The sequence below is a fragment of the Arctopsyche grandis genome, chromosome 13 (assembly GCF_051622035.1).
Source record: "Arctopsyche grandis isolate Sample6627 chromosome 13, ASM5162203v2, whole genome shotgun sequence".
Taxonomy (NCBI): domain Eukaryota; kingdom Metazoa; phylum Arthropoda; class Insecta; order Trichoptera; family Hydropsychidae; genus Arctopsyche; species Arctopsyche grandis.
Window position 1 is genome coordinate 8,961,310 of NC_135367.1, and position 239,894 is coordinate 9,201,203.

Below are 239,894 nucleotides of genomic sequence, written 5' to 3' on the forward strand. Positions count from 1 at the left end.
GATAAAACGTTTTATATATGTACATAGGTAATTACAATAAACCTTGCAGAATTCGCATTATTTTTGTTTAAAACACACATTTTTAACTGGACGCTTGGCGTCCAGCACAGTGGCTAGCGGATTTTTAGCACAGTAAGGCAAGTGTTAAAATGTTCCGGTTATGAATAGCGCAGTTTGTACACGTATGGGTATTTCCATAATAGGTTAAAGTTGCGATCTAATGATTAATTTCCGAACCACGACGACAAGCGCAATGAAAGGAAAACTTTCCCTTGAAACAATCCTTGAAGCCCCCAAACTAAAAAGACGACACTGAAATCTTTAATTGCTTTTTTTTTTCGCCATCCCCTTCGTCCGCGAATTAAGTGATTAATTATGTGCAAACGCACAACGCCGTAAGATCCTCTATAAGTGATCGCCCGTCCTAAATTAAGGACAGGCCCGAAAGAAAATTAATCTCCCTCGCGGGGTGGAGGAAGGAAGGGAAGAACCACGGGAAAAAAATCCTTTTTTTATCGCAACACCCACCAGTAGAAAATTTGCTTCGGGGATTTTTGAATAAGTGAATCTTAGCAAGTGTCCGCGGGTGCGGCGAGAAAAATAATTTAGGTTTTTTCCACACTTTTTTTTTATTTTTATATTCCTTCCTCCGAGGAAAAAGACTTGTCACTTAAGTGTGCACCATTATACGGAAAATATGGATCGCGAAATCCAACAGTGTTATTCATCAAGCGATTTAACGTCGCCGAAAATCTTGTTTCCGAACACAATGGCTTTGATTGATGTCCGAGGAGGTCGCGAAAGAATGGTTACTGTAATTAAGCGCTTCTGGATACCGAGAAAAAGCTGAAATATTTGATATTAAAACGGAAATATTTTCCTCGGAAACCTTTAACGTAATGTAAGGCGAGCGTGCGTCTAAATGTCTGTTACGTGTAACATACATATTAAATCTAAAAATAGTGAGATCGAAATTCAATGCCTTCAATGAATCGCTTTATTGCCCTTTTGATACGATATTACACGATTGAATCAAAAGAGTCACGCTTTGACGTATCATTATAACGATATAAGATAGATCTTATCAATAATATAATACTTATTACGTTCAAAAGCCAGCAGTATAGCTTGGTGGTTGCGTTAATGCTAACCACCAAGAGGCTCGATTGAAAATAATTTATTCCGAGTATTTATGCAGTGCTTCAGGTCATACTTGAATATTTGTGACTCCAAGTCAATATTTTCCCATCAGAATTTGTCAATTTATATGATTTCATTGTTGAAACGGTTCCTCACCAAATAAACAAAATCTTTCTACCTACTATAATCTATACATTTAAGCATTCAACATTTAAGGTAACCATTTAAATATGTAGAGGTACTATCTCTGGCAATGACAGGCTTTATTAGAGTCAAATCTCTTAACTTAATCCTACAGTTGAACCGATCTAGCATGAGAATAACGTAAAATGTACATGCTGTCGCATTCGCCCCCCACTCGACCCGCGATGACCAATTACATTTCGTTTCAGTTTCGTATTACATTTTGGTCAAGAAATACAACATCGTTCGTGTGTATAGCGGTCGGTAGAATTTGGCTTTTATTTTTTGTTAGTTTTGAGTTCGTGTTAAGTATTTTTAAATATTTACATTAATAAAATTTTAATATAAAATACGTAAGTTGTTGATATTGTAGCATATGCTAAAAGGAGCCGCCGTTATAATTGGTTTTCGAGGATTATCCCCAGGCTTAAGTACTGTCGGCTGACAATGGAGACCCCCGAATGGATTTAGTGGTCAGTAACGGCATTCGGTCGCTTTCCGCTAGATTTCTCAGAACTGACAGCGCGAGACCGTGGGACTGCATATCGGGTACGTGACTATAACAATAGGTAAACAAACACGTCGAGGAAGATGCAATGAGCGATCTTCCCTTTATGTATAAGCAGGTACTTATCAAGGCCATATCAAGGCATTCTGGACTGAGCACAGCCAGTGCGTGGATCTCCTTAATCATGCTAAAAATGCTGTGAAGCGACTTTGGCCTTTTGTTTGGATCCTCCACCCACCCTTACGCAACAATATTATTAATATAATTATGGAATACTTATGTATTTTATATTAATGGAAATTAATTTTTTTTAGACGATAAAAGTAATAGTCAACGTCATGTTATTGACAGCAAAACTTATAGTAATAATATTAAAGACTTTATTCAATTATATTGTAATAATATTATAGAGTTAAATAAGAAATAAGTAAAAAAACATAATTTTACGTCTTTACGATAATAGATCATAGATAATAATAGATAATACTAGATAATGGATAATAGATACGATCGACTATAATAGATACACTTTCTGGGTGAATTTTCCACCTCTACTTGGAAGCGTTTGATAGTTTCAAATACAAATATTGAATCAATGATATTCTATGTTTATTTTCAATATAGAATATGAATCAACTGTGGTACGTATGTATATGTTGATTCAACTGACAAGAGTTTGCAGAAGGAATATAACTTCTGAACTGTCGGTAATTATGATGTAAGGTGTTCCAAAGCACGATCTCCAAAATCATGTTCACCCTTCTTAAAGAAGACGGGTACAGGAAGAAAAAAAACCCCACCGCAAATCTGATGTAAACACGTCGTTTAATTTGCACTTTCCCGTCGTCGTTCTCCCCTAAGCGATCGCCTCCGGAAAGCCCTAAGTAATGCCCCGAGAAAAGAGCCCTATTCGCACAGCTCAGAAAAGAGATTTTCGCGCGTCGCATTTTCATTAATATTTAACTAGAAGTGTGTTGACTTTGAATATTTTCTTTTCTTCGTCGACCAAACAAAAGTCCTGCGAGGAAAGTCTGCGTTGTAGTGGCGTTAAAACACAAGGACGAGGGGTTGAGAGAGAGAGAGAGAGAGAGAGAGAGTATCAATCAGAGTGCTGCAAAAGACAGCTTAATTTTTTTTAATAAAAAAAAGAACCAACAAGTCAATCCTTGAAACAAACAATCAACTAAAATATCAATAATAAAATTAACTTACCATAAAATCATACTGGAAATATGGTAATCGCTCGAGCATACATTACTATAGCCCCCTCTTCGTATGCACATACATTAACTTCACAATCTTCCTTCAACGACAGGTTGTATTCATGTATGAATTAATTAAAATGATATCTATGTATATATAACAAACAAGTCAACAACTAACAAGCACTGACAATATATAATATAAATTTAATAAAACAACTGAAAATTACTATATAGGAAATATTATATATATATTACTATTGAAAATATTATATTAACTATACACATGTATATACAAAAATTGAATAAAGTACGAAACCTAAATTGAGCAGATGTAATATATTCTGTTAAATATGTATAGACATTTTTCTTTTTACTAACGAAAATGCAATCATTGTACACGTGTAGAAAAATACACACATACAAACAAGCACACTGACAAATACATATGTACAAATATTCACTCTTATTCACTTAAAAACGAAAATTATTGAATCTAACTAGTAATATTCCATCTTAAATGCCTAAACTTTATGAGGTAAATTATTTTTAAATTTAATATGTTCAACTTAAAAACCAACGTATTTCAGACAGGCCAAATAAATTAACATTTGTGGTGAAAGAATCGATTGAAAAATATGTAAAATTTCAAATCGTTCAACAATCTAACAGCGCACACATTTATCATTTTATTTAAAGACAATTGACTATTTATCAGCATTTTACCTAACTACAATAATAGTTATCATTCACATTCGAAAATTCACATCACTTTAAAATTTCCTATAAAGCATTTTTTTCAACCGTCGAAAAAAAATAACACTACAGGAATTGCATGTATGTAAATGGTAACCGGTTGAGAAAGTAAACTTAAAAAGTTAAACCACAACGTTGAACGCTCAATTGCAAACTGAAGTCCCAGAAATACGAAGGAATATAATTTAATTTTTTTTTTGGAGTATTTTACACACCCAATTAGCATTACGTATAAAATGTCAATATTTTTTTTAACTTTATTTAATTTCTTGTACTATTGGCTTTTATCAGTCAATCATTGTAATATAAACTAGTACGTACAATATCCAGGACTCTCTCACATTTAATATTACATATGAATCGCTCTTTCCTAACATGGCATTTTTTATATTAAGACAAAATATAAAGAACACATTTGATAGTAGCATTTTTCCTACATTTTGACCGCTTCGGTCAAAAAGAAAACGTTGTTTTCTCAGTGTACCCAAGAGGGGGCTATAGAATATGCAGGAGTCCTCTGTTGAGGGACAAGAGTGTCCTCCGTTACGGTGGCTGCACCTGATGGCAGATTACTGTGGTACGCCATCTGCTGTTGGGTCTGTTGGTTTTGTTGTTGGTTTTGTAAGTTTTGCTGTTGCTGCTGCAAATGCTGTTGGTGTTGCTGATGAGAAAAATTAAAATCTAAGCTTCCGTCCATCGAGAGTTCATGCTTGATTACCTTAAAAAGTATAATTAACATTATTTTTTTCCTCGTGTCTCACATGCGTCTATCGTATGAACCATTTTTTTGTTTGCCTCCTATGATACAAATTGATTCACGGCTCGTGTTATACATATAATGCACATTTTGTATTAAATTTATCGTCACACATTAGAGTGGTCATCAATACGTTGAGTTTTTTTTAACAATTTCAAGTCTTTTTGTAAAAGTTCCATAGTATAATATATTTGCTTTATCTATGTACGCAGTAATAAGTTTTTTTTTCATTTAGGGATGTAGAAAACGCCTCACTAAAAAAAAGTTTCAACTTTAAAATAGCGCTATTTTTTTATATTGCATTTTTATGTAAAAAAAAAAATCACGCACATTTAGGGTTGAAATTCAATTTTTATTCTAATTTAATTCTAAATCTCAAAAAGAAAAACGTTACACTTGAAACTTTCAATAATAGACTTTTAATTATTAAGTATGTAAAATGATGACTATTTTTATGCACATGATTTTCAGACATCTGGAAATTATTTACATAATTTTCATTGAATTATATGACTAGTAAGGTTGTAAAATCATTAAAAATCGACTCGGATTCCAATTTTTACTTAATTTACAAATATCACTAGAGTACCTATACAGAATCAATATACTATGTACATCTAATGTGAATCATTTACTTTAAATTATTATTTTTTTAATTTAATATTAAAACTAATAAAATTTACGTATTTTATCATACTATTCAGAATAAAGCAGTGCACGAAAAAGACTACTTCTATGCATACTATAAAGCAGCGCACGTTCAGACAAATTTTGGACGAGTGCATGGCAAAATCAGCATACATATACTACATTACAGAGTGCGACGATAAGGCTCAATATTCCTTGCGTCGTATCGTCGAGTCAATATTGTCACAATATGTTTCCGAAAATATTAATACGCGCATGCGCACCTTCTTTACTATGCGTGCACTCGCCACTATGACGTCACGTCGTGCGCGAATATTTCCACGAGCTGGTTTTGCTTGATACGTTACGGTGACATGTACTGCTGTATAATATGAATAGATTTTGTCAGCTACAATTGTTTCGTCTACGCCACGAACACATTACGGAACATATGAATGTACCAAAGAATAAATTATATTATTAATTAATGAAAATTTCTGTATTATTGATCATTTGCACAGTATTGAAAGGATTTTTCTTTAAGGATTTAGAAAGATATTAAGCATTGTGTCAAAAATTAGAACAGTGAGAAAGTAAATGAAACGACAATATGCACATCTTAAAAGAACAATATGTATGTATGTTATTACCTTTTGATATGATTTATTAATTGGAATCCATCAGTTTTCATTGATTTTGAAAGCCCCTAGATCAGGTATATTTGTATGTATACAAAATATGCAATAAAAAAATGTTTATATATTATATGACACGAATAGTGAATCATTTTGCATTGTTGATGTATGAGTACGTATACAAAAAATTAAAAACGCCAACTTCAAAAACTTTTCATACCTCGTCTACGTTGCAGTCAAAACTGCCGTGCTCTAAACTTTCAATATTGAGATTAAATTCGTCGACTAAAGCGGCATTATTTAAAGCGCCCATCAATTGACCCATCATCGTCGAAGCAGGCGCTAATTGCTCGTGTTGGGCGCCTAAAAGGGCACCGTTCAACAAGGGCGATTCTTGCCCCACCTGACTCATTCCTCCTACAACCAATCGGACAAACCTCGCATTAAAACACAATTGATCGACCAGAAATGAAAAAAATCGACATCGTGCAACATTCCAAGTACCGATTAGCATCATATTGGACAGTTGAGGCGGTGGTAATAAAGCTCCAGGGGTGAGAGGCGTACGGGGTGGACTGCAGGAGGGTGGACGAGCTCTCATATAGGCCGGACCACACGCTTCAGCTGGATACGAAGGTGACATTCCGGTGACTGACGATGGTGACATGCTCTGAAACGGATAAAATTATTAAAATTCCACCGGCAATTGCGAGTTGAGAGGGTTGGAAGTTACTTACTTCCGCGTGCGAATGGTGTAAGGGACGATGCAAGCAAGCGCAGGGTTGGCGCCCGTGGATTGCACAAGGGCGAGGTAAAAACCCTCTTCCATATCCGGCACCGGCTGGATATGGGGGTGGAGGACCTGAAGGACACGTCGCTAATCCTCCGGAAAACCTAAATACATCGGAAATATCATCAGTAAGGACTGTAGGGTGACGGGGTGAAAATGAGATCCCTTAACTTTACATTGCAATTCAAAATCTACTACGTCCACAATAACTTAATAAAAAAAATGCAACAAATTTTGTAATAATAATATAAAAATAATCCAACCGTCATGCTGTTCAAAAAATATACAGGGCGGATCATAAATATGTAGTGCGTTGGAATTTAAAGATTGATACGTGACTTGTGAGTATTATAATAAACCATATTTGAATTATTCCATAATTAATAAGTTAGTGTGGTTAAGCTTCGTATTCATTGAAACAAACTACTAACCACCGAGAGGTTCCAGAGTTCAAGCCCTGGGTTGACCTCGTTTGAATAGAATTTATTCGGAGTATTTCTGCAATGCTGCCGGTCAGACTTGGATATTTGTGATATCCTATTTGCCTATTTATCTGATTTAACTATTGAAACGGATCCTACCCACTATGTCACTACTATTTGAGTATGACTTCAAATTTATCTAATATATAATTTCGAAAGAGACTTTGTTACTATGTATGTATGGTTTGGGTGGGAGCATCGGTCTCTGGCTATGATGTTTGTCGTAGCTAGAGACCATATGACAAAACAAAAGTCTCTCAATTTTTGTCGAATAAAAAAAAAATTGTTTGTCGCTAGGATCACTCGACCAATTGTATTATATTGAGCAACACTTCATCCGCAGATGAACTATGTATGTATGTAATAGTCATTGATTAACTACTACGGCAGATAAATACTAGAGACTTTTCTGCCGATCTGTCTCTTATCTATTCAGAAGTGCTATTTGATTTAGGAAATTGTATCCTATGTACATAGATATGTAGTTATCCTATGTACATAACTATTTTTCCTTTCAAGTTTAGAACATATTTAGTTCGTTGACCAGGTTTCTTACTATGTCATAAATACATGAATCAGTCAGTTGTCAAGCATAATTATATTTTATAAATATTGTCCAAGACACCGATTTAGCTTTACGAATCATTTTTCTAAGTTTGCGATTTAAAAATCTTACTCAAACATTGTCACGTATTATTCTTTAAAGTCCACTGCCACACATCGGTGATGCCCTTTGAATTTCATTACAGGTACAATATAAACTAACAATTTCATCATCATTTGTATGTAATTCAAGTGTAATGAATAACTTTGTCTCGATTTGATTTTTATGGAGCTTTTATTTCTACTTACGAATTTATATTGTATGTTTCCGCTCCTTGGAGGTTCATTGAATCGGCCAGACTACCAGCTAATTGGTCAGCTCCAGCTGGTGGGGGATAGTCTTGAGATCCCCAATCATTGTCACCTCCGAAAACTGATGGAATCGGAGATAGACGACCACACGAAGAAGCATTAGAGGAAGCTCTTTGCCTGAAGTCTGGCGATAGCTGAAAGCCTCCGGTTGCACCACTGATTTCGTGCAATTGAATACCCAGATCGAAACGTGACAAATTTATATGTTTTTTTTATCCCAACAACCGGTCCATATGGGTCAGTGGTGTCGTCGTCGCGGCGAGAAGAAGCAGCAAAAAATAAATAAAAAGAAAAAACAAAACAATGATGCAATACTACATATGGGCAATGTGACCAAATTTCAAAGTTTTCATACTTGCATATTGAATAGGATGTTTTTTACTATTTTTTTTTCATTTAAAACATCGTCATTCAATATGCAAATATAATTCTGTCTACTATAGTATAATTTGCTATTTATAAATACTTTAATTGTAATGCTATATCTAGTACGAGTTTCTGGAAAGTACCTAATTTAGGCGTATTGTTTGCTGTCATTATTTTTAGACCACGAATTCCCAACTTGTGTGTAATAAGATGCGTTTTTTATCATCAAATATTAAACTGAAAAAACGTTAAATGAATCTGAATTGTTCGGGTGATTAAAAAAAAAATGGGACTTTATTATACATTTTTCGTGTAACGTATTTAAACTGTAGATTGAGCAAATACATATGCATGTTTTTAAAATAGTTTCAGCAAATTTCAGCATAAAAACTTGTTTTTAATTGGTATCTATGTAGAAGAATCTCAAGACGAATTTAATGATGATACTGAATTCTTTGAATTATTTGAAAATTAATTTTAGTTTAACTTAAATAAATAATTAAAGTCAATTGTATAAAATTAATTCAGCTTTCTTGAAAAACTTCGCGATTAATTCTTGGACTGATTTATGAAATTTTAAAATGTATCAAACTTTCAAGGAACATACAAAATTTTGAGAAGGTTTATTTTCATAAACGAATATTGAAGATGAAAGTATGTTAAATGATCTATTTTTAATGTTACTTAAACAAATGATAAACGCGTTTAATGCAAATGTTACGACTTGAAAAAGGTTGGGATTTCATGTATAAATTGACATTGAAAATTTGATCATATATAGGTATATATTATACAATACGCTTAGGTTTATACAAAATTTCATATAAAACTAGTCGTTTTAAATTACAAGAATACTCATAAATTGACTAATTAATAGTTGAAATACTTAAATAATTGACTAAATAACAGTTGTACTAAAAACGACTAGTTTAAACGTGCTCTAAGACTATTATATATAATCTGGATTTAATCCAAAATACTCATATCTCACTGATAAACTATGTATGTATGTATAATATAATAAAACTAGATTAAAGTCATGCAAAATCATTTATCTATATATCACTATGTGTATTTGGAGCGTGCATACATTTCTATATCTTAGTCTAAAATTGATACGATGATATTTCATACGGTAATAATTTCGAATTTCTAGAAAATGTGAGGCGAATTTGAGCGTTTTTGTTTCGAAATTCGATATTTTATACACGTTATTCGGCGAAAAATCGAAAATCGGCCCCCCGGTGAAATATTCGGGAAGTCGGCACAATGAAAACCTAGTAAATAAATAACGGACAGTGTGGAGAAGCCGCACATGATTTAGAATACCCGGGTCAAAACGAAACGAAACAGATATAAAAGATACAAACACACACACACACCATACAAAACAAGGTGGATAATATTTCTCAGTCATTCTGCTGAGCACACGGAAATTGATTAGAATGAAGGAAGCGCACAAATGAAAAACGCTTCCATGGGGTTCATATTTCATGGGACCTTTTCGCCCACGACAAAAATGGCCAATGGACGACCGAAAAAATTATCGAAATACAATACGACGATTCTATGTATGTACGTATCGTAGTTTACGGTGAGTATTTGGTTCGAATACTTTTTGGGTTTAACGTGTCGGAAATTGATTACGGATTATGATAATTGGGTTTGTACCTGTGTAAAGGGGAATCTGGGAACATGTCAAGTCCCTCGGAAACGGAACTGCTGGGACTTGGAGTGGCATCTGGAGCTGCGCCGCTTCTCAAAGCTTCGACCTGTTAACAAATCAATCGAAACACTGAAAACAACGCAAAAAAGGATATAAAAATAGTTGATTAATTAATAAAAAGGAATATTTAAAGTTTGAGCCTTCTTAAATAAAATTTTCCAAAGTCACATATATGGAGAAGTTTTTATTATATAGAAATTGGCGAAACTCAAGACGCTGAATAACTTGAGATTTGCAAGAGGGATTGGAACGGAGATGCCAATTTATAGGAAACGTTTCGAGGAATAGAACTATGATAGGAACAATCAACCTGGAGTCTCAAACCAAGGTCTGACCAACAGCTAATAGTGGAAATCGAACAGTGACCACTCTGTTCGAAAGCATAATATGCTAACCACCAGTCTATACTGCTGGTTTTTGATAGAAAGTAATGTAATTATATACAAATTTTACTTGTAGTATTTAATCAAAGTGCGGCTCACAAGATGAAATTTTTCTCTACAGATGTCTAGAAAAATTTTCCCTACAAAACCTGGCTTAAAAAAGAAAAAAATCTGCCTAAAATATTCCGATTTGATACTCGTTCTAAAAAGTTTGGTAATCAAAAACAATACTGATGTTTTTCGGGATATAATTTTGGTAAGTTTCTTAATATCATATGTATTCTTTTATAAAAATTTCGGCTACAAAATTAACTTAAATTGTATGCTTTTGACACATATAAACAAATAACCCTTTAAATGTACATTTTTTTATTGTTAAACATAATAATTACGTTTTTGTTGCTTAAAATAATGAATAAGAGTCGAACAAAAATTAATTTTAAATCTGTAACTCTATTATGTATATTTAAAAGTAACTGTATTTTAATTGAAAGTTATAAACTGCAAAAATACAGTGATAAATAACTTTGAACAAGTGATTTTATGATTTTTTAAGAAATTTGTTGGATTATTCTATGACATTGCTTAAGCGGAAAAAAGCACGTAATAATGATATTATTTTTTTATTTTTATTTTATTTTATTAATTGAAAAATCAACAGACAGGATGTAAATAGATATGTATAAAAAAAACAAATAGTAAATAAATAATATATGTAACATCCGAGTCCAATAATAGATTTTTACAAAAATGAAAAAGATATACAAAAATATAATGATAAAGATATTATACATAATTGGCAGGGTTACTTTTTTTTATCAAGATCATTGGAAAGAGAAGAATGCCTTCAAAAAGGATCTCAAATTTGAGATATTTCTATAGCAGTGTTTCCATTAAAAGTGATGAATTTAAAAGAATAGTGATACGAAGCTTTGAACAAACGTATAAATCATTTTATATGAAATTTCGCATGATTATTTTTATTTATGTATTTCTTTTTAGGTAAATAAAATAGCTTGAAGTATATACAACATTTCTAAGGTGCAGTTGAGGCTTAACAATCGTCACACGCGAAAATTACGCACTGGACAGGACTGAATCATTCGCGTATGAAAAATAACGCCGAACATACAGTAGGGGGTGCTAAGAGGTGAAAATGCGCAATAAAACGTGATTTAAGATCTCGGCGGACAGATTCGAGGATATAAATATAAGCACTTTAAAATTCGACCACAAGTCTTTTCGCACACAATGTATTAGCCTCGTCCCATACAAACCCGCCAACAAAGAGATGTCCTTTAAAAGTGACAAGTCCCGAAATTTATGGATATGATACATCGAACGTAACACTTTCCAAGTCTTTGTATACATTATATGCATCTATACCGTGTCGTGTTGGGTCTTATTTAAAACCGAGGCGGAAAAACAGTTAGGAAAATGTTTATATTAGGTATCCTCAGGTATTCAATCGTTTTGTCAAGCGTCGCTGAACTTCAGCGCTGCATACATAATACTATACAAATCGGAGCAAATTGAATAAAACATTGTATGTTAGCATACACATACGTTACCTAAGGAAAATGTATATATTTTGTATGTAAGCGTGAGTTTCCGGATATCGGATACGCAAAAACAAAGTACGCTGCACTCATTCGAATTGCTGATGGAAGTATTTAAGTATCGTATACATATTTATATGGTGTGTATGTACGTACCTTCTTTTTGACTCTCCCTCTGCGCTTCTCAAACTTAGACGTTTCCATGGAGGCGGCGCGTCTGCGCACCGATTTTCCGGGTTTCGCGTCCGGGTTTATCATCCACCACGACGATTTTCCGGTGCCTTCGTTCTGGACCCGCATGAATCGGTTGTGGAGTGAAAGGTTGTGCCGGATGGAGTTCTGAAACGAATAAAAATATCACTTATTAATATTTATATATCATATTAGTTGTTGTATGTTATGAAAGTTTTAATATAAGTATACAGTTCGGTAATAAGTTGGACAATAATTCATGTGAGGATTTTATTAGACGATAACTTTTTTATTTTATACAAGTTATAAATAACACTTTGAGGTTTATAAAAAGCATCGATAAAAATTTTAATCGATTTAAATTTATTATACTTTTTTTTATTTTTTGCGAAAAATTATCAGATATTATATTTAATATCTACATATATCAAACTATGTATTTTTAAGGTTGACTGACTATTGGCCGAGCGAACTTTATGCCGACTGACATTTGGCCGAACGAAAATTTTAATTGTTTTAATAGTTTTAATTATAAATTTATCAAAAATATCCGATTTTAATGCTAAGACGAGGTAATAATGTTTATATTATAAGTGAGTTTTGGGTGATTTCGATATAAAATAAGCCGAAAGTCCCTTCAAAAATCCATCAGCCTAATTTCCATTCGGCCAACTGTCCATAAGGATAAAAGTCCGGGTAATTGTGAAATTTTTATTAATATTAATATAATAATTTAATATTATGCACATATTAATTTTTTCAAGCTAAAAAGAAATTTATTAATTCTTACATAATATACATAGGTATATGCATTTTTTTTACTTTTCCGGAAAACAAAATAACTGTTAGTGATAGTAAAAATAAAATCATTTAAATAGTAATTTTTTATTATTATTAAACAAATATATTATCAGAGAACTTGAAATTTATTTTGTTCTCTGAATAAGAATCAACGTATTTTTGATTTGGAAAAGTCGATATAAAGATTCCTAATAAATTTTACTGCAAGTAAAATTTTATTTCTCACCTCCATTAATGTAATGAAAAACTAAGCATATTATTAGAATATAATAATCAAATTTAATTAATAATATTTAAATAAAATTTTAAGTAGTTTGGCGCCCTAACAGTATGATAAAAAAAATTGCACGAAAGCGAATAAATTTAAATAAAATCATATTCATGATTAATAATGAAAAAAATCTCACAGATTCCAAACATAAAAACCTATTAACTTCATTCCATTTGATTCAATATAAAAAAAAAATTTTGATGAAAGTAAATCCACCAACAATTTATAGCCCACTTTGCAATGTGAGTAAAAATACAGGCACATGTCTTTTGTGAAAATATATTCATATGTAAGATGTTTTTATTTATATATATATTTTATACATATACATATGTACGTTCAAATATTCAGATAGGCATTTTGGGGGTTAACAACCCATAGTGATGGTTACAGACTGGTATAATTGCGGTGTTCGTAATTTATCGCAGCGGTAGTAGTATTTTCGTACCTGAGTCATCAAATCTCTCGTATTTTTATTGTGATGGTGTTTATTGACCAAGTTTATTCGTCCCCTACACTCGGTTAGCGGTTATGACGTTTTTACGGTCCAGTTTCGTTAAACCTGATTTTTACTGTCGACTCGATTAAAACACCGGTAGCAGTTACCACTTGCATCGAAACAGCAAAAGATAAAAATCGACCGCAGAAGAGATCTCCTCTTTAGCATAAACATTGCTGTATTGAATTCTACATACAAATATCGTACTTGAATAAAAAGTAATACAAACACCTATAGTATTGAAGGAAAAATGCATATCTTGGGATATCTTGTCTTGAACATGAGAGGTCGTGAGCTCAAATCTTTGAACATATCGATGATCTATGTAACCCCTACCATTTATGGGATTTCATACATTTAGCATAACTTTGACGTAATACTGCGGATTGATTGTAAATCAACATCTCAATTTTTAATCATCATTACAATGTATAATTCTTGTTCTATTCAATGATGTAAGGATTATGGGTTTGTCAGAGATAATCTTGAATTTATATCGATTTTAAAGGCGATTCATGTCATTTTGATAGATTTTCATTTTCATGTTGTAGCTGTACGAATAGTCGTAGCTTTGCATCAAAATTTAGCATTGAATTTTAAATGTAAGTATTATATATGTATATGTAAATATATCATGACGATGAGCAAAAATTCGAACAATGTCATAAAAGTGCTTTCAGTGCGGTCGTTTTACAGAGCGGAAGCCAATTTTACAACCATGCGTTGAAAGGTTAAAAATGTTATAACTATTCAGAAAGTAAACCACGAAATGGTAGTTCGGGAGATACTTACGCATTGCAAATATTGTTTTTTTTTTGCCATGTCACAATGTTTACGACCCGAAATTTTTATGGTGTCGCCTCGTCGAATACCCTTTTAATGGGTAATGGCTATTTGCGGTTTGCTACATCGCAAAATTTCGAATTAACACCGCTCAAATACCTGTACGTCGAAGTTTGCTTTCGTTTTAGTGCTTTGTTTTTTAATAATCATACATTAAATTTCACCCGCCGAAGATGAAATGGCATTGTAAAACCGTGAACTATTCTTTAAAATAAATTAAATCAAATAAAAATGGAAAAAATGTAAAGACGTTGCAAATTTTATTACTTTATCTATGTATGTATGTATCTATGCAGCGGTGAGCTGCCAAATTTTTATCAACCGTTTCTTTGCTTATGAAACTGGCAAAAAAAATGGCACTTTACTCCCCTATGAAAAAAGCAATGAAATATTTTCGTAATTCAGACTCGGAATCGATCATTGATCCAAGTAAGTCGAACTATATACGAACCATCTCACTCGCACCATCTGTCGACGACAACTCTATTTAAAATCATTTTCCGCTCGAATTAGTATGTTTGAAAAAAAATGGTTGCATTTATGTTTAACACCGAAAAGTTACCGGGTTTGATCCCGTGCTAAGCTTTAATACTGCTGGTCAGACTTGGATTTTTGTGACCACAAGTCAACCGTTTCCTTTCAAAGTTTGCCAATTTATCTGATTTCATTGTTGAAACGGTTCCTCTGTCAAATTGGCAAAAACAATCTTACCTTGTCACAAATAACTGAAATTGATTTATGTACAATATGTAAAAATTATGTACAAGTCTAAATCTATAGATGTCTATGGATTAATTAATTATTTAATTGTTCATTTCGTGCTCTTCAGCCTTTCAAAATACAACGATTTATGTAATAAAAAAATTGCTGCAAACTTTGTAATTAATTGCCTAGGAAGGCGCATTGGGTTTACCTGTTAGGCTTTCCTGGTATATATATATATATATATATATATATATATATATATATATATATATATATATATATATATATATATATATATGTATCTACATATGTAAAAAGAGGCTATAGGCTAGTGGAAAAGGGTTAACTTTCACTGTCTGAAAATTTTTGAGTTTTTAAACGAGTTTATTACGATTATGTTTCACCATCGAACTAGCGGAAGCAATTGAAATCTCTATCAGCGGTCAAACCTTGTCAAATGGCAAAGTTTCAAAGCGATCAAAAGAATGTAAGAAATTCGTCAGATCGATTGGCGAAGTGAAACCAAGTAAAAACCTAAACTAAACGCATAATAGCACGGAAAAAAAGATTTTTTGACGTTTAAAATTCCCTAGATAATTCATTATGTTTATTTTAAAGCAACAATCAATAGAAAAAAAATTTGAATATTGATTCCAATACGATTTTGAGTTCAATATTGAAAAAGTTTTTTTAATCGCTTATCTAATATATATGTAATTTCGAAAGAGACTTTGTATGTAACTATGTAAGGTTTGGGTGGGAGCATTGAAAACAAATCAAAGTTTCTACGACGATGATATCAATATTGTTGAATATTATTTTTTTTCGATTCAAATAAATTTAATAAAAAACAAATTAATGCTTACTATTAGATTGTCATGTTTAAGCTGTTTATATTACAAATACCGATCGAAGCCTGGTGAAACCACTAGTATTTCATAAACTAAAGCGAACCGACGAAAATTATTATCATATTCGCATTCAGATTAAAGATTGATTAGTCTCCGCTTTGGTAATTATTTTTGTTGCTCAGCGTATGAATGTATATATGTAAGTATGCAGACTATGCGACTTTTACTATGACACTTTTATTTAATGAATTATTGAAAAAAATATTTATTTTCAATAAATTAAGGGCCACTATTTATACGAGTGTATGTGGTGTATAAATTAAAAAGTTTCTGAAGCAGTATTAATTTTGATCAGAATTAAAATGATAATCCGTGCTGAGATTTGAACGACAAGGCTAAAGGCTCACGTTTCCGTCAAGTTTATCTGCCGCGTCACTTATGGCAACAAAATAAAATTGACGTAAATTAAATATTCGCTATCGAAGAAGTGAGAAGTTATCGACGGTGAAGCCTAATTCGATTTTCACTACCCACTTTGGACGATGAAAACGTTACATAAAATATCAGCACACGCGAAATGTGCGAAATGAAAAAAATGCACACATCTACAACTACACTATTGTATGAAAAAGGCATAAAAATTCATGAGGGCGCGGTCATCACGTTTGATATTTCCCAAGGAATCGAGGAAAAGTCGAAGAATGCGAGACTTCCTCCGGAGTGAAAATGAGTGTTAAATGACACAAAAGATTCCAATGTCGACAATTGACACGATAGTTGACTCGTAAATATCGAAAAGAGCACGTATACGAGAACTTTTGCAAATAAAAAACCGAATTTGCTCGTCAGTGTAAGAGTTCTGAATTTTTAATATAAAATTGAGTAGTAAATGGAAATCTCCCCTATCAAAGGAACGAGAAGTTGGAGATGTATCATGGGACTTAATTGCAGGTGATTTCGACGAGTAAGTCCATTAAAACGCGGATATCCTGTTTACAAGAAGATAAAAGGTTTTTATTTCTCGTTCATTTTGCAGAAATTTTCTTACAGGGAAGGTTAAAAATGCTAATAAAATATTCAAATAAGTAAGTGCATATTAACGATTTTTTTCTTTGTATAAATACCTATATAATGATATAATAGATTTTTAGCGCATAATTGATTTTGCGCTACGAAAGGTAAGCACCTTTATTTATAGCACATTGCTTATTAAAATTTAATTATTTATTTATAAGTATAATATTATATGTGATAATATATATAAAAACGGACGCGATGTATATATATATTTGTCGGTATGTTTGTGGTTATGTGGTGGACGCGTCAACCAGATTTCAAAAAAACAAATTTTAGAATGCCTAGAGTATGCTTCCAAGCCGGCTTAAACCAAAACAACAAAAAAAGGTACAGCACTTAGCGGTTTTTTTGAGATTTAGTAATTGACGAAGACCAAGTCATAAACCAATAAAATAATATTGAAAGTAGTTTCAATGACTTACACAAGTTCAGATATAAAAGCATAGAAAACATTATTATCGCAAAACCTTGTACTTGAGAGCAAAAAAAAGCAGACGCAAACTCGAATGCTTTATGGCAAAATGCATGGGAATTTCCGAATTATAATTGAATTTTCTTCGAAGGAATTGGAATCTCTTTAAATTTTGAGGACAAATACCTACTTTTATTATGGTTTTAAAATATTTGTGATATGCCGTTTCTAATGAATTTGATTCCGAAATTTGCAACGGGTTGACAAGTTTTTGGATTTTTAAGCTAAAACAGATGGAGTCACAAATCAAGGTCTGGGCAGCAGCGGGACTCTAGTGGGACTCGAACCCGTCAACACTCTGCTCGAAACATAAAATGCACGCTCTGGTTATAAAATAAAATAGAAATATAAAAATACTTTATTGATTGCCTAACCAATCTAGGCACTATAGTAATCACAACATTTATATAAATCAAAATTTTAGCAGAGTCGCCTATTGGAAAGGCCAGTAAAGCTTTCAAAAAACTATAATTTGTAAAATAGAAGGACGGGAGGCTATAGAACTGCCCACGCCATCAAGTGGGTAAGCTTTCATTACTTACAAAGAGAATACACGATGATATAAAAAAGTCTCGATATTTACAGTGATCTAAATTTGTTCGGCTCGGCTTGAGTTAGGGGTCGAAATAAGGGTGGTGGGTGGGCGTGTGTTATAGTTAACAATAAATTTTATTATTTGCACATAAAAACGTTGTGTATTGTTAGGTGGCATTAGCGGTGGCGATAATCTTATATTGACCGTAAAATCGGCGTGTGTGGCCCAAAGCGCACACGTCACGGGATTATTGGGCATTTTGACCCAGATTTGGGCCGTATTAATTCAAACACCACGGTGGAAAGCCACCGGAAAAATCACGCAGTTTCCAGAGGGGTGAAGGGGGAGGACGGTGCACTATCATGTCTCACCTAGACCCCATACACCCTCCCTTTATCTTACCTAGAGACGCGAGATTCAACCACCCCATCCTCCCCCACCAGCACAGGCGCCACTCTACCTACATCCCTTGGCGGAAGGTAACGCTCTGCGTCTTGGGAAAATTCTATTATTTATTTCGATTTATTATGCTACGGAAAAATTCCATCTTTAATGTTGAACTAAGCTATGCGAATTTAAAATTGAAATCTAACACCAACGATAATCAGACTGGTTATATACATATGTACATATGTATAGGCAAGTCGTAGTCAAATTCTATTGAAAAACATCAATTGAACGCATAATAAAAAAAATAGCTAGATATGAAATTTCCATATCAACCATCTTTAATGTACTATTTTCAAACACATTATAGTTTATCATATATGTATATTGGGTAAAATAAAATATTTAGCCACATCGTAGTGCACTGGTAGAGCAATAGAGAGGTCGTGGGTTGAAGTTGCAGATGGATCCAATAAATTGGTATTCTTCGCCTCAGTTTTTCGCAAATTCGAGTTATTAGTCTCTCGAATTTGTAGAATCTTATAGAAATATGCTACCTACATAATGTATAATATTTCTCGCAAATTTGCTGTTTATCAAAAAACATTTTGTTGATTCTCTATAGATGTCTATTGTATTCTATGTGCTGTTATGTTTGAACTTTTGTAAAGTACTTTTGTACAAAAGTAATTTAAGAAATTATGTCTTCTTGAGGTAATTCTTGTCATGGCACATATTATCAGCATACTGGAAGAAAGCTTTAAGTTAAAAATCCTTGTTCTGAGAAAATCATTTTTTTCGAAAGTTTGAAGCTCTCTATGTTGTGACCACAATCATTATTAATTTTTTTTACTTGATAATTTAAAAAAATACAATTTTTGACTTTTCTGCCAGAATACCGACGATATGATGTACTGTATGTAATAAAAAATAATTTATATTCATAAGCCAGCAGCATTGATATTAAGCACCGAAAGGTCACCGGGTTCGATCCTGTGTGCTGACTCTGATTATAAATAATTTTTTCCGAGTATAATCCTTATTGCTGCTGGTCAGACTTGGATATTTGTGACTCGGAGTCGATCGTTTCCTATCAGAGTTTACCAATTTATCAAATTTCATTGGCGAAAACCATCCATCAAATTGGCGAAAACCATCCTACCCACTATGTCACCACTATTTGAATATGATTTCAAAAAATTATTATCTATAACATACATATATAAAATTGAGTGTCGATTTGTCTGTCTGTCGATTACGATGGAACTTTCAGGATTTATTGTATGCATTTCCGGGAAGATTACTGTGAAAAAAAACGGGAAAAAACCTCTTAATAATAATATTCGTAATTGAGATTTTACCGTCGCGAACGTTAGAAGCGCCATTGTGTAGTCAAGGAAATGTGTTCGTTAGTAAACACGTTACCAGTTGGTTTATGACGACACGGTTTTGAAGATACGTTATTTGATCTCCAACCATCACTTCAAACGGGAACGAGAATTGCATGCCTTATTATGGCATTGCAACGCATGCCGGGTTCAGCTAGTATTATATATAATAGTATTTGTATTATGGTTATTTTTCTGGTCACAGTGAAGCGTTAGAGTATTCTGTAATGTCACTCTGGCTAATATATGTATAGTATAAATAAAATACGATACGTAAAAATATTAAATAGTAAATGCGACATTTTCCACTGGCACGGGCCGAATTTTCTTTTTCTAAATCTACCTATGAAATAAATACCTATACCTAACAAAAGTGTTCCACACCCGCAGATTTCATCGAGCCACAACGAGACGGGCGAAGAGTGGCAAGCGACACATCGGTCTGGGTACGCAGTCGACCCTAAGTCGACACTTCATAAGAGTCAAAATCGCTTGCACGGTGGCGCCACCTTTTTTAGACGATTCCTCTTTTTCGGGACGAGACGCTAGGCGCCGCGAATCCTACCGTAGACATATTCACGGGGAAACTTGCTAACGCCACCGTGAAAAACTTTTCCCGTTTCCATCTTTCCCAACCAGATATATGTATACACTCCAGCTACATACATACATACATATAATATGTATATATATTTCCGTATATCTAGCGATGACACCTAAAACCTGAGGATGCGCACAACTGATAGTCATTCAAGCAATATTCATCTTTAATTTCCCAGTGAATTTATAGTCGGGGTGTTTTTCGGCTGCGTGCTTAACACTTTCCGCTCGAAACTCCGCTAACTAAGAGTTATAACCCTGTGCGTAGTTTTAACTTTTATTCGATTAATAATGGCGTTCTATAGTTAAAGTTAACTCAACTCTTGCGTCCATACATCAAAATTACCGAGATACTTATTGCGAGATTTCGCACAGACGGAATTTTATATTTTAACAGATTGAAAGTATCAGAAGATCCGTTGAAGAGTGGACTAAGTAGTTTTTTATTACAAGCCTTTTCTATATTTCATAGGTAGTTTCAATATCTATTTCTATAGTCTTCCGATCGTTTTGAAACTTGGCCATTTTGCGCGTTTTTGTCAACGATGGAAATTTAAATCGATTCTGATAGTTCGATGGTGAAAAATAATCGTAATGGACACGTTTAAAAATGCAAAGATTTTGAGCATCTTGACGTTTAGTGGTCAGTAACCTCATATGTTTGAATTTTCGCCACCCACTCGTCTTGTCAGATTTTAATTGTTTAAACACCTATAACTTTTTCTTTTTCACATTTATCTTATAAAATTTGCATTATATGCTCTCATTATTTCTCATACATATATGTATATTTTTACTTCACTAATAGGTTATATAAGGAATGTTAAAATGTTTATATTATAATTCTGATATTTATTTATTTAAATAGGCACACATACAGAATAAAATATAAAAAGAAAGTTGTATAGTGAGACAAAAATAATAATAAACACAAATAAAAATATAATATTCCATTTACAGTGAGCACCACATGTACGTATATACATATGTATGTAAATATGTACATATGTATGTTACAGCCAAATTTTTATTGCATATTTACTCTCTGGCTTGATTTTATTGCACATTTTTTATTAAAGTGTGATCTAAAGCTACTTAACTTCTTATACAAGATTGAGATCCAAGAGTTTTTATTATAGAAGGTTCTTCCAGTTTCAAACCATTCTGGATCAACCCAAATATGTACCTATGTATGTTTTACTTGGAATATTGTGACCAAAGCTAGCTCAATTAAGATAACCTAAACTTTAAATTCGCTTACATCAACATATCCTTTAGATCGTACAGGATAAGTGGATTAATTTCTAAATATTTCCTTTTATGAATGATCCACTTGATCTGATAATCTACATAATACTGCTAGATTTGATCTAAATATTTATATAATACGAAGCGTAAGAATGCGATTCAATTAAATTCTAATGAATTATATATCTATATAAAATATAGATAATTGAGCTGTAATACGTAGATAAGATAAAATGTATGTATTAAAAATGACATAAATTGTACTAAAACATTTATCGCCAATTTCGTATTGTGTATAAAATATGTGCATCCTCATTATATCATAAAACATTGAATTGATAAATACATTACATATATTATATTTGACAGATATTAAAGGAACAAAATGCCAAATTTCGTCACATCAGACGGATTAAATGCGAGAGTGCGCCATTAATGTTTCGTATAAAATCGAATAGGAGACGCGTTCACCTTGACCCAGTAGTTTTAAAAACCGGTGGGTCTAAAAGAAAGATCCAACTAGAAATAGTCGATCAAAGATGCTTTTGCTTAGTGTAAAAAAACTAAGAAAATGGCTACCAGTAAATTTATCACTACCATATTCGTACCGTTCGTAATATATAATATGTACATTTGACGTAATTTACTAGCAGATTGAGAAGACCGTTTGGCAAAATTCGTAACGAGACTTTGAATAGACGATTCATGTCATAAGGTCATCTCGGTTGCACATAATTCATGTGCATAAGCGATTGCATGTGGGCGAAGTGCATTTAAGTTGACGCTGAAGTGCGACTTGTGTCGATTGTTACGCGAAATGCGCATCAGAATTATTTATTGTGTACGTATAATATTGAAAATAAATGTAAATTTAAATTTTCCATCATTAAAAGATTGATGAATTGAATTAAAATTGGTTCGATTGATATAGAACTACACATATGGTCTAAGCTAAAGCAGATACACATGTTCATTTGAAATAGGTTCACAACTCCAATTCTGGCAAAAGGATTTTGTATAGTTGTCTCAGAAAAGCAATAACTATCCATAAAACTACGATTTCATAATAAATGATCAAATTATATTTTAAATTCTGCATTATATTAAATTGCTATAAGATAGTCTTGCGAAATGATTACTTATTTATATAATTTCACTGTCTTAAAAATTTATCTGAACGTTTGCTTTAAATATGAAAATGTTTTAAATCATATTCCGGTGTAGTTATTTAGTCTTTATCTTTTGGTAGACTCAATATGAAAAAAACGAAAAAAAAAATTTATAGTGTTTGATGATCTTTAGTGTAAATTTTGTATATTTCTCATAGGTAGGTCGGAAAATTCTAAAAAGAAAGAAAATCTGTATATGTTTTCATAAGCTTAAAAAATTGTGTATATGTAATGAGTATTCTGAAGGGTTTTATTTAGATTTTTTTTAAATATGTTTAATTAATATATTGAATTTATATTATATTGAAAAGTTTTGAATGGAAAATATGTACAATATTATTTATGTATTTTACTAGAAAAGTTTCATAGTATTTTACTACTCTACAAAAGTTTATCAAAAAAATAAAATAAAAATATCTACATAGTCAATATTTACATTTTGTATAAAAAATATATCATACATATACTAGCTTATATCGAAGCTTAGAGGATTTATGTAATTCTTCTTTCCCAATTTCTTGTTTACTTTTTTTTTCATTTAATTTACATATACATATGTATAAATCAAATTCCTTGGGTCTATTGGCTTTTCCGCCTTCCCCAAGTATATTAAATAAATAAATAAATATAGCCAGCAGCGTGCCTTGGTGGTTGCGTTCATATTAAGCACCAATAGATCGCTAGGTTCGATCCCGTGAGCGGACATCGATTGAAAATAATTCATTCGGAGTATAATCTTTAATGCTGCTGGTGAGACTTGGATATTTGTTGATCGTTTCCTATCAGAGTTTGCCAATTTATTTGATGGCATTGTTGAAGCGATTCCTCCATCAAATTGGCAAAAACCATCCTACCCACTATGTCACCACTATTTGAATACGATTTCAATTTTTTTATTATCTATAACATAGATGTCTTGCTAATTCTTATATATAGTATTTGTATTATGTTTATATGTATGTACATACATACATATGTCTGGTGACAATGACGCGTTAGAGTATTCCGTAATGTCACTGTGGCAAATATGTAAATAAATAAAATAAAAATAACTTATTACAATTATTTCCACCTTGAAAAGTATTGAATAGAAGAAAAATTTCACTCGAAAGGTTTGATAGCATTTTTTACTTTACAAAAGTTCATGTCAACATCGTTAGTAATATTTTAAATTTCAAAATATATAATTATACAAGTTTACACTTCGAATGAAGTTCACTCAGTAATATCTCATTAATATTTACAATATCAATATCGCCATGGAAATCCACCAACTTTTCATTGAAAATGTACGCGTATATGATTTCCATGACAATGTATTGAAATATTTCGAATAGTTCCACTCGCGAGACACGCTTTCCAACATCACATAACATTTCAGAACATCGCAGTTTGCAGATCAAACGCTTATACACATTATATAATAGCCATTCCACTTGGGTACACTCGAGAATTTTAAAAATGTGTCGATATTGAATATAAATCGATATAAACGATTGAGTAAGAGAGCTTAGAGGTCGCACACGAAGGCTAATCGACCACATACATAGATATATTTATGATCGCGTCCTTTGAAACGGTTTAATTTACATTAAAATATAAATAACGAAGACTCTAAAGGCTACGTGCATATATAATGCATATGATGCACCGTTCAAAATGGCGATTTTAAATCGGCCGAATTACGCGCAATCATCCGAATCATGGGGGGAGGGGGGTGCATTTTCGAATGGGGTTTCGATGACTATTAGCAACCGTCGAAATCGGTCTGCATGCGATTTAAACGATGAATTAATTATGTGCCAGTGACCACGTGAAGTTAAGGACATTTTTAAATCGTCACGAACGCATTAAAATGCAATGCACCGATTGCAAGAAGCGCATCGCGAATTATTTATGGCGCGCTCTACCGCGAATCGAGCGAGCGTTTGTCAAAAATTGAGGGGAATAAATCTGGATTACAAATTTTTAAAGCACTTTGTGTGATCGCGGAATTTGCATCGACTTTGTGTAATATGTGGCGGTAAATCAAAATTTTATAACGTAATATATGTATGACTTTTGACAAAGTATTATAAGTGCATGTAATACGGGTGTGTACGAGTCATGTTTTTTCGCGTTTCGGATTACATGTATGTCGTATTGAAAAGTGATTTATTCGATTCATAAGAAACTTACATATGTGTGTTTAGCACTGTTAGGTTTTGTTAACATTGATATGTACAGCGAAAATCCACTAATTGTGTGAATGAACTACACAGGCCCGGCCCGAGGGTATATTGGTTTCGGCGCCCCCCCCTCTTAAATTGTTTAAACAGTAAATATCATGAAAGTTATTGAAAAATATATTAAAAATATATATATATATATATATATATATATATATATAATTAAATTTACAAATTTTTATTCAAAATTGGCACGTTTTATGTATAAAAACGAATAAAATAAAATAAAATACGGATAGCTTTGTATAAATTCAGTAATGAAGACATTAATTTATATTAAAAAATGAATTACTACTACATACATATGTATATTTTATAAACGGAATATATTGACTCGGTCGCCATATTAACTAGTCGATATTAAGTACTACATATGTAGTGTGTGAATATGCCGTATTTTTCAAATATTGAAAAAAAATAAAATATATATGTATATATACATATATATATATATTTTTGGAGTGAGTTTGGAGTGATATATATATATATATATATATATATATATATATATATATATATATATATATATACATATACATATATATGTATATATATATAAAAATCAAAGTTTGTCTTTCACGTATGCGTTCCCATTCCATTCAACTGATTGCGATGAAACTTACAATAGTTATTGTGTTCACGTCCGCGATGGTTTTTGTAAAAAAAAACGCAATAATTTCAAATGTTTTCGGGTCTCCACCTGCGTTGTTAGGGTAAAATAAACAAACAATTGAATAATTTCAAATGTGTTCGCTGCCTGCGTATTTTCGGCAAACTATCATTACTGTAATAACGGGAACGGGAATTGCATGCGTTATTGTGGCATTACAACGCATGTCGGGTTCAGTTAGTTTTATACAAAATAGAATTCGAAATTACCATTTGTACCGACGGCAGTTTATTGTTTTACGAGTTTCATTCGTAAATCGTTGATATTTGACAGTCAACTTCCTGCGTTCCTCGTAAATTAAAAAAAAAAATTAAGTTGAGTATAAAATAATTTATAAGTTCAAAGAAAGTCCCTTGACACGTGCCAACAGTCGAACCGATCAACATTCAAGAAAAATTGTACGTATTCATAACCCAAATTATGACAGTTAATGGATTTTCGTTGTACATAAATGTATTCAAAGTAGAATCAAAATAGCAATAGTAAGATAATGGTATTACAGTTTCAAGGGCTACGTAAATTTTGGCCAAGGAGAGAATCGTACAAGGTGAACCAAATACAACAATAATTTTTCTTTTATTTGACATTTTTTATAGTTATTATGTGGACGTAGTTTTCACTTTATGGATCTAACACTGATAAGTATTTTTTGAACATCACTAACTTCTTGAAGCTTTTTTGTACAATATACAATCGAATTCATAAAATCTAATGATAGCAATCAATTTTAGATGTTTTCATATCGTATAAACGTTCGGAGATGTCTCAAATTATACACAAGACATCAAATTACATATGTATATGTATGTAGATTTTCCTCTTCCCAATTCATCGAGCGAAACTAAAGAGTTGATTCAATCAACACTCAATTCAAACAGGAAGATCGACTATTCCGACATTACATCGTCATTGTCATCGCCCAGTCTTGCAAATATTCCATCGATGATAGCCAAACTGCACTCTGCAGCCCTTCTTGCAAAATATTGATATTGCGATACATTTTAAGATTCTATTCAATCTATTGAAAAACCTTACAATGTAATTTATTTTTAATACGATTCTATTTAATTATTATAAAATGAAAATCTTTCAAATATACCTATATACTCGAAATATTAAGTATGTATGTAGATTCACCTGGAGTCCGCTTTCTTCATAACATGTAACTTTACATACGTATTCACTATTAGGCAAAAGTTGTACATAAAATGTGAACTTTACACAACGCAGTTTACCCAATAAGATTTTATACGTGGGTGAAAATTTGCGTGAAAATTCTCGGTCGAATTTGTGCGAAACTTTTACGGAAGTGCATCTTCTAAAATTCGCTCATACGATATTCTTTCCGGTTCATATTACGAAATTTTACATCGCAGACTCGTAAAGAGTGAAATTACACTGTGGTCCAAAAGATAACGACGACGTAAGTTTTCCTTATAGCGGATTCGCCAAATTCCAATAGAACTTTCTGATATTTGGAACCCTATATATATGTACATATGTTCATACGTATGCGTGCTGAATTGAAATGCTTCCTATATATGCCTTAACGATTTCTGAATTAAAGTGTGTGCGAAAAGAAACAATCATTAGATCGAATTTTTTAATATAAACAAACTGATGGCTAACTATTTTCTCAACATAATTACATCGACATTTAAATAAACAGATTTTATTTATTTTATGCGAAGAATTGTATGACATTTGTTTTAAAATGGGCGTAGTTTGGGCAGTGGAGGAGTTAAATGGTAGGGGTTGTTGCACGGTGTTTTGTGTATAATCATTATGTATAATGATAGTATTTGGTATTCATGTACAATGCTTGATGACAGGTGTCGCCTTGGGCTACTTGGAGTGCACTTTTTAGTTTCCTATATAGGAAAGAGTATGGGTATTACCCATATCTCTACCCTGCTCCTTTCATTTTGGGAATGCACGGGAATAATTCCCTTGAACTTCTGAGAAACTTCTCATTAATTCGTTTTGTTATTTTGAGAAACTTCTCATTGAATCGTTGTTGGAACAGTTGGGAATTTATGTCCCTAATAATTATGTGCGTGGTAGACATCATCATTTGATGGTTGTTCAAACCTCCTGCTCGCACTGTTCTTTATCGAATGGCTTCTACATATTCCAAGATCTATCTGACTTCTCAATGAAATCGTTACTGCTGAGTCTGAATGTGATATTTTCCACCTCAGTGAGCATAGGTTACCGGAGATTGTTTTAACCTATTTGTCTGGTAGCCTGCGCTCACCATTTTTTTAATAATTGAATGTGATGTATGAGTGGAATTTTGATCTTCTCTCTTTCATTTGGGCCTCACAGGAAAATTTTGTATTTGCGGCTGGTTCTTATATATTAGTGCTGGCTATAGGTGCAAGACATTCCCTATTTTGTATTTTATTATTTGATATTTTTACTTTATCTGCTATTATTTTTTTATGATAATGTACATATACTTGAGCTCTCCCCAAAATACACAATAAATTTTATAAAACTATTAAAACATGATTGATACCGAGTACAGATAAGTCAAAATTTGTCACAAACACAATATATTATTAAACTATTTATATTAATATACATGTATAATTTGTATTTAATATCTATACACAGTTGAAGTTAAGCATTTAGTAGATATAATACAAAGATTAAAATTTTAAATATCAAATATTCAAATTCAACTCAAATGTCGGACACCTACCAATCCACCCCCACATAATTGTAGATAAAATTGCTCGACATCAAATCTGACGCGTCACAAGTATAATTGAATTTGAAAATTCGGTACCACGAACAAGAAGACGGAGACGACGTCTTTCGACCCGACCCGACCCGAATTTTTGATATTCAAGTGTTCTATATAGGGGGGGGGGGGGGGCAAGACGAAGAACGAAATTTCAGTGGGGGAAATTGGCGATTTTAATTTCGATTCTCTCGAGGCATAAGTGGGTGGGTGGGCGGGCGGGCGCGATAGTAGGACAAGTCGTTAATTTGAGGCGTTCATCATAAGTGTCGGTCGAGGCGGGTGACAGCAGACCCACCCCCTTCTATCCTTGCACCACCCCCGCATCATCCTCCCCCGCCGGTTCCCGGGGCGCCGCCTCAAAATTATGCTGTCAACGCAACTGACAAATCGAATTACGCAAGTTGCTGAAAGATTACGAAGAATGTCTCCTCAGCAAGCGTTATTTAGCATATTAGAGGGCGGCGTGACTGGTAGTCGAGCAATTTTCTTGACACGCCGCGACGCCGAGATCCCTCCCGATCTTTCAAATTAACTTTACAAGCGGCGTCCCGGCGCCTTGGACTTGCGAGTGGGTCCCTTCCCCTCCCACCCACTCTCTCGGCCCTTTCCCTTAACACCTGTCAAATGCGTGTAAGCCCAACGGCGACGAATTAACCTAATCAGCTAAATCGGCTTAACGGCGCGGCGAAGGCGACGCACCTCCAATATTTATGTAGTTGACGGTTTTAATATTATTTAATAAATGCATTTTTGTTTTCGAGACAGTCTTCTGCTTCTTATGCTTCCTGTCTGGGGTCGGAGTGATTGGGCCGGGGTTATAGTATGCTTGTTAGGTACCTCAGAACAAATCTGTCTTTTGGCGATTTTGGGACGTGCTTTCATTGTGTTTAAAACTTTGAATATGTAAATAGGCTGTTCCATTATGATGTATGTACCTACATATATAAGATGGTACCCCGATTTATGCGCGAAAGACAAAGCGCCCTGACATAAAGGCCCCGACATAACTGCGAGGCGTCAAAACCGCCCCAGCAAAAAGCGCTCGGCGACAAATTCACGCCAAAATCGAAGTCGAAATTTATATTTTAATTTTTTCAAATTTATTTATTTTACATCGACATTACAGAATACTCTAAACGCGTCTCTGTAACCAACTGTATGTTATTGATATATTATGTATATTATTGATAATTATTAATTAATTTATTTACATATTTGGCCACAGTGACATTACAGAAGACTCTACGCGTCACTGTGAGCAGATATATGTATGTACATAGAAGCATAATACAAATACTATATATGTATAAGAATTTGCGAGACATTTATGTTATAGATAATACATTTTTGAAATCGGGTCTGGGGTCACTGCAAGGAAAGTGACTTGATGGAAAGTCGAATGATGGAAAACATTAAAATCGATTCGCCGACTCGTCGTTAACGTAGGTCGAGGTTATCTATCTCTGTCATCATAATGTAATCCTGGCACATGGTAAAGATCTTTCAAATCTCTAAACCCGACCTATGCTAGCGACGAGTCGACGAATCGATTTTAATTTTTTACATTTTTCGCTTTGCATTAAGTCACTTTCCTCGCAGTGATGGCCACCGTTTGAAATCATATTCAAATAGTGGTGACATAGTGGGTAGGATGGCTTTTGCCAATTTGATGGAGGAATCGCTTCAACAATAAAATCAGATAAATTGGAAACGATCGAATTTAAATTGTTGTGTATATTTTACAATCGAAGTGTATTTTCAGTTGTAATAAATTCCAACTGGCATTTTACGTCATTTAAATTCGAATATAATTAAACCAGTAAATTATATCTCTAGAAATGCAAATACACTTTTAACAATGTGCGCCAATTGTAATATAATAGTTGAGTTTTGATAGCTCCGATGCTTTTACGAATGCTTTAGAATTCAATAATGCGTTATTATTTGATAGATAATGCATACATGTAATGAGTACCGTATTACGATAACTCTAAGAATGTGTTCAAAACAAAAATGTGACTTTCCAACTAAATGTACTAGTCCAGTGACGTTTTTACGAAAGCCTAACCTAAGTGCCAACTTATAGTTGAACTATGTTTTTAGTTGAAATATATTTTGACCAGTTGGAATGTAATTCGCCATATGAATCAAACTTACGTGAGTTAGACGGAATAAATTCTAATTAGTCAAAATATATTACAACTGAAAAAACACTTCTACTATATCGGTAGTTGGTACCTGGTTAGATGGAATATATTCCAAGTAATCAAAATATATTACAACTGGAAGATTCATCATAAAAATTTATACATGTGTATTGTTACTACGCATGTTCATGTGTACATATATGTATGTACGTAAAAAGACTAAGCACGACAAAAGTATAAAGTATTGCTGAAGTGAACTATCAATTGTACGGAAACCTTTCAATTTTTAGAAATCGATACTTTATTTTATTACAGTTTAATATAACAAATTCAAGTTCTTGATATGAAAATGATTTGAAGCTAAATTCATAAAATGTTCAATTATAACACTTTGCATTCCGAATACTAATATCATAAACGTTCAGGTTGTTTTTTTTATAATTTTTATTTCTTTAATTAATAAATTAATCTAAACTTAACTTGAATTGGTATGAGTCATACATACATACATATATAGTCAAAATATGTTACAATTTAAAATACTCTTCAACTATGTATAACGGTAAATGCTACCAGGTTAGATGGAATATATTCAAACTAGTCAAAAGATATTACAACTGGAAGGTACACGTCGACTGTAACATACATATATATGTAATTAAATTATAAGTAATTAAATGTACAAATTTTTTTTAAATAAAATTACATAATCTTTCAAATGAAAAAAATTTAACTAAAAGACATTAAAAAAAAACTTACACGTATTGGAAAACAAAAAGAAAATCGTAGTGAAAATAGAATGCAGGTAATATTTGACACACTTGCAAAAGTCTACGACTAGAAAAAAAACTTTTAAAAAGTGATAAAATACTCACCGAAGTATGAATTCGATTGTTCGTATTGAATCGGTTCACAACCAAAACTAGAATATTTAAATACAAACATATAAAAATCAAATATAACAGAATTGCATCAGCGTATTATATTATTAATACGGAACAAATAATTTCAATAGAACACGTCGTTAAGATGTAAGTTGGGCTTTCCTCATACAAAGCGAAGGATTTACCTCGAGTGATAGCAAGTTTACCTTAACGAGCACTACTAGCATACAATACGCGGCTTTTGGAACGAACACATACTATTAGCATGATTAATTGAGCAGCAGCTTGATTGGGGAAAAGTTAATATTATTAGACTAAAAACCCTATTCAAAGTCTATCGATATGAGGCAGAGAGACGAGAGAGATACGCGAGCCGGGAAGGAGGCCCACTTATACCGTTATCCTAATTTGCTTTGGAAAAAGCTCTCTTCGGCGAGAGAACGACTGCCATTTGTACCGGTTTCTTGGCAACGCCCGGCTTTCTATAACACAAATCACCCCGGCCCGTAATCAGGTTAAATACTCACTGCCACCACCTACAGACGCACAACCAAGCCCCCTAAGGCCCTCACCCTGCTCCCTGTGCGGCTCCTGTCATTTGTCAGAAGTCGGCGGGGTCGTGTGTGTGTCCGTACGTCTCCCCACTTTCTTGTATTATTAATTCCAAAAGTGTTCCGATTTACGAGACCCTCTCTGGTACTGGCGTGTCTCCCTTCGACCCTGTCTCCCCTGTCTTCGTCTGCGTAAATTAACTCGTGTAGTGGTGGGTTTTGTAACCGAAGATTTACCACCCGGGGGTAGATGCTCATTTCACTTCCGTTGCGTTTTAGTGAAAATTACTTTTTTTTTTCAACTATCACGTACCGGTTTTTGACCTCATTTATCTTATGACTTACACATATTTTATTTTTACATACATTTATATACCAGAAGAGCCTAACAGGTCAACCACAATGCGCCTTCCTGGCCAATTACAAAACATCGATATATAATATTAACAAAGCATCATATATAGAGACATCAATGGATACATTTTTGATAAACTTGATTTTTGATTTTCTGAGCACATTTTTTAAAATATAAATGTCGAATTTCGAGATCCTTAGAAACTTGAAATTTATGAGACATTTATGGACAAATTTGCAGCATTTTAAAACGAATTAGCGAAATTCGAGATACTGAAAACTCCAAAATGCTGAGAAATGGGTTAATGGTTGCCAATTTGTTTCAATGAAAATCAGATAAATTGACAAACTCTCATAGGAAACGATCGACCTGGAGTCACAAAAAAAAGGTCTGGGTATAGCAACCAGTGGGATTCGAACCTATGACCACTATATTATAAGCATAAATGCTAACCACTAGTGTACGCTGCTGGTTACGCCTATGAATGAATTAGTGGTATTTCGGATTATTTATGGAGCCAGCAGCATATTTAAATATAGCTTATATTGTCTGAGGTTCGAGTCCTGGTTAAACCTCGACTGAAAATAATCATAAGATGTATGATTTTAAGTATTTCTGTAATCAGATTTGCATATTTGTGAATCAAAGTCGTACGTTTCCTATCAAAGTTTGCCAATCTATCTGACTTAATTATTGAAACGGTTCCTCACAAATTGGCAACCCATCCTCTATTAGCCACCAATGAAACATTGATTAAAATTTCAAATTTATAAATATGTACAAGTTTGATAAAAATGAAAAAAAAGCTCTGCAGTAAGCGAAAAATCAAATTTTGAATACATTGTAGAATTTATTAATGAACATTGTATTTGGGATTTAGCTAACCCTCACCGTACTATAATAGTCGTTTCGATTCAACATATGTACATATGTACGTCACAGCTAAACCACTGTCAAAACGTATATACGAATACAATAACAAAAGAAAAAAGCTTCTATATATGTATGTATACTGATCGCTACTAATTTTTTCGCTTGGCAAATAATTTACTGCCATCTATTGAAAATTTATTTTATTAATTAATTAATTTTTCTATTGGTGTTTATTGTATATTGTTTAGAATTTTTTACCTTTTTTTCATATTAAACAATTAAATATAAATATTAATTAAATATATTTAAAAGGTATTTGAAAAACATTCGATCGCGTAGGGATCGAACACATGACCGACGACACATTTCTTTTAATTTAATTTAATTTAATAACTTAATATGCCAACACCCATGCGATGATATGTCATCGGGTACAACACTAGTTGGATATAATGTGCAATTATTTTCTTGCAATTAAGTGATTATTAAATTAAGTATATGTTTTTCCTTATATTTTAATTGAATTCATGCATTATTTTCTGTTTCATATAAATTTTTTTTCAGTAAATTTCTACGAAGTATGTACTTACATATGTACATATGTATATATGTACATCGCGTCCGTTTTTATGTATATTATTATAGGTTATACAGCAAAACGGTACAGTATCATAGGAGAGCACAAATCATTTTGACCAGTGACAAAATATCGATGCAGCGCCAGAGGGCCGAGTGTCGACCTCTAATTGACAGGTTTGTGTGGTGGGTCCGATTGCTCAGCTGCTAGTTGCGAAAGTTGGGCGAATTTCAGTGGGTGGGCGGTTGGGGTGGGTGGGATTTAGGGGAGGGTTTGGCGCCCGCGGCCCGGCTGTAAATTGTCGCCCCGTCACCGGCGCGGCGCCACCTGACGACACCCCCAACCCCCAACCCCACAGCATCCACATGAAGCCTTTCACTTTCGATTAAGCGAAATGCGACCGAATACTTGATAGCAGTTGACAATACCACAAATTTCTCAACACGACAAACGTCAACGGTGCAAAGATTCGATTAAAAGAAATGTTTGAACAGAGCATAGTCATTATACTCACATAGAACAAGGTCAGATTAGAACAGACCTGAAAGTTTGCACACTTAACACCTTTCTGTAATGTTTTCTATTGAAGTGTACACCAAACCTGGCGTCGAGCTCGAGATTGAAGCTTGGATTATGGCCCATTCATAATCTCAAACCGATTAATGTTTCGGCAAATAACCAGCCGCATAGACTAGTGGTTAGCATATAATTTCGTTCTCCAGCTACTACGTGGTAATATGTCCGTTGTTGTTGGAACAGTTGGGACTTTATGTCCCTAATAACTATGTGCGTGGTAGACATCATCATTTGATGGCTGTACCTCCTGCTCGCACAGTTATTTTTCGAATGCTCATATTCCAAGAGCTACCGGACTTCTCAATTAAATCGTTGCTGCTGTGCCTGAATGCGATATTTTCCACCTAGGTGAGCGTAGATTATCGGATATTATTTTAAGATTTGTCTGGTAATCTACGCCCATCATTATTTTCATAATTTGAATGTGATGTATGAGTGGAATTTTAATCTTCTCTCTTCCATTTGGGCTTCGCAGAGATGTTTTGTATTTGTAGCTTGTTCTTATTTATCGGAACAGGCTACAGGTGCAAGATATTCCTTTCATTGTATTTGTAATACTTATTAAATTATCTTGGTATTTTATTACTCAATTTCATTTATCCGCTATTTTATTACTTTACTGTTTTTTTTTATGATTGTGTTTAAATGTTGTTTTTTATTCTTTTCTTTTTTTTTGTAATTTTATTTAAACTTATTTTTTGCTTTTGCTTTTTGTTCTATCTATTTATTTTTTATTTAATCCCTCTCTTGTTTTATTATCTAGGCCATTGTGGCGAATTAGGTTCTTCCTGTAATGCCACAATGGTCCAAAACATTTAAATAAATAAATAAATAATGCCTTGAACAAAGTGCTCACGGTTTCAAATTCCACTGGTTTCTGTTGGCCAGAACTTGGATTTGTGACACCCAGGTGGTTCATTTCCTTTCAGAGTTTTCCAAATTATCTCATTTTCATTGAAACGGTTCCAAAAAATTGGCAGCCTTACCCATTTTTTCGCAAATCTAGAGTGTTCGGCAATCTCGAATTTCGCTCAATTGTATAAAATGCTAATTGATATTTATTTACTTTGTATAATACTAATAATAATTGTTTCAAATGTACTATGTTTATGGTCAGGAAGGCGCATTGGATTTACCTATTATGTCTTTCTGGTATATATATATATGTATGTACATATTTATATACATGTATATGTTAAAACATATGTTAAAAATCGATCTTTAACAGAAAATTTGAGACAAAAATTGATTTAAGTTCTTGATTCGTAATTCTAGGAACGTTAGAAAGTTGCTTTTTAGTTTGTAGTACCACTTTAATACTCTACATTTATGGAAATGTCCCGTGATGCTTTCTAACGAGCAGGATTTCAACCTGGTATCAATTCCAGCAGCTTCTATTGAGAATCGTGTAGGGATTATGACCGGTTTTAAGATTATGCACAGGTCATAATCCCGATTGATTGACGCCAGGTCGATGACGTCCTGGGCTTTAAAAAAATACGGAAAACTGTCAAGTATGTGGAAACCATATGACTAGAAATTAGCATAGCAGGATTTGAGACGGGAGCCTTTTTGAATGTGATTTGGATCTGAAGAGTTTATTGGCAATCAGTCAATCGAGTCTTTTGGGCTATGTACGTACATTAGGAATTTTGGAATTAGGAAGCATCTCTAGTTGGACAAGTTATTCTCTATCATGGAAAATCCGTAAAAAGTAAAATAAAAATTCTAAAAAATATATTTACATTGTCCAGTTTGTGAAAATCGTAAATTTTACTGATTTTCGAAGGTTTTTTAAAACTTAAGCTTAGTTTTAGTGGTTTATTTTTTTCAATTCACCTTATCATATAAATGGAATGATTTTATAATCATTCCATTTATAATCTCACATAGGATGTTTCTTCACATTGCTAAGGTACGAAATAAAATATGAAACAAACATAAAACGCCAGTATTTGTGCGTCTCCAGTTCATTGTCGATGTTTTTAATCTAATCAATTATTCATCAAACAAAATAAATAAAAATAAAATGTAACTGACACACTAACAGCAAAACTGAATTAGTCACACTATCTATAAATCACATACTCAAGTACATATGTACATATCTACATCTTCACACGCTTGAACTTAAAACGCACTGAAAGAGTTCGAGATGTCAATAAATAGTACAAGCAGATACTCAGATAATACAATCCTATCGACGACATAAAATCTGATATTGTTTCCAATTATAGCACAACGACAATACAGTGCCGATTTTTATTCTTATATACCTCTTATGCACATTTGTGCATATATAAAACAATAAAAATCGTATCGAGACTTAATACATAGATAGCAACCGGAGCAAAGACACAGCTATCTGTACAGAATCGTAAACAAATATGTATGCGTCGCGTTATATGCGATACGCGGATTCTTTAACGGCTATTTTCACGTCGGTAATCGGATTTTTCTTTCGCGAAACATCCACCCGACCACCCCCACCCCACCCACTCCTCCTACACAAGCCTATCGTATATTTCATAACGGAATGGTCCCTCATCCCCTGTGTATACGCATTTGTATATCCTTACTACTGGAACACTACTAACAGGGGGGGTTTACGCAGTGCACGCGAGAGCACATTTCCCTCGGAAGAATATTTCGCGACATTATTACCGAAAAGCTTTTCATCCCCAGTGCTCGCTTTCAGGCCGTGTCATTGTCCTGAAATGACGCATATATATATGTAATATATTAGGTCGGAGTGAAAAATTCAAATTTTGAATTTTCCGCCACGGATCTAGACGGAAATTTGTGGACATTAAACAATGTCTACGATCTAAAATCTAGCAAATTTGGGGGTAATAAGATTAAAAATATAATTTTTCAGACTGTCATTATAGTATTCAAATGAGATTTTTTAATTCGTTATTTTTTAGATTATCCGATCAAAATTTGCGGTCGAAATTTGATAGTCGAATTTAAAGAGTGTTCAATCAAAAATCATATGGTATAGTACACGAAGAATTTGGTTTTGAATGCACATATGTAGTGTGTGGTTAATGAGTGTTCATAGTGCAGAGCATGTTTGGACTGAGTGTGTAGCTAACTGTGTATTCTGACACTTGACCTTTGGCAGGGCTAACTTAAATTCACTGTTTGGTCTAATCCACATGCATAATTCGCATCCTGATCATTCATATTATACATATACGGGCCGTCATATTTGAAAGTGATGGAAGTCCAATTAACAGTTCCAAAAACACTATTCCTGTTTGAATTAATTTACAAATTACTATCACTTCTTTTAATTCGATATGTCCAAAATCTCGGAAAAGTAAAAGTAATAATATAACGAAAATATATACTTCTATTAAAATTTACTTTAAATACCACATGACGCAAATGCTAACTGGTGATTAAAAATCTTTTAAATTGATATTTATTCTATTTACAACAATAAATTGAAATAAATATTGTTTACAAATTGAAATATGTTCTCCCACACTTAATTTATTATTATTTATTACTTTACTCTATTATTAACTAGTGGTTTTACCCGGCTTCGCTCGTTATTTGTAATATAGACCGCTTAAACATGACTAGTCTTATAGTAAACATTTTATTAAATTTATTTCAATAGCTTCATTCATTTGTTTTTTTTTATTAAATTCACTGTTACGAACAAACAAACATATATAAAAAGTCTATTTCAAAATTATATGTACACCAGAATCCGGCGCCTGCGCCCCCGGAGCCTTCGGTGCCCCTCGGGGAAGGGGGGCGAATTTATTTGAATCGAAAAGAAAATATATCGTCACAAAAACTGACCCGTTTAAAAAGTTACGAACGAAAAATACATACATACATATATATACATATATACAAAGTCTCTTTCGAAATTATATATTAGATTATTTATTATTTATTACTATTTTTAAACAATTTTTATCCATCCCAGGGGATATTTGCACGGGGAGTTAATGTCCAGGGGGTTTTTGGCCGGGTGTATGTGTCCGGGGGGTACGCGTCAAGGAGGTACATGTCTGGATACCATTATATACAACAGGTGAGCCTTTATTATTTCAATTATATTAATTTTTACCCATTTGGAAGTAGTTGACTCCATTTAACATTTTCAAACAAAGTCAAAGTCAACATTTTCATATTAAGCTTTGCCTTTATACGTCTGTATATATGTGAATGGGTAGGCTCTTGCCGAAAATAGATGAGGAATATTCAATATAGTCCAAATGTATGTATGTATGTATGTATGTACTCCGTTACGAATTTGTGGGATGTAAGTTACAACCGTGTTCTTGGTGTGAAGTGTTGGCGCCAGCCCAACGCCAATTGGCTGGCCATCCGCAAGCTTTCAGCCGAACAGGATATATCAAGCCAAAAAGCGCCAGATTGACCATAAAATAAATTCTCGAACAACCTCACCGATAGATTGACATGTCACAACTCGTGCACTGCTAAAATGTATGACAAATAATGGGTAGAAAAAAATCAAAGCCCACGATGAAATTGTTTTCGTGCGAATCTGTATAATTCGGAGATGATCTCTGTTTATGTTTTGTATCAGTTTTGAAGTCATAAGAGTGGTTTTAAAATTTCAATATAGGAAAGGACGATGATTGTATGACAGGATACATAATCAAGTCAGCATGCAAAGAATAGTAGGTAAATTGTGAACGATTCATCTTTTGAAAATCTTAAAAAAATTCCGCAACTTCGTCAATGCTAAACGATTATGTATGATGATGATTCTGAAATTTTAGAGGATGATAGTAGTATTGCTAAAAATTTTGCCCAATATTTTAAATTAGTTTTCGATGTTTCTGATGATTATATCGAAGTTAACAATGAATCATTCATTTCCAAAATTGTCGATTGATAAACTCAATTTATTAAATTTTTTATAAGTTGAAAACCATTCATTGTTCTGGGCTTGAATCCGTTCTTGATTTATATCCTGAAAGAATGTGAGGTCAGCCTCTTATGGTGCGTACGCACCAAGCCAACGAACGGCCCACAGGCCAACTTTAAAAACCAGTAGCGTACAAAATATCGAAATAAAAATTAAATTTAAAAATTGAAATTAAATATCAAAATTAAAACTATTATTATTATATTAAAATTAAATTCAAGTATCAAAATAAAATTATAATCATTATATTAAAATTAAAATTAAATATTGAAAGTTAAAACAGAACATGCACAATTTAAATAAATTTTCGAGATTGACCTAAAATTAGATCATCAACAATCACATACAGGTAATCCTCAACTTTTGTTTGTCGAAGATGTTTTGACTTACGAAGATACGCACTAAGATCGAAAAAAAATCAAAGAATTATTATTTTTACTTCCCCGTAATGCGCAGTTACTGAGAATATATCATGTATTAGTATGGGTGATCCAACGATTTTTGCTAACCCGGGGTGTTGTCGGTCACATCAAACGGATTTTTTTATTCTTCAATTGTTTCTCTCGTCGAAATAAATCAAGTAATTAAATCATTTCAGAGGTAAAATTTATCGGATAATGTGTGATTATTAATTTTATTTCGACGAAACCCTTTGACAAATCACCGACATCCGACACCGCGTTTTTTTATGAATTGTTTTTTTTTTATCGATCATCCAAGTGGAAATACAGTAACATCTCGTGACGACTTTAACAATATTTTTTTTCGCTCGTACGCAGAGAAATTATAATATTTCTCTGGTTTTAAATGCGGTATCGTCGTAATTCAAAACATTATTGTAATTCAAAACATCAACGATGATCTAATTTTAGCTCAATCTCGCTCTTTAGCTTGATTTTGATATTTAATTTCAATTTTAAAATTTAATTTTTATTTCGATATTTTGTACGCTACTGCTGGTTAAAAAGTTGGCCCAAAATCGTCGTTGGTTTAGTCCGTAAGCACCATTAGAACCGCTAAATTACATCTTTAACCAATCATCAAAAAACCGCGTTTCTCATTCGAGCTGATTTGCACTGAGCGAAATTAAATAAATAAAAAAGTTGATAGATCTTTCGTGTGACAATTTTATATGGAATTGTTAATGTTAATTTTTAACACCGGAGAATCATCTTAATTATATATAGAACTATTACAGTAGTTCTCAATATGTTGAAAAGTTTAGTTTTATAGTAACAATAAATATTTCGATCAAAGTCATTGAGTCTAATTTTATCTAATGAAATTTTAATCACGAGAATTTTATTTATTTTAAAAACAAAATAAATGATAAATTAACTCATCAAAATGAGAATTTGATTATAATTCAAAATATTTGATTGCACATTGATACTGATTATATTTCATATACATTTAAGAAAAAAATATTTCTGAGATCAAATCTTTCTAATAAATGTCAGTGAGTGGATAGTATAAAATACATACGTAACTTCTTAGTAATAAACTAGGTGTTGTGTCTCTTAAATTAATGTTTATCTGTTCTTTAAATGGGTCATGCAACGATGAGTTGATTGTTGCCTTCTATGTATATATGTATAATATTATAAAAGAGACGTTTTGATAAAATGGAATGATTTATATCGTATGATATATTATATTTTATATAATGGCATCATTAAGCAAAATCTGTAAATTCTTCTAAAATATCTTAGTGAAAGTTTGTATAAACGTATTTTAATGCTCTATCCAATAGTGTAGTAATTGCGATTTCTAAAAAATTGAACCCACTATTCGACAAATTCGCATATTTATAACCCTCATTTCATTTGAAGTTTCTGCGTATGTATACGGGTGTAAAGGGGAGATAGGAAATTTTTTGACGTCGCGTTTGGATTTTTCGCTCTCTCCATGTTCAAAGCAGAGGAAGAAGAAGAAGAAGCATCGGAGAAATAAGTTCAAACAAGCAATGACTTCAGAATTACTGAAATCTGTTTCATATTGGCGGCACGTCTCTCTCGGCCCTTTGAGAGCCAATGAAAGTTATTCAGCTTTGATTTGACGCATACACTTCTCTGTCGATGATAAAAGTTAGAACGAAATATTTATTAATAAGCACAACCCCCCTGTCTCCACTTCTGGCGTTCAAAAACGATGAATTTTTAAAAGCCAACTTTACCTTAGATAAAAAAATCATATATACTATCTATTTAAAATTTACAAAGATTCTATGATTATATCGTTACTTAATTGTAGTAAAACATTCAACGCAATTAATCGAATGTTCAATAAACTTGAGAATATATTATAAGAGCGTTACACAATTTTTATTTCCAAACGCTGAATGTGTACCATAAATTTAATGAAAATTAAACAGAAATTATTGAGTCGATGATTAACGTTTTCAACATTTTAGAGACGTTTTCAGTGTGAAATATATAAGAAGTGTATAATTTTATCGCATATGCGGCTCTCAAACTGTATATCATGTTATATGTAATGCACGTTAAGATTTCAAAGAAAAAGAATAAGGAATTATATTCCGAAGCAGATGCAAAATTATCGGTTAATTTTTGTAAAACACTCGTTAATTGTTGTAATTAACGAACAAGACAAATGGCATAATGTGATAGTACACAAATATGGCTTGTAAAACACGTTATATTATTATGGTACATTACATACATATATACGATTTTGATGAATTTATAAGGACAATCTAATGAACGTACATACATTTGGATTACTTTATCTTTGCAGGTGGTGACTTTTATGAACCATTTTCTTAGTCTTATCAGTAAAACATACACATGTATTAAGTATGGGATTATACGATACTATAAAATACATATGTAGTTTTGAAGTAAAATATCAATACTTTTCGTCAACAGAGAGTCCAAATTTCCAATGCAAAACGTAGTCAACGCGAATAAGATGATTTTAAAATACTATATGGTAGCTGAGTTAGTTTGCAAGGTATACATATGTACATGTGTTGGTATGAAAGTATAAAAAAATAAAGTAATACCTATACAAATATTGATATATGAGCCTCTCAGCTGCCAAACAATCTAACTTCACTTTTGCCAATATCCCAATTTCGTGCCTACAAATAGCTTATAAAATATATATGTAGGTAATACCTTCAACGAATCATGTAAGTAAACAGAACAAAAAACGAACCAAATGTTCCACATTGTTATCCTCATACACTTTTCGCATTTCGAATAGATTGATTTCTTTTTAAAATAAGCTTAATTACGATGATGTATGTACATCACTAGAATGATGTTCAAAAAATTAATTTCCAACTGTCAAGGTTGCATACAATGTCGCACAGTATAATGAGCAACGTTTGCGCTAATAAATTTGACATTTCAACGTCAGATCATTGGCTTTTTCAGTCGCACCAAACGTGCATCAAATTCATCAATAGCATACTACATCGATCCAGCGCAGCGAGAGCGAGATGATGGAAAAAATCATTGCGTTCTTATCGCGGAACTCTCAGATAACGCAAACGACCATTCAAGGTCGGAATTTGCACGCTCGAGGCGCAAAAAAAAAATACAACAAAAAATATACGAAGGCGACGTTCGTGAATACGTACACCAGACAGATACACGTGACCGATGGAAAGTTTGAGAAGCGCTGGCGACCAATAGCGGCGCCGATTGGCAACGCCGCAGACGCCCACGCGGACACACACCGAATTAGACAAGAACGCTACTACGTATATAACCCATGTGATGGGTATACCCGATCGTCGTCGTGGAAGTATGTAGTGCTGGTGAAAATCGGCGGGGAAAATCGGTCGGAAAAGTGCGCTTTTCCCGCGCAAGAGTGACGCTTGTAGTGCGAGACGCGCCAGCCATGCAATGGTATTGTGCTTGGAATGATTCACGTCGTCAATGGTTTGCAGTGTTTTTATAGTGAACTAGCTGTTTTACCCGGCTTCGCTCAGTGTTTGTAATATAAACGTTCGTTTGTTTTTTTTATTAAATTTATTAGAATCGAAAAAAATATAATATTCAACCAATTGAATTGTGGCCATAGAAACTTTGTTTTGTTTACGAAATTCTCAACCAAAGATACTTACATATGTATATACATACTTACATACAGTCTCTTTCGAAATTAAATATTAGACTTAAACACTCGTATAGGTACATACATACATACTTACATACCTATATGGTACGAATATACATATTTTTTTTATACTAGGAAGGCCTTACAGGTAAACCCCAATGCGCCTTCCTGGTCAATTACAAACAATACAGCATTTTTACTATACAAGTCGCTGAATTACGAGACACTGAAAGGTCGAAAATTAACGGGACATCTATGGATTATACAAAAAATTTATTGTACGTTAATCATGCTCAAATATTGGTGACATAGTAGGTAGGAAGGATTTAATTCAGCCAATTTTTAATCTGGAACCGTTTCAACAATAAAATCAGAGAAAATTGGCAAACTCTGATAGGAAACGATCGACCTGGAGTCACAAATATCCAGGTCTGACCAGCATCACTACAGATATACTCAGAAAATTCTTTTTCAATCGAGGTCAGCTCATGGGATCGAACCCGGTGCCTCTCGGTGTTAGGCAGAAGCTTAACGACCTAGCTATGCTGCTGGCTACATATATACAAACATATGTACATGTTGTACTCGATGACTTATAATCGCATGGGTGTTGACATATTAAGTAATTAAATAATGTAACAAAGTCGGTCATGTGTTCGATTCCGACGCGGTCGATTTTTTTTCAAATACCTTTAAATTAAATATATTTAATTTAATTTTTGTTTGTTTAATATGAAAAAAATACTTATCCTATCCACTATGTCACGACTATTTGAATATGATTTCAAATTTATAATCTATAATGAACAAGTTTAATACCATAGGTGTCGCTCAAGGGCAATCCGTAATGGCATCATGGGGAAATATAAATTTAAAAAATCTCTCGAAGGGTCTCTTGGCTATGATGTTTGTCGTAGCTAGAGACGATATGAATGAGAATTACTAAAAAATATATGCTGGTCCGCGAACTGAAAATGTTAGAGTAGCACTGTTTTAAATGCTACAGACATTTATTTATGAATACAATATTTTACAGATTATTTTAACTATTTTATACATAGTAATTTAATTATCATTTACAAATTAATTATAATTATTTACAAATGAATTTAATTATTATTTATAATTATTTATATTGTTGAGTAATATCGAATCTAAATGACTTTAAAGGCACTTTAAAATCTCAATATGTAGTATTTCTATAAATCATAGTCATCAAGTCCAGTTGCAAAGATGTTTGAATCTTAAAATTGTGTATATGCATCTGCGGAACGAGAGGTGCTGTATTACATAAAAATTAAATCAGCTGATAACTAAAAATAAAACTATCACTGTTTGATCTGTGTACATGTGTAGCTTGTATTGGTTAGAAAGTTTGTTATGAAGGAATAAACAATGAAATTTGATGTCATGAGTTGCTGCCGGCTATTGCCGGCTATTGGATACTCACTTATGCCGGGAACGTTTAGAATAGCTTATTAATACTAAGATTGATTTAATGATAAAATTGAAGTTGTAATCATATTAACAATGAAATTGCAATATAATCCATACAGTTAAGAATAGTTAATCAATGTATGATTGTCCATAAATGAGTTTATGTATTTACAGAAATGAACTTTTCAATCATCAGATAAATTAAATCAGCTGATAACTAAAAATAAAACTATCACTGTTTGATCTGTGTACATGTGTAGCTTGTATTGGTTAGAAAGTTTGTTTTGGAGAAATAAACAATGCAATTTGAGGTTATGGGTAGCTGTTGAACTAATTGTATGTATATAAGCTTATTGTAAAAAACTAAATGTATGTAAGCTTATTGTAAATCATATTAACAATTAGATACAACATAACTTCTTATTGAATACTTAACTCGCAGATAAAACTCCGTGAAGAGATATACTTTTAAGCCGTGAAATATCAGATTTGACATATTTGGCCATAAATCAATATATATCGTGTATTACCCTACAAGAAGCTACATGCCAAATTTGAAATTTATATATACATATGAGAGTTAAAACTATAAATATTTATATATTATAGATAACGAGAACCAATAGAGCAAATTTCATAAAATATAGAGTGAATTATAGGCGTTTAAACAATTTAAATTGATAAGGCCGTGTCATGGCGAACAGTTTACGCCTTGTTAAATAACGCTTGTTTAAACGTCAGGGAGATTTACTTTCCGCGTGTTTAAAACGCGTTGTATACGATATTTTATCTCCAACGTAATGGCAGACGATACATTAACGTGTATTGATGACCAAAATGAGCAATATGGCAAAGTATGAAAACGATCGGATAAGAGATAAAAATGACCACTGACAAGAAAGCCATGTGAAACGTAAAGGAGGTATGTATGTAAAAATCAAAAGTCTCTCAATCTTTTGTCGAAAAAAAATTGTTTAATTGGTCGCCTGGATCACTCTATCTTTTTAGATAACTTTTTTATTATTATAAGTCGATCGTCTCATTCGATATGGTATTATAGATAATCCCGAATTTGCCAAAATGGTCAAATAAATGAAAGAAAACAAAACGAAAAGGTAGTACACAAGATAATATACATAAAATACAGGTATATACATAAATATACATACATTGATTATGCTATCAGTAAAAATTCCCAACCAAGAAGACGTGTTTAATTTTATTCCACTCGACGTGTTTTTTTTTCTTTCTTCGTTTTAAAGCTGATAATTTCAGCAATTAAACGAATGCTACGTTCGAATCGTATAATTAAATTAATGATATTCATTACTGCTTTTTTTGTCTTAAAATAATTTACAAATGATATTAATCTCGATTCTAAAAACGTCTAGAATAATTATACACGCTATAAATAAAAGAAATCATTGCTATATACCTGTCATAATCCTATTAGTCATTTTTGGGTACCATAATAACGGCAGGGAAAAAAATCCCAATATAAAAAGTGAATTTTCATCTTGGTAATTATAATACTTTAATATATTTCTATATATTAAATTTCTATATATTGTTTTCTTTAACTATCTTACTCTATTATCATTTTTGTTTCTTATTTTAAATGTTTGAGCTTTTCTTTTTTTACCTATATGTGAAAATTATTAATGGTTTACTTAACATAATTATATTTTTTTTACTATCAATCTAATAAACTGTAAACTGTAAATTTTCCAAATAAATAAAATAAAATAAAATATATGGATATATGGATATATATATATATATATATATATATATATATATATATATATATATACATACATACATACATATATATACACGTATAAATAGGCATTGAAGCATTTTGTTTATATATGTAAATACATATGTAATGTTTTCTTTTGACGTTGATATTGAAGCTGTTTAAGAGTAAGAACAATGGGTGCAAATAAAATCTTCATATTTTTGTCATATTCATACACATGTACGTATATACAGTTACAAAATCAAACACAATAAAGCCACGTGTAAACAAATACGTCCATTAAATGGTAATGTAACGCTCTGGGAAAAACAACGGGCGCTTTTCCTACACTTCTGTGTGTAAGAGTGTAGAACCTGACCAGCTTCATTGACACGACGTTCGCGTAGGTCATGGACAAAAACACAAAAACAAACACGCCCAATAACAATTTTGCCGTCTTTTTTTTTCTCTTCGCATTTTCACAACATCGATCCGTTTGGAGCATTTGCGAAACATCGGTTCGCCATTTGCGAGTCAAAAATAATAAAAAGACCGGTTGAAATGCGTAATAGGTGCGTGTTTACGGTCATATTTTTTCCTAGGCGAATTATGCTGATAAATTAGCCACATATTTTAACGAATATACGTATGTGTTGGGTTTTGGAACGTTTGCAAGACACTCGGGGGCTTAAACGGTAGCCAAGCGGTTGGCATTATTATTACGCATCGCACTGGTTCTCCTTGACCCTTATCGCTCGGATTCCTGTATTTCAATGATCATTTTAGATTCAGTGTAGAATATAAACGAGTATTTTATGATGTTTCGTTGTAGAACAAATGATTAAAATGCTACCTACCTATACTAGTCTCGTCTAAGGAAAATCTTTTCAGATGATTCAAATCAAGTCTAATCTTGCAGTGATCAAATTACATATACAAACGTACATTTAAATTAATTTTTTCCTTATACATTTTGAAAAGTGGATTTCATTTGTAATGTTTTGGATGTTAAATAGTATAATTTAAAATTTTATTAGCGTGAATGGTGTGAATTGCAGATCGGTCGATACCGATGGCAATTTTAAAATTAGTGCAATTTGGAGTTTAAAAGATTTGTTTTTTTTTTTATTTGGAATTGTCAGTTTTAAAATAATAGAAATTCCCGATTGACTTGAAAAATTTAATATAACAAACATAGTGAACGGGTTTATCAAATTTCGTATGTGTATTTTAATATCTTATGTATTATATTAAAATCAAAAATTCCTAACCGGTTTTTCACCGGAGTTCAGGTTTGAATATAAAATGCAGGATATTATGTATTATATTTTCTGATTTTTAATTAAATTATGCCCGTTAAAATACCTTTGCAATATAGATTCATAACTTACTTATTTAAAAAAAGTTTTTTTTTTTGTTAAAAAAAAGACGTTATGAGCGGAGATTGAAAGTTTAAGAAAAAATCTGCAAAGGTTTTCAAAATAAAAATACAAAAGCCTGAAAGCCATATGCATATTTTAATGAATCATTGAAAAATTTCGTATTTGAACAAAGATTTATATGATGAAATTATAATAATAATTATCAATCATTAAAAATTTTGTTCATTTTTAAAAGGACGCATATTTTATCTAAACGAAATGAAATTAGAATAAAGCACATATGGTGGAATTGAATGCTATTTTTGAATCTATTATTTATATTGACAGTAATGATGTATGGATGATAAACTTGGGCATTGCATGCCAACATGTTGCAAAATGCACTCTAAAAAGTATGGATTGTAGTATGCTTAAAGAGTTATGAAACGAAAGTAGATACATTGAAATAGCAGTAATGATAATCACATTTTTTTTCTAGACGATAGGAAGACTAGTGCGATCCATATCATCCATATAAAAATTAAAAAGTATTTAAATAAATAAATAATGTATGGCATCTAAGGTAAAGCAGTTTAGTTTTATAAAATTTTATATTATATTGTATATATATTTATGTATATGAAATAATTATAAAATAAAACAATACAAAATATAATAATAATTATAAAATAAAATTAAATAAATCAAACAATGGTGACGTGACAAATAGAGAGTAGGTAACCAATTTTGTGAAGAGCCGTTAGCATCCGCCAACAATTAAATCGGAAACATTTGAAAACTATCATAGAAAAAAAATTACTAGGAGTCAAAGACATTCAAGTTTGACCGCAGAAATACTTTAAATTATACCACATACGATCTAACCAGTGGTGTAGTTGGGCCAGATCGGGCCTGGTCGCCGCCCTGGTACTTCTTTTTGAGCCAGGTCACCGCCCTGGCACTTTGATTGATATGTAAATTGTTTTATGAGTAAAATTAAAAAATATTTTGGCTAATATTAATAACACTTAAACGAGAAGAATAAGAAGCGACATAATCGAAGTCTTTAAAATATTAAATAATCATCATAATTGTCCTATGTCCAAACTCATTACGTTCAATGAAAACACTCATTCTAGAGGTCACACTCTCAGACTCCAAAAAGAACAATCGAATAAATTGATCAGAGATTACTTATTTTCAAACTTAAAAGACGTTTTGATAAAAGTTATGGGCTTTTTTTTATCTAAAAACACACAATACTTCGAAAGAAAACATTAATTAAACTATTAACCATATGCACTTGATGATAAATAAAATAAGGGAATTCAGCTTAAATAAATAGTCATCTCTAAATTCACATGTTAAAATTTCATAGTTTTTTGACATATGTACATATGGTTTTGGTATGGCTAAAAGCAAATGTTGCTGTTAACACACAAACACGGGTTTGAAAAATCAAAGATGTTGAAGAAGATGTATGGAAGGAAGTTTTTATAAAATATAAAAAAAAACATCATGATTTCAACCAGAATATTTGTTAAACATTTGATTTTTTTTTATAAATATTAGGATACATATTTTTTAAGTATCGAAAAAAGCAGGGGGGGGAGGGGGTTCGTAAAAATTAAACACCGCCGTATTTCTTTTTTATTTAGCACTACACCACTTGTTCTAACCAAGGCTTGAACCCGGGACCCTTCAGTCGCTAGCAATATACACACTAAGCTATTATGGCTATATGTTGATGAATAGAAATAAGTAGTCAAAGCAGCAAGAAGACGTAAAAAGTGGCCTGGATAAGTCTCAAATGCTACCCAATAAATAATAAGGCCTCGAGCGAGATGATGGATGAATAGAGACCTCTAACTAATATTTAAAATATATGACATAATACATGGCAGTGCACCCTAGCCTAGAACAGGTGGTTCGCGGTTCTATTCACAGCTTGGAGAACCGCTGGTGGCGGACAATAAACAAGAGAGTAAACGCAGAGATGATTTTGGCAATGGAAGCAAAGGATCATTGACACCGAGTGGCAAGATGAACGAGTGGCACAGTGACACCGGTAATGGCAGTGGCCCCAGAGGTGCATCGGCCCGGACATCCAGCTCGACCTTAGCTATTTTTCCAAGGGCACAAACTCGGCGAACATCTTGATCAGTGGCGTCGTGACTGACATATGTACGTGTATGTATACATACGTATGCGTTTGTATGCATTCGTATGTAGGTATACTTATACCCGCCACCCACGTACGCGAATTGAACGTTTTTGGTTTATTTTCGTACGCGCATCGGCCATTGTTTGGCAGTGGGTTTTTGGTAGCCTGTGAAATCTTGCCCAGTATAGCCTAACTCAATTCTATTATATTTAATATATTTTTACTTTACCTATGTTTTTTTTTTTGCTGTCTGTTTGCTTGTGGGAATCGAGGAATGACAAATTATTTACAGATGTATTTTAATTCTTTCTGGATAATTTATTTCTTTAGTCGTCAAATATGCTTGCAATCAGGTGTGAGGTACTGCAGCGTTCCAAGCGAACCGGTTTTTACAAGGCTTTTATATGTTTCACTACGCTAACGATTCAGGAAATATTCCTACATTCTTCCCATCGGTTTGAAACTTTGCCATTTTACGCGGTTTGGTCATCGATATAAATTTAAATCGCATACGACGGTGGAAAATAATCGTAATAAACACGTTTAAGAATGCAAAAATTTTGATGACGTTGACGTGTAGTGGCCAGTAGCCTTATATGTTTGACTTTCCACCACTCACTCGTTTTGTCAGATTTTAATCGTTTAAACGCCTATAACTTTATCTTTTTTTTTAATTTGCATTATAGGCTCTCATTATCTCATATATTATATTTTTACTTCACTAATAGGGTATACATACATATAATGAATGTGAAAATGTTTATATTATAATGGCGATAGTTCAATATACGTGTTATGGCCAAACGCAATGAGTGTTTGACGTTTATATGGATCTACAGTCTATACGGATTGTGATTTTAGTATCATCACTATACTGATCATCACGATACTAAAATATGTAAAAAGAATAAGAAGTATTGCTGAAGTGAATTATCATTTGTATGGAAACCTTTCATTTTTTTTAGAAATTGATACATTATTTGATTACTGTTTAATATAACAAATCCAAGTTCTTTATATGAAAATGATTTGAAGTTTAATTCATAACATGTTCAAAAATAACACTTAGCATTCGAAGTACTGATATCATAAACGTTCAAATTATTTTGTTATAATTTTTATTTCTTTAATTAATTAATTAATCTAAACTTAAGTTGAAATGGCATGAAAATAACCTCCAGCTTATAATAATAAGCCTGATATATACATATTTTTAGAACTATTATAACAATTAAAAACTTATTATTTCGTTTCTTCGTAAGTACGATCAAGTTGAGATTTGATTTCATAAATTTCGATTTGTTGGTACTTTGAAAGTCAAATTTTTGAGAAAAGATCTTTCATTATTTCCCGATATTAGTAGTGTTGAAATATTTAGAGGAAAAACATTATGGTTTACATTTCAGTAACTAAAATGGAAGAGTAGAAGTTTAAGTTTATTTTTTTTTTAATTTGAGGGATGCTCAATAGAATAAATAGGCTTAAAAATTTATAACCATATTTATTAAATTACAAAAAAGATCAAACGTACACTAATAAAACTCGTTGCAGTTCTGGAATCAATTTATAGTCATAAACTAGTCACTTCAACATTAACCAAACAGCACATTCTCAAAAGCAATGTTAGATAATTTCTAATCCGTTGAAATCACCAACAATACAAACAGTTTTTTAGAAATGTATATTAAAAATATTCGAAAAAGCTTTCCATCAATACGAAATATAAATATAAAAAAAATCTTGTTGACGAATTGTTTACATTTTTTTGTAATATTTAAGCGGCTTCGTCTATTAACATTATAGTCAAACTGAAGAGAGATTCTTGCAAGTAAAGCCTGTATATGTAAAACATTTTGCTAGCGATTTTTGCGTGGAAAAAACCGAAGAGCTCCTCATATTATTAGCAATGCGATAAAAAGATTTGTCTTTCAAGTGTCTGTTTGCACTTCCAATATAAACGAATTGCTACACGTGCTCGTGAGCTAAGAATACACACAACCGCTACAATGAATGAACGACCTTGCGAAATTTTTGCTCATATACACATCGAAATATGCGCCAATAAAAACTTTTCTCATTTTTTGCTATACCAACGCACACATATGTTAATACGTGAACAAACGTCAATTGTGTTCAGTGTTATCTGTCGAGGAAATGCAAACGTTGCAATTGCCTTCGAGTGGGTCATTATCGATGCGCGAGCTATGTATGTACATCCGTGTGTGAAATTGCAACGAAGATATTATCGAAACGAGTTCAAACTATATATCTAATATAATACGCATATATTGGCATCGGACTGGTCTAATGTGACTTTTCATTAACGTAGGAGGAAAATTTAATAATTTAACGAGCCGAATGACAATCTCGCTCTGCAAATGTTGCAGTGGAACGAGTTTGCGTTATCGTTCGACGGACAAAGATACGGATTTTTTAATGCTTTTTACGCTTTTAACATTACGAAATGAAGTATTTGAGTTTTATCGAATGTTTTTCAACTACTTGTATAACGATAGCCCACCATACATACACGGTTGATGGAACGTTTGATTCATGATTCAAGTACGGGATTCGTACTGCGGTAAAAGTAAATTTTTTAATGGCTTAACTATTGGCAAGATTTGAAAGAATTACAAACCCCCTGCCAAATATTCCAAATTTATATGATTCAAAATATTTAACGAAAGTGTTCTATTATATAATATTATATTTCAAATAGACCTAACAAATCATTGTTCAGCATAAAACCTTCCGAATGATATATGTACAACTATCTAAAATACGATCCGATAAATTGATATATTCTTCACGTTGTCATTGAAAGGTTAACTTATCAATTAACTACTTTTCATAGCAAACAATGCAAAATCAGTAGAGTTTATCTTTTCTTCGACACTTCATTTCAAGATTCATACATATGTATGTATGTACATATATACTTTAAATTAATCAAGGCTTTTTGGGTTGGAATGCTTAAGAATTGTCTTAATTTGAAATCAAACGATTGAATTTTTTTTATTTGTAGTTTATCTACACAAAAATCCTAAGTCGTCAAACATTATTCGGAACATGGTGAAGTTAATAATAAAGCTCAAATCCTAAAAAGTTTAAACCTACATACATATATGTACCTATATATACATTCGTAGAAAGTAGTGTCTTATATGCAGGACGTGGAGCATGTGTTAATATTTTTTATGTTTATTATATATTAAAATAAATATAATTAGACTATGAGATCTTTACCAAGAGACTTAAGAAAATATAATTATAAAAAAAAGTTTTTTAAAAACATACCTCTTCTAAATTTGTATATAAAATTATTATTTTGAATAAAAACAATAATTTTATTTTACTACCGCCATCTATGTTTAAAACTAATAAGCAAACGTCAACGGTAAACGTCACCGAATATCTTGCCGGGCAGATTTGAAAAGCTTCTTAAACGATATTTTATCTCTATCGTAATGGCGGAGGATCCATTTACTTATATTGATGACCAAAATGAGCAATATGGCAAAGTATGAAAACGATCGGATAAGGAGGTATGTAAAAACACAAAATTTACACTCAATTATGTATCATATGTATGTAATTACAATAGACCGGAGCTAAAAACTTAGCTTAATTTAATATTTCCATCGATAGAACTAGTGGAAAACTGGCATAGTATGAAGGAAACGTTAAATAAAAAAAATCATCGATTTTAAACAATGTCCTGTGCCTCCAACCAATCGATTTATCTGGAAATAAATCATAAAAAAGTGTATTTTTTAATATTATCTTTTATATTTAAATAGATGCTCAATAGTTGCTTATTGCAGTTAAATTGGGTCGGTTATGCATTGTTTTGACTGATTGAATCACTGTTTTTTTTTATTAGACAAAAATGTCGCATTTTAACGTCAAATTTTCTACTTAAGATTTTAATTCAACATTTTATTCAATATCTGTCTCCAATTGTATGAATAATCAAATAAATAGCACACAATATACATATAGGTACTTTTTTCGAATGAACTTAAAGAAACAGAAGCCGTGCCGAATAAGCCGAGGCTGTTTGTCCGTTGAGTGGGTCACGCATGTGTCACGGCTCGTTTCGAAGACGCGTGTTGTATGTGGCTCACAAAAAGCGCCACTTTTTGGCATCGGACGTTCGCAAAAGGTATGACGCGAACCGGTGCCAACCGGTTGGCTCTTCAGGAAACAATGAATGACCCGGTGAAAGAAAATTAAAGAACGAGAACCGCAACTAACTGGTTCGAAGACGACCACGGTGCTTTTTTGAAAAATCGACATCGGTGACTTTGAACCGAGCTTCTGGACCTCTCTCGGATGACCTTTCGCTCAATATGCGCATAATTACACGCCAAAAATACCCTATTAGCGGCGGACGGAGTTATCGCCTGGTGAACCAAGAATGCACGCGAGAATATGCACAATCGCAGATACGAGTATTTTAATAAAAAGCGTTTAATAATGTGCCGAAACGAGTCGAAATTCCCGTTGGTATAATACGCGTGTGGCCTGAAATTATCGTATGCACACACTTTTTTTTAGAAAGGGGAGTAAATCTAGATCGGATGTGAAATGAAACGCTCGAGTCGCAGTGGCGAATTCTATCGGTTGTTTTGAAAAGTTCGATGACTTTCGCTTGGTATATGACATTTCGATGCATCTTCGGAACTCATGTGTCGCTGCACAGGAGGAATAATTTTGAATACAATAGCTATTATCCAACATTTACAACTTGAAACTCTACACAACTTTATTATTAGTTTATTTTATTTTCCATTATTTTAAGTTGCTTATATTTTCGTTTTGGTTTTCTTCGTTTTGATTTTGATCTAATTTGACAATTATATTTCTATATTACTTTGTGTATATACTTTGTGTAACTAATAAAAACGTTGAAAAAAATCCCTTGTGTCCATTGCCTTTCCCGAGTATTATTAATAAAATAAATAAATAACTTGTCGAAAGAATGAAAGTTGGAAATAAAGAATGTTTTCAGAAGGTTTCAATCAAATCCGTCGACGGTTTGAGTTTACATTCCATAAAATAGTAAACCACATTAGAAAACTGCGGATTGGCATAGCGTACAAATATAAATACAAATACCTATATAATCATTCCATTTAAACATATGTATAATGCATGTAAATTCCGGTGATATAAATGTATATTTCTATTTTGAAATTATATTATGGTTTAAGAAACGGAAAGTTTTCTCGTCGACTTCGATGAGATTTATCCTCAAGAGGATTTTCTGGGAGGTAATTAAATCTTACGAACATTCCTAAAACTGATTAAGATCTTGGGTAATGGATGTAATCCTCATGAGAATTATTTTACATGTTTTTTCTATACTTTTTTTGTATAATATAAAAGTAAACTTATTGAATTTTAATAATTTAAAAATAGAAATAATAATAAACAAAAAACAAGTACAATTGATTTAATGAAAGAAATCAAATCCAGTGTTTTTAATATTTTGTATATAATAAGAAAGTTTAGTTTGAAAAGAAAAATCTTCCAAAATGTGTCATAACACAATCGAAGTTTTAGTTTTTTATATGCGAATCATCTTTTCAATCAATCAAATGTAATTTACTATTTTTCTGGTAGTAATTTAATATATGTAAATGAAACTGTAATACATATAGGCAAAAATAATTCGACACATTATGGTGATGAATTGCTTAGCTGATTTTCTCAATATTAAAATATTATAAAAAAAATCTTTCGATAAATCCAAGTGAGTACGTATGTATATGTAGCTTATGTTATGAAGAGACGTCTCATCTCAGTTTATTATTGAACGATGAAAATGAGCGATTTTCATCGGAAGCATTTAAGAGCCATATTCGGTTTGAATGAAAATACACTCGGCGAGAGCGTAAGTAGATGAAAAGATTTTTCCAGTTTGTTTTTCCCGACGAGCATTACGGGGGAGAGCTTTCACTATTGATTGTCGGTTAAGCGCGAGATATCCCGCGATTAATATGTTATTATTACCGAATTTACATAGAAAATCGGCGAGCGCGTCTCAGCCGGCGGGGGAGGGTTCGAGGGTATCCATCATCACGGAAGAAAAATTAGATTAAAATCATACAAGAGTGAAAAATGAAATTAAAGAGGTGCGCGCGTAGGCAGAGGCAAGAAGGGCTGTTATTTTTCTCGCGATCTTCCGGCGCGCAAACACCTTTTCTTTGGGCCGCGCGCGAAAGCCTTCAATGCGGCCTGGGGAGGACGCCGACGAGGGAAAATAGAACTGAAAAGAGAGAAAAGTGCCGACTGATATCGTTATACCCATTGTACTTGAAAGAAAATGCCCCACTCATCCCATATAGTGAGTAGTTAGCCCGGGGTCCCACCCCTGCCCAGAAGATTAATCGTTCAGTATTTAATGGCAGGGGAGAGAAGCTGCCGCTTCAAAGCCGGTCACTGTGATCCGAGGATGTTCTCTGTATTATTTCGTCAGGCCTTACACAAAAAATATGTATATACGTATGTATATATTACGTTGGATTTTACAATCTAGCGTTTAACAATTGCTAGGCCGACGTCCGCGCTAATGATCGAAATTAATTATTAAAAAATTTGAGCATTTTATTCTTATTTTTTAATGGATGCTCGATTTTCAGTGTAGTTCACTTTGCTATGGTAAATATTTGCATTTTTTGTAATCTAAAGGAGTTGTATTATATTATTATTCATATTCAGTGATTTGTCATTTGCCTTGTGGAGCGAAAATCCTCTAATTTGGCAATGGATTATGATTTATTTTTATAAATCCTGTATAGAATTTTTTGCCAGACAAAAACGGAAAAATTTGATATATTTAAACTTTATACATATAGGACATATCATAATAAATATTTAGATTTTTGCTAGGGCTTAAATCTATGACCACTTTACTTCAGTATGTCAAATATTTAAACCATTTCCGATACAGTGAAGTTCTTTTAACGGTTTTTATCTTAGTTTATCATTTGGCTTCATGAATGAAAATAATAGAGAATGGGAATGGGTTATGATTTTATTGACTTTTTGTTAATTTTGTATGGAACTGTCTCAACAGTTATTGTTAGATAAAATCGGAAAATTTTGATATGAGCTGATAGATTTAGATCGCTATCATTGAGAAAATAGAATACATTTTTTGATTTCTGTCAGGATATGAATCCACGATCACTCAACTGATTGTTAAATATTTGATGATAAATTGTTGATGATTGTTAAATATTTGAAATATCATACATGACTTCGGTATGTCAAATATATGAACCATTTTCAATATAATGAAGTTTTATAAAGAAAGGCTTTTATCTTAAGTTCTTTATAATTTGCCTAGAGGAGTGAAAATAATAGAAAATAGGAACGTTTTTTGTTTGCAATTTTTTTTAAATTTTGTATGAAATCGTCTCAACAGTTATTGTTAGAAAAAAACCAACATATTTTGATAAGATAAGCTAGATTTACATACATATATGTACATACATAGAACATAATCGTAATCATTGAGAATTTTTTCTGTTTCGATCAAAATTTTTATCTGTTCATGGCTTCATATAATAGTTGTATTGCGAAAATAATGGAAAATGGAAATGGATTATGATATATGTAGTTTATTTAGTATGATAAAACCGGAAAACCCTGATAGGAGTCGGTCAATCTGAATTTTACATATATTAGTAAATACATATACGTAATTACAGAGAAAATCGACTAAAATTTTCGGTTTCGGCCAGGATTTGAATCCATAACCGCTCAATTGCTAAACCAGTATATTATATTGTATAAATTTACATACTTACAATTAGATGGATTGGAGTGTGTTTTTGTGTATGTGTTTGCGCACGAAGAAATTCAAGGGAAGAATTTTCCGTATCACAAAAGCAATAATTCAGCGTGACGTCTTAATTCCTTACCTAAAACAATAAATATGAAAATTTATTAAGATGTCCTAGTCATCATAAAACTCAATAGAGATAAAGTGAAAAAGCTCAATTTAATACAAAATATATGGGTGAAATTGTAACAATGCAAATAATGGTTGAATGGATTGAATAAATCGAAACATTTACACTATTATAAAATAATCACGTTAGAAAAATTTACTTTTCGATCGACTTTTAAGCTGCATATATTATTATATGTAAGAAATAATTTTATGTAAAATATGTTATTTAATTTAACCTTCCATCAATTTTTAAGCTGTGAATGAACGCCAACCAATTCTTAGAATATGAAAAAATAATATTAAATTACAAATGTAATTATACTCGCATATTAAGGAATTTTATATTTCTTAGTAGAGATTTTCAAGAGAAAGAAAAACAAATATTATATATATTATAACATAATAACAAATATTTTTTCCATAAATATTTATGCTACGTGCTAGTAAAAAATAGCACGTAATTTTTATGCTAGTTATATGTATCTAGAAAATATACGAACGACATATTGAAATTAGCCTTCTTAAAACGCAGTCTAACGAATATTTATTTATTTAAGGTTTGGACCATTGTAGCATTACAGGAATTCCTAATGCGCCACAATGGTCAAAAATATAACAGAAAATAAAAGAAACAAAATAATAACTAAAGAAATATATAACGAGTACCTATGAATATAAATTTCCTTTAAATAAAAGTAATTTCAATGTTGTAAAAATCATAGCGATATAAATTTGTGTTTTTATTTCAGTTTTATTGGTGAATTCAATAAAATTATTTACAAACCAAATCAGCATAGTCACCGACAATTTAATTTAAAAGTCAATGATCATATGTAGTTACTAACTGACCGAAAATTATGTTCCTTTCAATTGATTTCAGATGGGTCGCGTTCGACGTTCGCGATTCGGATTGGGCATCTACACACTCGTGTAGATGCCCAATCCGAACATTGTTCGTGCGAATGCTCGGCAATGTTCTAGTACTTTCATAATTGTTAATGTGCGAACAATGTCTGTGATAAAAAAAAACATAACATAAATATGTAATTTTCAGTCTCATTTAGTAAGTATGACGAAATTTCATACAAATTGTCCCACTACCTGTAAACGCAAAAGTAAAAAGTACACAGACTTCCATTAGAGCCGGATAATGGTCCGAATTAAGACGCGTCGTAAAAAGGAGACCACCCCTCGCCCACCCCCTCGTAAACGGCGAATAAAATCACCGAATGGGCGGCCAACGCACATATTAATTTTATGCCCTTGTAATTTTATAGAGCAATCCGACAGGGCCACTTTACGGGCCATAATCTTATGAACACAATAAAAATGCGACCGCGAATTAAAAACCCACGTCGTAACGGGACACAATGTCGCGACGCAAAGCATCGAAATTCAATAAAACTACAATTTGACAAATTTATGCATTTACATAAACAAGCAGTTAAGAAATTAACTGAACCAGATCCAGTGTCGATCTGTTGAAAACTGCAATCTTTAAAAAACCTGACAAAGCCTTCCCAAAACCCCACAGATCTATACTATATCGTAATTTTAATAAGAGCTAATAAAATATTTACTAATAATAAGAGTCTTTGAATTAATCGCGATCAATTTATACGGCTAAGTTTTTGTGCTGTAACTGGACCGGAACTGTACAGTGAATTTAGACCAAAGTATTTAAATTTTAAACTTATTCATAGTCATTATGTAAAAACGTAAAACTGACAAAACGTGACGTTTTAATATTCAAATTGACAAAAATATTGTACATACGTACATATATAAATTATGAATGATTCGAAAATCGACGTATGTAAATACATACATACATATATATGTATATATACAGCCAATCATTTCTTGATAATCTATGTATGTACATACATATATGTTAGTTGACTGACATTTACATCAATCTATTAGTTTAATACTGCATACATACATTATTCACTATAACAAGAATCATCTGCAATGTTATAGATAGAGGTGGGGAATTATTAATTAAAAAAAATATATGATCGACTATTTTTCAAAACAAAACCCATCCTTTTATAATAGGAAGATGAGTTTGCAAAGTTTGTACGTAATAATTGATATTTGTATTAATTGATATTATAAAAGGCAAATTAAATGATCGAAATCTTATACTAAGAATTGTATGATAGTAGGTATGTATGAGAGGTTTAATACAGGCATTCGAATTTAATAACGGATATATTGAGATTCCTGGGACTTTGACCAAAGCTATATTAGTTTGAGATGTAGATTAGGCGTACACAGGTAATGAAATTGCCAAATTAAAACGATTCAAACGTACAAGGAATGAAAAAAAACAAACAGCGAGATTCAATTTCGTATATATGTATGTATGTATGTACATACATATTAATAGACTCGTAACCATTGATAATGCACGTTTCGTACCTAAAATATGGAAATCAAAGACGAGAAAAAAAAATTTATATATGTAAGGAGGAGAACATCGTGTATTAAAATATATGTATTCCGTATAAAAAATATATGGAATTGGCCCACTGTATTTTAGTAGTAGATTTACTTAACTTTGAACTTTTTGTAAAATTTAAAATAGTGTTGCTATTTTACAAAGATATACATATTTGATTTGCGAATGTCATTGACATTTAGAATAGCTTACACAAAATTTCGTAGATTTTTGGCATAGCTTTGATGTAATGTAAGTAGAGCCAACTAATTGTTATTTTTAACAAATTTTGATTTATTCAATGATGTATGCACATCTGGATATATGTATGTACATATATAAGATGTTGCTTTGTGAGAGAAAATGTTGGATTTATGGCAATTATACAATACATTCTTACACACAGAAATAGTTCTACGTCAATAACCAGCATAAATTTTAATACTGTATATGTAGATTTTTGAGTATATTCTGATTGAAAATCCTTTCAAAGACTACACATTTTCGTATTAATTTTGATACAAAACTTCAACCTTGTTGTAAATCACCACCTAATTCAATTTATCATTGCTAGAGAGCATAATTCTTGCTCTATTCAACGATGTAAGCATTATTGCTATGTGAGAGATAATCTAGGATTTATATCAATTTTACAAGCCAACGCTAATTGTATACACACATACATACATATAGACGTAGTTTTACTTCAATAAATTTATAGCAATAGCAAATTTAAATACCGTATAAATTTTCTGAGATAAAACACATACATACTATAGTAATTGAAAATTTTATAACATTTCCTACATTTTTGCATAACTTCTACGCAACATAAATGGCCCGAGTATTATTGCTATTGTAAGATAAAATCTATAATACTTTAGTACGGGTGCACTCGCTACTATATGCGTGAATATTTCCACAGTGGCCAGAGAAAACCGGTTTTGCTTGATACGTTACGAAGACATGTACTGCTGTATAATAATAATAATCGATTGTGTAGGCTACTGCTGTTACATCTACACATCACGGAACATATGAATGTACTAAAGAATAATTTTCGTACCGATTTTTACGTACCAGTAAGAATAGACCGCAATACGCAGGATAGGATACTTTGCCTAATTGTACATATCCGAACACATTATACAATGCAGGTTTCCATATGTACATATATGTATTATATACAAACCGAAAGCGTATGTATGCTAGCAGCAATCAACAAAGTCGGCCTTGCCGAATATCCGAGAAAGAGATGCCGATTTTATTGGAACCGTCACAATAATTAGGTTAGAAAGATTAGAAAACTCTAATAAGAGACAGTCAATTTGGATTATAGCACTTTCCACACTGTGATGGATATTGAGTGACCAGGAATTATATTTTATTTTATTTATTTATTTATTTATTCTAAACAGACCATTGTGGCATAGCAGGGATTCCTAAAGCGCCACAATGGTCAAAAAATATAAAAAAAAAAAAAAAATTACAATTAAACATAAACATAAATACATCCATACATAAACATAAAAAATAGCATTTAATAATAGCAGATAAAGTAAAAATATCAAATAAAATATAGCATAAGGAATGCCTTGCACCTACAGCCAGTTTCAATAAATATGTAAGAAACAACTACAAATACAAAACATCCCTGTAAGGCCCAAATGGAAGAGAGTTAATCAAAATTTCACTCATAAATCACAATCAATCATGAAAAAAATGATGAGCGCAGACTACCAGATAAATGGGTTAGAGTAATTTCCGACAATTTACGCTCACTAAGGTGGAAAATATCACATTCAGTCTCGGCAGCAACGATTTCATTAAGAAGTCGAATAGCTCTTGGAATAGGAGCCATTCGAAAAAGGACTGTGCGGGCAGGAGGTACAGCCAGCAAATGATGATGTCTACCACGCACATAGTGATTAGGGACATAATATTTCTCCATATACAAGTACATATTATAAATGCAGGTCTTCATATATATATATATATATATATATATATATATATATATATATATATATATATATATTTCATCCAAACCTCTATGATTCGAATTATGTCATTACGAAATGAAAACATTGATCAATATCAACAGAAGTAATTATTTTCGCGGGAAGACCCTTGTACATATGTGTCACAGATGTGAGAGGGGGAATTCAGTACGCGCTGCACTCAACGGTCAGCGTGAGAATGATATCCGCCTTGGAATGACGGCTATGCTTCAGCCGTTTTTATTTTTTGCACTTATTATATATTATTCGACGTTCAATATACGATAAAATGATTAGTTAATGACAATAATCAACCTGGAATTTTTTACATTATTTTAATTTAAGGCACACATTTTTACAAATTTTTTTAAGCACAGTAAGTTTGTTAATAACCACCCAGTTCTTGCATACATTTTTCGATTGTGGACGGGATTTGAACCCATGACCTCTCTACTGGTAAGCTAGTGAGCCGTGCTGCGGCTATATATACCGTGTAAAAAATATATATGCATAATATAGCGTAAAATAAAAATTGGGAAGGTGAGCTAGAAGGGGCGTCGCGACACCGAAAAGAAGAGCATATTCGGTAGATGGTCGAGACGTCACCCTAGATGGAGCAGCAGGCGCCACCCAGACTTGCGAACCAGATTAATGGATCATTTTTCTTCTCTTCTCTACTTCTACTACTTCTTCTACTACCTCTCACCCGAATACACAGAGAAAGAGAGAGAGCCGTTCCATATCCATATCTGCGAGACACTCACGGCTCCGTAGTTTACAACGACGCGGCGGCTCCTCCAAGGGTTATATTATTACGGTGGGGTAAAAAATACCCCGACGGAGGGTAGGGATGGAGCAAGGGTGTCTCGGGAGGGGGTGGTGGTGTGTAGTAGCGAGCCGCCTTTATGGAAATATTGATTCATAGTGACTGACTTGGCAGAAAAAGTCCTAAATCTCGGAGCGGCTCATATATCCATTTTATTGCTATCTGTTGGTAATATTATCATCACATTCCGGCGAGTGCGGCCCTGCACGGCAAAGGTTACGTACTATCCCCCTTCAATATATGTGTTCTTGTAACAGGAATTTTATATAAAGTTTTTTTATAATATTAGAAATTTATTTTAATATCATAACACAATAGCGATTTAAATATAATATACGTATATATATTATTATTTTTAATTTCATTTTTAACAAATAATAGGTCACTGGATAATCAACGCTCATTAGCCAGAAGTATAGCTCGGTGGTTGCGTTATTGCTTACCACTAAGAAGCTGCCAGGTTCAAGCCCTGGATTGGAAAGAATATATTCGGAGTATTTCTGCAGTGCTGCTGGTCAGAATTAGATATTTGTGAAGTCGATCGTTTCCCACCTGAGTTTGGCAATTTATTAGATTTCATTATTGAAACATATCCTCATCAAATTGGCAAAACCATCCTACCTACTATTTGAAAATATGTAATTAAAAAAATGTATAAATGTACAAGCTTAAAACCATAGATGTCCTGTAATGGCACAACGGTAAATATGTAAATTGGTGTGTAGGATTAAAAGTCACTTAATATAAATCGCGAATTGATAAGTCCTGGGTTGACCTCGATTGAAGAGTAAATTCGGAGTATTTCTGCAGTGCTGCTGATCAAACTAGGATATTTGTAACTACAAGTCGATCGTTTCCTATCAGAATTTGCCAATTTATCTGATTCAATTGTTGAAATGGTTACTCATTACATTGGCAAAACCATCCTACTCATTATGTCATCACTATGTGATATATATGTATGTACAAGTTCAAAACCATATATTTCACTTTGGGGAAACCTGTATTGACTCCATGGTAAATATAATTTATAATTTTTTATTAACAAAAGCTCGGCACGGCACTGCACGGAAAAGACTTATTTTATTCATAGTATACAGCACTGCCCATTTTCAGCTTATACATTACTAACATATACACTATAGAGTGCGACGATACGGTGCAATATTGCTTGCGTTGTATTAGCAATTTCGTGAGTACGGGTGCACTCGCCATTATGAGCAAATTTGCCAAAGAAAATCGGTTCTGCTTGATACGTTTCGGCTGATATGTACTGCCGTATAGTATGAATAGATCGTGTCGGCTACTGCTGTAAAATTACGCCACGCACATATTACGGAATATATGAATGTTTCTACATAATATTAAAAATTGGAATAGTATTATAGTGAAGACTATTCTAACTGACAAACATATGTATGTATGTATTAATTTGTAATGATTTTGCATAAAAAAAAAAAACATAAAAATTGACCAATGACTCCATTTATGTAAATGCATAGTAACCAACTGATTAAAATGAAACGAAATCAAGAATGGAAAAATTAATTATTGATGAAAAAACTTGCATATATATAAAATTATATATGTACATATTCAGTTGATTCATCTAATATACTATGAACATAATTAGTATCGTATTTAATTTAAATGACGAGTTAAACCGGTTCGAACATGCACATAAAGTCGTTATTTTCAGTATCAAAGTCGATCGTGCGAGATAACGCAACTTATTCAAAGACAATTGATAATTCGTTTTTATTCGCAGTTGAGAGCAAAATTCAATGGCAAATTTGTATCGCGTAAACCTAATCTTAAATAGGATAAACGACAGTGTGAAATTAATCTCAATAATCGACATTGCTATATATATTACACCATGATCATAATCAATATATGTATACACATGTGTAAGGATAGGAGCAAGGCAAAAAATTCAGATAAGACCAAACCAAAACATTCAAAACGATTCGATCCAATCAACTAATTCGAATCAGTGCAATCGCCGATGATACCTAATATGGTGAACATTGTCATAGTCGTATAAGTAGTGGGTCGTCTCGGGCTTATATTATATGTCCAAGCAAATATTCCCACCCTAATGTGATTGATTCTCATTCAGGATTATGTTTCACATACAAATGAAGTCGAGTTACCAATTTGGGTAAGAGCTCGCATCTTCGGGGTTATACCGTGAGCACCGGCACGGAAAAGTTTTTTTTTATTCGCCCAGAACGTTTGATTGCTGGCCGTAAGCGAGTTAAGCCGCCGGCTAACGTTCGAGGTAAATTTTCCAGGATGGGAGAAAATCCGAAAGCTGGAGGGAAATCGTTTTTTCGATATACGTTCATCCACTATTTGAGGAAAACCCTGGAAGGGTAATCTGCTACATTGCCGCGTAATCCCCCCGCATCATCGGCATATTGCAGCAAGCCGGAAAACCGAAGAAGCGTTTAAATTTTATTAAATAGAATTAAATCGAACTAGTGCTATTTTTAGTTGGAAGGCATGCACGTGCATGTAAGCGAATTATAAAGATATCGTTTATGCAAAAAGGATACTCTTATAAGGGGTTGATCAATATCACTTACATACATGTAAACAATATTTTGTTTATTTGTCTGATGTATCTGAATCAGATCTAATATACATATGCATGTATTTAAGGGCTCACTAGTCTTTGGTGAGATGAAGGCAGCTAGAAAAGTTTCTGAAGGTGTTCTGTTTCAATTTGTTAATATGTACAATACGTACGATACATTTGTTTTAAATTATGGAGAGTTCTCCCCGACTTATTTTAAATAGTATAATGTCTGATGTATCAGAATCAGATCAAATATATGTACATACATACATACTACAATATATATACATACATACATACATACATACAAATATATGTACATACATACATGTATTGAAGGGCTCACTACGCGAGCTTAGCCTTTGATGAGATGAAAGCAGCTGGAAAAGTTTATGAAGATTTTCTGTCTCAATTCTTTGATATAAAATACGTACGATATATTTGTTTTAAATTATGCAGAGGTCTTGCTGATTTATTTTAAATCGTATACTTGTGTAATTTGTCTGATTAAGATTGCATATATTTAGGTATTTATAGAGTCACTTTGAGAACTTTGCCATCAATGAGATAAAAGCAGTTGGAAAGGTTTCTGAAGATACTTCGTTTCGATTCTTAGATATGCAATACGTACGATGATTTGTTTTCAATTTTTAATAGGTTTTCCTTATTTATTTTTAATAGCATACTTATATTATCTGACTAAGATCGTATAACTTTTCCATTGATGAGATGCAAGCAGCTGGAAAAGTTTCTGAAGTTTCTGTTTCAACACCTTGATAGATATGAAATATGTAAGATTGATTTGTGTTAAATTGTATGTAAATAGGTAAAGATTTTAAAACTTGGGAAAGTTATTTTATTTTTAATTATGTAAATAATATGTTAATATTGAATTATGAAATCCATAATAAATAAAATAAAACAGAAAGTGAATTCAAATTGTTCAAATCCAATGTATTATTAAAGCATTGAAATTGAAAATAAAGCAAGATTAAAAGCAACCAATTAGAATATGAAAAGTATATTTCTTTACAAAAGAAAGTAAAACAAAACTGTTATGAAAAGGACTTGTAGGAGAGCATGAATATTTTTAAAATTGATGGGTATAATACGATAGTAAATAAAATAAAATTAAAAATTAATTCAAATATTTGAATGCCTTGTTTTAGGCACTGAAATGAAGATCTAAAGTAGGCAGTCAATGGATGAAAAGTGTGACGAATAAAAAGCACAAATATTCCATTAACTTGATATCCATTTTATGTATATAATGTTGTAATTACATTTGCACTTAAGAAGCCGAATAGATATTAAAAAAATATATATGCCGGGGAATTGTAATCGATTTGACAAAGTATAGTCTATTTGGCATCTGAGAGGCTCACATATTGAATTTTATTGGATATCAGCAGTTGACACACTTTTTGAATCTCGCTCACGACACATACACATATTATACGGGAAAAACATAGACGAGGAAAGGTGAAAGAGAGTGGGCTGACGACATGGTTATTCGGAAAGCACTAATCCTGACACTCAAGGTGTTGGCCACTTTATCTAGTTCTAAATTACGATACGGATATGAGAAGACGCCGAGCGTCGCGACGCCACCAGATCGACTATCCCAAACTAACCCTTCCACCATCCCTCACACTGCTCAAAGCAGTTCGGTGTAACGGACCAATTCCGATATCGACTCTCCCCCATCGGCGGAAGCTTTATCGTTTTATTCAGGGGAGGACGGGGATGAAAGTTGTTAAGCAAAAAGCGATAGTTTTAATACAAGGCCGTATTTAGTTCGGAGAAAGTTTTTCCAACCCCGTCTCTTCCAAGGGGAGGGGGAAAAGCGCCGAGAGTCTGCCCTATTTTCAGCTACTCGCGAAAATTCAGCATAAGCACTCATTTCTTTTTAATGCATAATCTTCACTGTGACAAGTATTTTGCGTCCTCATAGAACAATTGCGATTGATTTTGATAACAATAATCGACTTAAATTACATATGTACATGTATTACTAAAAGCGATAGACATACCGATAACCATTGAAAAATTGAATAAATTGTTCGATTTTGGCACAGATTTGAACCCTTTAAATACTTAACAATTGCTGAACCAGTTATCTATGATTTGTCTAGCTCTAATAAAAACTCAAATACTTCTTAAAAGTCAAACTGCATTCTTCGAATTAGCAGGTATTTTAGAACGGCATACACCGATGTCTGTATTCCACAATCCATCTTCAGGTGCATTTATTTGCATTAATTATGACCTCACCGCTAACTCAACAATGCGCGAGATGGTCAAAGCGAAAAATTAGCGATATATATAAATATTATATATGCAAATAATTACATATATATTTATATTTATTACAACCGTGTGTATATAGGATCAGCACGAAATGTAATTCGTGTTAAATAGCGAAGTACAGGATTTTTCAATTAAAAATGTCTTGTGTTTTCCGCGATTTTCCTTATGGGTATAGTAGGTAAAAAGGACGTGTTCGTGATTCATTTTAAAATTGTAAAGACTTTATTTTTAGAATATGGGTAAACAATTCATATGTTAATTAATGGAATAATGAAAATTTCATGTATGAAGAAAATTGTATGTATATTATTTGGCCACAAAGAATATTAACGGTTGGAATGTGATGAAAAATCATATAACGAATGGAAATTTTCCCGGAAGCGAAACACAAGAATTTAGGCACTAAGATGACGGCTAAATTAGCGTCAATATTCACCGCTGATGGCGCTAAGTAAAGTAGAATTATAATCTTAAACTAAAGGCCACTTTGGATAATAGAAAATTGGGAAAAAATATTACACAAATTTAAATAAGCTACAAATTTAAATTTCATTTAGACTTTTCATAGCAAAAATTAATATAATGTTACTTACCTACATAAATATGAATAACAAAGTTGTAGAATATCATTTATTTAAAAAAATAATATTTCCAAAGAATTTATAATTTTGGAATTAAAGTATTGCGAAAGATTTACAAAAATTCGATTAGGAAATATATAAAAGTATACTGTGTACTCGACATTATTAAATTAAACTAGCGTTGGGCTTATTATTTTCAAACGTTTTTTTGGTATGAAATTGCAATTAACTGCAAATATTCTGAATTAATATAATAGTTGATATTGATATTGATCAATGTTTTAATTTCCAACTGCATAATTCGAATCATATAAGTTTTGATGGGGAATACATAAAATAGGAAGACCGCATTCAGTATATTTTTAGAAATAAAATAAAATAAAAGTACTGGTTACTCGCTATCCATCACAGTATGCCTAGTGTCGACTAAAGTGATAAGATAAATATCAATGTAAAAATGAACAAATAAGAACTAGAAGGAGCCGGAAAGTTTCCCACTCCCTCCACTCTCAGCTTCTTGCTTGGAGAAGCGTTTCACTGTTCATCAAAATATTTACGTTTAATAACTTTTGTCATCAGAGTTAAGAAAGCAAAAACTGCAGGAGGTGTTTTCCACAGAGGTGTTCAAATACATGTACAATGCCCTTCCTTAGAGCATTACAGGTGCTAGTAATAATGGTGCTTTTTTGAAGGGTGTTAATGAATACCTCTGTGGAAGATGACGTAATTATAAATGTAAGTTTAATAAAATGCTATGTTTGGAATTATTTATTATTATTATTATTATTTTTTTTTATATTTTTTTATACCAGGAAGGCCTTACAAGTGAACCCCAATGCGTCTTCCTGGCCAATTACAAGCATTTTTATTTTATTATACAAGTCACTGAATTACGAGACACTGACTTAAACTCACAATTTAACGAGACACCTATGAATTGTTCATACATTTTATTGTACATTAATCATACTCAAATAGTGGTGTACAGGTTACAGGTAAACCCCAATGCGCCTTCCTGGTCAATTACAAACAATACAGCATTTTTACTATACAAGTCGCTGAATTACGAGACACTGAAAACTCGAAAATTAACGGGACATCTATGGATTATACAAAAAATTTATTGTACATTAATCATGCTCAAATAGTGGTGACATAGTAGGTAGGAAGGATTTTTAGCCAATTTTTAATCGAGAACCATTTCAACAATGAAATCAGAGAAAATTGGCAAACTCTGATAGGAAACGATCGACCAGGAGTCACAAATATCCAGGTCTGACCAGCAGCATTACATATATTACATTTCAATCGAGGTCAGCTCATGGGATCGAACCCGGTGTTAAGCAGAAGCTTAACGACCGAGCTATGCTGCTGGCATAAATAAAATTATATTATATTATTTAGGGTTACTAATTATAGTTTTGTTAATTATGTTATATTAAAGTTGTCAGTTTTAGTTTAAAATTGTGAATTGTGAAGTAATTCATTAGCAATTTGCTATTTAATAATTAATTAATAAATAAATAAAATTCTATTTAAAGTGAATCGGAATCCATTGACGTTCATTACTACAACAAGGTACACAATTTTAAAGCAATGCTTGAAACATATCACACTACTTTACATAGTACAAATACAGTGCAAGGAATTGGGTGCGTTTGAAAGTGATTGAAAATTCATTTCCAAAGGCGATTATTTTTAAAACAGTAGCACATTTGAAATAATAGACTCCAATTTGAAGAAAGTATAAGCCACGTTACTAGAACAGTGGAATACAGGACGTTATGCAAGTGATAATGATAGCAGTGTGTCAAGTGTGCGCATGCGCAGTGTCGAATCGTTTGAAGGTGACTGCGAGCCGTGCGTTCACCCCGTGCCGGCCCTGTTCAAATTGTTCCATCATTACACCTACTAATTTACCGTGAAAAGTGGACACTGAAACGTTTAAACGAATGCCTTTTCAAAAAAGTAAAAATATATCGGCGCTCAAAAGTGCAATCGTTTGGTTTCTGTACCTTTAAACGACGAGCACCTGTCCGTATTTAAAATGCGGCGTAAATACCTAATAGCTTACTAAATCGAAGAGTATAAGAAAACATCCTACTATTTATTAATTTCTGATATAAATTGATACTGTTCTGCTTAATGTTTTGTATGATTTGTATGTGAAATGCTTTAGAAATACATATTTTTAAATAGCGAATGTTGTTTATATACATATGTACAAGTTATGTATGTATTTGAAATTTGGGCATGCGGAATGAGAATTAAAAAAAAATATAAACTTCAACCCTAAATGTGTGCAAAAAATCAAAAAGATTAACAAACCTATCAAGAATTGAATGATTCATATCGGAATTTAAAAAAAAATGGATACCAAATCGTTGTCAATTTTAGCATTATTTTCATTCTAGTCATGTCTTACAATAGAATCTCTTGAGTCAGCGGTTTTGTATTTATTTAATTTACGACCTATTCATTGCATTAATTGATAAAATTATAACTGTATTTCATCATCATCGTTAACATCCATTTACCATATACTGTTTGATGAAGGTCTCTTCAACAAGCTTCCATTATACTCTGTTTAGGGCAACTATCATCCACATCATTCCACACCTATTTATAATTTCATCAATACATCTTACCTGTGGCCTTCTTTGCACCCCTTTACATTCTCTCGGATACAATTCGAGCACTTCTTTTGTCTATATATCGTCCGTTCTTCTAGCTACGTGACCAAATAATCTAGTCATACTTTTCACTCATGTATTCCGCTTCCTAGTTAAGATTCGTTAATATCAGTACAGCACAAACTGTACGTTAACAGCGGAAAGTAAAATCTATACGGACACATTCATATGTTTCGTAATATGTGCGTGTGCGCATCCATTACAGTAGTAACCGACGCGATCTATTCATATTATAGAGCAGAAAACGTATCAAACAGAACCGATTTTATTTGGCCATTGTGGAAATATTCACGCACGACGTGACGTCATATTGACGAGTGCACCCGTACTAATGAAGATGGTTTCACGCGCATGTGAATACTTTCAGTAACGTCATATTGTGACAATATTGAGTCGACGATACAACGCAAGCAATATTGCGCCGTATTACGCTCTAATGTACAGGTGGGGTAGAACGAGCGGCCCTATTTCGGATTGGCGTAACAGGGGATGTGACGGGGGTAGAGGAGTCTAGAGGGTATCATTTTAAAGGTGGAGTTATGCAGTTTTTAGCACCAAGTTATGGAAGAGTTAATGGTGGTTCATTTTGTGTTCACTTCGAGCTTGGTCGATGTGATCCTACTCCAGATGAAAAATCACAGATGGATGTCGAGCTTCAGAGAAACAGGTTGTGCATTAAAAAGGAAATCTCCTGGCTGATTTCGCACAGCAATAGGAATAGCGAATGTAGATGCAGTGAGAGCTTTCATTCTGCAATATCCTTGTAGGTCAGCGCGAAAACATGTTGCTTGGCTAGGGTGAAGTGTTAGGAAAATTTTGCATGAAGATGGCCGCGACTTGTCAGATGTAATATTCAAAACCATTTAATTCAAAACGGCATTATATACATATACCTATCCGATGAGTGTTCCTCTGAGAAGAAAATAATTATTATGTTTTGTTTTTGTCATGTCTAATTTCTATATTTATTATTTTGTTACTTTTGTGTTATAAGTTTGACCATTGAGGCGCATTAGGAATTCCTGTAATACTAAACCAAACTTTAAATCTATCTATATATATAAAAATGAATGTCTGTGTTTGTGTGTGTGTCTCGAATAGGCTCCTAAGCCACTGAAGCGATTACGATGGAACTTTCAGGATTTGTTGTATGCATGTCCGGGAAGATTACTGTGAAAAAAAAAAACGGGAAAAAACGGGAATGGAAACGGAAAAAACGGGAATGAGTGTCATTCGCTATAATTTCAAATGTTTTCGCGTCGCGACCAGGGTGTTCGCTGCCTGCGTTGTTCCGAAAAATGGAAACGGGAACGGGAACGGGAATTGCATGCGTTATTGTGGCATTGCAACGCATGCAGGGTTCAGCTAGTATATATATATATATATATATATATATATATATATATATATATATATATATATATATATATATATATATATATATATAAATGAATGTCTGTGTGTGTGTCTCGAATAGGCTCCTAAACCACTGAACCGATTACGATGGAACTTTCAGGATTTGTTTTATGCATGTCCAGGAAGATTACCGTGAAAAAAAACGGGAGCGGAAACGGGAAAAACGGGAATGAGTGTCATTGCAACGCTATTATTTCAAATGTTTTCGCGTCGCGACCAACGTGTTCGCTGTCTGCGTTTTTCCGACAAATGGGAATTGCATGCGTTATTGTAGCATTGCAACGCATGCTGGGTTCAGCTAGTAAATAAATAAATATTTATATACAGGAACAAAATGGTGAAAATAAATCAGTTTATTTTTTTCTTAAACCAAAGTTATAGTATGGAAAAGTGTCGGAGTTGTGTTTTTTTTCAACGACCGAGTATAAAACATGAAATAAAAATGCAAGAATATCGAAGCGGATAAATCAACACGCGGCGTGAGAGCCCCGCGCCAAATATTAGCATACCTATCACACAATAAGAAGAGAGTAGAGTCTCCTCGTTAAAATAGAAGAAGCAAAAATGTTTTAAATGGCATGTGAGCGTGGTTGTGGAGAGGCGGAGGTAGGTTTTCATGCTCATCACACCAAAGTGTTAACCTTGCCGCGTGACAAGGCAAGGTTAACAGCCATTAGTATTCTCGCCGGCGAGAACTCACAGAGTACGTACGTACGGACAGGATAATGGACAGATCGGGTCATACAAGTGAGGTACACCATTCACGTATACATTGAAAAATTGCATTCGATTGGATTCGCTCGGTGCTGATGCTGCAGTCATCTCTGTGTCTCTCTCGATGGGTCACAATCATTGGGGACGACGAATTGGGTCGGTTGACCCGTTTGTCGTGCGGTGCGAACGACCTATTCTAATGCTACGTAGTTGGTTTGTGGTCGTTAGGATAAGGTCGAAGTGTGTGCTGAATAATGTGGATGAATTATCAAAATCTACCAATGATAAAATGGTGGTTTGTACATATTATCATAGCTACTGATTCAGTGATTAACAATATGTAGTGTCATACAAACTTTCGTACATTTTAAGCATAGCTTTGACGCAATACTGTAACCCACCATGGCAATTGATTACAATCATTATATAGGGTCACCTTTGCTTTATTTAAATATATAAATATTATTCAGTGTGAGATTTGATTTCGGATTTATACGTGTACATGTGACGTATACTGCATATATTTATGTATTGTATATCTTAAAGTTGTAATATATTTTGACGAGTTGGATTATATTCCATCTAACCTGGTACCAACTACCGTTATAAGTGTATTTTCAGTTATATATTTTGAATAGTTAGAATATATTACGTTTAACCCACGTAAGTTGATTCATATGGCGAATTACATTCCAACTGGTCACAATATATTACAACTGAAAATACAGTTCAACTATGAGTTGGTACCAGATTAGGTTTCCGTGAAAACGTCACTCGATTGGTAAATTGAGTTGGAAAGTCACATTTTTTGGTTTCTTTCTTTACACATTCTTAGAGTTATCGTAATAAAATACTCATTACCTGTAAAAGCATCAGAGCTGTCAAAACGCAACTGTAATATTGCAACTGGCGCACATTGTTGAAATTGTACATATTTGCGCTTGTAGATATATAATTTACTAGTTGAATTGTATTTGAATATTTATGACCTAAAACGCTTCGACTGTATACCTTCAGAAATAGAAAGTTTTACATCAGTAAAAAATAAAATTTTGACCATTAATTAGTGAGGTACGTATTGTTGATGATTTGATTAAATTTTCTTACTGCAGATATGCTTTGTAAGGTTTTGTAAAGTTGGGTAGACAAATATGATTAAAATTTATGATGGGTTTCTTTGCGTTATAGATTGAAAACTTGAGTATCGAATAGATTTTTTTTCTTCAAAGGCAATAATATATGTATGTACATATATATATATTTATAAAATATTAAGATAATCTTGAAAGTTAATAAGAAATCAATACTTATACTATTCTGTCATTGATCCATTTCATTTTGGAATGAAAATAAGCATGAAATTTTTGTACTGAACATATTTAAAACAATTTCTATATTTATGAATAGCATTTTTATTGTAACTTTCATATACCTAAATATAAGTAAGAATCAAATAAAAATAATAAGGAAAGTAGAGAGATAGCACTGAGGAAAAAAGAGCGATGATATTTTAAATATCGATTAAAGATTCACTTTCATCCGACTTTAATGGTTTTTCCGGCGGAAATTTTCCAACGAAGCCAGCCTACGATTGGTGTATTTGATCAATTACTTCGTAAATTCCGTTTAGGACAGTAAAAAAAAAGCATAAACACCGCCAAATATATACAAGCACATTATATTATATCCCGCAGGAGTGAGCGAGGGTTGGTAAACTTCGATAATTTTTTTTATTCGATTTAAAATAGCATTTTGATGACGGAGTTTTCCGGCTTAGAGCCCCTTGCGCCCATAAAAAGAGTTTAAAAGCCATCGCGTTTTGGCAAACTGGGATCATCGCTGATCCAAATGAGTTCCATTGCAATAACGACGCATATTCGCACTGTGTGAAAATCAGCATACATACATATACACTCTCCTTAGACTTTGACTGTCATTGAAATGAATGCAATGAATACAGCGACAGTAATTACATTACAATTAACTTGAATATTGATGGATATTAAAATCAACGCTATGCAGATACGCATCTATGAAAGCAAAAAACGCAGCCTTAGGCTGATGAATTACACATAATGCAGAATTAATGTATCATTGATTACATTATCGTTTGATGCTTATTAATTATATATAATATTACATATACAAAGTTGTATCCTGCTCAATCGAAAAGTAATTCCGTCATCAATAAAGGAATTCACATTAATTATATAAATCAATACCGCGTTGTACTACTTGTAGATTTGTATGTGAATATAATAAGGATAATCGCATGGAAATTAAACGCATTTTAAATTTTGATTGTTGTGCAAAATATACGCAAAATTCAGAATGAGCTCATGATATACTCGCATTAAAACATTAATATTCCCACGAGCTTATAAAGCACGAGTTGGGATCATCAAGGCGAATTTAAAACATGCTCGATTTAGCATGCGTTCAAATTGGATTTGTATCGTAAATATGAATTGAATTCTATATATACCCAACGTTGCTTAGGCGGGTGAACATTTTTAGAAAATTTGGTGGTTTTAAGTGAAAAACTGCTGAAAAATAAATATAAATACATCTGTTTATGTATTTAGAATATTTTATTTATAAATTGTATGTTAAAATTTTGATTATAAATAAATTTTGAGAATGCCATTGCAACAAATCGAAGATATCTAAATATAACACAATACAACAATACCGGAAAACCACAATGAAATTGGCATTTAATAATGGTATGGAATATCGTGTCGTCCTTATCGCCCACGAATGTCCTGCTATGGGACCCAGGAAGGACAAGACTGGATAACACCGATAGCGGTTTACCTATACGACTAACATAAAGATAAATAATTTATCATAGAATATATACTAGTATGAAGCAGTGGTAACCTAATGATGAAATCAGTTTTAGAACACAATTTAATCGTAAAATTGAAAAGAAATATTTTATTTTTGATAATATATCGTTTGAAATGTTATATAAAGAAGTCAAATTGAATCATATACACGAAGAAAGAACGTATATATAAATTTGAACGATATAAGTATTCGAGCATTTGACTATAGTATTTTATTGCATGTGATTATATTATACAAACAGTGTTTAAAGGAAAGTTTCTCATCACTGCTTTCTTTCAACTGTAAACACACACACTAAAAACGGTTCAAAGGGTTATATTGATTGACCTTTTTACCTCTATTTTATAGGGCTTCAAACTTTACAATACAATCATCACAGATAAAAAATATTTTAACCGCAGAGGTAATGATTATGCATTTTTTTCAAAACAACTAATAATATCTTTGCGTTGTAAAAAAGTGAGATAAACGTACAGGCGTGCTTGAGATGAAATCATAACAGGATGTGGAAAACTGAAGAAAATGTTTTTCTATGTATTGATTTGTTGTCAATTTTACGCAATACTAAATACTATCTGCAAAAACCGCAATGAAATATATGTATGTATGTACAAGATACGTGCAACGTGTTGTTGCTAGGTTTATCTACCTAAAATACGGTTAAACATATTAGCCAGAATATTCCCGAGTATCGAGGATTAGTGTGCAGCGTGCATTATAATATGCACCCGTAGCTTTTCGTGGATAATAGAATATCGAATATTGCAAGAGTGGCAGGGAGAGAAAAAAGTGAACAAAAGTAAAAACGAAAGGGGAAATTTAGGGTGGTCGGATGTTCGACGGTGGTTAAGAGAATCTTTGCAAGGAGACTAACAACGTGTAACGACGTTAGAAAAGGGGAGGGAGGGGGTTGAGAAGGGAGGAATAGGATTATTTCATTAGCGGGGGATGTTAAGGGGTGGTGTAATACTACTACTCAGGACCTAACTACTCACATATATCATATTCCTTTTAATTCCCTTTCTTTCTTAAGCTCGCAAAAGTAATAATGTCAAAGCACGCATCATTGACGACGTATCCAGCTGGAGATGATGGAAGATGTTTTCTATTCAGATATTTCAGCGATTCTCAAACAGAGATACGCGCACCTCCAGGAGTAGTGTTTTCATCTCATAGTGACATTTTCATCTCGAATGATTATTGCTCTGTAATATAGTTTTAATGTTTCGTATACATTTAAGCCTGTTTAATAGAATACGTTTAAAAACGACAAAAACAGTCTTTAGAGGGTATGCATAAAAATGATAACGGGAAAAGATGTCAAAAGATAATTTATCGTACTGATCTTGTTTGTTTTCATCTCTTAAGCCAAACGATGTAGGGGATAGTTTCCTATATCAATTCGTATTCATCATCATCATCGTCATTTACAGTCACTCGCTATCCACTGCTAGACTCTCCGACACGCTTCTCAAGCTCAACACGCTCAGTTATCTCATCCAACACTTGAATTCCTTGCACCCTTTTACATTATCTCGGATACCTTTCTAGAAATAATCTTGTCCACCTTTCGTCTATTATTTTAGCCATTTAACCACGTGACCCGCCCATTTCCATTTGAATGTCTTCACTATCTCCACTATGTCAACTACCTTTTTCATACTTCTCTCAGGTACCATTAGAGCCCTTCCTTTAACCATACATCATCTATTCTTATAGTTACGTGATTCGCTGATTTCAATCTCTACTTTAATCGCTATTTTAATCTCTTTACTCTCTCTATTTTATCAACTACCCTTATCATATTTTTCACCCACGTATGGCGTTTTCTATCTTATGACTTTTAAAAGAAATCTCTAATACGTTTACAGTAAAAAGCATCATACTATACTATCATTGAAGTTTATCAAATAATTAGCGGCGTATGTTATTGTAATGTTTGAAATAGCAGCAACTAAATAAATTAAACATTTATCTATTATGAGGAGAAAAATTCATGGAAATGTGTTGCCAAAGGGTACGGAAAAAACTTGGAAACCACTGATAAACTAATTTAATTCTAACTAATTAACTTTCTGTCTCACCTTATTGTACTGAGAATACAATTTTTTTACATTCGATGTCCAAAATTCACTTCTATGAGGGGTGCAAATTATAAAAATAGGCCGGTAAGGGGAGGGCGCGTTAAAAAAGGTTGAGAGCCACTGCGATATACCATCGAAAGTGTATGCTTTCGTGTACCGAAATGCGGTATAATTAATCCGGAAACATTACGGAATTTGCCTATCGGGAATCTGTTCGAAAATATAGTAAAAAAAATCAACACGTTTTGTAGATTATTCTCGGATATTTCTCGCCGAAGGATTTCCGTGCAGTCTTTTCCGAGTTCATATTAGAGATGACCAAAGAGAAAAAAAAAACTGTTGGCGTAAAATTGAGTTTTGTTGCCGGCTGACTGCACTAATTCGCCAAATCGACTTAGGGCCTCGTCCGATGTTATTTATCCCCAGGAAAATCTTCTGCAAATTATAATAGACACATACTATCTATGTATATGTATATAATATACGTAGTTGGGTGTATGACGGTGGCGATCGAACGGTGGACGGTTTGAATTTAAATAAAATGTATATGTTGTAGAGGAGCGTGCGATGAATTCACTTTCGCCGAACAATAAACCATGGGAAATAAACACGTGGCCTAGTTTCTTGCATTGTGCGCGAAGGAAAGATAAGAAATCGCAGAATCAGTGTACGTATGCGATTAAGCCGCACAAAGTTTCAAACGAGCACGAAAATCACATTCGTTTTATTATAACATACGTACAAGAGTAGTACGTTTGCAATAAATAGGCCAACATTTTGTGAATGGAAACTCCGGAAGTTCTTCCTTTGACATCGAATTAAAAGCCATGTAGCTTTAGCTGTGGCGATTTGTATTTAGACTAAAAGCGCATTTTTATATGTATTTTATGACTAATGAGAGCCTTATGTTGTTCAATGAAAATTCTCTTCTAATAATTTCATATACTACAATTTTCTAACATAAAAGGATACGGTAGGTCGTATATCGGTCTGCTTTTTAAATGTTTTATTGTTTCATATGGTATTATGTATATTAAGGGTAATTGATTATAAAAGTAATTATATGATTTCTATTTGTAAAATAAAATATATTTTAATGGAATATAATAGATCGCACTTTGAAAAAGATTAATTTATTTATTTCAATTGAAATAGCGTCTCACGTTAGATCTGTGATAGTTAACCTATGATTCGCGGGCCGCATGCGGTCTTTTGGTGGTAAAATTGCAGAGATACTCAAAATATCTAAATTCTAACAGACACTTATCCGATTTTTGATAATATATTGTCAAAATGGATATTGATAAACTCATCCCGACTTATTCATTATATTCATATAATTATGTATGTATATGACTATAATGAACATATGATCGAATATAAGGATCATTTGATAATATTATCGTTTGTTTATTTTATCCCAAATATCTGAAATAGTTTTTTATATGTATTTTTTTCCCCATTTACATTTACTTTTTTAATTACGGAATGAAATAAAATATAGTAAAACTTTGAAAATGCATAATTTCATAGTAATTGCCTTATTGGGTCTAATGGACAATTGTATCCGGTTGCGTTGCAAAAACTTGTTAATTTTTTATGACGAACATATAAGTCTTAAAATATTTAATTATAATAAATAAATAAGGTTATTAGTGAACAAATGAAGTAGTAGAAAGATATTAACCAATATCCTTCCATAATTGAGTTATTGAAATTTTAAGATGAGAAGAAATTTTAAGGGGCGTGATACAGTTGTTGAATAACCTAAGATAATACACTAAAACCAATTGACTTTAAAACAGTTTGCTATTTGATAGTAATATAGCGTTTCATTTAGTAAGAAATTATTTTGTTTTCAAAAAAAAAAGTTTGGTCAAATCAAATTCATATAAGAGAATTACACTTTTTCAGAAATCAATCGGATATAATCATTAACAGTATATTTTCTTATAGGATTCTTATAAGACAGGTTATCTTGAATCAAAGCGTAACTTTCGAATGAGATACATATATTTTAGATTTCAATACACATCATTGAAAAGTTTAACCAATCTTTTTAAGAAATGGCAGCAGATTCAAGATGTCAGAATTTATCTTAACCTAACCTAATCTAATTCGATATATGTATATATGTACATACATACATAGATATAAATAGATCAAAATCGATATTTACATATATTGATCGTTAATATCTACATAAAATGAGGCTACTGAGTACGGAATAGGTAGTTTAGCTCGCCTGTAAAATAAACCAGACGGTATATAATAATAGGTAGGTTAAAAATTGACAGTTTGAAGTGTTTAAAGTGAGGCAATTTAAACACGTCAAGTTGTCAGATCGATCTTTGTCAACGATTAAATGCGAACGCGACCACTCTCACGTGTAATTATCAAAATCACAGTAATCATCAGGTAGAAAATGACCGAGTGTCACGAAATTCACTAGGGTAAAAACGATACAAGTACAGTACTTTAGTAGACAGATAAATTAGTAGTAGAATCAAACGAAACGTACCTAATCGACAGGTAAACTTTCAACGGCTTAGTCAAGTGTGGCAATAGTTTTGAAAGGAAGCACTTAAATTCTGCATGCGGAATGAATTTGGCAAACGCACCTGAACGGAAAAATCAAATTACGTTATATACACACCGACGAAAGTTGATTAAATCTTTAGAGAAGTGAAGAAAATTGGTATTGGGCTTTTCGTTTGTAAACTTTCGACTGGAGCTTTTACGTTGGAAAATCGCGTTTGGATCGCAGCCAAACGGACCCAGTGAGTCACGACGCACAATTCAGGGTTGGCACGCGAAGATGTGAATAAAACTTACACACACAATTCAGTAAAACGAAACATATTTTGAATATTCGAATTAAAAAAATAACTATTTTTATGAAAAATAAATTAATCCATTTTTTTTAGATATTGATTCATATTGGTAGTGCGACTGTTTTTGATAATTTTGTGGTAGCCCTGAGCGGATTGTCGACATTGGGCGCCAGACCGCGGATATCGCTACTAGTGTCACGCCGCCAACATTTCCCAATGAATTATTTATAAATGAAGGACGCTGACATACCGACATGACGCCTCCGAACAAACGTCTCATTCAAGAGTAAATATTTATTTTATTATATATATATATATATATATATATATATATATATATATATATATATATATATATATATATATATATATATATATATATATATATGTACAAACTAGACTTTCTCCATACCCTGTAGATACGTACGCGCCAAAAGTTTGACACGCTACCGTTTAGAACGCAGGGTGCATTCTCACATTGATCAATCTGATAACAATTTGCAGCACGCATATTCAATCAGTAGCCGAATTAAATTTTCAACAGTGGTTTCAATCAGTTGATACGATTGTAAGTACGTGTAAAGCTTCGGACATGCTAGTTGACATTGATGCCGATTTAAATTGAAGAATTTGCCCTTAAGATGAATTAGAATACTGCAATCAACTCGTTCTAATTGAGTGCATCTACATATGTACATTGTTGATCAAAATGTTTGAGGAATTGTGCAGAATAAACACTATGAGTTCATTGTCAATAGTTATTTATGATGCGAAAAAGCTCGTTGAAATGTACGGTTCAAAATTGCGACGATAGAATTAGAATGTACGTAGGTATATATATATATATATATATATATATATATATATATATATATATATATATATATATATATATATATATATATATATATATTTATATATATGTATATAATTGTGCTTTTTTATCGTTGACTTTAGTTAAAAATCATAACATATATAAAATGAATACATAAAAGAATTGTAAATAGCTTTTGACTTTTTTCCTATTATGTTGTATGCATTAACATCAAAATAATATAATAATATAAATACTAACAAGAAAAATAGTGTGTAAAATAGATAATGATCATTGCATTAGTAGCCATAAGAATATGTATGGTGAACTAATATTACACGAAAATAAACGAGAGTTAAAAAATCAGCTTTACCACTGTTTCAATGAGTTTTAAAGGGGTGGTAGTAAGATGCGTTTGGAAAGCGAGTTGTCATCGCTTCGATCTGATATAAGATTCCGATGTAAATTTGTATGAGTTCGTTAATAATTAAACTCCTTTAAGCTCCTCTGGTTCCAGTTTCAGTTCCGATTCCTATATTTTAGTTCTTATTTAAATTACATTTCCGAAAATGTATATGAAAAAGTATAACAGCTTGTTATGTTTATATGAGGTGACAGTAAAGAAAGTGAAAAAAGTAACTTTTACGACTGATCGAGTTTTTAAGTTGCAAAGGGGTGTAAGGAAAGACGCGTTTGGATAGTTCGATGTCATTGCTTCGATCTGACACAAGATTCCGATGTAATTTTTGATGAGTTTGTTAATGATTAAACTGCTTTAGCTTCATGCTTCATCCTTTGACTTACTTCAATGTTAGCAAACCCCCATATGTCAGTAATATGTCAAAGCGACTTAAATATTAGAAGTTGTTCTTAATCAGATCACAAATTTTTGACGTTTAGGAATGCCAGAGTGAAGCTAATAAAAAGCTTGTGACAAGCATTTAAGAATCTAAATATCATAAATTGAATTTGTCCATCAAAATGTAGGGTACGTACTATCCTAGTATAAATATCTGTAGTTTAAATACGTTGAGAAATTTTCGATGAATTCAACCGAATGAAAGTCACGTTAATTCAATTTAGCCAAAATTTTACTCTACATATTCATATTCTACTGTAGTATTTTGAGAAATAATAGATTTCAAGTGTTAAATTTCATTCAATATAGTTAAAAAAACTTCCTACAAAAATTATGGATCATATTTATTCGCTCGCTAAAACTTTCTTTAATATTTGGACTTGGTTTTACATAAGAGATCTGATCCTCATTAGTATTTATCAAAGTTTTTAATGTAAAATCAAACTTTTAGTATGCAACAACAGCAATTATATGTATAAATTGTTGACTGCTGCTATACAAAGAAGCTTTGGAAGTTTGTATGTAAAAAATGACGACGAGAAATTTTATCAAAGGTAACAACCAAAATATGATTACAACAAAATCCATATTGTTTGTAGAAGCTTTCCTATGTATGCCTCTTTTGTACGAAATATATGCTTAATAAGCAGTCAACTTTAAGCTACTCTAAATCATCAAAATTAAATTTCAGTCAAAACAGTCAACGCAACTTATTGTCACAAAATGAATATACACAATGAACATTAGCAACATTCTTACAAAAGCGTTGATAATACTAGTGCTAGATACATATTTTAATAATAAAAGTACACATATGTAGATATAAATTCAAATACAGGCCAAGCATTGAAATTTCTCTGCCAATCAGCCCCTAGTACGAATCATCACAATATCTGCATATGGAAGCGACAAATCGTAAACAAACGCAAATGACACGTCGCCAGCGACACTTGCGAATTTTATTTCTCTCTGAAACCTACTATAATACACACATGCGAATATGTACCGAATAAAAATAAGTAGAAACAGCATGCGAACGCTGCAATATGACATGACAGACATTGTGTCTGTTAACACACTCCGACTAATATGACGACGAACGAGCGAACTTACGACGACAATAAATGTCCACATTGCGTCTCGACTTACACATACCTACATATAACGTTCAAAAAGTTTCCGAAAAATCGTTATCATTCAAGAAAATAATGCTACATTTAGAATTAATCAATCTGTTTAATACGTTTTCTATCAAATGAGTGTTCAAAATACTAACGCGTTAGTTTGAAATTATTTTTGCATCTGCGAACATGGATTCGACCAAAATTGAAACGTGCGCTTACAAATTTAAGTTAAATTTGTAAAGGGTATTGCGTTTGTTTTTAAGAGACGATTCACTTAATAAAAGCACTCTTTAAGAAGGAATTAGTCGTTTTAATGACGGCTGAGCTAACATCAAAGACAATAAAATGGTGGAGAGCGACAGCTTCAGTCCCTGAAGAAAATACCTACTGTATATGTATGTTGTGGATATTATGTTAAAATTTTATAAATAAATAACCGTGCAAACGATTTAGTCATTTGAGTTTGTATGTGCAATCAGTAGAAAGCATTTTAGGTAAATTTAAGAAAGCAATCATCGTTTTGAATGTCGAAGTTGTGCAAAGTTTTATTTATTTATCTATTTTTAGGTTTAAGTTTGGACCATTGTGGCATTACAATACATAATGCACTACAATGGTCGAAAAAATTGAGGTAGTAAAAATAAATACATATGTACATATATAGACAGACAAAAAATACATTTACATATAATCATAAAAACACTAGCATTATAAAAATAGCAGCAAAATATAAAATAATATAAAATATAAATATAAAATAATAAAATATAAAGTAGGGCATATATTGCATCTACATATAGCCAGGACTAATATATGTATGTACATATTAGAACTATCTGCAAATAAAAAACATCCCTAAAAAAGGAAGAGATACGATCAAAATTCCACTCATACATTACATTAAATTATGAAAATAATGATGAGCGCAGGCTACCAGACAAATATGCTAAAATAATCTCCGATAACCTACGCTCACTGAGGCGGAAGATATCACAAACGATTTTATTGAGTAGTCGGATAGCTCTTGGAATAGGAGCCATTCGATAAAGAACTGTGCAAGTGAGATGTAAAACCATCAAATGATGAAACTTTTTATAGCGCATTGATTTTTACCGGCTCAGAAGGGTGAAGACACTATATGGAAAATTTTATTTTAAATTTAAACATACTGAAAAATTCGATTTACTTCTTCTCGGAACTTTTTGAACGCCTTCTATGTATACGTACATATTATGTATTAATATTGAACGCTCAAACGCATTTTACGTCACTTGCGCAATAATACAATGTTCCGATTGAGTAATATTCAAATCGAATGAGATCGAATCGAATTTTATTGATATTTTCTTACGAGTTTCCTCTCGTACCAGGGAGAGCAAAGAACGTATTATCGTTCTTATCAATGGACAACAATGTGTGTTTGTGTGTATGTATATAAGAAGACGTGCAATATCGAAGTGTCCTAAATAAGAGCCTATAAATAAGCAGAGATAAAATGAACACAAAAGCTACACTATCACAACTCGTCGACTGGGCTAAGGTACTGATAACTCGGTTATTTCTCTTCAGTATCTCGTATAAGTGCGAGATTCGTGCATAGAAAATATTGAAAAGTCACATTATGCGCATGCATACGAAGGATCGGCATTTTACGACATTGGATCGTTTGGGTTGTGTTGGATTTGAATGAAAATTGAATACTGTATAAGAAAGTAAGAAAAATAGTAAACTGCATGCTTCTTAAACGATTTTCGCCTCGATGACTCAACATAATGTTTTTATTATATTTTTTTACGAAATTATTATCATATAATTATTGTAATTTGATTAATTAAATTTTATAACCATTACTAGTATACATATATTATGCACTGAAAAATGATACAAATATATGAATAACAAAAGGATAAATGTAGTCGTAAATATCAATTTTCACTTTGAGCAGAAAGTTTGAGTAATTTTATTATATAACATATTTTCTTAGACCGAATAATATATTTATGATTTATTTATATGAATGGCTGTGGAGTCGAATCAAAATTAACCGACTCCGACTGAGACTTCCAACTTGAACCATTTTAGTAAGAAAAAAAATAAAAGGAATTAAAAAAATCATTTAAAATTGACGTGTAACCCAGTTTATTGAAATTATTGGTAATGAAATGGATATAAGTAAAATGTAAGTACATTAGTGTACATATTATACCTACATATGTATGTATGCATGTGTATGAATTTCATACACAAATAATCAATGCGTAAAATGAGAATAAAAATAACCTATTAGTGAAGAAAAAATATTTAAAAAATATGAGAGATAATGAGAGCCTGAAATGCAAATTTTATAAGATTTAGTGTTTGAAAATGATAAAGTTATAGATGTTTAAGCAATTAAAATCTGACAGAACGATTGGGAGGCTGAAAGTCATCAAACAAGGCTACCGGCATTGGGTGAGCTGTCATCTTCTCCAAAATTTTTGGATTCTTAAACGTGTTTATTACGATAATATGTCACCATCAACTTTAGCAGACCCAATTGAAATCTCTATCGGCGACCAAACTTCGTAAAATGGCAAAGTTTCAAAGCGATCGGAAGAGTGAGTACAATATGCAACTATGATGAACTTAATTTGTATGCATTTAAAAAATGCGGGTTTCTCAAAGTGCGATCTTAATACAAATAAGAAAAAGCACTCGTAAAAATGGTAAAAAACAAATACATACATAGCACGCATACGACTTCATTATGTAGTACACTCATTCAATTCATCATTTTCAGATGAAATAAAACAAAATGGAACCGTCTTGTCTGCCGTATCTACGTTTCGCACATGTTGTCCACATAAGCTTCCAGCTCAAATATTAGCCAAAAAAAAAAAAACAGACAAATATCGTATATAATAATAATAGTAAAATTAGCATGTGTTGCGATGTCGTAATTGCAACGTACACATTATATATATTAAACATATTTAGAGACGTCATCTCACGATAAGAGAGACACATATGTATGTACATATGTAGTTCATGGAAATATTGAAAAGTCTCATACATGCGAGCGATCGTTATTAAAAATATGCATATATGTATATGTATCAACTATATTGAGAAAAATCGATATGTGTATGTAGTGTGAACGTCAATAGAACAGGGGGTCCAGGGCTTCAACTGATAAGGCTTATCAAACAGGCTCAGACCCCGGGGTCAAGTGCACTTTTACATAACACAATAACTGTATTATATGTATGTATCCATGGTGAATGTTCCACATATGAAATAGGCACGGTTCGTAATGAAATTCAGTTCGAATGTGACATTTGACACGTTTCGGTGCTATTTATTTAAATTGTATTGGAATGATTAAATGGTTGAATTTTTGAGTGAGTCTTATAGATTTTGTAAAAGGGTTCGTTGTGTTCCCACGCTGGACAGCTGTATGAATTAGTGTCAACGTGAAGGATATCGTAGGGTTGTTTGAATATCAGATGGAGGTTTAGCTCCGATTGAATCCATAAAATTACAATTGTTGAGTGTTGCCCTCATAGTAGTGGTTTTCAAACTGTTTTGTGTATGTATGTTGGAATTGTTATCTGGATTTAGTCGCCGATAGTCGGATAAGATATGTAATCTGAAGAAAAATTGATAACGCTTCAAAAATATTGCTTTTATCTGAATTGATTTGAGAAAGCAGGTTTAAAATATTTGTTCGAATTTCTTTACATTGAAGATTCTGTTATTAAAATTGGCAAATTTTATCATTTAAACTGTTATAACGTTATAAGATATTGCTCTTATAGGGCAGGGCATTCACAGACCAGCCTATCGCACTATAAACCCTACAATAAGACGAATCTACTGATTTAATATCTAGACATCTTTCTTCAGAGAAAGAAGATAGTTGCTGAGGAATAGCTACGACTTGTTATGTTATGTTATTTTAATATGCAGGGCTTAGAATACGCGAAAGACACTCCGTATATTTTGATTATATCTAAATATTAAAAAGATTAGTCTGAACTCAGCATACAACATCAGAAGTGTATCGGATTTTACCTTGATTTCTATATATGTAGATATGAATAATATTAAAAATATATAACTAAATCAATTTAAATGCATAGTTAATGTTCAGTAAGAACAGTTTTGGAATACAGTGAAATGCGGATCGTTTTGCAAGGATACTGTACAAATTCATAGATATTCCAACAATGGTTTCAATAATGCCATTGTTGAGAGATTTTTTTTTGTCAAAAGCATCCCTTTTGGGCGAAGGGTTAATCGCATGCAGAATCCCGCTAGCCAACGGGCGCGGCTGGCCAACCGTAGGGTATGAATGCCAAATGTTGACGGCCACTGTTCTCTGATTCGTTTTTGTTCCACAAGACCGATAAATGCATCACGCAATTTCACATCTGCTACTTTATTATTATCATAGATTGATTGTCATCGACGCACACAAAAAAAAATATAGTATTCAGCAATTTCATTCCGCTAAAATAAAAATAAAAATACATCCATATGGTTATTTAATATTGTTTTCGCAAAAAATAGTCTGTCTGAACCGCAAATATATAATAGTGATATTAATATTTGTGGTCAATTTATCGCGAGATGAATAATCAGACGACGTTTAAAAATATATGTACATAAATATGCGGTTAAAGTCAACTGTCACTTTCGGACTCGCGACTAAACCGCAAAATTTTTAATTTTAATTTACACGATTATGAAATGTGACACAAAGTTAATTTCATAATAGACTTGAATTATTCAATTCACTAAATTAAACAAAAAAATCATAAAATGTCGAGATTTAGAAATAAATTATATATATTTATTTACTTTACATATACGGCCGCATGGACCATTGAACAATAATATTATAAATAGAACAATAAAACAAAAAAACACAATATTAATATAAGAAAAGAAAAGAAAAAAATTGAGTTTTAAAACTAATTGAATAAATAAATGAATTAATTAAAACAATAAAATAAAATGCATTTAGCATTTGTATAAATCAGAAAAATGATGATGCAACAATTTTTTTAAACTATGTTTACTAATATTAAAAAAATCAAATTATCGAATCATTATGTTTTTAGATTTATATACATATTTGCGATTAGATAAAATCCACGCCTATCATTGATTACAAAATCTTTAATGCAATAAAACTCATAATTTTAAGTGAATTTTTGACATTGATTGAATAATTGTCCATTCTGGAACGAATTTCATCTTAAATAAAATTTATATTTTCACATGGTGCCATAATGGGTTGCATCCAAGTGACACCATTAGTATTAAGCTTTTAAATATCGATGGCTTGGTGCACAGATATTGTATATGTATGTCCATTTTTGAATTTGTATCGAATTTTAAGTTTGTGCATAGATGCTGGAACAATTCAAGTCTTTCCTTTCAAGGTAATTTATTTGGTATACATAAATTACCTTGAAACGAAAAATCTTAATTATTCCAGCAACTACAAATTTAAAATTCGATACAAATTCAAAAAAATCTACCATCGATATATGTATATGTAAATGTATAAATTATAAATTTGAAATCGTATTCAAACAGTGGATAGGATTTGCCGATTTGATGAGGAAAATTCGGGTAAATGGTTGGTAAATTCTGATCAACTTGGAGTCACGAATATCCAAGTCTGACCAGCAGTTCTGCAGAAACACTCCGAATAAATTCTCTTCAATCAAGGTCAACCTAGGGCTTGAATCCCAGAGCCTCTTGATGGTTAGCATTAGCGCAACCACTGAGCTATTCTGCTGGAATATAATTGTGCTGAATAAATATACTCCGTTTAATTATTCTAGTTAAATCGATGAAATAAAATCAATGATATCAAATAAACATTTATTCCGTGCGAATCAACGTCAGGAATCTGTTTACTCCCATGGAAATAAATGGATGACAACGAAGGTGATATATGTAATGTTCACGAAAATGTGGCGTTTATTTTAGATTCAAATTTCAATGATAATATTCAAATACAACCAAAATATTCAAGGTTAGTGGAACTAATACTAGAATAACGTTACTATTTTAAATTCAGATGAGTGTGGCACTGAATAATTTAAATTCCTGGAATTAATATTGTATGTATTATATAAGAGGAATTGAAGATCACATTAGCTTTGCATGTATAGACATGCTCAAATCAAAAGGTGCTTCGAGTGCAATACCGAGTTCAAATGTCAAAACCGCAATGCTTTCGAATGTCGAAATTTATATTTAAATGATAACGTTTATGTGATGCAATGTTTGGATGATAATCGTAATACAACCGAGTATTCGATAGGATATCCTTGAACTCTCCGAAAATCCGTATGCATGTATACGAAAACGCGAAACGGGAATATGTTTTTCGAACTATCACCCTTGCAAATAACGTATTGAAAAATAATTTCCAACGACCGAATTGCGAAAATATTCAGTGGCTATTGACGGTTCATCCATAGAGAAAAAGGGATTGAAAACCCTTTTCTATAGACAGCTGGCGTGTTACGCCATTACGCAGATTGCAATTGTCATCTGCAGCATGTGCGCAATCGAACTATTTCTGCATTATTATTATGCAATACAATAGTATGAAAAAATAGGTATACATACATATATAGTGCAATTCTAAAATTGTAATAATCGGAATTTTCCCGTTGGCGTTATCGCAGATTGTAAACAATGATTCCAATTTGAAAGATTGCACGACTCTTCAGGTCACACATAACAAATTATAAGTAATTACATTACAATCAGTAAATATTTAAATCAAATTAAAATACAAATAGTATAATTAGACTGCCAAAGTCATCTACATACGTACATATAAACGTATGTATATAATCTAATATATAATCTCGAAAGAGACTTTGTATGCAAGGTTTGTTGGGATTTTGGGAACATCAAAACCAAATCAGAGTTTCTATGACGACGATATCGATATCTTGATTTTTTTTTCGATTCAAATAAATTTAATAAAAAAAATGAATGCATGTTTACTATTAGATTGTTTTGCCACGTTTAAGCTGTTTATATTACAAATATCGAGCGAAACCGGGTAAAACCACTAGTATGATATAAATGACATCGTAGACAAATTTTGAATTGAGCAACGCCTTGTATATTTCATCCCACCCCAAACAAGTACATACATGGTACATGTTCAGCAGCGTGGCTCGGTGGTTGCGTTGATACTAAGCACCAAGAGGTCACCGGGTTCAATCTCGTGAGCTGACATCGATTGAAAAGAATTCATTCTGAGACTTGGATATATGTGAATCGCAGTCAATCGTTTCCTATCAGAGTTTGCTAATTTATCTGATTTCATTGTTGAAGGGATTCCTCCATCAAATTGGCAAAAACCATCCTAACTACTATGTCACCACTATTTGAAAATGATTGCAAATATGTATTATCTATAACATAGATGTCTCGTTAATTCTTATACATATGTATGTATGTAGTATTTGTATTATGCTTATATGTCTGCTCACAGTGACGTGTTAGAGTCTTCTGTAATGTCACTGTGGGAAAATATGTAAATAAATAAATATCAATAATATACATACTATGTATATCAATAATATACATAATATATCAATAATATACAAGATTTCAAATTATTAAGTATTATATTATTTAAATAATTCTAAAAATAGCTTTGGCTTAGAGGATATAACCGATGTATATCTTCTTATTTTAACTAAGGCTAAATTATATATATATATATATATATATATATATATATATATATATATATATATATATATATATATATATATATATATATATTTCTAGTTTATTATCAAGTAATACAATTATCATAATAAAGTTGAAAAGGTAAATTGAATACATTTCGGGATAAATGAAATTTTGACCCGTATAAATATTAAAACATACTTTTATACACATTGAGATTGACATAGATACACCATGACACGATACGCATTATTGAATCATTTTTCTAAGACGACTTTTTCATATGATTACATACATATGTATGTATGTATATCACATTATGAATATTTTTCAGAAACACAAACCAGCAATCTAACAAATGTATCTTCTCATGCTAAATTCAATTCCACTTTTATTCAACTACCTGCCATTCAACTACATAAACGCTAATCTTTAATCTTAAACGCTTTAAATACCAATGTACATACAAATACGATGGGAAAAAGTCATTTCGAAAAATATGTAGAGTAAACGTGACTCTAGTCGATTTTAAAAAAGTCAATTTCAAATGCACTTACATACATTAAAAACATTACGTTTCAGCAACGATTATTCATCAGACTTGCATGCGACTAAACGCTATCGTATCGCGACAAAAATTGTAATATATTCGAAGAATTCCGAACAGATTACACTAATTGCGGTAATGAGTAACGTGTCATGATTGTGTATCGTGAAATGGTCTCGGTCTTTGCTGCGAACACTCACTTCTAAAAATATAAATCATACAACTAATTGCATACGACAAAATTAACATCACCGTAGGGAAACATTTTACAATTGATTAATTTTTGTCACGCTTGTTATTAAAAGTCTTTTCGACGCGATATCAGAATCGAACCATATATGAACTTTTCGTAGAGATAATTCCGACGAGTGACACACTTATCAAATAAGTCAAGAGCCACATATTACATATACAATACACGGGGGTTATAGTATTTTATAAAATTAACCGTGAATCTCAAATACTGTTGAATGTATTGTACATATAATTCTATGTATGTAGTTTTCTCGAAGGATTCGTTGGCAAGGAAGCTTTCACGCTAACATGCACAGGAAGAAGCAACAGGTTGCTCTACTTGAACTTAATACTCCATTTAGTAAACAAAACGACGTTATTGTATACGTTTAATGTTCTATCAAATTAAATAGCTTTATGTGAATTTCGATGCTAAATATAGCAAAAATTGGATTTTGATAATAATGAAAAAAATAGATATGTATCTTTTAAAAAGATTACAAAATTTCATGTTTATACATATGTATTGGTATATAAAATAGTAACTGGAATTTTGTATGTGGTGAAATTATACCACTAGGCAGAATCATCATGTTAGAAAAGAAGGATTGTAAATAGGTTTTTGAGCTCTTTTTCCTATTATGCTGTAGATTAACATTAGAATAATATAATAATATGATTATTAACCAAATTAAATTAAATTGTAAAATAGAAAATGATCAGTAGATCAGTAGCTATTTAAATAAGATGTATTGTTAGAAGAGCATTTAAAAATCAAATATTAGAAGAGCATCTATTTATTGCCTTAATAATATATAGTATTTGAAGTATTATATATATGACTTGGATTAAATAAAATTACAGAATAATTATGAAGAAAAAGCAAGGAAGTTGATATGATCGAAAAACAAACATGTTTTGTGTTTTAATTAGGATCAAAGCAAAGTCATGGATAATTACGATTATCTTTTAATAAAATAGCTGACAGTTAAATATTTTTATAACAAACTTCTAAGGATTTATCAAATTGTTGGTTATGATGAAAATTCGTTGCAATAGTAAGATTGGAAACTAATGTTGAGTAATTCGCTTTATTTCGATATTTATAATAACAATTTAGGATTTTGCTATATATAAATGTAGACACATACGTACATAAGTATGAAAACATGCCAATAATTTTGCATTGAATTTCAAAGTGCTTTTATAAAAACATTTGTATAATATACGTTTTATAATACTTTGAATTTATTTGTAAGAAGACATCTGGAATTGTTAATAATTTAGATCGAATAAATAAAAAAATCCATTACTAATTCCATATTTCTTTACAATCTATACAGGAGGAACATTTATGATTTATCTTTTTTGTTTAAGCTATCAAATTATATAATTGATAGTCTTTATTTATTAAGAAAGATCCTATTCTAATGTCCAATCAGTTCGACCAACTATTCCTGTAATTATTTTTTAAATACACAGATCTTGCTCTCTTTGCTCTTCCTTTTCTTGCTTTAAATTTCTATTGTTGGACATCCTATATATACATACCACTATTCAATGTTTTTCTTCTTTGATTTTATTTTTGATATTAATCTTTAAATTTTGTTGGCGTCAATGTTATACAGGTTGTAGTGTTGTTTTTTCCTATTTTTTTAAAATAAATTAATACAACTATACATGTTAAAAGAAAGCTACATAGTTACAATTTTAAAGTCTTGCATGTTTTTTCCCGAATATATATGTAAATTTGTATGAATGTATGACAAAAGGCTTAGAAATTACGAAACATCGTTCGAACTCACTAAATACACATGTTCTTAACAATTCATAAGTTGAATTTTCAGCATATATACATACATACATATAAAAATCAAGTCAAAAATTCTACTCAATATGAAAGATCACTTCGCCTTGTATCGTATTTTCCATGTAACCACCACCAAGTGTCCAACCTCCCCAAACTGAGTCTATTCCCAGGGGTGAAAGCAGAAGTAGGACGCGTCTCCATAGAGACCATCATATATTTGCTTATATTCTCTATCTGCTCATGCTTTTCATTGGTTTGGAGCCTTTCGTCGGCGACAAGTCACCAGTGCCACTAAAGAATACTACATATTCAATACGCAAACACACCGTGTTTTCCATATCGCATACAGAAATCAAATAAAACCAACCGAGACGGCATATAATAATAATTTGGAGTTCATAGATCGAGAGTAAAAAGTATTAAAGGACAAGTTGATGCGATAACGTATTGTTCAATCTTTCGAGATTTATACGCAAAGTCGTAATACATATATACATATATTCATATGTATACACACAAAATGGCAACGGTAGCCGAATACGAGCGGTGAATAGCGAACGAGCGAGTTTTCCGCCGATTTTTCTCGCACAAAACGGAAAAGGGATAGATGACGCGTTAAAGAGAAAATGATATTTCTATAGAAATTCTCGGGAAGCTCACCTGGGTAAGAAAAAAGTGTTATATAACTTCGGGAAGGTTCGATACGAGCTTCGCTTTTCCGGGAGTGTGGGAAACGCGGGAGAGACATTCAATGAACTTACTAATGTGAAAAAATAGAGAGTAACGACGCAAAATAAATAAAAGCAAAACATAGGGCTGGAAGCTCGAACGTACCATAATAGACTGAGATCGAGCGTGAAAACTGTCCTTCGTATTAATTACAACTCGGAAAATATTCGGATAGTGTTTCCCGGCCGCGGTGGAAGAAACTAAACATGAATTCGATTTCAGTTTAGTCTGAATTGTAACTTATTTTCTGCCACATTAAAAACTCAATCCTATAAACAGCTAAAAACTTTTCGTATTGATTATATATCTAGTATTTGGGAGATTATATAATGTAAAAACACTTTTTAAAATTCACACCTAGACTATTTGAAGAACTGAATGTTGATTAATTGATATGGTAACCAAGTAGACACATAAATGTAATTTTCTTACAAATATGCTATCTATCAATCAAAGATTTTGAAAAAAGTTAATTCGAATTATATCGTCACCGGAAATGCTTTGAAATTGGCTCGGTGTAAGTGGGTGGGTCAAAAATTTATGTCAATATCGTCAAGTTTGCAATTTAAAGTTTATTATTTGTAAGTAAAAAAGCAATAATTTTAGTACAATTTTATCAAATATGATTATAAAATGATAATATAATAAAAATTCTATACAAAAGTGGATTTAGCAGGAAATTACCACTTTTGGAGTCATCAAAAACCCATACATGCATTTTAAATTGATAAATGAATTTGGACTTCAATAAAGATAAACAAGGTTAATTTATAATATATATAAACACAAATTTGAATAAACAAATTTGGTCCGTTTTGAACTGTGTAAATAAAATTTGAAAAAAAAAAAATAATGTAATATTTAATAATAAATCAAAATATAATAATGTAAGACTTTTCGTCATTGCAAATATACTCGAATCATCATAAGACGATATAATATATATACGTACAATTGCCAATGGCTAGTATTTTTACTTTATATATCTACATACATATGTACGTAGTAATAATAGATGAAGTTTTGTGATCATGCGAAAATCCCAACTCGAGATTTTGGCTGATTCAATGACGGTTCACATTTTCATGATCTAGAAAAAATGTGTGTGTGTGTGTGTGTGTGTGTGTGTCTGTGTATTTTGGGGATTTTTTGAACACCACTCGTCCTATCGAACTGATACTTAGTATCGGTTACTGAAATTCTTATCGATGCGTAATTTTTTTCAAATTTTTAAGTTGACCGGAAATGGTACCTCCCCTTATAAATAGGTGTCCTTTTTTTAAGTTTTTGAATTCAATTATCTCTCAAACCGCTGACCGAATCATACTGAATTTTTTTACTTGTAATAGAAATTATAAATTTTATAATTTTGGTCAGAATTCGTAAGCCCGAAGTAGTAATTTTTGTTAAAACAATATTTCATTATTTTATTTTGACCTTTTAAGCTATATTTATCTTCTTGATATTTAATGTGCATAATATATATATATATATATATATATATATATATATATATATATATATATATATATATATATATATATATATTATATATACATATATATATATATATATATATATATATATATATATATATATATATATATATATATATATATATACATATTGTGATTTAAAGTGATAAAAAATTTGAACATGTGCAAGTTTTCCTACATTTTCGGTCAATTTGTATTGAAAATGCTCCCAAAGCCTGTATGAATGTTTAACTATCGAATTTTGTTTTTTTTCCTTCTTATATTTCTCAAATATATCGTGAGTTCGTCACATGCGAATTGGTGAATTACTCAAGTAATTAATATTCCACACCACAAAAGCACATATTTATCTCGGTTTCATTCATGTTTGATTATGAAGTAATTAATAGAATTCAACCGATAATAATTTTAAACTTTTAGCAGAAAAAAACAATATCTTATGGATTCGAGCTATTCTATTGACAATGAATCGAATGAGAATAAGAAAAAAAATACAGCATAGTTTGAACGAATTGGTTTTATTCTCATCATAAGTTCTCTTAGTGGATAAATAAAGGTATGTTTTACTCTTTCAATACGGAATAGTAAAATGGAAGCTTTGACAGCGGAAAGCTTCGGATAAGAAGTAGCTTTATGATACGTACATACATACATACATATGTATATGTATCTACTCAGCCAACAATCTTTCAGCAAAAGAACGATAATTTTTACAATCTCGATTGGAAATATAATAATGATAAAAATAAATCTAATCACCGATATTACCCCTTATTTTTAGGTACATATGTGTCGATATTTGACCATCGATTCGAATGTTTTGCTTTTGTTGTTTATACGAGTATTTTCATGGCTGCCCACATATATTGCGTAGTCTTCAAACGAGATCGCTACGCAATACGGAGGCTTTGAAGGATTACGACGACATTGGATTAATAAAAAAGCGTTATTTTTGTATAGGAGTCTTTAAATAAAACGGTGGGTGGTCGCTGTTTAGGATGTGTGCAAAGTGGCGGGACGCAATAGATTAACTGCGAATAATTCCAGCTAAGCTACATAACAAATCCGTTAAATGTAAGAATCATCATTTTAAATAAACTATTTATTAAATATGTACATATATTTGATTTAATCACGTTTTTGATATATTATAATCGGTTAACGTACAAAATGGAGTATGTACGTACATACGTAGTTATATTGATTCAAAACGTAATGGAAACAAGGTGACAAATCGGCATACAAATAGTGATTTATCTGCCGTGGCGATTTCTGAGAGATAGTTTTTGTTCAGAATACGATAAGTTTCTTAATTGTGTTATTTGATGTATTTCAAGGACTCAAAATATTACATAACAGACCTAACATTATAATTACAAAATTTCTTTAAGAATGAGCTGAAATATATATCTCGATACGATATGCTTTAGCTACGTCAAATATCATCACCAGAGACTCTACGAAAGATCTGTCTGCTAATAAAAAGCAACTTAACAGCATTGCAAATCGTAACGTGTACACGGATTGCTATATAAATATGTATTTTTATTTGTTTGTATAATATGCAAATATACAGTTTTCAATTTGGAACCATTTTATGGTTCCCTAACTAGACATAGACGGGTTTTAATTTTGTCAAGTAATTAAACTGTAGAATATATTGTAACGTAGAGATTAGGTAATTGGTGCTTATGGACCGCTGGTTTACCATCACTAATCGTCCGATCTCGCGTTCGCGCCTAAAAGGACGTATAAACGAGCCGTATGCAGCAACCAATAAGATCTCGCGACCCATAGACCAATGATCTGTGCAGTGCTTCTTTCGGAACTGGCAGGCGACGGATCGAGAACATTATACTATTACTACCACTACTACTGCGTCATTCACCCCGATCCTGGAAACCTTCATACACGTTCACGTTACAATATAAAAAAAAAACTTGAGAACTTACGGCTAACATGACAACAATTTAATCCACTCGAACCGAAATTGAATTTATCGTGATGTACAAAACGCGTCGACTGTACGCGAGGGGGACGAAACGAGAATATACAGTCGTCCCTGTCGAGAATTTCCACTTGTTGCTCGTTGTGGGTACTCTTGGGGGAGGAGAGGGTGGAGATGGTAGCCCCAGAAGGGGAGGACACCCCCTTCCCCGGCGATGCGCCACCCCTCCCACGGGAACACCCCCATCGCCGCGGGTTAGGTCATGGTGACACACATGCGCATCCCAAACTTGCAAGCTTCTACTATGTATTATTGTATCTACTAAACAACCGTTGAGAAGTCGCTGAAAGTAAACAGTCCGCGTGTGTAATAGCAAGCTATAAAAACAATTTATGATCGAATTGCATTGCTTCCCAGTGGCGGATTATTATTTCTGTGATTTCCAAACTGTACGAAAAAGGGATTCGAGTAAATAGTGCGAAGACAGATCACATTAAATCGACACTATATACATATACACACATACATATATGTAATTACAAACCGCAAGCATATATGTACATATGTGTATCTATGCTTGTAGCAATGAACAAATTGAAACTAACCGAATTTGGGAGAGGATGTCGATTTTATTGAAACTGTCACAAAAATTCTTCTTATTTCTCGTTTCGCTCATGTCTAGTCAACTAGGATATGCCACTCCCGGTCATGTACTAGGTTAAATGCAGTATTTAGAGAGGATCCCATCAGTTTATGTTTTATTCTGACCATGTTTAGCTCGCCTTCCTTTTAATGTTTCGGTGACTACCAGCTTCTAGAGACTCTTCACATTTATCCAGGCAATATGGCCAAAGTAGGAAAGAATCCTTTTTCTACGTGTTGTGGAGAGACTCTGAAACTAGCAGTTATTTGTGGATGGAGACATTCGTACGTCTTATAATCCATGGAATGCGCAACATTTGCCTCTACCACCACATTTCAAAAGCATCTACCATATCCCTTTCTCTCAAAGGAATGGAGATCACAAGAGATCGCAACAGACGGATTTTCATCTTCTTAATTACATATATAACAGTTCTTCCATATCATTTTCAGAATAATAATTTTCGATTTCGCTTCCTATTATTTTGCGGATGTCTGATTAGCATCCTCCTTATATTAAGATCAATGCACCTGGGTAAATTAAATCGCTGTTTGCCTCATAGGCTAAGAAGGTATGATTAACTCGAATCTGTCAATAAAGAGGTTTTTGGTTTATCTTTAGACCCAAATGTTTACTCTCTATTTATATTCTACGAAGAAGTTCAGCCATTTCATCCTCATTGTTGGCTATTAGCGTCGTATCCTTCTGCGAATTTTATATTGGAAATCTTTTTGCGGCCTATTGTTATGCTACCTTTCTATATTTCCAGTAATCTTCTCATAATTTGTCACAACAATGAAGTAAGATAAGTTGGCAAACTCTAGCAGGTCTAGAAGATGGTCAATCTGGATCTAATATCCATCCAGATATTGCCAGAAATTTGCAATTGCAACCAATAAAGTCGACCGGTCAAAAATGAAGTTGACCAAAAAAGCCCTCTACATGAGGCCACCATCCCTCCAACCAGGTCAACTAATGATAACTGTTAAAAAGTGTACTTTTCGTTCTATTCAACGATATATGTATAATACGATGGAAGAGGCTTTTACATAGGAGATGATTAAAAGAAGCACTAGCGAATCCAGAAAATGATCTAGGAGATAGATAAGATCTAGTTAAAAGCACTAGGCTAAAATTTGTAAGGACTTATTTTTTTGCATGGTTAAGTGAGAAAGGTTACTTTCATCTTGAATTTAGCTTATTCCATTTTCCTGAAAGAGGCGTAATAAACTCAATTGGGCAATTATGTAAAATTAATATGGGAGGAAATAAAATATAATTATAAAAATCAAAATCTATTGAGAACAATGTATTTAAATATGCAAAAAAAAGTATACATATTATATTAAATTTGTCCAAGGGGGGGGGGGGGGGCATATCGCCCATGGCACCCCTATCGGATTCGCCTATGAAAATAAGTGATCGAATGTTGCCTAAGAGGATGTTGAAGAATACAATAAATAATGGGGCAAAATCGAATGGTGCAGACGAATGTTCTGCAATTTACAAAGAAATTTCAGCAATTTAGTAAATATCGAATAGAAATGCTAATCCATATGGAAAGTTTCCAGACTAAGCAGAGTTTGAGGATCTCTGTTATGTGCGATAGCCAACATTGACATTGTGTTGAATTTGCGGAACGGTATACAATTCGTACGGTATAAGTTAGATTGCAAAATTTTCAACGAGGGAAGTTTGCGAATATTTATTACACACGAAACCGGAAACATGTAAAACAAACTGATGATTACAGAAAAGGTTTGCATATACATATATTATTATTACACACGAAAGGTCTAATAATAATAATAACCTTTAATAATAATAATTTGCATTTTAAAGTATATTTTATTTCGATAATTAGTAAAGTAATTTCATCTTCAATTAAAAAAAATCTCCAAAATTCACACACACACACACACACATTTTTATCATCACCGATCACGTTTTCATGATTTAGATCATGAAAATGTGATCAGTGATCGATTCTGAGTTCAAATCAGTCAGAATCTCGAGTTTAAATTTACGCATGATTACAAAACTTCATCTATTTTTACTACGTAAATAAAGTAATAAGAATTCATAATAGAAGCCTTACTCAAGTCGAATCCAAATTTAGACTAAAGCTTGGAATCGCCACCAAAGAGTGTTGTTTTCACATTTTCCACCAAGGAATTATCCCACACGTGCGATTTTTCACAACACTTCTAAGGACGACACATATATGTATATGTATTTAGATTATGATTCGGCGAATTTCACGTGTTTTTGCTCTGAATCGTACGTAGTACGCCTAAGATCACACATATCATATACCGAATATGTCACAACGTTTACGTATTTAATCTGAAATAATATGCTTCGGCTAGCGTACGAGCCGCACTTCAACACACATTTGAATGATTCATCAAATTCATACAATTAACCCATATACTGCGTGCGGTCAATGACGAGACACTCGAAACAATAGTACCTACTCGCCGTTTATATAAAGTCGAAAATTTAAATACATATGCATTCGCCGAATAGAATCGATGAATAATCGCTGTTGGATGAGCACGTACACGAATACGTAACCACTGAATAATTAATATACGCAACATTTAAACTAAACTAAATTTGGAAAACGTGCGTATAATTTGTATTTTTTCATTCATTATCATTAGCTGTATTGAGGTTAGCGCCGTAGATTTCGTAGCTCGTAGACATCGAATTTCCCAGGTGGTGGGAGGGGTTGGGGTGGTTTGGTTGTATGGCTACAACCTTTCCCTCCCCCCCCCCCACTTCTACCTCTTCTTGTGAGACGCCGTAACCATGGAGACGGTCGGTGACGTATTTTCGACGTTTCTACGCCGTAGAGGCGTACGTACTACGCGGTATTTAAGCCTTGATCTCTGTTACCTAACATTAAAATAAGATAATGGTAATTTTCGGCGAAATTTCGTATCGAAAAAAAATTTAATATCTGATACTAATGTATTATAAATACATCTAATATATAATTTCGAAAGAGACTTTGTAAGCAATGTTGGTTGATAACACCGAAGTTTCTATGACGACGATTCGATATACATACATACATATATATTTTTTTCGATACAAATAAATTTAATAAAAAAACAAACGAATATTTACTATTAGATTCGCCATGTTTAAGCTGTTTATATTACAAATACTGATCGAAGCCGGTTAAAACAACTAGTATACAAATAAAAAGAGAAATAAATATCGATGTCAAAGTTTGGCATGATTTTTTGAGGAATTTCTAAGTTTGTTTACATTTTTATATAGTGATTATTTGCAATGTTTCAACGGGTAAATTTAAAAGATAATAATCATTTTAAATGTCAAATTAAATGAAAATACTCGTCTAAAAGGTCATACTAAAAATCAAATAACATACAAAGCTTTACTTATTAAAATAAATATTAAAATAAAAAAATCAACTGCATACGTAGATTTATTATTCAAAAGTAAAAAAATTCTGTAGGCTTTCTTGTGGTTTATTTTTAAATAGATTTTTTCCAAGATAAATGTAATTCATATGAAATCGTTTCGCTTTATTTTTTTTTTGCTCTTGTGATGCAGAAAAAGCCTTTGGGCCCATCCAATTTTTAAGAGATTTTAAATGAAAAGCTTTTTATATACATACTTACATTTCCATACACGTATATAATTTAATAAAATAACTGATAAAAAACAAATACAAAAAACAAATGAAAACACAAACAATGGAAAATTATACATCGTTAACGCATGTATAATGTAAAACAATATTATTACCGATCAATTATGATGAAATTTATTACCATTGCTAAATTCAAAACAAGCGACAGTAAAAAATATGTACTATAAAATTACTACGACATTATATGTACATATGTACACACATTTAAATAAATACCTATAAAGCACTTCGGAATTTGAAATTTGAACTAGGACTGGCTTACAAAGACTGAAATCAAATATCGAAATTATCGAAAATTGAACCAACAAATATGATAGTTCCAAAATATGAATGAAATATGTCAACTGAAAATACACACAATACGCAGAACGTTTAAAAACTTCTCAGAAAGTGATAATGATGCATAAACATAAGAAGATGAATAACACTAAATAACAATTCATTAAATAATTAATCCATTGAGACATCTATGGATTTCGATTTGTACATAACTTTTACAAATTGTACATACAATAAATACAGAAGATTTGTGACAACAGGAAAGATGATTTTTTGCCAATTTTGAGGAACCGTTTCAACAATGATCAGATAAAATTGGCAAACTCCGATAAGAAACGATTGATTTAGAGTCACAAATACCCGCGAATCTAACCAGCAGTTTAAAGCGGATCGAACCCACTGACCACATGGTGCTAAACATACACGCTACGATTAAGCCACACTACTGGCTATGTAGATGTTCCTCGTCTCAATTCATGGAGCAAAACTAAAGATTGATTGCAAAGCAGTATGATTCTTTTCAATCGAGAACTAATCATTGTGCCACTGCATAGTCCTCCCCCTACCTTAGGATTACCTCAAAAATCCAACATTATTCTTACATATAGCAAATTTTACGTTAAGAAGTTTTACTTCAATACTGTAATAACACGTTGTAGAAGAGTAAAAAGATTGAAAACCGCCGATTTACATTATATGTATGTGTATAGCCCCGCAAGATATGTTTGACTGTACGTACTAGGGTTCGTATAGCACAGTATTGTACGTTTGTATCGGAATCCGATGTTGCGATGGGCAACAGGTGGATTAAGTTGCGCCGAGCAACAAGCCTCGTAAACACGGCCGCCTGTCTGTAAACAGTAACAGTTTACAGCCGAGAAGAACAATCCGCAACCTGTTGCGTCTCCGGGGGAATCCCCCGTTCTACGGCCCTGTCTGGCTACGGTAAACACGGTTACGACACTGCTACGGCCACTTTCGACTCGTCTGTTTTTTGCGGTTTCAATTTATCGCCGTGGGAATTTTGCGGTTTTTTACCGCGGCGGGATTCACGTCGATGTTGTACGATTGTAGAATTGAATCGTCAATTTTTAGCGTTTCAACAAATTCGTATGGATGCAAGTCAAAATTCGAGCCACTGAATTGGACTGGTATATAAATTTTTCAATTACGAAAATTTGTATGGGACATTGAAAATTTTTGCTTTTTATTATTACGAAATTATGTTCACAATACATTTTATATTTATTTTAATAGCTACTGATCTACTGATCATTTTCTATTTTACAATTTTAATTTAATTTGGTTAGTAATTATAGTATTACATTATTCTAATGATAATGTACAGCATAATAGGAAAAAGAACTCAAAAACCTATTTACAATTCTTATATATGCTCATAATATATATGCTCTTCTATTCTTCTATGCTCATAATATAATTCTTATATATGCTCATGATCCTTTCAATACTAATTCCCAAAAATATTCTTATCTGCAGCGCGTTTATCGTATGTTTAACGGAGAGCTGAATGAGGTTGATCTATTTGGTATTTCCCTACATCAATTCAGGTCTAACATCAAGAGAATCTTGACCGTTTGATTCATTTCTTCTCCTATTCTATTTTTCCAATATTTCCAATATTTTTATACTTTAGTTTAGTTATGTAATGTGCTATTTAATCATATTATAGCTTGTATTTACCTTTTTCATTTGTTTTATATTTGTAAATTTCAATTTCTTCTTATATTCTATTTTATAACCTTTTCCAAATATTTTAATACTATAGTTTAATTATGCAATGTTCTACATATTTTGTCATGCCTTTATTCTTTACTTTTTAATTTGTTTTCCTTATATTTATCGTTTTCATTTTTGTAAAAATCTATTATTGGACTCGGATGTTACATATATTATTTATTTACTATTTGTTTTTTTTATACATATCTATGTACATCCTGTCTGTTGATTTTTCAATTAATAAAATAAAATAAAATAAAAAATAAAAAATAATACATCTAATACATAATATTAATTAAAGACTCTCTAAAGTCGATGACCTAAAGCAGATTGTGTTTAGGTAATCTGTGTTTATACCTGAAGGGTATAGACATTTTGTTGTAATCACCGATACTCTTCACAAGTGCGTTAGTATGGTTATTAGTAATATATAATAGTAGTATAGATTAGAGTGATTCTTATATTGTTCTCGTAGATATTTCCAACAGACTGAGGAGGAAATTCTATGAAATAATCACTTCAAACGTTACTAATTAGTTTGTGAACAGTCTCAGTGTTTAAAACAAGTTGTCAATACCCTTCAGGTATAAATGAAAGTTTTCAAAACACTATTTGATTTAGACCGTCAACTTAAAAGAGTCTTTTGAGCTTTTTTCCTATTATTCTGTATGTGCTTACACTAAAATAAGATTATATTATAAATATTAATAATGTGTAAAATAAATAATGATGGCTATTAGATGTATTTTGAGCAGTAAAACGCATTTAAAATGAAAAATATATTCTATGTATGGATATAAGAAGTATAAATTGGACATAAAAGTTTTCACTAATCTGTTTTTTGTATCTAATTTTTAAAAAATGTGTCTGTATTTTATAGATAATTCGAACAACAATACTCTTATGACACTGAAACTGTGAATTGCTTAATGAAATTTTAATAGTAACATTGCAATTTTTTTTTAATTTTTAAGATAACCGGAAGTGTTACCTTACATTAGGTCTCATATTTTTATGATTTAAAAATATGTACATATGTACATATACATATGTATAAGTTTGATAATAAACGTCGCATAGTCATAATTGGTGATGATTTATTAAAATATAATCAATTAATAAGCATAATAATGATAATAAAAAACCACAATAAATATATGTATATATAGGTATAATATATTTTGAATTGGCCTATTCATTTGATATCAAATTGTATTCGATAGCTTTTATAGAAAGTAATACGCTTCATTACAAATATCGTATAAGAAATGACAATTCTAAAAATAATAGTACACAATGAGATAGATTACATCATATATTTAATAAGCCATTCACAACTTTGAAAAATAAATAAAGCTATATAAATAAAGAGACGACTACGCTTCTTGGCCTTCCTTGCAAATCTTTAACACGTGCGTGCAATCAAGATATAAATTTGAATAAAAATATACATAAATAGCAGTTGCATAATTAATAAACTTTAAATTTATGATATTATTCCAAGTGCGAAAAGATAAAAGTATAATAAATATAATTTAAATTTTAAATCATTTATACTATGTATGCATGTCTGTATATAGAGAGATATGAAATACATATATATGTACATATTGGAGTATGATTTAAGAACCGATAAAATTAAGTTACGAATAATTGAATAATATATTAATTCGATACCCCACCTTCACAATAAAGAGCTTGATTTGATATTTTAAATATGTACACGCACGCTATCAAGGAAATCAATATCCGATATATATATATGTACCTAGTTGTATTGTGTTTCAGATTTATCGATAAAATTTGATAGCAACAAAATTGCGCTCGCAAACCGGCTTCTTCGTCCTTCGTAGAGGCGGTTAATAAACCATAGCCATAAAAATGTCATTGTGTCCTTAATAAATTATATCGCTTCCTCCTTCTACGTATCAAAACGAGGTCATTCTTGCACTTGCCGCTCAAATTTGCATCAATTTGTATAACTCGAATAAAGCGTATAACGAACTGAGCACACTTAACTGAAAAAAACTACGATTGATAAAAGTATTTTCAACTAATTCCGGAAAATTATGTATTGGAAATGAAATCGATTACAATGTCATAATTTTCGCCAATAAAAATGTTACGATCGTTTGTGCTTTTATATTAGTATTAAAACGCGTAAAAATGCAAATTCAATCTTTTCCCGATTTATGTAGTACGCAACGGATGAATATTCAAATGAATTTCGTTCTTATTTAAAATATTCAAGAAATTCACCCATCAATTTAATTACATAAATCATTCGTGCATATACATATATACATATTTCTACAACATATTATGCAACGTACACACACAATTGAGAAGAGACCGAAAGATCATCGACCGGTTTATTTGCATACATACATTTGTTATAAATTACATTCAATTATCAAACGAAAAATGTTAAAAGGCGTACAAAAAGTGCAAGATCGAACACTCACAAAACCACGTATGTAATATGCAAATTCACATGGAAATTCACGTGAAAAGAGACTACCGAATAGTACATAGGTAAATGTATACGTGGATAACTAGCGTAATACGGGCACTTTAGTCACTACGCCGAGTCAAATTAATAAGCCTACTTGAAGCCAAATGAATTTACGAGTTCGCATTAATTGGGCAAAATTGGCCTACGTTCTACAAAAAAAAATACAACTGATAATTTTACAATAGGAAAATAGTCCACTATCCAGAATTATATCCGAAAAAAATACACACACACAAATAGGGATAAATTTCGCACAAATGGGAATATTCAACGACAGTGGGATTAGTATGAGAATAATTACATATGTGGGGCACATTAAGCTTTACGACCGAAATAGACCTTGTATTTAATGCTTTTACTCTCGCGACCAGACCCTAATTAATAGAGTAACACATGCGATCGGCAGGGTCAATCGTTAACAGTTGCCAAAAAAGAGCATGCAAATGTTTTTTTTTCTAAATTATTCTACATATGTACATATAAAAAGTTTTCAAATCAAAAGTTTCACTTTGGTTGAAGAAAAAAAGCTGTTTTTCCAGTAATGATTAAGGATCATCGGATGTTAATTAGGGCATATGGTCACTTCAGATGACAAACTGTCTAATTGCTTTATATTTTTCAAGAATTATTATAATTTATAAAATTAAAATGATTATTTAGACTAGAAGGGATCGGTAATATTGATTGTAATAACATCTTCAAATAGCAATTTATGTTTTCTATGAACCGCGAGGACCAAAATATTTACGTTAACTAATAAAAAAAAAATAGAGCACGTGCCAAGGACATGATTAACTTTGATTACGTAAAATAATAGAACGTCGTTTATTATGCTTATGTTATATAAATAAAGGATATTGCCCTGGTCAAAATCTGAGGTCTAATAATGGGTATCAGGACATGTACCCCCCGGACATATACCCCCGGTCAAAACCCTCCTAGACATTAACCGCTCGTACAAAAACCCCCTGAAAAATAATGTATTCTTGAATTATTCGTAATAATATTTTTGAGAAAAGGTAAATACAAGATAAATATTAAAATTTTCTTAAGGCTTAAATGTTCAGTCGTTCTACATAAATATAGTCCTCCAAATAACTTGTGTTAACACAATATATAATAAATAGTCTTAGTAGCTATAAATAAACTTAAAATAAATTAAACCCATTGATAAACTCATCTTATATCATTTGTAAGTGAAAATCACGTTGTCAGGGATATTTAAATATTATTTTAATAATATTTTTTTTTTTTTAAATGTTTTTGTTGAAGTAGAACCCATTTTTGTGAAAAGTAGTTTCATTTAGTGCAGCAAGTTGAATGAAATATGGATAAAGAGAAGCTCAAATTATACTTATGATGGTCTAAAATGACGCATAGAAAGTCGTAAATAAAACAGGTTAACAAGTTAAGGAAAATTTGTGAAGTTGTCGATGAGTGTTCCTCTGAGAAGAAAATAATTACAACACGTTCAAGAGGTATTTATGCATAAGCGGAAAAATTACAATCATTCTAAAGTGAAATTATTCACATTTGAATCGAACATGCGAATATTAATAGTACGAAAATTATTCAAAGAAAAAAACACCAGCTTGTATTTATCAACGGCTACAGAGTAATTAAATTAGCACGTTTACACTGTTTTAAACTGGCGCCTAACAGACTCACAGTTAAAGTGTAAAAGTAATCAAATGGCTAAATATAAGACAATTACAGTGTGTTCAAGCGTTTTGCGGAAGCATGCGAAATTTTTTAATTATTCCTACACCGAAACCTTGACAAAAACAATTACGCATTCACAATTAGATAAAAGGCATTATGCACGATTTTTTTTCTCAGGTATTCATATTAATTGTATAGTATGTATTACTATAATAAAACAAACACCTCAGTATGTGTCTATATAGCCACACAATAGTGCCTTGGTAGAGCTATTGCTTACCAGTAGAGAGGTTGTAGGTTCAAGTTCCGGCCAAATACGCTTCTGGCGAGATCTTGTTGGTTATCAAAAAGTAAACATCGATCGTATTCTGCTAGAAATTTCCGATTTTCTTACTTAATTTTTGTGACGGATCCAATAAATCGGTATCCTCTTCCTCAGTTTCTCGCAAATTCGATTTATTACCATTTTGCAATTGTTGAATCTTATAAAATACTACCTACGTTATGCATTTCTTACAAATTTGCTGTGTATCAAAAAAATTGTTGACTTGAGATGTCTCTATTGTATGTCCTATTGTGTTTGAAAATTTGTTAGAATTTACATATGTACAAACATAATCTAACCTTGCGTTAATTCCCGTCACGGTATATTTTACATACATATGTATGTATGTAATAAAAAAATATAATGGCAAGGGCTAGCAAATATACGTCGAGTTCAACTATTTGAATAGTAAATTATGAATCAATATATTGTTCTAAAAATTCAATATGTATGTATGTAAGTACATAATCAAATTTACATTGGGACTAGCTGAACCCGGCATGCGTTGCAATGACACAATAACGCATGCAATTCCCGTTCCCGTTGCGTTCCCATTCCCGTTCCCGTTTCAAGTGATGGTTGGAGCTCAACTAATGTCTCTTCAAAGCCGTGTCGTCATAAACCAACTGGTAATGTGGTTACCAACGAACACATTTCCTTGACTACAGAATGGCGCTTCAAACTTTAGCGTCGGTAAAATCGTAATTACGAATATTACTATTAAGACGTTTTTTTTCACAGCAAGCTTTCCGGACATGCATAGAACAAATCCTGAAAGTTCCATCGTAATCGGTTGAGTGTTTTTGGAGCCTATACGAGACAGACAGACCTACAAACAGACATTCAATTTTATATATGTACTAGCAGAACCCGGCATGAGTTGCAATGCCACAATAACGCATGCAATTCCCTTTCCCGTTCCCGTTGCGATCCCGTTCCCGTTCTCGTTTTCGTTCCTGTTCCCATTTGTAGGCAGCGAACTCATTTGAAATTATACAATTGTTTTTTTTTATTTTACCCTAACAACTCATTCCCGTTTTTCCCGTTTGCGTGCATACAACAAATCCTGAAAGTTCCATCGTAATCGGTTGATTATTTTAGAAGCCTATATGAGATAGACAGGCAAACATACAAACAGACATTAAATTTTATATGTAGATATAGGTAATATTCAGAGCAATGAACATACACTTGTAAATATATGTATGTAGAAAAAAAAACAGTCATGATATTTAATTGTCTAATTATGACGATCGCTCGTCGAGTGACTGGCTTTAATCATCGTAATGACTCGGTAACAACGTAAGGAGTTGGCCCACTACGACTGTGAGTGTAAAAATTTAAATTAACTCAAAATGAATATGTAGTTGGAGTGTGTAGCTTCGAAATGTATACACGTAGTCCTAATGAATTACAATTTCACGGCGAAAATCTGTAGCAAGGATCAAACAATAATTCGGAATTGAAACGTCACGAACTGGTGAGCAAGTGGGCTGCGAAACAAGGTCGCGCCCTTTTCGCACAAGGTTTTTCCCCGTACTGTTGACGACTTTGATACGTCACGTGTGTACACACTTCGACCGAAACCACGTGGGAATGTGAATAATTTACACGAATTCGCAGATTCATCTAAAAGGCGAGAAACTACAGAAAGCAAGGCGAATGATTCGTATAACACCGTGTAAATGTCTATCGGGTTTCCAGAACATTGAAAATCCACGTGTCCGTGCTAATTTGTTATAATATACATATATACAAGTTTATACAATATACATATATAATATAATACATTTTACCTAATATCCCACAAATGTATCTACTAAATACATTTTTCATGCATGAAACTACATTTTAAATGTTTCATGTATAATATACATACATATGTATATAAAATACATACATATACATACATATTTCGATGGCTTGGTGCATAGATAGTGTATGTCCATTTTTGAATTTGTATCGAATTTTAAGTTCGAGGATAGTTCATCTATCCATTCATTTGCAAAATCATTCAATGATATATCAACGGGCACAGCACTAGTTATTTATTTATTTTTTTAACTTTTAATCATATTATGCATGCACTGTTATTTATTGAGATTAAAATTAAAGCCCCTAGTCAAGCTATAAAAAAGAATTTTCCTCAATTTGAAACCTAGTTTGATCACATTTTTCACTTAAAAAAGGTGGATTCTACAAACTAATTTAATCATTTTTTTTGAATTTGAAAAATCCATATCGTAGTATAAGATTAATAAATTTATAAATTAATTAAAATCGTATACAAGAAAGTGTAAAAGTAATATTAAGTTTATATGAGATGAGAATGAAATAACGTGTATTGATGACCAAAATGAGCAATATGGCAAAGTATGAAAACGATCGGATAAGAGATAAAAATGACCACTGACACGAAAGCCATGTGAAACGTAAAGGAGGTATGTAAAAAGCAACTTTTTTCGTAACGTAAGTTGCGAAGTGGTGGTAGAAAGCCGCGTTTGGATAGCTAGCTGTCATCAGTCCGATTTTGATATAATTTTTAATGAGTTGGTTAAATTATTAATTTAAGTTTGGACCATTGTGGCATTACAGAATCCCTAAAAATTAAATATTAATGATTAAAATCCTATAGAATCGTTACCTAGCCCCAGGACGTCAACAAAGTATGAAAGCGACCTGAAGAGTTAAATTGGTTCAAAATCATATCGCAAATTTTTGGCGGGTAGAAATTTTATTGAAAAAAGAGTGAAACTAAAAAAAAATCTTGTAAAAAATATAAAATTTAATAAGGAAGAGCGGTTTCAAAAAAATATGTGTGTAATTGTAAATGTAAATGTAATTTTTCAGCAATAGTAAAATCACAATATTTATTTATGCATTTGCTTGAGTTTAAGTGTGGACCATTTGGCACGAAAGGGGTCCCTAATGCGCCACAATGGTCGGAAAATGAAGATATATATGTACATATATCCACAGGCAAAAAATATATTTATACATAATCAAAAAAAAAAAAAACAAAAGCAGATAAAGTAAAAATATCAAATAATAAAATATTAAGTAGAGAATATCTTGCATCTACAGCTAGCACCAATATGTATGTACATATATAAGAACCAGCAGCAAATACAAAACATCCCTGTAAGGCCCAAATGGAAGAGGAAAGATCAAAATTTCACTAATACATCACATTCAATTATGAGAATAACGATGAGCGCAGGCTACCAGACAAATAAGACAAATAACAAATCTCCGACAACCTACGCACACTGAGGTGGAAAATATCACATTCAGGCTCAGCAGCAACGATTTCATTGAGAAGTTGGATAGCTCTTAGAATAGGAGCCATTCGATAAAGAACTGTGCGGGCAGGAGGTACATCCATGATGATGTCAAACATGCACATAATTACTAGGGACATAAATTTCCAACTGTTCCAGCAACGACGGGCATGCGAACAAATCGAATCACTCGACATAGCTGTCGTTAGCGGTGCGGGGAGTGCTGAACAGAGCGCGCAAGCGTTTATTTTTCAACGAATTGAACGGAACGGGTTTTAAGCGGATCAAAGCTAAAAAAGTTTCATTCAGCTCTATTTGAGTCTCGATTCTGAACGTTCTTGTGAGCTTTTACAAGATGATCTTAATGCTCTTCATGATTGGTCGTTAACCAACTGTTGGCCTCTTAATGTCTCCAAGTGCAAGGTTATGTGTTACTCCAGATCCAGATCCACCCCCAATCGTACCTTTCCATATCTTGTTGGTAACTTTTTACTGAACTGGATCGATTCAATTGTTGATCTTGGGGTTGCATTCCAGAGTGACCTAAATTTCTCTGTTCATATCGACTCTGTGTGTTCCTCTGCCTCACGAATGCTTGGGTTTGTCTTTCGTAATTCTCGACACTACCATAATCCCGCCGTTTTGAGATTGCTGTACAATGCTCTAGTTAGGAGTATCTTGGAATACACCTCTATGATCTGGAATCCTTACACTAAGTCTCTATCTGTGAAGCTTGAACTTGTCCGAAGACGATTTCTCAGACTGCTTTATAAGGAGCAATATGGGATTTACCCATACTTATTTCCTTCAAAATTCTTCATGGGTATGGTCGGCTACACTTCTCTTGACCACAGGAGGAGTGTTGCCCTCATCAAGTTCTTGTTTTCCATATTTAGAGGCTGTATCTCCAGTCCGTCTATCCTGGCTGAGTTGGGCCTTCATGCTCCAGAGAGTGTGATAGGACCCGCCATCGTCCCCCTTTTTACACTCCTTTGGCTAGAACTGTGGCATTTACATAGTTATTCTTCCATTCCTCGCGGCCTCCGTTTCTTAAATTCACTGGATGGTGCCATTGACATTTGTCACGTCTCTCTTCATTCTCTGCACCACTTCCTAAGTTATGGAGATCGCGACCATTTAGAAAGGTCGAGTTAGTGTTTTTAATTATGATTTTATTATGATTTCATGTTTTATTTAGTTATCCTTTCCTTATTTAATTTGTATAATTGTATATATAATTTGCTTATTTAACTTGTATTTTTTCCTTTTGTGCTTCTTAATCTTTTTAGCACACTCGTCGCTTTGGAGAAATCTGTTAGACGAGTGTGCTTGATTAATTGATTATGTAAAATAAAATAAAATAAAATTTAAAACGAACACAGAGTTTCACGGATTCGAACTAAAAAATAGTAAAAAAAAATGAAAATGAAAACTTCCCAAATACAATCTCAAATACGTTGAACCCTTGCGATAAAGCAGGCACCTGCTGGAGCGGCGTTGCAGATTTTCTCCATCGAATTCCTATCGATTGAGTAAGCGACGCGGTGTGTACGCACGGCGCGTGGAAAATCTCTCGGAGTATTTTCCGGGTGGACCTGTTGCTAGGGGCGGGCGCTTTTCCGGTACACGTGGCTCGCACGTGCGCGCGCTTTCCCTGACGTCACACTGCTCCACGTGTCCCGGAGCGGTCGTTTCGCACCAGCGACCCACTTTCGACCACGAGTGAACCCAACATACGACGTTTGCCTCGCTTTTCGACCGTTCTCTCGACGGCCGGATAGCGTCACTCGACACTCCCCTCGTACACTTTGATATGTACGTGTGTATAATATTACGCATCTACCAGGCGTAATATATCCACGAAAGTATGTATTATGTGATCGATAAGTTTCAGTAATCCTACTCTTACATATTATAAAGTGTGCCTATTTAAATGTATGGAGATTGTATTCATTCCAATCGAGTATACATATACATATATACATATGAATGTATGTATATTGCTTCGTAATACATTACGATGAGATAAATACAACTACTTTTTTTAAATCACTATGCAGCCGTATTTAATTAATTTTACTAAACAACAACACTCAATTTATTTATTTATTAGTGCTGTGTGGAATCCTTTCTATGGCGTATATACATATTATATAATACATGTTGAACCCGGCATGCATTGCAATGCACAATAACGCATGCAATTCCCGTTCCCGTTCCCATTTGTTAGAAAAACGCAGGCAGCGTACACATTTGAAATTATTGCGTTGCAATGATACTCATTCCCGTTTTTCCCGTTTCCGTATCCCGTTTTTGGGCGATTTTTTTTTCAATAATCTTCCCGGACATGCATACAACAAATCCTGAAAGTTCCATCGTAATTGGTTCAGTGGTTTAGGAGCCTATTCGAGACACACAGACAGACAGACATTCATTTTTATATATGTATATAGCAGATTTTTTATTAGTAATACATACGTAAATATATCCCAGAAATAATAATAATAATTTAACTATGGATACCTCACCTCTGTGGAAGATGATGTAAGTTTAATAATGCAATGTTATGGTTACTAATTATAGTTTTGTTATAGTTATAATTTTAGTCGTTACTTTTGTTATTTGTTACACATTAATTAGAAAATTGCTACTAAATAAATAAATAAATAATAAACAAATATCTACCATTATTCAATGGTTTTCTTTTTTATTTATTTTTTTCAATGTTGTTATTAATATTAGAAAAACTTTTGGTGTCAATGTTATATACATAATGCTGTTTGTTTATTTTTTTTCTTTAATAAATAAATAAATATTTTTTTAAAGAATAATTTCAAATTTTTATATGGAAATGAAGAGGTTTTTTTTCAGCTGATTTTATTTTGAAATACGTAAAAATTTAATGCATTAGATTCTTTCCGACGAGGTCAAGAATTCGGAAGTTTTATTTTGACCATGTATGATTTTGTATATAACAAATTATGCTATTTACAAAAAAAACCGGTACATTTTCCGGAAATTGTGTTTCAAAAATACGATTATTATTTCTATAATTGTTGATGTCTACTTATTTATCGATAGCGGGCTCGTTATACATGTACGTACGTGCAAACATATGTTAATATGTATGTAGGTTGTTTGAGCTTTTTTCCTGTATACTTTTTTGTGCTGTATACTATAAGATAACACTATATAAATAACTAAAAAGAAAAATAATGTACCTATACATAATAGATAATGATCATTAAATTTATTGTAAAAATAATATGTGCATACATTTAAAAAAAGTATATATATTAAGGATCAATTCGATTACAAAACCACCAAATTAAACTTCAACGGGAAAAAAAATAATATGAAATAAAATTCAAAAGAATTTATAAATTGAAAAGAGTCGACTGCAGTGCGAATGTTTTTATATTGGTTCCCTTGATTTATTTGCAGTTTTTTAAAAGCTGCCTTAATTCATTGAATCTTGTAAGGTGTACTGAATATATAAATAATAGAAAGCATTTAAAAATCAAAATATTCATATACATAAACAAATACATAAATGGTTGTTTGGGAAAACGTTTGATACAAACTAACCACGATCATATTCACATATTGAAGATATACAAAATTAATATCAATACAAAATTTCAAACGAGTACTATGTAAAGTTAAACTAGTATTATATAAAATTCATAATAACACTTGAAGTTTAAAGTTAGGTTATTGTTGACTGCAGAAACCTTTAAAAGTATGTAGTTTGAAACTCGACTATGTACATGCACATATGTATGTAGATCGCGTAAAATAAAGTCTAGAGTTTGTTATATTATGCCTTAATGAAATAAGAGAAACATTTTAAGTACTAAACACAAGAAAAATATGTAAAACAGGTAAGTTCTTACGCAAAATCTCTAAAAGGTATCTAATTGAACTCTCACTGGAATCAATTTGGACTAGAAGTGTATTGGAACGGTTCACTATATACATATGTATATCAAACGTATGTATCTATCTTAACCTAATTGAAACAAGAGCTGGCACGGCGTAAGTCAATTCAGTGTAATAGTGTCAGTTGATTAACCGTTGTATGTATGTAGTATACTAGACACGTAGTAAAATGCGTATTGCACAACTGGACCGTTTGTAGAGGGACAGAGTGACCAATTACGCGAATTACACGCGATTCAAATACATCATTACTGTCAGCCAGTCATCTCGTCTCTTAAGATCATATGTACATATAAAAAGGTATATATGGGTATACATATATATGTATATATAAGATTAAATTTGAGGATGAGGGTGAAATCACTGGTAAGCTCACGAAACTGTAAGTTAGCATCTACACGATACATGTATATATATATAATTTTAAATAGGTTTGCGAATGTAAACAAAAAATCTAACACGTATCGTTTACGGCCTCCCTTAATATTTACGAGAGATGATAGTTCGGTGAGATATTAGTTTCATATTTTGCGACTTTATATCAGGAATTCGTCGATCTTAATTTGACTTTTCCGCAATCTGATTCTCTGCTTGTGCCGCTTTAGTATCAAATGAGTTTTATTACAATATAAAGGCCAACGTTTGTGCAATTTTGTTGTATGAGTTATAAATTGGCCGAAAAGCTGCAAATGCTGCCAACAAGAAGTGTATTTAGAGATGGTATCCGGTACAGAAAGCGAATGTGTGCGCTTTTCAAAAATGCATTCAAAAGTTTAATTCAATTCAAGGAAAATATAAAAAAAGCAATTTGATGTTTCGGACAACATAGGTATATTCAATCAATAATCTGCAAAATATATATATAGGTATAATATAAAAACTTTTTTGATAGATTTTGAAATCTACTTCGTTAGGTATTTGACGATTTCAAACGTATTGATGAAGTTTTGTATATGTTACAGTCTAAGTGTTCACTTCGGTTCGTTCATGAACATACTAGTTTGTTCATACACGAACGATTGGTTTTTAATTTAAATGCTAATAGTCAAAAGCTATCATCAAATAGACTCACCAGTGTCGTATGAAACTTTTAGCAGTCAAAACTTACGAGCTGTCAAAACCTTTGATATGTCAAAATGGCAATTATTATTTAAAATAAACCATATTACAACTCTACTATCATTTCCGTTTCCAATAATATTAAAAATATTGTACCCAGGGTAAGCATACATATAAACATATGAACATATGTATATAGAGAATGGAACAAACGATTGAGAATACTTAACTGTTTGTGAATGAACAATCTATGTACAAAGTTCATTTGTCAATTTGTTCGTTGGTGTACCCTAAAACTGGCCAGATTGATTCGTATGAACAAACTAGTATGTTCATGGACAAACGAAAAGGGCACTTGGACTGTAACATATGCATACACGAAGCTAATCAGATTTTTTTTACATATAGTCAATGAGGAAGCTCCGTTAGAGAACATTGAATGTTTAGAAATATGATGGATATTGAAAGATTTTATTGGTGCATTTCAAATATCCCTAGAACTGGTTTAAGATTCATATAAAATAAATCCAGATAGGCTGTCAAATTTTTTTTAACTAATTAAAAAATTCAATTAATACGATTTTTAACCACTTCAACGAATGCTTTTAAAAGTTTCATGTAATCGCTTCTAACATTAAATGTAAATGATTCAGTGAATTTCTGACAATCTCGATTTGATATACCAACATACATATCTACTACATACATATGTACTATTTATTTCGAAAACGATTCATTGTATATACTGTATGTACATACATATATGAACCGAAGTACATTGTGATTTTCTTCATATCAGCCTTAATCCATAATTCTCTTCATATCAACGAATGAAAATGATTTTCAAATATTTCTATAGCTTTAATTTTTGTCTCTTTTCTATCTTATTATATTTAGATTAAGATCAAATCGCCATTTTTATTACTAATTTAAAAATTTGGAAAATTATATGTATGTACATCCAACACACCAAAGCATACTATTCTTCACATAAACTGTAAACACTTAAATAGTCATCGAAAGCCATCTGGAAGAGTACTCATTCTAAAATATCGAATTATTATAATCGAATACAAATACGTAAAATAATTTAAAAATATATATAATTACAGGCGCTAACGATGCCCTTTATCGTATGTTAGTTACCAACCGGTGATTTAACCGATACACTTATCAGCAAACAATAGGTTCAGGGTTTATATCCGATAAAGCCTATATGCTTACATACAAACAAACGGTTTGTAACATACATACACGCATTTATACCTACGTGCATTCGATTCAAACAGAGTTTATCTCGCGTGACGCGCTAAGGTTACAATTAACTATTTTTAGAGCTCGTTCAGTAGTTTGGCACTAACTCTACTACGTCTACGAACCGTTCCGTTAAAATTGTACAAAAAAAAAACGGGCGCGGTTCCTGGGGGTTTTCGCCTCTAATAAATTACATGCAGACCTATGTATAATATAATAGATCCACATTATCGTTAGTCGGCTATAAGAAAGTGAACCGACTACTTTCACGGCCATCCTGCGCGTTTCGCGCTCGATTTTGCCACGGCGAAATTAAAGTCGTTTTTAATTTATATGCATGCGTATGTATTTATATGTATGTATGTATTATGTGCGCATGCACTCGCTCTTCTAGATAGTGGCTCTCGGTCATCGTGTTGTGTAGAAAGTGTACTTTTTATAAGAGTCCATTTATGCATGATATCGAAATGTGACTGTTTTACATGCGTTTGCCAATTAATGAAACTTTCAAGAGCAAAAACATCATAATTATATGGTACTTAAATTTTATACTGTATTATAAAAATCTTAGCTTTTTTTAAAGCAGCTATAATAATAGAGTCGAGATGAATTTTTGATGAGTGTTGTATTGTTTTTATTCCCGCAAGAGAATCTACAAGAGTGGTCTTCATTTTGCCAATTTTTTCATTATTTTTTTCAAACAGTCCCATAGTCAACTTCTTATCTTTTAGGGATGTAGTATAAATATGAAAATTTTATCTCAACCCAAAATGAGAGCTATTATTTATTTTTTTAACAAAATACTCTCCTTAAATATATAATTTAATTTTTTTTACGGTCATTCAACATCCCAAAAAGAATATAATTAGAATAAGAGACGTTTCTCAAAACACTTGTTTGAAAATAATACAATCTAAAATTTGATACCAACGACTACTCTGATACCAACATATGAAAATAAATAAAATTTAACGAAATTACAAAAATTTAGGAAAAGACATTTTTCAACCACACAATTACAGACTCATTTTATGATAAATCGAAATCAAGAAATCATGTTTTGTATAATAAATTCACACTTTCGTTCAAGCTTTTATAATAGAGACGGCCCTCAATTGACACGCATACATATGTACATTCGACATATGTATATATATATATGATACGTATAATGTTCCAAGTTTATACACCGTTATCATATTTTTGACAGAATCTTGCAATAAAAAAATTCATACACTTGTCCATATCAAATTTTATCGGGATTAAAACATAACCATCACAGAGAACACATACATACACACATTTGTATATATGTATGTATATGACTGATACAGAAATGCATTGAAATGTGGCACAGCATTTCAGCCTTATCGTATGAAAAAAAAAGCGATCAGAAGTTCATTTAAAAGTAGCATTTCAGACATAGCCGCACGAGACCATTGAGCCACATCTGAAGTATCCAGCGGCGCATGAAAGGATCAATTGATCAGCGTCGCGAAGTGGGTGGCCTCATCACAGATATGCCTGATGGGAATGAGGGGGTTCGAGGGTGTCTGCTACCCTCCCCCCCTCTGTCCTTCAATTAGGGTGACCGACCCCGGAAATTGTGAGGAATCCTCACAAATTGCGGGAATCACCCGCCCTCGGAGCGACAATCAGCCGCTCGGCGGGTGGCTAGCTTTCTCATGAAAACCCACATTCTCAGTACATACTTTAATACAACATCAATTAACTAAATTGTTGTAGTCAATCGAGAAAATCTTGCACTGAAATTAATTCAAGTTAGGTGCATTAGATGCATTTTAAAAACAAAAGCAATCCCTCTTTCAGATGAACTCAAATACACATACATACATATGTACATACGCACAAACTTAAATAATTTAATATTTTTGTAGTATTTACTAAATCATATCATAAGTTAGTATCTACAAATGTTGTTTTTTATTTAATTTCAAGTTTGGACCATTGTGGAATTATAGGAGTCCTTAATGCGTCACAATGGTCGAAAAACTACATAGATGAGAAAAATAAAAAATATGTACACAGACTTAAAATACATTTATACACAATCATAACGTAAAACTTTATCGGTTAGTATAAAAAGGTGCTTACTGTTTATTAATATGATCGTTTTAAGTTCCAAAAGTTAATTAATTTAATTTTGAAAAGCTGTAGTAATATGTAGCTAGCACGCGCCATTCAGTCATATATACATACATATAAATATGAATATACAAAGTACATAAATGCATTCACAGTGGGATACATTGGCGTAATTTACGAGCACGTGGAATGCTTTGGTACAATGGGCAATACGAGAGGTCACAGGTCGACCCGTGGGCCGAGGACATGCGCCCACCGAACGAAATTATGCTAATCACCACTAATTCCATTTGACCAATAATACCAATGAGGCAAAGTGCGTGGAAATGTAGATATACTTGTGCATATGTAGGTATACAGAGAAAAGTAGATTCACTCGAACACTACCTTGGACGGATCGAAACACTACGGAATAGATGAATCGGGCACGATAGGATGATTAAATAAAATGAGCATTCACTTACAGATTTGTCTGTTAGTGAATGACGAATTTCTAGCAATTTTCCTATTGCAGCTGCTTTTCAAAGACTTATCAAACATATACGACTTTCGTTCGCAGCACAATATAATCAATTGGCAAGTCCTAGTTGAAACGATCGTTGTCTTTCAATGACAAAAATTAGTATTAAATAAATAGCGGACTGGATATTATAAAAATAAAATGATAGATATATTTTCATATACTATATTCTCCTCCACATATGTAAATATGATCTGCTGTACAAGACTTGCTTGCCGACAAATCTGTCAATGAATGCTCTCATTTTCTAGAACCATAAAAAGATCTTCCTTATACAATTCTTTACCTATTGATATATACCTATATGTATATAAAACAAAAGTTGGACTATGATACTTTCACTAAGAGATTTGTACTCGTCTTCTGAGAGACGTTTCTTCTGCCGATAAATCTCTTCGTGAATGCCCGCCTTAAGTTAACAGGTAAGAAATTGTATGTATTTAAAAAAAATATGCGAAATTTATTGTGCCGATTTATATACAAATATGCACATATATTTAAAAATTGTGCAACCTTGATGCACTTAATTAACAGTAGGAAATCTCAAAATCAAATATTATGTTGTAATAAGATCCTGTTTAATAAATTAAGCATGTAGATGTTTATCTAATTACATTCCAAAATGAGGTAAAATGCAAATAAACATTCAACAAAGTCGATATTTTTCCTACTGATTTTAAAATACGTGGCATTTCTAAAATGTCAGTCAAATATACTATGTTGCAAATGCAATATAGTAGTAGTATACATATATTTTTTCCCACGCTGTTCGGTCAATAATCGGTCTTGAACAGACGGCAATCCAAGGACTACCCGCTGTTAGAAAGATCCTTTCTTTGGTATGCGACAAAAAAGGATTATGACAAATGGAAACTAGGATCCTTCACGTGAAATATACTGACGATGCAAAAATGTACACATACCTCGATTACAACGTCATTGAAAGAATCGTGGTTTTTTTTTGGGTCAGCAGAAATCCTGCACAATTCCAAAAGTGTATTTCACATTTAAAAAAAACACCCGTCCTCCCCTTTACGGAGCCCTCCTTTAACGGAGTTAAGAAAAAAAAACTCGACATACGGAAAAAAATTGGTCGATGCTTTCTTCGTTTTTAAAAAGAGATAGAAATTTTTATTGAAAATGAACTGGATGAAGACAGAAAATTAAAAACTTCTCGAAAGATTATATTATAAACAGCTTGAAGAGGAAAAGATGCGAAATGCACTTTGGATACATATTTTTTCTTATTCATTCAATCTTATTGACAAAATTTGGTATGGATTTTTCTTAAATCTTCATTATAAATTACACATACATACATATATGCATGTTTTTTTAAAGCTTTTTTTGCTGATACACCTTCTTCTTCTACTCTTCTATGTACTACAAGAAGAATGGCTTTCAATTAAAAAAACCACCAGATTTGGTACACCATCTCATAATTTTTTTCAGATTCCGTCTAAACAGAACCCGAGTAGTTCGTTTACACAATACTATGTAGATAAATTCTTGACGATTCTCAAATATTTCGTTTATGTATGTATATAGTACTTTATCGTCATGAAAGGCAGAAGTACATATTTATACATACATATGTATATATTCGGAATTTCGATTTAGATAAGAAGGAATCTCTTCCCTAAAGCGAAGAATTGATGTATATTTTACTATTTTAAGAAAAACATCAAACTGAAATAATGATCATTCTAAGAAAAAAACGAAAAAAATCACAGACCACTCGTCCCACCTTATCATCAGACAAATCTATACCGTTCGGTGTGTACAAACATATCGGCAAATCAGATAATGACAAGCTGCCAAAAAAAGCAGATAATTTTCCGCACAAGCTTATGCATACATGTAACGAAACGTTCGGACATTACCTGGCCTAAATAATAGGGTATAGATGCAGATGCATCCAATACGGCAAATTTCGCAGCAAAAAAAGGCTTTGTGGTTAGCGAGAAAGGGTGTGTGCATTCTCTCAGGTGAAATGGGTGCACAGGACGCACCTTGCACTTTCTTTTGTGCTGCGAATTAAAAACGGTCACTTCTATTCGGGTTTGAAACTCGATTCGGTACGCGCAGACCGCTTTATGTATCTAAAGTGAATTTACTTACATACATGCGGATCTCACGGCTGAAAATCGACGGGGATATTTGAGAAGTGCAGAGACACTCACCTGTAATAAAAAATTAAACAAATGTTAATGATCAGTTTTCAAATTACCGTCAGCGGGCACGAGCACGAATATCAAGTCGATAAAACTTCGTTATAATTACAAGAGTCGACTTTACGATCGGAGAAATAATGACATTGCAATATGTAGATATCAAATGTGGAACGTTGATATTACGAAAAAATGCCTTGTATAATATGTATAATATTATTATTTACAACGTATAAACAAATCGTAATCGTGTGTAGCATGTCAAAGTAATCGACAAATGTATCAGGAAAAGATCATATGTTTATATGAATATTAATTTTTTTTTTTTTGCAACAGTTGATTAATCACTATTATTGAAAATTTTACACACTTAATTAAACATATTGACTTATGATAGTTTAAAATGCATCATACATGAAATTTTACGATGATTTTAATAAAATATGAAAATATACGCCAATTAGCCGTTTTTTTTTTACATAAATACATATTCTTTATATTATAAAAACGTCAATTTTTATATCCCATGTAGAACTATAAAACATACATCTATCCGAGAGGCTATACAGTAGCTTCTAAAACCAACACCTAAAATTGATACACGCATATTTATGAATTTTTAGCAATTGTACCGGTGACATGTAGTCAATCCTGACTGGCTGTAAAAACACTGACCAACAAAAAAACATTAACGAGCAGAGACAATCCTTACTAAATCTGTGCCACTGAATTCGAGTATGACAATGATTTGAGTTACTATCCTCTCGATTATGAGATGCGTTAAAAAAATGGATTTTTTTAACGCATAGATTTTTGCTTTTGCAGTCTTTAATTTAAAATTTAGTAGCTGTGTCAAAAATTAGTACTGGAATCAACAGTCAGATGTTTATTTTTCTATTGTATTTGTATTATTATCGAATTAATACGTTCAGATAACAAAAAAAAAATATTGGGATAAAAAACAAATCCTTGTAAACGCGATAAAGTGAAAAATTAGCGAAATAAGCTCATTTATTTTCTTTTCTGTTATATTTTTGACCATTGTGCCTTATTAGGAATTCCTGTAATACTACAATGGTCCAAACTTTAAATAAATATTACAGGAAAAAAATGTGTAAGATAAAAATATACAAAGTTAAAGACTACAAAAGCCAAATATCTTTAAAAATGCACATATTTTTAAATTTTCATATCTTATAAACAAGATCAAGCCAGCAAAAATCATTGTCATATTCGAATTCAATCGGCCAAACTTAGTAAAGATTGATAAGTCTCCACTCCGATATGTAAAAAAAACGTGATTTTTTTGTTAATAAGTTTTCGTTATTTGGAACTATCCCAAATAGCCAAATGACCCGATTGACCGGCGTTCAAATTAAGCGAAATCTACTGTATACATATAGTAAATACATACTACCTATATATGTATGTATGTATTTGGGTACTAAAAATAAAAAAAATTGCGTTCTTATTCGTATTATAATATGTATATTGAATATATGAACTTTAAGGTTAAATCAAACTGTCATCGATTAGATTTGATTTTATTTACGAATATAATGTTTGTACTACTTATTCAAACTATGCTTGTGTTCCGTTCCCAATTATTCCTGAATATATTAATGTTATTATTACATTTGGCAAAGGGGGCTTTCGGATGCCATGTCGTCGAAGTCTTGGCGCCTGTTATGTCGAGTGTATTTTTTTCTCTTTTGAAAAGTTGGAAAAAATATGAAGTTTGGTCCGACCCAAGGTGAGATTTTTCCTCGTTTTCGAAGGCGGCGGAGAGGGGGCCGGGGTGGGAGGGGTGAAATGAAAAAAAAATTCAATATCGAAGGCGATGGCCTCCCCCGCAGGCAGCAGCCAACCCTCGCCAGAGCTATGGGCTTTCGTCGGTAGAAATTCAAATAAATCCACAGTGGAAGTTGGACACTGTTGCCAGTGACAAACAACTCAAATAAATCAATCACGCCAACATGGCTTACCGGGGCTAGATTATATATTCTTCCGCCATGTAAGATTGAACAAGTGTTTTTATTCTGCGCCGAGGTGGGGTTGGAGAGCCGGAGAAATATATGAATTATTGTATCCGTGGTTCTGTATGAAACTTGGGGAACGGATTTTGGATTTATGTACGTTCTTCATCTCCTTCCACGTCTTCGTTTTTAACCAGTTTTCTTCCACGAGCTACTGTCCCCTTTGCATAAAGCCTATTTGTTTTCTTTTTCTTTATTAATTCTTATCAAGAAAATGATATTCTTGATAAAAATGAATAAAAAATTCATATGTATGTACGTACGTAGGACGAATATTTTTTATACAACATAAGAATTACTTTTTACAATACACTAGGCACAATGCAAGCATAATATAATATGTATGATTTAATACAAAAAAATCAATATACGTACCTATGTATAATATGTAATAGCTTTTATTGAGAAACGTATTCACAATTTTTTGTTTCTTTTTTTTTTAATTTTTAATGTTTTTTTTATCATTGCGGCACATTAGGGTCTGCTTTTAATTCTACACATGTACAATGATCCGAACTAAATATGTACATAAATAAATAATAGCGGACATAAAAATAAGCACTCATCTTTACACATACATATGTATATATATAGTAGAAGACTAAGAAAATATGATATGAATTGAAATTAAGTAAAAAAAAGTACAGTATCTTAAAGATTTGAAGTTTAGTATGATTTAGTAAAATATTTTAGATCATTTGGGCTAACTTTTTGAACGTTTTTTTTTAATAAATTATATGTATGTTAGTATGTATAGCCAGCAGTATGGCTCGGTGGTTACGTTTATGTTTAGCACAGAGAGGTTATCGGGTTGAATCCCGTGCTAATCTTTAATATTACTTTTCAGACTTTGATATTTGTGACTCGATCGTTTACATTCAGAGTTCATCAATATACATATCTGATGTCATTGTTGAAACGGTTCCTCTATCAATTGACAAAAACAATCCTACCCGCTATGTCACAAATATCTGAATTTGGTTTATGTACAATAAGTAAAAATTATGTCAAAGTCTAAATTCATAGATGTCTCTATGGATTAATTAATCAATTAATTAATTGTTAATTTCGTGTTCTTCAGCCTCTCGAAATACAGCGATTTAATTTTTTAAAAATGCTACAATTTTTTTAATTGTCTAGGAAGGCGCATTGGGTTTACCTGTTAGGCCTTCCTGATATATGTATATCTATGTAAAATAAAATATACGCAGATAACTAATGTATATACATATGTAGATATGAAGGTACAAATTCAGTTAAAATTCGCAAGAAAAGAAACAGGTTTTTGCGAACAATACCACGTTCAATATATTTGTTATTATTAGACTTCTTCAATCGACATGAATTTTTCAGAATAAAGTGAAAGGGTGCTTTCAGTAATATGGGGTGGAAAACTCATATATTATAACGTAAATATGCTTACAGCGAATCGGAAATTGATCCAAATAGATCCTCAAAACCATGTTTTGTTTATGAGACGCGAGTCAATTCAGAAAGCGATCGTATTGCACAATCGAAATATGTGCAAACAGGCAAATTTGACAACAATTCAATAAAATATATAACGCTTATTGGAAATATGCTAAATTGAATCAATTCACTATACACATATCGAAAAATTGCAATAGACATACCTACCTATTTGTATACATTTTAGGATTGTCAAATTTAAATGAAAATCGTTTAGAAAGTATACAAGGAGCAAATATTCGATTTTGCATTGTTTGCACAATGTCTTATAATATATGCAGAAAATAAATATTTGAATTCGTTCAAGGCACAAAAAGTGGGACTTTATAACAATTTACGTCATAGAATTTGGTCTTGACGTCAACTAATCCTTTTTCAACTAATTTACGTTGAAATAGCCTATGCACGTATTTTAATAATATGTATATACGAGGAAAATTCTAAATCGTGAATAAAAAAAAATCACGAGGGTCATCTTATCTCGATGCGCAGGTCACCACGAGTCCAGACGGACCGACAACAAACGCTATATGGCTATATTGTTAAATGTGACAGATGATAATTATTTGTATTAGTTGGATATTAAGTAATTGGTGATTTGGTACATTTTAGTTTTATATTTTTTGATACAAAACTGAATTCCATTTTTCGTGATAACTTGCAACCAAATCTTTACATAATTTGATTAATATGATTAGTAATAATGACCAGCAAGTTTTTTTGAGAAAACTTAAATTTTCGCTTCTTTTAGGGTATAACAAAACAATATTAAATCAAGTTATGGTCCTCGTTGGGCACAATCTAAAAATAGTACAACCGTTTAAGTTTAGTAGCAAGTTTTACGCTTTTCTAAATTTATTCCAAAAAGAAAAATATCAGTGAAATCTTCTTACGATTGCAATAACTAAACACTAAAAATAACTAGGAGACTTCCACTAAGACACTAATGATAAGTAGTCACCGGAGTCTGAGAGGGCCGTGTATTGTTCAAAGGTTGTAAATGCATTGTTAAAGGTTTGCCGAACAATGGATAGCACTGTGACTATCCTACCTCTAATGATAAGAACACATTGGATAGTACGTGCTCGTGGTTTCCAGCTGTGATGGTCATATCTTCATGTCATTGCGAATTCGTTCGATTTTATTATTTCGACTAGTTTCTCATATCCACAAGATCAAGATAACGGTGATCCACAAGCATGGGAATCACCGTTATCGATCACCATCAAACCTATGTCAATATAAGGATAAAATATCACCGAAAACACTCCAGGGAGTGAGTTTTGCCCTGGATCGCGACAGTATAGATTAGGCGTGCTAGCTTTCACAGACATGTGCAAAACTAAAAAAGCACATTCCACAAAACAATTTGTCTGTACCTTTATATTTATAAAAAAATTCTCGGCATAGTTCCTATACAAATAAATTTGAATCAACGTTCCGAATTTTTATCGGCGACTTTACTTCCTAGAAAAATTCACACGCGCGTTTATAAACGCACTAATATAATCGAGGCATATTTTCAAAATGGGTCAATGTTAAACGAAAGCGAAACAATGGCGTGACGTTGTCATATTCACACCTTATTTAAAACATCGCCACACCGAATTAACCTGGTTTACGCAAAATCCACTCAAACGTATATGTAAACGACTATATACATATATAATGACATATCTGAATATATGTACATACTTATCGCAACTAACTACATACAATACGGTAGCCTTTATCGTCGCATGGCTTGAAAAGTTCAAGTGCGACACGTGTACAGATAATAAAATTAAAAAATTTAATTGAATCTAAATTTAAGTATAATATTTATATAAAAAAAAACGAAAACGTTAATAAATAACATTTTAATTTCAGTCTAGTCGACAATATATATTGCGGATGATAATTAAGAGCTACCGATTGAGCGCTTCATAGGTGTATCGAAATATGTGGGCCAACTGGTCAGACTCGGTTTCTACTAGTAATCTGTGCCATGAACCATGGGGAGATAGATAATGTATTCAATTCATGCTTTGGCTCATAATAAATATCACACATAGGATATTTAACTTCATCCAATGTACACAAGAGCAATGGTTCTTAACTTTTGCAGGGCCTCGGAACATTTTTAACGGTATGAAATATTTAAACCCTCCCCCCTCATTTATTTTATAAAATTTATAATCTTGCGGAACATCGGTTCAGAACCACTAATGTACATATTAGAAAAATAAAATCAAAATATTAGCAGGTTAATTCAAAGAATACGTTCAAAATTTCTGGAATACGATTCAAAACAAATCTGCATACTAAATGATAACGAACGATTGGTAATTCCAAGACCAGTTCTAAAAAGAATCGCGACTTTTATTCGCGTTTTTTACTAAGGTCGTTTATGAAGAAAAAAAAAACAACTTAAATACGCAGAAAGCCGTATAAATAATAACAACGCAATTTCATAAAAAAAAAATGTATATGAAAATAGCAACTTGGAAGAATCGTATCTAATTGAAACGTTTCGTAATTTTCACTGAAATGTGCGTCGATTAAAAATGTAAAGAATCTTGAACTGTTATAAATTAAACCAATTCGATTAGACAGTTATTTCCAAGGGCAGCTCCTTTCCCCGATCTGAGGCCAACTCCAATAGTAAACATTGCATATAAAAGTTGCACTCAATCGCTACTTTTTAATTTATTTTAATATGACAAATTGACCGAATACGACGGCGACGACAGCAAACAATAATACAAGCTTAAAACAGCGAGCGAAAAAAATATATATACCTGTTAAAGTAGACTACGAACGAAGCGCGAATTAAATTCTCAATGGAAGTTGTAATTAGCCTCCCCGCAATCTTGAGGCTGATTAATGAATTAATTTCATTAAATGCCGATTAATTTCGAACGAGAGCATATAATCAACAAGGAAAAATATGAATACACATTTTTTTTTTAATTTTGTCGATTCAATCATGCGATCTGAATTTATGCCGAGTTTCAAAGTAAAATTAGCATACTTTAGGATCAAGTTTACCGCGTAATCGGAGCATCCAATCAATAAGACTACCGTGGGACGGTATCGAATCCAACGGAAAAATGGTGTATTAAATTAAAACACACACAAAAGCACACACCAAAAGGTATTTAAAAAGATCCCATTAACAAATTGCTACATTTCTTATTAATTACCTTTGCATTTACAAATACAAATTCGGCTAAATTTAAACATTACATTTTTAGCTCAATTGTATTTAAAAATATTAAGAGACTATAATATTAAGACACTATAAAAAAACATTCAGATAAGAGATAAGAGATATAAAAAATGACTTCTTAAACGAAAACCATGTGAACTGTATAAGAGGTATGTAAAAAGCATTATTTATGTCAATCAATAGTTTTAATGAAGATCAAGAAATCATTAAAGATGACAGTAGTAGTGGAAACCATCTACTTTAATCCCTGAAGAGGCATATTTTTAAAAGATAGGTATATTTTTAAGATTTCCATTCTTGATATTTGCCATAAGACTGCTATTCGTTAGATAAATTGAATCTATGTATGTATTAATCACATTCTAAAATTTAAAAACTCTTTTGGGTTGTATTTGTTAATTAATCAAAAAAAAAAAACCGTTTATGTCTAAAAAAAAAGTATCAGCAGAGATAGAGCATTTTAAAATATAAGCCAAATATAAAGAAGCTTTCATCGTTTTCAAATTTTGACATTCAAATTAGTTTTTCAGTGGAAAGAGCACCGATTTCTAATAGGGATTTTGAAGGATATCGAAATATTTTAACTTGAATAAAAAATTAAGCTTTCAATTCTATCCGGAAACATTTTGAAAGACCCTCATATAAGTATGTACACATATAATATATGAATCGAAACGTTTCAAGTCACACAAATCATATTTGCACATTGCGCTTATTTACTCACAGAGACTGTTCAAGATGATGATAATAACGCGAATTTTTCCCTCCACACACACACACACACACAAGCATACTCTAAAGCAGATATTTACATTCAATAATGAATATATACGTATACGGAGACACGTCACGGTAAATATTTGCGTTAACCTTTAAGCGGCGGTTATCGCGTTAACGCTACCGATCCGATAATGAGAGCGCGCGGACGCGCAGTAATCGCTACGCTAAACGGAAGAGTCAACAAGGCGCCCTGAGAATATGAAAACTTAATATAAATAATGTATGTAGTGGATAATTATATAAACATGAGGTGTGTTGTTGTCGTATGCGGTCTACCGTTGTTTGCCAGAGCCGTATCTGCACGGTCTATTCTCATTCTTATCCAGTAAGATGTAATAACAAAATCAGCAGCAATGTGAATGTGTACATACATATGTATACTCTACATATATTCAACATTTATATAAATGTTGAATATTAAAGACATTATATATATTTTTAAAGACGTTACTAGAAGAATAAGAGATCTAAACAGACTACTAGAAGTTACGATTCATTTGGTAGACTACTCCAAATTTGATCCACTCTATTCGAATAGAAAGATTTTCTAATTTTTTGTAAGAAATATTTTTTTGGAGTCTGATAATATGACATCTCAGATAAGTGTTTTTTTATTTTTTTTATTTTAGTAGGTTGGAACTTTACCCCGGCTCCCCCCCCCTATCGTCGGCCCTGCTTACGCCTATAAAAGTTTACACCTAGAATCATGAGAGATTTTATTTGAAGAGCGACTGAATCAAAATTCTTACGAGGCATACAAATAAAATCATTAAATTCGAATTCTTCGAATAACAAATATCAAATGCAATTTTCGTGGGAAATCTCCATATGACGCACGTGTATGTATACAAATACATACATATAGTGCGACTTTTCAGTGGCCGAATACACTACACACCTCTCAATTATAACACGAGGGTATGATACGCCATCGGCGTTGGTTAGAGCGTAACAGACGACCGTAGTAGTTGGAGTTTGCGTCTCTAGAAGCGATAGTAGCGACACGAGCCGCGCAATCCGCACTACAAGCGCGTGACGTAGAGCGTCACGTGCTTTCTACGAATGCCGAGTTGTGTAACCGATGTTAATTGTCCCGTGTGGTCCGTTTCCTGACCCCGTTTTGCGACAGCTAAAAATGCGCGAAATCATGGTCATCCCGGGCGGGAAAAATCGCCAGTTAATGTAATCAACGTCTGATTATACAATAATGTTGTAAAAAACGTAATGCTTTTTAAATTAGATCTGGAAATAATACACGGAATACAAAGTACATAGAGTGAAATTGCAAGTTCTAAAGAAAATTCTACATACATACATAGAACAATATTTCTAAAAATGTGTACATATGTAAATAGTATGTGGTATTATGTTTAATATTGCTTGATAAAAAATAAAAATAATCGCATTTATATAAAAAAAATCGCAATGAAGTTGTTTTGTATTAATAGATGAATTCATATGGTAGCTTCTAGCAATGATATTATGTCATCACTTTTAATGAAACTGTTTAGATTAAAGTAATAACTGCAAGGTTTATTTTGAATTATTTAAACCAGCGATACATAAACTAACTTAACAAAGGGTCAATTCTAACGTGTGTACACATATACCTATATTTATAATCATATTTAAAAAAAAAAGATCTTTACAAATTCTCATGAAAATCTTCAATGTACATATATCATCATAATCATCAACTAAAGCTTTTCACCATCCACTACTAGATGAAGGCCTCTCCAACAGGCTACGACTCGTCTCTGTTTTGCACAACTCTCATCCATCTCACCCCATACATTTTCCTAATTTCGTCTACCCATCTTCCCTACGGTCTTCCTTTTACCCTTTTGCATTCTCTCGGGTACCATTCTAGCACTTATTTTGTCCATATTTCGCCCACTCTTCCAGCCACGTGGCCCGCCCATTACTATTTCAATATCTTCACTCTATCCACTATATCCACTACCATTGTTATACTTCTCAACCACGTATTCCGTTTCCTGTCGTTCCTCGTTATGCCTAGCGTACAACGTTCCATACTTCTTCGAGTGCATTGGACAATGTATATATGTAAGTAGACCAAAAATATGATGAAAATTATCGAATGATTGTTATTAGCTAATCAATGTTAGCAGTAGAATGATTACAAGGCTTTGTAGCTTTATATTTATACAATTTCTACATTTTTTGACTATTTAATTCTAGCGAACTACCTTACAATAGAACAATTCTACATTTTCTTGATAAATTGTAGTTTATGGGTGTAGATTAAGTACCACTGATTTAAATGAAACTAAATTTTAGTGTTTGTATCTAAGAAGAATTTATACATATTTACATTCACATATATCTAAAAAATAAAATAAAAACAACAATAATAAATTGGGCCCTTCAATGCCCCCAAAGAAAAACACTACACATACTATAGGCATTAATTGAAAATTCAAAAAAAAAAAAAAATGACAATGTAGAAATCACTAAGGTAAAATAATAATATGATAATGTATGTAATCAATATTTATCATAAAAAAGTTAGTATTTATTTATGTAAATAAAAATAATAATTCTGAAAAAATTATACGACATGTGCAGCTTCTAAAATGAAATCTAAACGCGGCGTATTCATTTATTGTACACACAAAGATCAGTGTGTTGAACCAATTAGTCCCGGTAATTACCACTAATGAAAATGACTTTCAATTAGATTCGAATGATTACTCACTAAAAATCAAACCATTACGATGTTGCATTACGCTTTTGTTACAGCATGTACAATGTATGTAATAAACTCTAAGGTGCAGCATTATTATCGGGTTAAGTTTAAACCGTCTGCGAAACTTTGCGACCGTGTAATTTTGCATTAGAAGAATTAAAAAAGTTTTCCACGTAGATAACAATAATTGCGAAGGACAGAAACGGTACGTGTGCACTCCTGCAAATTTGTAAGGATATTGAACTGCACCGCTTGCAATTCGATGCGGCTCGCATTGCATGCATTAACTTTTATTGACGTCAATTGAACCGAAGTGCTGCTGCGAACGAGCTAGCGATTTCAGTGATGTAACCAGAATCTCGACTTTTATTATATCGTTTCAGCGAAAGTTTGCAGACGTCTCTTCGCATATGGAATTCACTAACGTACTATTAAACTGACTGACTTAATTCTTTCTAAATCAACTGGAAATCTTACTAAACACGCAAATTTATATTCGTAAAAAAATATCTTGCAAATGCTTTTGTTTTGTAAAATATGTACTTGCTACATATATATGTACATATCTATGTTCCTATGAAATAAGAAATATGTGGTCTTGCAGTAAAATAAACTCTACATTAGAATACTTCTTGTCTATTGAAGGTGATAAAAGAGAATTTGCTGGAAATAAATATCAATGGCGATATTTCTGTATAAGTATATAGAACTATTATACATACATACATACATATATCAACAAGTTAAAGACGATAGTTTAAACCAGATGAAGAACCATTAATAGAAACATATGTAGTTCTTCGTCAAAAAAATTAATGAATTTGTATATATGTACATACATACATACATACATATGTACATATATCGTACGATGTTTGATATCATCATTCATACAATTGTAGCATGACTTAATTCAATAGTGTGAACTGCCTGTAGATCACTACACCAACTAATTATTGTCACAAAGCGTCGTTCGTCTTCTATTATTCAACTAGGCTTCGGAAAGGAATTGATATTCGAATTAAAATAAAGTTATATGTTACATATAAATAAATATAACGTAAGGTAATTTATAGGCGCGCGCACGTATTAATCGTAAAAAGTTGAGTGCGCGCATTACAAGCTCGCCAATCCAACCCGTTCTAAATGATGAATGAATGTGCGTGGCTTCGTGGATTTGTGTACGCTCCCGCGCATGCTTAGGCGCATCTGACGCTGACGTCACTCGGCACTCAATATCAGGAGCACATGTCAGACGTTCCACACCCCCCCCCCATTTCCCCGCGTCTCCTCAACACGATTGGTCTTCACGCCACATCCCTATGCATAGCGTATACTTCTGGTATTCTAAAATTAGTTTTTTTGAAATCTTCATACTTGTCCACACGTCCACCACATAAATACCCACATACATCCGTTTTATGCGTCCGTTTTTATATACAAGTACTACTAGCTGTATTACCCGACTTCGCTCGGTATTTGTAATATAATCCGCTTAAACATGAATAATCTAATATTAATACATTTTATTAAATTTATTTGAATAGTTTTATTTTATATAAATTTATTTTAATACTCATTTGTTTTTTTTTATTAAATTGACTGTCATGAACAAACAAACATATATTGTACATAGTAAGTCTCTTATAAAAAATTATATGTACGCCCCCGGCGTCTGCGCCCCCTAGGGCTCCACCCTCGGCGTCTGAGCCCCCCAGGGGGCGGAGTCTTAGGGATTTGCTCCCTAGGGCTCCGCCCCCGGCGTCTGCGCCCTCTAGAGCTTCGCCCTCGGTGCCTACGCCCCCGGGAACTTCGAATTATTTGTTCGATGACGTCAACGAACGAAGGATACATACATACATACAAAGTCTCGTTCCAAATTATATATTAGATGATACAAGTATTATAGCTTTGTGTTAGATACTCTCAAATATACCGCGACTTTTGAATTCGACACATTTCCAAGTTGCATCTACGATCTACCGCTAATATGCCTCCTTAGGAATATATGTACGTAGATCTACATTAGGAATATATGTATGTACATCATAATTTGTTCGAATTATTGTATCTTTTTTTCAATAAAATATATAGCCACAGCCGATGGTATAAAACTGGCGATATCCTTGACAAGGTGAGTTGGAGCCGGGTCTTCCTGGGTCTTCTCGAAGCCAAAACGAGTTTGACGCGCTTGAGGTCAAACTTTTGATATCTCGAGAATCGTACGGCGATCCGGTGTGTCGGGGCCAGATACCCAACTTCGACTTCCGTACGTCAATTGACGAAGACGCACCAGTCGAACAGCTTTTTTTCATTTTTTTTATTCTCCTACGTCGATTTCAATAATTCATCGACGGGTCCCGCTCTATCTATGCCACACGGGTAAGTTATGAAAAATGTATGTATTTAAATACACCTTTTTGGTCACGAAATCTGTCGCAGAACTCCGAGTCCTGGTAGGTAGTATCATATATATGCACATAAAAGGGCGATGACAGCAAACAAAAACAGTATCAAGTGGTCTACAATATCCATCACCCAATCATGAGAATCAATATATCATAAAGAATACCTTTAATATACTATCGAATTAGGAATTATTAATTTTTCGTACACTTTTTCGCATCTACATATAATACGCGATTCCTCAGAACACAACTGACCGAAAGGAATACTGCAAAGTTAAATAATAATTTTAAATAATGCAAATTTTTAGCAATTTGCTATTTAATAAATAAATAAATAAAGACGAAATACGAAAATACGAAATTAAATAAAGCGCTATACGAAAATCTGGACATGTTTTAATATATGAAAATCTTAACATGGACACATTTTCAGAGATAATATGCAAAAATTTTAGAAACATTATTACTAGCGAAAGTGTCGGTTCATAAATTTTATTATTTGGCAATTTTAGTCCTTATCTGTAGATACAATTACTTTATAAGTAAATTTCAGCAATTCAATTAATTAGTGCAAGGTGTTGTGAAATTTCTTCAAATCACCTTACAATATGTTAAAAATAAAAAAAACTGAAATGAACCTTCTCATTATAAATATGTCTTCTATTAAAAGTCTTCCGATTTATAAACAAATTCGAAACTATTCATAAGTTGTACGAAAAGTATGCAAAAAAATGTGGTCTCTCTAATGAAAATACTATATTTAAGTGAATTGTAAATACAAGCTTATTAACTATAATTATATGTGGGTATGTACTCATTAAAAAAAACTAGGCAATATTAACCCATTACTGGTATTACGAGTAATGACCATGGTTAATAACCAATTTCGACAGTTTGTAAATAAAATCTTCATATTAGCCTTGCCTAACTTTAAAATGCATCATCAAATTAATAAATCAACCACCTCGCTCGGTACTCATAAACACTTGAAATTTAAACCCAAATCAGTCAACGTACCAGCACGAAACAGAACGAACGATATTCCGATCGCTCTTAATTGGATTACCGTATCTTAATTACACCTCTCAACTCTCACGTGTATCGCAGAGTTTCGTTTTAAAAATACGATAAGCACGGATAGAGAGATAAAACAAACGGCATCACAAGAACGTAATTACATATCATCTTTCTAAACACAAACAAGAACTTGCACATTTGTATGATACTACATACATAACAGTTCTTGGAAAACGATAGGCTAATTAGTATAGTACCTCTCAAGATGCAGCACTTTGACGATGCTTTTTTTTAGTATTTCGCATTCTTCTATGCATTTCTAGAAGTTGTCGAACCCAGAGGTGATTTTTGGCACTTCAATGGCGTACCATCAAACGGAAAAGCAGTATTGCTGGCCATGTTGCTGGCACTCAACGGCCTTGGCGTGACGTCACGCGCAGAGTACACGCGGCAACAACGGACTACTCCCACTTATTATATATTATTATAACATAACCCTTAATGCGTCATTACTGATAATGACTCTGACAGGTAATACGAATAACGAGGAGCTTATTGCAAGCCGATAGTTATAATTAAATTTCAAATTTTCAAGAAAAAAAAAAACAAGTGTAAAAGGTAAAGCAATTAGCTAAAACTGAACTATTACTCAAATTGAGACATAAGCAATCGATTAATTAAAAAAAACAGCTAAATATTTGATAATACACAATAAAATAGATAAAAAAAGCTATTAAACTTTATCATTGATAAAAGTTTCTCAACTTAGCAGCTGATCAACTCATCGATCTCTTGAGCTTGATTTTCATAGAGATGAAGATGTTCTGAATATGTGAATATATTCATGATTGATAGAGCACATTTGTAAATGGAACAATAGAAAGAGGCCAAAGGATGCAACGCTGAAATGATTAAAATAATCTCTCTATATAATTGTGATCTTCCTTGAACCGCAGACCAAACATAATTGAGGAAAATAAGAAGAGGTCAGTAATGAACCACTTAACAAGTTTCATCATTAAATATTTGCTCGTTTTTAGATTTTTAGTCAATTAATATCATTTATTACGAGCTGAAGATTAATATTTGATGAATTTTCATTATTGTGTAATTTAAATGTTTGACATTTTAACCCTTTTTATGTATTTCAACACGCAAGTGGTATTATATGTAGACTTCTCTTCACATTTGCGAGATAATTAAATCAGTGATTTGAGATAAACACACAGTTTATAAAAATAAACTGTCGCAATAGTACATATCAATTCTATGAAAATGAATCAATATCCGGTTATTAGGCTGACTTTCATACACCCATTTTCCGAGACTCGAATATGCAATTATAAATTTACCTTCAATATGTGCAGTGTTTAACCGTACCATCTGCAATCGTTTACACGCGCTCTTACGATCTGCTCAAAAGAGTCTTATCAAACGAGAAAAAGTAGGTTCCGAAAAACCGAGAGTCGGCGCCACATGGAAACCGGCTCACCTCGAGAGTATTTAGTATGCATTCGAGAATCGATATAAAATTCAGGTTTTAGTACAATTATGGGGAATCGTATTAAAGGTCAAGCGAGCATAATGATGATCACCATTCAAAGAAAATTAAATAATGATAATTCCACGAAATATACACATACATATGTATGTATATCATTAAGCAGTGAGCAATCAATCCGGTCCAATTTTTCAACGATGCGTTTTGACATCTCCATAGAGCCTTCATGGGGTGGAAATGAGCGCTCAAAGTGTCGTTAAAACCCACTATAAACGGACGTCGTTAAACGGCGCGTAAAAGTCGTACTTGCCCCGTAAAAGTGCCAAGTGGAAGACAGGGGCTGAAGGCGGGAAATAAGTAGCGATTTTAGAGGCGTTTAATGACACAATAAAGTGCTCAAGTCGTTGTGTAGTTTGTAATTCGGCAATTGAAGAACGGTTGCACTTTTGCATTCGCAACACATATACATATGTAATATATGCAAGATTTTCTGAAAAAGTCAATTTTCCAACTTTCACTGCCCGAGCGATTTTCCAACTTTCGATTCCGAGCCTTCAGCAACGTGAGAACAAATCAAAGCGAGACAAATTTATATGTTTTAAAATGCTATACATTTTTTTAGGCTGTCTTGCTTATTTTTCAATACAATTTTAGTATGATTTGATAGAATGAAGACTCTGAAAACATACGATCTTGTATAACGATAGCTTTATGCATACTGTTGGTTTTCTCTAAATAAATTTAGAAATACCTATGGGCAAATTTTGATTAAAATCTCAGAAAAGGTACCGAGAGTTTTCTATAATATTATACGATGAGTGAATTTGGAAATGATTTGGTAGGTATGGAGAATATTTCAAGGTGCTAATCTACATATTATACATATAATATAAGTGCAATATCTTGATGTTTTTGTTAGAAATTATATCTTCGAACACTATTTTCTTTCGGAAGAATTTGAATCCTAAGCAGGGATATTAAGAGATTGATTTGAACTGAGTTATCGTTGTAGCAATTTTACTATCGTATGATATCTAATTTTTTAAAGCTTATGTATGTATGTATATATATAAAAGGCGAATAATCTTGACTGAAACTGATCTTAAATTTAAAACTTGTAATGTGAAAGTTGAAAAAATATGCGATCAAAATTTGGAATATCGAAGTGTGAAAGCGAGTGCATATAATATAAGTTATACGCATTAGGAATTCCTGTAATGCTACAACGGTCCAAACTTTAAATAAATAAATAAATAATAAATAAGTACATATATATAAAAATTTATATATATATATATGTATATATATATATGTATATATATATATATATTTATATATATATATATATATATATATATATATATATATATATATATATATATATATATATATATATATATATATATATATATATATATATATATATATATATATATATTTATATATATATGTATATAATTTTAGAGTTATGTCAATAAGTATGTATTTAATTAAAATATAAGTTGTATTAAAATTATCTAAAATTATATGTATAAATAAATAAATAAACAAGATTAAACTATATAAAATCACAACTGTATGTATAATTAATTAATAGTTTTCATTGCGCAGTATTTCAAACCTTATATGCTAATTTCTAAACAATTTACGATTCTAAAATAATTTTTTGGCACAAAAATGAAAAATAAAGTGCACTTACTTCCCCATACAAAAATAGATTCAATGAAAAAAAGTGAAATCGAATATAAAAATGTCATCAAACAACGTTCATGAACATGACCCGCGACGTACGCACATAAATATTCATCATTTCAAGGTAACAATGATGGCCGAAAAAAAACGTTCAAATTTAACGGCGAAAATCAAAATTGCAAGATAATCAGCACGAATGAAAAATGTGAAAATCAAACGCAAAGCGCACTGAACCGATATCGATTCGTGTATATTATTGCAGATTCCTCATTACCGAAGATATTCGTGCGTTAAACGACTATACCCATGTGTAGAGATTCGCAAATTGAATTCTAATCAAGAAAAAAATCGATAATTACCATCCAGAGGGCTTAGAATAAGATGAGCTGAAGGTCAAAGCGACATCACATGATGGCTGTATCTTTAGGATTTTATTTGCTTATCAATTGGAGAGCGTTATCAGTGCGGGAAGATAACGTGTGTCAACAAATACTTAGTGTACGTAAAAAGCTCCGAGATCACGGGTCAATGCTTCTATGTGCAAATTAATCCACATATAATTGCATAAAGATGCAAACAAGCGCATCGTTTCAATATAATATTGACGTTTAAAAATCGTAAAATATAATATGTACATACATACATATATACGAATATTTTTCGGATAATAAAGATTCAGAGTTGACAAATAACAATAAAGCACGAACGTGTATATTAATTATGTATATTGGCGTCGACGTAGAAAAATAAAAATCAAATGAGAGGAAAATTAAATTGAAAATGAAGGACGTGAATGGAGGCGTAATAGACACATTTCGAAAATTAATATTAAATTATCAAAAAAAATGTGCCATTTTCGATATAAAAATTTTTATATAATATAGATATACCTATATATGTTTTTGTATGATCTTCAACGTAAAGATAGTTAACACAGTAACATATACCATTTAAAAAAAAAAAATAATAATAAATAACATATGCGTAATTTTTTAGTATGATTTGGATTAATTTTGTCTCACTGGGTACTAATTTGATAGCAAAATCCATATTATTTTTATTTATTTATATACAATAATAATTTATTTAAAACCGTATTTTATTTGAGTAAGTATGGCAAGGGTAGTTGTCATAGTGGAGAGAGTGAAGAAATTCAAATGACAATGGGCGGGTCACGTGGCTAAAAGAATAGACGGGAGATGGACAAGATAAGTGCTGGAATGGTACCCGAGAGAGTGTAAAAGGCCACATGGAAGATGGGTGGATGAAATTTGAAAATTCGGCGGGGTGAGATGGGTGAGAGCGTGTGGGAGAGGCCTTCATCCAGCAGTGGATGGTGAATGGTTGTAAATGATGACGATGATGGTGTAATAGTTTGTTTACAAACATATTTTATTTAAAGTGTAACTTTCAAGCAAGTCTTTAGATGGTTTTCCTACGATAATGATATGTATTTAATTTACACTTTTAGTTTTCAAATAAAATTCCTTCTGTTTCTTTATCCAAAACATTTAATAGCACTGATTTGATAATTCGATTCAGTGCTATTAAATTCGTTCTATGAAGATATGTACAGTGTTTGATGTAAATAATGCACAATAAACTTTAGCGGCTACATTTCATTGCCGGATTCGCACTCACTGTACCCGAATCCTACATATATACATAATACAAAAATAGATAGTTGCTATATTACTAATATTACATTATCACGTCAATAAGTATAATTAAACAGTTAACAATCAATCAGTTGCCATGCCGTCAGTGTTATCTACTACAAAACGCACATCCAAACACTGCACACACTTCAACACACATACATATATATCATACATAGATATTGTACTACACTGAACCACATAAAATTAAAATAGTATTACATCTTTTCATTGACCGAAGTGAATTCCCACGCTGTGTTTAAACTTAGTACTACATTTGCAGGACTCCATACATTTTGATCATAGGGCAGTTCTACGTCAAAATCATCAGCGATATCCGAGCGTTAATATCGAGCTGGGGTACGGTGCGTTATCACAACGTTGCGATATCAAATCTGGTGCCGGCATTTTTTGACACAGATTGAGGTCAAATGGATATCAGAGTGTTGGAGCATAATTATCTGACGGTTGGAGATGGAGACGCGAGAGGTGCGACGTCCGTGGCCTTCGTTGTAAACGTGGCAGCTCGTTGTATTGGTATATTTATATACAGAGAGTGAGAGAGAGAGAGATATGTATGTATATAGTTAGGTATACATATATAATATGTACGTGGAAATAAATCAAATTAATTTATACTTAATTGCGAAAACGATACGCTACGCAATGGGCAAGGTAAGCGACAATTGACTCTTTATAATACATATGTATGTATATTTGCATGATAAAATGATAAATTAGAAGAGTGCGAGAGTGGTGCAAGTATTTTATATATCACGCTATCGTAATGATATTATTTTTTTTAATGTTAAACGATTTTTTTAATATAATTATGTATTTTTTTTAATTATATGCACATAATACATTGGAGCTATGATTGTATGAAATAAAAAAAAATCAAATGATACTTCCGGTTGATAAATTCCTGTCATTGCGTTATCAACTGTGTCATCTGACATGAACCTTATTGTATACTAGTGTAAGGCCCGTTGATTTCAACGGGTGGTTTCGAAAAGAAATTGAAACTCGAATAAAAATGAAGTTAAAGATATGGAATCGACTGGTTTCGGAAAGACAAAGGCACAAAAAAATGAAAATTATGAAAAAAATGAAAAATATGAAAATAATGAAAAAAATGAAAAATATGAAAAAAATGAAAAAACTGAAAAAACTAAAAAAAACTGAAAATAATGAAAAATATGAAAAAAAAAATTTGTTCCCCATACTGGTCGAAAGTCGATTGTCGACGAAAGCCGAAGATACGCGAATGATTGGTTCCCAATACTTCTAAAGGATAATCGAATATTAAGAAATTTTAGAGCGTTTTTTCTGTCGAGGCCGTAGTCTAATGGCTAGCGTACCTGTTCTGGGCGAGGGGGCCTGAGTTCGATTCCGTGATTTGGAATTAATTTTATTTTTCAAATATCGCTAAAATATAAATTAATTTCAATAATTTCAATTAAAAATATATATTTAATTGTTTTATATGAAAAGAAAAAAAATGGTTCAAAACCTCGCTAAATAAAATTATTATAATTACGTATTTTTATATGGCGAGAAGGAATATTTCAATTAATGTTTAAAAAAAAAGGCGAAATGAAGAATTGGATTTGGCGTGATGCACGTGACCATTAGCTCAATTTAGACCCATATTCAGGCTATTTGGGGTGATCGGTTCGAGTCGCGACAAAGTCGTCTCGTCGAAAAATGAATTTATCGATTTTTATCGATTCATTCATTATGTTCGGCGAGAGCTAGGACACACACACACACACAAACACAGATTACCGTCTTTATATATATGATGGAACATATGTATGTACAATGGACATAAATAGCTTCATTTATAAAGCTTTCCGAATATAAGTAAATACCACTTCCGATTGGTGAAATTATTATTTATTTATTTTTACACATACACACACGCACGCACATACACACACAGTGAAAACATGAAAAAAAAATGTTTCTTCAGTGGCCGAACTAAGCAATTACTTTATAATTTTCAAGAAATTCTTTTTTAAACAAAAGAACGATAATATTATATCGTAGAGATTAGATGATTGGTGCTCGTCGACCACTGGTTTACTATCGCTGATCACCTGATCCAGCGTTCGCGCCATAAAGGCCTCGACGTATGAATGAGCGTATACCACAGCCAATAAGGACTAGCGACTAATCGACCAATGACCTCGTTGTGTTAACAGTGTCCGCTGTGTATAAATACTAGGCGGTTTTGATCCGTGTTTCATTCGGAGCTGGCAGGCCGACGGATCAAGACCAATAAACTACCTCTACCACACTGTACGTCTTTCACTCCAATCTTGGAAACCTCTCACACGTCTACGCTACAATATTGATTGTAATATTATTAATATCAAATAAATAGACATCTAAAATTAGAGTTGAGTATTTTCTATGAATTGCGAGGACTAAAATTCTCCCTCTGACAAATTATAAGAAATAGTACAAGTACCTACCTACATATGTATATACAATACGCCAAGGACATGTTTACGTTGATAGTAAAAGAAGACAACGTTTTTTTCATTATATTTCCGCGAACTTTTAGATATTATTTTCATTTACATAATGCGTTACCAATACGGCCCATTGGCAACTGCTTCACCCCAAATGGATATCGCTCTTGTCAAAATCTGAGGTCTATATTATCAAAACTAAGTTTTTGAAATATTTTTAAGACGAGTCCGGAATATGTTATTTGAAATCAAATGTAATAAAATGCTATGATTATTTTTTCCCTGACCTCTTCCTCTTATATATGTATGTATGCAGTTAAGTTTCAAGTAAAAATTTTATATAAAAATTGTAATAAATTCATTTTTCATATTAATACTCTAGAAAAAAAACTCCAAATAAGAAAAATTAATACTCAAAATAGACAAATTGCAAAAAATTAAATCAAATTATTTTTTGCCTAAATTAATAATATTAAAAAAACACAAATGCACCATTTTATCAATACAATTTAATCTGTTATTGATTGGTATTTAAAAATAATTGACACAAAGAATTTTTTTACTGTCAAAATTGATATGGAATATGAACTAGTTACTATCTTCTTCGAGCTAGTTATTATCGTATATTGAATGAACCCGGTCATTACAGCCAAAAAGAATCAACTCACTGTTAAACATTAAAAATGATTTTTAAAGTTGCCTTTGAAACACATCGAGAGGAAACCCACTTTCAAAAACAGAACTTTCCATCCAGTAAGAATAGACAGATGAACCGAAAGTAGCTGAAAACCAATCAATACAATCAGAGATCAAAAACATCAATTCTGCACCACAATCATCGAGTACACCACTGTTCAATCATTCGATAACTGATACATCTACTACACACGACATCCATCAGTAACACGATTGTCCCGCGATACAGACAATGTCTCACGATACGACAACCGAATGATAAGATTGCCAATGGGTAGAACAATGGGATAACTGATTTTTAAATACAAACATCATTGATACATTCAATAAAACTGACCGAACTTCACCGAAGACAATCGACAATCAAACTATATGTAATATATATATATATATATATATATATATATATATGTAATATTATAATTCAAATCAGCTTCAAGTGATTCGATACCAAGTCTACATATGTATGTTTGCAGAATGTTACATTACAGCGTAATCGTGTATATATTACATACAGTGTATTCCCAATAGGTGTTAATGGTATCGAACCAGATGCCACGTCTATAGCAATATACCTGTGCTATAAATTTTACGTTGTATTTACATATGTATATGGTTGAGAATAAATGTGCGTATTTAATACACACGCAATCTCACTGATAAATATCTGTTGATTTTACACATTGGTACTGATGATTGGATTGGCTCGTTATGTGGACAAAGTTGCTTATCGGAAGGTGTATAATTTTATGTGTATTCATCATAGCGATACAAATTGTTAAAATCACCATTCATTAAGTGGATTGAACACGATATGAGTAGATAGTCAAGTTGAAAGTTGAACTTTCACACACACAGACAAGTTGCTATGCAAATTTAATCGTCTTCCAATACGTGATTATAAGTTGGTGAGAAACTGCACTTTAATCACTTGCATGTGACGTCACTTCAGTTCAGCGGCTTGCGTCAAATAGATCGCGCGTGATCTTGACAGCTTGATGGCTAATGTCATAATTATAAACGGATAATTCATAATGTTTATAATTTATTTTGCTTTAAGATTGAATTCAAGGTTGAATAGCCTGCGACCTACACCACGCATAGTTGACCCTCTGTTAGGCCAGTAGAATTCTGCAGTTTTGAAAGTGAAACTTTCTTTAGGCACGGTAGAATGAATTGCTTTTATGCAGCTGAACTGTTTACGAAACTTTGCAATGTTGAATTATTGCACAAAAAGTTGCCTCATAGTCCCACATCCCCTTCCCCTCCATGTTAAGCTTTGAAACATTATACGAAACCAAAATGAGATGTTGGGAAGGTGAACTTCTTGTGAACATCCTACTTGACAATAACTTTGAAAACCTCACATGCTTTCAAATAGACTTTGCATTAATAAGTTTCGCTTATGTAGTGTGTAGTGTAGAATACATGTATTTTATTTTTCTGAACTCTAAGAGCCCAATAAAGAATGTTTAAGGCGTAGGATGTTCGCTAGTGAGTTCACCCTTTAAAAGGAAACCACAGGCAAGGCAATTTATCGCCGGTAATCTGGCAACCTATCTCCCAGAAGATTGCTGACTAATCCGCAACTACTAATCTTTCAACTGATAAGGTTTTTATTCACAATACAATACAATCGTTCCGATGATCCGAGCAAAAATCTTGTCCATATTTAGAATTTTTCTCATATATTCACAAATATACACATATGTTCATATAATATGAAACGACAAAGCATCTATGATCACATAAAATTTTGTTGATGTGATCATAAAATTGCAAAAGAATCTTTGCTCGACAAAATATTCTGAGAAAAACTAAGAAAAACCCTGTAAAAGGAGCGGGAAATCAATCGCTCGTAAGATTTCCTGCTACGATACTTATCGCAGCAAGCAACGGACAGGGTCAACTAAGCGCATTACATATGGGCGCGAGACAATTGGGCGCAAGCTAGCCTCCACTTAAGTTTGTGGTCTCTTACTAAGTGACCAAGACTTATTTATTTATATTTGATTTATTTTTATAATATACATTATATAAATGGATAGATAATAATAATAACAAAATAATGACCAATGTGACCTGATAGGTTGCCCCAATGCGTCACACCAGTCTAACAAAAAAAAAAACAAACAATAAAATATTGGCAACCATTCATCTTGTTCAAATAGACTCGTGTTGAATCTCATGAAACTGACCAGTTCATCAACAGACAATCAAACAGGTCCAAATTTTCATCCATCATATTAAGGAACCGGATAGCCTTTACAAGAGGCGAGTTATAGAAAGCAGACGTTTTCGCAGCAATAGGTTGGAAAAGTAAACGATGACGCAACGCTCTACCGCATTCAAGCGCCCAAAATTTAAGTTACGATAAAATCGAAGCGTTGTCAATACTTCCCTTTAATACCCCAAAGAAGTGTTTGAAAATAATGGAGAGTTTTTAAAGGAAAGGGGAGTCAAGTCAAGGTACAAGAAAACAATCAGATAGGTTCCAGTTGTTTAATGCTGCTCTTTTGGTGGTAGCCAGGTTCCGAATGAATCACAGTTCGAGAGCACCCATATTTATAAATATTGGGCGCTCATTGCATACAGGTATTAGCGCGGTTTTATTGGTCAATGATTCGGGTTCTCTGAGTGTACGATGAGTGCTGCACACTGATTGGGCGGCGTGCACAGATCGTCCTATCATTACGCAACAATAGCATAATTATTCTCGAAGATAGTGAGTCAAAGCCTCGAACACATTGTAAAAAGGCGGTGGGAAATAAATAGGGGTAATATTTATATTTCCTTATATAAAGTTATCGAAGAAATATATATTCATATTTTATTTATCTCCAAATATACGTAATGCAGCATCAAATTGTATGTATTCACGATCAAAGCCAAAACATTCATCAATAGCAACAGAAATAACTTTCGCGAGAAGCCCCTTGTACACGTGCCTTAAAAATGCGAGAGAGAGAGAGAGGGGTGGGGGGGGGGATTCAGTACGCTGCGCTTAACAGTTTGTGTGAGATTGACATCCGCCTTAGAATTGTAACTTAAAACACACATTTTAGACTGGACGCCTGGCGTCCAGCACAGTGGCTAGCGGATTTTTCCAGCACAGTAAGGCAATTCAGACAATTTCGCAAGCATACGCGAGCGACCAAAGCTGAACGTTACACCATTACACCGATGGCGCTGAAATTCTCTGCATCAAAGTTTCTTTCTACGGACTAAACTTTGAGGAGCGCTCATTGCCAATGAGTCTTACGACGCAATACACACCATCACGGACACACACTAAACGAGTGCACTCGCTCGGTCGAAATGATTGGCCAAAAAGTCGACACACAACGCAAAAAACGTTGGTCGCGCGCGCGTCGCTCGGAATGCGATACGTCGACCCGACAAGAGCGGAAAAAACCGGTTCGCTTATCCAACCCGAGATCCGAGACCGAGAACGACCACTCATTACCGAGAAAGAGAAAAGTAATTATCGACACATTTTCCGAAAAAATGTACGTACACACACACACACACACACACACACACACATACACACACACCTATTGAACCTGTGCCACCGTTCGAGTAAGCCAGTTACAAACACGTGTGTGTATGTGTGTGTGTGTGTGTGAGATGTAAACATTGTCGGTACGTTTGCTCTGAAGCTGAAGGCGAATAACAACAATCGGTCGAGCCCCCGACACACCTTCCTACATTTCGCGTTACGTCAAATGAATCAATTTCGAAAAACAAACAAGCGACAGCCAACTGAACGCACGCCAGCCACGACACCGCTTCCTAATCTGTGGGTCGCGTTTGATATTATCTCCGACTCTATGTAAAAATAAAACCTGTAATTGCACCCGATTCCTCAAATTCGTTTCTTCTTTAGTGGAACTGTCAAAAATATACGCCGATGAGAAAAGTTTAATAGCTTGTAGCACCTCCTGTGGTTTTTACTAGCCTCTTACTTCGCTTTCGATTTTTACTTTATTTCGTCTGATTTCGTGTGACGAAATTTGCGTTCTTATCCGATCGTTTTCAAACTTTACCATTTTGCTCGGTTTGGTCGTCAATATATGTGGAAATCAAATCCGCCATTACGATGGTGAAAAATAATCGTAATGGACAAGTTTGAAAATACTCCATTATCGTTCTCGGTGATGTCTATTTGCCGTATTTACCCACGTTGCCGGATTTATCCACACTGTTTCGATCGTTTTTTTTTTCCTTTTTCGCCACCTTCTCGCTGTCAGATTTTAATTTTTTAAACTTTTTCTTTTTTCACTCTATATTTTTTAGAACACATCGTATAGCTCACTAATTGTTTACCAATAGACAGGTCGTGGATTAAAATTCTAGCCGGAATTGAAAATTTTATTAGATTTTGTCGATGATTTCGAATAAATCAACAAAATCAACGCTGTTAGTGGCAAGCCTGAACAGAATAGTCCTTTGAAATGTAGTATTACCGGAGAATGTTTTAATTTTTATTCAATCAATCAATCTATGTACCTACACGTAATTACAGATCGCTCCAATGCGACGAGTGTACTATATACACAGATCAAGAAATACACCAAATTATATACATAATTCGAAATTATACATGACATATATGGTCAAACATAGCAAAGTGCATTGCAAACATCGTATACAATACGATCAACAAACATTTATACAACAATACGATTTTATACAGCAATCATCTACAGAGACGTCTATGGAGAGAAACCCGGCGAGCCTTGAGATTATATAACATAATAATTAAGATTTTGCGATAGAAATGGGTAGAGAAAGCCAATATTGCAGGAATCGTTTGAATGAAAATCAGAAAAATTGGTAAACTCTTATAGGAAACAATCACAAACCAAGGTCTGGCCAGCAGCAACCAGTGTGACTCGAACTCATAACCACACTGACCATTACAAGAAATGCTAGTCACTAGTCCATGCTGCTGGTTAAAGATCTCATGGAAGGAGCATGTGAGGAACGAAACGGTCCTCCAGCTTCTACATAAAATTTTCTATCGTTGACCGAACCGCGCAAAATAGCAAAATTTCAAACCTATCGGAAGAATGTAGGAATATTGCCTGAACCATTAGCAAAGTGAAACATATAAAAGCCTTGTTAAAAGAGAGAGCTTCTTGAAACAGTAAAGCGCCGTAAGATGGAATATTTTGGCTACGTTATTCGCGGCCCCAAATATCGCCTTCTACAAACAATCATGGAGGGGAAAATAGAAGACAAGCCGTGGCTTGGGAGAAAGAAGCTCTCTTGGCTCCGGAACATCAAGTCACGGATGGGACTCTACCCACGGGCCATAAACGATGTCTGCCCATAGTAGTGGCCTACGTCCGAATATGGAGTCGGAATTATAAGAAGAAGAAGAAGAACCAATTCAAACGTATCATGTTGGAGTTTGTCGATTTATCTAAATTAATAGTTGTGACGGATCCAATAAAATCAGCATCCCCTCCCTCTCGTATGTATGGTGGTGATATACAAGCAATTCCATAAATATGCCCGATGATATTTCAACGAGTGGTTTGGGAAAGGAATTTATAAATGAGCCATATCCTAGGCTATCGTCGCTAGCGGTTTCAGCATACACAGATTTTGCTCAATTCACGTCACCCTTACGCATCGTCCCCACCCCCACGCTGTCCCTTATTCCATCCCCGCACGATCTCCCGGCTATCCACGTAGAAATGAGCATGTTCTTTCGTGTATGTGCATTCTTGTCAGTGTTTGCGACACGGTCCCCTACATTCTTATGAATTTTAACATTTATTTTTTGAAATCTCCATACATATCCAAACAGGGATTAAAAAGATAAGGATTTTTAAGACAAGGATAGAAATTTTCAAAAAGGGTGATATGTTTATATACATATAACGGGCTAACCACCTAGTAATATAAAAATATATGTATGTCAAATTGAATATATGTATATAATTATCGCACTCGGTTCTGCGTCGCATCTACATTATGTATGAATGAGTCACCTGGTCTCGTCCTACCTCAAAGTATTTGTTTTAGATAATATCTAATCGACGCACTTACCATTCGCTACCGGGGCCACGTGTGAAATGGGTATAATTAAGGCGCGTTTATAATTTGGGATGTAGTCTGAGATTGATGGATAGATATGTAGATTTTTTGCGGCATGAAGTTGCACTGGTCTATACCTATATACGTATGTATGTATTATACAGCCTTTTGATGCGCACTAAATGATATGGAATTTTAGTCCAGAGCTGCGGAGTCGGATCCAAAGTCGTAGAGTCATGTTATTTTTGGCTGGAGACGGAGTCGTTAAAAATTCGAGCGACTCCAACTCACTTACATATACATAAGAGACATCCTGCATTAATACTACAGCGAAAAATAGCATTTCTTAAAACGGAGTCGTAGTCGCATTTTTTTAAAGCATCTATAGCCCTGAATTAATAATGAATATTATTACGTAAACTAATAATGTGAAGTTGAGTAGGCGCTGATGAATATCATTACAATGTGTAATTAGCTTGTAATACATATAATTTGTTACATACTTAGTTGGCGTGTTATTATAAAATTTTTGTTATTGGTTTTTTTTAGTAAACACTATCATTAAACATCTTGAATTAACGCTATGTAAAATTTTGACGCTAACGCTATATAAAATTTTACAGGGGAATGAAATGTAAGCGACATATATTTTTTTTAATATTTTTTACATCATATAATTGGAATGGTTTGTATGTCCAAATATGTACAATGTGAATAATTAATTTTGTAAAGCTAGGTAGACACTGACGACTTAAATTACATTGTGTAATTAGCTTGTAATACATGCCATTTGTTACGCACTGATAACATACCGTATTGGCGTATGTACCTACTATTGTATGAAGACGCACAAAATTATCTTTTTTTGAACAAAAATTATAGTTCATAATATACACACATTGTTTGACAGAAAATTGCCTACTCCAAGATTTTCCATACGTTTCCTTCTAAAAGGGAAAGAAGTTCAAAAATATATTTTTGGTCTGTAGGTACATTAGTCACATACATACATAATATACACTACATATATTCATAAACCAATGATCTGATGATTTGGTAAATTTAGACGAGTTTAATAATCATATAATTGGCCTGTAATACAACTGCTTATCACACACTAATATTGAAGTTAGAATAGAATGGTCATCTTCATAGTTTTAAATTCCTTTCTAGACGGGAAAGAAACAACGAAGGGTAATTTGTTAATTTGTTAAAGAAAAATATTGGGTAGAACTATTTAAATAAAAATTCCATCAATCTAGATATCAAATCCAGCTCTACGTACTTATAGCCATCAAAAAATCGAAAATATATACACATTAGATCGCATCGGGTGTATTCAATGTACATATATGTTTATGTAATAATCCTTGAACTATGTAACACATCTAACAAAAAAACATTGTACTCATATATATAAAAACATTGTACTCATATATATAAAAACATTGTACTGATATATAAAAATAGATTTGTCTATTAAATATAATATTATAATATGTACAAACGTTTACAGACATAATGACAGATGGTTTTGCGAGTTATTTTTATTATTTTATTTTACATAAATATATACCAGAAAGGCCTAACAGATAAACTCCGATGCGCCTTCCTGGCCAATTACAAACATTGCAGCATTTTTATAACATAAATCGCTGAATTTCGAGAAATCGAAACTAACTATTAATAAATCCATAGAGACATCTATTGATTTAGACTTGTAGATACATTTTACTGTACATAAATCAAATTCAGATAGTGGCGACATAGGGGGTAGGATGGTTTTTACCAATTTCGATGGAGGAACCGTTTCAACAATGAAATCAGATAAATTGCCAAATTCCGATAGGAAACGATCGACTTGGAGTCACAAATATCCAAGTCTGACCAGCAGCATTAAAGATTAGCACGGAATTGAACCCGGCAACCTCTCGGTGCTTAAAATTCATTCAAGTCATTCTCACTTGCCTGCAAGAAAGTGAAATTTTATTTGTGACAAAAAACACACATATGTTCTGTTTTATCGAAAATCAGATTTTTACTGGTACAATTAAAAATGAGCAAAGCACAAGTTTATATGTTCAGACACTATTTTTCGTCCCATTTCTAATTATTTTCATTACATTTTTGTATCGCAATACATACATAGTATATGTATGTACATACATATATCGTAAGGATTAAAAAACAATATTGCGCATTTTTAAAATAAACCGACTTCAAGAAAATTTAAAATCAAAAATTTTGATATTTATAAATGGATATTGCGCTCGTCTGCACAACGACAGATAAGATACGTCGTTTATTTGCCATAAGCTGACACGCATTTTTGTACGGACGATTTATGATGTAAATTGCGATACTAAAAAATCGATACCACTATCGGTTATCACGATCAAGATACGAATCCAAAATAAACTAAAAAATAATATAAAAAAAAAATTAAATCGAACCTCGGCATACTTTCATTTGTAGGCACAATCTAAAAGATAATTATTCAGTGGTTGAATCGACACATTACGATATTGTAATATTACGCTGATGCGTAAATTGTATATATGTATGTATAGTAGATTAAATTATTATATCTACTCTCCTTCTTATACAAACACAAAAACATCCGACACGCGGCAAATATCCGATGGCACCTTCAATGAATGAATGTGCAAAGAAAATTTACTACGACAAAAAAACACGAGCGTCAAATTGTTCTAATTGTGAGAACGACCCACACTAAATATTTTCCATTTATCTAATCGCAAAGATGAAAGGCTAATGAACGAAACACTTTGTTCTAGAATATCCTGTAATATTATATTGATGTAAACGTTGCAAGAAAAATTTGCAAACACAAATACTTAACACAGTCCCTTCGATGTGTGAATTACATACATATGTGCATATTATATGTGTACTGAGCGCACATAAGGTGGGCCATTAATAATGATAGGATTTGAATTATTCATGAATTTTACACCGATCAAAAAAATTTAAAGCTTATCCTGGTAAAACAAACTTGAATTCTTGGATATATTTTTAATATACATAATATATTATAAAATAAAGTGATACGACCTAAAGTAACAAATCATTCAATCCATCAGTCATTTGCGACAAACTTAAAATGTAGCAAAATGTTTGTAAACATTTCTACAAGAAGCTTTCAATAAAAATGCTATTATATTTCCTCTGTATTCATTCTAACATATTCTACTAATATGATATTGCAAAATGACTATGTAATACATTTATAGATAACATTCCTTCAAAACATTTGAAAATTTCATCTGAAAAATCACAAAGTTTAATTGTAACGTGACGTTTGCTTGAACACTTTAAAATATTTAATATGTAAATGTATAATAACTAAATCTAAAAATGAAAAATAATCAATGTGATCTATACGAATGTCTAAAGATTCAATGGCTTTAAATCTTTAGACTTTCATGACATTGAAACGTTTCATAACAAAATCTTCAACAACATAAGTCCATTATCAATGGTACAGTTCAAAAGTAAACAACGAAGCAAACGATTCCATTACGTATACATACATATGTACATATATCTCACCCTATAATAAAACGTAGTTGTTGAACATAATATCGAGTTAAACAACGTATCATCAGCAATGCGAAAAACAAACAAACGTACAAAGAGCATAATACGACAATAAACGGGAAAATATCAAATACCTATACATATAAGTCACGAAAGGAAAACAACTTCCGTAAAACATTATTTAATTCACCATTCAGGGCCATTCAGTGGCATGGTGTAAAATTTCCGATTTTCCACCACAATAAATAATTAGAGTAAATAATATACATATTATATAATATAATATCAAAAAAGTGACCAAAAAAAAAAGGTGCGAAACAAAAAACACACATACAAATGTATGTATGTATACGTAATGTCGAAAGATGGTCAAACAAACATGACGATATTATATTAAAATGAAACTTTTCATACGAATTTAATTCCCGCACATCGAAACATCAACAACAACAACTAGGTATATAATACATCAAAAACAAAAGCAAAATTTATGTACATTGTATTTAAACACACGTGTACTACATAAGAAAAATTGATGCAAAATTAACCAACGAAGGATCTAGAATAATGGCAATTTCAGCTTAATCTTAATAATACATACAAAATAATATGGAAATATTCGCGTTTGAGAGTTTCAATCGACCAACAAAAACACATAATGTAAAACATGTTGAAACATATAATTCAACCAAGTGTCGATTAACGTACGTACATTACATATAAGAAGAGCACTTGTGTTTGAATTAGCATGAGCGGCACTAAACGTCTGTTTAACTTGGCCATAATAAATCAATCTTGACACGTGAGAAAAATTCATCACATACTACTTATCGTGGCGAAAATGTGTGCAAGTTATATTTTAGCAACGTGGTATGGTTCCCAACCTTTTTCAGCTCGCATACCCTTTTCATGAATTCTTCGATACGGATACAGAGCGACACACGTATCTGAGATTAATTCGAATCATATTACGTGAAACTGAATTGTAAATCTACGAGCATTGTACATACATTCATTGAACACTTGATGTATCAGATACAGATACACACACACACACACACGTGTTGCAAAAAGTGTTCATACATATTTCAAAGTGTATCGCAATGGAAAATATCAAAGAAGTTATGACACTATTTAGGAATAAGAAGCTGTTATATGCAAATATTTGATAAAATACAAAAACAAACAGAATGCAACGACGAGTGACGTAACACAGTTGTTATTTGAGCTGAAGAGATGCACATTTATAATTTAGCAAGTCCATAAAGTTAATAAGACAACTCGACGAAGTGAAGGCGAGAATCACATGCTCCGAGTGAAAACGTCAAAAAGTAAATATTGACATAACTAAGGTCACATTGCACTCGTTTACTATAACGCAAACAAGCAATGCACAAATACTTTGCGAATATTCTAAAGCATCGACTGTAGAGCTATTCATAATTGTTTGAATAATTCGACGATATATATTATACCTTTATAGTCTCGGCTATATTTTCGACGTATATTATACACATAATGCGTTCTGAAGGGCGCTCGGATGGCCCGTTAAAGAAAACTGTGTATCAAACGAAAAGAAGTGTTTCGCAAGTCGAGTGGTAGCTATAAAAGATTTTTTCTCCAGTCATTGTGTGAAGAATTGAAGAACTTCTAAGCTGGAATATATCAGAAACATTCGCGTACAAACCCCACTTTTAAAATACGTAATGACGCTATAATAAAATGATTCGAGATAACCTCGCGTTAATTTGTCGACAATGTTTTCGTATCGATATTGTTGTTATTATATTTTAATAAGTTTATCTGCATGTTTGTACTATGTGTTCACTGGAAATATTCTCTAAATTTTACCCACACAGAAATAAACAGTCAAATCAGCAAAATTCAACAACTTTTCCATCTCAGATTAAAGTTACAACACACAAATATTATATGGTGTATTAAATTTTCACAATCTTACACTTCTTATCTAATCTACACTTCTTACAAATTAAACTATTAATGTGATTCAATGTGTTGAAAGCTCATATAACGTGATGATCACTTGCTTCTTTGGCGACGGCGATACGAATATCTTACGCTTTTTGACAAGATTTAAAAAAAAATTCCAATTCAGTTCCAAAAAAAATCATACAAGGTGATAGCGAAATCTGCAGGTTGCTAGAAAATTTTCCAAATTAAGAAGAGTCGATATTTCGAAATCTACCATAATCTGATGGAAACTTGGACTGTTACCTTATATGCAAGAAGAATGTAATGAAAATATATGTATATTGCTATCGAAATCGATCATGCATAATTAAATAAGTTGTATAAATACTTAAAGTACTAAGTACATCCTTTAATTTCAACACAGAAAGCCATACAAAACATCTGCAAATACTCCGTATAAATATGTATATAAAATGTGTGTATGTTTGTATTGAGATAAAGAAAAAAGCTATACATATATATTTATATATAATTTAAGCAAAACATATGTATATAAAGCTTCTTAAGTTGATAATTAACGGCTTTAGATGTGAACGTGTAATAACTAATACACGTGTTAAGGTCATTATCAAAATTTATCGTACCTCGACACATAAATTATTATAATTCAGAAAAGCGATTGCATCAAGCTTACACGAGCTGCAAAAAAAAAGACAAAAACAAAAAAGCACGGCCAATAAACGCGTGTTTTATAATTTTCAACTTGAAAAACTGTTCAAAAGCTTGAAGAGAGAAATAGACGTTTTTTCAGTGACAGAAAAGACGGCATAAATTTCATTTGCAAAAAGAATAAAAGTGAAATTGCGGGTTGACAAAATTTCTGAAAATAGAGACTGAGGTCAACATACGCTAAAGTTTATTTTGTATTATTTAGATTTTTTTCACCCCATTCCTATTGCCACAAATTAACAAGTATAATAATAACAAACAAACACAAAAGTCACAGCACGGAAATAGACCGAGTAAGAGCAAATATTCGCCTTCTAATTTTAAAATATAAAGATGCTTACACCAAAATTAAACTCAAATATGTAAGTTTAACTTGTATAATAACAAAAAAAAATCGGTCGTGCTTTCGAACGTCGTCAAAATAATTCACACTGAAATATAATATAATGAATTTCAATGCCAGAAAATAGTATAATATATAAATCAACACACTCGTGCAGTTAAATATATGTAATATAAATATATCGAAATAGGCGCCATATAAACCGACTATACCGTATTCTTTGGTATTTGATCCGGTTCCAAAAAATATATATAGGACACAACTGACATAAATTACAATCATATTTAGTAATTTAATTTGATTTTTCGAGAGGAATCGATGAAAAAAAGCCATACGAAAAATTAATAAAATGCACAGCCCACATTAGAATGGTCATGAATGTACTCACTTAAGGCTTCATGAATGTACTTAGAGCATCCCCAACTTCATCATACTATTTTACATTACAAAATTTCACAAGTTTTCATGTACATATACTATTAACCAAAGAAAAAAAAATATATATATATATGTACATATAATATGCAGGGTTTCTGTTCATGTCGACCCGGGACCGAAATTCCTGATAATTCAGGAAATTTTTAATGTCCCGTGTCCCGGGAGATCTAATCTCGAATCCCGGGAAAATTATTTCAATCAAAACGTTCTTTATATGTTATAGTAAAGGCGAATGTATATCCTAGGATGAAACAATTATGAAGCGAGTGTATCCTTCTTGTATTGACGATTCCACAATGGAAGAAATACTTTTAGATTCTAATGAAGATGAGACAATGTGTGTTTGACGAAGAATGAAAAATTAAATAAACTAAAAGAGTTGTGCCGAATCTAGAAATAGGTTCTGACTTCGAATCAGTAAAAATCTCGAGTTTGAATTTTCGTATGATCACAAAACCTCATATATTGTCACTACGTATGTACATACATAGATAAAGTAAAAATAAAAAAAAAATGTAAATATCAACAAATGTTAGGTTTGACACGCAAAAACCATGTAAATAAGTATGTATGTATATGCAAAACACACATACATATAGCTGTGCAAATTCGTACACGTGTGCCCCACATCTGATGTAACATTTCCCCAATGTTGGCACGCGAAAAATTAATTATTTACGAAAAAAGTAAAAATCTTCAATTAACTTAATTAATGCACGCAACAAGTGAAATATAAACGTACACATTATTATGTAGGCATTGTGGTGGGGAGGAGGGGCAGCCATGGTGGCATGCTCGATTTAATTTCGTGCGCCATTGATTCCGAAATCGAGAAGGTAAAGTAATTAATGACCATTAATCAGCGCGCGACTACAAGGTGTTGCTTTCTCGCGGGAGAGCTCAAATCCCAGTAATTAACTCCGACCGATCAGTTACGCCGATCAAAAATCACCCATCACACCCCCCCCCCCCACCCTTCCTCTCGTTGTACCCTTTCAGAAGACATTTTCCGACCCCTCCCTCGGCGGAGATAATTCGCTGAGGATAAATTGCACGACTCGGCTGCAATGAAACGGATAAGGTCTCGGCGAGATGGGAATCTATTACCTTGTCCCTTGTCGTCTGATAGACTGGAGTACACAGAAGACTCAATAGTCAGATGCAATTAGTGCTAGTAGCAATTGAGATCTATTTATTTTATTTTTGTATACTCATTGTATAGATATACACATACATGCCGTAATGAAAAGACGTAGATAATATATCTACAAGACTTTTGAAAATAAATTATAACATTACTATACGACTATTGGTGCTCTGATTATCCTCGAAAAATACAATAAATGAGGAAATACAATAAATCGTACGCCATGCACGTGCTCGTAGCTCCCAGCTGGGAATGGCGTTCTTATTATTTCAACAAGTTTCTCCTATATTTTTTCAAATATGGAAATCACCGTTGTAGATCACTGTCAAATTGATGTCAATATAAGGATAAAATATCATCGAAAACACTCTAGGGGGTGATTTTTGGTCTGTGTGCCATAGCATAGATCGGGTGTGCTGATGTTTTTTTTAACATATGCAAAACTATCTTAAATAAATTTTAAAAAATATATCGACCTACATATACATATGTACATATGTGTCTGCGCCTTAACATACTAAACCCATAAAAATCAACACCGGATACAAAACAGTCAAAAATTTTCATGAACACGATACGTTATCCATCGATACAAAATTAGACTGTGATACTTTTACTGAATGACTCGGTTTTATTGAAAACTGAAACAATAATTTTTTTTTAATAATGTAAAGACCAATCTAATGTATATTTTACGTCTTTCCAGAACAATAATTGTATGTAAAATAGTCCAATTAATCAGGACAGTGCTTTAAAAACTGTCATAAACTGAATATGATAATTCTTTATAATTTAATTGCTGTTGACTATCTTTAAATTGTAAGTAAGTGCCTTCAGATTTTATTGCCATTTAAACGGGTGATTTTGGAAAGGAATCGAATTTAAAATTTAGGTCATAATTTATAACTTATATTAACTACATTTGCAAATAAAAGACAGTTGTGCCATGTTAAAATATGTACAAAAATTTGAAAAATTGCATGAATACATACAATACATTAGCTTAGTATAATAGCGCTAGTTAAATAAAGTAAATTGTATCACATCGTAAGCTACGAAAATCACTACGAAATCTACGAAACATCACTACGAAACTATTAGCTAAATAATAAAAAAATTAAACTAATATAATGACTGATTATGTGTTGAAATGGCTTGTGTATGTACATACATATACATATACATACAGATATGCAAATTTTCCACGTGCGCTCGTAATAAAACCAGCTTATAAAATTACAGTACGTATCTATCTAGTATAGTTGATACGTACTGTATATCTCATAGTTGAAAGCACTGTTTGTAAACAAAATATGCATACTATAACAATTTGATTGGCATACGAGCGGCCGCCTTCCGGTCTAGGAAAACGGCACATCGGAAAATGCCAAATCGAGACGAACGAGACACATTTTCGCGTCCGCATTCGCAATTCGCAGTTCTGAGGAGAGAAGAAAAAAAAACGGCGTGTAAATACGAACATGGCGTAATTCGTCGCTCGAGCATAGTGAAAATTAGATCAAGGGCGCCCCCCCCCCCCCCCCCATTGGAAAACCTTGACGTCGTTTTTGATGCGTTGCCATGGATTCAGCAGCTAAAGCCCATAAATATACACCCAATTTACACACACTCATTCTCGGTATGAGTTGTATCCTGTTTATTGCCTCTTTTTATTCCCCCCCCCCCTTGCTCCCATCCTGCCTTGCCACCCTTCAAAATTTGCTACCACCTCTTCCGTCAATTTATATTATGACCGCGTTCGTTTCCGGAAAATGGGAAAACTTCTCATACGAAAAGGAAAGCTTTTCAAGTGGGCGACGTAAGAATTTAATTTTTTTCAATATAAATATATATATATATATATATATATATATATATATATATATATATATATATATATATATACATATATATAGAAGGTATATATATATATATATATATATATATATATATAGATATATATATATATATATATATATATATATATATATATATATATATATATATATATACATATATATATAGAAGGTGTATATATATATATATATATATATATATATATATATATATATATATATATATATATATATATATATATATATATATATATATATATATATATATATATATATATATATATATATATATATATATATATATATACCTTCATCTATCAATTTATACATAAATGGATGTTTACACGATCGTTTTTCCGCTATACAAGCCCACAGTTTATTGCATATGTGAGACTACATTTCTATTATGAAATCTATTATGTATAGGTACATACATACATTAATACATGTGTACTATTTTATACTTCAACTCAGACCCTAGATGGGTTTTGGAAAGCTCACAAATAAAAACGTCCGAGCAACGCCGGCGATGTGCGTGTTTGAAATGTCATAGATTTCAATATAGAATTTGGTATACTATCTCACGTTATCATTAATTTGACCGTAGAATGGCTCGGAGCTCAGAATCGAAGGGCTTCTATATTAAAACACCTGAAATTGCCGGGAAAGTGTGTTTATAATCTATGTATGTACACTAGATCAAATAAATCCATAAACTACATATTGTTATGAGAAACTTGCACCGGCAATTCCGGGAAATTCATCCACTATATACATATGTACATAGGTACATACATACAATATCAGATACATATATACATATAATATTTGTATATTTTAGTCTGTATTTAATGTCGGAATTAAATATACATACATATGTACATACATTATTATTATCACCGTTGCGCAGTTTTTAGCGAGCGATTGAATTTATTGCAATAATTCACCATAATAATTGCGATTTAAGTTAGAATGCATATTTAAAATGAACGAATTCCGTTCCGCCAAATAAATCATTGCATTCCCTGGACGATAAATTTAATACCAAAAATTTGAATATATTTATTTTAGCACGATATACGTATGTACATATGTATGTATGTATCTACTGGTAATTTTATACAAGCGTACCCTACAGAATGCGAAATATATCTACGAGATGGATACTTTTAGAAATAAAAATTACATACCATTTTATGAATCGATGTCCTCGTATTACATTGGAGTATAATATCATCCTCAGTAATTAAGAATCAAGAGCAATTTTCATTACAGATATTTAAACACGTAAGTAAAACACCCTAAGACGCGTTCGAACGAGTGTAATTACTAGGTATGTAATTGGCTTGTAATACACATACATATATTTGTACGCTAATTACGAACATTATAAGCTTATTACAGACTATAATCACACTTCTCTGTAGATGAGTCAAATGTTAAATCTACAGATCGAAGTTACACACGACTGTGAAAAGCTAATCCCAATAATGCTTAATATATACATAAATACTATACATATAGTATATTGTCTTTAACGATTACAGGTATTCAAAATGGCACATGAAACATTTTCAACAAAAAAAGGATACGAGCAGAGCTCAGAGCATTATATCAAAAGAATTTTGGGACAAAGGGTGAAACGATTTTTTGAAAGCGTATTTCCAAGTATTATTGAAGTATGAAAGGGAGCAAATTGAATTATTTTTTGTAGCGGAAAGTTAGTAAAGTTGGAAATTTTCAGGTTTCAGCTTTAAATTTTATAACACCGAACGAGTAACAACAACACCAAAGCAACAACGCAATTCTTCACACAATCAAAAAAAGTACACGTGTTGCACAAGTTCACGAGCACCTTGAAATTCAAAGGCATACGATTATATACACACAATTGTGCACACACAATCTTGTTCAGTTACGTAAAACTTTTCAATTGAAGAAGGCAAACTAATACAATAGAAACACACATAAGGTGGAAGTGATTGCTAATATTTTTAACATCGGTGAAACGAATTCACAATATTGATTAAACGAATTCTTCGAAATTAATTTAAAATTCTATAAGAACTTTTAAAGATGCTTTAACTTGATAAATTTTCAATTCGGAACGAAAATGACCAGATAAAGTAAAAATGAAAAACTTCAGCTTGATATGATCAAAAAAGTCTATGAAAATTTAGCAGAACTCAAAACAGTCAAAATTTATAATACATACATACATATATAATATTTATATAAAATTTTTCCACCAATTTCTATTTTAAACTTCGGATTCTTCGGTTGAGTGGCTTTTATTATTACAAGCCTCTTATTTTCTCCTTTGATTTTGGTATTCCTGGGTGAAATATTCGAACATCTTACAAATAAGATATAGTGTGAAAAAGATAAAGTTATAGGCGTTTAAACAATTAAAATCTGACAAAACGAGTGGGGGGAGGGAAAGTCGAACATATAAAGCAACTGGCCACTGGCGTAACTGAGCTGTCATTAGCTCCAAAATTTTTGGATTCTTAAACATGGTTATTACGATTATTTTCCACCGTCGTATGCGATTTAAATTTCTATCGGTGACCAAACCGCGCAAAATGGCAGTTTCAAACCGATCGGAAGAATGTAGAAATATTGCCTGAACGATTAGCGAAGTGAAACATAGAATAGCCTTGTAAAAATGATAGGCTTTTTGAAATAAGTGCGAGGGAAAGGTTTGAAGATGATTAGCAATGAATTCATGATCATATCTACCTTACACCAACAACAGGAAAGGGAACAGTAGCATGTTGGCAAGTGGCTGTTTGTGAAGTCATATGTAAGTCTAATTGAGTATAATTGTACTTGATCATCTTCAGAAACAACTCCAGTTCTTTGAAAAGGATATTTATACAATATGTACATATACATATAAATCCTACAGAACATAATACTAGAATTTGTTGCACAAATTCTTTCAAAGCAAATGGAGTCTAAAAAAAATCGTATTGCTACTGATACGATTCTGCTTCACAATATTTTGAGACACGTCAAATCCCGCGAGAATCATATACAAATATTTCTATAATATTGTAAGGAAAACGACAAGAATTGATCCCAACAACTTTAAAAAGCTCCCTTCACCGATACGATTCTGCCTCATCATTTTCAAAACGACATCAAGTCCCTCGGGGATAGGGCTTCCAAGCCGGCTGAAACCGAAACCGAAATACCGGCTTTTTGACCATCATTTAAAACACCGAAATCAACCGGCTTTTTAAGGCTTCAACAATTATGAATTTCAAATTTCTAAGAAAGATCAAAAAAAAAAAAATGTGTATTGGATCCAAACTTTCTAAAGGAATAGGCGTATATTTCTTTGGACAACAAAAAAAGGTACGGCACTTAGCGGCGGCTTTGAGACGGACGAAGACCAGGTCATAAACCAATAAAATATTATTGGAAGTAGTTTCAATAACCTACACAAGGCCTTTCAGAATTTAGGCAATTTGAGTTTTCCAGAATTTGTAGTTTTTGCGAGTTCGCCGTCTTGATAGTAGCTTATTTAAACCATTTAATTATTTGTCCATACTCAGGATCTGCCATTTTAAGGCTGCGATATTTGTAACAATAATATATATATGTATGTATTAATGATCTTATGAAAGTTCATAATATTTATAACTCAATTTAATTTATAAGCAATTATTTCTTTTTCGATATAAAAATTTAAAACTTCAAAAAAATACTTAATTTTCTGAAACCGGTGAAAGCCGGTCGACCGGCTTTTTATTTGTAAAAAAAACGAAAACCGGCTTTTTCTTTCGGGCGGTTTCTTAGAACCCCTACTCGGGGAGGATATTCACACAAAGCACTGCAGCAGACAAGACTAAAAGTGTAATAGTACCAAATCTAAACTAATTAGTAACCACCAATCCGAATGCATAATATCTACATACATACTACATGGGTTCTTTTCAACCTTTCAAGGTTCGCTCGAAAAACGAGTGTGACTGTGGCGTATTTTTTCACCGGGCCTCGCATAAGCCGAGATTTTTTTCGTAGGTCTCGGAAGAACCGGCCAATCATTCCGGTCTGCTGGCCCTTCGGCAAAAAGCCGTGCTCGGTCCGGTGGCTGACGATTCGGTGTGGCCCTTGAACACGCATGCGATTGCGCACGAGGCTAATTTGCCTCGATGTGCGCATGCGCGACGCCATACTACGCACGTAGTATATTACACTGTATAATACACTGCTCGCTCGCTAGGCCCGCGGACCAATCAGAGCCCGCCGCGAGAAGGGCACGCCGTTGTATCGTAATAACACTCATGATGACCGTTTTCGGTGTCACGCAATCGACGTCATATTCGCCGGTAAATGTAGGAGTAACCTAACCTAACCTAACCTCTGGATAGGTGTGCTGTTTCGGAATTAATTACACCAAACGGGGTTAGATTCGTAGCGTCCGAGTGCTCGGTGCGATATGGCATTGGTCCAATAGTGTCGAATATTATTCGGATGATCCAAATAATTTCGAACTGTTAATAAAATTATTTTCTCGCAATTTTATCGAATGTTCGGCAAACATTTTAAATCCACTAACTGCACGAGTTCATGTTTTAAGATTTAGGCAAAAGTCTGTATTATACGTAAGTATTTTTAACCTGTTAAAAATTGTTTTTTTTATTAAAAAACATTTCATGTAATGATATGAGAATTTTGTCATTGAGTAAATAAAATACACAGAAGAAAATGCGTTCCATTTGAATATACACTGATCGTAAAAATTTGCATTTAATGATGGTTATAATTTTTGTTGTACATATAATGATAATTATTTCTTTTTGTGATCAATATTTTGATTTCAGAATAATTGTATGGAAGTAATCGAAAGAAAATATCATACTGTGGAATTTTTTATCTTGATTTGATTTGATTGCTTGAATGATTTGTATCTAAAATTAGATCGAGAAGGACTGCAACGATGATAAAAATACATATCTCTATTTGAAAAATCCAACTAAATTTTGAATTACATAATATAGTCGTGCATACACGTTATGTAGTAAATTTAAATGATGTAATACCAAATACTACCTAAGGAATTTAATTACATGACAACTTCAAAGCAAGTTTGTAAAGATGAAGTAAAGTAGGCCTTCTTTCTAAATCTAACTCCTTGAACCTACTTCTGCCTTAAGTTAATTGAAAGTTTCGAAATTTACACATTTTTCAAAAAGTGAAATGAAAAGCATCTAGAGAAATTTAAAGAGTTAAATAATAATAGTCATCAAATAATAAGGATGCAAAATATACCTCGGTAAATGGAGAGACCTCTACAGGGTTATAAAAGTTTTGGAATTTAACGAATCTTCTGTTCCTCAACTAATAAAAAAAAATTCCGATGTGACCAACCCACGACTTTATCTATGTGTTTGAGAAATATAAGAAGGTTACAAAACAAAATCTGATAATTAAACATACATACACGTTCACACATACCGGCTATGAGAGCATTTTCGATACAAATTGAGCCCAAATGTAAGAAAAATTACCAAAGGCAAAAAGTTCTATTTTCGGATTTTGTTCAATTTTTTTATTACTTAAAATCACTATACATACATATTATACACATTAAATATCTATATTAGGGTACAAAATTTATAGTTTTTGATACAAGTGAAAAAAATTCAGTCTCATTTGGTTAGCGTTTGGGAGGTAATTAAATTCAAAAACTTAAAAAAAAGAGGACATATATAAGCAAAGTTACCATTTCCGGCCAACTTAAAAATTTACGTCGTATCGTTAAGAATTTCAGTAACCGATACTAAGTTTCAGTACGATAGGACGAACGGTGTTCAAAAAATTCCCAAAATACACGGACACACACAATTTTTTTCTAGATCATGAAAACTTCATCAGTCATCTTAGAATTTTCGCATGATCACAAAACTTCATATATTGTTACTACTTACATAGATAAAGTAAAAATTCAAACACAACTGTCAAAGCCTAAATTAATTGTAAATTATCACAGATAGGTACATTTGAGCGTTCATAAATTCCATTTCAAACAAAGTTGCGCAACACATTCCGACAAACTAAATACCTGCCTATTACAATAATTGAGCGTGTAACTGACAACTCTATCACTTTCGCATAAGGCCGAGGAGAGACAATGTGCTTTTTGAGACAAAGGAAACACGTTTCGTATATAATATAAAGCGGACAATTTTAAAATTGTAAACGCACGCAAAAAAAAAACATTACATTACACATTTGAAAATCAATTCAGTCTGGAACAATTAAGCAAACGATCCACTCCCTCTACAAACATATACCTATAGATATATGTATATACATATATAAATGGATTCAGTACACCCACTTCAACTCCCGTGGGATTTGCGAGCCGAGAGACACCTGTAGATCGAAGGGGAGGATTTGTGGGTGGAACGAGGGGAGGGCAAGGTAAAGTTCGGCGTATAAAGTGAAGGGGTATATATATTTGAAGTACGCCGTTGCCCGAAATCACAAACGGCGATGAATACGGCCATTATAAAAATACTAGAATTACGCCCGTTGATATTTCAAAGGATGGTTTAAAACGATAAAATATCCGAATTCGGTGTGTCGAATAGAAATAAATAAACCCCTGCGCACATTGGAACTTATGTACATATGTACATATGTGCAAATTTATGGTGGTAAAAACGTAACGAACCCGTCAATGACCGTTGCAAACGGGTCGGTGCATCGATCGCTGAATTTAATTTTTATTTTATTTTTACATAGATATATACCAGGAAGGCTTGACAGGAAGACCCCGATGCGCCTTCCTAGACAATTAATTACAAACAATGCAGCATTTTTATTAAATAAATCACTGTATATCGAGAACATGAAGAACACGAAATTAACAATTAGTTAATTAATACATTGACACATCTATGGATTTAGACTTGTAGATAATTTTTTGACAAATTGTACATACATACATCAAATACAGAAGATTTGTGACAGCAGGTACATAGGATGATTTTTTACCAATTTTGAGGAACCGTTTCAACAATGATCAGATAAAATTGGCAAACTCTGGTAAGAAACGATCGACTTGTAGTCAAAAATATCCAAGTCTAACAGCCTGAGATCGAACTTCATAATCTCTTGGTTCTAAACATAAACGTAACCACTGAGCCATACTGTTGGCTTGTACAAAATCAAAATAAACGTAGACGTAGTTCTACGTCAATATTCATAGCACTTGTTCTGATTGCGTGCTCAATGCATGTACGAGTACGTACATACATATATCTCGTGGTCCGAGTTTGACGTTCGCCATGGTAAGCGTTTTTAGTACAGCCGAACTTGCCGCAGCCACAAGGACGGCCGGTACATTCCGGTCTGTTATATCACACGGTTGTACGGCACACCAGCAGCTTCCGAGTGAGAGATGTTGTACCGAGTTGGTAGAAGCAACAGCAGTAGCAGTAGCAGCAGCAGCAGCAGAAGCAGAAGCAAGCAGCGGCTCTCTGGGTACCGAAATAGAAGCGAAAACCACGCAAGAATTCGGTTCAGACGCGCCGCGCCATTCGAAAGTCGCGCGACCAGACCCAAAAAACAACAGTCGACTTGCGTACTATGTGTGCGAAATTCAATTGACCAATTTTCTTCAATTGGAACCGTAGCATCGGTATACAAACGCATCTAGATTAGGCTACCATTCTCGAATGATAATACTAGAATGAAGAAAAAAATTAAAACAAGCGAGGTATGTCAGTACGTAAACGCGTACGACCAGATTAGCGAGTGAAGGTTATTGCCATCATTATGCATATATAATCACTCTCTGTATCGCCAAACCCAATCAACGATACAAAATGACATTTCCAATGTACATACATACGTGCATACATACATATATTACATTTGTCAAGCCAAAATACGACGAACATAGAGCGACAAGTGTCAACGTTCAATGTTTTTTGACGCATTGATTCTGATCAAACCTTTATATGTACAATGTTGATAGAATAACCAATTGTTGCCAAGTGAAATTGCCTTGAACGAGTGCGTAAATTTCACTTAACACTTGAAATACTATTCTGAGTCTATAAATATATTTATAATAAGTGTGAAATGATATTTGAAGAGTCAACACCTATGACCATCCCAATGATATCCATTCAGATGTGGAAAACGGAAATAATCCAAACACTTTTGTCTAGAGGATGATATACCACTAGTGGGAAATTCAACTAAATATCAATTATATTTGAATTGTATTTTGAATACATTTTCAAAACCTAACTAATCAAAATGTTAACGTTTGTATGTACATATGTTCATATGTATGTATAAAATCCTTGAAAAAAATTTCACTAGAATTGTATGTAACAGTGGCGTGCCGTCATTGGATTAGACTAGTCCACTAAAATCTTTTACGTAAAATATAAAAATATCAACCATTCAATTACAATAAATTCAAATCATTGTCGATATTGATATTGATGACTTGGATTAGCGAAGTTCAGAAACCGGAATTGGCCCTACCTGAGGTAGGGGTAGTGGTAGTGGATTATTACGGTATGGTTCGCCGCGTTGATCGCATGCACGGACTCACCGTCTCAATTCTGTTCCCTTCGCGGTACTAACGAATTATTATGTATAAGCATTCCATCGAAGATAAAACACATTTAGTTTACACGACCTTTCGAGTATTTATGGAATTTTCACTGAGAACATTATGGTTGGTGTCTATCGAACATCAATCTGAACACTTTTCACAGTTTAACACTTCTGAAAACAAGACAGTCTATTATTATATTATATAAATCAAAAATTTAAATTTTTTGTCCCTACCTAGCCCTCTGTTTTAAAAGTCACAGTACGCTACTGGAATGCACATAGTTGTAATACAAAAAACATCGAAAAAGATATATGCAAATAATATGTAGTTTCGTACGCTATAAAATATGTGAATTTTTTGAAAATGAAAAATTTCCAAGTCATTATAGATATACATACATACATTTGACTTTTACTCAAACGAAAGATCGAACAATCATCAATTATAACTTTACAACATCACATTACATGCCAGGTACATGCACTATATGTACATATGTAGGTTAAAGAACGACTAAAACCGACACAAAAAGCAAACAACCCATCGTATATAAAAGTTTCCAAAGAATCCGTCCAGATTCGAGGGAGTTCGATAAGCGACGGACAAATTAAGCAGAAAGAGATTACACACTTTTAAAAAAATGCACTTTAAAAGCACCCACTTTCTCTGCAAAACACGACCGCGTAATTTATGCACATCTGATGAGTGTAAATTACTCTCGTCGAAGTAGAAGAAGAAGAAGAAGATTGCGTGCGGGAACGAGCGAAACGATTTAAATATAATAAAAACCCACCGTTTCGTACAACTGGCCGAGTGTGAAGGGCCTCGAACGGAACACCAGTAAAAGTACCCAGCTCTGCTCGACTTAAAATTTACGAAGAAAGTTCGAAAATACGCCAATAGCGATAAATAATTGTAATAAATAAACAGTCAATCTTTTCAATTTATAAATGTGTATTTAAAGAATCGAGACATACCCACATGTATGTACTATGTATGCATGCACGTACAGCACAGTTTTAGCACTTGTTTGGCATTGAACGTCCCTATTTCTATTCGCCGTAACCAAACTCTCGATTGAATGGGGAGAGGGGAGCTTAAAACTGTGCGAAGATTTTTTTTTTAAAAAAGGTCACCTATTTTAAGAATTTATTCAGTAGAACTGCGTTAATTTAACGTATGGGCCTTTCACAATTGCTAAGTTCTCAAATTTGATACTTGGTGGCACATTTCTGACTTAAACTCAACATAAATAGGTACATGCATATTTTATTAGAATAGTCCTCACTGACAAGTCGGACTACTAAGAGAATGGAACGTGTTAAAAAACCAAGATAAAATAAAATCTGAATAGGATCTCTAATGTATTTATTTATTATACTATACACATTTCAAAGTGTTAAAAATCGTTCAAATGAAAGATCCATATAAATAGTCGATTTGGCATTTTAAAAAACTTGTTTAAATACAGATGAATGTATGTATAGGTAATTGCAGTTTGTAACGCACGTATGCGTTTATCAAGATAATTAATATAAATCGTCTGCATTGTATTAAACAAGAAGATCCGTTCATATGTATAAAGATACCACACCACATTACAAATCGTTACAAATTGAAAAGGTAGACCGGTGTGGTACATACATACGTATATATGTATTTGATTTAAAACGGATCGATTTTAGTATGAAAATCCCAAAAACCATATTTTTGAAGAATATTTCAATGCACTGTCGACATTCCTTATGAATGCAATTGACATACTTACATGGTGATTATATATAATATATATATATATATATAATCACCATGTAAGCATCGCGTTACAAAAACGAAAATGTATAACGGCGCCTACTATTCTCAACTAAAAAATGATATAATGCATAAAACAAGCAAACGCAAGGCGGAAAATTCAATGTTGTCACCAAAAATTATAGACATAGTATAAATTCAACAAAATATTCAATATTCTGACATTTACACCTTGACATTTTCGTACACGACAAAATCAAAATTCTACGACTTGCAAATATCTACCATTAAACCTATACAAGTTTAATATCAGTGCTATATTTACTAAATTAATCTAAAAGAGAATCATTTTTTATTATCTCTCAACAGTTACATTGATTTTTAAAAAGTCATTGATTATTCTAAATGTACATAAAATATTTTCACTAGTGATTCTGTGACGAGACGTCCCGAAACTTTTAACAAAAATCTCCCGGGTCTTTTTAATTTAAAATGTGCGTAATATATTTTACATTTTATTTGTTGAAAATAATATTCTTACGGTTGAAACTCCTGAAATAATTGTTTTTCATTGTATAAAAAACAGGTATTACATATGTATATTATATAAGACGACCGTCTTAAGTGACCGTTGGCGCTGAAAAAGTTTGGGTGTGAAAGTCCAGTTGACAATGAACTTTGCATAAATCATGCAACACATCTAGCTGTAATAGAGGTATTATACCAGAAAAATATCAATGTCTGACGATGACTCTAATTGCATATTCTAATGAAGATTCCATTGCAGAAAGTGACTGTGAAATTGATAATTCTGAAACTAGGAATAATATAGTGAGTTTGAAACCAAGCTTCTTTGATGCTCTTATGGATACTCGCAAAGTTATAAAATTGTTCAGAAAAGACTAAAAAAAAAAGCAGAAATGTGTAAAAATTTAATTTGTTATCGAGCTTTACCTAGATGTAAAGACAAGGCAAAATACGTTGGTACCCATGATAGAACGACTTTTAAAATTACAAAACTAAATTTAGCCAGCAGCATGGCTCGGTGGTTTAGTTTATGTTAACCACGGAGAAGTTTCCGGGTTCGATCCCATCCTAAGCTTTGAAATGACGGTGGTCAGACTTAGAAATTTGTGACTCCAAGTCGATCGTTTCCTATCCGAGTTTGCCAATTTATATGATTTCATTGTTGAAACGGTTGCTCCATCAAATTGGCAAAAACCATCCTACCCACTATGTCACCACTATCTGAATTTCATATATGTACAAATTTAAATCCATAGATGACTCTTTGGTGAATTAATTAATTAGTTAAAAGTTAATTTCGAGTATTTCTGCATTTCAAAATTCAGTGATTTATGTAATAAAAAAAATGCTGCAATGTTTTTAATTGGCCAGGAAGGCGCATTGGGATTTAACTGTGAGGCCTTTCTGGTATATATCTATGTAACATAAAAATAATTAAAATAAATCGTTGATTGACTCGAATAGCCATATTTTAAACGAATCGATTATTATCGTATGAAAAACTATTTCTGAAGTACTCAAATGTATTAAAAAAATAAGCTTTTTTAATTAAATTTGGTTTATTAAATTAACACTTTGTCTTTCTATCACACACGATACCTTAAAACATACAAATATTTATCAAAAAAAAAAAATTCTATAACTTTTTGGTAAGCAAACAAAAGTCTCGAGTCCCGATACTTCAGAATCACTCATATTCACTTACATTTTTATGGGGCAGTGACTGAATGTTGATCTATCGATATTGTAACCAGATGAACAAACAATACTAACTATCTTCTATCAATTATCGCTGACGATTCAAAAAAAAATTTCAATACATTTTAATTTAAGTGAAGATCAACTCAAATTTTCATACAATATTGTAATACATATCATCGTCAAATACCTACGTAAAATTAAAAAAAAAAATCGACTTCTTAAAAATGATTTCAAAACTTATAACAAGATTTGAAGTACACGAACAGCTAAATAAGACCACGATGTGTACAAATACGAAGAAAAAAAATCAAACGTCCAATTCCAGCAGAATAATTTTACCTTCCATCCAGCCGATGAGTTACTGTCGCCCTTGTCTTTGAAGTACGGCACATTCTGCACCATCCACTCGTAAATCTGCGACAATGTCAAACGGCTGTCCTGAGAGGACGTTATGGCCTGTGTGATCAGATCGGCGTAGGACAAATTGCCCCAGGCGTTCCTTCGCGAGGAGTTCTTCTTCGAAGCGGCCACGGACGCTGGCGAAGGTGTCGCCACACCACCTGCAAACAGACAACAATCAAAATTATAGAACACGTTACAAACGCCAATGAAATGACATGATAGAAACATTCAAAAACACAATCCAGTGGCACTTAAATATCTCGAAATAGTCGAAGTGGGTGAGTGACAGACTCTGATACATGTTCGACCAGTACGAAAACGCACGCGAACTGCCCTCAATCTTTAACCCTGTCTTTGCTAGATTATTTAATCGTTGAGTAATTATTAGATAACGGCTCGGTCGAATGCGCTTGTAATGCATATGTAAATATGATAGTCGCTCGTATGACCAAATTAATCAAACACGAATTATGTATTATATATCAAAGAGCACACAAAAAGTCGATTCACGTCCATTGGATTGGGAGGGGGGGGGGGGCGATCATTTTTTACAAAATTTGATTGAATGTGATAGTGAAATATTTCATTTTAGTCATGTTTGTTGTAAGAAAACTTTAAATCTCGATTCCTATTCGATGAAAACTTTAGTTATTAACCTTTAACATTCGCGATTTCTACTGGCCAGAACAACTTAGATGATCAATAGCTTATTTTCCTTAATACTACAAAGACACGTGAAAATAAAAATATAACAAAATAGCTTTAATGCAATTTTTTTTTACGAATACAGATTACGAAATTACAATTTGATTAAGATCTCCGACTCTAAAAATTCGCTAAATATGTATATTATAAAGATCCATTAATATTGGCACAGCACAAACCAGCAACTGCACGTCAACATCAGAATACCGCAATTTACGTGCAGTATGAACAGACAGAATGCCAGTATGAACAGATCTCAAGGTGTATTATGAACATTTGACAAGAATTATATAAACATATGTAAGTTTATGAGCTATTTATTCTAATTTTCCATAAACGCTATCATTAAAATAAAATACATATTATAAATATAAGCAACCCAACAAAATGTACGTACTATGTGTAAGATGAATCAAACTCTTCCATGAATGAATAACTGTAAAATTAATCATTTTCATCAACAATCCAAAGCGAGCAAAAATCAATCGATCATATTGGAATTCCTCTATTTATAATTTGACAATTTTATTAAGTAAAATTAATTAACGATATAATTTTCGAATAAATAAAACATTAAATTATATTCAAGAAGCATAGATATATAACATAAATAATACGATGTGGTCCCCCGAAAAACAATTTAAAGAAAAAATATACGTATAGATACGTTTTTAATAACATAAGATAGTAATAGAAAAAACTTTATTTACGATTCATATATGAGAATTTTTCTATTTTTGGACAAATTCACCAATTTAACTAGCAAATTATAATGTAAAAAACGCTATAATTTTCGAATAAATTTATAAATATACGCAATAAATAAATATATTATACGATACAGAGTCACACGAAAAAATATTTACTTGTCAAGAAAAAATCGACCGTAAAATATATGTACAGCCCTAAATTCGATCGTGAACTTTGACTAAGATATCTAACCGTACTGTTTTGTTTGACTTGACGATACTTTCAATCAAAATGTACATCATACAGCATTTTATTTTAGAGTTCAAAGGATAGGTTGAAATTTTATGAATAATTAAACGACATTCAATGATCCATTTGTGTGTACAAATGCACTCTATGTAATCAAGTGTTTCATTGATACGCTTTTTTTTAAATATTATTTACATATATACAAACAGCGCGAAACAAAATTTAAAATGCTAAACAGCATGTGCCGGAAAAATGGAAAAGTCTTTAAAAATAATTTATAATCGAACATATAATACATATAATGTCCGTGCTGTCGAATTTTATCGGCTCGTAGTCGATTTTAGAGGATAACGTGAAAATTAAATTTAAATAATAACAAACGATTATTATTAGCCACTCAACTAACTGTTATTCGTAAGCACGATACTTAATAATGTCAAAATCGAATACCTTCGCATTTTTTTTCGTAAATACGTACATATGTATGTGTATGAAGATACGCAAATCGCACGGGGAATTGAACAGAAATCGTTATGTATGAAATAGGACAAGTTAATAACGCCTGAGACACACTCGAGTTATAACTGAATAAGCACACGTGTTGAAACACAAATTAGTTCTTAGATTATTTCTCTTCAATTGAGTATATGTATATATGTATATAATAACAGCGCAAACGGTGTGTGAAAATCATAAGACAGATAGATATCAAGATTGAGACATTTTCATTAAAACCATTAAAAGCGTTTAATTTTCATCATGTACGTACAATTATTGATCAATCGTGATAAATCTACGATTTGATTAAATTGAATTCTTAATGTAATTTTTTTCTTGTTTTAATATCCCATCGGAGTACACTGCATAGTTACTTTTCAAAATCACATTTTAACAATGCGATTTACAAATGTTATAAGCGTTTCTTTAGTTTCAAATCACGTATCAATTCCTTTCCAAAACCATTCGTTTAGGTGCCTACATAAACAGAAATACTAGTAGAGAATTCATTTCAAAGGAACTAAAAATTGCAATACAGTTAGGTGGATTATATGATAAAGAATTATCAATTTTTTAAAGCTTTTTAATAGTTTCACTCGGTTAGTTCAGTAACATTCCTGCCCGTCAAAAAATTGTAATCTGATTTTGAGCCACTTCCACACTTCTGCTCGCGTTGATATCTTACGACATACGGGGGGGGGGAGGGTTTAGCTAACATTGAAGTAAGCTAATATCTTTTTTTTTGTTTGAGTTTAATTATTAGCGAACTTATTTAAAATTACATCGGAATCTTGTGTCGGATTAAAGCGATGGCAGCTAGCTACACAAACACATATTTCTACCGCCCCTTCACAACTCACAGGCTAAACAGTTATTTTTTCACTCTCATTTACTCCCACCTGATATAAACTCAATATCACAAGCTTACATACATTTTCAATTCACTAATAGATTAAATAACTAAATAAGTAAATAAGGTGTTCTGAAGCATCCATACTGCTCATTGGAAGACCAATTAATCACGATTCTCAGGAATGAGGGTATCGACGATAATACTTTAACAAGGCTATTCTATGTTTTATTTCGCTAATCTTTCAGGTAATATTCCTACATTCTTCCGATCGCGTTTGAAACTTCGCCATTTTGCGCGGTGTTTTTATGATCAAAACTATTTGCTGCCATTCAAGCCTACGGTGACATTAGCAGAGTGAAATTACTAAATATGTATACTGCGCATTGAAGAATTGGACTGTTCTAAATTAAGCAACAAAGCACAAAATTCTGAAACTCATTAAATAAAATAATTATGGTAAAAAAACTTTTTAAAATCGAGCTTTTTATTAGTGCTAAATTTTTATTTTGTATTTATTTTAATAAAAATAAAAATTGCAATAAAAAAAAGATAATAATAAAAAATGTAATTTTTTAAATAAGATAACAATACAAAAATGTTAAACTTAATAATTTAATTAGCTTCTTTTTACCATAATTATTTTTATATTTAATGATACCTGATCTTAAAAACGCTAAAAAATTAGGCCTTCTGGACTTGCCATCACAATTGCGCTTTAGGATTACAGCAAATTGTTTGTTTTAATAATAAAAAGAAATCTGCACTCGTTCGTGCTTATTTATGACATATTAAAAAAAAATTAAACAATAGTATAAAACGCATATTGGAGAAGCATTCAAATATTTCTCGAGACGAACTCATGGCTCTATGCCAGTTGCGAGAGTTAAAAACGAAGCGCCACATTTTGATTAGTCGAATCGCCTTTTACTACACATAAGAAGAAGTACGCATTTTATTATTACCAATTTTGATATCCGTCACATGATATAACAAAAAAACTCATCCCGACCAGTATAAAGGAGACATTTAATAATAAGCTTAATATACATACATAAAATACTAATAATACACGAATCTGCCGAGACATTTATTTGACGTGCCGTTTTTCATATGGAAATTGAATTTAAGTGTACTATTCTCGTTGGAGAACGTAAATATTTACTTTGATATGTATGTACATACATCCATAAGCAAGTATGTATGGGATTGATAAGAAGATAAACATTTACATAACGTTGGAACGATGATTTAACAAAACAAAAAAATGTATGCAAGTTTGCAAAAAAAAAAAAAAAAAACACCACATAGAAATGGCACACACAGATAGCGATTTTATACACATATAAATTATTCAACGTCATTGAAATTGAATCGAAATTTCAAAGTGGGTAGTTCGACTGCACCTAACGTACGACAATATCCAATTATATTTGGATTCGCAATCAAATCGAGCGAACTGTTGAATTTGCATTAATAATACCCCACCATACATACATATGTACGTACGCATGTGTTTTCATAACGACGTCTGTTTTGTTTACATGCGCAAAAACGCGTGCTCGCCATTTTGACATGTGTCAAATTTATTATTGCGCTCCGTCTTCTTCGCTCTCCTCTCGACCATCATCGATGAAAGTGTATAAAAATGTTTATGCGCGATAATAAAACCGCAGTAAAGCTTCAATAATGCACGTAAAATAAAAACAAACGGCACTTGTGCGTCGACGAAGCGCGCGCGCAACAGATTTTCCGGCATTTTCCTCGCTTTTCAACCCGCTACAATTTTAAATCGTGCTGAATCAGCTTCCGATTATAAATACGCGTCTAAAAATATTTCTGATTTTGAGAATAGCTCTAGATAAAATAAATTTTGCCGAAAAAATGTATTCGATGATCACTAGTTTGGCTGTCGGTTGTAAAATCCAGATAGACATTCTCATAACTCACTTTAAGTTCGCATTATCATATCTGAACTTATTTTGTATAAAAACCATCATCCAATCCCGTATCATATTGCGTTCACTCAGAGCAACGGAAAACCTAAAAGGAAATATTTTTTCTGGAAAACTTCACTGCATGAACATTATGTGTTATTACGCTTAAAGTTGATTGTGCGACAAAGAAGAACATTGTATTTGATAAAAATAATAGACTTTTATGTAATTAATGCGATAGCTATGGATAAAAATATGTATATAAATATGTGCATACAATATGAATTTATTACTTTTAAGCAACAGCTTCAAAACAAACTTCAAACGACTTTGAAACAAACTTTTAACACAATAATCCAATAATCCGCCGAATAAAAATCAATATGAAATTTTTAACACAAGTTTACCAAATCAACACATTCATAAGCTTTTTAAGCTCCATTTTAATAATACATACATATTGTATGCAGTGGTAGCTCGTGCATAGGAGCAGCGCAGCGGTGATGCAGAAAAATTACAAAAAAAAATAATTTACAACTACCATTTAGTTATTTAACACTCTCATTAATAATGAGTTTGCTAAATTTCTAATCATTCAAATTACATATATTCACAGGTTGTAAGTGCAATCTTTTCGTAATTTTTCTGGAGGTGCTGCAGTGCCGCAGCACGAGTCGCCATTGCATATATGTATATATGTATGTATATAAAACAAATTACATAAATTAATAACAAATACAATAATATGCTTTCTTTTTTTAAAATAATTCTTGTATTGCATGACAACTTTGACCGATTAGTAATTATAAACTAAATTTTTAACTTAATTAAAGAAATGATGTCTACATATATAATTATTATATACTAGTGTTTTTACCCGGCTTCACTCGGTATTTGTAATATAAACCGCCTAATAATGGCCAATCTAATAGTAAAAATTTTATTAAATTTATTTGAATAGTTTTATTTTATTTAAATTTATTTGAATATTCATTTTTTCGATGACGTCACGAATTTACGAACCAACAATACTTACATACAAAGTCTCTTTCGAAATTATATATTAGATGTTGTATATCATATTTACAACTTTGAACATATGTACATATGTATGTATATACATAGAAATAAGTGAAAACACACTAATTTCAAACTTTTCATCAATTTATAATTGATTTTTTTTTTAATTTTTAACACCTCCATTGTTCATTTGCTATACATATACTACTATACAGATTTCAATTTTAAACAAAATTTTTGCACTTCGTTATCTCAAAGTTCTTTAACATTTAGACGCTTTTGGAAAAGTTTAAGTTATTTTTTTTTATTTTCATCCACCCGAGTATCGCCAGGCTAAACTAGCAACCTAGGATACAATATAAAATAAATTATCATTTTTCCACTATGTACATATTAGGGTTTCTGATTTCCCGGACTTTTTCAATTCCCGGGACACGGGACGGAGCCCGGGATCGTTCCCGGGATTTCCGGGATCACGGGACGCATGTAAAAATTTTTTTCAATTTAATATATTTTTTATTAATAAAAAAATATTTATTTATTTACAAAACAATACGTAATATATCTATTAACACGAAAAAATGTAATTATGATAGTAAACTTATTTAAAGTAGCTTCTTAAGAATACTAATATATTTAAATGAGAATCCGAAAGTCTAATTCTAGATTTGGTACAAAAATTTCTAGCAATGGAAAAAACTCTTTTAGTTTCGGTCGAAGTTGGTTTTATTGTTAAAAGGGACGAAAACAATTTTTTAAATTATCGGTTTTTTCTCCTGCCCGCATGTATATTTTAATTTCTTTTTTAAAGTCGAGGCTAATTTTTATTTACGTTATTTTTTATATTCGTCTTTGATAACTCCTCATTTAATTCTTCATTCATCGTCAAACACACAATTGTTTCATCTTCATCCGAATGTAAAAGAGTTTCTTCCATTGTGGAATCGTCAATACAAGAAGGATATACTCGCTTCATAATAGTTTCAGTGTAGGATATACATTCGCATTTATTCCAAAATTTAAAGAATGTTTTGTTCGGTATAAAATCAGAATTATTTAAAATTTGTGTTAAAAAAATCAGTTTTAGGCTTCTTCTATTTTCTATTTTAATTGTTGAGAATATTTTACAATTATTTGTGTATTTGATTTATTATTTCTCTTCGTGCAATCGTAAAAATGTTGTATGTTTTCAAGATTTTTTTTAATTCAATTCCCGGGATTCGAGATAAAAATTCCCGGGACACGGGACAACAAAAATTCCGCGAATTCCCGGGAATGTCTGTCCCGGGTCAGAAACCCTAGCACATACATATGTCAAATCTAAAATTTTCTACATCGAATCTTAAATGCACTCAACTCAAATTGTATACATGTATATACAAACATATGTAGACTACGAAATTTTCCGATTTTTTTTATTATGTAATAATTGTTTTACACATCTTTTTTGAATTATCGCCCGCTCAAGTAATGCCAAGCAATTGAAAAAAAATCGAAAATATACACTCGGCATAATTTCCTGAAAAGTGTGTAGGTACATATGTACATACATACATCCACACACTCCATGCATACCACATACGATATTTCAACTGTCAAATCGAACAACAGCTACGTCTATTTCAAACATTCGATTACGTATACACACATACTTATAAATGAGCGTCCGTCGAGAGTGAGAGAGGGAGGGGGAGGGAGGGAGAGAGATAAGAGACGTGAGGTCGAATTCGGCGAACGCGATATATGTATGTAAATAATACGAGCGAGGCGAGTCAGCCAACACGTCGTCAGTCGTAGTTCTGCAACACGACAACTAACTGCGCACTTGATAATAAAATTTTCGCGAGTCGTAGCGGGAAAACCAGAGTCGACGACGCAACCGACGCACGTGACTCCACAACACACCGGAAACGTCACCGACACGTGGGACAAGACTTTACTATTTACATACATATGTCCCCATGTGCATACACATCCAGACGTCAACTTATCCCACAACATATTGTATTGCGCAAAAACGGTTAATCAAATTGGTTCTATTACGCAAAACTAAGCATAAACTTGAACTCGAATACATGTGAAAAGTTTGAAAGTTTTTGCTGATGCTTGCTGTCTATATAAAAAAAATCGAATTTCCTCACGACTTCAATATTTCATCAATTGATATTTCGTATATGCATAAGTACGTACATAGATAAAGTAAAAAGTGGTTTAGTTCTATTGGGAAAAAGTACACCTGGACAAGGATTAAACTTTAATTCTAATACATATGAATATGAAAAGAATGATTGTATTGGTTTTTTCACTGTTTTTTGCTGTTTATTAGGCAATTGTGGTTTGGTTCTATGAGGCAAAATTAAACTAAACAACGATTGAACTATAATTTGAATACATATTTATTTTGTTGTTTTCTTTTTCAGTTGTTTGCTATCTATATGTAATAAAAAAAATTGAACAATCTCACGACCACAATATCTATTGGTACTTCGTATATCTTTACGTAGATAAAACAAAATGTGGTTTGGTTCTGTTAGGCAAAATTAAACCTAAACAACGATAAAACTCGATTTCAATAACATATTGATGTTGAAAGATTGATTTTTTTGCTTTTTTCACTGTTGTTTGCTACACAAATGATATACATATGGAAAAAATCGAATTATCTCACGACCACAATACTTATATGTATAAACATAGATAAAGTAAACAGTGGTTTGGTTCTATTGCGCAAAACTAAGCATGAACAACGATTGAACTTGAATTCGAATACTTTCCGATATGAAAAGAACGATTTTGATGCTTTTTTCATAATCGCCTGCTGTCTAATAAAGAAAAATCTACTTTTCTCACGACCACGATACTTCGTATAAACATAGATAAAGTAAACAGTGATTCGGTTCTATTGCGCAAAATTAAGCCTGAACTTGAATCTGAATACTTTTTAATATGAAAAGAATGATTTTGATGCTTTTTTCACCAACACCTACTGTATAGTAAAAGAAAAATCCACTTTTCTCACGACCACAATACTTATACTATTGCGCAAAACTAAGCCTAAACAACGATTGTACTTGTATTCGAATACTTTCCGATATGAAAAGAACGATTTTGTCATTATTTTAACTATCGCTTGCTGTCAATTGAAGAAAATTTTAAAAGTTTTCTCACGAATGTGTCAAAAAAAAAATGTCAACACACACAAATGTTGTACAACGTAAACTACACACACGATGAGGCTGTTGACGTCGAATCGATCGGTTTCGTTATACAAAATCGACCCTAGATAAAAGTTCAATTCGAATGGAACATTCACGATTGTTATCAAAGAGTTGGTAGTTTTGTTGTGAATGGTGACATCTGAAAACGGAGCGGGTGGGAGAAATGGCGGGAAGGAAAAGTCGGCCGGGAAAGAGGAAAAGTCGGCGGGTGAGAAGTGAGAAGTGAGAAGACTGACCGATGAGCTGATGCTGGGAGCACTTGTTGGAGCCGGCGTCGTCGTGCGGCTCGACGAAGTTGTCGGGCCGGGGCAGAGGCCACGTGTTGGAGCGGGCGCGCACCTGCGGCTCGAACCCGCCGTCGCCCAACTCGGCCATCTCGCCTCCGGGCCCGTTCAGTTCGCCCAACTCGCCCAAACCGCCCAAACCGCCCAACTCGCCCACCAGCTCGTCCCCGCCGATCCAAGAACCGAAAGAACCACCCCCGCCCCCGCCACCGCCCTGCATCTCCATCCAAACTGTTCAAAGTCGCCTCGAGCGCTGGTCGCTGGTCGTGGGTCGCGGTCTCTCTATCTACGTATCGCTACCCGATGTCGCGCTGCGCTGCGCTGCGCTGCGCTGCGCTGCGCGTATGTTTACTCTATCGCGCGCCGTAACACGTAAACACCGCGCGACGACGCGTGTTGTCGCGACTCTCGCGTCTCTCCGCACGGCCGTCACCCACTACCGTTGCTCGCGGCGACCGCGCTCGCACTGATTCTCTCCTCTCCACTCGACGGTCGGCTCGCGCCCCCCCCCCCACCCTCCCCTCCCGCCCACCTCCCCACACCTCTTCCGCTCCTCCTCGCACCGCCCCTCTGGCGAGTCGCGGTTGCGTTTGAATTTGGCGCGCCGCGCATGCGCCGTCGCGGAAAACTTTGTGCGCGCCCTAGGAAAATGCGCGACGGACGTCGCGCGGCCGTGCGTGCGTGCGTCTCTTTCCGCTTCCGTCTTTTACTTTTTACCCGATGAAACATCGTCGGGTGCACCGTTTTCGTATATAATAATAGTCAAATGCGAGCCCACGCTCTGCTTGTGAATGTTTGTGTCATGTATGTACATACACGCAGGGTTGCTAGACGTGTCGCTATTTGAACGGGACTGTCCCGAGTTCGACAGACAAATAAATCATGGGTCCCGCATCGCTTCTGAAAATCCTTACTAAACAAAATGTTTATACATATGTATGTCCAAAAATGTATTTATTTATTTACTAGCTGAACCCGGCATGCGTTGTAATGCCACAATAACGTATGCAATTCCCGTTCCCGTTCTCGTTCCCGTTCCCATTTGTCGGAAAAACGCAGACAGCGAACACATTTGAAATTATTGCGTTGCAATGACACTGATTCCCGTTTTTCCCGTATCCGTTCCCGTTTTTTTTCACAGTAATTGTCCCGGATATGCATAAAACAAATCCTGAAAGTTCCATCGTAATCGGTTCAGTGGTTTAGGAGCCTATTCGAGTCACACAGACAGACAGACATTCATTCATTTTTATATTTATTTATTTATTGAAAAATCAACAGGCCTCAGATGTAGAAATCCATAAAAACATCCAAGTCCAACTATAGATTTTTACAAAATACATAATACGGTTCGGTGATTATTAGTCACAAAGCGCTCGCCCAAAAGTCACTAAAATCTCTACAACGGAACATCTGGCAGCCGAAAAGTCCATCATACTAGCAATAACTCGAGTGCCAAATATTCCGTATCGCGATTTTCATGGCAAAAATTGTCTTTTGGGCGATCACAATGTGACTAATAATCCAATTACCATCTAGTACATACATATGTATAGACAAACAAATTAAAAAGAAAATAATAAAAACTAAAATATGACTAAATAGGACAATGCATAATTAAACATAAAGTGATATAATATAATTGGATAAAGAATGTATAATAGAAATAGAAATGGATCAATCAATAAAGACATACATATGTAGTTGACCCTTTGAGTACTGACGTCTTTTCTGTTGAAAGCCCGCCACGCTGAAAAAATTTCCAACCAGAATTATTTAGAAATCCAATAAAAAGCAGGTATAAAAATTGTAGCTAATCCAAACAAACCCTAGATCACCACCCATAACTACCGCCGAGGATTTCGTGTTTTGTAAAGGTGTGTTTATACTCTCTAATATATCTTGCAAAAATATAAAATAAACAAAAGAATGTATTAATGAATATATTTTTCCAAAACTAGTTCCATCTTCTTCATTGTTGTTAAAATGTAATGCTCATAATCCAAATAAATGCCAAGTCACAATCTAAAATATTCACCAGTTAGGAATTTCCATCCAGAAATTCTGCTATGGTTATAAATTCAGAAATTCCGGTGTAAGCCAGTCTTTATAAACATTGACATGGATTAGACGACCCATTTTCAATGCATTTTTTTTCCAATACTACCTGGAAAGGCTTAGGGGATAGTATTCTTGTTTACTCTGTACATTCTCAAAATACAACTCTTATTGACGTTTTTCAGACCCATTAGCTTGTTGGTAAAACGCCGATCGGCGTTGGTCAGCATTCACAGGGTTAAAGATGCTCGCTTAATTTTTGTACAGAAATGGTTCGACTTGAAAAGTAACAAATTTCGCAAACATGAAAATGAAATTTTCGTCAATTGAAGAATTAACAAAACAATTAATTGCGATATTGATATTCTCTACGAAGATGTCTGTTTATTAAACATTTTTTTTACTGAATATGATTTGAAGAACACTAGAAAAAAAAACAATCCATGAGAAATGGATAATATTTTTTAAAGATCATTTTCCTGGCAATAATTTGTCTAATAATAAGATTTTTATTCCAAACGAAAGGGAGAATAGTGCAATCCCCATCGTCCATATAAATTTAATATATAATATTGTGGCCGACATACTCTCAATTTTACATTTCAATGCAATTTGCGAAATAATATTTAGTGTAATGAGTGCAGCCTGGAGAAAGGAGAGAAACAGATTATTATCAAAAACCGTAGAAGCTGAATTAAAATCAAATAAAATTTTGATTACAATTTTAATGACTAGAAAATCGAGCGAAGATGTCGACCATATTTTGAAACAAACTAAAGAGCTCGGAAAAATACTTTTAATAAATCTGTTATGATTGTATAATTTTTTGCATTTAAATCAAAATATAATTCCTGTAATTGTATCTAATCAATAAATTTGAATAGCTATGATCCCTGTGGATTATCATGTGATTATTTTTTTTATGTTATTTTTGTGAACATACTATGTACTTTTTTACATCTATGTATGTAATATATAATTTCGAAAGAGACTTTTATGTAACTATTGTTGGTTCGTAAATCCGTGACGTCATCGAACAAATTAATATTCAAATAAATTTAAATAAAATAAAACTATTCAAATAAATTTAATAAAATGTTTCTATTAGATTGGCCATTTTTAAGCAGTTTATGTTACAAAAACCGAGCGAATCCGGCTAAAAACACTAGTATATTATATTAAAACAATGACGGAAAATTAACCTCTACAGACCCAACTTTTTAATATCGAGTTTAAAAAATGTTCTTTATTGAATTTGTGTTATTTAGAAGATAAGGATTTATGAGCGATTTTTTTTTATTTCAATTTTGGAAAATACACTATGTACATATATGGTGATGTACAAAAGGTACCAAGTTGTATGAACTGATATTACTGATGTTTTATATATATTTTTTTATAATTGTATATCAGTTTTATAGAATTTTTTAAAAATAAACGCAGAAATCAACATCAAACTTAATGTACATTGTAATGTTTGTACACTGGGTCTGGAAAATTCAAATTAATCAAACCAAAACAGACACGATCTTCTTTAGTTTTAGATAGCATAAGCCGAGTTTAGATTTGAAAATAATTAAAATTATAAAAAAAATATATATTCAAAAAAAAATCCTTGAAATTATAAAAGTGTGTGGGATGAGTTGGATTGAAAAAACGAATGGAAACGTTTTTGGAGAGGCTTTCATTCAGTAGTGTATCGTAGGTTGTAAATTGTTATGATAATGAAATGCCCATTTCCAGGTTCAGAATAATTTCCAATTCCACTTACATTTGGGCTAATTTTCGAAAATCTCTGGTGTTATTTAAAAAATTAGTGAAATTTAAAAAAAGTCACCATTTTGCAGAAACTGCCATATAAAACGCGCGTCGCTTACAACTTTATTTTTAACACAAAAATACGAGGATTTTATGCAGGCCAAAATGACATTATGATACGATGAATAAATTAATTGAATAAAAATTCATTTGATGGTTATATTTATATTTTATCTCTAAAAAAACTATTCATTTGTTATTGTTGTACAATTTAATATTTTTTTTGTTGTTAAATATATGTACACATGCTGCTAGTTTTGTATTATTCTTTAAAAATCAAATTAAATAAAAATACGATTTGCGTTACTGACATTATACATGCATACGTAATCGATAAATTCATGATGCAATATTTAATTAGCGCCAAACAAATTCGCGCTGTAAAGATCCATGTAACTATCGAAATAGACATGGACATTTTTCTCATCTCATATGTTCCCGTTTTTCCAGTTGTGCAAATAGAATAAATCCTCGTCGAATTCGAGTGTCTAGGATAGAATTTGGCCCCTTGTAAATTGCCTAACGTGGAGTTGGGCTATCGCCAATTAGTTTTGCAGGTGAAACGGGAACACTAATCACCCTTCACCCTCAAGTGGTCTTGAAACTCGTTTCTTTTTTTCTCCCTCATCCGGGGAATGGCTCTCAAGTACCCAATCAAACACTCGAAATTCAATCGTTATTATACCATTGAAAATTAATTTTGAAACCATTCGTTTTATTTTTAATTTCAACATAAAGCAAACATACTAATGTACATACATAAGTACCGAATACCAAATACCAAAAATCTCTATATGAGTTCTTATTAGAATCTTATTAGAAATTAATTTAAATGATGGTATTTATTTTCCACGCTACAGAGTATTTATATATACATTTACATACATACGTACTGTATATTTACCGTTCGGAGTGTGGTTTTCAAATTCCACTTGAGAGGTTTAGCTCGAATGCGAAGGGGAATTCCGTGTGAATTTCATCACTTGATAACACTAAATCTTGAGAAAGATCCTTCTTTCGCTCGAACTAGGATAATTAAATCAATTCTAATCGCACGCCTATTTTTTCCTTTTACTTTTAGCAAAACGGTTTATGGATACGTATGCATGGAACGGTCGTTACGTTCCCATTCCCGCGTATTTTAGCACCGTAATTTACTTAAAAGTATCCTACAAGAATATTACGAAGGATTTTCTTTATTTCCTTTTTTCTAGAAACACACCACTATATGTATACGTACATACGTAAGTAGTCTTGAAACTGCAAGAGTTGATTAAATTTTATTATAATACAATTAAATTAAATATGCAGTTTATACAGTGCATCGATATTCTATGACAAACTATTTAAAATGAACATTTATACAATTTTAATCTTGTTTTGTTTATGAGATACGAATGTTTTAAAAAAAAAATTAGCGGAATTCACAAATTTTTGGTTTTTCGGTCTTTAACACAAAATTTAGTATTACTGTGCCAAAAGTGAGTAATTAAAAATTTCCAAAAGTAAACACAATAGCACGGGAAAAATATGTGCAAAAAAAAATATTTTTCCTTTTAAAATTCGCAACATATGTAATTTAAATCACTTAAAATATCAGAATCAATAGACTTAAAATACTCAATTTTGGCACAAAAATACTAGATTTTGAGTTTAAGACCGCAAAAGCAAAAAAAAGCGTATAAATTGTGCATTTTTTAAACGCTCATACATAAAAACATTATCATATTTGAATTTAGTGGGTTAATTTTAGTAAAGATCGATTAGTCTCCACTCGAATAGTTATTTTGTTGCTCGGTGTAATAATCATCTCTCAAAATAAATAAAAAAAATTCGGGTGTGACCAACCCATGACTTTATCTATGTATTTGAGGAATATAAGAAGTTTACAAAACAAAATTTGATATTGAACTGATGACTATGATAGCGATACAAATTGAGCGCAAATGTATGGAAACTTGCACAAAACAAAAGTTTTACTTCCGGTTGTCTGATTTTGTTCAAATTTTTTTATTACTAAAAATCACTATCAGTATCATATCATACTCATTAAATATCAAGAAAATAAAAATAATTTTAAAGCTATAAAATAATGAAATATTGTTTAAAAAAAAAATACTACTTCCGGTTTACGAATTCTGACCAAAACCCTAACAGCTCTAAGTTAGTACATAAAGGATAGAAATATAATTTTTCAGCTTAATACGTTCAGGGGTGCGGACAGAGTAGTGGGCACAACATTTTTGACCTTTATACGAGGAAAAAAATCCCACTTCCGGTTCATTAAATTAAGTAATTTTTTTTTATTTTTACTTAAAATTACTATTTTTATTATACACAATAAATATCAAGAAGCTTAAAACAATTTAAAAGGTCAAAATAAAATAATGAAAAAATAATGAAATATTGTTTTAAAAAAAAATACTACTTCCGGCTTACGAATTCTGACCAAAACCCTACCAGATCTAAGTTAGTACATAAAGGATATAAATATTAATTCTCAGCTTAATACGTTGATGGATGTGGACAGAGTAGTGGGCACAACATTTTCAACCTTTCTAAGAGAAAAAAATCCCACTTCCGGTTCATAAAATTTAATAATTTTTTTTTATTTTCATCACATTGCTACAAGAATTATACTTGAATTTTTTTGTGACGAACACACATGTCTAAGGGGTCGAAAAAAATAGTGGAAGAAAAATCAAACAAGAGTAAACTGCCACTTCCGGTTAACAGATGCTTACTAAATTTTATAAATAACTTGTTATTAAGCTTAAACTTCTAGATATGAAATTTCAGTTCAATAAACCAAAATTTTTTTGAGAAAAACATAAAAAACCTCGATTCTATAGAGTAAAAGTACTACTTCCGGTTCAGATAGAAATATTTAAAAAATATAAAATTATAAAAATTATTATTTCTATTCTATTTAAAAAAAATTCAGTCTGATTCAGTTAGTGGCTTGGGAGAAATTTGAATTCAAAAACTTAAAAAAAAGAGGACACCTATAAGGGGAGGTACCGTTTCCGGTCAACTTAAAAATTTGAAAAAAATTTACGTCGTGTCGATAAGAATTTCAATAACCGATACTAAGTTTCAGTTCGATAGGACTAACGGTGTTTAAAATATCCCCAAAATACACACAGACACACATACAGACACACACACACACACACACACACACACACACACACACACACACACACACACACATTTTTTCTAGATAATGAAAACGTGATCAGTGATCGATTCTGAGTTCGAATCAGTCAAAATCTCGAGTTCGAATTTTCGCATGATCACAAAACTTCATCTATTGTTACTACGTACATAGATAAAGTAATAATCAATGAACCATACAGATAGTCAAAGAGCAATAATGTTTAGAAGAATTATTTTAAAATACTCTGTATTTGTGTATGTATTTGTGCTCAAAAATAATATAACCGATTGAATTGATCATGGCCACCATACAGAACTAGGGATTATGTATTAATAAGCTTTTCATTGTTTATTTGTCACTAATTTATTATTATTTATTATTTAGTCACTGTGGTTGTATTGATGTTTAAAAATAAAATAAAATAAAATAATTTTACTAGTCGAATTGTCTAACATCTGATATGCGATAGTTGAGAAAAATACACTTTTCCGGGTTTCAAGCCCCATTCAGAAATCATCTGCGGCAATCAAGTACATAGATATTTGTCTAATTTATTTATTTATACACCCATTTATTTTATTTTACATGACATCTACGGTCAAACATTATACATAAGTATAGAAAGTATTGTTCAAGACCATTTACAAACATCGATTACCAATCATAGAGAAAAATTTGCAGAACTTCACCAAAATCACCAAATTTCAGATACTGTCAACTCGAATTTTGGAAGAAACAGAACAGGGTTGCCAATTTTTTGGAACGGTTAAAACTATATAAGATAAATTGGCAAACTCTGGTAGAAAACGATTAATCTTGGAGTCACACTTCGAAATTCTGGCCAGTAGCACAGCACACCCGGGGATTGAACCCGTTACCACACAATTAAAAACATTACACGCCAACCATTGATCTATGCCGCTGGTTAACCGATTTTTTTTTTTTTAAAACCAGTATTGCTCTCGCGAGAACGTGTTGACGGAAGAAAAAGGGAAAGAATAAGCTTTTCCGAAAAATTTCGAAGTCTATACTTTAAATTAGAAGACCATCAGATAATATAAAATAATTTTGTGGCATTAAATCAAAAACTGTTGATTTGCATAGCAGACAAACAACCGTTCATATTTATATGCACATGCTCTTTTGCAGAGTTTTCTGATAATTTTTTTAATGACCAATACGAACACAGGGATGTAAAAATATGACTTAATGTATCCCTTATATCAGCGGTTTCCAAACTGGGAGGCGCGCCTCCCAGGGGAGGCGCGGACTATTGCCAGGGGAGGCGCCAAAAATTTTTAATAAAAAAATAATTTCCATACCATAATATCTACAAATAAATAAAAATTCATATCGTAGCTTAACAGTAAAAATTCAACGCATGAATGTTTATTTTTATTTTTCTTTCATTTTTATATATACATTTAATTCCTATAAAAAATTATCCAGAGAAGAAGATTTTAAAAATTGCGCCTTTGCAAACGCTCTGTTTTAGCTAAAGATGCCCATTTAATTGCATATGTTCGATATGTCGTGGATAATAATATATTAGAAGATATATTATTTTGCAAACACATTCTTGGGAAGATCACATCCATTGAAATTTTTAATATAATATACAGTTTTGTTGAAGAAAACGACATAAAGTGAGATAATTGCGTTGTGAACGACATAAAATAATAATTGGACTGCGTACCGACGGAGCTCACTCAATGTCCGGACACAAAGCAGGTCTTAAAGCATTGATCAAAAAAAAAGCACCACATGCTATCTGGACACACTGTATGATTCTCAGCGCAGCTCTATTGTCGAAAAATATGAGCGAGGAACTGAACAGCATTTTTACAAAAGTTATAAAAATTATAAACTACATTAAGAATAGTCCTTTGAGAGCAAAGCTGTTTGCAAAGCTGTGTGCTGATATGGAAGCCAATTATACCTCACTTTTGTATTATTGTGAAGTTCGCTGGCTATCTCGTGCAAAAATGATTCTAAAGGGTGTTTGAATTCAAAGAAGAAATAGCAACCTTTCTCGAAGAAAACCATCATGAAGAGGCACATTTGTGGACGAACGATAATTTTATTGTTAAACTTGCCTATTTGGTTGAAATTTTTGGAAAATTGAGCGGTTTAAATAATTCAATGCAGGGATCACAAATATACCCACTTGTTCAAAAAGACAAAGAAAAGATTTCATTAAAAAATTAAGGTTATGGAAATCAAATTTACAAAAGAATGGGTTGGATAGGTTTTCACTTTCCAAAGATTTCTGGGCCACAGCCAATATTGAAGCAAGTAAAAATATTTTTACCTACCACTTGGATGTTTTAGTGCTGCATTTTTCCAATTATTTCAAAGACCTTGATTTCTCAAAGTTTTTGTGGATACAGAATCCATTTAACGACAATGAAGAAGATGAATTCGAGTTGACAACCATCGAAAAATAAAAATTCATAGAATTACCATGCGATAGCTCACTAAAACAAAAGTTTCAAAATGAAACCATAATTAAATTTTGGATGAATCTTAGTGGAGAGTATGAATCTTTGTATTGCAAAGAAATGCAAGTGCTGCTACCGTTCGTAACGTCTTATTTATACGAAACGGGCTTTTTGGCACTAGCTGCAATGAAAACCAAATATAGAGCCAGGCTAATAGTCGAAAAGGAGTTACGAGTGGCACTCTCCATATTGCCCCCAAGATTTGATAAACTTTGTGCTAATAAACAACAACATCCTTCGCATTCAATTTTGATGTGTTAGATGTACATAGTTGAATTAGTAATTTAATATAAAAATAAATATATGTACGTGTTCGTATAAATTTATGTTATAGCAAAACCTTTTTATTGTTCTGTCTATTGTAGAGTTCAGTATTTTATTTTTAAATAAAGGTTTATTATTTAAAACGTGTCTATATTATTATATCTATTAAAAAATAAAAGGTAGGGAGGCGCGGAAAAAAAATTTTTTTTTAGGGAGGCGTAGTAGCATAAAGTTTGGAAACCGCTGCCTTATATAGATAGTTTTTGCAATCTTAGTTATTGAAAAACAATGGGAATCGAAAAATAATCTAAACCTAATAGATTGTTTTAAATACATATACATATGTAATACATACATATGTATATGTATTTAAAACAATGACGGAACACTTCACTAAGCGGAAAATTCAAATTAATCAAACCAAAACAGACGCCATATTCTTTAGTGTTAGAAAGCATAAGCCAAGTTCATATCTGAAAATCCCCGCTGGAGAAAGTCTGAAATGGCAGTCAGTAATAAAATATTTAGGAGTAACGTTCGATAAAAGAATGAGATGGGCACCTCACATTGAGGCAGAGAAATGCAAGGCGATGCGGGTTTTATCCTCAATATACCCAATATTTAATCGCCATAGTTCTTTATTAACTCAAAATAAAATAAAATAATATCGCGCGCTAATATTACCATTATTAACCTATGCGTCACCTGTATGGAATAACGCCTCGAATACTAACCTTTCCGAACTCCAAATAATACAAAATAAATCCCTATAAATAATTTATAATACACCCATATATACTAACTTGAAAAAACTGCATGCCATAAATAATATTCCGTTTGTTACAGACATTACCAACAAACTAACCAGTAAATTCTATGACAGAATCACTAATAACTATACTAACACACTTGTGAAGAGTCTCGGTGATTACAACAAAATGTCTATACCCTTCAGGTATAAACACAGATTACCTGAACACAATCTGCTTTAGGTCAACGAATTTAGAGAGTCTTTAATTAATATTATGTATTAGATGTATTATGAGCATTTATAAGAATTGTAAATAGGTTTTTGAGCTATTTTTCCTATTATGCTATACATTAACATTAGAATAACATAATTAAATTAAAATTGTAAAATAGAAAATGATCAGGAGATCAGTAGCTATTAAAATAGATGTGTATAAGATTTATTGTGAACATATTTTCGTAATAATAAAAAGCATTTAAAAATCAAATATGTATATGTACATACATATATCTGTTTCTTCCGATTTAAATATTACACAACGCAGAAGCATGTAGAAGTACATAGATTCGGATTAAATTCCTAATAAAATCCATCAAAACAATTAAATAATTGAAAGAGTTGTTGTGTCGTATTTCATAACTCATAAAGTTATCAAGGGTTTCCAGCATTTATTTGTTGTTATATAACAAAGAACACAACACCTCGTGGCAAATGTTTAATTTAATTGGAAAAAAAATTGCCTCGCTAGGCACGGGGTGAATTTTCGCATTCTTTTTTTAATGAACCTTGAAAGTCATAACTCAATCTCACGGTGGCACGTGCATCCAAATACAAGCGAGATTTTTCTGAAAAATCTGCGTCACACTTTTCCACGATTTCGCATAAAAGTGAATTGCGCAACGTTGGATGCTGCCCAGATAGGTATCGGTACCCTTTATTGTACGCAGGATTATAAAGTAAACGGGGGAAGGGAGATATCTGTAAAAAAGATGACTGAGCAATAGATAAGATGTATTTTCATCGTTAGATTCTTTCCTCGCTTCTGTGCAAGCAATCACCGAGATTCTTTTTATGACTTTCGCAAAGATCAAATTGATACTGATACAATCGCAAACGTCTGTCTATCTGGTGTCGCAGGGGCGCTCAATCCGCCTATACAACACATATTACACCACTGGTACAACCGAACTCTACATATCTTCAACCCTTTCAAATATTTCATAGCTACATATGGATATACATCCACATTGAAGCCGTTTCTATTTATTTAAAAAACAGAAACAAACACCATTACAGCCTATTTAACATTAACACCAAAAAAGTTTCACGAAAGATCTATGTACAAAAGGATTACAGGAATATTAGAGCAAGGATTAATGTGAAATGATGAAGAAAGCAGAGAGATCTGATAAGACATTGGAATAGAATCTTACTTAATAAATAAGATTTTATTACAATGTCCAATTAGTTTTCAAGTTTATTTTAATCGTGTTACGTATAAAAAATTTACACGTATTTTTATTTTATTTCGTTTTAGCACGGGTTGGCCAAATAAACACCTACATATGGTATTAAACTTGTACACATATAAATGTATATATTATAAATTTGAAATCATATTCAAATAGTGGTGACAAATAGGATGGTTTTTGCCAATTAGATGAGGAACCATTTCAATAATTAAATCAGATAAATTGGCGAACTCCGATAGGAAACGGTCGACTTGGAGTTATAAATATCCAAGTCTAACCAGTAGCACTGCAGAAATACTGGCAATAAATTATTTTCAATCCAGCTCAAACCAGGGCTTGAATTCGGGACCTCTCGACAACGTCTGAGCTATACTGCTAACTAGAATCACTACCAAATTTTTTGTCGGAGCGAAAAACTCAACTTTCGTCTTTTCATCGACGCAATTTTTAGTGTTAAAATTAAAGGCAAATACCCAAGAAAGCTTTATGATGACTTTTTGACTTTTTTTTTAAAACAATAATGATTTTCTGAAAATACCACTTCAAATGGCCGTTGTATATGAAGCGCGCTTTGTATGAAAGTTCAGTTTTACCAAGTTAAAACAATAACAAATTTCCAAAAATCTAAAAAAATAATAGATGTTTTCATGAAATCGACTCAAACGAACGCTCAAAATCAATCCCGACGAGCAAATCGAGTGAAATCTATCAATAATGATAATTAAAGTACACGCTAACATACTCTTAACCCAATTAAATTGACCGATATAAATATCGACCGTGTTGTCCATAATTACGAAGACGACGTATAAATGGCGATCTGATTACAACTTTTGACATGAAAGCTTTTCGATTATTCTTAATATTACGGTTCGTTAACCATCCGTTCGTTATACCTGATCGCATTTAGACACAATATGTTCATAGTTGGTCGTAAAGTTTCGCCATGTTTCCTACGAGAGGGAATTATATTAGCAAACTCTAATACCGAGAGACGGTTCGAATAAAAAAGACTCAATTCCAAAAATGAAATCTAATTTTATTAATGATAATATAACGGGCACCAGGACGTATCGTATAATGTAAGAAATACATGGAAAAGTTTCGACGAAGCACTCGTCGAATTTCACGACCCGAATTTTATCAACACATAAAGGTATGTTACATTACAAGAAGGGTTACATTAACTACCCGTAAATCCTCACAAGAATTTATATTCCATCTCAGATACAAAAATGTGTATTATTGTGGTCTTCACTTTGCTGTTTTTTTTTTATTTCTGATATTCCTATAAACACAATTCATGTAATCTTTAAAGATGAAGAAAAATGAAGACTTAAACGAAAACCATGTGAAATGTATAAAAGGTATGTAAAAAGGTCAATAGACATGACAATGTAATTGAGATAAATGATATTTTTAGTTGTCAATATAATGATTACACAGTGATTCAGAATCTTCTGCACCATAATAAACCAATGAGTGGATCTTACTATGTATATATTACTTGGGATGTTTTGTAGAATAAATGATCATTAAATAAAATAAACTTTCAGTTAATTCAAATCAGCATACAAACGGTTAGTATTTTCTATAATTACGTGATCAGTTTATTATGATAATTGGTTCGTAATTTGATATGGAAATTATTATAAATTATTAGGATTTAAATTTTAAATAAATTTTTAAGTTGACAGGAAGTGGTACCTCCCCTTATAGGTATACGCTTTTTATTTAAGTTTTTGCTTTAATTGTCTCTTAAACCGCTCAATGGATCAGACTGAAACTTTATTACATGTAATAGGTATGATAGATTACATAAGGTAATATTTTTACCTCAACTTTTACTCAAGAGAATTGAGATTTTTTATGTTTTTCTCAGAAACCTTTCTATGTAATGAACTGAAATTTAATATCTAGAAGTTTAAGCTTGATACCAAGTAACGGGTAAAATTTAGTAAATACCATTCCACCGGAAGTGGCAGTTCACTCTAGTTCGATTTTTTTCCCACTTTTTTTTTCGGCACTTTAAATAAGTTTGCTCTTTACGAGAAAATTCAAGTATAATCCTTAAAATCGTTAAATTTAATAATCCGATTTTTTCCTCTTAGAAAAGTCAAAAATGCTGTGACAACACGATTTTTTCCACACTACTGGCGGTATCGAGTTGAAAATTTATATTTTTATTCTTTATGTACTAACTTACAGTTGATTAAGTCTTGGTTACAATTCGTAAACCAGAGGTAGTAGCATTTTTTTATACAATATTTCATTATTTTATTTTGACTTTTTAAATTTCGTTTATCTTTGAAAATTGTCCTTTATAAGGAGGTACACACGACAGATCAGATATTCTGGAGGGAGCTGTGGTTCCTCTGTGGACCTCCTGAATCGTTGAATAAATGCTGCGAAGCGACTTTAGCCTTTCATATGGATTCTTTCATATGGTTTTTATGTATACCTACAATTTTTCGACTACAATGTACATACATACATATATGTATACTCGAATGTATCCACAATTACGTATTATACTATTATATGCGATATAGCCTCAGCGCGAATGAAATGAATAAATAGAACGTCGCTGTTATAAGAATAAATTGCGAATGGAATCCAACGGTGTCTATCGTTGTTTTTTAATGGTCTAATGCTATCACACTATGATGGATACACTTCGAGAAACAAATATACAAAAACGATCCACCGGGAAACGGGAGCGGATATTCAATTTTATATTTATAGCCGACGACTATCGGTTTGGAAAAAGTTAAATCGTAAACGTCGTTTTACTTTTTACAAGCAGATAATTCTCGGCGAGAAATTTCTCGATACGCGCGATTTTCCTACCCTCCCCCCCCCCCCCCCCGACCCTCTTCCGGTACGTATGTATGTACGTTGGTCCGGATAGATTTCTTTGTCATTTTCTGGAAATATTTCGGAAAGGCGACATTATCCACCCTACCACTGAACTCGCGCACCTCCCCCCCACCCCCCTTTCCCCCCATATTTCCCGACTTCCAGCTTAGCAGTTTTCCAACTAGTTTGCTGCGAAGTAAAACCGTCGACTATTTAACTTGATATCGGATAACTTGCCCAATCGCCAAATTGGCTCAGTTCCCGCCCACCACCCCCTCGCCTCCCCCCACGGCCCGTTCGGGGATGTCACCCATCAGCCGAATTTACTTTTATTGTTACTATCTTGTTCCACATTACCGGAATTGTGTTATCGGAAGCGAGGTGTGCCGTCGCAAGCTTCGCTGAAACAGTTTTGCTCTCGATTTCGCCGCCGTCAAACTTTTTATATGGCACACATGGAAATGTTTCGACACACTGTTTTGAACGAGTTCGCACTTTTTGAAAAGTTTAAATTTACGACAGACACTATTCCGTACGTCCGTCGTTAAGTCGGACGTATAAAGTACTCATCTTGACTACGCAGAAAAGGGCGGGGAAATCCGAAGCAGAAAGTATTTACTTATAAGATATGGAAGTCGTCATACGTATTGTGCGTTGAAAGTTCGAGGAATCTTATTATCCAAAAATATGCATATATGCATCATCACTAACCTTTAATGGAGAGGAACGTCAGCTTGCCGCATGGTCACTAGTCAACTGATATATATGATTAATCCAGATTTACAATTTCAATCTTGACAAATCAGCGCTCTCTCTTTGCATTTGTTTAAAACTCACTGTAATTATATAAATGAGACGTTTAGGTTGATAATTATTTTTGATAGCTTGGGTGATGGTGTGCCAGTTTATATAGGGGTTGAATTAATCCAAAGTCGTTAGTTCATTTTTTATTTATTTATTTATTTACACAGGCTTATACCCATGTTTTATTTTATTTTACACGACATATGTATAACCAGCAGCATGGACTAGTGGTAAGCATATAATGCTTTCGAAAAAAGTGGCCACGGGTTCGATTCCTACTGGTTGCTGCTGGCCAGACCTTGGATATGTAACTCCAGGTCGATCGTTTTCTATCAGAATTTGGCAATTTATCTGTCATTGAAACGGTTCCTACAAATAGGCACCTTGGCACCTTGAAATGTCTTTTTGTTATCAAAGGTTTGTGTAACAAAACTTTCACAATTTTCTCCATTTTATTAAATGATTTCGGCATTATTGCCATAACTGAAACCTGACTTCATCCTTCTATTAGGAATGGCGAGTTGCTTAACACTAAACACTTAACTGCTAATTTGGCTGTTTTTAACTGTTAATGTGACTTTTGACTGTTAACCGCTAATTTTACTGTTTATAATAAGAATTTTTAATATCATGTATTTATTTGTAATTCTTTTATTTTTATTATTAATCTGTGTAGTGCACGTATTTGTCGCTTTGGAGCTATCTGTTAGATGAGTGTGCATGGTTAATTGAAAAATAAAATCTCCTGTCATATCGAGTTATTCAGCATCTCGATTTTTTGCTGATTTCTATAAATGCTGCTAATTTTTCCATATATGTGTCTGTGGATGTTGATTGTATTTCCTTTTTATAATGTTTGGTTCAGTGAATATTCCGCAAAAAGCGATCTCGCACACGTCACTAAAATCTCGATCACGGAACATCTGGCACCCCCACCATCCACGTGAAATATTGTACAAACGAGAACTCGAGTGCCAGATATTCCGTATTCGTGATTTTTATGGCAACGTTTGTCGTGCGTGCGATCGCAATTTGCGCAATAATCCGTTTACCACAATGTTTACAATGCTTCGGTACTGTTTGACCATAGATGTCGTATTTGATGTTAAATATATCATAATTATGTATTTTTAATTGTTATTTCTTGATATTTATAGTACACTCATCGCATTGAAGCTATATTTAATGACAAATGTGCATGATTCATTAAAAAAATAAAACTAAATAAATAAAAAATATATACATATCTATATGTACATATATTTCGTAAGTATTATTCAAGGCCAATTATAAACATCGATTAAAAATCACGACGTCTATGACGTCACGACGAAAAATAGAGACGTCTATGGAAAAATATTGTAGCATTTAAAATATGAAAAAAATTTGAGATGGTGTAAAACTCAAATTCTGTGAGAAATAAGACGGGATCGCCAATTTGCTGAAACCATTTCTAATGAAATCGGATAAATTGGCAAACTCTGAAGGGAAAGATTGACCTTGAAGTAACAATTTTTTAGGTCTGGCCAGAAACAAAGTGGTGCTCACTGTAAATGGAATATTATATTTTTATTTATGTTTATTATTATTTTTCGTCTCATTATACATATTTCTTTTTATATTTTATTCTGTATGTGTGCCTATTTAAATAAAATAAAATAAAAAAAAGCCCGAAATAAATCCCGTGACCGCACAATTACACGCTTTAAATTGTGTAAAAGTACATATAAGATTAGAATGTAATATGGTGCAAGGAATGCCCCAAGGGAAATGGGTGAATGAAGTTAGAAAAATATGTGGGGTGAGATAGAAATAGAGAAATAGATTTATCTAGAATCCAGTAGTGGATTTTCAATTGTTGTAAATGACGATGATTATGATTTAAAGTTTAACTGGTTTAAAAGTGTAAGATTAATAGTGAAGGATAGAATGGGAAATCTTACAATTGGAACTAATTCGATTTATGAAGCATAGTCTTTACCTACCTGTATACAGAATACAGAATTTGTAATTAAATGGATTTATATATAATCAAATCACATAAGAAGGTTGGTTGGTTAAATATAGGGGTTGCTTTTGACGAAGTAAAAGCCTTCTAATAAAAACTCGAATTAAAAAATCAACAATAGAAAAATAAACAAAAGAAAAAAATTTTCATTTGAATTTTAAAACAAAAAAAAATTGTATGAAGGTTCGTTACCCGACAAATAAATTCATAATATATAAAACGTGAATTGACCTGAAACTGTTTATTATTTTTTTTTCAAACACCTGATCCATTGATTTACCAGATTCGGCTAAAATGTGAACCGTTCAAAGGATTCCCGCGGTCTATTTGATAAACTTGGAGCACTTAACATCCCGAAATTCGGTGATCCGAATGGAATGTCATACGCCAGTGCTTTTCTCAGCTCGAGTATTTTCCGATGAAATTCCAGTGTTGAATATCGCAACGCTGCGAGTGCGAGCAATTCTTTATTTTGAAGGGTTGTATCTCGCATCTCGGATTTGGCGGTCTACTTTTGCTTGACCTGAATTTAAAACCGTTCGTGGCTCAATTTCAGTCATCCGGAGATGTGGAGAATTCGGAAATCGCCATTCATTTTCTTTGCGGAATATAAACTATGATATAAGCATAGGTAATTTAACGTGTACGTACATGTATGTTAGGTTGTAGTACGTAATACAAGTTGTTTAATATCTCGTTTAAACAGTCAACAAAACAAATTAAACCTTTGTAAGGGCCGGGCCGCACCGTGCAACTTTGTCGGCCGACTAGTTGCGCGACACGAAAAAATGTATGGAAATGTGTGCGACAAACAAGTTGACGGGTGTAGCATGTCCCATCTACCTGCATGCATTGGTCTGGTCGCCCTCAACCAAGTCGCTCGCAAGTCGCACGGTGCGGCCCGCCCCTAACGTGGAGATTGGACGACTTGCGGGTAACCAGCACTCGTCCAATCAGCGATCAGCACTTAATGGTCTATAGCGCCCAACAGCCAATGAGGTTTCATCACTAATCAACCAATAGATATCGCTACGTTGAGTATACTTATAGTATAAAAGGTCAGCGGATTGCTCCATTGATTCATTCGAAGTTGGCTGTCCGTGATGTGAACAAATAAATATGTATTTCTACCACTACTACTTGAATCTTTCACTATAATCTGTATTACATTATAGCCAATACAGCTATGTTTAATACAAGCAAATCATATGTTTTAATAAAAGTAATTGTGATGAATTGATTTAGATTATTCTAAAATATTTACAGTAAAATAAGCAGGATAGCTCAGTGGTTATTATGTGCTACTAGACTGATTGAACATATGTATGTACATAGTTTTAAATTTATATATGTACATACATATTATATTTATGTAATATGTACATAAATATAGGATTCAATTCGTGAAAGATACACGTGGTGCATGCCAACGCAACTCGTTTAGCGATTTAATTATATTACTCGGTAATTGGACTATTCGTCACATTGGGGTGGTCACAAAGACAATTTTTGGCATGAAAATCGCGAATACACAATATTTGGCACTCAAGTTCTCGTTACTATGATAGTTATCGTTAGTATGATGGACTTTTCAGCTGCCAGATGTTCCGTTATAGAGATTTTAGTGACTTTGTGACGAGTAATTTGTGACCAGTTATCACCGAACCATATTAATCGACCACTGTGCAGCATACCAACTTAAGCATTGTGCACTTGACTCAAGCTTGCCGATTACCAACTTAATCGTGTATACATGTACTCTTCTGAATTTGAAAACTAAATCTTATATATGTACATATGTACAAGTTAAGCCGTAGGTGTCGATTTGAGACAACCTCTGCCGCCTTACTTGCCTATGGCATTTTTTTTCATTTAGTATTTTTTAAAGATACGTTCCAATAGTTGAAACTCATATTTTGTTAAAATTTTGTGAATAAAATTTTTATGTTCGATAATGTTCACAGCCACATGGTATATAAGTAAAATAAAATTTTCAAAACGTGCGCACGTTCTCATATTATATTCGATCATTCAAAAATCAAACTAACTTTTAAGTCATATCAAAATGACAAACAAAATAAGTCTATTAATGAATGTATTTTTCCAAAACTAGTTCCATCTTCTTCATTGTTGTTAAAATGTAATACTCACAATTTACATAAATGCCAAGCCACAATCTAAAATATTCAGTAGTTAGGGATTGCCATCGAGAAATTCTACTATGGTTATAAATTCAGAAATTCCGGTGTAAACCAGTCTTTATAAACATTGACACGGATTACACGACCCATGTTCAATGCATTTTTTTTTTCAATACCTGGAAAGGCTTAAGAGGGCTGGACACCAGCGCCTTGTCCATACAAACGTATTACACTTCTCCCTTCCTCAATTATGGCACTAGAGAAATTATTTTTTAATATGCTATGGATATCCACCATTGGCATGCATCTGTGCTTTTATTTTTTTTTTGATTAGTTATTTTTTATATGAACTAGGAGCCGCCAAACGTCTATAAAATCACCTCTTTTTTACACCCACGAAAAGAGTCCAGCGTGCTTATTTAACGGTCGATTTTAAAAAAAATACGTACACAGGTGCATAGAAAATATCTTTTTCATACCGATGATGAAATTTTTTTAAAAATTGGTCCAGTTTCGGAGGAGAAAATTGGAGAGTACGAAACCTCAATTTTGTCGATTTAAAATACATATTATCTGGTCGAAGCGCAACTGTCGCATTCACTCAATATATACATTCACTCAATATATATGTATGTATATACTAGCTGAACCCCGGCATGTGTTACAATGCCATAATAACGCATGCAACTCCCGTTCTCTTTCCCGAGCCCATTTGTCGGAAAAACGCAGGTAGCGAACACATTTGAAATTATTGCGTTGCAATGACACTCATTCCGGTTTTTTTTTCACAGTAATCTTCCCGGACATGCACACGACAAATCCTGAAAGTTTCATCGTAATCGGTTCAGTGGTTTAGCAGCCTATTCGAGACACCCATACACACACAGACATTCATTTTTATATATGTATATATATATATATATAGATATCGAAGAAAGGAACGGCAACAAAATTAAGGTTTCGAGTGTTCAGCCCTCTTAACGGGTAGTATTATTGCTTATTTTTTACATACTCAATATACAACGCCTATCGGCGTATTTCGGGCTCATGGTCTTGTCGGCAAAACTCCGAACGGCATTGGTCAGCATTCAAAGGGCTAGTCAACAACTAAAACTTTTTCTATGATTCGCTGAATGTTAAATAAAGAGCATAGATGTATAATACATAGATCCGCCCTCACGCTATATACTGGTCTCCCTTTTGGCGCATGCACACTTTCTCTCAGTAGGTAGTTAGCTTCTAAGTAGGAAAGATCGATTGCGGAGATCTTATCCTCACTAACTGAGGGATGGGGGGGTTTAACTAGTGGGGAAGTGAAAAAAACGCCGACCGCTGCGTCGTAGGGAAAAAAACCTTTTTTTTCCCAACTTCCCCACTAGTTAAACCCCCCGCACCCCTCAGTTAGTGACGACAAGATCTCCGACCAAAATCACGCGTCAAGGCCAATCTATGTGTATTATATATCTATGATAAAGAGTGATGATTTTTTTTTCAATGTATAATAAAAATTTTAGCTTGCTTTCATATTTTATGTTTTGAACGAGCACACGGATATTTTATTATTCAAATACAGATTAATAATATGCATTTAAAACGGTTCCGAAACGTAAAATTGACAGATTAGCAATGGTCGCGAATATGGCTGTTAGAGCCACGAGCGCTCCGCTCGGTGCTCGCTGTGTTGTTCTCTCGCTGGACGCCATGGCGGCAGTTCCTGGTCCAGGAGATGATGGCTTTTGTCGCTTTTATACAGAGGTAATCCAACGCCCCGTCATCGCCTCACATCATCCCAAACACAGCATCATCACACTCACTCTCCATGTCAACGTCAAAACATACACATAACCTCAAAGCTATTTCGACACTGTCTATTGCCCTACATTTGTATTTATAGTGACGTTTGTTCAGGTGAAAGAGATCGAAAAGAGAGATTCAGTATTGACGCCCAAACAGCAGATAGACAGGCTGCTCAGACCCGGATCCACATATTTCAACCTGAACCCCTACGAAGTACTCCAAATTGAGCCCGAAGCCACTATCGAAGAAGTCAAACGGACCTATAGGAAATACTCAATACTCGTACATCCAGACAAGAATCAGGTAATACTAATACTAATCGGTTCGGTTCGGAAGTCTAAGGTATTGTTATCAAGGCTACCTACCATTCACTTTTATATGCTAAATAGAATAGTAGATTAATGCAAGTTTGATAGTTTGCATTTTAAATGTATACTTATTAGTTTAATAATTTGATAATTCGTAAATATTAGAGTTCAAACAAAGTTTGAATTTAAACCTGTTAAAAATTAATCGAATGGCTCTCATTAATGTTGAAGTTTAAAATATTTATTAATCCGGAGTATTTTGGCTTTACTTTGATTAGTGTGTATTGCAATGTATTTTTAGGATGATCAAGAGAGAGCTCAGCAAGCGTTTGAAATTATCAATAAAGCGTGGAAAACGCTGGAAGATGAAGAAACTCGAAAAAAATGTATGTACATTGTGGAAGAAGCCAAAGAAAGGACAGACCATATGGTTAGCCTACGTTTGCTTATTCAAAATATCGACTTGTATACATTTATCAATTATTTTCACCGTTGATATGCATTTTAGATAGAAGAAAAAAGAAAGAAAATGCGAAAAGAAGGTAAACATTCTGAAGGAATACCGGAAGACGATCCGGTGAATTACAAACATGCAATTTATGTCATGACAATGAAGGTATTATATATTGAACATGGATGTGTGGGTTCAACGATGTATTCAATTGATGTTTTGATTATTTGTATGATTGTTAGCTTTTTGCCGATATGGAGAGAAAGCGTCAACATCTAGAAACTAGAGATATGGAGGAGCGTAAAAGAAAACGGGAGGCTAAAATTGAAGAAGAAGAACAAGAATCGCTGCAAAAAGAATGGGCTAAAAATTTTGAGGTTTAAACCTATTCTTCATTTATTTAAATGTGTATTTTTTTAAGAGGTTTTTCATTTTATTTATGTTCTAGGAATCTCGTCAAACTAGAGTTGACAGTTGGAAAACCTTTCAAGCTGGAAGTTCTAAAGAAAAGAAGCGAAAGAAAGTGATGGGTTTTAAACCGCCTAAACCGAAACCAGAATCCAGATAGTATCATTATTTTGTGTAAATCGTTTTTTTTTTTTGTATATCATATATACATAATAAATCTCTCAAAAGGTATGTTTATGTCGGAGAGGAACATGATTGACCCAGTGAAATCGACAAGACAATTATTATTGCACATATTTGATGATTGGCTATTTTATATATGTTTCATCTTTCAATTTATCAATCATAAGAATGTCAGTCGTGGTTTTCAATTTATTATGCAATATCAGATTGTAATTTTAAATTGGTGTTGTCGGAAGTTTTTAATAATATATTTGTATATAAAAGTTGCATGCGAGAGACGAGATGAGATTTTCATCATCATTACAATGGAAATAATCAATTTTCATTGATTCTTTTATTTATTTGTTTGTTCCTCTTAAACATAAACACACCGTATTGGTTAGGAGAGAGTGTTGATATACTTTTAGTGAGTGTAATCGTGTGACTCATTTGACAATTCATTTTATGTTTATATTTATTATTATTGTGAAGAGATGATTCTTACATGATGCTGTGTTACTATGTAATATTGGTGATTTCTTTTTCATTATCTCATCATCGGTCAACGTAAATGTATAACGATAATAAAACAATTGTGATAAAAACAAGCTTTTACATACACCATTTAATGTTTATGTAATATGTGGCACATTCTCAATGTTAATTACTCTTTTATTATTAAATATTACATCTGTAATATTGGGAATCATCACTAAAGTACAAAATTTATTTGCAATAAATACTTGTATTTATTCCTCGGAATGTATACTTTTTTATTATACATATATATCTTTTAATAAGCATTTAACGATTTTTTCTTATGTACTAATTGATTTATTCCATTTATCATAGCAATAATCAACGGTGGTACCATTTTTGGTAATATGTAGTGTTGTTTATAAGAATTTTTATAACATTCAATATATTGGCACACTCTCAATTTACCGGGATTCAAAGTTAAATAATGGACGAAAGACTGGAATGATGATCATTGATTGATAATATAAAATAATAATATAGAAATTGTATTTGCCTAGATTCATTAACGACAAATAAGGAAAGTTGCAAGACCCGGATTAGAAGAAAAATAGCTATGAAAAGACCCACAGTGCACAATATAAAAACGAGATAAGCCTAGATGAGTCTATAAGCATAATTTCAATGCATCTAGTGATGAAGATAAGTATTTTACATATCTTAGAAAAACGAAAATCCGTCTGGTGCGATCTTTAGTGATCCCCATTGTACATACTACATGGACGCTAAAAAAAGAGAGACATGTTAGATGCTTTCGAAATGATTTGCACGGGCTGCAAGACGCACAAACATTTCTATTATCAACGAGCTGGCAATTTCAGAAAGACCCCATAATATGTAGAAAAAGGAGTCTTTCCTACTTTGCCCGTATTGCCAGGAAGGCTTTGGAGAAGCCGGTAGTCACTGGAGCACTATTGGGAAGGCGAGCGAGAAGAAGGTCTGCCATAAGATGATCAGATCAAATTAAAGATCGTATCTAAACGCTGCTTTAAACATGGCACAGAACTGAAAGGAGTGAAAGTGGATCGTTCACCGGATCCCAGATGATAGAAATGACCACGACGCTTAGCATCGAGCAAACGAGAAAGAAGAAGAGAAAAATGCTTAGATTTATAGACGACAAATAAAGGAAGGAAGGAAGTCAGATCAATTAAAAGAACTGACAGAATCGTTCCTAAATGCTGCTTTAAACTTGGCACAGTACCCGGAGGAATGGAGGTGGATCGTTCACCGGATCCCAGATGATAGAAATGACAATGATGCTCAGCATTGATCAAACGAGAAAGAAGAAGAAGAAGAGAAATGCCTAGATTCTTTGACGGCAAATAGAGGAAGATAGTTAGTGTTGAAGATATGTAAATACTTCATAGGAAGGTATGTAAAGGTAAAGCGAGCGAGAAGACGTTCTGCCATAAAATGGTCAGATCAAACTAAAGAACTGACGGGATCGTCCCTAAACCCTGCTTTAAACTTGGCACAGAACGAAAGGAGTGGAAACGGATCGTTCACCGGATCCCAGATGATAGAAATGACCATGTCGCTCAGCATTAAGCTCAGCAAATGAGAAAGAAGAAGAGAAACGTCTAGATTTATTCACGACAAATAAAGGAAGAAGGTTGGTTTTAAAGATAAATACTTCATATTAAGGTACATGCAGGTCTGTAGAATACATACTTCATATTAAATGAGTTAGAGTCTTCGATTTTATATACTTTGCATACTTCGATAGTTCAAACACGTTAGTAGGCATAAAAATACTGTAACGTGGGAACATGAGAGAGAGTATCCACTGTCTAAGTGGATTGATTCGTGGGTGAACAATAGAGACCCTGGATTAGGCTAACGTGACTCAGTAAGCGCCCGAACAAAGGATACGCTGGAGTTCTCACAGACCTGGGACAATAGACTCGCCAGGGTAGACCTTTACGTGCCTAGACAATAAACACACTAACGGATCGGGGAAGCTGTGCTGTGCAACTTGTGCTTTATAAGGAAGTATGTACATACGGTGGATCAGATATGCTGGAGTTAGTGGTGGTTCCGTGTGGACCTCCCGAATCGTTGAATAAACGCTGTGAAGCGACTTTGGCCTTTCATTTGGATCTTGAACCCACCCCTACGCATCAATACTATTGTATATGTATGTATGTATATAGAAATTGGTGATGCAAGAAAAATTGAAGATAGTATATATCTTCGTATGTTGGTTGGACCTGGTAAAGTTCTGGGTTATATCCAATACATATGTATATGAGCAATAAATAATTTTTACTTGAATATTTACAAATAGGATAATTAATACCAGTAAAAAAACCATTTTAAAGTATCTAATTCATATATTTTCATTGATTAAAGTATATTGAGAGTTTCATTTGTTTAATTTTAAATTTTAAACAATCGGAAAATAAGTAAAAATGCCTAAGAAGTAATGCTATCAATCGACGACATCACTTTAGCAGAACATATTCCAATTTTTCCGACCATCTTTGCCAATCCTTTTCCCGATTCCATATATACACCGTAAGTGCATTTTGCAACTCTCATCGGCATTGTTTGAAGTGCTTGATTTACATCTTTACCCTAGAAAAAGTGTCAATTATAATCAAATTATACATTATTTCATTCATTTATTTAAATTTGTAATGATTACCATTTGTATGATTCTTCTAGCAGTGTCGGTGATTGGATTTTGGAGCGATTGCATAGCGGTACTGATACAGGAGCAGTTCATGTTGAATATATTACCGTTCGAACAATTCGCTATTTGCTCGACAACGGCTTTAGAGACCATCACAGTTTGCGCCGTTGTATATTTAGCATTTGACACAATGTAGTGAATATCTTGTTCCATTGTGCTACAATCACTCCAATGTATCATTGTTTTATTCATCAATTTGGTCCAATTGTCGTCTGTTGTGTGAATCTGTAAGGCATTTTTGCATAAGTAAATTCTATATTGTAGTATTATGTTGGCCCGACATTTGACATATTAAATCATAACGATAAATTGTTCTCACCTCAGTACAATCTACTATAGATATCATCACTTTTTGTATAGCTCTTCTAATCAATGTAATGGCACTTTGTATTCCGTTGATTGTTACTTTGGTATTATTCCGCAGTTGCGGTAGAATTTGCACGAGGACTATTCGTAAATTTTGCAATCTCGGAATCAAGAATTGCAGTGTAGTGTTTGCAATGTTGATTATGTTCGTTATATTAGGATGTGACTCGTAGGCTATGTCGTTATTGTAGCGCTTCATCTCGATGGATGAAGCGCTACTATCATCTTCATGTTCAAAGAAATCTCGGTTGATTGAAAATGAAAATGTCTAGAATGGAATCATATTTAGTAATTTAAAATATTTTAGTCGAGATGGTACTATTTATTAAAGGCACATATGTATGTAAATCTACAGTTTTCAATGTAGAAACACTAATTTTGACTTGTACTTGTAGAAGGTTAAAACAAAAAACGTTCAAGCAATGCCAGGTAAGCGTGTTTCTCTGCTATGTAAATCTACAGTTTTCAATATATAACCATAAAATTTTGTATACTACTTCATAATATAAATTTTAACCATAGGCAGTGGTTTTTGGAAGAAGTTGGAAAGTGAAATCAAGGGAATATAGATTTTTTGAAAATATTTCAGCCACTGGGCAGTGCTGGTTTGTCTTTATATGTACATATATACTAGTGTTGTGCCCGATGAAATATCATCGCATGGGTTATGGCATATTAAGTTATTATATAAAAAAAAAAAGAAATGTGTTGGTCCTGTGTTCGATCTGAACACGGTCGTATTTTTTTTCAAATACCTTTTAAATATACTTAATTTAATATTTAATTTAAAAACTACTTACCTACACACAAACAATATAAATCACCAATTGAAAAATGAATTATTTAAATAAATTTTCAATAGATGGCGCTAAATTTTCTGAGACTATCTGCCTAGAGGAAACATTGGTAGCAAACAGTATATATATAGAAGTTTTTTCTTGATCTGTTATTATATTCGTACATTTTATAGGCAGTGTTTTAACTGTGACGTACATATGTCGAATCGAAACGAGTATTATAGTACGGCGAGCGTTATCGCAGACACACACACAGAATAGCGTTAGTATATATATAAATATATATATATATATATATATATATATATATATGTATATATATATATATAAATATATATATATATATATATATATATATATATATATATATATATATATATATATAATATATATATATATATATATATATATATATATATATATATATATATATATATATATATATATATATATATATATATATATATATGATGTAAAAATGTTTGTATGACAAAATATAGTAATTCATTGTTTTTTCTGTAACAAATTCCACTCGCCAATAATTGATTTATTTATACATATGATGGCTGTTTTCAAAAGACCTTAGTGCTATGTTTGTACTTTTTTATGAGATGATATGTGCCTTCAATTTATATGTATATGGTTAAATAAAGTTATTAAAAATATATATTAGATATTTAACCAAATTTCCTACTATGTGAAGTAAAATAAAATACACTTGAAATAAAAATCTTACCTGGTTGAAAAATACAGACATCAAAATGATTGTTACTAACAATTTTGCCATATTTATTAGATTTACCGTAGAATACCAAGTTAAAATGTGCGCACAAATGAAATATTGTTTTGCGCTTTACATCTTATATAGGTATGAATTTTTAATTAAATTATTTGTTTTCAGATTAGATATGCTAAAATTTCAGGAAAACACTGATCCAACAGTCGTACGAAGAGGTGACGGCTGATGGAAGCTAAATATTTGTTTGAAGTACATATTTGTTTGAAGCTGTGTATTTATGTGGATAAAAACTATAGGCAAATTTAAAAATTACCCACAATATTTAATATAGTCACACTAAAACATTATACATAAGTGTTTATTTCAACTATTGGAAAATCATTAAAAGGAAATCAGAAGAAAGTCTGTGTTTCCCCGAGAAGATACAATATAAAGAAGTAGATCGTGCAATCTTAGCCAGATGTCGTCGAATTATCAAAGCATGAAGCAAGTTCAGAGGCAATCACCCCAGCACTTTCAGCGGCTTTGGCCGTTGCGATAATTCCACAAGTTATCAAGTCTAGTTTCAAATTCTGCAAATATACTCTAGCATCGTTCATCTGAAATAAAAATCCAATTTATTATTTAAAACTGCTGACTTTTACACATGAGATTGGATTAGCATTGGACTACTTACACTACGTGCAATGTCGATACCTAAGGTAGTGAAATTTCTTCCGGCGTCTGCGGCCAATCTGAACTTGCAAGAGAGCACTGCCGGTGAAACAATGCCAAATATATTTCCACTGGCTAATCTCAAACAGTTTCCCAAACCTCGTATAGCATTTTGTGCTATGATTGTAGCATTTTCACAATTTGAGTGAAGTTCTTGCACAATCGCCAATCCTTCCTCTATCTTTTCCAATTTACACTCAAGAAAGTCTGCAATGGTTGCGTTTATAACTGAAGCTATCTCGTCAGATTGTTCCTGTCGAATGAAATGTTACAAGTTTCGTTTTGTAAAGCAACAATGTATATTTGACATGACTAGGGTAATTGATCAGAGATTGATATGGCAAGTGGCTAGAAGATTTTAAGAAAAATGGACAAGATATGAATAAGGCATTGACTAGTAATGAGCTACGTAAAGTAGAGTATTTATAATGGATGAAGTTTATGTAGTTGTTGTTTTTTTTGAGCCTGGTGATCAGTGGCGGCTGGTGAACAATTACATTGAGAGTTCCCAAGTTCCAAAAAATGAAGAAGAAAAAATAAACGATCCTATCCAGCCACACCGGGTGGCTTTATTGCGCGACCAGATCAAATGTATGCAATTGTATGGGGCATACCACACCAGGCAACTCACTGGTTTCCCAAGTCGTAGTCACCCCACCGGCGAGATCGGTTGACGTTGGTGGGTCTGATCACGGTGATTTTCTTTCATTGGTTTCTGTATGGGGAATTTATCAAAATGAGCGCAAAAAACGCACATTTGAAGTAAATTGTTGACGCATCAGGCTTGGCATGAACAATTTTATGTCCTACCATATGTTTCATCAGTGTAAAATACACTCAACTTGAAAATACCCACTCTTTCTTGTTTATTTTTCTATTACATATGGTACATATCGGTCTCCGTGACGAGACAGAATGTTAAATTACAGAAAACTTAAATATCGGAAGGCAAAGATCGAAAATCGAAAGATCAAAAAAAAAAATGGTGCATGGTAAACGGTACATACTCACTTAATTTGCGCGAGCAGGATAAGTGAGTATGTACCGTTTAATGTGCGCGCGCAGAATACGGGAGGAAAAGCATGTTCCTCTTGTTCCTGTTGTATCCTGCTCGCGCAAATTAATCGAGTATGTACCGTTTCGATATTTGTGTTTTCTGTAATTTAACATTCTGTCTCGTCACGTAGACCCGGTACATATGTATATTGATATAAATTTTGGGAGGTTCACCGCACCAGCTCTCCTTAGGACGAGCCACCCCTGAGACGTGCAAGCTATCTTCATTCAGGTCCTGTTCGTAGGGTTTTCGAATGAACATTTCCTTGTTAACTATTTTTGTGTAGTTACAAACGTGAGAACCTCACAGGGGTACTCATATGCTACCCAAGACTTTGCAAAATAAGACTAAGTGGATTAGGCATATAGAAACTTGCTTGGCAGTTTATCCAGTGATGATTATGATTACATTCTAAAGCTTGCATTTACCTGTGCACATTCTGCCACTGTTCCGCTTTGGTTGAGTGCCCTTTCTATCAATTCCAGACATGGTTTGTGAATGTTGATTATAGTGTTGGTGATATTGGTGCCGATGCTCAGGGAGAATCTGTTGGATACGTTTTCAATTTCTCGGGCTATATTAGTTGCTTGGTTTCGATAATTCGCCGACGTACTTCTAGAACTCGCGATCAGTCTTGATATGCTTTGGCTAATCGACGTGTCTTGAGTGGTTAAGCTGCCACGTATTCCAAAAAACGGTATGCTCATGGATGCGTAGAAGCAATGGACCCCACATTGCTGAAAAAATGTTTGATATACAAGTAAATGTTGTACAGTATCATGTTGATCTTTCTACATACACATATACATACATATGTACGTCTACTGCTGATGAATCATTCTTCCATCCATACTCATCTAAAGTAACTTTCACCCAGAGTATCCGCTTTATTGTTTCAAATACAGTTGATCTATGTACATACATATGTACATATATATATATATATATATATACCTTTCGTCATATCGATGTTACAGTGAAACTGTTATTTTCAGTGAAATTACAATTTCACTTATGCAGTGAGTAAGGATATAACAATAGAATTACAAATTCACTTCTCAAAGTCAGTGAATTTGTAATTCGAATTACAACGTATTACCAACTCTAAAAACCTAATCTTAAATAAATAAAACCAACCCTAACTTAACCTAACCTAACCTTAAATAAATAAGTGTTGGCTGCTTAGATATTTTTTTTTATTATATATGTACATACATATATACATACCAGGAAAGCCTAAAAGGTAAACCCCAATCCTGGTCAATTACAAACAATGCAACATTTTTTTTTATATAACATAAGTCACTGAATTACGAGACACTGAACACTCGAAACTAACGACACATTTCTGAATTTTAAGTTGTACATAAAGCTTTTGCCTAACACCGAGAGGCGCCGGGTTCGATCCCATGAGCTGACCTCGATTGAAAAGAATTTTTCTGAGTATATCTGTAGTGCTGCTGGTCAGACCTGAATATTTGTGACCCCAGGTCGATCGTTTTCTATCAGAGTTTGCCAATTTCTCTGATTTCATTGTTGAAACGGTTCCCGATTAAATTGGCTAAAAACCTTCCTACCTTCTATGTCACCACTATTTGACAATGATTAATGTACAATAAAATGTATGTACAATTCATAGATGTCTCGTTAATGTGCGAGTTTTCAGTGTCTCGTAATTCAGCAACTTGTGTAATAAAAGTGTTGCATTGTTTGTAATTGGCCAGGAAGGTGCATTGGGGTTTACCTGTAAGGCCTTCCTGGTATAAAACGTAATAAAATAAATAAATCATCTTCTTTACATTTAGTCATACTCGCTAATAATCTAACCTAAATATGAAATCACCAAACACTTCCACAGTGCAATTATTTAAAATTAGCTGGCTTTAAAAATAATGTACGTATAATCAATTACCAGAAAGAGAGCTCCGACGATGATGGGCAGAAATTTGTACTCCATTTTAGAAAATTTTCCGAAGAATTAAATTTTCTTGGAGCGAACGCTCCTATATATCGAAGAAAATTGAAGAAAAACTTACCGTTGACAATACACGTGAAATTTGCATTAGAATTGCAATGTTGATGATATAAATGTAACATATCATCTGGATGAGAATCGATATGCAAATTCAGATGTCGCTCAGATGATGTATCACAAAACAACTTCATAAATATGCATCAGTGTCATCGCAATGCATATTATTTTATATGAAAAAAATCTAAACAATACTGAGAGGAGTGTGAAGGTAACGTTTGCGCATCTTTGAACTTCAAATAGATTGTATTAGCATAATTATATAATACAAAATAACAAATTAGTATTAGTATCATATATTAGAACTAAACATTCTTTCGAGTGACAGCTTTTCGAAATATTCTATTGATGGTGCAAATCTTGGAATTAGAATTCGGTAAAAATTTCAGCCGATGCAATTTTCCGACTTGTTGCTTTTGAATAATTCATGCATACCGAGAAGAGTTATTTGCGACAAGTTGAGGATTTCCAAGTAAAAGCGAAATGTGTAATTCATAGTTGCCTTATGTGAAAAGAAGGTTGTTGACAATCCCAAGATTTGCCCATGTTGAGAAAACGATAACGACAACACACCACGCAATTGCATCTCACCGAATGGAAAAAATAATGCAATACAAAATGCGTTTACATACATATAATATCGACAGGTATCTCTGCACACGCGTGACGTAACCCCTGGTAAGTAATCGATTTTATAAATATAACGTTGATAAAATAAAAAGTGGTTGACATCATTTTCGATCGCCATTCAAATATTGAACAATGAATTATTACACTTAGTGATTTTTTTGCGCGGTAGGTTTTGTGCGGTTAAAATTGACCCGGTCACGAATAGAACTGTGTTAAGGTTTTAGCAAGCAAATCCTGTTCGAGTTTTGATAGTAATAAGTTGAGTTTTTTTTTCGTTGGGTGTAATTTCGATAAGCCTTTTCTTTTAGACGCCGTCTCGTTAACACGTTCTTGCCACATGCTTAAATTTGGTTCAAATGACTCGTAGATGGATGATAGCTCAACGATGATAGGAATTCAGGAAATACAACAAAAGGTACGGTATAACTCGTCTTCAAAAATAATTGAACGCATTACAAAATATATATATACAATGTGTATATATCGATTGTCATAAGCATTCTAATAAATAGCTCAATAGCTAATTTACAACTACAAAAATATAATAAAAAAAGAAGTAAAAGAAACTAATACAACAATACTAATCTAATATATAATTTCGAAAGAGACTTTGTATGTACATATGTATTCAACCTTCGTTCGTAAACGACACATCCGATTTTTATTTTTTGATTCATAGGCGCTGATTCGATTTTTTTCGATTCAAAGGATTCGAAGTCCCCGGGGGCAAAGGCGCCGAGGGTGAAACTGCCTTTGCGCCGGGGGCGAAGCCCTAGGGGACGCAGCCACGGGGGGCGCAGGCGCTGGATTCTGGTATACATATAATTTCGTATACATATAATTTTTTATAAGAGACTTACTAAGAGACAGTCAATTTAATAAAAAAATCAAATGAGTATTCAAATAAAACTATTAGATTAGTCATGTTTAAGCAGTTTATATTACAAATACCAAGAGAAGCCGGGTAAAACCACTAGTATACTAATATGTTATAGTCGAACATGAGACTTACATACATACGTAAAACGTACATGCTATCGCATTCACCCCCCACTCGACCCACGATGGCCAATTACATTTCGTTTCAGTTTCGCATTGTATTTTGGTCAAGAAATACAACATTGTTCGTGCGCATAGCGGTCGGTAGAATTTGACTTTTATCTTTTGTTAGTTTTGAGTTCATGTTTCGTGTTTTGATAATTTTACATTAATGAAATTTTAGTACAAAATACCTCAGTTGTTGATATTATTAATTTATTTATGGAATACGTATATATTTTATATTAATAGAAATTTATATTTTTTATACTAAAAAATTAATTGTCAACGTCATCTTATGGACAGAAAAACTTACAGTAATATTATTACGGATCTTGCATTGAATTATATTGTAATAATATGATAATCTTAAATAAGAAATATTTAAAAAAAAATAAAGGAATTATTTTACGTCCTTAAAATGTTACAACACATGCTCGGTTCTCGATCCATATACTGAACTATTTATTCATATGAAGGTATTGTTTTAGGGCTACCAGGAATCTGTCAATATTATTTATTTTTCTTATTTCATCTGATTTACAATCATATATTCAAATATTTTCTTCATAGGTATATTTTCTTAGATTATTACATATTATAATGGAGATTACATGTAAACTTTCATATACACATTGTTAATATTTAAATTATTAAAAGCTGCATATGTATGTATATGTATACTTAATTTATTTCACAATACAGTTTCGTTTATAAAATGGTACATAATAATTTTATAATCATACATGGACAAAATCTGGACTTCAACAGAGAGTAACAAATTCAGGATTTGAGCATCGAAAAAGAGACCTCAGGGCAGTGAGAGTTCCAGAGATCGATTCAATGACTACATAGCCACAGCGTAGTGCACTGGTAAAGCTATTGCATACCAGTAGATTTGCTGTGGATTCAAGTCCCAGCCAAATATGCTGCTAGCGAAGTCTGGTGGTTATTAAAACACGGATTGACCGTCTCCTGTTAGAATTTTTCGATTTTTAAAGCTTAATTGTTGTGACGGATCCAATAAATCGATATCCCCCCCTCCCAGTTTCTCGCAAATTCGATTTATTAGCATCTATAATTTGTTAAATCTTATATGTAAAATGCTACCTACATAAAGTATATCTCGCAAATGTGTCAATTATTTTTTGATTGTCCATAGATGTCTCTAATATTTGAAATTTGTTAGTACCTACTAATGTATAATATAAGTACCTACAATAAAAATAATCTAACCATATGTGTCGCCTTGGGATAATTCCTGTCATGACATACATACATACATATATGATGTATGCAGTGGCGGACTGGCGATACAAGCGAACACGCCCGATGGCATGTGGGCCCCACTATCTGTTAGAAAATATGGGCCCTCAGTAAAATTAAATAACTTTTTAACTATTTCACGTGTGTAGAAATTTATAGGATATTGCACTTTGGGACCTTAAGTTTGGGTATTTTAACAAAACGAATTTCTTACGATATACACAAACAATTAATACCTGCTTTAACAGCCCAAGGATCGGTTAACTTTTTTTTATTAGGCTCGAAATGTAAGTTTCAACATTTGCGTGGGCCCTTTTGCCGGGCCCATTCCAATACCTATGTAACAACTACATACTGAAATAAAAATGGGAATAAACAAATTTCTGTGAATAATATAAACTGAATTGCTTAAAACAATTTTGATAGGACGATTCATCGTCAACCAGCGATTTAAATTTACTTCATAATAACATTTAATTATACTTCGACGATATAGTAAGATTTAAATACACAATTTTAAACAGTTTCGGAATATAAAATCTATTCCTAATCTAGACACAACCATGTATACAGAAATATAGGATAGGGGCCCCCTCCCCAAAATCCCAAAAACTGAAAATATTATGCATTTTTTTCAGGGACGTAATATGGGGGCGCTCGCCTCCCTAAATTAAGGAATAGTGTGAATTTAGAAAATATTATGAATTTAACGATTAATGAGACACTATGGATCTACATATAAATGCTACTGTATGTTACTTTTGGGTATCTAATAAAATAATCGCTGCTATGTGCTTTGAAAAAAAAAGATTTTATTATTTCGAAACAAGTATATTTTGGTTTTTAAGTGGCATGCCTTGGGTAAAATTCTTAGAAATTGTTCATCCTATGGAGCGAATCGTTAGAAAGGTCCCCTTTACTTTATTTTGTCTCAAAAACAGATGTGTAACGTTTATTTTTCCGAAAGTTCGTATATTTTTTGTTTTCAAGAAAGGTTTTAAATTAATATTTTACTGAATCGGTTAAATCACAAATGTTTTTATCTCTCCTATTTTATTTTATTTGCAGACGTCCATTCTCTCACAAAACAACGAATGAGATGGATTTAAACTTCATGTGTAACGAATTCGGTCCAAAACAAGTTTTAGTTATTTAATATAAATAATAATAAGTCACACAGAGCCATACACATTTTTCTATATTATGTAAACGTGATCAGCGATCGATTATGAGTTTGAATTTTTGCATGATCTCAAAACTTTTTCTATTGTTATTACGTACATATGTATGTATGTACATAGAAAAAAAATTTCGCCTGTAGCGCTTTTTTCGCTTTTTAGATAATATTTTTTTATGATTATTTTTTCAAAAATAAGCTTATTTTTTTCATATTTTAAAACTCAATAAGGTGTATGCAAAGAATATTTTCCATTTTTATTCCGATATAAACAAGATTTATTGAAAATTTTTCAATTTGACCAATCTTTGCCTGCCCCTCCCAAGAAAAAGCTGAAACGACGTCCCCGATTGTTTTCTACCGAAAGTAAAAGCCGCTTTTATGCCGCATTCTTTTATGATGCATTCTATTTACCTAGGACAAGGGTTAAAATGAAATATACAATGTAATTTATGGATCTATTTTGCTTTTGCTTAAATTTGTTTATTCCCATTTTTGAATTTTTTTTATCCTTGATTTTTAGCGTGATGGAAAGAAGAAAATTTTGTTATATGGGGGGGGGACAATTTTTTTTAACCGTGGGTGGGCCCCCTTTGACTCCTGGCATGTACTGATTTCAGTCCCAGTCCGCCACTGGATATATGTATGTAAAAAAATGTACATACGTATTAAGGCTTCCAATCCCCGGATCCCGAGCACCGGGATCCCGGGATCCCGGTGTTTTCTGGCACCGTGAATCCCGGTGCTGAAACTAGTCTGAATACCGGGATTACGGTGCTGGTAGAAATTTCATAAAGCAATATTATATAATGAACAATGGTGGGATGAGCAATGACAGTCATAGTCCATTTGTTTGCCACCCGTTTCGACGCCGGCTTGCCGTTTCCACGAAATGGTATGAACGGCCTGTATTTTGTCGCAGATATTGTGCTCAACCGCAATGATATTTGAAGTATATTTTCACTGATTCGAACTCAGAATCGACCACTGATCACGTTTTCGTGATTTCGTGAAAAAATGTGTGTGTGTGTGTGTCTGTGTTTCTGTGTGAGTGTCTGTATGTTTATTGTGTGTCAGTGTATTTTGGGGATTTTTTGAACACTGTTCGTCCTATCGAACTGAAACTTGGTATTGGTTACTGAAATTTTTATCGATACACCGTAATTTTTTTTTCAAATTGTTAAGTTGCCGGAAATGGTACCTCCCCTTATAGTTGTTCTCTTTATTTTTAAGTTTTTGATTTAAATTATCTCCCAAACCACTCATCAAATCGGACTGAAGTAGAACTTTAGTCTGTGCAAGTTTTCCTACATTTGTGTTTAATTTGTATTGAAAATGCTCATAGCCGGTATGTGTGAACGTGTATGTACTCTCAAAATTAGTACGCCAATATGCGAGTATTTTTTGCGTGAAACATCGGGAGAGTTTGCAAAATGCAATTGAACGTTTTTGAAATATGAAAACATGCAATTGAACTTTTTTTTACATTTGAAATCCCGGTGCTAGCACCGGGATCCCGGGATCGAAAATTCCCAGCACCGCAATCCCGGTGCTGAAGTAACCTTCCGGGATTGGAAGCACTAATAAGTATATTGAGAGATCTCAGTTAAACTAGCTCAATGACGAGTCGAAAAAGGAGGGGGGGGGGGAGAAAGATTGATATAGATAATATTAATAATTAATAATAATTGGTTATTGTTAATAATTCATATACATAAGACATATGTAGATAATGGCAACAGGTTCTTATATATGTATTAAATCATTGAGCTACTGATTCAATACTAAATAGTAGATTTATTGAAGTAGAAGAATGTATTCGAATGTATTGAATCTAAAAGCTTTATATATTTGCAAATATATGAATGTAATTACAGTCAATAATACAGGTATGTGTCTGTTATAGAGAGGTCTTTTCTAGTATTAAATTTTACAAGGGAAACGTACGAGATGTTAATTAAAGCATTACAATTAAATTTTCTAAGCCTACCTCTCAAACCGATAAAGTTGAGATATGATCAATGTTACGGTGTCGTAGATAATTAGTAATATAAAAATAAACCAACCTTGTAGTTAATTATAAAGGTCAAGTACGCCGTGAATTAAACAATGTACGCGAAACGTTCACAACTATTTTTTTTGTATTTTATTATTCATTTTTTTCAACGGTTGCAGTTGACTGGTCAAGAAATCGACATGGACATGCGATTAAATTGATAGTACGCACTGCTTGATTAACGCGACACTGATTAATAGAAATGATGTCATCGCCGAAAGTGAAAGGCCGATTCATTCGATAGCTCGTATTAATTGTGTACAGGCAGGTATGTGTTTAACGAATTTATTATATAGTCGCTTTTTTTGTGAATGAACTCCTTATGAAAAAAATTGAGAGGAGAAATTCGCATTGGATTTTCGTCGCCCACGTGCTATGACTTAACAGGCTGCCACCCACGAATGCGACATTGACCCAGTTAGATTTGCATACTGTATATGTATAATCCCTTTTGTGTCGCTATTTTTCGCTGTTGTTGTTATTATTGTACATTTAGCGCTAGTGTAATGTCAATTAAAGGTTACGTAACATATCGTGCTTCTTATCTCAATTCGTACTGCACATGTGTTTTATATTGCTTTTAATAACAATAATAATAAATAAATTTATACGATGAAACGGTAATTTCTGGCATCCAAATATGTTGAGCCTTGTAACATATACGTACCTGAACCTTTTTGCAAATTTATTATCATTTTATACGCAGGGTTCAACTGTAACATACGTTTATTGCACATAAAGGTATATGTACGTTGGCAAAGGTATAATTACGTAATTGGTGACCTTTTTATCACTATTACAAAATAATTAGTGAAATCGAATGCGTTTAAGCACAATTTTAACGATAAATGATGTTATTAGAATGTCGATTTTCATATTGTATCAATGCGGGTACAAATTGAACTTTTTAAAAATTTACTAGGTACCTAGTATTTAAGATGTGCGATTTTATAATTATAAATATTGATAATTTAAATATTCAGAAATTGATTTTTTATGTTAAAAAGTAAATATTTTTCATATTCGTCGTTGTAAAACCTGTTGAAAAGATTCGCGAATTTTATAATACAATTTCCAATTTTGGAGACACGAATGAGCGGATAAACGCGAAACTCAATTATTTTTTGATATGGCTTTATACATCATATCAATAGTGCTATTTCGAAACAAATTGATAATATGAGTGAATCCTCTTTTTGATTTATGTGCACACTTTCTCTTCTCTTGCAGTAAAAGAACGTCAAACGTATTCTGTAAATTCTTTTGAACATGCAAGTTTATTTGTATAATTGGGGCAATAAAAGCAGCAACATATCATGTACTATCCTTTACTTTTTTTCGATATTATAAGTTTGATTTTAAATTGTACGGGGAAGATTCTTTAAGTTAGTGATGTCAAAAATTTACCCGTGAAGGTTAAGTGTCATATCCTTGGGTAGTAAGACTCGAGCCGCTTTCAAAAATTTTTGAGTTATTTATCAATATTCGAGGTTGTGATCGAGAATTCTCGAGAAATTTTGATTCCCATTTCTCGAGAATATTTTATTATGAAAATTCGAGATTCTCGTTTCTCGAGATATCCTTTATTAGAATATCGAAAATATCGAGAATATTTTAAATGTATCACTACAATTGTTTTATTCAATAAATTGATTGATTTACATACATATATACTTGTTAACTCATAAATATTTTTGTGTGAAATTTTGAGTATGAATATAATATGTATATATGCATGAAGCATGAAGTTTACCCTAACAGGCAAAGATGTTTTTTTTTGATTTTTAAATGCTTTTTATTATTACGAAATTATGTTCACAATACATCTTATATCTATTTTAATAGCTACTGATCTACTGATCATTTTCTATTTTACAATTTTAATTTAATTTGGTTAGTAATTACAGTATTATATTATTCTAATGTTAATCTAAAGCATAATAGGAAAAAGAGCTCAAAAACCTATTTACAATCCTTATAAATGTTCATAATACATCTAATACATAATATTAATTAAAGACTATCTAAAGTCGATGACCTAAAGCAGATTGTGTTTAGGTAATCTGTGTTTATACCTGAAGGGTATAGACATTTTGTTGTAATCACCGAGACTCTTCACAAGTGTGTTAGTATGGTTATTAGTGATTCTTTCATAGAATCTACTGGTTAGTTTGTTAGTAATGTCTGTAACAAACGGAATATTATATATAGCATGCAGTTTTTTCAGGTTAGTATATATGGGTGTATTATAAATTATTTTAAGGGATTTATTTTGTATTACTTGGAGCTTGGAAAGGTTAGTATTCGAGGCGTTATTCCATACAGGTGAAGCATAGGTTAATAATGGTAATATGAGCGCGCGATATAATTTTATTTTATTTAGCGTTGATAAAGAACTATGGCGATTAAATATTGGATATATTGAGGATATACCCCGCATCGCCTTGCATTTCGCTGCCTCAATGTGAGGTGCCCATCTCATTCTTTTATCAAACGTTACTCCTAAATATTTTATTACTGACTGCCATTTCAGACTTTCTCCAGAGGGGATTTTCAGATCTGAACTTGGCTTATGTTTTCTAACACTAAAGAATATGGCGTCTGTTTTGGTTTGATTAATTTGAATTTTCCACTTAGTGAAGTGTTCAGTCATTGTTTTAATTGCGAATTCAAGATTTTTAAGAATAGTGTCTGGTTTTTTGCTACTTGTGAAGCAAGCTGTATCATCTGCATATAGGGCTATGTGACAGTTTTTTGGAATAGGTATGTCATTTATATATATGGAGAACAAGAGTGGGCCAAGCAAGCTCCCCTGCGGAACGCCAGCTGCGATTATTTTTGGAGACGATAATTCATTATTTACGCTAACCACTAGCTTTCTACGAGTTAAGTACGATTTGATGATGAGAATTAGGTAGTTTGGTATTTTGTTAATAAGGAGCTTATGAATGAGTCCATCGTGCCAAACCGTGTCGAAGGCCTTTTCTATGTCGAGACATACCATTCCGGTACTTCTCTTCATATTAAAGTTCTTCGTCACGTGTTCAGTTAGTCTTGTTAGTTGTTGGGTCGTGGAATGTCCAGTGCGAAATCCAAATTGTTCATTTATTAATTTCTTATTTACGACTTTAAGTAAACGTGTGTAGATTATTTTTTCCAGAATTTTTGAAAGCGTGCAAAGTAAGCTAATGGGTCGATAATTGGCCGGGTTTTTTGAGCTTTTATCGGGCTTAAGTATGGGAATTACGTTGGCTGTTTTCCAGTATTCTGGGAAATACCCGGTGAGTAAACACGCGTTGAATATTTTAGATAGTGAGACTAAAGCTTTAAATGGAAGTTGTTTGATTGTGATGTTATCTATTAAATCTCGCCCAGGTGCCTTTTTATTTTTTAAATTACGTATTATATTTTGGATTTCACACGGATGCACCAATTTTATATTTTTAGTACTGTTAGTGGGAGTTTTTGTGATGATTTTAATGGACCGGTTGACTTTATTATGCGTTGGTATGTGATTGTAATGTTGTGTGAGTGTGTGATGTTTTTGGAAGGATTTTGATAATAGTTCTGCTTTGTCGCAATCACGCGTCACTGAGATTCCTGCATCATCTAATGGAGGAATCGAGTTTTTTGTCCTGCGAATCGCTTTAGCTAATTTCCATAGAGAGCCATCAACTGAGCTCAATTTTTCTAATTTTTTAGACCAAGCTTCATTTTTGATTTCTTTGATTCTAATTTTAATTTGATATGTGAGCTTATTAATTAATGTTTTCAATGCTGGATTTTTTTGATGTTTGCCAAATTTTACGGAGTTTATTTTTACTTTTAATTAGATTTGCAACAAAGTCAGTTATCTCTAATTTGTGTTCAATGTATTGTGTCTTAGGTATGTGAAGGTGTTTGGATCGAGTTATTGATTCCGTTAGGTGTATTATGGAGAAGTCGATTTCGGTTTTGTTTGTGAGTGTGGTAGAAGTTAGATTGGTTTGGTCATTTATGTACGACTTGAACTCTCGCCAGTTAGCTCTCCCGTAATCCCAACTATGCTTGATGATTTCCTCGGGTTTCCCGTCGATTGAGAAGATTATCGGGAGATGATCAGACGACAGGGTTTGAAGGGCATTTGGTGTCGATATTTTTGGGCAGTTCTTGACGAGGACAAGATCTAGTGTGGATGGTTGTGAGTTATTTGTGGGATAGTGTGTGTATGTATCCGGATGAAGTAAGATTGTATCTGTTAGTTGAATGTATTTAAAAAGAGTTGTGCCTTGTTGGTCAGTGTTTACGCAACTCCATAACGGATGTTTGGCATTAAAGTCACCAGCTACCACTACCGAACTACCAATGTTAAATATTTTGTTAAGATCGGATGCCAATAATCGTTTTTGGGGAGGATTGTAAGCGGATGCTACTATGTGACGGGTGTTGTTAATTGTTAGTTCGATGGCGGTTAGTTCTAAATTTTTTAGTGGCGGGGTTATTACGCGACAATGTTTAATTGACGATTTTATAAAAATGGCAACTCCCCCTCTATGCTGTTCTCGGTCTTCGCGATAGCAGTTAAAGTTAGGTAGGTTAATACGGATATGAGGCTTTAAGAAGGTCTCGGAGATTAAAACTATGTCAACACAGTACTCACCGATCGCCGACTCTAGTTCGTCAAGCTTATTCTTAAGTCCACGAGCATTCCAAGCTAGAATGTTCAGTCGCCTCCCGTTAATCAAAGACATCGAGATATTCGACAAGCATGAGTGCCAGCTCTAGTTTGTCGGTGCAACCGCTGGCCTTGGCACGAATCTCCTGGAGGATCTTCAACATCTTCGTCATAGACGCCATGGAAGTTAGGTCTGTTGTTGGTTGAATGTTGGGATTGGTTGGTTGGTGGGGTTTTTTAGGGATATTTGGGATATTTGGTGAAGGAGTTTTAATGGTCGGTAGCTTTGGGAAGTTATGATCGTTAACGACCGGGATATTTTGTGGCTGCGCCACTGGGAGTTTCCAAGGGTTGGCTTTGACAATTGATGTTCGATTCTTCCTCGATTCCAGCATTTTCAGATAGCTCTGTCTTTTTGGACAGTCTTTGAAGTTAGCGGGGTGAGATCCTGAACAGCCTGAGCACACAGCAGGGGTAACTATTCCTTGATTGCATTGTGCGGTGAGGTGAGTGCCGGCACATTTGACGCACTTGGCCTGCCGATTGCAGTTTTTCGCAGCGTGTCCATATTCTTGGCATCTGAAACATTGAGTAATATTTTGTGATTTACTAGTATATTTAACGACACTGACCTTTGTGTAACAAATGTACCGGATTTCTTTAATCTTCTTTGCCGATACCGATGGCTCGAAGAACACCAAGTATAGCTCGGTGGCGTTGCTCCTAGGCTCCTTCGTCTTCATCTGTATCACTTTGGTTACAGGGAATCCCTGTCTGATGATGTCATCTTTAATATCAGCTTCCGGCAATTTCGGCAAGCCACGTACGACACTTTTTATTTCCTTTTCCTCCTTCCTGGAAAAGGTATGGAATTGTCGGTCTGGTGTCAATCCATCCCGAAGTTTTTTAAAGTCTTCAAGACTTTTACATTGTATCTTGACATTATTTTGACCAATGTAAGTCATTGTGAAGTCTTTTATAAACTTCTTGATCGACTCGATCATGCTGCCGTGAGTGCCAGTAGCTGTCATGATGATGGGCGGGATTCTTCCACCGCTTCTGGGGACATCGGAAACTTCCAAGAGCCCTTCAAATTTGTTTTTCTCCTGAATTTTAAATTCAGGAGCAACATCTTTCACGTTCTTTGCCGTATGTTTTGGAAACTGCCACTCGGTCTCCATCTGAGCGGTCTGAGAGCAGCCTGGTTGAGGTGCTTCGGTTGTAGTTATCAGTGTCTTCTTAATTCGCTTTTTCAGGTTGGATCCTCGCATGGTGCCAACATGTGTTCGTTTGGTGTTCGTTTTGTGGGGGGTGTTTGTTTTGTATGTTAAAAGGTGTGGGTTTTTTGACGGTATGGCGTATCGCTGTATTATGAGCGCTCGCACAGAGAGTACGTCTTCGGCACGTCCGTTCTCACGGAGCGTCGAGTGACGAGTTTGATTTATTATTTATGTATGTATTTGTTTCGTATATGGTAATCAATTTTTGGTTAGTATTTTAATATGAATAGATGGTCAGTATTTTTATTATTTGTCCGGTTTGTCCAGTATTTTTATTTTTTGATCATTATGTTATCTTTTGGTCACAAAAACATGGACAAGGCCGGGTAGTAATAATAGGAATTTCATAAAATTCTTTGTTGCATATTGTTATTTTTACTATTTTAAATTACTATTGCACTTTATTATTTTCTTTTATTTTTTTTCTTTTCATGCCTTATTTTATAATACATATATTTTTACTTTATCTATGTACGTAGTAACAATAGATGAAGTTTTGTGACCAAGCGAAAATTCAAACTCGAGATTTTGACTGATTCGAACTCAGAATCGATTACTGATCACGTTTTCATAATCTAGAAAAAAATGTGTATGTATTTTGGGGATTTTTTGAACACCGTTAGTCCTATCGAATTGAAACTTAGTATCGGTCACTGAAATTTTTATCGACACGACGTAATTTTTTTTCAAATTTTTAAGTTGACCGGAAATAGTAACTCCCCTTATAGGTGTTCTCTTTCTTTTCAAGTTTTTGATTTCAATTATCTCCCAAACCACTAACTGAATTGGACTGAAATTTTTTACATGTAATAATAGAAATAATAATCTTTATTACCTTATATTTTTTAAATAATTTTATTTTTAATATGATTTTACTTTTAATATGATTTTACTTTTTTTTTTATTCAATATTCTATTGTATCTCTATATCTTTCTTTAATCATGTCTTTAATACATTTATAAATCCCTAATATAACATCTTTGTGTTCTTTTGATTTTTGTATGTTGTCGATTTTTTATAGCTAAAAAAGTCGAATCACTACATTAAAAAATAAAGTAAAAATTGTACTCGAGAATCTTGAGAAACAAAAAAGAAAATATCGAATTCCCGAGATTCAAATATTCCGAGCAAATGAGATTCTCGAATCTCGAGAATCAAAAAAAGTCGAGAAATCACAACCTCTAATCGTGATGGACCAATATCATAACCTACGACACATCCTCTTTGTAGTCCTGAGTTTTTCATACAGTACTTTCACCTTTGATCTTGGATTGTTGCACATCTGCTTTAGGCTTCGTAAGGGGCAATTTTGGAGTACTTATCAACAATTGTTGGCGTTGGCAAGGTCAAGATTGGTCTCGGAGACCTTCCTCTCACAGACTGGGCGGCGTCCCCACGACTTGATTAATACCGAAACGTGTAGGTCAAGCATTACACCAGACAACCAAGGAAATGAGTGGCGAACCAACAATTCGAGCTCGAGATAATCTGAATTTTCCGCACGTGTTTCTCACAGTCGTGAATCGCGTTTGCTTTCATAATTCAAATCCTAATCTTGGATTTGACATTAAACACGTTCGCTTTTCCGCAATCTTTACATCTACAAGCTTACACCGAACACGGAGCAGTAATATTTCATTTTATTCATTCAACATGTTGACCTAAAAAGGCTGATTATTAACTTTTTACGATCGGCGATAATTTCCTCCATTACGCATGGGACTTTGTGGGAAAGTAAAGACTGCATTCGAAAAAAAAATTAACACTTTCACTTTTACAAACACATGAATGCACACGTAAAAAGTGCACAATTTGGATCAAAGCGAACATCTGCTGATTATAAAAATACTAACCGTGCTAAATGTACATATAATTTAAATCATTTATACACACACGTCTAGCCTCTTCAAAAGGCTAATCAAATTTGAAATTTACATAATTGAAAATTTTATGTCACAATTTCTTCAAATTATTCAGGCAACTTATGCAGGGTTACAATGGTCGTTCCGTCAAGGTAAACGCTGAAAATTGTAAAAGGTCAAGAAAATATTACATAGAAACAAATTAAAGGTCAAGAAAAAATTAAACGTCTACTATTTTATTACAATATGTGTAAAAAATTTAAAAATACGCATCTTCTCATTTGAATGACCTTTACACTGATAACCCTGTTCTAAAAATTTGCAACACTTCAGACGACAAATCCAATCATACAGATATCTAATATATCTATTAAACACGCACTTGCCTACAATTATCCTATAATATATTGATTGCTTTATGAACTCATACGTTCATAGTCTCCCCGTGTAATTAGTTTCGACCTTTTTATCATCAGATCCAATCTCAAAGAATATATGTACATAGATATGTACATACATATGTACTCACTCACTGAAAAATACCTATACATTTTTCGTTCGCCCAAAGGCATAATCCTCTAATCAGATAAATACGACAAACAAACACAGCAAACCACGGCTATGGGTTATATTATTCGCCATAATCGGCGTGTGAACATTCAAGGCGAACTTCTCATGTCTAATGGCCCACGGCTTCGTATGATCAATGTTTTCTTAAGAGACTTCAATCCAGTTTCTGAACAGGTCCTTATATCATTTTTGTGCCATTCCTTTTAATTGATAAGTATGTATGTAGGTACGTATCTCCACCAGTAACACAGACCTCGTCACTTTTTCTATCAAATGTGAATAAAAGTTACTTATTTTCAAATTTTATTAAATATTATATATGTACATATGTAGCTTCAACTTTTGATTTAATTTATGTTCTAACTTTATTTTAATAAGTGTTAGGTAGTGTTGGATTATTCGAAGCATCAACAATTCCGAAAAATGATTATTTGAAATAGTTCAAATTACAGCTACATATTTTATTTTTTATTGTTACAATCAATATACACTCGTCATTACAGATCGCTCCAATGCGACGGGTGTACGATAACGAAATACAGAATACATAAACAATCAGAAAACAGAAATACAATAATACATAAACAATCAAATTATATAGCATATAACAATTAATTATATAACAATTAATCAGAAACAATAATCATAGAGACATCTATGGATTATTTTTTAGATTTTTTTTGTGTACAATTTTTATACATATAATAAATACGAAATTATAGAGATGTCTATAGAGATATCTATAGATTTCAGATTACTGTGCATAATTATTACAAATTATACACACACAGATTTTTGTGACATCAGGAAAATGATTTAATACCAATTTTTCAGCAACCGTTTCAACAATGATCAGATAAAATTGGTAAACTCTGATATAGAAACGATCGATTTGGAGTCACAAAATCCCCAAATCTAACCAGCAGTTTGATGATTCGAACCTTGGTTCTCAGTGGTGCTAATTATATACGCTACCATTAAGCCAAACTGCTGGCTATTTATGTATGTATTTCAAATATGTATTTCAGTATTTAGGATCATTTAAGTTCAATGAATTGAAGCAGTCAAGCACATAACGGAGACTCATACAACAACATGATGATCACCTTGGCCATTGGTGGTGAAGATTCTACAATTTTTGGAAAAAAATCAAAATAAAATACTTCGAGGTGAGTTATAAAGAAATAAATCATACAATATGATTGCCAGATATTTACTTCGAATGCTTTCTTAAACATTTTTAAATATTTCCGAATTAAGGTCTGTTAATACTGGCACAGTCTAGACCAGCAGCTGCACGTAAACAGCAGTACGAAAAGCATTATTTGGTACATCCTACATGGACACATTGAAATCTATATGTACATCCTATATGGACACATTGCTCTATGGCAAAACAAGTCTGAACGTGCGCTGCTGTATAGTATGAATATTAGTCTTTTACGTGCACTGCCGTGCCGGGCTTTTGTCTTGCAGTGCTGGAAAGTATAAATAGACCTTTAAGAATAGTAAATTTGCCTGGTTGAGACTGGGACCGTCACCTGTACATTTAAATATTTCTCTTATTCTGCAATCAGTTCTTACGTATGCTAAATAGCGAACTAGCAAATTGTAACGGTATTTACATATACCTTTGATCTCGTTTCGTGACGGCGCATTTTACATCTTCGAGAAAACATGTCAATATGACACATTTTCTCGAATAATTTTTTTGGTATTGAATTAATTCACGTGCTTGTGTGCGACTTGAATTATTCGAAGCGACACCATTTGCAAATTTATCACTTGTCGTCGAATTTTTAATCAATTCAATTCGCAAAAAATACAAATAAAAATGTTCTCTTTTGATTTATTACATCACGCACACATATATAATGTGAAGATCACGTTAACCTTTACCGCATCTGTTTATTCAATGTATTATAATAACTGTGTATAATTTTACGTGTACGCAAATTGTAATATTCCTAGAAACATACGTATTATACATATGTATTTCGTAATATTTATATAAATTTTAGCGATTTAAATTCTTACGTGCCATATTAAAATTTTTCATTAAGTTTTACCTGTTTTATCCAAAATAAATATAAAAGGAGATTTATTTTTCCAAATAGTAATAATACAGTCGAACTTACTATTTGGAAAATTAAAAGTTTAATATTAAAAAAACACGATCAGTGAGACTTCGACCACAATCAAGTTGGCTTAAACGTTTTTCTATGTAATCTCTTAGCTGTGTAGCGAGCTCGCTATCTCGATATGTCGTATGAATTTCAGAAGATAAATATAAAAAAATTCAAATTTAAAAAACTAATTTTAGAAATGATCAAAACCGATGTATAAGTTGAGTATTTTATCGATACGTAAACATCGAGTCTCGTAATAACCAAGTTCAACTGTCCATTATCACATTATATTCAGAGCTTCATTGTTGAAATGTTTTTATGTGCAGCTATTATTATATTACCTGCATTTATAAAATAATTTTCCTGTTATTTTGAAACTTCTCATTTGTTTTATAATATAATTTAAAGCTGCAATTTATATGACGTCAATATTTAGATCTTTTTCCTTTTTCTTTAGACTTAGTGTGATTTATGTAAAGTCACAGTTCATCACCGACAGTCTCGTTATCCTTTACATTTATGACTGATTGTTCGTTTCTGTTTTGATTTGACACGTTGCAAAATATTTCTATCTTTGGGTCAATAATTCTTGCTGTCGATACATCATTAACGCACACATAATGGCTATCTGGTAAATCGTTGGTCGATTCATAATTCAAACAGCTCGTCCTTGACATCTTTGGCTACGTTTTTATGGTCACTATTATTCTCGTTAAATTATATTATGCATTTAAATCGGTTGTCATATGTGCGCAGTTTCTTTATCGCGAATGTTGTGAATGTGTGAAATAAAATGCAGGGGAATGCACTTTGCGCAAACCTCTTCGGATACAAATTAACAGTCTTGTAAATAACGTTAACTAATGAAAATCCTGTTTGCAAGTATGCTGTTTCTGTTTGGATTTTCCTTATGAACGTTTTCATACAATTTACATACTAATTGGAAACAAATATTGTCTAAGTGATTCTTAGCATATACTTTTATTTTATCTTTAGATGTAGAAAAAATATTTAATCTTCTAGAGTTTTTGAACATTTCAATGCCATTTTTTTATTCATTTAGGAATAATATTTCTATAAAAAAAAAATTGAATTTTCAAATTATCATCACAGCAAAATTTTACTTGAAGTTACATATTATATGTACATAGATATGTTTCAATTCTGATAGAAGTCAAAGACTTACATATTTGACTATCCAGATTGTTTTCTTCTTAATAAAATTTAGCAATTTTATCTGAATTTATTATTTGAATAGTCCTTTAAATCTATATGTAAAATACATACATACATACATACTGTTCTGTATACATTTATGCGTTTATTTGTATGAACACATGAGTACAAATGTATTTTTCATATATGTATGCAGCTGTGAAAAAATTCTGATGATGAAATTTAACTTTCAGAACCATTCCAATATATTATATCATATTAATTAAATGTCAAAATAACTTTATTTTATATAAATTGCAATTCAAGCAAAGCTGCGTACTTTCATTTATTTACAAATGAGTATAAAGAAGCTGCAACTTTTAAATCGAGTACTACTTTTTTCAATTTACTAATTAATTGTCTCGTATTTATCTACATAGAAGAAATTTGTTAGTGTTTTTCAGAGATTCTATTGTATTTTTATGAAGATGGGAGGCTTTAGAAAAGAAATTGGGAGACAATGCATTGATTAATTACATAAGATATTCATATTAGAGTCGTCATCAATTAATTAAACAATATTGTAAAGCACTTACATAATCATACTGTACAATATGTATGTAGTTATTTTTATTTTTATAACATAGTTATAGATATGTATTACATGTGCCATGACAGGAATTACTGCAAAGCGACACATATGGTTAGATTATTTTTATACATAAGAACTAAAAATTTTCCAAACATAACTGAACATATTCATAATTCAATAGAAACATCTATGGACATATACATAATTCAATAGAGATATTTAATTAACTGTGTATTAACATTTTTTTTTGATACACAGAAAATTTGTGAGAAACACATTACGTAGGTAGCATTTTATAAGATTCAACAAATTTGAGATGCTAATATCTCGAATTTGCGAGAAACTGGTGGAGAGGATGCCGATTTATAGGATCTGTCACAACAGTTAAGTTAGAAAAATTGGAAAGTTCTAACATGAGACGGTCGATCTGCGTTTAAATAACCACAATACCTCACCAGCAGCGCATTTGGTCGGGACTTGAACCCACGACCTCTCTACTGGTTTGCAATAGCTCTATCAATGCGCAACGCTGTGGTTTATGAGGCAAAGTAAATAAAACATGTCATTTTAAAAACAAGAATTCTAAAACAGAACGTAGCCTCCCATAAAATAAGTAAATTATTAACAAGTTTATTCAAATACACGCTCAATTCAACAGAATGGTATTATACAAATACTTAGAACATTTGAAATCTTCTTCACACACTTATTTGTATACATTTCAGTACTAACATAGGCAAATGGCATTCTCAGCGATGTATATATTCCACTTTGCATGCAACATTGTGCCGACTCGGTTCTCGATGCGGTTAATCTGTAAATGGACGAGAAGATACATATGTACATATGTACGTCGCAGTCGAATAAATTTCGTCATTGCTCGATCGGTCCTGCTCAATTGCTATGCCAATCTCCATACATTGTCGTCGTTAATTGGAAAAGATGGCGGCGAACGGCCACGTTAAGTGAATAATTACAATTTGCAGACACACCGGCAATGGCCAATTGTCATCGAACAAAGCGGCAGCTCAAAGACGACTTCCTCGAACTAATCGCCATTTCGCATAATTAATTACTACTTCGCTCGATCGAGCGTGTCAATTAAAAAACAATGATAATAACAAATACAAAATGACATTTTTTTTAAATTTCCTCTAATATAAATAGACGATAGTAATAATAATAAGACTCTGATAGTGTGGGTGTGTGTGTCTGTAGTCAAAGGATTATTTATTGCTACAATGACAAGAAGAGGGGTTATCTTGTGTGTTGTTGTTGTATCGTATCATGACCCACTGCCAATGTGAACGATGCCCTTTTCCTACATAATAATCAATTGTTGTGACTCACTGATCGTTGTACATTGACCTTTGGTATTTTATGCATTTTAAATCTTGAAATTCTCATATTTCATATGAAATGAGACAAACTCTGCAGGCGTAGACACATATAATGGTACGTGGCACGTGTTTTTTAGACAGTTTGCACATGTAAAAAATGCTACCTTGTAAAAACAGTAATACGACCGATCTATGTTATGGTGATCCAGGCCAAAACTCAACCGCCTGGAGTATTTTCGGTGATATTTTAATCTTGTATTGATATAAGTTTGACAGTGGTCGATGAAGGTGATTTCCATATTTGAATAAATGTTGGATAAACTTGTCGAAGTAATAAGATAGTGCGAATTAAAATGACATTTAGACACGCCCATTTTACACAGCTGGAGTTTACCTACGCACACCGTGCTGTACGATTCTGTATATCTGCGCCTTAATAATTGTATCTGAAATATAAACGTTTTCCTAGATTTGTGGGAAAGATATACGTGGCACGTCTTTTTTGTATAGTTTTCCCATGCAAAATACGACGTACTTTGGTGTGTCAAATCTGTACCGTCACGTCCCTTCACAAGCGGCACCCCCTGTAATGTTTTCGTGATCGATAATGGTATTTCCATATTTGAAGAAATGTAGGAGAAACTTGTCGAAATAATAAGATCATACGTATTAATGACACGAAGATACGCCTCTCACCGCTGGAGTCCACGTACGCGTCTCGTGCCGCACTTTTCAGTGTGTTCCTACATTCTATTTAGTTGTACTACAATGCTACATCAATATAGTTTCAATTTTTAGGTTATTATCATCTCAAAATATGACGATAACTTTAGAAAGAACCATAGAATTCTCCTGAAATATATAATAAAATACTTTAGACGCAATTTGCTTTCCATGTAATTTTCGAAGCTTACTTTTCAAAAGCGTTTTCATATTTATTTTGATTCACAAAGATTGAATATCGTAAATAATAATTGCCTAATGCGTGCGTGTGTATACATTTTAATTTTATGCATGTGTATACATGCATACATTTTAACCCTGCTCCGTCACTTTTTCCCCCCCTTGGAATCGTTTATCATGGAAAGAGACGTGGCATAGTGTAGGCATAAGAGTGGGCTATGCGATTCCTTTGTCACTATAATTAATAATTCTTTTGTTTAATGTCAGTCGATCAAATGGCGGCTTCCGTTGATCGGAATTGGGATCTTTTATCGAGTGCACAAGTGTGTATGCACACAAGCCACTAGTATAATATAAACAAATAAGCACAGATCCTTAAATGAAATGGAGTAAAAATTCTAATTGGAAATTAAGGAATTGTTTTTAAAGGTCTTGAACATTTTTATTGTGGTATAAAAATCGTATTTTATTAATATCAAGATTTTTTCCTTTTTATTTTGAGTAATTTTATTTATTTTGTAAATAAAATTTCAAATTTAAACACGACTTGTAATAAAACGAAAAATATCAAAGGAATATCAATTCTGTTTTATTATACTTAAAAATCATCCAAACAAAGTACATATGTACGCACATACATACATACATATATACCGACACAAATAAAAAAATATGTAACTCAATTACATCATCATATCTTACTATCAAATCTTAGAGAGAAAACGTGAAATGTTTGATCTAAATCAATCAAACGACGGTAAAATACACATACAAAGAATTAATGATTAATTTAATACAGAAGTCGTTTTCTACATGATTATATAAATATAAATCGGAACTCTGATATTGACCAATATGTAAGATTGATACTGATGCGCTGCATTCGGTGCCTGCATGGGGGTATTCATTATGCAAATTAGAATATCGTAAATTATGCATAAATGATAATGTTACGTAGTACATACATAGATTTAAAACACGTTCATAATTTCATCATTTTAATTCAACGTATTATGTGTATTATGAAAAAGCAACGTGAAAATGTGTACCATTAGGTCGAGTTCAAATAATCACTTTAGTGTCAATATTTATGTATAGATATTGAATATTATATGCACAGGCGTTGAGAATGAATTGTCGTTAAACGGGATCGTTATACAGTCGTCTTCGATTATTTTCGTGTTTGAATACTACATATTTATAATGTAATAAGAGGAGAAAAACGGTCGTTAGCCACAAGGCTGAATAATCTGTCAATGATAGACACGTAAAAAAAACTTTCTCATGAGCGGCCTTATTATAGAGCGACTTGTCGACTTGAACAACTTTGGTAGCTAACTAGCGTAAATGTACATTATTTAACAATCACAGTCTCCAAAATAGTACGTACTTTACATACCAAATTACTGCGAGATTAAAATAAACTGGCACTGTATGTACATACATATAAGAAGAACACGATGAAAAATCTAAGAACAAATTTAAATGTAAATTGGAATGCGATGAATAATTCCTCTTATAAGGAATTTTACTTGATTTTGTTTTAGTAAGCATATTTAGTATTAAATTGTGCTAATATTGGAGTCACAACTTACCTATAGTTTATTTATAATCCAGTCATCATACACTAATGGTTTCGATACAATGTATGTATTTATCTAATTTAAAAATGATACTGATTTGGATTCCTACATGAGATTAGAGAATTAATTATAAAATAAAAACTATTCAAGAATATTCTTCTTTTATCAATCTTTCTATTGCAGTATATACTGGTCGAATCTATCAGCATATCTTGGACATTTGGTAGTTTGCAGTCACATAGTATATATTTATGAGGCCCTTGTTATCAAAGATAACTTTATATATTTTAATGCTATTTTGTTCTGCTGGTCATTAGGAATTCGTAATTAACAATTGTAACTGTCAAAACCAGCTAAGCTTGGTACTAAATTAAATTTAAAAACAGGACTTGCATCAAAACTGTCTTGTGAAATAGTATCTTAGAAACAAATTTTTCTTTTATGAAAAAAAAATAAATGTACACGCATACGGACTAAATTGAAGAGTTCTAAATTGGTTTTTTATTTAATTTAACATATAATTTAATTCATCTTTACATATACATATTTCATTTCACATTTGTTTGTAGTGGGGAGAAAAATATGCGGTTCTTTTTGTTCATCTTAGATGTTCTGGCCAATTGGATTATAAAACTAGACTAAAAAATTCATATCATAATATTCTCTATACCTATTTATAATGCCTGCATTTATTTGGTCAACTTCGTTCGATTTGATCAGTAAATAGATTATTATCGGTCACTGACTGCTTGACTATTGTGTTTTTCAAAAAATACTTAAAACAATAAGCGATTTACTCACCGTTCACTTTTATCTACATACATACATATGTACATAGGTATATGGTAGGCTATCGTTACTAATTTTTCGTAAAAATTACTGACCATTTATTGATAAAAACAGACCGTTTAAATTGTTGCCGATTTTAAAATGTAAACAGTCACTAACTGGAGTTTCTCCTTTTTTATTTAACATTAATTTGAATCATAACACAAATGTATGTACACATATACATATTGATAACATTATAAATATGAATTATACAGTTTGAAACTTTGAATACTGATTTAAAAAGCGTATTTTTGTAAAATAGTACATTTAACATGTATGAAATCGGGTCTACGTGATGAGACAGAATGCTAAATTACAGAAAACATAAATATCGGAAGGCAAAGATCGAAAATCGAAAGATCTTAAGTTGAAAGATCAAAAAAAATGGTGCATGGTAAACGGTACATACTTACGTACATACTCACTTAATTTGCGCGAGCAGGATACAACAGGAACAAGAGGAACATGCTTTTCCTCCCGTATTCTGCGCGCGCACATTAATACGGGAGGAAAAGCCTGTTCCTCTTGTTCCTGTTGTATCCTGCTCGCGCAAATTAAGTGAGTATGTACCGTTTACCATGCACCATTTTTTTTTTGATCTTTCGACTTAAGATCTTTCGATTTTCGATCTTTGCCTTCCGATTTTTGCGTTTTCTGTCGTTTAACATTATGTCTCGTCACGGAAAACGATGAAATCATACCATAAATACTGTGATTATTAAATTGAAATATAAATTTGAGACACGAATGGTTCTTTTGATAAAGTCCGTCTCTTGACGCCTCACCGTGATGATAATGATAATGATGATACATAATTACATTCACAACGTCCATACACCTGTAATATTACTAAAGTAGTCGCACGAAGGTCTTTATTTGAACTAACGTGAAAGTTTCTAATGAAGATTTTGATTACTTTTTTTCTATTCTATTATAATAAATTCGTTTGGTTGAAAAAATTTTGGATTGATCGCACTTTTACTCGGTATAAATAAACTCACCCATACATGAAAATGGCCATTGACACCTGGCATGGAATTGTGTTTATGATTTTATTGCATATTTATTGTTGTTCACCTTCTGACAGACGCTTCCTGATTTTAAGTTTTCTATAA

The 239,894-nt window shown here is 32.7% G+C and overlaps 4 protein-coding genes across 5 annotated transcripts; 1 reads left to right on the plus strand and 3 right to left on the minus strand.

The window, feature by feature from the left end:
• Positions 1-3,262: 3,262 nt before the first annotated feature.
• On the minus strand, positions 3,263-184,300 carry LOC143921096 (forkhead box protein O-like). Of its 2 annotated transcripts, XM_077444223.1 has the most exons (9): positions 183,763-184,300; positions 174,297-174,517; positions 12,186-12,368; positions 10,033-10,133; positions 7,933-8,151; positions 6,546-6,702; positions 6,313-6,478; positions 6,029-6,225; positions 3,263-4,507 (listed from the first exon to the last, which is right to left on the minus strand). In XM_077444223.1, the coding sequence occupies exons 1-9, from the start codon at positions 184,034-184,036 to the stop codon at positions 4,265-4,267; spliced, it is 1,761 nt and encodes a 586-aa protein (XP_077300349.1). In that variant the 5' UTR covers positions 184,037-184,300; the 3' UTR covers positions 3,263-4,264. The 2 variants fall into 2 exon arrangements, with proteins under 2 accessions (XP_077300349.1, XP_077300348.1); XM_077444222.1 differs by having other exon boundaries at positions 3,409-4,507; positions 6,029-6,478; positions 183,763-184,278.
• Positions 184,301-205,267: 20,967 nt separating this feature from the next.
• On the plus strand, positions 205,268-208,591 carry LOC143920840 (dnaJ homolog subfamily C member 8). Its single transcript, XM_077443827.1, has 6 exons — positions 205,268-205,401; positions 205,555-205,746; positions 206,053-206,181; positions 206,260-206,367; positions 206,445-206,579; positions 206,651-208,591. The coding sequence occupies exons 1-6, from the start codon at positions 205,273-205,275 to the stop codon at positions 206,768-206,770; spliced, it is 813 nt and encodes a 270-aa protein (XP_077299953.1). The 5' UTR covers positions 205,268-205,272; the 3' UTR covers positions 206,771-208,591.
• Positions 208,592-209,622: 1,031 nt separating this feature from the next.
• Positions 209,623-212,088, minus strand: LOC143920841 (uncharacterized). Its single transcript, XM_077443828.1, has 4 exons — positions 211,907-212,088; positions 210,327-210,641; positions 209,960-210,232; positions 209,623-209,889 (listed from the first exon to the last, which is right to left on the minus strand). Exons 1-4 carry the CDS (start codon positions 211,955-211,957, stop codon positions 209,728-209,730), a joined length of 801 nt encoding a protein of 266 aa, XP_077299954.1. The 5' UTR covers positions 211,958-212,088; the 3' UTR covers positions 209,623-209,727.
• On the minus strand, positions 212,069-215,674 carry LOC143920842 (uncharacterized). Its single transcript, XM_077443829.1, has 4 exons — positions 215,593-215,674; positions 214,109-214,417; positions 212,586-212,876; positions 212,069-212,508 (listed from the first exon to the last, which is right to left on the minus strand). Exons 1-4 carry the CDS (start codon positions 215,635-215,637, stop codon positions 212,362-212,364), a joined length of 792 nt encoding a protein of 263 aa, XP_077299955.1. The 5' UTR covers positions 215,638-215,674; the 3' UTR covers positions 212,069-212,361.
• Between the last annotated feature and the right edge of the window lie 24,220 nt (positions 215,675-239,894).

Coding starts and splice junctions, on each gene's coding strand:
- LOC143921096 (XM_077444222.1), bottom strand. CDS start 184,036: ATGGAGATGCAGGGCGGTGGCGGGGGCGGGGGTGGTTCTTTCGGTTCT. Junction 174,518..183,762: donor CTCCCAGCATCAGCTCATCG/GTCAGTCTTCTC, acceptor GTCTGTTTGCAG/GTGGTGTGGCGACACCTTCG. Junction 8,152..10,032: donor CCAGATTCCCCTTTACACAG/GTACAAACCCAA, acceptor GCACGAAATCAG/TGGTGCAACCGGAGGCTTTC.
- LOC143920840 (XM_077443827.1), top strand. CDS start 205,273: ATGGTCGCGAATATGGCTGTTAGAGCCACGAGCGCTCCGCTCGGTGCT. Junction 206,182..206,259: donor AAGAAAGGACAGACCATATG/GTTAGCCTACGT, acceptor TATGCATTTTAG/ATAGAAGAAAAAAGAAAGAA. Junction 206,580..206,650: donor AATGGGCTAAAAATTTTGAG/GTTTAAACCTAT, acceptor TTTATGTTCTAG/GAATCTCGTCAAACTAGAGT.
- LOC143920841 (XM_077443828.1), bottom strand. CDS start 211,957: ATGGCAAAATTGTTAGTAACAATCATTTTGATGTCTGTATTTTTCAAC. Junction 210,642..211,906: donor TGTCTGTATTTTTCAACCAG/GTAAGATTTTTA, acceptor ATTCCATTCTAG/ACATTTTCATTTTCAATCAA. Junction 210,233..210,326: donor CTATAGTAGATTGTACTGAG/GTGAGAACAATT, acceptor AATGCCTTACAG/ATTCACACAACAGACGACAA.
- LOC143920842 (XM_077443829.1), bottom strand. CDS start 215,637: ATGGAGTACAAATTTCTGCCCATCATCGTCGGAGCTCTCTTTCTG. Junction 214,418..215,592: donor TCGTCGGAGCTCTCTTTCTG/GTAATTGATTAT, acceptor ACATTTTTTCAG/CAATGTGGGGTCCATTGCTT. Junction 212,509..212,585: donor GTATCGACATTGCACGTAGT/GTAAGTAGTCCA, acceptor TTTTTATTTCAG/ATGAACGATGCTAGAGTATA.